The sequence below is a fragment of the Phyllopteryx taeniolatus genome, chromosome 16 (genome assembly GCF_024500385.1).
Source record: "Phyllopteryx taeniolatus isolate TA_2022b chromosome 16, UOR_Ptae_1.2, whole genome shotgun sequence".
Taxonomy (NCBI): domain Eukaryota; kingdom Metazoa; phylum Chordata; class Actinopteri; order Syngnathiformes; family Syngnathidae; genus Phyllopteryx; species Phyllopteryx taeniolatus.
The window spans coordinates 21,368,433-21,586,101 of NC_084517.1; the positions used below are offsets into that span (position 1 = coordinate 21,368,433).

Sequence of the window (217,669 nt, forward strand, 5' to 3'; positions counted from 1 at the left end):
TTCATAATACGAGAATAGACTTCATATTTTGAGAATTATGTAGCATACGAAATGAGGTAGTTGTATGGGGGGGGGGGGGGGAGTGGTAGTCTTAGAAAAAGAAAGTCAAAATGTAAGAATAAGGTCATAATTTAATTTTGTTTTTAAATTCAGTTACAAGAACACAGTCGCACCTTTTTTTCATATGGTTACGATTGAAAATGTTACTTTTTTTACTTTTACTACATTATGACATGGCTTTAAAAAAAAATCCAAATTAGTTTTCACATCGAGACTTTTCGCCCCCAAAAATGACTTTATACAGGGTGAAGGAAAAGGAACTCCCTATTTTGAAGTACTACTTGTAATTTATTTCTGAACTCTCAATTCTTACGAGAAATGAACATGAGAAGAAAGTGGAGTTTGATTCGAAATTGGATTTGGGCGCCAGCGTTGGCCACCGGTTTCTCAAGCCGCCTGGGAACCGCAGGAACGGATTTCACAAGGAACCCTTGTGGGATGGAAGACATAACTTCTCGTAATCGCCCTTCAAGTTCTTCCAAAGTGTTCGGTTTGGTACAATAGACTTGCTCTTTTAATCGTGGAACATACACAGAAAAATATTACAACATATTAATAAATTCAAAGTATTTTAAAATAGGGAGTTGCTTTTCAATCACCCTGTATTATTCTTAAAATATATATATATATATATCCTTTTTTTTTCATTGTAATTGTACTCCTGTAACTTAACAGCTTTATTCTAGTAACATTATAACTTTATTCCTGTAATATATTTTTTAAAATTCTTCTATTTTCTAATGATAGCTTGTATATTTATATAATAGTTAAATGTTCCCGAAACTGTACTGTACTTTATTTACAGCGCACCTTAAAAAAACAACCACAGCTGTAACAAAGACTGAAGATAAACCATAAATGTATTCCTTTACCACTATATTCTTGTACCATTATAGCTTCATCATCAGAATATTAATATTAATAACTTTTTTTTTTAAATGTATTACTTTATTATTCTGGCAATATTGTAACTTTTTTACTGCAGTATTACAAATGTATTTCCCATACCTTTCAGGTCGACATTCTCATCACTTTATGACTCAAGTCATAAGTTCACGTTTTTGTTTCCCGGTGCGGCTTGAATACTTGCTGATACTTTAGTATTTTCCAAGAAATAATCAGACACAAAGCAGGTGAGGAAGTATTTGTGTGTATTGTGTTTTGGCGATAGTAGAACAGCGGTGAGTGAAGGAGATTGGACAGCGATGATTTGGATACTTCTGGTGCAAAGAAGCACCCGTCTTTTCCCCAAACGACGGTAGCCAACGAGACGGAGCCGCGACGCTCGTCGTTCAAGTCGAGCTACCTGCTACATATTCACTTGATATTCATACAATATGCAACATATGTCCTAGTTCGAACGTCTGGCTTGTGTGAAGGACGTAACAATATGCAACAGTACGTAGACGAAGAAAAGATGACACCGACGACATTCTGCACATGGATGACGAGGATTCGCCACAAAGTGTCTCCGAAAGTCCCTTTGGTGTCCTTGCATTGCAGATGAAATACATTTAAAAGTGGCACGCAAATTGGACATTTTGCTTCACACATTTCCAGGGTGACGTGGATATAAAAAGTCTACACACCCCTGTTCAAATAAATGCCAGGTTTAAAAAAAAAAATGAGAGCAAGATGAAATCATTTTAAAACTTCTTCACCATTAATGTAACCTAAAGCCACGACAAAACCTCTCAAGAGGGGAAGTAAAAATAAATAAATGAGATCATGTGGGTGCACAAGTGGGCACACCCTCTGCTAACTGGGAGGTGGCTTTGTTCAAAATGAACCAATAACATTCAAACTCATGTTAAATGCAAATCAGCTCAGGGCTGCCAGCATCTAGAGGACCTCCGATTAACCCCAAATAAAGTTCAAATCGTCTCGTAGGCTTTTCCTGTCATTTTCTTGCTTTACAGCAGAATGTTGAAGGCATTGCGCAAACAACACTGACTGCTATTTGGAACCGTTGATAATTTCCTCCAACTTGTCTAAGGCACCAGTTCCATCTGACGAAGAGCAGCCCCAAGGCATGATGTTTACACCACCATTCGTCACTGTAGGCATGCTGTTGTTTTCATTTTTGATTTTTTTTTTTTTTGCACGAAACATACCTTTTGGAAATGTGGCCAAATACTTCAACCTTGGTTTCACTGAAATGTCTTATGTTATTGTAAGCATAAAACCTTCAGGCTTCTGCGAGAAAGCAAAAATATGACAGGAAAAGCTGAGTAGAACAATTGAACTTTTAATCAGAGGTACTTAAATTGTTGGCAGGTGTGTGCTGACTCCCAATTTAGGAGCTTGAATCTGACTGGTTAATCCTGAGCACATGCCATAAAAGGGTGTGCATACTTGTGCAACCACAGTTATTTTTACTTTCCTCGCATATATATTTTTTTGTTGTACAGTTAATAGATCACATTAATGGTGGAAAAAGTTTTATTTATCTTGCTCTGATTTTTTTTAAATAAAACCTAGCATTTGAACAGGGGTGTGTAGAATTTTTATATTCACCGAATGTCATCACGGTAGATTTGTATTGTGATTGTTTACCAGCTAAGTCTTTGCTACTATTTTCCACAGTACCTTTGTCCAGAGTAAAAACAACTTCTTTTTCCACCACAGGGAACAAATCAAATAAAAATGTGTAACAGTCTTTCAAAATGTTCAGTGGAGGAAGCCAATGGAAAAAAAAAAAAAAAGCTCATTTTGATCTTAACTCTTTTATACTTAATGATATTCGATGTGAACATTGACTTAATATAGCATGTGTGCTGTTAACTTGGGGGGTGAGACTGTCTGTTCTTAGTGATGTCATCAGCAGCAATCTGCAAATTAAAAAGTGTGCAAATCACCACGAGGGCTTTCACTACAATACGAGGCACCGTCTCAGAAAGGCTCCACCACCAGTCGGACGACTTCAAATGACCATTAAAAATAAAACTCTGTAAAACATCGCATCGCTAGTAATGTTTTGTTTTCTTTTGTGTTGTTGGGGAGAGAAGAAATGAGCAACGGTCCACCGATGGTCTGTCAGTCTTTCGGACAATCTTCGGCATTCCCTGTTGGGGAAAGAAACATTCTGTTCAATTTCATTCAATCGTTTTCTATTTTTGTTTTTGACTGCATCTGCAAATGTGACTCTCCTTTCCCCCCCCCACTTCACTCGAGCGGCAGTGAATCAAAAGCTCAATTGTAACAAACATTTTGGCTCAGAACACAAAGCAAAAAAATAAAAATAAATCAACCAAGCGACGGCTCGTGACTCGGAAAACCTTGGAAGTTGAGGCACTCATAAATCAAGGTACCACTAATGTAATCTATCACTAAATTTAGATTTAGGAGGTTGGCACATACTTGTTGCTTCAGTCGTGTCCGACACGTGCGTGATGGAGAATCTGGAGACCATGAATCGGTTTAGTGCCGTGGATGCCGACTTTGGCACCTCGGGACTGCTCGAAGGGGAAACGGGTTCGGCCGTGTTGTCAGGTAAAGTTCGGCGCTGCTCAAATGCAAGATCATCCTCCCAGTCAAAACCTGAAGGTGAATGCAAAACAGTCATCATCGGAGATCGATGAACAACCGGTAAATTGTGCGGCCTTGAATGTCCCACCTTGCTCCGCACTGTCACCGTCTGTTTCCTCAGCATTGCACTCTGTCTCACAGGCTTCAAGTTTGCAGGGGTTTTCAGATGTCAACACATCCGGCTTGGAAGGTGTTTCATCCACGTCGGAGGTGTTTTCATCTGGGTTGGAGGTGGTTTCGTCCAGTGTCCCCTTCCCGCTGGACCCCTCTTCAGTGGAGAAGCTGTAGTCGACCAGTTCTCCAGTTGGGCTCTCCTAGAGTTCAAAGGGAATCAAATGTTTTCATTGCTTTTCTGAAAAGTTGTGTCATTTTCACGTGGTACCTGGTCAAAGAGGAAAACTGTGACGTCATCAAAGAAGGACACCGCCTTTTTCTTCCTCTCTAGCTCCTCGCAGAATGACTGAGTGAGGAGCGTTGGCATCTTTAGGAGGCTGCGGAGATGCCTCGCCCTGCTACCGTCGCTTACCACCACCGGCACTGCGGTCAAATCCTCATCGCTCCCCTCGCTGTCTTCCTCCGGAATGCTGTACGTCAGCAAGTCTTCGTCTGACTCGCTGTCGTCGGAGTCGTCCTCGTCCTCTGCCTCCTCCAGTGGGGCTCTTACAGCTTCTCCGCACAGCTCCAACAGCGACGAGGCGGACGCCATGTCAGCGGCGCCGTTGGACGCTTCGTACGAGCTGTCCTGTGAGTCGCATTCCTCGGCGTCAATGTCCTCAAAGTCTTCCTCGTTTATCCCGACTGTGTCCCCTCTGTCCGGCAGTGCTTCCACGTGATTGCATTCTGGGAGCTCTTCCTCCTCTGTGGATTGATCTGTGTTTTCGTTCTCTTTGGGTTCATCATCTTTGTAATCAGACACAGTGGAGTCTGTGCACAAAATCTGTACGTGGCAACAGTCTTCAGATCTGTTGCTTCCGTCCTGGTAGTTTGTTGAGGCCTCCTGGACGGCGGAGGAGAGTTCAGAGTCAGCAGATGAGCTAAGCTCTGAGCACGGCTCCTCTTGGTGCTCTGACTCCAACTCCAGGTCGTCACAGTCAGGGGCTGCCTCTTTGGTCAGGCATCCACCCATCTGAACAGGAAATGGTGACAACATGGACAGCCCAGGTGTGAAAAGAGGATGGGAAGAGTTTGTCTCTGACGGTCTTGTCAAGAAGCAACTTTGTCTTTGATTTAAGTCCACGCTAATAAACTCTCTTGTGATTGGATCTCTGGAAGAGCTCAGTTTTCCGGCATACATCTCATGTTTACTTGGACTTGCAAAGAATTTACCGCCTTCCTCCCAAGGGCTTTTGTCGTTTTCAGTATCGTAGTCAGAGAAATAAGCAGAGTCCCGGAATGGGTTTTTATCAGTCGTGTCCTTTAAGCGGACCTCTGAGGCGCAAGTGAGATTTTGACGCACACCCACTTGCAGAACAAGTCCAGTTGCAGCTGTTCGGGGGCCTACAAGCTCTTTAAACATAAACTCTGGAGATCCATTGTTTTCTGTGCCGTAGCCACTATCCAGGGATTTGGGCTGGGCAGGAGTATTGAAGGAGTCTGGGCTGAAGGCTTGGTCACAGGTGCTTGCCACGGATGATGAAATGTTAATGGTATCTACAGAGTCGCGAGTTCCCTCTGGGTTCTTCAGCGGACTTAGCTCTCCGTCCTGCACGTCCGCGTAGTCGAGGTTGAAGTCTGTAAAGATGCTTGACGTGATATCTGTAAAGTCGTCATCTTCCTCACTGTAGTCTCCGAGCTCCACCAGGGTAGCACTGGAGTCTCTAATCCCAAATCCACTTGTCAACTTTCTGCTACCATCCAAGTGTGGATAAGTTAGCCTTATGTCTCTGAGAGCAGAGACACCTGTTGGTATTATCTTGGGCTTAGAATGCAGTCTCTCTCCTTTCAGTAACAGTTTCTTGTCATTTTCTCGGCCACTCTCACTTGCAAGACAATTAGGACTTTGGAAATTGGCCAAGTTGTTTTCCCCTGCACTGTCTTGGTGACTCAAGTGAATGTATGACCCAAGTTCTTTTAGTTTGCTGGCAGCATTGCAAGCAGATTCCTGTTGTTCTCCCTCCTCTTTATTAGTCCTGGAACTGCAGAAGGTTTTGGTTGTGTCTTTGGTCAAAGACCACACTTCTGTCATTTTACAGTGCACATTATACTGAAGCTCAAGATAATTCTCCATCCTGTCTCTATTGTTGTTGCCAAAGTTTGGGATATTATTGTTGGCAGAATGGTTTGAGGTCCAGTTTGTGACTTCTTCCTCAGAGAAAGCGGCATCGTCGCAATCCCCACGCCTCTGACAGCCTACCAGCAGGCCGGCACCCGTTTCAACATCTATACTCATGTGGTTTACGATGGGTAGTGTCTTCCGAAGGGATCCCGTTGTGGTACGGCAGCTTTCATGAAGCATGCCGCTGCCGCCTTCGGCTTCAAGGTAGGGGTCACACAACCCTAAGCTTGGGCTGCTGGTCGCTTGTTTCAGACTAGGCTTATTTTCTGACGATGCCACCGGATGACCAACGTTGGAGTGCTCTGGGTCAGACAGACTGGCAAGGCGTACGGATTCACAGTAGTCAGTGTCTGCTTGAAAGGATAAGGTGTTAGCATTGGACTGGTTTAACATCACAGGGCTAAGCAGCGGCTCCATGGTTAGCTGCAAAGTTGGGCTTGAATCGGAATCATAGACTGTTGATTTGGCGCTGTCTACAGATGACCAGTAAGCATTCAGTTGTGCTAAAGGTGAACTAGTCTGACTTTCAGGAGACAACCCAGAATTGCCAGCCTTCAGCACAGGACTTAAGTCTACGACATTGTCGTCCGAGTTAATGTGACACTCTGTGTCTTCTATGCGGATATAATAGTCGCTGCTGACAGAAGGGCTGTGGGCGCTCAACACAGGGACTACTCCTGGATGCTCAGGTTCATAATAGGATGGGGATGTCTCAGTCCTACAGCCACCTGAGGTGCTTGCATTGCTTGAATAGTACATATCTTGGTAGTGTGGGTTCACTTGGCCAAGAGGGCCGCTGGTGGACAACGAGCAGTAGGGCTGCTCAGCTCGGGCTTGCTCCCACTTGTACTCAAAGTTGAGACCGTGGCTTGTCTCCGTGACGGTCAGCAAGTCGTCCCCCGCGTCTGAGTGAAAGCTGTCGGAGAAGCGCTCCAGCAGGGGGAAGGAGGACGAGGCAGACGAGGCCGGCTCACCTGCCTGGGTGCGGCCCAGGCCGTGGGCCTCGGCCAGTGGTGGGGTGAGGACAAGGGGTGCGGGCGCAGCTGTGTGGCAGGGGCTGCCGAGCAAATTCGGTCTCAAGGCATTCCAGCGTTCTTCGAAATCCTCATCGGCTTCGCTGGAGCCTTTGGCACACAAGTATGTGAGCAGGAGGTGAACTTCCTCGCTGCTCGGTCTCAGCTCTGGCTGCAACCAGCAAAACTGCATTACCTCATACCTAAAAAGAGAAAGAAGGAACGATTTGTGGCTAGACGGCTCAGAACGCAAACAATTACTTCTACTGCAATTTCATTCTGGATGTAAATACACCGCCTGTCTGCAACTACCGTGTATCTCACCAGCGCTCGGCGATGGGGAACTGGAGCTGTGGTTTTGGAAGTTTGAGCTGCTGTTCTCGCACGGCGTACGTCAGCACCTGTCTGTCTGTGTACTGTCTGTATGGCTGCTCTCCGAGCTCAAGCAGCTCCCACACAGTCACGCCCAACGACCTGGAACAGTCAGAGCCAATCAAAAGATGATGAGCCGATCCAAAATAAAAATACAAAAATCCAACTAGCACGTAGCTCTGGCAACATGAAATTAAACTATATTTTAAAGGCTGTGACAGGAAAATAAGGGGACCATGTGTAATAACATATTAAATGCACACTACTTAACATAAATCCTTAAAACTGATCTCACCATATGTTACTTGCTTTGGTCTGGTCAACAACCAGCAGGTTCCCATGGACTTCGTCTATGAGCTCGGGTGCGATCCAGCGTAGGGGCACCCATATCTGGTCTTGTGTGAAATAATAGTCCTCCTGCATAAATTACAGATGCATTGATCACACGCCGATGAGGAAACAGAACAGCCTGAGTGGCCAGAATATGACGTGACGGGTCAAACCTTAAACAGACTGTGAGAAAGGCCATAGTCGCCGATTTTCACTGACATTTCTGATGTGAGCAGGCAGTTCCGCAGGGCTAGGTCACTGTCAAAAGAAAACGTGTTAGTTAGCTAACAGTTTGGGTTTTTTTTTAGGATGCTTGTATTATATTAGTGTATTGGGGATTCTCAGTTTATGACAGAATTCCTTTCCCACGGTGGTGAGCTAACCCGAATTTGTACGTAAGTCAGAACGTGCTCTCGTCTATCACTAACCTAAACTAATGCAGTAGTAAAGTCATAATAACAGTCAATACTTGTAAGGTAAACTCTTCCTTGCCATAAATATAAAATAATCGGATCAAGAACAGTACGACGGTAACTGAGCGTGGCTTCTTGTGCCCCGGATGAGGCATTCTTAGGCTGCTGCGCACAGTTTGTAACCGTGAAACCGCGTCTGTCGAACCGTCTGTATGAAGCAGCCTCCCAAACCTACTCAAAAATGCCTTATTGTATTGATGATAAAGAACACAACATAATCAATAAAATAGCTTCCAGCCCCTATCAACGACCTGAAAAATCAGACCTGGGTCTGACCGTGTAAAGTCGACGAACTTTGTTTTGTCTCACCTCTACAAACTCCAACCCATCAGCTACCAACCGGTTGCGTGGCAGCCGCAGAACGGCGAGACGACGGAAGGACGTCAACCCCGGCAACAAAATCACTGATGCTGGAGTTCTGATGCGACTACTCAGGCAGCACCAGGATGTTGTTGCAGGGAGAGACCAGCAGGGGCTTGCGCACGTTCAAACTGTGAGGTGCTGTGAAGGCGAAAGCGGGAAACCGGCGGGTCGGTCGATTACCTGTGTATGAAGTTATTCTTGTGGAGGTGTAAAAGTCCTGAAGCGACGTCGCACGCCATTCGCTGGAGGATGAGCGGCTCGGGGGTTTCGGAGTCTGACAGTCGGCAACTGCAGAGATAGCTTTTCAGGTCACCCTTGAGGGAAACACAGAAGGATGTCGCTATGACCTTAAAGTTGAGCAAGTGGCTTATGTTTGTGTGTTTTGAAAGTCATTTGTTCCAGTTACATTATTACCGACTCTGAATTGCAATGCATTGCGTACTGCTAAGTACGACATAACTCTAATACAGTTTCAGTGAAATTGTGGCACTAAAAACAAATAATTGGAGCTGCAAGCAGTGAACGACGCGCCCTCGCACCGCCTTTATGAGGCGAATCGTAATGATCATCAAACTTTGACACGATTCTCCGTGCGGGCCATAAAGCTTGGCAATTTAGCATTCGTAATGTGTCTGAGATATCCATCTGTCCTGTTATGATTCACATGACAAACTTTCCTGGTGGCACTGCCGAGTCTTGGGCAGGTCGTGTTTGGGACCCCTACAATTACGTCCAGTTTCACCAGGATGCATGCACTTGCAAAAAAAAAATCGTTTGTTTTCATGCATTTTGAGGGTCCGAAAAAGACAATTTGTCAAAGCAATAATGATCATTCTGATTCCAAGAGGTATTGCTCGGGCTCGAATTGAAGCTGAGAGCAGCGCTGGACTGGCCCTCGAACGCCCACTCGTGTAGTGAGCATGTGAAAGTTAGGAGGTGCGCAAAATGGAGTCTATGCGATTCTATCAGTATGTCTTGTTGTATTGGATCATATGGATACAGAAGACATGATGGAAATGTTTCCTACCAGAGGGCAAAACTCCATGACCAGCAGATAAGGAGTGACCTCCGAGCACTGGGCCAAGCATTGCAAGAGGGCGGGGTGCTGCAAGCTCCTGGAAATGGGTCAGTACCGTCATTCATTTCCATCCTTTCACATATGCTGAAAATTGACCATTTTCCTAACTAACTACATGAATCTTTGCAAAATCTGACTAAAAGTTTGAGTGTTATACTTGATGCATAACTAAGCGTTTTCAAGTAAGTCACTGTCCTACTAATTACGTGACTTTCGTGTAAAATTCTGCTAAAATCTCAAATGTTGCATGTGTGCTTGAAACTAAATTCGGATCCAATGTTACATGGCGACAAAAATCAGCTGCAAAAAGAAACTTTTTTTTTTTTTTTTTTTTTTTTAATAAATTGTACTGACCGATATGGCTGGATCTCTTCCAGGAACTGCATCTGGTCCTGGACACTTGCGCTGGCCTTCAGCTCCTTCACCACCACCTGGGTGGTGCTGAGACCCACGCTGACTTCACCCAGCAGCACCTGTGAGGTTCACACACAGAGAAATTAGATTTTGTGGGAAATTACAATCAAAGTCTTTAACGGAAGAAGTTTTTATGGCGACAAAAAAAAGAAAAGGTGTCGTCACGTCCCTGGGAGGCAGGAGGAGCACTGGAGCAGTTCTCTATGGTCAAGTGCACGCACGGACCAGCACACAGCGGCAGAATTGTACACCGTGTGTACTACAACGTGTGAGTGTGGCGAAGGCGTGTTTTACCTTGCCAAACCAGCCGTGGCCAATCTCCTTGAGATAGAGTAAACTATGGCGGCCGAGGTCTGATGATTTCAGAAGCTGGACTGGGGGGGGGGGGGGGGAGAAAGAGAAGAAAAAATCTCATCACTTCCCGATAAAAAGCATGTATCTCCCAATTTTATTTTATTTTTTATGCCAAGATACTCTTTGTGGGGGTTCTTTCTTCGGATAAACATAAATTTGCAGTTCCATGCTTTTCAATACAGACATTACGGTAAATGTCATTTTGGTTTTCCTTTCCAAAAACAAATGCACATTTGGAAAATAAAAAGCCTTCAGAATGATCGTCACCATCTTCTAGTATAGTATTTAAGCGCATAATATTTAGCAATCCCTTTACTATAATTGTCATTATCTGAGGAAATTCAACATTTTGCATGTTTTTTGTTTGTTTTGTTTAAAAACTGAACAGACATTTACACTTCTGTGTACTCTTTTACAAATGATCAACACTAACTGATAAAAAGCATGTAACTCCAAATTTTGTCTTTTTTGTCTTTTTATCCGAAGACATTATTTGCTTGTTTTACTGGGAAAAAAAAATGAAAAATTGCTCAATTTGGAGGTACGTTTTCATTTTATTTTACAGTAATCTCTGGTTTATCGCAATATAGCGACGGAAAACTCAACATTTTTTGGGAACATCACCAATAATCGGTGCAAAGCACTGCTGCTGCCTTTCGTGCAGACAGCGCGAGTCCGATTCCCAGCCAGTGCCGTCGCAAACCGAAGATCTTCAACAGGAATGGCATCCGGTGTTACAAGCGCCAAACAAATCATGCCAGTTACTCGGTGTGGTGACCCCTCGTGGGGCTCAACAATAATTGGTAGAAAAATGAAAATAAGAAGTGAGTATGGAAATGTACCACGGGGAAAAGAAGAGCAAGAGCAGGTTGACCGGATTAAAAAGCCCCCTCACTCGCACCACCGAGAGTCGGAACATGCGCCGAGTTACCTCGCCGGATCCTCATTTTCCTGACGCGGCGGCGACGGAGCCGCGGAGCGGCCCGCCGCTCTGGGGATCGAGTCCCGCTTCGAGGCGTGCGAACCGAGGCGCCCCCGCTCTCGACCCCGGGTGTCTCTGCATCGCGTGAGAAACGTCGGACCCTCCGAGCCCTCGTGCAGCTGAACAAGCCTCCGGCTGCGCCGCGCAAACACACAATCCCGCTCCGGAGGTTCTGCAGCTGTCACGCCAACATCTGAACGGGCCCCGAATACTTTCTGGATCTGAAATCCCAACTCTACGGGGACCGCCATGCCCGTCGCTTGGTAGTGTGCCATCTGACGCGCCAGCTCGGGGTGCAGCTCCAAGACACCCTTCCCCGGATGACATAAGCCCACCCCATCCCCTCCGCAACCCCACCCGCCGGCATTCCTCCGCCGAGTCGGACACAAAAACATCTCTGTAAGATGCAGAAAAGATCCCTGTCACACTCGTCGCCCTTATCTCGAGCCCCCCGCCCGCCCGCCCGTCGCTTCCATTTTAGGTCACGGTGCGTGCCACCGCCCTGTGTCACAGACCGGTCTCTGTCCGGGCCCGATAATGGCAGTCCTCCTCTGCCCGCGTTCCACAGACGTTCCCGCCCGGGCCTTATTGCTGACCCTCTGTCCACCCCTCCTAAATGGAGGCCATTGTTGGTGCCGCTCGCTCACACGCTCGCTCGCTGTCTCCTGGTACCCCGCCATACACTTGTGTGTGTGTTCAGACACACACACAAGGCCCATTCAGGCACCGGAACGCCGGGCGGAGGTTGTCACGGCGATAACAATCCCACACTTCTCCTCAAACATGCACTACGCAGACGAATTACCGAGTGGGCATTTCATCCAAATGAGGAATGTGTGCGTCCTACTCATGACATTCCCAGAGAGAGAGAGAGAGAGAGAGAGAGCGAGAGAGAGAGAGCAGTCCAACGCATGCATGAAGTCAATCAGGGTCTACGCATTGGTTATTAATTACATTGATACAATTAGTGCAGCGTGGGTATTATTGACTGTGTCATACTGTATATAATACGATGATGAATCATACTACACCCAACATGTACAGTGTATGAAATTGTACGTATATCGCTGGCATCTCCAAACCGACCAATCTGCTCGTTTGGTGAGCCAATAACATGGCGGCATCAAAGAGAGCGAGACATTGTCAACGCTTTCTTGCAAAGTCATCTGTAGAAATAATATTCCCACGTGGGCATTGACCAAGAGTCATTTGGAATATTTGTGCAAAAAAATGAAACCGACCAAATTGGGATATTGGAGCTTTCAACCCAACACCAGCGATACATAATATAAAATGGATAACATTATTGCACAATGTCCAGAAGTATTTCTCTCGCACACAGTGGGGAGGTATGAGTGATGTAAAAAGTTGATATTTGATTGAATTTAACTAAAAATACAATCTTATATATAATAATTAATATTAGTTTAATTTTTATTTGTATTTGTATTTTTTTTTATTTTATTTTATATAGTATTTGATTTTAGACATATCTATTCTCTCGCATTTGGTTAAGCCCCACGTACTATTCGACTAGTCTGTTGCCTGCCAGCTGGATTTTGGCCTGTTTTACTGCAGCTTCTCTCCACCCCGCGGTCATTCTGGACGGGGTATCCTTCCATCTGCGATCCCTTTTTTTTTTTGTTTGTTTGTTTTTCCTCTCATGTTTCTTCCTTTTTTCCTCCTAAATGGGTTTCCTCTGAGATTTTCCTCAGCCTGGTGGGGGTCTCGACCGTGTCGTTGATTTTTGTGAACTGGGGGGCTTGTGAAGCCGTTCGAGACTCTATAAATATAAATGATAAATGTTAGATAAACTTGACTTGAATTTAATAAGTGAAATCTATCTATAAATAAAAAAAACGATGTCATCAAAAATATATCAAATCATAAATATAATCACTAAAAATAGAAATATGATTTTTTTTTTTTTTTTAAATGAAGCTTAACTTGAATTGTGTTTTACATTACATTGGCAGTACAGTTCAAAGTGGTTGCGAGCGTACGAGACTTTAATTGTATTACAATCGGCTTATTAATAAGGCCGAAGTTTGCCGTTTTCTTCCACTTGGTCCACTTTGTACACTTTGCCTACAACGCTTGTGTTGCATCTCATTAGTCAAAATGTAATCATCGGCCCCGGATTTTTTATATCCTACCAGGATCAATAAAGAAGATTTATCCTCGCGACCCAATCGCACTGCGCTGCAGCTCCACGGGGGAAGGAGGGAGGGGTTTGCGAGTGGCGGGGGGGGGGAGGGCTGGTCGCCGTAGGAGCCTGAGGCCGCAACTGTGCGTGGCCGTCCGTGTGGCGCTCATCATCATCTTCTTGCGTCGACGTGAGCGCTCGAGCTGCTGAGTCACGCGGGGGGGAAACAAGCCACAAGCTCATTTTAAGAGATAAACAACGCAGCCCTTTGCGTACTCCTGCGCGCCACCTACAAACCTCCCGCACATGTCATATAAGGTCAACGCACTATTGACTGCATAATCACAAGACGCACGTTAAAATGTAGCGCCAGAAGACAATGTGTCGTTCATGTGTCGTTTCATTGTTAACAATCCTTCCCTTCATTCACAGCTGTGGTGAACTTTTTGTATTAATTTTGCTAATCGTGCTAACGAAAACCGCTGTGAAATGTTTCATATTTTTTTTTTTTTTTTTTTAAACGGTAACGCAGTGTCGAAGGAGTCGATTTAATGGAGCATCTTGGTAAAGGAAGAAATTGATGATACGGCGCACCGCATGTTGTGTCTGGTGAGTGTTTGCATATATTTGATCTACAGTATATCTGATCATATGTTAATGTCATGAAAAATACACGTAACGACACAATTCGAGCTGCAGAAAGAATGCCGAGTAGGTTTTGGGTCAGATTTTCCTCCCACGTGAAGTACGAACAGTGAATTGATTGGATGTTAACGATTGGACAATGGCGATACGGTTTCACTGGAACATTTGAAATGAAAGGCAATTACTATTTTGTTTACGGTTTCTTTTGGCTGAAAATGACAAGAAGGTTCAGATCAAATATTGTATATTGAACAATAATGATGACTTAATAATAAATGAATAAAAAAAGATCTAGTAATCAACTACTTACATCTTATTAAAAAAAAAAAAATTAAAACAATCAGAATTGTTTATTTTTTTCCCCAAAACCCAAGAATTTTGAGGACGGTAATGCTATGTTTTTGTTTTTTTTGTTTTTGTAACTTCTACTGTTGCATCCCATGTCCTCTGCACACATCCTTAAAAGAAAAACAATCTTTGGAGTTAAAACTACAATTGTTTTGAGGAAGCGCTTATACCTTTCTCCAGGTCACACAATGCGCGCGCAACACAGTTTAGAAATATCTGATAAGATATAAATTCAGTACAATGGATATGCTTGTAATGCGGGGATAAGAAAAATGTTAAATAAATATGGAACGTTGTGTCAAATGTAAAAAATACTGAATATGAATAGCTTTATTTTTTTTATTCATATCTCATAACACTCACTTTTTGTGTGTGTGTTTGTCATTTCCACTAAAAACTGTCATTTAACTCATAATCTATCATGTACAGCAGAGCTGGCCCCAGGAAAAAGCAAATTCATTTAAAAACAATTTTTATAAAAGTATAATCATAATCCGCTACTTTTTGAAAAATAGTCCGCTATACTATTTTACTTTATAAAATCATATAGTTGAATAGAGTGTAAGGAATTCAAGAGGTTGTGCATCATGATTTCATGGATTAATTCAATGGGTATTGTGTGTCTTGTGCGTGCACCTTGGCCACCGGGGGCAGTATAATACATTCAGACACACGACACATAGATTTGATGAGAAAACACAGAACAAGACTAAACTGCAATAATATGAGTTCTTTTTCCCAGAGGATAAAGAATATAAATAACTGTGAGTGTTGTTGTTTGCTCTTGTCTGCATCTGCTCCCCTCGTTGGTGTTCAAATTTCAGTTGTTTACAGGTTTTGAAGTACAACAACGTCCATGCGACTTTTGTTTGCCTGTCTGCGGTGTCTTGCATTTTGTCTTAGCGTTAAGCTAGCGGACCTTTGAGAGCCAGTTATATCTCTGTGTTATATGTTTAGATTTACGGTAAACATCAACAGGGAGCGGCGATAGTCTCTTTTTTGGAAGAATTTCACTTTGGCTAGCTCGCAAACTGCTGCTTGTTGTGAAGTTTGCTGCCGCCAGCTAACGCTCGGATCTAATATTTTTGCTCTTAACTCAAGACAAAAAAAAAAAACTCATGAAGTGGGTTCACTCACAAAACAAGCTGTTAAAAGAGTTTTGTGGGGCTCTCTTACTGGATCTGCCGGGCTGCTTGGAGACGGGCAGCGAGACCTCGGTGAGGGGCAAGATGTACACCTCGGGCCCATTGTGGGACGAAGGCGAGAGGTCCGCCTGGTACTCCTCGCCCTCGGCGTTGTCAAACTCCTGACGCACACACACAGACACACACAGAGGCCATTAGTCATGCACCCGCTCAAGTGAGGGACAACGGTGCCACTGTGAGAGGGCGTTCCGATGCCCACCTACCCAAGCGCGCCCGTGAGTCATGTGTGCGTCGCATTGTGCGTCCGCGCTCATTAATGCGCACAAGTCCTGCTTGTGCGCGCGCCGGTGCCGCGTCGGCACTTTTTGTACCAAACGGGGCTTGTGCACAACGCTTGGATACATTTGGATGTAGAAGCTAGCCTAGCGAGGCCGCTTGATGTTTTCTTTCATTTCATTATGAATGAATGCCATCTGTTCGGGCTTTATGAGATCAAATGTGATTTGGGAACTCTCTCGTTTGCTGTAATATTTAACGCTTGCTCCAATTTTACTTGTTTGGCTGCAAGTTTTTGACGCGTTTCTATTTATTATCTTTGAGAGATTTAGTAAGATTTGTCACGTTTTTCTTAACGGTGACATTATGGATAAATAAATAGTTTGGTCTGTGGCCTGCCCGCCCGCCCATCAAGTGGGATATGAGCACAACCAAGTAAATCTTTTGCCATGTGAAAATGTTGCGAATTGTGTCGTCACAACTCAGCAAATGTTTACATAATACCCACCTAACACTGAATTTTTGGGGCACATGACTTGCCAGCAAGGCTAGGTGAGTACCGTTCAGTTATATTTAACTTTTAAGTTGAGTTCGATACATTTGCATAACATTTTGGGTCCAATTTTTATTATACGCAATACGTTTTAATTGCGTCATTATTTAAGAGCAGTTGTCCTGTAATGGCCGGCATGGTGGACGACTGGTTAGCATAGCTGACGACTGGTTAGCATAGCCGCCTCACAGTTTTGAGGACCCGGGTTCAAATCCCGGCCCCGCCTGTGTGGAGTTTGCATGTTCTCCCCTTGCCTGCGTGGGTTTTCTACGGGCACTCCGGTTTCCTCCCACATCCCAAAAACATGCATGCTAGGTTAATTGACGACTCTAAATTGCCCGTAGGTGTGAATGTGAGTGCGAATGGTTGTTTGTTTTGTATGTGCCCTGCGATTGGCTGGCGACCGGTTCAGGGTGTACCCCGCCTCTCGCCCGAAGATAGCTGGGATAGGCTCCAGCACGCCACTAGTGAGGATAGGCGGTACAGAAAATGGATGGATGGGTGTCCTGTAATGTAAGCCAATGAATAGCACTGTCAGAACACTGTCATGCTCCTCTAGCTCCGGCAGAGGGGGCTAAAAGTGGCTTTTGAAGTCAAATATCCACGTTAAAAGAAGTTTATCATCTGCAGAGAAACTGAAAATCCCAAATGTCTCAAAGATGAATGCAAAATCCACAGTCTGCCAAATTCTTTTTGGGATTATCTCTTGACGCAGCAACTTTTAAGACTTGACGAGGACTTTTTCCCCAATGAAACGTCTCGCTCATGTGAAGGAGGACAGACAAATTCGGATGGTTGTACTGAGATATTTGTGTGTCTTTGCAAAGCAATAAATGTCGTTTCTGAGTCCGCTGAACCATCTGCCACTCTCCGGCGGGCATGACGAAGAGAGCGGGCGGGGGGCACCTGGCTGCGACTCGGTGGGCCTCGCTCACGGCCCCCAGGAGAGCTTTTCGTTTTAGATGAGCTCTTCATTCTCTGGCCCGCGTTGGAGTTCTTTTGGACTGTGCCGGTGATACTCGGATGGAAACCTTTTGTGAGTGAAGCTGCTTTTTGGGCTGCCAGCCACTGCGTGTCCTCCAACTGGACGCATTTTCCTTCTGCATTCTAATGGCAGCTGATTTAGTATTAACAATACTGACAAAGATGCACATTAAACATGAGTTTAAGCATGGCGTTCCTTTTGCCTCCAATTATGCCGCCCACACTCAGGCGCCACGACATTTTGAGATTCATCATATACTCTGGATTCTGGATAATAATGGATGAGGAGGCTATTTATGCTTCTACAACCTATTTTATTTATTTCTTAAGGATGATCTTATTTTTATTTTTTTTAATTGTATTACATTTACCCACTGGGGATCAGTAAATGTTTATCTTGTTTTAATTCTTTTTTTCCCATTGAATTTACCTTCTTCGGATCAATAAAGGGATATCTTTGATTATCTTTATTATATATTTTTTCATTTATCGAATTGATCTTCTGGGGATCAATAAAGGATCGTCTCTGCTCATTTAAATTTTTGTTAAATTTAAAGGAGTATCTTTTCAAATTTTCAGTTTCATTTTATTTTATGAATTAAATTTACCGTCAGGGGATCCATAAAGGCTAATCTTTATTCTTAATCTGTATTTTGTTGACTTCATAACGTGCATTTACAAATATATATACATACCGTAATTTCTCGTGTATAATGCGCATTTTTTCCCCCAAAAAATTGTCAAAAGTGCACTATGCATAGGTATAGGGCCAAATGGAGAAAAAAAATGTTCACATTTTATAAATGTATGCCGCTATATAGAGGTTATGAAAAAGCTGTACACTTTCATTCCAAAATGCCACCGCCACCTAGTGGTTATGAGAAAGGTGCACACTTTCATTCTAATATGCCACCGCCACGTAGTGGTTATAAAAAAGGTGTAGCCTACACTTTCATTCCAATATGACAGGGGTACGTACGTATGACTGCATATATGTACAGTTGTGCTCATAAGTTTACATACAGAATTTGTGAAATATTGTTTTGTATTTTTTTTTTAAATATGACTGATGACTGAACAACAACTATCATTAATTTCTATATAGTTATGTTTTGTTTAATGATAATGCTTTTCTGAAATGTTTGACCGTTTAATTTGAATCCCATTAAAATAAAATGAAATGTGTTTCGCCTAGTCCTTCATGTTTTCTTTAAAGAATTGTACCCATCTTACAAATTCTGCCTGGGTAATCAAACATATGAGCACAACTGTGTGTTTTCTAATTTACTAAATAAAAGTAGGGCTGTGAATTTCAAAATAAGACCATGTAAATAAGAAAAGTATTACGTGTACAAATATAGTGCTTAACTTCAGAATAATTCTTTGAAAAAAAAACTAATAAAATACAGATAATACTTCATGTTTTGATCATATGGGTAGAACCAAAATCATGTATTGTAAAAATGCATTATACATAGGTAGAAGGGTTTTCCATAATTTTTGGGAGTGCGTATTATACATGGGTGCGCGTTATACACGAGAAATTGTTGTATTTAATATTTTGGCTCTCTTATTTGCAGAAATAAGGTAACTAAATAATTTGAAACACCACCACAAAAAATGAACACATTAAATGATTCCCTCTTAGACAATGTCAATCAATACAGAGAATTATTATCTTTGCAAATCTATTTTTCATTCATTTATTAAAAGTCTGTGCTTCTATTGTAGACCAAGGGGGCTATACTGACGTTTATTAATGAACTACAACACTTATTTAACACCACTAGGTGATGCTACCGCTTCAGACGGTGAGTAGTTTTACTTGATTAGATTTTTATCATCCACGGGTTAACGTGTCGTTCCGGCTGCATTCTGCGTTCTGGCTGACCTTGAAGCCGATGTCGCCCTTCTTGCAGCACAGGCAGGCCAGCATGAGGACGACGAAGGCGAACAGGCCGGAGAAGGAGACCACCACCACGGCCAGCGACGACGGCCACGACAGCTCGCTCAGCGGCGCCCCGTCTGCGCACACGCGGTGACGACAAAAGCCAAGAGAAGTCAAGTAAGTCAACTGTAATAAATAAGTAATGAATTAGCCTATATGCCCTGTGACTTTATTTTGTAGTAATGCTCAACAATAAAAAGATGAAGTCAAAGACACCCACAAGTTTAATTTGATTAAAAAAAAAATAAACAGGTCTAATTGAGTGTGGAAGCCGTTTACTCAGTGGATCAATCAATTAATCTATTATTGAGGTCGTCCCTCGTTGCGATGTCTCAACGTCTCCCCGTTTTCACACGTTCGGAGCACAAACGCCTTTAAGGTCATTCCAGCAGCGGTCGGCATTTTCCGCCGTTCGCCTCCTTTTCATTAGGAGGGAAACCTCTGGAGATGCGTAGCGCCGCATCGATTTTTCCATAACAGTTAAAGCTTTCAAATGAGTTAGTGGCTCATTCGTTGAATGGATTGGCCCCGTATCGCGTGTCGGATGAAGGGAAACGTGTGCAGCAACAGTTCGTACTCGTCGTGCCTGGCTATGCAATACTTGAAGACATTGTTGCCGTTTTTTAATTTGTTAGCTGAGAAAGACAAGGTGTCACACCTCTCGAGCGTGTCGTACAATTTACACCATCCAATGGGAAGTGTCTGAAAAATGGATCTGTTTTTGACAAACCATGCAGCGGAAGGCCTGCTATTACTGCCACTGAAAGAAGAAAAAAAAGCACAGAACTCTTAGAGCAGGCATTTGCGCAAAGCCAGGGAACGTCTATCTGGAGGGCTGCACTGGAACTCGACATCCACAGAAGCCTGATTCCGCAGATGCTTGGACCAAATCCATCACTAACTGCTGCTCTGCGGGCCTTGAATTGCCCGTGTAATGGAAATTGTGTATTTTAAAACTTATTTCCTGTACCTTTAAGAGTGAATTGCAACATTTGATCAAGAACAATAACGAAATAGTATGTCTGACTGTATGAATTTCCCCCTATTGCATGTGTCTATGTCAAATTTTCTGACCAGTTTACAAAGATAATATATGGCGCAAGTTACCTTGTCTTCAAGTATTTATTTCAGGTATTCTTGATTGGAACGAGTCTTTTTTTTTTCTTTCTACAACACACCACAAGTACAAATACAAAACACAAAAATCGCATTTGTATTTTTTTATATTTTTATTTTAGGGAATGTGTTACACCTATACTTATATTTTAAAAAATATGTATAAAGCATATATATATTTGTTCAAATGCTTGCAAGCCGCTTGAGGAAGTACGTCCGTTCGCGTGTATGAGTGTCGGCATTGAGCCACAACACGTCACCATGGCAACAACCTTCCCAGCCGGGTAGGGGCGCAGGGTGGGATATTAGTTTGCTAGCTTCTCCCTAGCATTACCAGCATTACCCTCCATTCTTTAAGTTCGCGCGTGTGTTGTCCGTCTACGTGTGCGAGTCCACCGGCCGCTCGATTGAGTCGACAACGTTGGCGCCAGATACATTCACTGCCGGCCCTCCTGGTTAACATGGATCTTTGACTTCAAAAGCCGTCAATGGCAGCGAATGAGTTTTAACGTGGTCTGCATCCCATAATACATCTAGTACCGTGCAGCTGCTGCCCCGCAACTCCCCAATGCGTAATGTTATTGCTTCCAGCGAATGTTTAAACAATCATCACTTCTAACATCGCAATTAAAACATTTGCAGGAATACAAGTAGCCTTTTATTTTGCGGGTGTCCTGTGTTTCAAGTGTACGTTCGGGAGGCGCACCCCCACCCCTTTATTTCACCGGCAGTATTTTAACACTGACGCTATTAGCGTTCACGAGGGGAATAATTGACTTCCCCGGAATGAAGGCGATGATGCAGCACAGAAAGCCAAAAGCAGTTTTATAATGCTGGTGGAAGGATGTCAAATGTGGACGTCCACACCAGGTGCAGAAAGGCTGTATTTTATATTTAATACAGAGCCTATTTGCTAATTTTCATGTGTGTATCGTCTATACTGTTTTTTTTCTCTCCCCTGGACCCATGCTTTGAGTCCTATGAATTCTGCCTAGCAACAAGTGACAGACACAACCACCAATTCTAATTTTAGAAAATAAAGACGAGAGGAGTGGAGTTTGGCTCATTCATTTATGTGTGTGTGTGTGTCTATATATATAAAACTTTGATTTTATTCTTCTAACATTCTTTTTTTAAAAATAAAAATTTGTTCAGTGCAGTTTTTTTTATCCAAATATTACAATTTTCTTAATGTAAAGTTCTAACTTCATTCTTGTCATATTAAAACTTTTTTCTAAAATAAAAAAAACAAAACAAAAAAAAATGTTACTCTTGAAATAGTACAGCTTTTGTCCTCTTAATATTGCGACTTTAGTAAAAAAATATTGTATTGAAACTTTATTCTTGTCATATTATGACGTTTTTCAAAACAAATTATCATTGTCATTTTTGAATTTTTTTGCTTAGCGTGTGTACGTGAGCGACAAAATTTCACTGAGGTTTGCGAGTTAATCGTGAATTGCGTCGCTGACGGCGGAGGGACATCGGCTCGGATGCGCAACGGTCGGTTGCGGAGGAAATGCGCTGAAGCAGTAAGACGAAGAAAGGAGCCGGTGGAAGGCAATCAGTCAGTCGCAAGGAAAATTGCCAAAGGCACGGTGCCCGTTCGTACGTTGCAAAAGTCGAGATTTATCCAGATTCATGGAAATTTTTGGACCTGAGGTATGTGCACATAATTTGCAGAGCTCGCCTTGCCTCACCTGTGCAAGTCTGTGTGAGAGAGAAACAGAGGAGGATGAGAGAGCTACAAAGTGTGTGACGCTCTTCTTTTTCTCCTTTTCTACGACTTTTGACAAAAAGTTGACTTCCTTCTCACAAGATTATGGCATCCAGAACACCTGAATATTAAAACTTGAGTTTTGTAACACTACATCAGACCCACCTGCAATAATTGAACAATCTGACATTTAGAGACCATAAAACATTCTTTTTTTTTTTTTTTTTTTTTTATAGTTTTACCCCACCCACACACTTGAAACACGTAAACTTATGAAAGACACTTTTAAATATATTTCAACACACACACAAAAAAAACAGCAAGTCTAACATATAGAAAATACTGTACTGTATTGTAGTATCTGTGTACATGCAAGTGCCTTTAAGAGGCGGGGCCTGGTGGGCTGGCATGTGAATTCGGCGTGTGAGTGTCTGGGTGAGAGGGGTGGTCGACAGCAGCCTCTGTGTTCATGTGCGCATTGTTTTATTGTTCCTTGAGAAACGGTGGAAAAGTGGCTCTCCTTTTCCACATGCGAGGACATTATAGTACGTATGTGTACTGTCAAAATCTTTTTTTTTTTTTTTTTTTAAACGACACTTGAACCCTGAACCTCAGAACTGCAAGGCAGGTGTGCTATCCACTTGTTCACCGTCTCCCCACGTTTGAATCCAAGTACAAGAAATACTGCAACACTACACAGCGGCCTAGAAATTGAGCGGCTTCCCCCGTCCGCTGTTTAAATCCTCGGTTGTCCCCCCCACCACCACCACTAATCTTGAGCTCTCCGTGGTTCTGGGCCAGGTGCCGCCGACATGGATCACAGCTCACGTAACACCGTGCGGTGTCATTTTTTTTCTCTTTGGCTTTGTTCTGAGGCGTGCACGCAAATTCAGTCGTGCCTCGAGATATGAATTTCATTTGTTCTGTTTCCATGCTCGAACTTTCCAAGCACTCGTATGTTAAATCATCTTAGCCCATTGAAATAAATGGAAATGACATTGATCTGTTCCAATCCTCCCCCGAAATAAACAAAACATTTTGTTCACGTTTTGATAAGGCAAATATAACTATAGATTATTGTATAAAACATAGCGTAATAACATAATTAGAGTGTTACAAATTCTAACGTTTCATCCTGATTTAATGCTGTAATTCAATACATTGTGCTGCTCCTTCTGGTGTGCCCGCCTCGATGCAACGTTTAGACTCGCGTCCCTCGCGAGAGTTTGATGGCGGGCTTATTTATAGAAGCCGAACGTGCATTGCCTTCATTCCTTATGGCGTTTATTGCCTTTCACATTCGACCGACAATGCGCGTAGAAAAAAAAAATGGATGCTGACGGAAGCGGACCTTTAAACGACATTTTTTGGCTCTGGCCGCCATTTGTATGCTCAGCGACTCTTTTTCCCTCTCTCTCTTGCTGTCCTGTTGACACTTACATTTTTGCAGCACTTTCAGAATCCATCACACACACACACACACACACACACACACACGGCGACCGTGTCGGCCTCACACGCCTGACGCGGCATATACGCGCCCTGTGGGGACAGCGGAGGCGACTTGATGCCATCCATCCATCACACTGCATGTCGTGGCCTTCCATTTTCTATGGCGCTTTGCTTGTCCTCGTTAGGGTCACCGGTGAGCCTAAACCGGCTGACTTTGAGCGAGAGGCGGGAGACACCCTTCACTGGTCGCCAGCCAATCGTATTGACGAACAACCACATGGACAATTTGTTACATGCATGCTTTTTTTTTTTTTTTTTTTGCAAACTCCACACGGGAATTGCCTGCGCCGAGACTCGAACCCCGACCCTCAGGACCGTGACGCAAACACGCTAACCACTAGGGCGCCGTGCTGCAGATGAGCTGGAAAAGACGCATGCATCCTCCAAACGGCCGCGTTTGACCCTTACCTGTGTCAAAGTGGGAGCTGAAGGCAAAACTGGGATTGAAAAACGCTGACGACATGACAGTCACGTGCAGGGCAAAGAGCATCCTCCCCCGGAGACAAAAACAGCCTTCAGCGATTGGGTTTTCTATGACAATAGTAATAATTAAATCGCAAAATGAAGCTGAGTCCAGCTTTCTCGGAGGAGGCGCGTTGCAGGATTTTCTCCCTCAGAGATGTGGAAGCAGACGTGGACGCTCATATTCGCGTCGGCACATCTGTGTGGTCACCGGAGTCCTTTTTTTTTTTTTTCCTTTACCTCTTTTCTTCCCGTTTTACGGCGCACCTGATCGTCAATCGGATCTCTTGAGCAGCGATCAAATCTGGCCACATCTATTTGAAAATAAACCCCCCAGGATGAGGCGAGATCTGGCTTCTTTTCCCCTGCAGTGGCGCGTCCTAAGCGCTGGCTGTGTGGTTGAATTCCGAATCACAACAATAAACAAACAAACAAAAAAGGAGCGACGATGCTCGGTCGCGTTCGAGGTTTCGCAGCAGAACATTCTGCGCCAGTGTCAGGTTGCCGTAGTTGTGGAACAACTTTCGCCGAGCGAGCTTTCAAACTAAAACGACTTCCGCTGGCACTCGATGCGAACGCTTTTTATTTTGACGACGGAAAATGGCGCGGCTGTCGGCGGAGCTTCCCGAGCGCGGGCAACTGGCCGGCGCAGCTTTTCGCCGGAGGAATCCTGCTGGCGGTCGCGGTTCGTGTGGGATTTCGCCGCTGAAGGCACGCGGAAGTCGTCACGTCACGTGCCGCACGCTCCTCGGTTTACGACACGGTTCTGTTGCTACCGACGTAAATCGGAACCTACCCTGACGCAGTAGTACAGTCGTAGCCATGGTAACAACATCCTATTATATTGCACGAGAAGGCCAATTCAGAGGTGGCAAAAGTGCTCACACCCTGTATTGTAGTAATTTTAAAAAGTTTTTTTTTTTTTTAATTAATAGTTTTATTATTATTATTGTTTTGTTTTTTTTACGTGTCATCAACGCGTTTCTACTTTGTTTTCTCCCAGCAAATGGATACTGGTCACTGAAATAAGTACAAAATAAATTTAAAAAATAAAAATAAACTCGAAATGTTGTGACTTCCCACCACTGCTCCCTGAAATAACTTGAAACTGACCAAAATAAATCAATAAGAAAACATAAACAATAAAAATGTCATGAAAAAAAACCACTGCTCTATTTTTGTGGTACAACTGAATTCTTTTAAATAAATTAACAAAATGATGGTGCCCTTAAGATAATAAATAGGTCCTCAATTTACAACAGTTTCTCTTTTGTACGGCGACAATGTAACTTGAATTTTTAGAGAACATCAATCATTTTAAAAAAATAAAAATACATATGATGATGAGTGTTATTATTGTTTTCTTTCTTTATCCAAAAATTGACATCAGGCACTGTCCAGGGTTCTGCAGGCTTCAACTAAACGTCACTTCCTGTCTCTTATATTATTATATAAAGTCTCTGCAGTGAGGGAACCTCAAAGTCTTGACATTTTATTTCAAGACACAATTATAAACACCATAATACCCATCACCAGCAACATTGGGTTACTTTCTATTGTGGGGATTCAACGGAAAAATTTAGATTTGACCACAGACCATTTATCTTTAATATCCTTGAAAATCAATTGTATTCTTGCTCTCAGATGGAAGATTTGTCTTGGATACCTTTGAAAATATGGAGAGTCATTTGTGATGGGCTCAGACTGGAGCCGGCGTTCCTCCACAGCGAAAATAAATCCCCCAGGATGAGGCGAGATCTGGCTTCTTTCCCCCTGCAGTCGATTCAGTGCCTGCCAACTTCAAATTCAGATGTTGACCATTAAAACTGAACAATATTAATTAACGGCAGCCGTTTTTGTAAATTCGAGCTTGGGTTTCCAAACTGTGGGTCGGGGGCCCGAAACGGATCGCGGGTCCATTTTAGTTGAGCACCGTCGTTGCGGTAAATGAATGTCCGTTGTGGTGTTCGTCCTTACATACAGTGTATGTCGATGTTCCGGCACCGCGCGATGTCTTTTATTACTTACCTTTGTACCTATGGACCCGTAGCACCGACGCCTAAAAAAAATCAGCAGCTATCTGACCGTGGAGACGTCCGACTGGAACGCGGACGTGTAAAGTGTCTTTGGGCTCCAAGTCTGCTGGAAAGACCATCAACAAGTCCAAGTGTGCCACTTTGATGGGCAGCATTGAGGTTGTGTGCCCAACTGGCCCCAGCAAGCGTGTCTTTGCCTGCTTCGAGTCACTCTTGACTCTTTCTTTCTGCTTTGAACGTTTGCAATAAAAAAAAATGGCAGCAAAACCTTCAGGAATGATCATTCACATTCAGGTGCTGATTAATTTTTACCTCACGGCGCGACGTGTTCGCGCGAGAATTCCGAAATAGGTTCAGTGAAGCACCGTACTTTGTCTAAACTGATGCTTTGTTTAAGCAATGGATATTTGACCACAGACGGGGGAGCAACACACGTAGACAGACATCACAATACTCACAGGCATATACTTTTATCTTCTGTGAAAAACAATATTATCGAAGCTTACTGAGTCACTGTGAGTTGTGGTGAATCTTATTTTTATGTCTGTATGACTATTATACTGCCCCCGGGTGGCTGAGGTGGGCACACTAGATGGAGCAGCGCAATGAGTTGAATTGAAGAATTAAATCCTGATGCACAAACTGTTCAATTGTTGACATTCTATTTAATTTTGTTGTCACTGTACGCTTTTACAAGGTACAATCTTATAGATTTTCCTTATTTTAAAAAAACACACATTTCCCAAACCTTTTTTTGTGATAGCAACCAAGAAGGGAAGAAAATAACGCTAGGGCTTGTGCGGCCCTCTTTGTCTCACTCTGATCGGCTTCAAAGCCCTCATCCGGGCCGACCTGAGACCAGCTCCTGGTCGACCGCTCGGCGTGAAGCCGCCTTCCTTGACGCGGTCCACGAAAGCCTCCACGCTGTCAAATTTGGCCGTGAGGCCCGCCAGGTGGTCCTTGAGGGCGTCAAACCGTCCGTGGAGCTCCCGCAGAGCGTCGGACAGAGGGCCGATCCTGCGCACACGCGTGCATGCGCGAATGGCCGGTTACGATAATTCCTTTTCTTTTAAATGTGGGACAACAACAACAAAAGTAACGTGCTGCAGGCGAACGGAACGGGTTTGCCAGATTACATAAACGCATTACTCATGGCCGCTTTGATCGAGTTCCAGTTTTCTTTTGGAGCCGTCTTTGCGATGAGCTCATCGCAAAGTAGAACCGGCTTGCCTTGACCAACTGTGGTCAGACTGGTGAAGTCAAACAATTCTCTGTGGCTGGAAGAAAAAAAAATCATGTCAAAAATAATCATAATAAATAAGAATAACAAATTGATATTCGAAATTGTGTCATTGATATATTTTTTTTAGGAATTGTGTATTTTTTATTGATGTATTTAATTTATTTATGACTGTATTATTCAGACAGACAAATAGATACTGCAGATCACAGGTGTCAAACCCATGGTCCGGGGGCCAGATCTGGCCCACCACATCATTTTATGTGGCCCGCGAAAGCGAATCATCTGCGTCAACATCATGTCTCTTACTAAAATACAAAAATTGCAGATTGTCTTCACTTTTAATCATACATTTCTTTTTTTTTACCAATTGAATAAAAGTTTTCAGTCAACTTTTACTTGCTTCTGATTTCAAAACTAGTTATCCCTCAATTTGATGTGTATATCCAATAATATGTGGCAATCATACATTTGTATGGTTTCACACTGTACGGATGTTCGATACCGCTTTTTTTTAGACTGATACCAGCCAGAGTAGTCACCCTTGAGTACTCACCGATACACAAAATGTCAATTAATGCAATTAAATATAATTATGAACAAAGACCTTTCTTTCTTTCTGACGCACATGATCACTCAAGGATGTGTCAAACGTCCGCAGTGTAGCACCAACTACTGGCGAGGAGGACTTACTTCATGTTAGATTTGATTTTGGCTTAAGTATTGGTGGCTGGTACCGGCAGCCTTCACAGGTACCCAAAACCTTGAAATACTGTGAGGCCGATATCGGACTGATACTCGCTCATCCTTAGTTCACCGTCATAACTCCGAGGGAAACCGAAACTACAACGTGGCCTGTGCCGAAAATGAGTTTGACACCGCTGCGGACAGACGAAGCGAGACATTCACCGGCTGTATTCGGGAAGGACGGACGCGTGGTCGTTGATGAGCAGCTCCTTCGCTTGAGTTAAAATGGCAAATTTCCAGTTGTCCAGTATTTGGGTCAGATTGGTGCAAGCCTTGGCCTCTTGGCGCTCTGGACCAAAAATACATACGCATTGTTATGCTATTGTTTGTAGCAAAACCCAAAAAAAATATTGCTCCTGACCTTTTGGGTACCAGCGTGGCGTTTCCTGTTTCCATTGCTGAGATGGAACCACCGGGATCACACAGAGGAGGAGGAGAACCCCGCTAATGTGCATTGTCTTCTTGTTTGTCACAAGGCAAGGCAAAATCATTTGTTTAGCACCATTCATACAAACGGCAAATCCTGCTTCAGAACGCGGTGGGAGGGTTTCTCTTCTTACCTTTCAGATCTCCTCGGGTCACGGCGAGAAAAGCAACAATGCGAGTCGATCCTCAGTCCTGCACTTGATGGCATCCGCCTCCCAAAAGCCACTCCCACGGCGTGTTGCGCACAAGCTGCAGCGTCGCGGGCCAAACTGGTGTGCTCTAATTCAGATCATGTTTTGGTTAACGTGGGCTGCAAAACGGTGGCAAATTTCCAGGCTGAGCATTCTTACGGTCTGCGGGAAGTCCCATCTGCGTGACGACACCACCTGGCCTGCAATCTGATGATGTAATGAGCCCAAAAATGTACTGTTGGCGTTTTGTTTTGTTGCCTTGTCCTCTCGCTGGTAAATGTACACGTAACAGCTGGCAGGATCTCTCCGGCGAGTGTGTGCACTCCTGCCTGCATTTGGCCTCCTTCCCGCTTTTCTTCACAAACAAAAACATTTCGAGTTGTGGAAATGATTTTCCATCTTTTCAATTTTCCGTTGCGTAAGGACTGTTTTTGAGAACTGCTTCACATGTGTGTCGCATGGGGTCGACCGACATCTGGTGGTTTCCTGTCAACAAATTACGGATTACAAAACGACACATTTTTGATGTCACCTCACAAGTTCTCTATTGGGTTAAGGTCTGGGAATCGAGCTGACCACACAATCAAGTCCTGAATTGTGCGGCGATTGTAAAATCTGTAAGCGTTTTAAGTAACATTTTTAACATGTCCCAACAATCAAACTCATGTTAACTACAGTATAATCAAATGAAAATAACATAAAAATACTGATTTGACCTAATAATAATAATAAGAAGAAGAATGCAAATAATAAATATTGTTATTTAATCATGTAAAAGCTCAATGCAATGATCCCAATTTCTGTTCTAAACTCTTAGTATATCACAAAATGTATACTGTACATATTTATTGAAATAATAAATAGGTAAAAGAAACATTGGCACACACACACACACACACACACACACACACACACAGTGTGTATAGTGTGTAATCCCCTCACTGTGACTCTCACATGATGAAAAAATCCCACGCCTGACAGCCCCCGCAGCCAAACGCAGTGCGCTTGGACTCACATGTTCCACTGCAAACCACTCCTCGTATATTTTTATTTTAGTTTGAATTTTTTGTGGGGGGGTGAGGGAGGGGGCGCCAGAAAGAACGCTCGCTGAGGATAGTCTTCCAGCGATGGACTTGGCGGTAAGAAGAGTCCGTTGGCCCTGGACGAGGAGGGAAGACGCACCGAATGAGTCCAGCCCGCTCATACCGAAGGTAAAAGGTCAAACTGCTGCCTAATTGTTGTTCAAAACTCAACTATCAGGAATTGTGTTTGGGCTTGCCAGTAATAAAAGTTCCCAGATTTTGTTTATTTGTTCTCCAGTCGGAGGATAAAGAATATATGACCGCGGCTACAGTCAAATTCTCTGTACGTGTTACTGCTTGTGTCTCGAGAAAATCGTCCAAAAACTTGTATCTCAAAGCGCTCCTGTTTGTACAATTCACTTGTGTTCTGTCCTGTCTAAGGGGGACACCGAGCTCCACCAAGTGGGCACGAGCGACGAACACGAGGACAGATTCAAAGAGCTCCGCCCTCGCCGCGGCTCTTCTTTTATCGACTACTTCCTCAAGTATCTCCTGGTTCTGAGCAACCTGACGTTCTCGGTCCTGGGCCTGCTTCTTCTGGCCTCGGGGATGTGGGGCCTCATCAGCAAAGAGTCCTTCGCCCAGGAGAAACTCGGAAGCATCGGCACCGACCCGATGCTGCTGCTGGTGACTCTGGGTCTCCTGCTCGCCACGCTCTGCCTGACGGGCTGCGTGGGCGCCTTGCGGGAAAACTCCTTCCTGCTAAAGCTGTTCTCCGGAATGCTGCTGGCGCTGATCACGGCCCAGATTTTGGCCGCGGTGCTGGTGTACAATGTGCGACGAGAGTTCGCAAACGCGCTGCGCTCGGCCATGCTGGCCGCCATGGCTCGCTACCAAGACGACCTGGATCTCAGGTTCATCACCGATGAGATCCAGTCCAATCTGCGGTGCTGTGGGGCGGATTCTTATCGTGACTGGGAGATCAACGTGTGAGTTGGGCAAAACTTAGCTTCTCCGTGACATACAAAGATCTTGAAGCGGTATCGCTTCAACAATACCTCCTTGACACCAATTACTACTTTCCAGAAAGAGCACAAAAATATGTGAATTGGTGAGGGTAGGTTCCACAGAAAAGTGCAAGTCGGTGAAATTGTGAATTGAGGTCATTTGGCCAAAAGAAATCCTCTGGAAGAAGGCTTATCCTCATGAGGTTCATAGGGAGGCGGGGTACACCCTGTGACTGGCCCTTAGCGATGTCGACAAAGTTCACGCTGAAGCCAAAAGTTTTCAATGAACCAAACACGCAAGTTTTTGGAATGTGGCCCGAACCCTGAAAAACAAAATCTAGGCTAGCACGTGGAGAACACGCAAGACGGAAATTCAAACCCTGAACTTCAGAAGTGTGAGACAGACCTGCAAACCACTAGTCCACTGAGCAGCCCCAGTGTGTTACAACTCCTATTTTGACTTGCCCAACAGCGTTTGTCATCACACAAACATTCATTTCCCAAATCCCTATTCCGCAGATACTACAACTGCTCTTCTCCAGGAGTTCTGGCCTGCGGCGTTCCGGCCACGTGTTGCGTTGAGCCGCCGGACAACAGCACCGTCTGGAACTCTCAGTGCGGCCTGGGCGCCCGAGCGCTGGACGAGTTCAGCGCCCAGAGCGTGATCTTCCTCGGAGGCTGCCTGGGGAACATCTGGCGGTGGCTGGAGCAGCACGAGCGCTCGATCGGGACCGTGGCGCTGGTCCTACTGGGAGTGCAGATCCTGACTGTGCTTGTCACCACGCGACTCCAACGGAGGATCCGCTGGCATCAAGTTTACAAGTAACGGGACGGGAATGCGGATGTTTGACGGGGGCCGATTATGAAGGAGTGACTTTCTTTGCATCAAGTGTGAAATTTGACAACAAAACATTTTTTGCTGAGCTGTCTTTTTCCGTTCAGATTGTGGCCCCTTATTTCTCCACCCGTCAGCGATCCACCAAGTGAAATTTATTGAAATGCAATAACGTAGTTAAGCACATCTGAGGTTACAAATTACAATCAGTGCAATCTTTGCATGCTTGTGCGGAAAGTAGACTTCCCCATTTTGCCGGCTCTTTTACACAAATTTCACTCATCTTTCAAGACACAGTATCGTGTTCTGCGGCAAAGTAACTACTGAAATTACCAAAAGAAAGAGTATCCTTTCTTTCACCTTAAAACAAAAGTTTGTTTCTACCTTTATATGTTCTTTAGTAATCAGGAGAACATGTATTAGTTTCACCAAAAACACCGATTTCTGTTCTGAAAGTGGAGAAAACGGAGCTTTTTGGCGAAAGAAACATCAAGCAGAACGGTGACTTTGAGGCTATACAAACTATAAAACAGCCAAAACAAGTCTGGGAAAGGGCTTGTGATGGCAAAATGATCATTTATATACAGACGCGTATCTATGAAACACGCCATGAGCGCCACTGACTCCCTGCATGGCTTGAATTGAATTTGCTTTCGGAAAAAGACATCATTGTGGCGCCGATACATGAGAACAGCTTGAAAATAAACAACACATTTGCAAACAACACCATAAAATGTGCACGTTCTTTGATTTAAAACAAAACATAAAACAAAAAAAAAATACTTGTGTCTTGTTTTTGTTTCAATCCCTGAATTTGAAAGACAAATTCCTCGAGTGTGGAGTCATACGATGACATATTGAGCCAGTATATATATAGATATATATATATGATGTTGTAATCCCACCCCACAACCACTTAACTCCCCACACACACACGCACACTGTTCATTCACGTGATAGTGTACCACATGTTGTGTACACCACACATACAGTAACATATTGTAACATACAGTACAGATGTCCTTATGATGTATTTAGTGTCTCATTTCTGCACCTAAAATACAAACAGAATAGTCAGTCTCTCCTTTATGGGTTTTGCACTTTTGTTTACTGAGGCGTGTATTTGATAATTCAAGAGGTATTTGCTATGAGTAATATTCCACATGCGAACGACGCAGGCTGCAGCAGGTGTTTGTCACATGTTGCACACGCGCGGCACAACGACACAACGATGCCGAATGAGATGTTCACAGCTTATAATAGTCTGATTCACTTTTTTTTATTTTAGAGATGAAGTAATTGAATTGGTGCATAAAATCCAGTCGCTATTCAAATACCAAGATAAAGACACCTGCGAATGATTTGTTGTGTACAATTCGGTGTGTTGAGCCAAGTGTTTCAGTTGTGTGAAAACGGTTCACATTTTCCAGTTAGAAACAAAACTAATAAATTGACTATGACCAAAAAAACTTTGGCATATCAGACTGGTTGTTTTTAGTCAATTCGTATGTTATGCTCAGTTATATTTTCAACAATACACTTTCTTGATTTCTTATGTATTTGTATGAAAAATGTAATTAACACAAACACTTTAAGAGTTGCATGCCACAATTTTTCATGACTTCTCACTTCAAATTCAATTTGTTGTTATTACAATATACTCTACGAAATTAAAATAGGGACATTAGACTTTTAATGTGTGAAACACACCATTCCACTTCATCTTTTTCCAGCTTTCCCGACTTTATTGCCATCTCGTGGTCGTCGGTGGAATGACATTTTCATTCTGTTCGCCTCAGGGATGAAAGAAATTCATGATTTAATTTGCGTACATTTTTTTTTTGTAAATACAATTTCCTACGATTATTTTGTCAATAATAACCTTTTAAGACGCGACGACCATTTCGAAAAGAAAGGGGGGGGGGGGAGAGTAGCTTTTCCAAATCGCTCCTCTCTTCTGACGTCACAGTTCAAAGGTCACACGCTACGGAAGCTGTATCCACGTGTGTTTTATCAATTCTGTTGCGTTCAAATGTGCTTAAATAACGACGCGCATCAACATGGGGAAGAACAAGAATAGTAAAAACGACTCGAGAGAGGTGGTTGACAAGACCGGACAGCAACCGAGGTAATGTAAAGACGCTACGTTTGACTAAAGACAAATGTGACCTTTAGTGGCTAGTATGCTAATAGCTACGATACACAGTAAACAAACCGTATCCTACGGTACCAAATCCTTTTTAGTTATCCTATTAATAAGGTGATATACTTTGGACAGCAAGTGTTATTTAAAACCTAATTCGTGTTTTTCAAATGGACAGCAGACAATGAGCAAGCAATTTTCGAGTAACGATGTTCCAATAAATGCAAATCTGTCAATCAATGTCAGTGCGAAGAAGCAGAGACGAGATGGGAAAGGCCCAAAAGAACACAAACAAGTTGACCACCTTGAGCACATCCCCTTCAAGCTGCAGGAGATCATAAAGAGCAAGGAGAGAATGCAAAGTGGCTCTTCGAATGCAAAGAAATTCAAAGACGGTAAGTCAGAGTAAAACATTGCTCTTGAAACACTTGTTTGCTTGTGTTTCTGCATCATTTTTCTGCATGTGCTTCTTTTTTTCTTTTTTTTTTGCCAGGCACCTTCCTTCATAGAAAGCCAGAGAAGTCTGAAGTCAAGGACTTGATCGTCCCGCGTTTCAAGCGAAGAAAGCGGGAGAGTGAGTTTCATTTTGTGCGGCGAATGGAGATGGCGTCGAAGCACGTCTTCTTCCTCACCAAAAACCAACCTGAGAGGAAACCTGAGCTGGCCGAAGACGAACAAGAGAAGCCTGTAGACCAGGGCAAGTCGGAAAAAAGGAAAGAGTAAGCGCTTAATATGCATTGGTACCACTGGTACTTACAAGTGCCACAACAAACGTTTTTGTTTTGTTTTGTATTACCAGCCAAAATTTTAAATTGTAAGAATTTCTGCATATGTGCAAAGAGAGTTCTTCATTGCTCATTGTGAGACTGTGGATCTGATACACAACTGACGCGAAACTAGTGTTTGTCTCATCTCATTTGTTGCCGCAGGTACGACAAACTGAGATTGCAGAAGCGACAGCAGAAAAAGTTGGACCGAGAGGAAGACCGGATGGAAAAGGAGATGTTCAAAGGTAACTGTAAATTCTTTGGCGAGTCAATTTTTTTAAATCCTTGTTTTGGAGTTCTGGTATTCCAGGCAGTCATGAGCCTGAGTTTCTCGGCCTTAGTTGAACATCCCTCATGTCTCCACAAGGGGGCACAAATTCCCAACTCACGTAACCATAAATGAACCAATCGTGGCTTTTTGCGCAAGAGCAATTCATTTGCAGTCTTGACTCATAGGAGTGAAGATTTGCTGCTGAGGAAGACGTTTTACAGTCCCTAAAAGTCTCCAATAACAACACAAAAAGTCTCTAGATTTGTTGTCTGTTGCTTTTTTCAAATTTAGATGAAAAAAAAGTCACTAATTTGGAAAGACTGAATAGCCTCTCGCTTTGTTGCAATGCTCAAGCCCCGCCCCAGTTGTCATGGTAACAGACGCCCCACTTAGTATTTGCATGAGACAGAACCACCCTCCCCAAAACGGAGTGATTTCAAGTGACTGTTTAATATATTTTTCATTCTTTGCATATTATGACAGAACGTCACAAAACTTTCATTGAGATGCCTGTGAACTCTTTTAAACTGTGAAAATAAAAATGCATGGCTTGTACAGTAGTCAGAGGTTCCACTTTTCTGCTGTCTTAAGCCAGTAAAACATTTTATTTTGCTCACTAGATGACATTGCTTTTGGCGAGGTTACATTGGAACCACCTTCACTGACCAGCAAACCCAAGAAAGCGCCCGTCAAACCTCAGGTAAAACAAAAGCCTCCAATAATCATTCGCGTCAAGTCCTAACGCGTCCGGCGTCTCTCCGTCTGCCTCGCGTCCGCCGCAGGCCGCCGTGAAGGAGCTCCTCCTCAACTCGCTCCTCGGCCACACGCCGACGTCCGCGGCCAAGCCCTCCATGGCCAGGCGGAGGATCGTGGAGGAGGAGCGACAGCGGGCCGTGCTGGCCTACCGCCATCTGAAGAAACAGAGACAGCAGCGGCAGGAGGAGGCCAGGACTGTAAAAGGAAAGGCCCGCAAGTAATGAGGCACAACGGCGAGAACTCGTATTTTTATCGCAGGCGTTTTTTCGGGTAAAAGTGATGCGGCTGAAGGTCTGGAAGAAGCTCACATTTGCATCGCGGGAAGAGACATTCAAACGCTGTTGTCTTGACGAGAGGACGCCCACTTCATCCTTTAACTTGTTCCAACACGCAATTGTTGTTCTCTTCTAATTGTGGCCATGTATTTATTTGTTACAATACACAGGGAGTCCTCGGTTTACGACGGTATCGACATACGACGTTACGAACGGCGTACATTGACGTAGTTGGCGTAGAAATGCTTCCTCATACGATAAGGTATTACCGCCGTAATTACAGTTTACTTTTTACGTTTACGGCCGAGGTTAGACCGTATCGCTGAGAGGCCACTTGATGGCAGTGTTTCCGAAAACAACAGTCCCATCTCATTTCTGATCTACAGCACCGATAACGTAAAACTGTTTTTACACTCCCTGAATGTAAAGAAAACCTCAACAACAGAGTAAAGTGTATTTTTCTTGCTTTTCTAATGCAAGTGAGCTGATGTCTTTTTGTCTTTTACTATTTTAAAATCAACACACACCTTTGGTGCAAAAATGTAACCCCATGACATCTAAAAAGGAAGTCATTAATGAGTTGGATCCTAAAACTGGCTTAAATTTGTAATTTTAATATTTTTAATACATCTAATTATAATTAACCGATTACTGCATAAAATAAACAATTGTTAAAGGTCTGTAAAATCCCGAAAGGTTTATTTAAAATAAAACCGCGGTGAGGAGGCCCTTTTGCGTAATGTTAATGTTTTGTGGAGACTAGTCTACTAGGAGCGCATTCATAGAAATATTTTGAAGTTGCCTGCATGAGCCCTGTCGCCAAACATGAATAAATCACATCTGCCCCGTGTTGCAAAGTGTAACGCTTATTAGCGTGCGGCCAGACTATTTGCATTTGTAATCCGTTTGGTTTACCCTCGATATTGCCACGAACAAGGCCGCCTTTGTTGTAAACGTTTCACTCTGCCACAAAGTGAACAAACACCAGACGCGTATTTTGTCAACTGCGGCGCACACGGTAGCAGCAGTCATGAGAGGAGCGCCGTCCGCTCCGTGTGTTTGACCAGCAAAGCCTTAACGTGTGCTCCTGTGTTGATCCGCTCGCGGTCGCCACGGTAACAAGACAACGCAGCTGTTTGTGAGGGCTCGAGTGTCGCATCTGCTGAGGTCGTGAAAGTGGTGACAGCTCGAGTGCTGGGCGGCTCAAGTTGACCCGAGGGAAAGATTAGCTGTGATGCTAATGGACACATTTATTGTTAAAGTCGTAAATCGCACCTAGCATCCTCGTGCGTTTGTTTGCTCAACTTTCGATACGTTTCCCTGCGAGCGACGTTCGCCGCGGTGCACATTTGCATTTGTTTTACATCTTTGCGATTGGACCTTGACAAATCCTTGAATACCTGGCATTGATGACTCCGTTTCCTGTCTTGTTTGCTCATCTTTTTTGCCTCCTAAGTCGGGCTGCAAGTAACATCTTTGTTTTTCGATTCATCGATAAATTGGATTAAAGAAATATCTATACCGTTAATGAAAAAAAAAAACACCAGGATATTATTTGAAATAAATAGATTACGACACAGTTACTGGTTAACGGTGTTTACTGTCGAACGAAACATAAAAGCGATTACTCGTCTTTAAAACGACCACACAGCTTTGCCTTACAGTCTCTTTAGCTTACTGCTAACAAACAATGCGAAACAGCATTGACTGGTGAACAAATACCAATGGTGTCATTACTGTATGTTTCTGTAAAGTACAATATTATTGATATTTTTCTTTTTTTTTTTTTTTTCTGGAACAGATTGATAGCTATTCAGTTTATTTCATTTGGAGAAGCATAATTTGAAGCACCACTGCACTTTACGATAATGACTCCATTAAAATGTATTGTACAGCAAAAGTTTTTCAAGAATGTACCTGAAAACATTTATAAACAGTTCTTATTGTTTCTACAAAAGCTCACTTTTGTGGGTGTGCACAACTTGCAACCCACTCTGCTTGTTGTGTAACCAACCTGCTGCTCCATTCGACCAAATCGCAATGTCCTCATAAGAGCGCATTGTTGTACAACAACAACCGAAAACAATAATGCCCCCTCCGGCCGTCCCATCAGTGGCAGAGATTGCATGGCTTTTTGTCGCCAGGTTGTCGTTGCCAGTGCCAGTGGAAAGTTTATCAAGCCGACATATGCAAATGACAGATCGCATCATGCCTCACGCGGCTCTGCCACCGGCAACTGCCGACGCAATGTTGAATAACACAATGCTTCATACTGATCTGCAAAAAAAATATTAGAGACACCTTTCAATAAGGTGGGAAACCTTTATGTTAATCTTCATATAGGCAGAATTTCTGATTTCACTATAATGTGCAGGTGTACCAAAATGATCTCTCTCGACGTGTGCCAACAACTCTCGCAGAGGCTTTTAAAATGAACACTTTTTGTGTGGATATTACGTAGTTTATTATTTCAAGGCACTACAGGATAATGTGTTCAAGGCAAATGAGATTAACACCATAATCCTACAAACAAAGGCCTGTTTCTCCACAGCGAGTACATTTTATAACAAGAAAACAACAACAAAATCATAACCTCATTAATGTAGCAATCCTAACTAATGAATAATAACTACCATGCAGCACATGTACAAAATGTCCCTGGTGAAAAACAAAAACCAAAGTTTCCACTTCGGGATTTCATATATATATAAAAAAAAAACACACACACACACACACAGAAGCAAAGAGTAGCCATTCATCACAGCAAGCTAGTGAAAGCAAGCAGGCCGCTCTGAAGGGCGTGCGTGCGTGCGATATGGTTGCTAAGAGGCCAAGGAGCCCACCAAGCGATGCAGTGAGCCGCCGCCGCTTCCCACCGTGTTCAAAGACGAGGTCGAGGCGCGCCGCATCATCGCGTCCTGGTCCATCTGTGCGAGCGCAGCCGAGCGGTCGATTGAAAGACGAAGGCGGGGGATTGAATTTTGGACCACGGATCACTCACCTTGGTCAGACCCTTGGCGATCAGGGCGAGTTCGGTGGGCTGGTAGACGCAACTTCGCAGTTGACCGTTGTAAGCGGCGTACGGCGACACCGGCTTTGAAGGCTCTGATGTCGACAAGAGAAGCGGTGCAGAGTTTTCAGGGCAAGAGCAGACTAGATTGGAACTGCCTTTAACATATTCCAAAACGCAACAAAAGTAAAAAAAACGAAAAAATTCAATGACCCCTGCCGGCAGCACGTTGTGGTCTAGTGAAGTGGTTCTCAAACGTTTTACGCCAAGTACTGCCCAAAAAAAACAATCCTTCACTTTCCAAGTATACTGCAATAATGACCCACATTTGCATGGTAGACAGTATTTATTCCTAAAAAGTAGAGATGGGCGTGTACCATTACCAGGTATCGGTATTAGGCCAATACCGGTCTTATTTCAAGCTATCAGGTACTCGTGAAGGCTGCCGATACCAGCCGCCGATACTTGAGCTAAAAAAAAAAAATCTGATGTCGAGTAAGTCCTCCTCGCCAGTAGTTGGCGCTACATCACGGCAGTTTGACACCGGTGAACCTTCAGTAAGAAAGAACGGTCTTTGGTCACAATTATCTGTCATTAATTAGTCCTTATTCAAAATGCATGTTTCAAAAGTACTCGTGGTATCGGTACATGGCATTGGTATCGGTGATTACTCGAGAGTCAATACTGCTATTGGTCGAAAAGAAAGCGTTATCAAACATCCCGACTAAAAAATTGTTTCCACGTACAACATACTGTATTGGAGTTCGCTACGAAGAGCTAACCTTCAATTTGGTAATTCCCATGTCAAGTTTCCAACTTTGAGCGCTCCCCCCAAGGCTGACCGATCGGGAGGTATCTCCAAAGCAGCACGAAATTCAGGAGCTCCCGTTACCTGTTGGAGGCTCCTCCATTGTGAAGGCTTTATTTTCCAGGTACACCGTCTGGTGGGCAGGCTCCGGCTCCTTGCGAACGTTGTCGTACGCCAAGCTCCTGGGCGGGTAGATGTGGTCGCCGTCGTGGGGAGGATCCAAGTCCGCGTCCCGCTGCGTCAGTAAGCAGATCTCCGGCACCGCGTACAGGAGAAGGAACACCCAAGCGTTGGACACCACGGCCACGGCCAGGGTGGGATCGTCCCAGCCGTCGTCTCCCACCGCTCGGTTCCCGCCGACGTACATGGCGATCCAAGCCGCCCAGATGGCCGCGGTGAGGAGGCCCGTGACCAGGACGAACGCTCCGTCCCTGCGCCACCGTCGGCCCTTGTGCGTCAGCGAGGGCACGGCCGTCAGCACGGCGCCGAGCAGCAGGACCATCACGTAGATCAGCGCCATGACGAAGTCCCGGTTGTCAAAGCCGCAGGACGGCTCGGAAGCGTCCCGAGCGGCCGGCGGATTGCGGACCCCCGTGATGAGGAGCCACTCGGTGTTGACGATGACCTCCACCAACCAGAGCGCCAGCGCTCCCAGGCACAGCGTCCAGCTCCTGGGCCCGCGGCCCCGCCTCTGCAGCAGGACGAGCCACAGCCCGTGCATAAGCAGGCAGGCCAGGCATCCTGCGAACAGGACGCCGAAGAGGAACCTCCGCGCCGCGCAGCTGGCCGAGTAGCGGCCCACGACGAAGGCGAAGGCCAGACCGAAGAGTCCCAGGGTGAAAACCAGAACCCCGGCCTGCAGGGCCACAGTGGCTTTCCTCTTCTCGTCCGTCACCAAGGGCAGGCAGGCCATGAGGATGACGAAGAGGACGAAGGAGGTCACCGCGCCTGCGGCGGCCACGGCCTCCACCGCCACCCCCCACGCCGCCGTCAGGTCGCACAGGTTGTAGTATATGGAGCCAATGCTGGACCCGCATCCTTTGGGCGGTCCTGTAAACGCCATCGCTTCCTCGCGGGTAAGACAAACACACAAACACGAACACTACTAGTTAAGTGTCCACTTGACTACCAAGGGCGGGAGGTCGGGGCCAACCACACCTGAACACCATCGGAAGCAATCAACTTCATTTACAAAGCTAAATTCCGATATTTCTTCACTTGAAATTGTATTGATTTATTTATTCCCAAGAGGCTATTCTCTTGATTTCGCAGCGTTTCTCTCGGCTGCACTGCTTCCAGTACATGAGGAAGTGTTCAATATTTTTTTTGAGATTTTTGGTCCAGTCAGATTTCAGCACCCATGTGTCGCCATGTCATTCTAATCTGCCCAAGAGCCTTGGCAATCACTCGTGCTGGCCTGTGTGACTTCAACCAGATTAGCAGCAATATTAGTCACACTTGTGTGCTGTTGAATTGCATTTTTATTTTATTTTAATATATAGTTTTGATGGTTTCTATAATTGCAATGTGCCAGTGGTGATATTAAGAGGCGGATGAAGTCGTGCAAATTCCCACCGAAGGCCCAGGTCCCAAAAGTACGGTACTATATTTTACAACTACAAGGGGGTCCTCAGTTTCTGACAATCATACAACATTTTAAGGTCACAAACGGCTTTAGAATACGTCATCACTTCTTTTCTATTTGTCCTTAAAGGTTTTGTCGATGGCTGAGTAAATGGGCAATTAGCTTTTTTTGCTTTCGGGCCTTGCTTGGAGAATCGACTCGGTGAACGCCGATCAACTTTTAAGTACACCGTATGCTTGTGACGCTCGTCCTGATTATGACTCAAAATGCAATAGCGTCACATGACCGTATTTGAGTTCATAGCCACGCTGTTTTGAAGATTCTAAGGGTGGGTACATTTGTAACATTTAAAAATAAATCCCCCCCAAAATATTTGGAATACAATTTAATCTCCCGGAATGAATGAATGACAATTATAGCATGAACGCAAGATCCTTTTGGCGTCCTACCTGCACAGCTCCAACAGGTGATCCCGGTAGACTTTTCTTTCTGTGACAAGTCGTGAGCTCCTCAGGCAGATAATCCGAGCGATTTTCTTGCTGAGCGACTGACTCCCCCGGAGCAGGAGTCCCCCGGTCCGCCCACTCCTTCCCAGCAGCGATGGCACCGACGTGTCATCGGCCGACCGCCGGGCCCGAGAGGGTCGAGTTCCGTCCGAACGGATCCGGCCTCTCCTTTGTTGTTCGCGGCTTTGCGTATTGGGCGAGATTAGGAGTCAGCCGGTTTATTTGTTGCAGGCGGTTTATGGGGCCAAACAAAGAGGCCACTCACCTCCTCTCGAGTGGGTCGTTTCCACTCCGCACGCGGGTGGCTCACACATTTTGCTTTGTTTGTCACGCACAACAGACTGACGCTGATTAATGGCCTTTTATTATTAGCCTGATTAGATCACTTTTGGGATGAAACTCCCTCTTTTGAGTCTCAGATGACGCACATCCATCAGGGAGAGAACCGAATCAGAATTATTGTGGGGGTGAATACACACTAATAATAATCTCTTCAATATTGTTTTATGCAGTATATGCATACATACCGTGTATACAAATACACACATATACTGCAGTACTTGCATACATGCAGTATATACACGCAGTGGCACTTGACATTTTCACTTAGGGGTGTAATGCGCTTTTGTTGCCGACAGTTTCCGTTGAGTTATTGCAAGGACTGTATATACTTATATACTGTGTGTGTGTGTGTGTGTGTGTGTGTGTTGCTATTTTCTGATATTACACTGACTGTCATCCTTCTGTATTGTACACTTAAATTAGAGCGCCACCTGGTGGACAGATGTCTCACAGTTGACCCTCGTTGACATGACTAAATGGGATTACGCAATTGAAAGGATGCTATGATTGATCTGTTGAAAGGCAAACCACTCAACCACTAAATAACAGTATTTTAACCCCCCCCCCCCACACACACACACACACGCACACAATCCTTTCCATAAAAAAAAAAAATAAAAAACTGAGAGGCATGTTCATTTAATATCCAATATTCACATATTATTCAATATTCAATGTGGCTTTTTAAGAAAATCAATAAATATGGGAACTTTAAAACAAAACAATAATAACAGATAACGAAACAATGGAGACAATTCACCAAAATATACATGTCAGCAGTTGAAACTAAAATTGAAAAGAAACATTCATTGGTAGCAATGACTCTATCGAGTTTTAAACAAAGGCAACTGCCGCATAGTCGTAATATTGACATGAAAATTAACTGTGATATATTTTATATATTTATTTATACTTTTTTTTCTTTTTTTCTTTTTTTTTTTTTTTTTTTGCAGGACCAAAATGAGTGTAAAATGTGTCTAAAAAGTGCATGTGAGTGTTTTGCAGCCCCGGTTGAGTGGGGGAGGGGCACATCCCCTGCAGGCGGAGTGGAGGATTAAGGTCATTTAGGAGACTTTTTTTTTAGGGGGTGAAGCCGGCTGGCATTTTGCCTGCACTAAAAGTTCTGTTTACACTGCGTGATGGAGCCTCCCGTGGTGCATCGACCGCTCAATGATCGATATACAATTCCGGCAGTTGGCAAATTAACCCCCCCCCCCCCCACACACACACACACACAGACCCCCACACCCATTTTTTTTTTGTATTTGTTTAACATTGTGGTTCTGTTGTCAGATTCGAAATAGAAGCCCATCAGCAAAGAGAAAGCAATGTGACCTTAAAGAAGGGCATACTATTCCCACAGGCAACATCGCAATCAGACAACTGATAAATGCACAATAGCTTTCAATTAACAATATATCAAATAATGTATTTTAAAAAAAGTACACAAATTAAAATTGAGTCAAGGGCTGTAATGTTAAATCTATTTAATTAAACCCAAATAAAGTTCAGCTGTTCCAGTGGGCATTTCCTAACATTTCTTACTTTCTGAAGTGCTATACTTTGTCACTGTATGTACTTGAATATGCATGTACAGTACATTTGACACGCATTGAAATGAACCTCAGAAGTCAGAAGTGATTATTTTTTTTTTTTTTTTTAAGGCTGGTGAACTAAATACAAATACACTCCAACTAAATGGGGAAATAACAATAGAGCAACACATTTCACAGCAATGTTACGCTGCAGGAAGCTGCCTCTGCACAGCCTCAATGGAACGGAACCTTATAACGGATTGAATATGTATTCATGATTTCTGTGCAAATCTGCTGAGGTGGTAGATCGAAGATGGCCCCATTGATATTGTGACTTCCATACGCACTCCGTAGTCCAGTCTTGTCGCAGAAGTCTCCATTAAGGCCACTCCAGCTCTGCTGTCAGGTTATTCATAGCAAGCGGGCGGCTCAGGTTTGGGGTCTCGCGCTTGTATTTTTGTCATGCGCTGCCCCCCTTTAGCTCCCTCAGGCCTTTACCGCAACCCACTTCCATCGAAAGTCATGCGGCGCGTTCATTGTCTGCGGCAGATTGTAAAAACCATCACATTGCACATTTGCATTTGTTAAAGTATAGACCGTGAGCTTTATTGTCCCATTTTAGAGCAAACTGGGATTAAAGGAGGCATATAATGCATTTTTTTTTTTTTTAACAATTGAAAACTGTTCCCAAATATCCTACTGATGTCTGAAGACAATAAAAGCATTTTTATCCGGTGGAGGGAGCAGTTCGTACACTGCGTTGAACGTGTGTGAGACGCGCGAGCACGTCACCAAACACAAACAAGACCCGCCATCGCTTGAAAAGTGCCCTTGGATCTTCACCCAGCCTAACGACCGGCCGGAGAAATATCCCCGTCACGTAACAGCTGCTCGGAAGTGCTATTAAAGCTATATGTAAAATGTCAATTTTACATAATCTCTCCTCTTTAATAATGACAAAAAATACTCGTTGAAATGTTTTTTTTCTTTTTTAATTACGGTATTACTTTATTAGTTAGGTATTAGTTTTCTTTTTTCAATCTAAAGTAACTGGAGTGAGAACATACCTTTTTAGATTTTTGGACCGTCCTAATTCTGTACAGTTCAGGTTTGACTAGTTTAAAATATTTGCTCGTGTAAAGTACACATCATATTTTACAGCAGGCAACGTGGTTGTCCGTATCAATATAAAGCACAGAGAACCAAATAAACAATCATTTTCTAAAATAACACACAAAAAAAGCCATATATGAAAGGGTGTTCCATTTTGAATGTGGCGCCTCGATATTCATTTATTTATTATTTTTAAAAATTTATTTCACAACAAATTAGTCGTGTGTGTGTGTGTGTCCTCGAGGATGCGCTGCCAAATATGTCAATCACGGCATGGACATGTTGTAAATGTCACCGAAAACCCAAGTGACGATAAGCAATCCCGATAGAGGCACACCCTGCGCAAATCAAATTAGTAATTACTCTTTAGAAAATAAACATTTAAAAATATAAATAAAAAAAAAGGGAGGACCCATAAATGAATTATGAAACTTGATTGACTGCCACCAGCCGAGCGAATTAGAGGCTTAATTGTATTTGGCTGATAGTCTCGGTGGCAGCCTGCTGTTATTGAAGCTCGAATGACGAGAGACTAGAAATATCATTTAAAAAAAAAAAGAAAAAAGTGCAGATATGTGCGGCGTTGCGTGCGCCATTAAAAGATGAATATTGATTGTTGATAGTGCCTCTGTAACCCCCACAAAAACATTAGGCCCGGCCCTTCGTCGGCTATTCTGATCGATGCCGCGTAGCATCCGAACGGGAGGAATTCAAAATCAAAGCCGTCGCTATGGCAACGCCCCTGCCAGATTCCACCGATCGATGGCGTCGGCCGGGGTTTGCGAGATGCGCCAGCGAAAGGCCGGCGTCCTACATAAAGCGTGCGGGATCCGGGAGCCGGGCGGCACACACACGCAAACACGCACACGCGCACACACACACGAGGGGGCAACGCACCTCTGCCAACATCACCGCAGTGAGAAGACGAGCTCAGCCGGAGAGATGATGCCCTCCTGCGATCGAGGCGTGCTTCTCGGGGTCTCTTGGACCACCCTGGTCCTCTTGAGCCACTTGATCTCAGTTCGAGGAGGTAAGACGACATCTTTTTTTTTTGACTGAACTTTGCTGCTTTTCTCTAATCTTCTGCGTGGCGTTGCCCTTTTGTCAGCGCCGCCGCCGCCGACACGATGGGCGCTCGGGCAAGGCTTGAGTGCCCAGCCCGGGGGCAGAGGACTGATGGCTCGCTCGTCTATTTATTCCAAGACACGAGAGTCCATTTGCTGGCTGGCTTTGTGCCGACCCAACAATACATTAAGTAGGCCGAGTTGAGAGAGAAAAAAAAAAAAAAAAAAAAAAAAAAAAACTGCTTCCCTTGGAGAACAGACCACTTTTTATTGATTATTATTATTATTATTATTATTATTATTTGTTTTGATCAAATGAATCCACATTGTTCTCCACTACAAGTTCATCCTGAGCGTCTGATTCTGAAGTATTAAGGGACATTTTGCCCCCACCAAGGAGTTATATCGGTTTGTATGTTGGTTCGCAAGATTGCGGGAAAATGAATTTAGGAAGTTTGTGGAGTAACGTGAAAGTGGCGTGACATTATTTCAGAGATATTCTTGGCATTAGATGCACGGTGGTGGTTCACGTTTTGCAGTCTCACTGTTGTCGCAGATTGTTAAATCGTACAGATCTCATTTCATATCGCAGATTTTTCGTGACGTTGCGGGATTTTGCGCTGTTCATTTGTCCACACGGAGTAATGTTGCGACAGATTTACGGCACACTAAGCGAGTGCGTAAAAGACAGAAAGTCCAAAGTTTGGGTTTATTTCGCCCTTAAAAAAGCAGAACTAGCTTCCACAACAGCGTGTCTACGGTAAAATCAACACTGTTAGCTAATTTAATATAACCTACCACCGCTAGTTTTAAAGCCACACACATTAAAAGTCACAAATACTGCAGTTAGGATATGAGGAGGGCAAATTCCAGCACCTCACGTGTATATTTTGTATTGGTATTATGCATAAAGCTTTCAATGTATATCAATAATAAAATATACGGTGGCTCCTTTTGTGAATTGTCATGTCGCGCGGAGAGTTCTGGAACGTAAGAACTACTGTGTTGTCATCTATTGCAAAATAAATGTCTCATCGTATTTTATAGTGCTGCTTGTGGTATCATTTGTCAAATGATGACTATTTTCTTTTTTTAGAATCACCTAATGTTCCAAACAATTGTATTGTGTTAGTTCACACCCAAATTCATTGAACTTGACCTTAAATTGGACATCTTCTGGAAAATGCACTTGTAATTGTTTGCGTCTGCCGAGTGCCGGACGGCTCAAGTGTGAAATGAAACGAGCAAGTATATCTTTTGTTTTTGACATTAATCGGAGGTGGCTTGGAGCCAGAAGTGTAGTCGGTAACGGCTCGTATCTCGAAAAGTGGGCAAGTCAAGGCGCTCGTATCTCAAGGCACCGCTGTTTTAATTCGCGTCGTATTGCGACTTTTTGGGCGTCCGCTGCGCTTTCGTTGCCGAGAGACACGGTGAGTCATGGGCGCATTTGTTTTATCCGCATCTTGTGGCTCCAGTTGTGTGCCCTGTGAATTCTGCCCGGCAACGAGTGACAAGGCGTGTCGCAAAGGTTTGCGATGAATCAACCTTGTCTGGTTGTTGTGTTGTCTCGTGGCAATTTCCTTAATTTCTTGGCGAACACTCCATGAATCCTAATGACACGATGAAGGCGCATGCAGGAGTTGGGTAATTGGGTGCTTATCCAATTAGAATTTGTTTCCCTTGTGCCTGAGGTTGGCACTAGTGTGTTGGTGAATTTGTAGTTGTAATGTTGTTCAACACTTGTCACGATGAGTGAAAGCGACGCATTTTACTTTTGGCGCAGCGCGGGAGCGGCTAGCACATCGTCCTCACAGCTAAGAGGTTCTGGGTTTGAATCCCAGCTCCTCCCAATGTGAAGTAGGCATGTTTGCCACACGGGTACCCGTGCTCGCGGGTCCGGCTTCCTCCAACATTCTTAAAAACATTCACGTGAGCATGTGAAGACCCCCCCCACCCAATAGGTGTGAATGTGAGTTCAGGTTGTGCTCCACCTTCTAGCCAAAGTCAGCTGTGATTGGCTCCAGCTCAACTGTGACCTTAATAAGGACAAGCATTTAAAAAAAGATGGATGGATGATTTATTTTGCTACTTGTTCACAATGATTGTCTTTGTGCTTTGATGAAAACTTTGCCGGGAGCCAACGATGCATCTTTTTCAAACCTTGTGGTGTGAGTTTTTTTGGGTTTTTTTTCCCATTATTATTTGGGAGGAGATGTGAAATAAAAAATAAAAAAAAGCATAGCGGCAGATGAAATCCTCTCAGATGAATGAAATATAGCTCTGTTCCGCCAGTTCTCTTCTTTTCTGTCTCCCAGAGGCGCCAAAAGTGCTCACTCACACTTGAGAAGTATAGCTACGTCTGTAAAAAAAAAAAAAAAACCTAGTTAAAGTAGAAGTACTCTACCGATTCAACTCCTTAAAGTAAAAAGTATACTTCTGAAATGGACAAAAAAAAGTATTTTATCAACTTGCATAATACTCAACACTCATACCATGAATGAAAAAAAAACCAATCAAAACAAGGTCATTATGCTAAAACTGTGAACGGGCTAATAAAAAAATAAATAGGCCAATGATAAAAACTGAAAAAAATGCCGCTTACCTGAGTGTGTTTCCAAGTTATCCATCAGCCAATCAAGATCTGAACTGTGGTTGACTTTACCTCTCTCTGTTGATTTGATCTTTTTATCGTCATGTCTTCATCTGCGGAGGTTTGGAAAAAAGTAACAAGTCTATTTTGAAAAAGTAAGGAGTAGAAAGTGCACACATCTGTTTTCAAATGTAGGCTGTAAGGCACCAATTCATGAGAATTATAAATGCGTAAGTAAAGTACAGATACTGTACCTAGAAAAATCGACTTAGTCCTTGTCAGGTGAAAATAAACCTCTTGTAAATTTGACACGCCACCGTGAAGAGTGTTGTGAGCAACCCTGCCATGTTTGAGCCAGGAAAATATGGCCGCTTAAAGCCTCCGGGGGCCGGGATATATCCCACCGCGTCTTCCCACCGGATTCCGAAGTGCGTCACTAGGCGCTGTTTTAGCCATCGGGAAAGCTGAAACGGAGTACTACATAATTCTTGGTCTAACATGTCTAATGTACTCCGGAACCGATCTCAGAGTTCACTTTACAGAGTTTTTAAGAAGAGTAACAAAGTGTTTGTGCTGTCTCGGCAGCTCCCCTGAAGCTGGACGCGCCCCCGGACTCGGGGGCCGCCGTCCTGAATCACTCCATGAGCCTGGTGCGGCGAATGGAGGGCCTGCTGGCGGCGGGCGACGGCAGCGACGTCACCCTCCGCGTGCACACGGTCGGCACGGACGAGGCGAAGGTGATCCAGGCTCACGGCCTGGTGCTCGGCATGCAGAGCGACGTCTTCCGCGAGCTGCTGCTGGACCGCAACGGCAGCGCCGTGGCGCTGAGGGAGGCGCCCGACTGCGCCGCCGTCTTCGACAAGTTCATCAGGTGAGGGGGGGATGGGGGGGGCGTGTGGAATGAGCAGGGCCCGCCACACGTCAATTCAACGTCTGTTTACGGGAGCAATCGAGTTTGCGTCCGTTTTTAGTCGTCTTTAGTAAATCGGGCCCTATGAGAGCAATCAGCACACGGTTTGTTCAGTACGGGTTTGCGTGTACCGTGCGTGAGAAGTTCCATCGCAGTTTTCCTTTTCCGATGCGTTTTGCAGGTACTTGTACTGCGGTGACGTGTCTGTGCGTCTGGACCAGGCGATTTCTCTGCACAAGCTGGCGAGCAAGTACCACGTGTGGAGCTTGCAGCAGGGCCTGAGCCGGTACATGACCCAGCATCTGTCTAGCGACTCCCCGACGGGCCACGCGGTGGGCTGGTACAACTACGCGCTGGAAACGGGGGACGTGGCCCTGCGGGACAGCTGCCTGCAGTACCTCTCGTGGAACCTGTCGTCGGTGCTGCGGAGTCAGGAATGGGTCTCCGTCAGCGAGGAGCTGCTCCTGTCCTTGCTCCAGCGTTCGGATCTCATCCTGCAGACCGAGCTGGAGCTCTACGAAGCCCTGGAGGCGTGGATCGACCAGAACCGGCCCGGGGGCAAGACGACGGAGACGGCCCTGAGGTCGGTTCGTTACGGCATGATCCCGCCTCAGTATCTCTTCCGCCTCCAGAAGCAGTCCCCTCTCATGCAGAAGAATTACGAGTCCGTCCGGGATCTCCTCTACCTGGCCTTCCAGTTCCACTCGGCATCACCCGTCACCTTGGCCAAATACTTTGACGTCAACTGCAGCATCTTCACGCCCCGCAACTACCTGTCCCCCTCCTGGGGCTCCCCGTGGATCATCAACAACCCGACGCGCGACGACCGCAGCTTCAGCTTCCAGACCCAGCTGGGCCCCAGCGGCCACGACGCCGGCAAGCGGGTGACCTGGAACTCGCTCTTCTCCCCTCGCTGGCTGCCCCTGAGCGCCAGGTCCACCTACGCCGAGATGGGCGCCATGCAGCCCACCCGCACCGACGGAGGCCGGCCCCGGATCATCGTCACGCCGGCCACGTCCAGCCCGGACTTTGCCGGGGTCAGCTTCCAGAAGACGGTGATCGTGATGGCGAGGCAGCAGGGCAACGTGGTGGTCCGCCACGTCTACAACTTCCACCAAAGCACGGAGGAGGTGGGAGACTTCCTGGCGGGCGCCGACCTGCAGCGCCGGGTGTCCGACTACCTGATTGACAGCTCCCTCTATCTGCATATTGTGATAAAACCGCTGTACCATACACTGCTTGTTGCAAAGAAATAGATCACGACTCCACACGCGCACACACTTTGTACTCATATCGCAGCATATACACGTCGTTCATTACTTTGTGCATTCAGTCTTCCAATTATTTACCAAAAATGGACATACGTTTTATAGTATTTCATGCACAAAACACCACACATAAAAAAAAATAATCATCATCATCTTTGTACTGTATATGTTCAGACAGTGTGTAGTCTGGCAGTTTGTTCTTTTCCCTTAAATGTATTCTTCTTCTTTCTTTTTTTTTTTTTGCTTAGAATTTGAATAGAATGTCATAACTTTGTATTTTGTCTTTTTTTCCCCCCAATAATCAGTTCTAGATGTTTAGCCCATAGAACTAATATCAAGTTGCATCTATTTAGGTAAGTGTTAAAAGAATTACAATCCCATTATTACCGTTCCTTTTTTATATTTCTAATCATTGAAACCTTAATTGCAGCTTTAGTTCCCCGTCCCCTATTTGTTGTGATATGTATATTGTAGCGAGATTGAAATGAAACTCCACAATTTGGGAAGAAAGAAAACTAAATCTAATGAACAAAAGGAGAGGATTACAAAAGATGAATAATCAAATTATGACAAAAGTTGCCAGAATAAAGTTGTTGTATGGAAACAAAAGTCCAAACTTCGCAATATTGTCTCACTACAGTATATGGAAAAATGTCAATTTATGAGGATAAAGTTGTAATGTTAAGAGTTGAGTCTCATATTTAAAAAAAAAAAAAAAAAAGTCCGTTTTGAGCATTAAGGCACTTAATAACGATACTTAAAATATTACCACTATGTTGTTGTTATGAGAAAATTTAAAATTGTTCAATGTTGCTAGAATCTCATTGTATATTTACAATAACTAAGTTGAAATGTTACAACTTTATTCCTATTCTTAAAAAAAAAAAATAAGTTGGAATATTACAAAATATAATAAATATATCAATGTTGCAAAAAATATAATTACAATAATAAAGTTGAATTGCCGCTTTATTTTCATTGTCATAGACAAAGTGGTACTGTTCTGAGAATAGTGGTAATGTTGCAAGAATTATTGAAGATGAAGTTTATATTTTTGATTCTCATTACTAGAATTAAGTGAATGTTACAAGAATACATGAATATTTACAAGAAGAAAGTCATAAATTACAAGAAAAGTCCATGTTAACAATAGTCAAAATATGACTCCGAAAAAAGAGATTAAAGTTGTAATGTTAAGAGAATTATGTTGTAATATTGTAAGAATAAAATCACATGACAATGTACCAGTTGTAATATTCGATATAGTAATATTTATTGTTGTAAACAATAGAATTGTATAGTTACAACAATAAAGTCATAATATTAAGAATTTGTAAAATGTCATATTACTTTATTCTTGTATTTTTACAGGAAAATCTTTGGTGGATACAGTCGTAATTTAACAAATAATTACATGTACATACTTTAAATTACAAACATTATCATATTTCCTTTGTGTGCAGTAGTTTATATTTACAGTACGTTAACAATTGAAGTTTTGAGTACCCTCCCCTTTTTGTTTTGTTCAAGTGTGCATTTTGTGAAAATCTCACAGAGAAAAAATAAAAGACTGAAGAAGAAAAAGTATCTGGATCCCGTCTATCGTAGAAACACTACAACTCCCATGGTGCGTAGCAGCGTAACCGGAAATACGGCATCACGCTGCTGGCCCCCTCAGCTGTCAGACTTTGGCCACCCTAAAAAGTGCAGCTTTTTTTTGTTTTTTTGTTTTGTTTTTTTTGTTAGCAAACTTACTCGAAGTGTGGAGCCCGCGCTGCCTTCCAAGAGGGGTGGGGGTGGGGGATGGGGGGAGGCCGGGGGGGGGACGTGGGGGGGGGGGGGGGGGGGGGGGGGGGGGGGGGGCGGGTGGGGGGGGGGGGGGGGGGGGGGGGGGGGGGGGTGGGGGGAAGGGGGGGGTGGCGGGGGGGGGGGGGGTGTGTGGGAGGGGGGGGAGAGGTAGGGGGGGTGAGGGAGGGTGGGGGGAGGGGGGGGGGGGGGGGGGGGGGGGGGGGGAGGAAGTGGTGGGGATAGGAAGTGAGTGAGGGTGTTAAATGTATTATGGGTGGGTGGGGGGGGAGGGATGAAGAGATGGGGGGGGGGGGGGGGGAAGATAGTGATAAGGAAGAATAAGTAGTATGGATGTGTGTTTTTTGGATTTTTGAGGGGGATGAAAGGAAAAAGATGATTTGATTGGTTTGGAGAGGAATTTGTTGGGGGGGTAAAAAAAAGTATAATAAATAGATAAGCAGGGGAAAATGTGTTGAAGTGGGGTTGTGGGTTCGATGTCTTGGGTTTTGAGGGTGTGTGGTTTAGCGTCATAAGGTGTAAATGTAAAGCAGACCCTGTGGAAAGCTTTGCACGGTGCAAAAAAAAAAAATTAAAAAAAATAAGCAAAAAGATGGTAGTCAGCACGCCTCGTTGACTTTGTATTCTGCAGAGAGTGTCGGTAAGCTAGCCCCTGCTTAGCGCCCCGCTGTTGACATGCTAAATAACATTTGCAGCTAGCATTGCGGCTAGCTTCTCCACTCGCGTCTCTATTGCCTTTCAATTGTGAATTAACCCCATTTTACGGGGTTGAAAAAAAAACATTAAGCTTCAAACAAACGCGTGGGACTGATTAATTTGTTTCTAAAAAAAAAAAAAAAAAAAAATAGATACAATGGCGACTACAGGTGTTCGTATTTTTGTCGTCGTGACGTATGACTCATTGGTTGTGATTGATAGCTGCAGTACATATTTAGAGATGTTTGTTATTTTCTAAATAATGTTGCGTGATCTTGTATCCGCGGCACGGCGACCGACTGGTTCGCACATCCGCCTCGCAGTTCTGAGGACCCGGGGTCAAATCCGGCCTCGCCGGTGTGGAGTTTGCATGTTCTCCCCGTGCCTGCGTGGCTTTTGTCCGGGTACTCCGGTTTCCTCCCACATCCCCAAATCGTGCATGCGAGGTTTACTGAAGGCTTTGCAAATTGTTTAAATTGGTTGTTCGTCTATATGCGCCCTGCGATTGGCTGGCGACCAGTTCAGGGTGTCAAGAGTCAGCTGGGACGCACGCGACCCGTGCGAGGATATGCACGACGGAAAATGGATGGATTATGTGCCCACCACTGGGGGAAAATAATTGAACGTCGGAAAATTCAAATAAAAGGTGCTTCCTCTGCGACACACACACACACAAGATGATGTCGTCAATTTACATTTCAAGTTCACCGCGTGTGCTGTTACACAATCATTCTCGCGTTACCATGGTGGGGGAGTACACATGCTGTGGTTCTCTTTGGCCTACCAAGGCATGTTTTGACCTGTGCTGCAGCTCTTTTGTTGACAGTCCGCTGGATGCAAGGAGCTAGCTGCTGCACAGGTTCTCTCCTATGATGATGATGATGATTACAGTAGACCCTCACTGGGGGGGAAAAAAAGAAGCTTATAATATCCTAAACAGATAGTTTAAGCTCTAAATTCACCCCAAACTATGATCCCCGCCTACTTTGATATAATTTCTTATTAATCTTGCATTTACACTAAAAAAAAAAAAAAAAAAAAGATTCAGAACTAGGCACATATAATATAGGCTGCAACGATTATTCGAATCACTCCAATCATTCGTTTGCAAAAAAATAAATAAAAAAAAGTCAAAGCTAAATCTCGAAGCTTAGCCGCGATCATTTTTGCACATGGACGATTGTTACTGCAGTCCGTGTAGAAATACATTGCTGTGATGGCGGCAGGACAGGAGGAAAGATTGTGAAAGACAGAATTTGCAGCCCTAATGTACTGTAAACCTTAGCTAATTGTGGGGGATACCGACTGAGCTTTGCTGCGATTAGTGAAAAAAACACAAATAAATGACACTCCCCTCCACTAGCTTAATGCTAGCACACAATGCAAAACGCCATAGACGGCCTAACAAAACTTGTATCGACGTTGCCATTGTTGAATATCTTTAAGCAACAGATCATAAATGGTGCAGTAGTATATTAGTCATACAAACAGAAAGACAATATAACAATACTCACTGGCATATATTCTTTATCCCCTGCAAAGAAAAAACAACTAATATTACTGCATCTTACTGAGTGAATTGTGAAAACTCTTCTTCGCGTATGTCTGTATTATGCCACCCCCTGGTTGAGTTACCAGCATGGTCACGGAACAAATTCAGCTTGTCAGTCAAGGCAGCACTGTATTTGTATTTTTATTTTTGGTGCAGCTAGCATGCGCATGGTATTGCTGTGGCATGTTTGTACACTTTGGGTTCTCCCCCCGCCGGCACCCTCGACAGGGCGTGTGGAAGATTGTCAGCGCATGATTCATCCACCGTGGATGTGTACAGAGCAGACCCAATCAGAGGAAAGCTTCCTGGTGGCGATTTGCCACACGGGCCATCGACATTTTGAACTCGGCGCAATCCAGAAATTCTCTTTGGTGTGAAGTCACTATCAGGCCACCCGGCGTGGTTTCCGCTAGCCGGCCTCAACAAAGCCGTGTTAGTTATTTCATTGTTTAACCGTGAAGGACGATGAGGGACACACTGAAAGGAAACAAAAAAACTGAGAACAAAGTTGAATATCTATTACAATACAGTTGGAAAACTTTGACAATAAAGTTTGAATGTTGCGTGAATTAAGTAGGAATGTTGCAAGACTAAAGTTGTAAGTTTAGGAGAATAACAACATAAGATGGGAGCAACGTTCAGAGTATGAAGTACGTGGGTAGAGTTGTACTATTTCGAGGGTAAGGTCGTAATATTACAGGGGGTCCTTGGTTTCGTCACTACGTTGGCGATGTAACCCGAATCTGTGTTATTATGCGAAAGTGGCGTAACACTAACCTATATAATATTTGGACACGTTTTGCAATATTGCGACTTTATTCTTTGTTTAATTACAAACATTTCCTCATACAATTACGTATTCCTCATTTTATTTCCAATATTGGTTCTTATCATGCTGGTATGTCTTTGCGTTGTTGCCTTTAACATGCATCACCTGCGGCTTCCGCGTACCCTGCAGTCTGGCGCCGCCCCACTGGCAGCGCTTAGCAATGCGCCAAGCGTGTGCCATGACATCAGTCCCCCTAAAAAAGTACCCGACAGTTGTCGCGTTTTTGAATGTGCACGCATGCTGCTAAGTTAATGCTTCACCAGCAGCATGTGTTGGGTGAAAATATTAGAAGATAAATCTAAAATAAAATACAATAAATACAATATTTGCAAAAGAAAATGGTGCTGGTTTCAGAATGTGTTGACAAAATGAGCGCAAGCGTCCGTGATGTTGCGGCGTGTGAGTGCATGCTTTTACGTGCAGATACTGCAAGAATGCATGCTGGATATCTCAAGCATTTGTGCAGCAGCATTTCAAAGGCCCCCCCAAAAAACTTTGGTAATGCAAGACTTTTGTGTTTTTTTTCCTTTCCCCATCAGCATTACTAGTTTTTTTTTCACCCCCCCACCCCCCTTCTAACTAAAGGCCGACATATTTGTCAGGTCACTGCAAGCCGTTCTGTGCTCTTACTACATCCTGCACAGAGGAAGCACAGTCTATTTTTAACAGTGCACTCGGCGAGGACGCAGTCGCCCTATTTTAGGCTTACGGTTCAAATCTGCCCAGCGTTTGGCTGCGGGATCTGTGAAATATTTGTAAAAGTTGTCTTTCTCTCCTCCTGATCCGGCCAGTGGGGGTTTTACTGAATCACACTTCCTCCTGACTGCTGTGGCGTGTGACTCACTAACTGGCTGCGAGAGACACTCGAAAGTCTCAACTGTGCTCGTGCATTTTTGAATTTTTGGGGTTACAGCGGGAGTGTGAATGCACAGTTGTACGAAACCAGTTCCACTGAGCAATTACACACCTGTAACCTGTAAGTCATCTTGCAGCGGGAGGTCAAGAAAGAGCCGATTACCCCCGCTTTGTGGGGAAAGAGCGAGCGTCCGTGTCGAGAAACTGTTCTTCCTGTGCGAGGCCCGTCGGTTGTGTCACTTTGCTAAAGGGAAGTCCCGGCGACTGCTGTGGTGAAAAGCGTGTTTATGAATGAACTCTCCAAACACATAAAGCCCCTCACGGGAGCTGGCTGCACGGTTTACTGGAAATCATCTAAATGCCATGATAAAATAAAGACGCGTTGACGGTGTATCAGGAAGCCCGCCACCCTCCCTCCCTCCCTCCCTCCCTTCCTTTGGGTCATCATACCAGTGTCGGTTAGTCATTAGTCCGCCCTTCTCCTGTTGCAGGTCCTCTACTTGCTGTTCACCTAATCTCCACTTAGATAACACATCACTGCTCGAGTTTTGGTTACAAAATCATTGTACACCTTGCCCCCCCCCCCCCCCCCCCCCCCCCCCCCCCCCACACACAACACAATGAAGCCATCAACAAGCTCCTTTGAAAACTGACAGTACACATTCAACATCTTCACTGCTCATTCAAATGTGAGCGACCCCACGTATGACGATGGGGAGGGGGAAATAGCACGTGTGCACTTATTGCTCATGTAGTGTTTGTTGTACTCGAGACACGCACCGCACACATAACCGTATCTCCACCGACAATTGAGTCTCTTCCCGCGGACGATTGTTTGTATTTCTACCGATGATCCCACCAATGAATCGAGTAATCACAATCAATAAGAGTCGATCAATAACGCGCATGTATTATTTTGTCCTCTTGGTCGCCATTCTATTGTAGTACCTGTGACTTTGAGCGTGTTTGCCTTTAGAAGGCGGGGCCCGGCCCGGTGAGTGACGTGGGCATCAGCGAATGAGTGTGTACTGTACAGTTGGCTGGCCGTTAACCGGCTAACCCGTTAGCTAGTCTGTGTGTTGAGTTGCTTTGGGCGAGCATCGCTTGCGGCCATGCAAGCTTGCGAATGAATGTGCGTGTTCCGTTTTTATTTTGTATCTTTTCAGTCACCCAAGTCATGGTAGTCCACAAAGTTTGAATTGAGGCAACTAAACACTCCTTGTTTGTTGAATTTTATTTTTAATTCCCCCCCCCTAAAGAAATGATATGGGCAAACAATGATGCTATTAAGCTAACGTGATGTATGTTGAAACAAACTCAACAGAGGCGCTGCAAGTCATGATTTGTCTTGTTTCTTAGGGAAGAAGAAGAACCCCGGGCTGAAACTGGCCAAAGAAGTCTTCGCGCAGCCCCCACCAGCAGTAGCAGCGTATGAACAGCTACACATTTTATTTAGATATCTGTCTAGAGACCTTGAAACTTTTGATTGCACATGTTTCACTACTTTTTGCACAACTTACTGTTCTCTAACAAGGAGGTGAATGGCAAAATTAGAATTTCCAAGGACATCGACTTTTATCCTTTTTCCGTGAGTCTCTGGGTACGTTCGTAAATTCACTCCAAGCGCGCTCGCTACGCTCCGGAACCTTGGGAAACTCCCGAGTGTTGTCGGGAGCGTGCCGTTGGGTTATTCGGAGCGCCACGCGCTCCCGCCGCTCCGAATGAGGGGACAAAGCGGCCGGAGCGTCAGGCGGGACGAGATGTTCACAGGCGGAACTGCCACGTTCCACACGGCGGACGCCCTACACGCGCGTTCGTAAAAGTGCGCTGCGCCTCTCTGAGCGCACTGCGAGCGTCAGACTGAATTTCCGAACGGATGACACTGTGTGACACTTCCCTGGAGAACATCCTATTTGAAACCAGGTGTCACGTTGGTCTCAAGATGTCCAAAGCATGGCGAAGAGAACTCCAATTATTATTGAGGCGAGACATTTATCGGTCGATTCATGGGTGAATTATACCGTTCCGCCCCTTGTTGGAGATCAGCAAGTTGCGCAAAAAGTACTGCAATTCGTTTGCGGTTCATGAAACGACATTCCTCCTCGCAGGCCCCCTCGAGATCTCGACTCTAAGGCGTGCGTCACAATCGGAGACCAGGTAAAGTTCTCCGAGAGCCGCCCGGTCTCCTTTTCACCCGAGTCTAATACATTTATTCACGCGTGACTACGTGATGTGACGGCTGTCCAGAACTTTGTGGTGAAGGCGGATGACTTGGAGCAGATTGCCGAGCTGGGCAGGGGAGCGTACGGCGTCGTGTACAAGATGAGACACGTGCCCAGCGGCGTGATCATGGCTGTCAAGGTAGGTTGTGTCGGCGAGGCTGCACGGTCGAGCTTGTCGCGAGCGCTTGCGATGATGCGCCTTCTCCTCGGCAGAGGATTCGAGCCACCGTCAACACGCTGGAGCAGAAGAGGCTCCTGATGGACCTGGACATCTCCATGCGGACGGTGGACTGCTTCTTCACCGTCACCTTCTACGGCGCCCTCTTCAGAGAGGTCCGTCTCCTGCGCGAGTCTCGTTGATTCGGCGTCTTCGGGCGTGTAACCAGCCTTCTCTTCTCAGGGCGACGTTTGGATCTGCATGGAGCTGATGGACACTTCGTTGGATAAGTTCTACAAGAAGGTCATTGAGAAGGGCAAGACCATACCCGAGGACATCCTGGGCAAGATCACCGTAGCTGTACGTAATCTTTTGTCATTTTAAAACAACTGGACCGACATTGGCTGTTTCGTTGCTGCCGTTCTGACAGTTTTCCATTTTTATTGTTTCATATACATGGCCTAAAAGTGTTTTTCCTACTTTATTTTCTACTGTGATTGATGAGCCTGATTTAAAGACAATTACTCCATGTAATTAAGTATGATGCGGTTTTTGTGATGTCCCGCGAGAGCCCTCCTTGTAATTCTCGCCTCACTTCCCCCTCAGATTGTCAAAGCGTTAGAGCACCTGCACAGCAACCTGTCAGTCATCCACAGAGGTAAGCGCAGAAGAAGATTTTCGCTTTGTGCGCACGCTCGTCTTCCTCACCCGCGACCTTCTCCAAACGTCTCTCTGGCTGTCCAGATGTGAAGCCCTCCAATGTTCTCATCAACACAAAGGGCCAAGTGAAAATGTGCGACTTCGGCATCAGCGGCCACCTGGTGGACTCGGTGGCCAAGACCATGGACGCCGGCTGCAAGCCCTACATGGCGGTGAGTCGCCATCTTAACTTAAATGCGTCGTTTCGCATCCTTTTCCAAATGTATTACGATGTGTGTACATTTGCCCAATAATCACTTGCTTTATTTTGCTTTATCTCCCCAGCCCGAGCGCATTAACCCGGACCTCAACCAGAAAGGCTACAGTGTCAAGTCGGACATATGGAGTCTCGGTATCACAATGGTGAGTCCAATGCTGAGTTATGCAATTATACATAATAAATAGGGGTGGGAGAAAATACTGTGTTGATATATGATATTGCATGTTTGCTTAACTGAAGGCTGTTTCTATGTAGTGTTGACATTATTTTTACTTCCCCCTCTCAAATACATTTCAAATTCCATTCAATTGTACAGATTATAGTTCGCATTCATGGACTAAAGTTTGTGAATGATTGATTCCCCCCCCCCCCCCCCCCCCCCCCCACCAAAACCTGGCATTTAAGCAGGCGTGTGTCGACATTTTAAAAGCCCTGTACAGTAAATGCGCTCGCTGTGTGTGTGTGCGTGCGCCGCTGCAGATCGAGTTGGCCATCCTGAAGTTCCCCTACGACTCCTGGGGCACGCCCTTCCAGCAGCTCAAGCAGGTGGTGGACGAGCCGTCTCCCCAGCTGCCCGCCGACCGCTTCTCGCCAGACTTCGTAGACTTCATCTCCCAGTGGTGAGCCTCACTCCCGAGCGCTCTCCTCCTCCTCGACCTCCTGCCGCATTCAGTGGCACTAAAAGGATCGTCACCTTCATAGCATCTACTGTACATGCACAAATACTTTTTACGCTTTTTTTCATTGAGAGATTGGAGGGAGAAAAAAAAAATCCGCACATCCGTTGCTAGGGTGGTGCTGAAGCAAAATGGCTAAATGTCCACCAGGTGGCAGTGTTTCCCACCTTTTTGACGGCAACCCTCCTGTGTGTCTTCACAGTTTAAGAAAGAAGCCCAATGAGAGACCAGCTTATACAGAATTAATGGTAAGTACCTTTTTACAAATGATTTTAGTCTCTTCTGTTGTCGGTGATACATTAATGAAAAGTCCTTTAATCCATTATCATTCCAATACTTAGACCAATTTATGTGTTATGTCTATGCCTAACATCATATACTTAACATTTAATATTTGATATTAGCTGTGAGAATGTCACGTTTCTGTTGCCTGAGAGTGAGTCACGTGGCCTCCATTTTGACTTAAATGACCAAATATGGTCGAAATTGTTGCAGTTCGCTTTTGTTTTTTTTTGTTTTTTTTTTAACTTCTCCCTGTGCTATTGTGAGACACAATTGATTTTTTTTTTTACTTGCACTTTTAAGATAAAAAGATGCATTGTGAGTACAAATAATTAGTACTGCATTTCCTCACATCGCACAAGTTTGCACACACCAGAACGAGCAAAATTCGATGTCTGCATTCAACAAAACCATGAAGTGAATTAGTTGAAGTTTACGTTTAAATAAAAAAAGTCAGTCTATTTGCGTCCTCCTTGTATTCATGAAATTAAAGCCAAGCATGTTTCTCTGGTCTTTTTCCCGCCGCAGAAACATCCGTTCTTCACCGTGCATGACTCCAAAGAGACGGACGTGGCCACGTTCGTCGAGGTCATCCTGGACGACTGATGGCCGGGGGGCCTCTCAGTCTCGAGGAGGCGCCACCTCTCCGCCAACGCTCCGATGGCCTACCTTTTTTTTAAAAAAAATTATTCTTTTTTTTTTTTTTTTTTTTTTTTTTTTTTTTTTTAAAAAGAAGCAAATGTCAAAATAAAAACCCACCCCAGCTACTGGAATGACAGACTCTCACCTGACGACTGACGGACGGCAGCACTGGAGCAGGAGAGCGCTTCACAAAGCAACTGGAGAGGTTTGACTCAAACTAATATGAACTTTTTGTGTGTGTGTGTGTGTGTGTGTCCCATTTACAGAGCCAGCCATTTTTCTTTGACTCAATTTTAAATCATTTGCAACCTTTTCTTCTTTTATCGGAAGCTCTATTTACATCATTTGCGTCTCTTCATACTGTATACTGTCGACGTGTGTGCGAATTGTACTCGAATCGTCTCGGCGCAACAAAGGTAACGCTGACAAACGAGGAGCGATATCTTGGCGGCGCCGTCCGAGCCCGCCCTGACCCGACTCGGGTCCTCCGCTGTTGCTATGGATACCACCTGGAAGTATTCTGGGGTCCACCTAATCACGCTCACAGCTGTCCCTCCTGTGTGCCAGCAAATTGTCTGTGCGTGCTATTGTTGTTGTTGTCTTTTTAAATATTCTGACCTGCTTTGCAATTTTATTTTGCGTTGCATTTAAAGAGAGAAAATCTTTTTGGCTTATTTTTCCTCAATTGTGGAGTCTTTACATGGGAGGCACGGACGTTGTGTGACAAGCCCCGAAGCCAGACAAAGGCAGGAAACGCTCATAGCTGCCTATGCGCAGTGTTGCGCAACGTCTGTCTGATATTTTTATGTGGTCGTTCACGTCTCCTAATCTGCTCTCAGTGCTTCTTCTTCAGGTTTTAACAGCACGCCGCTGTTACAATCCATCACTCTGTGCTTCTTTTTCAGGCCATTTGTGTGGCACATTTCTGTCAGTTCTTCATGCCGCTGATTCTGTGCTTTGCGCCATGTCCAGTATGCTACAAAAAAGTCTGGGGGTGGAGGAAAAAAAAAAAAGAAGCACAGAGTGAAAGGCAATGACAAAGCTAGGCAGCAGTTTGATTTGCAAAAGCCTGAAAAAGGAACCGCGAAGTGAAAGTCTGATGACGCGTGGCCTGTTGTATGCTTCACAAAATCCCCTGGAAAAACTAGAGAAAATCAGGACTCCAACGTGCCCCAAAATCCTGGAAAAAGAAGCACAGTGATTGATCGGGAGAGTAGTGGGCTTCGTAAAAGCCAGAAAAAGAATCCCACCGTGCTACAAAGAAGCCTGAAAAAGGAGCACAGTGATTAATTGTGACAGCATTGTGCTACGTAAAAGCCTGAAAAAGACGCCCATCATAATAAAGCATGACAGCAGTATGCTACTCCAAAACTTGGAAAAAGAAACCCAATGATTGTGTCAGCAGTGTGCTACGTGAAGGCCTGGAAGGAAAAAAAACTGACAGTAATGTGCAACACCGAAGCCTGGAAGGAGAAGCACGGCGATTAATTGTACACAGCAGTGGGTGACATTGAAAGCCTGAAAAAGAAGCACGTGTAACAATGCGTGGCGCCAGTGTGCTACGTAAAAGCCTGAAAAATGAAGCACCTAGTAAAAGAAACAAATAGTGTGTTGCGTACCGTCGTGACTTAAGCAGTTCGCCAATTGGCGCACTTTCAGTCTTCTTTCTTTATTGTCACACACCCGTTTGCTTTGCTTCTCCCGGAGATAATCTTATGCATTACACACACACACACACAGTATGTTAGGGGGAATAATTTATATGTTGAAGATGTAAATACTGTCTCCTTTTTTTTTTTTTTTTTTTTTTTTTTTAAAATGTAAGACTGTTAGGGAACCTGACAGTGCAGCTGAGTGGCAGAGTGTTTGGTAGTAGTTGTTTTAATGCAGTGTGACACGCACATTCAGTACACACACACACACACACGCACGCACGCTTACATATATTCTCGCCGGGCCAGCCGACTGGCCTATTTTGGATGTGCTGCTCAGGTTTCTGCGCTCTTTCCTTGAGAGCTCGGCCCGCGTCTATGCAGAGTCACGCATCGGGAGGGCCACGTGGTCCCCCACCCACTCCCACAAGTGTTCATAGACTGACCATGTCAGTAGTGTTGCTCTGGTTTACACTGTAGTGACACCTCTATCAAAATCATACAAAAGAAAGTCAAGAGTATTTATGAGAATAAGGGAACGTTGACAACACCACAAACAAGCTGCTGTTTATTTTTCTCCTCCTCTAAAAAATGAAAAATGGCGTTCTTGGACGGCCCTTCCCTTGATGTGTCAAAGTGACGACTTTTTTTTAATATTTTTTTTTTTTACACGGATCACAACGAGAATGGACACTTGCTCTACCTCTTACTACTTCACTCTATTTGCCACCTCTTCATTTGGTGGGACTGACAAACTTGAACTGTGGAAAGACAACAAAAAAAAAACATAAATAAAGGCTTTATTGTTCAGGATGTGGATGTTTTCATTTAATGCAATTGTGTTAGGAGGTACATTTTGATGAATGCCCACCAAAAAACTTGGATTTTTAATTTTTCTTTTTTTCCTCAATCCTAACATTTTTTTCTTCTATAATCTAGTTTCTGTGGTTATCTTTAATCTCTAATCATCAAAATTCTAAAAATAAAATGATTTATCTGTGGTGAATATGACTGTCTTTTAATTAAACTACTCAACCAAATGTATTTTTTTTGTGATACTCAAATTTATAATTTAAATGTATACTTTTTAATTTATACATGATAATACTGTAATTACACTTGTAAAACGTTTGAAATTATGGATTTTTAATAAATTGCATATTTTATTTTTCATGTTTTTTTTATTGTTTACCTTGATAATTCTACGCTTTTTTTGCATCAAATGCATGAAATTGACAGTTGTCGCCCAACCAAATGTCACTAATTGATCACGTGACTCAAGAAATGCGGGGGATTGGATACACAAACCCGGAAGCGACCTCCTTCACCCGACCTCTAGATGTGGAGTCTTCAGGTGAGTTGTGTTGAAACATTAAATGTAAAGACTTTTGTTTTTAACGCCTCGCAAGTGAGTTTGTCGTAACTTTTCCAAAAAAGCAACAAAATGATTTGCGCGAGACCAGCCTCATCGGACAGATCTTTTAAAAATTCCAGTAATGTAAGTGGCATTTTGACGTGACAAGAAAGTTATGACTAAAACAATGCACCAATTTCTCGCCACTTTTTTGTTGAGTTGGAGTTTAATGCTTTCATAACTTTCTTAATCATTATTCTATTTACAAAAGGCTGTGGGGAGTTTTCTAAACACAGAAACAATACGTAGAAAGCAGTAATGATGAACTTAAGTAGTTATAGAAAGCCGAGGGACCACGTTTACCAAACAAAAAAGACAAATTAATGGTCAAGGGCCAAACAATTTGCAGATGGCAGTCAGGTGATCTGTGGTTTCGTTTGTCACTCAAAAAAAGAAGCCAATTAAGAGTCACGACTGAGCAAACACTCCGCATGTTGTTAAAATACTTAGGAAGGAATAAATAGCACAGAGTTAAGAGGCATTTTAGTTGATAAATATCATGAAATTAAAATTGGAAGCAAAAGAAAATATGAGCCATAATGGCGGGTTGGAGAGACCTGGCCAGTGATGCCTCCCAAAAATGTCTGCAATTTGACCAATTTACACATTTTATAACTATGCCTCACTGGCATAAATAGATGAACAAAGATACATTATTCATTGGAAATATTTTTTGGGGAGCAATTAAGTACACAAGTATATAGAGTAAATAAACAGGTCTTTTAAATAGACACATTCCTCCATCTTGTGATCGGTTATCGTTTTTTTTTTTAACTCTGTGATCGGCCCCAAAAATGCTGATCGTGTAAAGCCTAACTAAAACTAGGACATGTTCTTCGTCATCATTAGTGGTGTACAGCGCTAACGTGAATGAACGCGAACAGAAAGCAGCTGTCGCATTGCTACTGGAATTGCGCGATCAACAGCGCTCGCTCGTCGATTGTCCCACTTCGGTTGCCACACAGCGGAAGATAAGCGCAACCCTACTGGTATATTATAGCAGGGAATCGACCTTGAAGATGAATAAACCATCTATATATCTCGGAGTCCGAATTATATTTGTATTCTTCATCGACTCTTGAAGTGCACGGCTGGATAGCGAGTGAGTGAAAATGTCTGTCCTTCTTAAAGTCACTCAAGTGACTTTGTATCCTCAATGACATCACTGAGCAACCAGAATGCAACACAACTAACATTATCTTGATTAAAATGATGTAAGCTGGCGGATTTGAAAATGGCTGGAAACATTTGGGATGATTTAAAGTGCACCGAAACGTCTAAATCTTCGTGTTGAGATGTTTTAATGCAGAAAACTTTAATCGTCACTAACATTTCCGAGCCTGGTTCCCCGTCACATCGCGCTCAAATCCTGGTGGTACACCTGGACATCCTGTGAGTAGGGGTACACACACACACATACCGACGATCGGGAGGAATTTTTGGTATTACCCTCTTGCATTCAAAGTCAACAACCAACAATCATTTTGTGTGAGTTGTATTATTACAGTCTGCTCGGAAAACGGTCAGTCGAGTGCCGACCGTCGACAATGTTAAACCTGTTCAATCTTTACGATGGCAAATTTTTATGCTTGTGGCCCACACCGAGTTGTGACAGGAAACGGAACGATAGCCATTTAGCAATTAGTGACCTAACGCTCGGACATATACCGGACACAAATAGAGGTAGAAGTAATGTCATCGCGATGTAGTTACAATCTAAGCTAACGGTTAGCCTAGCTTCTATTTTTTTTCTACTACAGCGTTACCTTGACTTGCGAATGGCCCCCGATTTATGAGTCTGTAAAGTAATTTACACTTAATAAAATGATGTAAATTATTTTCCAGTATGCACTGGAGAGTCCATAAAATGGGATCACCTTGGTCCATTCAACTGCAATTCATCTACTTGGCCACTAGGTACACAAAGTGTGTAAAATGTGCTTTCTGTCCACATTCGTATTGGAAAGTCTCGAGAAAATTCACTTGTACCAAATGTTGAGGATTAAACGTTACAACTGTCTCCCATTATATTCGCGTCTGTATTCCGTTCTTTGTGGCCGTTACGTAAGCGCACACAAGTGAACACGCAATTCTCAGCGAGTCGTGATACTTCACAATGGCAAGTAAGAACTCGTTCTTTCTTTCTTTCTTTCTTTGCGAGCGAGCGCCTCCGCTCTCTAACAACAGCGACAACAAAAAAAAAGCCACTTAGAGCGGAGCACTCCGCTGATGACTTCACGCCGCGCTGAGGAAACTCAATGGCGGGCACACACTTGAGGCCAAAAGCAAAGACAACAGCAGTCTTACTTTGGGAAAGGAGGCCTGACGTAAGCTCGTTAGTCACACGGTATCGGGAACGATGGACAGCTTCGGAAAAATGACAGACCGACGGCAATTAGGTTCTTGCATGGACGAGTGGACCAAAATACAGCATGCAGGGGTTCTCAAGTTTTTGGGCTCCAGGGAGAAATTTTTCACGGACCCCCTCCGAATCGTAACGCCAATCAAACATAACTACCACATGTACCTGTGTGTGTGTTTTTTTTTTTTTTTATTATTAAATGAATTCAAGATTCATATTTTTTAGATATAAAAAGTTGTGTAATCTTATGAGAATAATTGTATGTTTCCATGATGAAGCTAAATATGTATTATGATGTTAAAGTTTAACACGGGAAGAAAGTGACACTTTAACGAGTGAAATCCAAATGTATTCTTACAATATTGGGTCTTTTATTCTGGAAAAAAATGCCTTTATTCTCTGGAAAATAGAATTACACTTTTTATTTCAAAAAGAAATGGCACATTATTCCTGTAAATACACACTTTTTGTTGTAAAAAGTACGACTGAGCTCGCCTGCGCAAACTAGTTCATTTCACGTCCTTTGTAACCTCAAAAAGCCGTATGTTATTATTATATGTTCTTATGTTTCAAAAATAAATAGCATTATTGCTTTTTGCTATTCAAACCGAATCGTGTTCTTGCTTTGGCATACAACAGTAATGGATCTTTAAAAAATGAGCAAAGCATGCTAAATATATTCATCATCATCATTTGTTCTTCACTCTTAACCTTTATACCCCACATTCAGTTTTGTGGCAGATGACAATGAAAACAATACATTGGTATTGAGAAACGTACACTGAAATGGCTTCAAACTCAACAATCCAAATTGTCACACACACACACGAGTCTCCTTTATATTGCACGATCTAATAACAAACTTAAGTGCACTTCTGTTGTACTTCCCGTAACCACCTCCTTTTTCAGTCGGAAGCCTTCGAGGGACTTCTGTACTCTTCAGAATCAAAAGATCGTCCATGAATGCACGTCTTGCAGAATGTCTCGCAAGGAGAAATTACGTAATTTCATTTTGGGGAGACCTCTGGCTATTTAAAAAAAAAAAAAAAAAAGGCAATGGCTTTGGAAGCACTTGCAATATGGCGGATATGCACCAACACACTTTGCAATAATGGCGGAGAATGTAACGCAAATTCCTTTTGTGTTATTGACATACTTGGCAACGAAGAGGATTCTGATTCTGAAAATGCGGCAACACACTCTACGAATATGGCCGTCAGAGTGTAGATGATAAAACAAAAAAACACAACTTTCCGTCATTTGGAAGTGATTTGGGTTAAAGCATATTTAAGTAAAAACTTTATATTAAACTACAAGTGAGGATAAGCGGTACGGAAAATGGATGGATACCACCTCCGAAAACGTCAGTTCTCTATTTTATTCCACTGTATGACCTTACGATACATTCATTTCCAGCCCGAATCCTTTCTTTTTGAAGCTCCTATTTGTCACATGCATAAAATAATCACGGTGTTTTGTTCTTCAGTGACCTAGACCAGGGGTGTCAAACATACAGCCCGTGGGCCAGAACCGGACCCTCAGGGGTCCGATACGGCCCCTTGGGAATTGAGAACACATTCGCTGCAACTGTTGCTCGGCTGCTACTAATGGTTTGTAACCTGAAATGGATGCACTTGTGAGTTCTAAAATATGCCAAGCTAAGCTAAGCTCATATCAAATGCCGTGCCACCTTAGCACTACAGTTCTGTGAAAATAAAATCCTCCTGAATATACTGAAAACTGTCAGTCAACAGCTGCAGTTCAAAAGAGGTGGAACGCTTTTGCTTTTTTCATACGCTGCCATAACTTCCATTGTTACGCGCACATTTACAAGATGGGACAAATAGAGTTGTCTTCTATTTCTATTGTCTTCATGCTCTTTCTGAATACTTAAGTTTGTATTGCGCAACGAGTCAGTTGAGGTTGTCAACATTTCCTGATGGCTGTGGAAATTTACATAAATTTCAAATTATTTCTGGAACGTAACAGAGTAAACGGTACATATATAGATCCACTTTGATCTGTAAGTTGCACAAAATGGGAAAAAAAAAAAAAATGGACTCATAATACTGTTGAAATTACAATATTTTTTGTTGTGAAATTTCACATTGCTCATATCGTCATATGATTTGCAACAACATTTGTAAAAAGATGATCAATAAATGTGACTATTTTGCGAATGTACTTTGCACCAAAACAATGGGTACCATTTTGAAAAGTTGCTATTTTTAGTGTGGCCTGCAAATTGAAACGAGTGTGACACCCTGACCTAGACGACATTTTACGGCCAGTTTTTCTTCAATCATTTCACACAGACTTGTGTGTCACAGAATGTATAGCAGGTGGCGCTGGCTAGCATTTAAACTCCCTCTTGACCTTACTTATGTTTCATTTAAATGATAGCTCCTCAAGGGAAATGCAGACCGTTGAGCCACCGTCTACACGTCAGCGCAGAAGACTAACAACAAGTCAGGTGCAATGCAGGATTTACTGGGCCAACATTCATAAAATGGTGCCCCCTGAAGAATGAGACTGCGTGTTGTTTGCGGCATGATTCGGAGCATTTGCACTATTTTAGAATCTGGCCAGCCAAAGAAGGTGAAATGTAATATCAGCACATTCATTGCTGGAGAGGAAGTGTCAGCGGGTAGAACAGCTGCACAGAGGCAAGACCTTCTCTTACATTGAGATCAGAAGATTCATCATTGTCAATGGCAAACATTCATAATACAGAATATTAGGTGGTCCCGACATATGCGCTTTTCAGGTTACAAATGGGACGCAGTGAACTAGTTTGTGCCACAGTGTAACAATACGTCATCACACGGCACATGAAGGCACACTCAGTTACCGCTTGTATTTACTGGTTTTTATTTGACTGTTTTAGATTTATGGCCAAAAAGGGTTTTTCATACAAAGAAAAATAGCTTCATGTTCGACCAAGCGGGACAAACTCCTGCTCAGGAATTCGCCCGATCGCCACCAAATTGAAACTTGCTACAATAAATAGTAGTGTCTTAAGATTTTCCACTGTGTTCACCGTTTCTTTCATGTAATAAAACAGCATTTACCCTGATTTACTGATGTAGACAATATAGTTTAAACCAATACTGTCACGGTATATTTATATATTATATTATTATTATTTTTTTTTTTTTATGCCTCTGAACTCATGAAAAATGAGGCCGGCCCTCCAGCTGCAAGCCTGTGTGGTCGGTCCGCTGCATGCAGACGAGCCCTTCACCTGTCAATCAAATATATTCGCTGTACAACTGAGTGAATAACGTGTGCCGCTGAGGTTATGTTTGATAAACCGTTAACTTTCCCATGTTTGTGTTAATTGGGGACTAACACACGCTCCGAGTGAGGCGCTGATGTTTTTAAACGTCGCCACCGCAGTTAAGCTAGCTAGTTAGCTCGTGGGCTAGCGAACATGATGAACAGTTAACTTTCCTATGTACACACCCAACAACTCGGAGCGAGGCGCTGTTGTTTTAAACAACGTCGCTGCAGTGGAGTGAGCTGTTTAGCTCATTAGCTCGCGGGCTAGCTCGTTAGCTCGCGGGCTAGCATAATAAACTGTTGTGTGCTACGTGCTGCACATGGAGCAAGGCTGTGGGGTATTGGATGGAGCCATAAACGGTCTGCCAGTGTTCCATGAGCTAACTAGCGGCTAATGACACAGCGCTCCAACTCTCCATGAGCAGCGCGCCGGCTCACCGCAACAATGACAATTTATAGAGTCCGGAAAATCGTTTCCATTTCATTTCTCAAACAATAAGTCGATATGGAAGTTATCGTGACAGGCCTAGTTGTTACTTTGTTTTTAATTGTTTTTCTTTGAGTCTGCATTTAAAAAAAAATAAAAATTTTTTTTTTTTTGCCCTTCAGGCTTTTGGTAAAAGGTTACTTACGGTGAATGCTTTACTGTGACTCCTGCTGCTTTGCCATGCACAATTACAAGAAAACAAACAAAAGTACTTAGTATTGTGGCAATATTTTCTATATCACTGTAGTAAACACTGTGGAAAGCTCAATATTTGTCTTTCTGGTTTATTCCTTGCAAGTCAAAGCAGTTGTACAAACATTTACACACAACATTAGTCAACATTGTCTTGGAATGGATAATGAGCCACTTGCTTCTCGTTTCAAGACAAGATGAATGGTTATCTGATCACATGTAGCAGCCTGATCTGGTAAATTATAATTTTTTGTTGTTATTATTTTCAAAATAATATGTTTTGACCTCCCACGTTGCCTAATTACATAAGCACGCTTCCGTGTATCCATCGACGACCTCCAGCATTACTGACGAGCACGTATTGATCTACGGGGTTTGTTGTGGTTGGCAGTCGCACAAATGAGCAGGCAGACCTCCCACATCACACAGAAGATTACTGAGATCACCCAAAAAATCGGTAAAATAGGAGTGAGGCGCACCTGAGGCAACATACACACACACATTCGCACAGACGTTTATGCAAATAGATGCTTGCAGAGATACTGTACAGTGTAAACAGTGTCACAATAATGATGGGTAAACTGCTTCAGCGACATGGTAACTCACCAGGTGTTTATTTTATTATACCTTTAAATCGACTTTATTTTTAGTTTTTTATAATAGCCCACATCTGCCCTAGTTTTTCACTGTTCACATAGTCCATCACTGTTCTTATTAGGAATATGAACAGTCATGGACTATTACATTTTCTGGTGGCAGAGGTGTTCGCTAGCAGGTCATGGTGTTCCCCTGGGATCCCTGTTTGAGCCTCCTAGATTCATTGTCTGCATACACGTACAGTATAAGTAGCCCCCTACCGAGCGAGGCTGCAATATTGCATGTAGCCAAGATGACTAGCCTTTCTCGTGCTAGAACTGTTGACTGTGGCATTGGCTTTTTTTCCACACTTCCATCGGCCATTTAATATAAAAAAAAAAACAAAAAAAAAACTCTCCAATCAGTTATTGTGGTCTCGCTTCATTCATGTCATTGGCCTATCGCTACACCTCCTTCATACCCGGAGCTACTGCTACCTCACTCTCTCTCGCCCCACACTGGAATTAGGGCACTGAGAAAAGAGTGCGATATATTTTTGGTGCAATTAGTTAATCGACATTTGGTTTTCTTCGACCTCAGTTGTGGCTTTGGTACCTCAGAGTGCAGAAAATGTGTCCTCCCTCATTCCGTGTTATCGAACATACAGAATAGCGACACGGAAAAATAGCGGCTGATAGAGGAGATAGGGAAGACAAAGTTTTATAAGACAGTATTTCTGCAATGTTAGATTATTGTCTTCATTCACTGTCAATCGTGTCTTCCATGATATTACAACTTTGACAGTTTTCTCAGCCTATGCACACCTATCACCGTTGATACCGCTGAATCTTTTCTGTTGCCATCACATGGTTCTTGGTTTCATGTGGCGTGGAGAGAAACGGACGATGACCCCACCTCAACCCGGTGGGTTTTCCTGAAGGAGGGTACCGACCCTTTGGTCATTTAGTTGCCAGTTGGTCTTATGGAAACATGTTGGTCCCTGGTGAGAGAGAGTGTAGAGAGATGCTTCTTAAACAAGGCCGCAAGTCTGTGCCTGTTGACAAAACAAGCATGGCTGAAAGGGAAGCAGACCACTGAGACATCTTTTTATATCTTGTGAATGTCACCAAGCCTGATCATGAAGTTTTTTCCGTTGACGGATAATGTATGTCCCCTATTCACAAAAAATGCAGTTCAGTAGTGATGAGTGATGCCACACACTTTTTTACAGATCTCCTGAAGCCATTTTGTTGATGGTCCCCTTGTTAATTTTTTTTCTTCCAGTGACGGAAAGAAATCATCCTGAATGAATAGAGTGATGTAGTTTGAGAGAAATAGACTTTGCCAAGCGTTTGACTTGTGTCCCGATTTTTATTGTTTATTTCCAGGTTTAAAGGTTTAAATGACACACATAATCCCGTCTTCTGGGAAAGGCATGATGTAATGTTTCCTGTGTTTTCCTTTACACTAATCTTTAAAGATGCAACTAATGCAGTGTAAAGTATCGTCAAGTATATTAGAACTTGTAGACTGCTCTTCTTTGTCTAGAGACAATGAAAGTCAAGACCAAGAGCGATTACCTGAGCTCTGCAGGTGTAACGCTGAGCCTCGGCTCCGCTGCGGGACATGGAACACTGTTGTCCCGCTTTGAGTGCTTTCGCCAGAGTAGGGATGGCTTCCATGACATGTGCGGCCCAGTGCTTTGCTGCAATGAGAGCACATTGGAGAAGCGGTCTATTCCTTGGCATCATGCCAAGGTGGAGGGCAGTCTGCATGTGTTTACTGATCCAGAAGGTCGCTAAGGTCGCGTGTGACCCAAAACATACCGCTCATGTAAACTGAATCAAAGTGCACTATGTCATGGTAAAGGGGCTTAACTTTACCTGTTCATTCCATGAGGGAATAGTTGGGCAACACTCATGGAAAACTGGGATATAACACAACCTCCTTTATTTTTTTTAGATTGAATTTACACATAATTAAATTCAATCAGCAGTAGCACTGAGTTTGGCATCCCACGTAGTTTTGAATAAAGTTGGTATTGCTGCTGGTTTTGGATTCTGGTTTGAGTTGGGGTTAGCGGTAGAGAGATTTTTGCTACCATTGCTTGCAGAGAGGGCTGCTATGACGATGGGGCTGACCGTCATATGACATTACGCTGTGCCAATTATCCTCAAATGCCCTCCCCATCAGAAGTCACCTCCTCCGTTCCGTAAGGCAAGACAGCCCTGCTTAAAACAAACATAAGACACCTCTGTAATCTCTGGCAGCACTTGAAAATCTTTTGATGTGACATAATGCGTAAGCTTTTAACACATAGAATTTGCATCTGTATCTTACAAACTCTATATTTACTCCCTAAAGTAGCTCACAGGTCATTTTCATGGAGAAAAAAGGGGGTCAGGTGCTGGCTCTGAAATAAATGAGTCGCCCTCCTTCCCTCAGATTCTCTCCTCCAGAGGAGTTTGGATCTTTTTGTTTTGCCTCAGGCGGATTAATGTCAGAGATGACTACGCATCCCTCAGGCGTCACACGCACCCGTGAGGTCCGAAGGCCATTAAATAATCCCACCTCGCCTCGAAAAAGGAAGACGATAACAACCATCTGCTTCGTTTGGAGGGGATATGATTGGCTTGACTCAGCAGAGTAGAGCTGCGCCAGGCTCAATGTCACTGTTGATTGGATCCGCTAATCTCGTTCAATCTAAAATGCGAGGGAGGGGATGTTGTGTCCTAATTTTGCCTGTGCGCTACATAATTTACTGCTACTACTTTATTCCCTTACAAAATGAAGAGGTGCAGTTCAGCCCCTTTTCGATGAAACGGTACCAAAAATTCCATAGGCCTTCAGAGGAGGTTTGGTTTAAATTGAGGTAGGGTTAGGATAACAGTTCTGGATGCGGTAAGGATTCTGGTTTGGGTAGCGTTTAAGGGATAGGACAGGGTTAGGTTTTGGATTAGGGGAGTGCTAATGTTAGGGGTTGGGCTAGGGTTTGGGTTGGAGTTAGGAATATAGGGTAAGGTTATGGGTTGAGTTGGGTAAGAGTTTGGGTAAAGGTTGGGGTACAGTTAGGGGATAGGACTGCATTAGGATGGTTTTACGGTTAGGTTAAGTGTTGGGGTAGAGCTTGGGGATAGGACTGGGTTAGGTTTTGGGTTAGAGTAGTGCTACTGTTAGGGGTTAGGGTTAGAGAGGGAGTTTTGGTTAGAATTCTTGCTGAGGCAGGGTTTGGGTATGGATAAGGATTATAGATTAATCAACACATTCAAAATCCCTGCGCTATCTCAAGTGTCCTTTTCTCTTGTCACTGTTGCGATGGAAAGCCCCGGAGGTTATCCACAGTGCAGTTGCTTGTCGCCCAGATATTGTCGTCTCCTTTTTTTTCGTGGGCGTAGTCACCGCATCTCTCCCCAGGGACTGACTTTTCACACATCGGTGGAAGTGTGGGGACGAAGGGTGTGGGAACTCTGGTAATAAAACGTGAATGATTGGCTAGCAGGTTACAAAAAGAAATGTAAGATGCTGTGATCTGTTCAACTCAATGAGAACACACCCAGATTAGTCTTTCAGCAGGGAAATAGAGTCATGGAAAGAGTCTGAATCGTGTCCAACATATTGTACCTGCTCGATTCTGCTTTTCATCCCGTGAGTGTCACAGGGCACTCCGCTGTCAAAGATAGAGCCAAAACGAATGTCAGCAGGTGTGTGTGTGTGTGTGTGTGTCTGCTTAAGGTTATCAAAGTTCAAAAACTATAATTAGATGTAAATAGTGACAAACAAGCAAACATGATACAGTAAACAATGTAGGAAGTGGGTTGTTTACAAAGTGTAAAACAATAAGAACTACTCAAACATTTGAGAACACTAAAGTCGCCTTTGTTCAAACAGGGCAGTAATAATAGCTACAAGAATTAGTAAGAAAAACAGATAAAAGCTTTAAAAAAACGCTGTATTGTTTGCCTTTTGCATCTGCAAGCAATAAGGAGCTAATCAATTAGATTTAAAAAATACGATTACGAGCTAGTATTCTCTCGCAAGATACCTCAGCTGGCCTTAACATCATCAGCTATCAAGCTAGCGAGCTAGATACGTCGATTTAAAATATTTTCCTAGCAAAATAGATTTAGCATTTAATATCGCTCTAGCATCTAATATCTATCTAGCATGTGCTAGATGCCCCTTAAGGGGAGGGACCTAACAGCAGTTCTTACACAACTGCGACGTCATCACAATTATGTAATTACTGTGCGGTGTATAAAAAAAATAAATAATTAAAAATGGACGCAGCCATAGTGTGATGTCACCCACTTCCAGGAGAGCAAGCCTCAAGCGACACTAAATATCAGATTGATTGATTGATTTTGCAATTTGACAATTCCCTACATATGTGATAATCGGAGTACAATCCTCGGCCTGATGGCCCCTAATCTCTCAACTCTTACTCTTATTAATATTTGTCTTCGTGTCATAATGGTTCGCGTTTGTGAACGTCACTGCTACTGCAGGCCGTACTTTGCCGTCAACGTAACAAAGCCGCGTTCCCAGAAGTCTGACGTCTGCTGACTGGAAAACCTTTCAACTGAGGCTTTGATTTATGCAAAGTTCATCTTTGATGCTTAAGTAAAGGTAAAAAAAAAAAGGAACCACTCTTCTTTGTTTTGTTTTTTTTACTATGGTGGATAACTTCAATTGTAGTAGAAACCAGGGTAATGAAAATTGATAGGGTTTAATTGAATATCATGAAAGATAATTCTAACTCTGACCAAAAATCACTACTACTACTTACTAATAAACTAATAATACTAATATGGTCGGTCCACAAACAATTAAGACAAATGTATGTGAGTTTTGGCTTCCTACTGTGACGAAAACTAATATACTGTCTAATTTATTTTGAAGCTGTTATCAAAGGTCAAATTGTTATATATTGTTGCTTTTCCTCATAGCATTGAGTCTGCATTCAAATGTATCGTTAGCTTCATAGCATCATTGTAATAATGACTATCACAATATCAATACAAAATACCAATGTGCTTATTTTGTTCCCGACTGACTGTGCGGATTCTGAGTCATCCAGGTCGTTGTCATCCGCAAGCGTTTGTTCAAGGCAACTGGGCTCTTCTTGTTCGTTGCCATTTTTGTTGTTTTCCCAAAACATTCATGACTTGGCAACTATGCTTTCAGAATAACAATATGTGACTTTATACTGACGGGCTTAAAGATGAATCACCGCGTTCCATTTCCAAAAGCTAGCAGGCTTGTGGTCCACGTTAGATCAGAGCCAGTGGATTTTTCTGACATAACTTTCTTTCTAAACATGTTCTGGAAAGACTTTTTCCAGACAACATGACAGGCACTTCCTTCGGGGCAATAAATTAGCCAAGTGATTTTAACACTTGCTCAATTGAAGTGTATGAAAATGACAGTCAATGAGATAAAACAGGTCATTTTAAGGTTTCTCAAGGAACCAGTCGAGGCCCAATCACTCGTAAATACTTCACTGCATTGAAACAAACACACTTTCAGATGGTTTGCTGAACTTGGAGACTTCATCTTTTAAAGAAACAGTACGGTAAGATGGGTGACGCTAAATTGTGAAGAATTTGGAGCATTGAAGTTTGATGAATCGCTATAAAAGACCACTCCCCAGGTCAGGCCTTAATATTCATCCCCAAAAAAACAGTTTCACTCACCAACATGAAATTTGGTCCAGGTCTATCATGTGTGGACTCGCAAAAAAAAGTCTCCAGAAACCATGCCTAAGGCCTTGAAATTCGTCCGACATGTTTAGCATGAGTAGACCCACAAAAAGTTTCCTGACACAGGGGAATCTGCCATTTTGGTTTGAAGCAGTCATTTTGGTCATTTCCGGGGATCGACGACCGCCGCAGTCTTCGGTCCTGCCGGACAGATTGTCCGATCGCTACCTAATTTGAACCACATGTACCAGACAGACAGGCGGGCACTAAACGCAAAATTGTAAAGAGTCAAATCACAAAGCAGTAGTTTGACTTGGGAGGGGACTTTATTTGCAGTTGATGCGCCACACATTGTTTGCGCTCCGCTGTGCGGGTCAAGCCTGGTACAGTATTTGACCGGCCAGTCGAATGGGAACAAGCCGCAGAGACGTCATCGGCGCGCATCGACGGGATACCTCCAGCCAACGCTGGCTGTCATTTGGCCGGCTGGCACGAACTGACGGCCCCACCGTCTACACCGTTAAATGTCATTGTCCAGTTTTGAATCAGGTTAGCTATAACTTTGTTCTCATCGAACGGATTGGATTCAGCGGAGGTGTGGTCATAAATGATCTACATGCTCCACCCCTGTCAATTTAAGACTTAGTAAAACTTACCAGCTCATATAATAATAAATGTAATTGCACAACAATTTAGCGAGCGCTCGTTTAAAATGCTGTTTATTTACACCCAAGGATCAGCTGTGACTATTTAGACTCTGAGCTGAGCTGTGTTACACTTTCATTGGCTAATGTGGAAAAAGCCCAGAGGCGGAGGCAAGCGCCTATATGTAGAACTAAATCAAATCTGGATCGATAGGGCCCCTGACTACGTCTCAGGGCGGGCACGGAAATTCACTAATTTTGCAGACCCGCTGTGTCATAATGCACATTCATCTGTGAGCCGAGCACATTGATTTCCTCTTACGCAATCGCGCATTGATCGCAACACTTCTTCTGAGAAAACAATCCAATCATTTTCAATGTCTTTTATTGCAAAACCAAGAGACAAAACTGCTTTTGACAACTGTACAGCATTATTTACAAAATATGTTTTATTTCCCAAAAAAAAAAAAAAAAAAGTCTTGTTGGTACAGGAAGGTGAGACAACACTGGTTGGGGGGGGAACAAAGCTGGGAAAAGAGCTAACAAATGTGTTTGAATAGATTTCCCAGTGAACATTAGCGCCAACTAAAAGTGTCCCGTTTGTTTATTTGCGGCTTCAATCCAATCCCCGTTAAGACAAAGCAAGGGTCCCGCTGATGTCTGCAGTGCCACCACGTGAAAGGGTTCAATCGAATGTGCACAGCACTGACCTCCATATAGACGATATCAACAATTCACCATCTCACCCGCCAATCAATGTTAGGATATTGACGTGAGCTACATATGTACATGTTATGCCTCGGCTAATATGACAGTGGTAGCGACAGTCTGATCCCCCCCCCCCCCCCAAAAAAAAAGAAGCATGGGAAAACACACATTGGACTCAGGTTCGTCTGTAGGAAAAAGTCGACTGCATTTTGATTACTGTGAAAAGACTAAAAATACATTTTTGGCTCCGTGCGTAAAACGGGAAATATCTTACTTAGCAGCATTCGTCCACTGTTTGGGATTGAGTTTTCCTGTCACTTTCCAGCTAGCGGTGAAAGTGAGCACTATTGCACATCGGAAGAGGCGGAATTCTGCAATGAATCTTCCACCACAGAATAGAAATCTATTTTTGTGAAAGAGACCAGCTCATTAACAATTTCCTCTCAGGTGCAAATTAAGTAGCTTCGAAATTAGATGATTGCATGTAGGCCTCACATACCCTGAACAATTCAACCCAATGCAAGCGCTGCATCATATGTTCTGCATATTCTTATAATGAAATCAAACAAAATGTTGCGTTTTCATTCAAGGCGACAGCTCATCCGTGACCCTAGTGAGGGATGAGCGTGACAGGAAATGGATGAAATGATAATTGAGCAAAGTTTCTATTAGTGTGCTAGTAGTTTTCATTGGTGCAGAACTGTACAGGATCGTGTTTGGTTCCCTATTTAGCTATATAAGAGGAACACTGCAATAATTAACATATTGTGAAATGAATACCTGTCCGACGGCAAACATTTTGATGCAGTCCTTGTGTTATGTGTGTACTTTCAACTGCAGATGGATTTTTGTCACAAACTTGTTTGAAATGCAGGCCACAAAAGGTGGAGATTAAATTGCATATTTCTGAAAAGCAGGGGCGAGGAACTTAAGGCCCGTGGGCCATTTGCGGCCCACGGCAGCGTTTTTCTCTGGCCAGTCAGCAATACCGCCTCCAAGGAATTGTTATGAAAACGTTTACTTTGTATAATAATGAACATTTGTTTGCTTGTTGCACTGAATGTTTTCAAAAATTGAGTATAGCCCTCCGGGGACTTTACAAAAACTGAAATGGTCCCTGATCGGAAAAAGTGCTCCTTAACCCGCCACAAAAAAGGAAAAGAGCTACACCGGCCGGGTATTTGGGCTATTGTACCGCAAAATAGACTTGACTGTGTATTCCCACGAGGTTTCGGGTGTGAAGGGCTGCATGGAGACTGTGAAACCTTTTCGACCATCCTCTATCCCTAAGAAACAGCTGATTATATCACAAAGTGCAGTTTTAAAGTTCCGATTCGGCAGTTAAAAATCTCGATTCTAAAGGCAAAGAGTCCCGATTTTGTTCAAAGTCTGAGACCGTGTCGGTGTTGCTGTCTTCGAGCGGACAATCCTCTGTGTTCGTTGTGGCGCCGTTCAGCTCCGCTTCCTCCGATTCCTCCTCCATCTCGATCTTTTCCAGAGCCACCTCGTTCTCGTAACAAAAGGAGTTCCTCGGGCTGGAAGCGTTGGAACTCTTCTCCGCTAGCTCTCTGGCGCTGCAGTGCGGCGTGCCGGACACCTCGTAGGTGTTGTCGAAGCGCGAGTAGTCCACTTTGTAGTAGTTCTTGTCTTCGAAGAGCACCGGCTCGAAGCGGTGACCCCAGAGGATCTCGCTGGCAACGTAGGAGCTGCGACACTGCGTGGTCATGGCCGTGGCCTCCACCATGCCCTCCAGGATCACCACGATCTCAAACTCGGACGTCTCCAGCTCCTGTTTGTTCATCTCGTAGAAGGGGCTGTCCTCGTCGATCTCGTGGACGATGGTGATAGGAGAGACCAGGAAGATTCTGTCGATGCCGCTGTCGAAGCCGACGTCGATGTCCACCTGGTCCAGAGGGATGAACTCGCCCTCCGCCGTCGTCCGGGACTTGAGGAGCTGCGCCCTGACGTGGGCCTCCACCAGGTGGCTCCTCCTCAGGTTCCCCACGCGCCACATGAGGCACAGTTTGCCGTCCCTCATGGCTACCGTGGCGTAGTAGCTGAACACCAAGGTCTCGTTTCGTTTTTTGGGCTTGGCCATCTTGGCCATGACCGCGCCGATGATGAACGCGTCGATGATGCATCCCACGATGCTTTGGAAGACCACCACGAACACGGCGACAGGGCAGTCTTCCGTCACGTAGCGGTATCCGTAGCCGATGGTGGTCTGGGTCTCCACGGAAAACAAGAAGGCGGCCGTGAAGCTGTCCACGTTGGAGATGCACATCTGCGTCTGGGCCTCCAGGTCGCCGTAGGAGAGCGCCACCAGCCAGAAGACCAGACCGAAGAACAACCACGAGAGCAGGAAGGAAAGGCAGAAGATGAGCAGCATCCAACGCCAGCGGATGTCCACACAGGTGGTGAAGATGTCCGCCAGGTAGCGCTGGCCCTTCTCGCTCATGTTGATAAAGTGCACGTTGCAGTGGCCGTCCTTGCGCACGAAGCGGCTCTGGCGCCGGCGCTCGGCCTTGTCGGCGTCGCCGTTGCCGTAGCCGTTGGGCACGGCGACGTCGGCCAGCTTCATGCCGTCCTCCTCGGAGGACACGATGCTGTAGCGGTGGCTTCGCACGCTCCCCATCGCTTCCGCTTGGGAGGGCTGTGCCGCCTCTGCTTTGGAAAACAGTCTAAGTTTCTGGTGTAGGCGTTGGAGAAACAGTTTCGAATGATCGCGGGGACACGTCGGGAAGAAACTGTTGCCGCGGGACCGGATCCTGAGGGACGAGGAGTGGCTCGGCGAGGGTCTTTGGCGAGGACGGCTCACTCCTCTACGAGGGCTGCTTGGGGCCTCATCAGCGGAGTGAGCTGTGGAAATAACAGTGAGGGTGAAGCCCAGTTTGAAGTCATTGGCAGGAAGCAAAGTCGAGATCAAGTGCGTGATTGCCTTCTATCGAAATCATGCAACGCCAACTCTCGCTACAAGACTACGTTAAGAGGCAGCTCCTGCGCTCAAGTTATCAGGACCAGATTCAACTTCGTAGCCAAGTGCTACACTGTAACAAACTAACTACTAACTACTTGCCTAAGATAGTTTGACTTGCTTCGAGGATTCCCCCCCCCCCCCCCCCCTTAAATATCTCTTATCTAAGGTACTTTTTAATAAGCTATTATTATTGTGTTATGAGTAAGTTTAGCTTAAAATAAGAACTACCGCAATTCTCTAGGTGCAGGTCGTAAATGTCCTCTAAATTGGACTCACCACAGAGAAGAGTTTTGGATTTGACTGCTTCCAAAAAAAAAAAAAATGGGCAAAACTGTATAAAAGGCCGCGACAACGAGGCACTCTAAAGCAGCCGTGCCAGCGGACTATCTGAAGGGGAGATTCATTTTAGGGAGTGGGCATAGCTCCCTATCTAAATGCACGTTGCAATTTCAGTCACCGCCCAAAAAAGCAAAAAGAATCAGGAAGCTGTAATGTCGAAAAACAGTTCCATGCTCCATCTCCACAAAGTGCTCAGTAGTTGGCAGTCGTTTTACATTCAAACGTCTGATGAATTTCGAAACGTTTCAAGGCCGACGACTGTATGTTGAAAAATGTCCTTTTGTATTGGCAGCTACTTTCCTTTTCAATGGAGTCATGCGCTCCTCATTTGGTGACTTTTTATTTCTCATTTTTTTTCGACGTCCAGATGTTGATCTTGCTTCATACTACCGATTTGCCAGCTCACGTCCGCTGAGAGCTGAGAGCTGCTCGCGTTAATCCGGCGAGCCACCAGAAAAACCACATCTGACTCGCATTATTCCACTTTTACATGCAAACTAACAAGCGTCACTTTTTTTGGGGGTTTGTTTTGTTTTTTGTTTTTTGTTGTTTTTTGTTGGCATCTTAACCGAGAGCCCCGGTACGATATTCCAATGGCGTAAATGATCCTCGCGGCTATTTCGAGAGGGCGTATCAGTTCCTCTTTTTTGCGAGCGACAGCAACCTTGCGTAATCTGTGACAGAGCAGCAAGGGCGGTTAAATTAGAAAACGTATCGACTCGGTGCCGCCGGCCCGGACGTTCCGTTGGAATTTTAAACAGGCCACAGTCAGCGACGTTTCATGAGCGTTTTGAAAGCGCTTAAGTCCGTGAATTGAATTGATGCTCGATATTCGGCCTTCTGAAAGTCAGGGAGAGTCGTCGGAGATGAAATATGCACTCATGTGCTCCCAAATCCCTGAGCATCATTTTTGTTTTCCTCGGCTAATGATGTCACTGCTAGACACACACACACACGCGCGCACGCACGCGCACACACACCTTCCCTCGTCTCACAACGCGTTGTTCAACATCGAATTTATAATTGCAAGTGCGACAATAACTTGAATCCGAGTCCATCGAGGCGAAAGTGGGGACTTCAGGTTTTACTATTCTGCCGCAATGCATTTTTTTTCAAGGGAATTGCATTATTATCATACAAACGAGATTGACTCGGATGGATGCAAACGTTTTGTTACTTTGTTTGCTAAAGATTCTCCATAGAATTAGATTTAGATTTTTTTGTTTTGTTTTTTTTTGTCGCACTTTACCGATTCCATCACTCATTATTGCGGTGATGATTCACCTGCGACGCTCTTGCGGTCAACAGCTGCTAAATGGAAATTGCTTACAGAAAAGCTGCACTATTTTTTTTCGGTCTACAAATCAATAATGATAAAATGAAGATTTGTCTTGTGCTGTCTAAAAAAAATGGTTTCATTTCATTGCTTCAATATTCCTACTTATATGATTTAAACACTCATCCTGATGCATCATCATCCTTACAAAGAGAACGTGCTCACCTGTTGGCTCTTGCAGAGCAAAATTGCTGTTTCCTGATTGTCTTATGTCCCATAAATGCAACACAAGCCCGCTTGGTCCGTTTGGTTCTGGCTGCTCCACTGTTGTTGTTGTTGTTGTTGTTGTTGTTGTTGTTGTGATTCAAACCTGCACTCAGGCTGCTATCTGCTGTGCAGAATTGCAGTGCCATCACACTCAGCCCGTCGAGAGGAAGAGGTTCTTTAGTGGTTGTTCGCTCAAAGAGTGAAGCTGGTTTAAAAAAAAAAAAAAAAAACACGCAGTGCGTCTGGCCACGCCTCCCGCGCACTCTTGGCCAATAAGAACGTGGAGCGGCTTTTGCACGCTGTGCGGGAGATTAAGAAATTGGTTCGGTTCACCCGCTGGAATTAATGGATCATTTTTTGATTTATTTATTTTCTCTTTGTGAATTTTTAGTAGTCGGTATTATATATATTTTTTTTAATTTTTTTTTTTTTTTTTTTTACTGTTATAGCTTGTTGGTGGTAGTCGTGGTTGAGTGATCTTTATTTATTTTATCTCATTTATTTTTTACTGTTGCACATATTAATCTTTGTTGATTCAGATTTATTTTCTTTTATTTTTGCAATCAAATAATCTCACATCAGACTTTTGTTTACCATTTTTACAGCTTGTTTAATTAAAGCCCTAGAAATGTATTACTTTTAACAGTGGTTATTAAAACACAGTAGTGTTAGTATTTCCATTCTTGTTACAAATGTATTGTTATTCATACATAGGAGTAGTAATATTTTATGATAAGCAATTTAATATTTGACCATTAAACCAAATGTATCATTAGTAGTAGTAGTGATATTATTGATGCTGAATTATTGATTTTTATTGTTCTGAAAGTAGTTGAAAACGTTCAATATTTGTATTGTTTTTTTGTATACAAATAAGTCATTTGATTGATGCAAACTTAAATACATTTCAGTAGTACTTAATTATTTGTCTTTGTATGACTTTTGTTCTTTTATAAAACGTAGCGTTACAAGTTTTGGTGTACGACTTTATTATTGCTGTATTTGTATGACTTCTGTCGAAAGGAGTCCTCGTTGTGGCCGCCAGATGGCAGTGTTTGAGTGGCGACCATGTTGTCATTGATTTGGGCTCAAAAATGATGAAGTCAGTCGTCAAGACTTTATTTTGAACATGTTTGACAAAATGAAACAAAGAGAATAGACTATAAAGGCGTATAAAAATATTTCGATTTGTGAAGCTGGGTCTACAAATGGGTCTGCTGCACGACCTCCTCCGTACGGCGGCGGGCTCGCTTCGCCGGGCCCGAGCGCGACAGGCCAGGGCGAGGCCTCCCCCTGTCACACTGTTCCGCGCTCAGCATGGGCGTCGCCACCCACGTGGTCTCGTTAAACAGAGCGTAGTCCGCCTTGTAGTGCTTCTTGGTCACTCGGAGCACTTCCTGAAACCGTTGCGCCCAGCGGATATCCGCCGGCGTGTAGGAGGTGCGCGTCTGGTGGAGCATCCCGGTGGAGTCGCCCGTGTAGGTGAAGGACACCACAAGCTCAAAGTCCTCCTCCAGAAGCTGCTCAGGGCTTATATGGTAGAGCGGGCTGCCCGGTTCCAGCTTGTGTACGACTAAGGCCGGCGTGGCGAGGACCAGATCCCGGTTCTGGATGTCCACATCCTGGTACGATATCACCACGGGTCCTTGGGATTGTTTGGAGTAGCGTACGAGCTGCGCCCGGGCGACGCCCTCCAAGATGTGATTCCCTCTGAAATCTCCGAGCCGCCAGGACAGACACAGGACGCCGTCCCGCCGGTTGACCACGGCGATTCGGCTGAAGCCCACCGTCTGAGCCCTCTTTCGCGCCGACGCCATTTTAGCGACGACGATGCCGACGACGACGGTGTCCAGGAGGCAGCTGAAGACGTCCTGTGCGGTCACGGCCGCCACGGCCGCCCCGCAGTTCTCCGTCATGCCCCTGAAGCCGTAACCGATGGTCGCCTGGGTCTCCGTGGAGAAGAGAAACGCCGAGGCGAAGTCGTGAACGTTCAGCACGCAGGGACCGTCGACATCTCCGTCTCCATCTCCGTGCACGTAGGCGATGAGCCAGTAACAAAGGCCGAAGAAAAGCCAGGAGAGCACGTAGGCCAGCGAGAAGACCAGGAGCATGACCCGCCAGCGGATCTCCACCAGAGTGGTGAAGATGTCCAGCAGGTACGGACTCCAGTCCCTGGGGACCTGGTGGAACGCTACGGGGAAACTGCCGTCCTTTTGCATGAAGCGAAGCCGCCGGTCCCCGATGTGAACGGCGGCGGAGGAAGCGTCGACGTCAACCCCGTCGCGCCTCTCGGTGCTCATGGTGACCCTGCGTAGAGAAGAAGGTTACGTGCCGGTGAGTTTGACGCGCCTTCAGTGGCGAGTTAGCGCACTTAATAAAGCGAACCTCGCAGGTTTAGCATTTGCAGAGTGGCCTTTTTTCCCTCCGTTATTTGCTGAAACCCCCCCCCCAACTGGCGCTTTTGTGGGCAAAGCTCATTGGCGGCATCTCGGTGCCTGATCTGATAGGGAGCTGAGGTGTTTCATTTGGACAAAAATAGTCCTTCGCCGCCATCTTGTGACATTTATAGGCAAGTACAGTACAGTCTCCACCTTTTGTGGGCGTGTCAATTACGTGCAGATTTTCGCTATTCGCTGCTTCCGTTTTTTTTTTTTTCCCCCCTTCAAATTTTTCATAAATTGTAGAAAACATCAAAACTCTACAAAAATACAATGCACATTATATTTATCTAAGAATGTGAGCAAAACTTCTTTTTTTTTTCTTTTTTTTTTTTCCCCCCTCCTGTGAGCAACCAATCAGAGGCTGGAAAGATGCTGACGTCATGGAGGGGGCTAGCTCTCTGGCCCTGCGAGGACGGATTTGACATCTGATTGGTCTCGTTGCTCGTCTACCGTAGTTTGATCAGCCGGCAACACAAAGAAGCTACGATCTGATTGGACACTCGTCCTGCGAGCAGTTCAGCCAAGAGAAATGCTACGAAAGGAAGAGAACACACTGTTGGGAGTCAATTCATCGAATTTCATGGAAGAAATATGAGAATTTAGGTTGTAAGAGTGCAAAACCGCACGAAGGTGAGCTCTTCACGATTGAGAGCAGCCGTGCCTCGGGCGAGCAACCGACTCAGGAAGTGACCTTAAGAACAACGCCAATGGCGTTTCTCGTTGAGTTGATTATTTACCGCAACTTGGATCGCAGCCGGCCGGAAGCGCAACAAAGCAACTGCGACTTGTCGTTGAACTTTAGAAGCGCGTGGCCTGTCAGAACGCGAATGTTTTATGACCTCAAATTTCAAGATGAAGAACGTCCGAGAATTTGAATAAAAGGGGGGCAAGGGTTAAGAGGGCAGCACACAAGCGCATTTGAACCTTTGCGATGTTTTTCACATTTGAATGCACTTGCTTTACGTGACAACGAGCGGTGTTAAAAGGACATTAAAACACCGCCCGGACTGTCATTACACACTTTTTACGATGCCGGACGTTCAGCGCTGGAATTCTTTTTCCTCTATTATTTCTCACGAGCAAAATGTTCCCGTGTTGAACATTTGCAGTCGATCGACAATAAATAGCATTTCTCTTGGCTGCGCTGCTTCCACGACGTTTATGTGGATGTTTTTTGTCATCCGGGTGGATGAACATGTCTCACAGTTCTGAGGTTGGGGGCACTGCACTTCAGTATAGGAATAGCCCCCCCACCACAAAAACAAAGTTTCAGTAATTCCTCAATTACCATCCCTCACTTTGAGAAACACTGCTCGAGAGAGTTAAACAGCGAGGGCCGGCACGTGGATCGGTTTGGGGCTCAATGCCTTGCTCAAGGGCACCTCAGAGGAGGTGGCTTAGAAAACGGGCCTCCGTGGCAACAGTGTATTCATCTGGTTTTTTGTTCCCCACCCCCCTCGTGGATGTCAATTATTATCCCCGAACGGCTTTCACCTCTAAATGCTACATCAGGAGTTAAACTTTAACCGCGCACACAACACATCGCCGCCAATGATATCAAATGCGCAAAATGTTTGGCTCGCTTCCCTGCACGCCATCAAACTCGCTAATCTTGACAGCTGCTCAGATAAAAATGACGAGTGTGAGCGCTACGTGCCCAGAACTGATCAATACATTCTTGAAGCTGCATGGTCATATTTTTTATTTATTTATTTTTTTATGCTCTAACGGTCACCCGGGAACACGTCGCTGATAAGACCGACTTTACGATGCTGTGCTCTAATTTGACACCTTTAGTGTTGACACGGTGTACCCGACACATCTTGAGAAAGTCACGCAACGGAAAACTGCGCTCATTGGAATTCAATGAAAACACGAAACTTGAAATTTGGATTTTTGTTTTTGTTTTTGTTTTTTGGGTGCAGCAAATGTGGCACTCGGATTAAACGACCAGCAATAATGACAATGATACTAAAAGCAAAACCACTATCCATAATAATAGCAATAATATTGATAAGAAAGATCAAATACTTTTGACATCTATATTTATTATATATGTTCATTATAACTCACATAAACACTTTTAACATATTTGATTCACTTCTATTTTGAAATAGCCTACATACAGGGTGAGTACAAATGTGACGAAGCATTAGAAATTGCTTGTAGAGTTTTGGAAGTCACTCAAGTCTTTAGGAAAACTTTTTTTTTTTTTTTAACAGACAACAAATATGGTGATTTCTTTTTGTCTTATTTCTTGGATTACTTATTAATTGATTACTAACCTGTAATGCCTAGTTACTTTTTCACCAACCCTGTACTGTATATATAATTCATAATTAAGATGTACTGGAAAAGGCCTATAAAAGGCATTCAAATGAGTGTAATCATAATAACGATCAGAATCATTCTAACATTTAAATAATGAATTGCTGTTTTATATTAAAGAACTTATTCTGTTTGTATTTTGTTTTAATACAGTACTGGTGCCATTTTGTGTTTTGCGCATATTAATAGTTGATTAGCATAAAGAGACCATGAAATTTCCATTCGAATTTCAAAAATCATTGCAAAATCCCCAATGGTAGAATACACATACGTGCGTATTTACCATATATTGTGCTACATTTATCTCATTCACAGAAAGGAGAAAGAAAAAAAAAAAAAAAAAAAAAAGTATTTTCATGCCTTTGGAATGCAGCGTAAACGCATTCATTTGAAAGTGAACGCAAAGGCGCGGCTATTATCGACGCGAAGTTGCATGTGAACTTACTTGTGCAGTCGAGATGATGCGTTGCGCGTGTCTGACGAGCATCGGACGCGCGACCTCAAAAACCGGAAAGTGTGCCGAGTTCGGCCCGGTCCTCAGCCAAAGTCCCTTTCGACCTCCCGATAGCAAAACCGCCGCCACGTCCCTCTCACGCCTTATTGGACAAGCTGGAGGAATTTATGGCCTCTGCGGCATTTTTGGTTCAGGACAAAAAAAACAAAAACAATCATCAGATGTCCTGTCCTTGTTTGGGTCTGGGCGATGGAATCCAAATTGTATTGTTCCGAAAAGTCAATTGGGCAGATTATTAAAAGGCCATTTAGCGAGGGTTTGTGTCCGCGCATTTCCGTGATTCATTAGACAGGAAGTTGACCTTTGCTCAATCAGGCGGAGAGAGCGAGGCTGTGATTGGCATCTGAATTGTCGCGAGTTGGGATCGCAACACAGCTGCTGGATTTCGAAGCGCCTTTATTGCGGCCGCAAAGAGGTCAACGGCAGCGAAACCACCGTGAGAAAGGAAAATGGGAGCTTTTAGCTGGAAAGCCTGCGCTTGCTACGTATTTAAGGCGCAAAGATGTGCACGGACGGAGATAAGAGGCATTCCTGAGCGATAACATTTTATACTTAACACTTCCTTTATTGAACACGTGGCTGTCCCCAAAAAAAAAAACGATGTTGACGTTGCAACCGGTACAGACCCAACTGCGATAAAAATGGACATTTTAGATGAGCTACCTTAAGCGTCTTGAATCTGGTGTTAATCAAAATCAGGAGGGTTAAGATTTTGATTTTTTGGATTCAAAGCAACAGTGCTTTGACAAAAATCGGCTCATAATTATTGATTGTTGCTTCCCAATGTTGCGTCGTCGTAGCCATGTTCTCCTCGACAGATACGCCGCACAAAGTCATTGGTGTCAAGGAAGTATTGTTGAAGTTCGAGAGGAGCCAAGTTTAGCCTGGGTTGTCAGTGGACGTAACGGAGACAATTGGCTGAACGTAGCTGCAAAGGGTATTATTGTTGTAAGGTGAGTTTCAAATGATATGAGTGTTCTGGGATCATCGTTTGTGTTACATGTCTGGTTTCAACTTTGAATATAGGCAGTTATAAACATTTGGGTGTGACTTTATCGATGTTTTATATTAACAGCAGAGGCCGTTCGTACAAGCCGATGATTAAACGAGCCCGCCTGTCAAAGTAAACACGACGACAATGGCGCGCAAGCATCGGGCATTCACCTCGCAAAACAACAAGTCTGAGAATTGCCTCGCTTTCCCGAAGCACGAAATAAAACGGCGACCGCAAAGTCTTTGTCGGGCCTCCGTGACGGGAGTCCGCCTGTGTACGGTAAACTCAAGCGCTGATTGCATTGTGGCGCGCAAAGACAAAGAGCAGCTGGTACATTGATGGCGGGCATAATGGAGCCGTGTTGTTGTTTGAACAGTTTTAGCGACCTATTGTGGCTCGCTTCGATTGTCTTGTGCCGGCTCACGGTCGCCGCGAGCCTATTTAAGGCCAGGAGACGGACACCCATTGTGAGCTTGGGTTGTGTTTCCAATGCAGTCAAAGGTGGCTTCTCGTGGCCATGCTGTCACAAACGCAACTCGCTTCGGGTCGGTGGTGGGCGGCGCTCTTATGGACTCTACTCACTCTAGGTAACTAGCGGAAACTAGAAGACGAGCATTTTAGTATGCGGGACAGAATATTGTGTGCACGTTTGCGTTTGTATGAGTTCCGAAATACGGAGCGACTTACGATTTGTAGCAGTTTCGACTTCTGCCGATTTTCCTGTGTTTGCTTTGTGTTGCGATCCAAACATTTCAGGTGAAAGTGAGCTTCAGATAACACAACATCCAACGTTTCGCTCACAATTTGTGAGTAGCGCAGTCGCCGCATGACTTCAAGTCAAAGGTCAAAGGGTCTGCATCGCACGTTTCTGCAAGATCAAAGACGAGTTTTCGGCCTGAAAAGCCAGGAAGATTTACGACCAAAATTGGACTTTTCATTTTCACACCCAAACGGGCACATTACTTACTCACTCGTATTACATCATATGAACGACTGACTTCAGTCCGCCGTTCAGGACGCTCACAGCATGAAATGTTTGGAGGTTGCAAAGGGCACGCACAGAACTCGATCGCGCGGCGGCGTGAGAACAAGACGGCATGCTCACTTACCTCTACATTTTCATTTGATTGCTTTATATTTAGTTGTGTTACAAAGTGTTTTTCATGTAATTATAACCTTGCAAGTGCGTAAGCGGAGGTTCGTGATTGTGACTTGGGGTTACGTCGCCAACGTAGCAACAGAACTCAGTAGACCAGACCGATGAAGATCCGTTTTTCATTGGGAAATATCCCACGTTGACTTTTTATTTATTTATTTTTTCCCTACGCCGTTTTTCGCATTTCACAGAATTGGCGTGCAATTTGTGAATGGTGATTCCAAAGTGTATTTCTGTAAAAGTCGCAACGGTCTGATTGTGTTTCAGGAGGTGCAAACGCTGCGGACAAATGCACGACTCGCCGATGTCTGGCGAATGAGCTCGTCAACAAAAAATTGATAACGCAGCCGCAGCGTAACAATTGCTCCGAGTACATATACGTGTCATCGATTGCGTATCAGACCCTCAAAGTTGTAAGTGCCCACGCTTTTGTGTATCTTCCATATTACACGCGGTGTCTATCCCGTACATTCTGAGTGTCTCGTACTCCGTTTCAGGACACAAAGAATCTTCGTTTAGGTTGTCGTCTACAGGCCACAATTGTAAGCAATGAGATGTTCGGTCAAAAAAAAAGTACGTCAAAAGCATTTCCCTCGCCCTAAACTTGGATTGCAACCGCAGGAATGGACCGACGACGACTTGTACTGGGACCCGTCCGTTTACCCGTATGACGAGGTCATCCTGCCCGTAAGCAAAGTCTGGAGCCCGGACATATTTGTGACCAATGGGTAAGAAGCGCTCTTCTGCGGCCGCGACGTCACTCGTTCTCCTTGACGTGTTCCCGTCTTTTTCCCGTCGGCAGCATATCGGCAAGCACGCACAACAGCTTCCGTGACTTGATCGTGTTCAGCAACGGCACCTTGAGGCACAGTGTGGTGATGGCGGCCGAGGTCAACTGTGAGTTTAACCTCTTCAACTACCCGTTCGCTGAGGACCAATGTCCCGTGGCCATCCAGACCTGGTCCACTCAAGGTAGGCCCTCTGCATGTCCCCGGACCTTTTTAATTTTCATTTCGTATTTTTAATATGGGAAGCTAAAATAAGAATTGACAGTAAATGTTGTCCACAGTGGCGGCGACATTTGATAGTTTTTGTGATTTACGTGATCTATCCGCAGGCTGCGGTACAACCATGGAAATTGGCAAAGTGGAGGTGTTCGACGGGAGCCATGGAGACTGGGAGACGTTGGGCGCGTACCTCCACTCATCTGATAACAAATATTATATCTCGGTAGGGTCTGACGTCACATTTGACAAGAAATTGTTGAATTTTGATCCAAGTGAACAATTCGAATTAAAGCGATGCGGCCGAACCCGACTTGAACCAGACCGTCGCCAAAAAAAAAAAAAAAAAGAGAGAAAACAATTATACCAACTTAAATGATTATGAAGTATTTAAAAAAAAATAGGGAGTCACTTTTCAATCAGCCGAGTTATAACGATAATAAATGAATAAAGTGCCTTTCATGGGAGTTATTCAAATGTATCTTAGTTCATTTATTCATTATTTGATTTCTTTTGAGCCTATTGCGTTACTTGTCAATGCAGAGCTCGCCCAACTTTTGTGTTCACCAAAAACAAGACGGAGGTTTTACTCCTTAAAAACGTCTATTTCATATCATTGTAAGCCACTCCGACGTTAATTCCAGTTTGAACATTTAAACTGTGCTAATGTAGAAAAAAAACCAAAAACTGTAATTGAGTAGCGATTCAACTAAAACGTCTTGCACATAAAGTTTAAATACCTGAAAGTCGCAAACAATAATTGTACCTGAAAAAGAGTAAAAAAACAAAAAACAAACCTCTTTTCAGGATTACACGCACATGTATTGATCTCCAAAGGTAAATACAACTGAACGGCACTCTTTCGCGCATCACCAGAGGGAGCCCTCGTACACTTTTGAGAATCCCTGTTGATATGCATTCCACGTCTCGCCTTCAAGTCACCGCGTGTGCGTCCAGGTGGTGTTGAAGATCCGGCAGCAGAACCCGTTCATCACGCTGCTGCTGCCCAGCATTCTGATCATCCTGGCCGACATGGTGAGCTTCGCCCTGCCGCTGGGTTGCGGCGAGCGCAACTGCTTCAAGGTCACCCTGGTGCTCAGCTTCACCATGTTCCTGCTCATCCTCAACGACCAGCTGCCCGGCGACAGCGAGTGCAGCCCCGTGATAAGTCAGTCGGTCGGTCGGTCGGTCGCCAAGGCCAATGCGGCGTGCTGACCGAGCGCGTGGCTTTGCGCTTGCAGAAAACCACTTCTGCGTGTGCCTGGTGATGCTGGTGGTGAGCATGCTGGTGTCCATGGTGCTCACGCGGGTGGCCAAGGATGGAGGCCTCATCTTCTGCTGCTCTTCCAGGCGAGCAAAGACCGCAAACAAGCCAGAGGGAGCTGATCAGGGTGAGGGAGTCTGCAAACGAGGGTCGGGACCGTAGCGCCATCGTATGGATACGGCGGCGTCAAATACGAATATTCTCCATGTCACACTTAGGGCTGTATTTTCGTGACTGGCGCAACGTTTGGACAAGTTAGACCTGGTTTTTGGTTATTTTCCTTGGACCGGTGCACCGTGCTGCGTAACGAGTCAATGTTCAGCGATTTCCGTAACAAAATACGGACGTACCGTAACATTTGGCAGCTCCGCCAACAGTGTTGTCGTGGTAGTATCCAAATTGTTGGGAAAATGATTGCGATAATAACAAGCCCTCCTTGCGTGTATGTGCAGAAGTCACAGCGGACATCAGCGTCATCCGGCTGGACGACCCCGAGGAAAATCGGATGCACCGAAAGGTGACCGACTTCCTGGACGCCATCAAAGCCAAGGAAGCGGATTGCGAGCGCAACGAGGCGTTCGCCGACACGATCGACAAAACCTTTTTCTGGTTCTATTTCATTCTGGGCACCTTGTACTTTTGCGCTATGATCACGGTGATGGTGAAATACGAATGCAACGTCAACCACTTGGATTTCTGGTGAACGGCGGTCCGTCCTGGGAAGTAACCCAGTCCAAATACGTTGTTGCGGTACTTAAGATTTTTCAGGTATCTATACTTGACACGTCTACTCCTTACATTTGAAAACATGTGTGTCCTTTATACTACTTGCTTTGTTTTTCAACCTCCACAGATGATGACACAACGCACAAAAACAAACAAAACAAAACAAAGGAATTAGAGAGGTAAAAATCAACCCTGGTTGATGAGATTCTAATCAATTGAAATCTTGAGGTCGCAACCGATTCGGTAGTTGGGAACGAGAATGATTGGTGGTGAACGTTCCAAAAACATTCTCGGGTTCAAAAATTCTCACAACAAAATCCGTTCACACAAGGTGTATTTATTTATTTTTTTTCTGTTGTCATTCGCTAAATTTGCAGTTTTTGTTACTGGAATCACCAACGCTAGCTACCTAGCTAGCTAGCTTAAACCACAACATGCGACGTGACGTGATCATTTTCTTCTTCTTCCCAGTCTGCACACTATCAAAACAAGCATTTATATGTAGCAGTGAAAATTGATTTAGCATAATTACATTTCACAGTGTGTACTTTTTACAACGTGGAGGATTGAATCAGTACGTCTAATACTACCGTCGTTTTTTTTGTTTTATAGACGAGTACTTTTGCCACGTGTGGTAAAGTTATTGAGCGACACTCAAATGCATGAATACCATTTATTGCAACACCTATAGTAACGCTGCACATTTTATTCTTCCATTAAACGTATTGTATTAATAAAAGAAAACAAGTTTTCTTTGCCCTTAGTTGTCATCTGGCAGTCTTTCTATGCTGCCCTCTACAGGTGGCAACGATTTGTTTTTTTGTTTTAATCCCCATTTTAGCAAGTACGGTTTAGTTTTTCAAGGACAAAAAAGGGAAGCACCGGTCACAAGTATCAGTTTTCTGTAGGTTTATTACTGTAAATTATAAGCAAGGTGACACTTTTAACATGATAAAAGTCGAAATATCACCCATCAGCAGCCACCCCTTGTTCCGAAAGAACTTGGAAACAATGCTAACATTTCCCAATATCGGGATTTGAGCATATTGTTAGCCTAATAACATAATTGTTATTAAAAGTTTTTTTTTTTTTTTTTTTTTTAAACTTGCTGTCACAATATAAATATGAAAAAAAAGATGTAGATTCTCCATCATCCAGGTCACGGTAATCCTCAAAGGTTGAGAGCCATGGCAACTATACTTTTCTTGTTTGTTCAATTTGTTGTGCTTTTTGTTGTTTTATGAAACTGTTCCAAACGCCCGTAGGTCATTACGCTAGGCCAACGATATCGCAGTTAATTCCCTCCCTCCTGGTGGAAAACTAATTAGTGCAATACTTGGTTTTGATGTAACATCGGTGAAAAAATGTGCACTCGCCATTCCCAGTGCATTTTGAAAATAAGGTAATTTAAAAAAATAATAATAATCCAAAGTTTAAGTTAAACAAACAGCAGCAATCATTAAAAATAAGACCTTCACCCCCCGCCGAGAAATTCAGCACTTGTCCACAAATTTCCACCTCCTATGTTGTCCTCATAGCCTTGAAACAAATGAAACGTTAAAAGTCAGCGTGATTCAAAAGTCAAGAACTGAGCAAAATTGCGAAGACGTCGCAAACCTGTTTCAGGAGTTGAGCCCCGAGGTAGTTCTTCGCCACGTTGCTGAGGCTGGACTTGCCCCTCACCTTACACCTGACGTAGCCGTACAGGTTGGCCCCTTGTAACACGACGCCCATCACTACAACGGCCTGGGGAGGGAGGCAAAGTTCGAAAGCCGACTCGGACGCGTCATTTCACGGCATATATCTCTTTGGAGAAACTAACCAGCCATTTAATTTGAAAGGTGAGGATGACGCTGAAGACGAAGACAACCCAGAGGGCGGGAAACACGATGAGGCCGAGCCAGAAGATCTTGGACTCGGCGCTCGTCGTCCGGTTCAAACTGTCAGGCTGTTCAAAAAGATCAGCAAAAGGACTTTTGAGGAGCCTTTCTCAAACGCAGTTACATTGAATGACTCAAAGTTTTGCTGCTATAACGCATCTTTATTGTTTTCCATTACGCAAACAGCGGCTCGAAATCTTCTAAGTGCCAGTTTACCTTCCTTGCCTCGAACAGCCAGTGGCTCGTCCCATCCTCGTGGACTTGATTCCACCACCGAAGGCCCACCATCAATCTCCCTGACACATTCTATAAAATACAAAGATAAGATCATTCTGCTCCGTTTTGATTGATATCATCAGACAGTCCCACCATTCACCTCAAATAAAGCTGGCCCGCTCTCACCTTGACGGTCCAGAAGTCACACGACAGGAGGAGGATGATGGTGACCATGCAGGCGATGAAGTGACTGCTGTAGTAGTCGTACAATAAGTAGACCAAGAGGGCAGCGGTTCGGAAGAACAGATGCAGGAATGACACCACAGGGTGCCTGCAACAAAGAAAAGGATCTTGGCACACGACCCGGGCACGCCATTCATTCAAGGTCCCGTATTTTGACAAACCAACTCTTTCGACTATTTGGGATCTAATATTGTCTCAATGTTGCCTCACTAAACATGTGAAATATGAATTCAAATGGTCCACGCATTCCTGAGTTCCAAACTTTTTTTTGGGGGGGGGGGGGGGTTCTTAAACCAGCTCATTGGAATTTCTCGAGGTTATCGACATCACCGGCGAAAATCTTCACCTACCTCTCTGCTCCCGAGCCAGCGCTGTCGACATAACAAACGCGTGTGCTTGCGCAAGTGCCGGCAAATCAGAGGGAAGGGGGCGGTCTTAGCCAAATATGGACAAAGCGGATACAAAACTGGGTCAAACAGAAGTAGCTGTCGTAGGTGCCTTTTCTGGACACTCGTACGACAAGATAAATTGTGTTTTTTTTTTTTTTTTTTTGTTTTAAATAAAACTGCCACTTTTATACAATGGCCGTGTTAGTGAGTCACTCTATGGGTTAGGGTAACCCTAACCCTAAATAGTCAAAATATGGGCCCTTTAAGTCATTGCTGTTGCATAATGACAATGTGCCGGAATGAACCATAATAAATACTATACAAATAAATAAAGCGGAATGTTATCATATTGTTATAAGCTGGCTGTATTTTTGCAAAATGCATACAAACAAAGCATTGTACATCGGTGCTGTGATACATCGCTTTTTCGATATCGGCGCATTGCATCATGTCAAGTACTTTATGATTACTTATCAAAATGATTGAAATTGGTGATAGGAAGACATTTTCACCTGACTTCGGACTTTTTTGACAGGGCTCTGTCGTCATCGTCCCCAAAAAGAGGAGCGTGTTGGGAGCTCTGGAGAGAAAGAAAACACAAACAGCTAATCTCCAACTTGTTCATTTGAGTCTGTTCTGAGTATTAAGTTAAATGTGCAGGAAATCGCTCGAAAATAAGCCACGCGTTGTTTCTGAATCGATTACCTGGTGCATTTTTTACAGGTTGGTTTGTACTTGTGGTGTCCCAAACTGCACACGGAAGTGAATTTATAACCGAACCATCTGCGCATGCGTACATCAACCGCCATACTTGGAAAAGTACTTACGGCAAGTCATTTGAGACAAACTACATTAGGACTGTATTAGAGCGTTAAGTGAACGTATGCAAAATTTGTATTTACAAAGGTTAAGACTTTCCATTATTCAGACATGCCACTATTATCATTTAGTATTCTCAATTCTGAATAATTATCTATTTTAACGCAATTAAATGGTTTATTCAAGTATTTTAAATGGTTTATTCAAGTATTTTGAGTTTTTCCGTAGAACTTCTGCACACTTGAGTGCGGAGTGTAAACACGGATTTCGTTCCACAAACACGTCCACATACATGAAAGTCATATATAAAGTTATAGTTAGTTCAGCACAAAGTTAAGGACAGTCAATCCAATCAAACTACACAGCGTTTTATCTCAAAACACGATACCAAAAAACATTCAATCAGACGGCAAGGCGGATGAAGCCCAGAATTCCAAGAAGTAATTGAACTCATCACGACCAACACCTCGCCCCACACGCGACCGAGCGTGTTTGTACTGCAATTCCGCCCAACCGCGACGTCCTGGTAATTGAAGCGAGCAGACACCAGCGCCGGGCGGTCCAAGCTGAGCTGTCAGGAACGCAGAGCCGAGCTACTGCCGCAGCTTGCCCGACACAAGCCCCACTCAAGACACCCGGAAGGCACCGACACGTCAAGCGGAGAGAGGAGGGCACCATGAACCGCTTCAAGATCTCCAAGTTCAAAAACACCACACCGAAAATCGCCAAGAAGGATGTGAGTAGTCGACGAGCTTGCGGTGTTTGCTCGTTTTGTAGCGTTAGCATCGCCGCGGTACACGACTCGACTGTGGTATGGGTGGGCGGGTGGTGGGCAACGCTGCCTTGTAGTGTTGAACTTCCTTCATTTAGAAGGCTGCGGCTGACTACAAAACGCTCTCGGTCACATCTAGCGGCTACCGGTCCATTACAAGCTTCCCGCAGTATATCTTTAACGACAAGTATGGATTTATTTCAGGTTGCAACGCCTTGCAGCGTTCCTCGGCGCATTATGTAATAGTGGCTGCAAAATCCCAGGAATGTGACAGAGGTGCAGTGTGTAGTCCTCCGATCTGTGCACGCCATCTAAAAGACAGCAGGTGGCGCTCTGCTGCTGCTGCTGCTGCCTACAAACCCGTTGGAAACAGTGACATTGTCAATAACGCACAGCGGTTCTGTCAAATCGGGGACGCATCTGTGGGAAAATATATGACATGCAGTTATTTTAAAATGAAGCAAAACGCAGCAAACGAACAAAACAGAAAAAAAAAAATTCAATTGAGGAAATCCGACTCTTTAAAAAGGAACCTCGACACGACATGCAAACATAATTGGGGAGTGTTGATGTATCCATGAAAGGATATTTGAAGTCCACCTCTTTAAAAAAGAACATCCATACATAGCCAATGGTGTATAGTTTGGACTTTTGTTTGACTGGGATGTAAATGCAAGTGTTGAAGAGGCCTCTACTGAGCAACGTAGCGTGCACTTCCACTTCTTGTTCAGCCTCAGGAACTTCAGTGTCAGCTCAATCCTTCCTGTTTCCTTTTCACTCGATTGCACGATGCTGCTGCTCGGTTTTGCTCTTCAAGCGGGAAGTTCCGCCGTACCGATACCGAATCGAATCTACGTCTGACTGCAAACACTGTCGCGTCACATTTATGCAACTCCTCCAAACTATGCGAAAACGCAAGATAATAGCACGCAACGGTCCCATCTGGAGCACTTGAAAAAAAAGACATTTTAAATAAAACCCGTCATACTCACCAGAGATGGGGGTTATTAAATTAGTATTCATTTGGACAGAGGCAGTGTTTTGTTCTTCAAAGTCGCGTGTAACACGTTTTGTTCTGACCGACCAATCGGAGGATGGGAAAACGGCGACGTCATCGAGGGCCAGCTCGTCGGCCTTGCGAGGACGTGTTTGAAAATGGCATCGGTTAACGAAGGGCACACATTGACACGGCAACGCGCCGAGGCTGACGTGGCAGCCAAGAGAAACACAACCGAATGAAAAGAACAGAACAGACTGCTGGGAATTAACTCGTCAAATTGAATTGAACAAATATTCGAATGGAGGTGGGTGCTTTTGAGGCTTTTCAGGCAAGCAGAGAAGACGAGAACGCCAAGCTCTCGGGTGGCGCTCCCGGCGTCTGAGTTGCGTCATTGCTGCAACATGCGGCTTGTGTCCTCTTGGAATTGCAGGGATGGATCAACGACGTCCGCGGCGGCTCCTTCGCCTGCCAGGGAAACCGCATCAAGGCCAGCGCCGAGCTGGTGGCCTACAACACGGAGCAGGCTGGTAAGAAATCCCTTCGGGCGCGCTCGCTAATTTATCGAGCTGAAGCGCCTCAGCTCACTTCAACGTTGCTCCGAGGTTCACTGGATTGTATTGAAAACTGAGCGCGGGTTCGCTTGTGAAATGGACGAGTTTAATAGATACCTGCTTAATTGGGAGTTCCTTGGTGAATGTTTTGACTTTGACGGGGAGTGCGTGCTGCTTGAATTCTGCCTAGCAACAAGAGGAACCACCAAACACGTGAGCAGGGGGGGGAAAAAAATCCGATTTTTCTTAGTAAAACCCAGACGTCTCCCATGTTTATGTACGAGAGCGGCCTCGGAGAACGTGGACGCCGACGGCTGTGCACGTTTGAAGCTCGCAACGTGTTTGCAGGCGGCGGCGTGCTGGGCGTGACGACCGTCAAACCCGCGGCGGATGGACGATGGAGCGTCAGCCAGATCGCCTGTCATTCTGGTACTTTATTATTATTTTTTTCCCCCCCATCCTTCCAAAATTTAACAGACACTTATGCTTTTTTTTTTTTTTCTTTACGCGTCTCTGGTGTGGTAATAACATGTCTGTGATGTGCTTTCGTCAAAATACAGAAAATGGCCGTGAACACAGCTCATAAGCAATTCAGTTTTCTGTTACAAACTCCTGGTTCATAAAAGATGCACAGTTCAAGTATTTAAAAAAAAAAAAAAGAATACATTCTAGAGGTAAAAGGTTTTAAATACCACCGCAAAAACTATGCAACAACGCGTTTATAAATGGAAAATAGCATGATGTCAAAAGCACATTCACCAGACTATTCCGAGAGGCCTGAAAAAGCAAAAAGGCTTTTCGGCAAAATATTGAAATGTTGGCTACAGATGTCTTAACCGATGACGACTGTGGGCGGGGCCAGGCTGTTGCCGCTAGGCGAGCGCATCCTCTGTGTGTCAAAGCAGCATTCAGAGCGCGTGAAAGGACAAAAGATTTACTTGGTTGTTTAATGTGACACTCGCCGGGTGGGAGAGCCGACTTTTTGTCGTCAAAGGCATGAAAAAGTTGATTTTCCATGACGTTGCCCCCTTTCTCCGTCAGATCTGGTGACCGACTTGGACTTTTCTCCGTTTGATGAGAGTCTTCTGGCAACGTGCTCTGCAGATGAAACAGTGAGCTCGACTTTTCTTTTTCTTTTTTCCCCCTCATAGTGGATGTAAGGCCACTACTCCTTCAATTCTGCCTAGCAACAAGGGATGGACAAAAATCTTAACTTCTAAAACAATAGTCGGATTATTCCTAATAGTTGTCTGATTCTTGTGTATGTCCCCCCCCCCGCCCTCCACTTCACTTCAGCGGCTGCGTATGAGAAGCTGGCTTGGATTTAAAATTTGGTCTCGCAACACAACAACAAAATCAATTGGCCCAGCAACATCTCGTCACTGGCTGAACTTGTAAATTGTAAATTGGAGTCCTGGTAGGCGAAGATGCTGCAAGTATTCCGTATTATTTGTATGACGTGACCTCGCAGGTGAAGCTGTGGCGTTTGCGCCAACCAGAGCTGGAGCGGCAACCCCTAGCGCCGGAGGTCACCCTCGGACCCGGCCGGGGACGGCCGGAACTTGTGCTCTTCCACCCGACCTCTTCCGGGCTGCTGGCCGTCGGCGCCGCCAAGGGTCCGCTCGTTTGGGACACGGACCGCCGGGATGCGCCGCTCGCAGGTTAGTCACGACTTGTCCGCTGTGGCGTGCAAAATCGGAAGCCACCCGGGAGGTCGACTATTGAGACAAAAATATTGAGACGCTCGAAGGGAGTCGGACATATGCGCGTATAAACAAACCGGCTCACCCACATTCATACTTGTGTCCAATTTAGTCTTTATTTAATCCAAAATGTTTGTTCTTAGAATGTGGGAGGAAGATACCTAACGTTGTAAAATACAGTGGAACTGAATGGTTCTCAATGTGTGGCTCCCTCTAGTGGCGCGCGAAGAATCACGCCGTTAAATGTTCAAACTGAGCCTAATGTTTCAGTGACTTCAATTTAACATTTGTCAAGTACAGTTCAGTTGTATTTAACTTTTAAGTAAAGATTGATTTACACACCACCAAACGAGAATGTATATAAAAAAAAGTATAGGTGGGTTTATAATATAATATGCACCTTGTGCCAATTAGTCAAATAGCATTTAAGTGATGTGCCTGTCACTGTATGTCGTTGGCATTGAACGATGACCAAAGATAGATTATGTCTAGTAAATTCATAATTTGGACGATTATGTCGGTGTGGCTGCCATTCCATTTGACATTTGCCGGCGGTCGAAAAGTCCTTTTTGATCCCGTCTGCTGCCTCATTCTTGTAAGAGCGCACTTTCGCTGCGAGCTACGACCGGTTGTCTTGACGACGCAGAACTTCACGGGGCGTCCTAATACTTTTGTCCATGCAAGTGTTTGTCTTGCACTCGCGTTGTGTTTCTTTGCTGTTTGTCTGCGACGACAGAAAGCGAGTCGTTGTTGTCGTCGCTGTCCTGTTTTGTTGTTGTTGTTTTTCTTTGGTCTTTGTTGCTGTGGTCTCGTTCCGACTGACGCCGCCTACGTTTTGCAGCCCTGTGGCTCCACGTTTGCGAGCAGCAGAGGTAAACCTTTGGTTTTGCAAACACGCCTCCCCCCCCCCCACACACCATTATCAACCCCCCACCACCTCCAAATACTCACCACTGGCCTCAGGATGTGTTCGCTACGGCCACACGTAAAGCCTCTTTTACACGCAGACCCACAAAATGGCCGCGGCGGAGCCGGAGCCGAAGAATTGATTGGATTTCCCACGGCGACACGGGAGACGTCATTGAGGATCGCCTCTCTCGCGCGCTGCTGAAATGCATTCCCGTACACCACTGAAATGTTCTCACATACACTTTTACTGACGCGCCCTCATAAACGCACAACACGGGAGGAAAAACGTTGGACAATGTGTAAAAGGGGCTCCCTCACCCCATGACAGCTGCCTGCTGATTTCTCTCCTTGCTACCATTAATCCTTTTCTCTTTGGATTGTTAAATATCACAAGTTTTCCTGTAAATTTCCCCTTTTTATGCCTTAAAGGAGACATATTATGCTTTTTAAAAAAAAAAATCAGTTCCCAGGTGTCTTAATAACATGTTTGTGACAAGCACTACTGGGCCAATGGACGGCTTTTGAGCTAGGGCGTTGCGACTAGGCGAGCGGCTTCAGGTTTGCGGAAGTGTAGCCCAGAGTGTGAGTTAAAAAAAAAAAAGTATTTGTAAAGACAATAAAATCATTTTTACTCATGGAGGCAGCACTTCAGCCGCTCCTCTCCGCACACTTCAGAATCAGAATCATCTTTATTTGCCAAGTATGTCCAAAAAACACAAGGAATTTGTCTCCGGTAGTTGGCACTTGTCAATAGGTGCGTATCCGTGCATGACTGGTTTCGACGTGGGGCCTCGCACCTGTGGGGATTTCTGCATTTCAGACTGTCCCCTTGAAAGTGGCTCTGAATCTTCACCCAGCAAAGTGCCCAAGTCCTGGGCAGAGAAATGGAATTTGACGAGGGGGAGGTTATTATGCGCACGAGCCGCGTCGGAACGTCGCAGTTATGCAAACTTGAGAATGTCTCTTTCACGGACACATCTTTAGAAATACTTTTACGCAACAAAAGATGGACTTGCTTGTTTGATTTGAGACTCCAGAGACCCACACTATTTGTCGTACGAGCCAATAAACGGTCATGTTTCCATAATATGTCCCCCTTAAGTCGAAGTGTTGTGTGTTAACAAGTGCACATGTGATGGCTTCTCCTGCGAAGCATCACAAAAGCCACGCAAGCGACTCTCCGCTGTGCTCACCTGTGAATGCGGTCTTGCCCAAACTGGAAGGACACATTCTTTCATTCATTCATTCATGATGTGGTTTGTGCTATATTTTGTTGTTGTCTTTCTTCATACCCTAACACTTGGCATGGCGTTTTTACGAAGACCTCTGTGAATGCGGATGATGATAATGACGATTCCCCCCCCCCCCCGTGTGGTGTGTTCAGTTCTGGAGGAGCACAGCGAGCAGCTGCAGAGTCTGAGCTGGAAACGGGACGGTTCCCTGCTGGCGTCCACCTGCAAGGTGAGCACGAGCCGCCGCGCGACAAAAAACGTTCGGCATCGCGTCGCAATCGCGTCCGGGTGGCGAAAGAAAACGAACCATTCTGTCATTTGCCCAAGGGCAGAGCGATTGAGAAAACAGTTCTATAATTATCCCAACGTATCAGAAACTGAAAATGAAATTCCAATACGCGTTGTTTTGATCTCAGTGTTAAAGCCATTACTCACCATTTTAATCAATATTTAAAGTTAATGACACTTTTTGAGCGACGACACTTACTACTTCAGTTCCAAACGTTTGCAATAGGTCAGTTTTTCATCATCCAAAGGTGTCAGGAACAAACAAACAAACATTTTCATTGGGGGGGAAACAAAAATCTCACTATTAATGCCATTACTAACCGATTCAAGCAATAGCGGATTACACTTTTTAACGTCACCCACTCATTGAAAAACAAAGCTTCGCAATGGGTCGATTTGACCCACAACATAACAGGGGAGTTACATTTTTACCTTATTCGTTTCCTGTGGAGTTAATAAAGGTTTCAGAGGTGATTATTTTGTACCCCAAATTTGGTTGTGATCAACTTTTGTGGTTCCACTATACTTTGTGTGTGAATCGTAATAAATATACCCGGGCTGCCTTGGTTGTTCACACTACTTTTTGCCATTGCAGTATTTGAACACTAGATGGAGCTGTTTAGCCACATGAATTCAGGTTGCTGGCTCTGTCAAAATGTTCGGGAACGCCATGAAAACGTGATGAGAGATGACTTCCCTCCAAAATGTACACAGACTGCATCGCACAGATTAGCAATCCGGGAGCGGTTATTGGAATTCTTTTCTAAAGTGGGGGGGGGAGAGCACATACACATAAATCCTGTTTGCAAATGGCGATCTGAGTTTTTCCCTTCAGGCAAAGTGACTTCCGGCAACTTGTTTACCGTACTTCCTCAAATAGTGGGCGCCACTTTAATAGATGCCCTCCCCCAATTAATATCTGGATGCAGCGAACACTTTACTACATCAATGCTGCATGCTAGTACTTGAAGTGATTTTTGACTACTTGTTTGCTGCGTTTCATCAAATAGTGGCCTCCGCTCTAATAAATGCCATGCCCCAATTAAACTCTGATTGCATTTGCTACTTGAATACATAAATGTTATTAAATATACTATACTAAATAATACCTCCTTTTTTTTTGCTGCGTTTCCTCAAAGAGTGGCCTACACTTTAATTGACGGCGTGCCCCAATTAATCGCTGTCTACCTTTTCCCACTTTAGCACCTAAATCATGTATTCTTCCCCTGAGGAAAAGTGACTTTTGGTCTCTTGTTTGGCGCATTTCCTCAAATAGTCAGCAATCCTCAGCTCCACATGCTGGTTTCCGTAGAAAACAGGGCGCGCACTGTTGGCAAGTTTACGTCAACTGCGGAACTCGACACAAACGCAAACAGACGTTGATTGACGTGAAAATGAGCCCCGATGTGTAACTGAGTGACGTGTGATGGTCTTAATTGCCCTTAAATCCGAAAAAAAGACGTCCGTCCGAAATGCCCCGTTTAACACGTTCTGATTGTCAGCTCGATCCGATTTGTTTGTCTTTGCCGTGACAAGTAACAAATGAGTCCGTCAGCATCACGGGTCACGTCCCGGTCACGACGTTGACCTCCACGGGCTAATCGTCCTCGTCAGCGCTGCCTGCCTCGCCGTCAGCCTCGATGGAGGAGGTGGCACCTTGAAGAAAACGTTGGGGTAATACAAGCCAAGATCAGAGCTGGGGGGACCACCGAGATTCTCTGTTGTCATTTAACCCAAACGCCCCCTTTCAATCTCTCCAATCCGGTTTATTAAAGCAAATAGGGCCTGCGCACATGTGGGTCCAAGCCCCGTTGGGTAAACATTGGGGGCGCAGGCCTGTTATTGGGGGAAAGAAGGGAAGGCTACCACCCCAGAGTCATGACGGGATCACAACTGCCCTTGTTTGGATCTCCAGATGTTTCTGAGAAAGAGCCCATTCATGATTTATTCGAATGAAGGAAGTGGACCAGGCAGGGCGCTGCTGTTTTGCTGCGAGGTGTGACGAGATCTCGGCGCCCGCTTGTACCCCACTTTCACGTTAAAAAGCCGCATTGTAGCCTGGTTCCTCCCAAGTTGCCAACCACCTCCGGGCGTGTAACCGTGGGAGACTGGAGCCGGTTGTCCGGCAGCAAAAGCGTGTTTGGGGAGCGAAGAGCGCTAGCGCCCCATGATTGAAGATCCCCCATCCTCTTTGTGTGTGTTTCCATACAAGCGAAAGTTGTGTACAGCACAGAGCGAGGAAAACTCATTAAGAAATGCCTGTGAGTAAGACCCTGTCGCTTTGGTTAAACAGCTGCTGCGTCTGTGCGCGCACACACACACACACACACACACACACACACACACACACGTGCGCGTTGTGTGTCATAGGGCTTTCGAGGGTGTGTTTGCTCAACGGACACATCTGTAAGCGAGCCGACCCTCATCGGAGTGTTTGCTTGTCGTCCGGAGATGGCGGACCCATCGCAAAACTTCCTCAATTAATCGCCAGCTGCATCACTTGAATGCATAAACGTTGCGTGTCAAATGAAATGGAGGCCTCCTATTTTCCCCCCTTCACGAAGAGGGACTTTTTGGCAGCTTGCTCACCGTATTTCCACAAATGGTGGCCTTTGGTTTCATAGATGCCGTACCCCAATTAATTGCCCACACCGTTGGCCACTTGAATGCAGAAAAAGTGCATGTAACATGGACGTCTCTTTTTTTTGGGCTAAAGAAACGGTAGCTTTTTGCAACTGTATTTCGTCTAATTGTGGCTTCTAATAAACGCCGTGCCCCAATTCATCTTGGTTAAATAAACTGCACGTCAAATGGACGCTTCCTTTTTTCCCTCTCAGGAAAAGTGACTTTTGACAACTTGGGTACTCTTTTCCCTCAAATAATGGCCTGTGCTTTAATAGATGCCACGCCCCAATTAATCACCGTCTGTCTGCATTGCATCACTTGAATGAGTAAATTATACTCGTCAAATGGAGGCCTGCCTTTTTCCTCTCTCACTAAAAGTGACTTTTGACAACTTGGGAACTCTTTTCCCTCAAATAGTGACCACCGCCTAATAAATAGATGCCACGCACCAATTCATAAGGAAATATTGTCATACTAAATATGTATGTTGTTCAGGATTAGGTCACAGCTGAGGGGCATCATATCTGTGGGTGGTCTTACTGTATATATATATACACGCACACACACACACACACAGAGTTGACATTCTCTTTAGAGTTTATTAGCGTGGGGAAACTCTCTTTACCCATCCTCTTGAAGAATAACGTTCATCAAAGAAGGTAAAATAAAAATAAATCTCACTGCATTTATTCATCAGTCCATGAGTTATCAAAAGTAACATTTTTCTTTCTCAAAGAATGTGCCCGACGGCATCACATCTCTTTGCCCGACGTGAGCCAATGTATAGCGCGCCCGCCTTTTGTCCGAGCGGTCGCACGCTGCCGAGCGACGCGTGGCCCGGTCACAGCCGGATCTCATTAGGCTCCATTTCCTCCCAATCAGGCGGGATCCCGCTCTCTGATTGGCCGCTGTGATTGATGCCGGAGCCGACGGGGGAAGGGGTTCGCCGAGAGGTCGCGTCATTGCTAATAATGAGTCGGCGGACGATCACGCCGATAGATGAAGAAACATTCTGGATCTGTTGTCTGAGATACAACCGGGGGGAGGAAGCTAGAATGGAGTATCCTAAAAATGTTAAGAGTGTAAACCGTAAATATGCCACAAACGACGATCCCAAAAGAGTTTCATATCATTTCAAGCTCATATTAAAAATGAATGACTTAAAAATAAATGAATGCGTAACTTGCGTAACAATCCAGGCTAAATGTAGCTCCTCCCCAATGTATCAAGCTCATCTCTGAGTGGAGCTGTACCACTTAAAAATGCTTTCTTGGCACCCATTCCAAGCTTTGCCAGCATCTTGGGCAATTTGGGAAAGAGCATAAAAACTGCAAATTTGTTTTGTTTGTTTTTTAGCAAATAGGAAAAAAAACTGAAATAGTGAACCGCAACTATAAGGGGTATTTCTGTTCAGATAAAGTGCAATATGATATTTAGCCGCGTGAGGTTCAGGCTCTCAAGTTCTTCCATATCCAACTCACGTACGAACCGCCTCAAGGATCTGGTTTTGTGCATGCTGGTGCAGAAAAGGGGCCTTCCGCAAAGTGTTCCCACAAGGTTTAATGCATTTAACTGTCCAAAAGGGCAAGGTTTAGCCTAAACCTTGACTGATTCAAACGCCCAAAGGCTTTTTCCCATCATGTGTATTAAATATTAAATATTACTGTTGTCCCTGCAGGACAAGATGCTGCGAGTGTTTGACCCGAGAGCCCAACTGAAAGCAGTTCAGGTGAGTATCGGTTCTTCGACTTTGGGTTGGCTTTAGCAGTCAGAGCTCCTCATCCCTCATCACGCGAAACTCTTCCGACCGCGGCGGTCTCCTCTCGCACCGCTCCCTCCGCTTAATGAAAACTGCGCCCGCAACATCAGCGACGACTCGCTAAAATGCGCCGAGTGTTTGCGCTTTGCTTGGCAGAGACGAGATCGACGACGCTGATCCGAGCGGCGTTCAGTGGAAGACCTCCCTTGTTGTTTACGTTTCGCTCGTGCGGTCGTGCCTTGACTTGTGAGTTTCATTTGTTCAGTAACCGAGCTTGTAACCCAATTTAGTCCTATATCAAATTACTCTTCCCAATTGGAATGAATTGAAATGCGATCCGTTCCGGGGGCCCCTCCAAAATGCCACATTGTTTTTAACAAAGAAAAATAGTACCGTATTGTAAGATAAACTGTCAATGTGAAACATAATAAAACATAAGATAATATAATAACTTCTTCCACACCTGTTTTTTCATCTCTGGCTCCACCCTAGTTGTCATGGCAACAAAGGCAGTATATGGGGCGAGACGAGGGCTGGCTCACTTTTTTTTGCGTGAGACGAGCCAGGCTCGAAAAAGAAAGAAATACTCCAATGGGATGTAATTCTTTGACAAAACATGTCACAGACACCTGAGACCTGTTTGAAATTGCGAGAATGCATCATGTTTCTCCTTACACCACGTCGTCGCCCTTCTATGACGGAACCGTTGAGGTTTACTGTTCCAAACCGTCCTGTGGCGAACTGGACTTAAGTGCGCTCGCTCGGTGGAGATGTGGCTTTCGACTCTTCTGCAGCGAAACTGTAAAGTAAAAAAAAAAAGAAAGAAAGACAGAAATAACACGACGTTCTTCGTCCTCCCGCTCGCTCGTGAGCCTCGGCCGACCCAAGAGGGAGCTCGGCGTGGCCCGCTGAGTCAGGAAAACGCTGTCTGGCTGCCTCTGTTCTAGCCACATGGCCTCAGCCCAAATCAAATTGATTCGAGGCTTGATATATTTCCGCTTTGGTCTGCCGCTTCTGCTTAGTCAGGTGGCGGCTTCATTTTGAGATCTGTCTGAAAGCAGAAATGTCTGAAGAAGATCAGATGTGCGCGACTCCATCACTTCCCTATTAACGTTTGCTTAAATGGGCTGAAAAAGGTGCAGAGATTGGCACAGGGAAATGTGATTCGTCAAGTCATTTAGATGGGTAGCGGAGCGTGAAGTGTTGGTTTCTATGCATTACTTCAGTACTGGTTCACTGGTAGCTGTAAGGCGCATTGTGCATTTGGGCCTTTTTGTGCTCACGTTACATTTCCTTGAATAAAACCAACCCAGTTAAAGCTCACCATTCATTCCGGTCTATCACCAAAAGAACACTATACCGACAGCGAAGCATTTAGGAGGCGGCATCGTGCCTTGCGGCTGTTTTTCTAAAGCCGGAACTGGGGCCTCAGTCAAGGTGGAAGGAATTAGGAACAGTACCAAATAGCAGTCAGTGTTAGCGCAAAACCTTCAGCCTTCTGATAGAAAGCAAAACAAATGTCAAGAAAAGCCTACCGGAGCATCTGACATCTTTTTAGCGTTAATTAGAGGCGCTTTAAACGGGGGAAGGTGCGTGCGAAAGTTGGAATGTGATCGGTGAATTCTGAACACGGCTACATCCCCAGTTATAAGGGTGTGCACACTTGTGCAATCACATTATCTCAGCTGTTTGTTTTTGCTCCGTCTCGAAAAAATAAATAAAGAATTAAAAGGATTTCAATGAAGCTGAGGACGTTATCGGTGACATTGATGGTGGAAAAAGTTTGAAAATGATTTCTCTTGGTCTCATTTTTTGGTTCCACAAAAACCTGGCATTTGGACAGGGGTGTGTAGACTTTTTATATCCACTGTGTGATAGTTCCATTGTAAACGGAGGAGCCCCTGTGTATTTTGTTGAGGGACCTTTGCCGGGAAAAATGCGTTTGAGTGGTCAAGTCCTTTTCTAAATCTCTCACACGGATATGTCATATCTCGTCGTGTTTAACCAAAGCTCACTTGGAAACAATGGAAACCATTCCGCCATATTGGCAGCGACAGCCGACAGCCTTCATGCTTCATGAATCTTAGTTCAAACTGAGCCATCACGAGACACCATCAGCAGGCTGCGTTTTACGGGCCGACTCTCGCCGAGCGCTAACGTTTACAGCGTACGAGGCGAAAGCAGCTCAGCTTTGGCGCATAATTGCATTCACCGCTACTGGCCTCGGAAAGTTCTATTCGGCGACGAGGTGTCCAAGATCATGACTCTTCATTTGTGGCGACCGCTCTCCCGCTTCCCTTGATGGGAATGTAATGAATTGCGGATGGTTCCTTTCGGGTGGCCAGCTCTGAACTGGCGTCTCGCGTAGCCAGGTGGTGTAAATATAGACTGTAATTATGGCCTCGCTCATGCTGTATTTATGGGAAATAAGACTGCGCCGGGTAATTAAGGTCTCGGTGTACGCTGCCATCTGTAATCAGTACAGCGTGTAAGAGTACGGTCATAGAGACGGTTGTATTTAGGTCGCTGGAAGACTTTTAGGCTTTGTCCCACAACTGAGAGACAGATCGAATGAATTTGCGATCATCTGGTCCCGACCGGTCTGTTTCGGTCTTTCGCAACCATGATGAGAATTCCGGGCGACATTTGGAATACCTCGAATTTGCCAGACAGATATGATCAGCGACCAACAACTGCGGCAATAAATAAAATACTCCACAGCCATGAAGATGGACTGGTCATATTCTACCACTGCCACCACGATCCACCGGTTTTGGAGAAACGTAAATGGCAGAAGACGGCCATCTGATGAAATGAATGGCGATGGCGCCAGTTGGGAACATCTCGGGTCCAGGACTGTCCTCGTGTCTGAGGAGAGGCTGATCCCACGAGAATTGTAGTCGGCGCTTGCACCGAAATGTATTCGTAGCAACACAAAGGAACCTTTGTTTTGCTGTATTTTGATTATTCGTGTACTTTTTCCTCCACCGTCTTCTTCCTTGTAGCGACCATCTTAACTTGACGACCCGATCCAAACACGTACGATACGACTTTTTCCAGATGCAAGACGTCGTTTTGATTTTCTTTTTTTTTTTAAACTTTGACTTGTGAAAATCTGACGTACGAGCACTGCAAAGGCAGTGAACTCAACTCAATTCGCAACGAGCAGCAGTTTGTCAGCTAGTGAACAATTCTTGGGAAAAAGAAGCTTCAAGCTATTTATTGCCACTCCCAGTCGAGGTTTACTGTCAAACTCACCATAGAAGGGAACAAACATAAACAGAAAGAGAATTTCACCTTGTGTACTGAAAACAGCCACACGATTTTGCAATCCACTAGCTTAATGCTAACATATAACATATTCTCAAAAATAAAACGACGAATATTACTGCAGTTTGCTGAGTCACTCGTATCTTAAGGCACCACTGTATTAGGTTTTAAGGCTATGCGCCTTACTTGGTTGATTTCTATGTTGTCTTACTGTATTTTATTGTTTTTATTTTGAGTTTGCTGACTGTTCAATTGTTTATGCAAGTGTGAGCTTGTGCGTATAGCACATGTTCCTAAAATTACAGTCCTGAAAATACCCCTCATAGTTTTGGTCCGGCGCTGGCCGCAGAGCCGTCGATCTGCGGTTGCTGGAAGAAAGGGAAGACGGAGGCTAGTGAGGGGGGTTAGGGGGGAGAGAAACAGTTTGCCGGACTTTTGGGGTCCTCGGTTCCTTCTGTTTGGCACGAGCTTCTGGTGCTCTGGGTGAAATTAGAGCGGACCACAGACTGGAATGGGTTTGGAGTACACGAGTGAGTGAAAACGGTGCAGGGCCAATGAAAAGCGTAGCGGTTTGACTCGTGTACGTAGGCCAGGAAAAAGAAGCGTTACTCCAGGTGCCGTCCTTCGTAACCCTCCGTGAGCTGCCTGGAAGGTGGCTCTTCATAGCAGATTCCTCACCTGGAAAATTACCAACTACTACATGTGTCCATGACGTCCTTAGATGAATTGGAGAGAGCGGAGCGACTCTGTCTGGGTCCGTGCTCGGCGATCTCATTGCAGGTCGCGTCACCTCCAGCCTTGCCCCCCAAAAAGAAAAAATAGCACTTGATAATAGTTTACTTTATAAAAACTTACGCTAATGACATAATTGAATACCATTCAAAATAATTCCACAATTTTTGTCGCACTTCATTAATTGAATGGCCATTGCGCTGTTCTTTCTGGCCAACCGGAGGCAGTATAAGACAGACAGATGGATATGCCGTTCATTGAGGCATCTCAACTCCTCCGAGCTCATCGGTACGGCACTAATATTAGTTGTTTTGCAGAGGATAAAGAATATACGACTGTGAGGACCGTTATATTGTCTTTCTACATTTGTTGCTGCATCATTTGTGTTCAGTTTGTTGCGTAGTGTTATACCGCTGCAACATAAATGCTAATTATCATTAAGCTAAAGGACTGAAATGCTCAGATATCGTCATGTTGACTTCCGCTGTGAGTGTTTTTATGAAGTACTTGACTCGACTTGGCATATTTTACAGCCAAATACAAGGAAGTGTGTCGGTGCAGTATGTCCAATAGACGTAAAAGCTGACATCAGTCTCGCTGAAGTTTGAAAAATACCTTTCCCAGTCGTAAAAACATTCGGTATTTTGCCGTACCCAGAAGAACACATTCCAATGAGCATTTTTACCTCCCTCAAGAAATGTGAGTGTTTACAGTTTGTAAGGCCTAATGCTAACAGTGCGGGGATGAGGAGTCAACACTGTGAAAATGTGAACTTTTATGGCAGTAGACAGGAGCACATTCCAAGAATCACAGGCTACTTAATTCCAAATTGTTCATCAAAGCCTCCATGGCGTAGCTGCACGCATTTGTACTTCATTAAATGTTCTTGAATCGTTATAGGGACAATTGACAATCAATTAGTAGTTATTTTTCAAATGTTGTTTTAATGGGCTAGGAGAATCTTTCTCTGATTATTCGGAATGCAGTTTTGTGCTATTGCGGTGGTTTGCGTGGATATCGTGTTGTTTCGTCTTCAGACAGAAAACAAGTTGAGACTGAATCAACAGTTCCTCATTCACTTAAAGAGCAATCATCAGAAGTCTTAACGATATTGATTTGGAGTCCATCCCCCACATCTTGAGTGAGTTACAAATATTTTCAATGCTCTGTGTTTTGAAAAATAGTCCAGTTTTGACTTAATACAATGCCGAAGGCGGCACGCCACCGTTAGCTTGTCTGCCTCACAGTTCTGAGGACCGCCGTCCGAATCCCGGCCCGTGCCTGCGTGGGTTTTCTCCGGGCACTCCGGTTTCCTCCCACATCCCAAAAACATGCGTGCGAGGTTGTTTGGAGACTCTAAATTGCTCGTAGGTGTGAATGTGCGCGCCAATGGTTGTTTATTTCTATGTGCCCTGCGATTGGCCGGCGACCAGTCCGGGGTGGACCCCGCCTCTCGCCCGAAGATGGCTGGGATGGGCTGCGGCACGCCCGCGACCCGCGTGAGGATGACGCGGTAGAGACGATGGATGGACAATGATGAAGAGAGAGCGTGTCAAAGACGATGACACGAAACCACGAATGTGCCGATTTCTAAATTCCCCATTCAGGGAACGGGATCCGTAGAACGTGTCGAATCGGTATCTGAACTGGTCAGTTAACATCTTCCACCGACAAAATTTCATCCCGTCGTTGGTCCCCTGGAATTACCAGCGAAAAGGCCCGAGTCAAACGTGATGAAGCCGTTCGAACGTTTTTTTTATTTGTGCGCTCTGGGCTTTCGCTCACGCGGGTGCATGCCAGCCGCCAGAGACGCGTGTGTTGTTTCTGAGCGGAGGCCTCATTAAAGTATTGGCTGCTCTTAAGGGCCTCCCAGCCCACATGTGGGTGACAGCTGGTTACAGAGATGCTTGACAATTTGCTCTTTCCTCCAGCTGCAGGCAGGACTCACCAACATGTGAATATGTCTGTCAACTGTCAGTCACACGCTTTAGTGATGGGGTCGACGTCAACAAATAGTCACTGTATATGCAATTATTATGTCGTAATTTACTGCCATGAAATAAGTATGCACCATCTGCTTGGTGCATGAGCTCATCCCACAGAGTAATGACCCCATTTACACAGTTTCCATCCTAATCTTTAGGAAGGGGAAAGAAATTAATCATGACGCTGGCATGATTTTTCACGTCATTTGGACAGACGTGCGCTTCTTTTGCAATCGTATCTGTGATTTTTTTCCAAACTTTGCACCTCTAGGGGACTATTTAAGTAGCAGGAAGAGTGGCTGCTCTCAGCCAAATCTGTGGGATGAGGTGTCAATCCGTCTCGAGCGTAATCGTCCGTCAATCAATAACAATGAAGAATGAGGTGCGGCAAGTGCTTTCAGGCAACGGTGTCTTGATATATTGGATTCTTCAGCGTTCCCACTTTTGAAGTCATCATGCCGGCTGTCGGAAAGACGGGAAATTGTTTCTGGACATTTCCGATTGGGAAAGTCACCAACTGGTACCGTAGGAGCTAAGCGGCCTTTGGCTAAGCCACGCCGCTGAAATGCAGACGGGCCAGTCTCAGCGTGCCACCGAACGGAGATATTAAGACCCTTTCTCATGTGTCGTAATGTAAGCTACACAATCTGGCGTTTTTCCATCAAATACACAAATAGTCTTTGCAAAGTAAATATCCACTTGTTGCACTCTAGTTAAAGTTTTGCCGGTTCTGTCTCAATCACTCTTACAACTAAAATGGAAACAGGTTTTCCTTCAAAACGCCTTTATGAATAACTCACCATGACTACCAGGGGCGGAGCTACGGTGTCACGACGAAGCAAGCGGCGACTCACTTTTGCCGACTTAATGACTTTTCTGATCCTCAAGTGACAGTTTTTCCAAAAAGCGATGAGCAACAAATCTAACCACTTCGGGAATCTCGACCAGGCGACCTTTTTGGAATTGAGAACTTCTTCTTGAGTCATGCGAAGGGTTACCAGTTTGATCAGAAAAATCTCGAAGTGTTTACATTTTCATATGATCACTTCCACAAAATTCCGAGGAAATCTCAATGTCCCATCATAATGAGCTTGTTTTCGAACAGGCCCGCGGTCTACTCATGGGGTCCTCGCGAGCTGCCTGGCATGGCGCCACGTTGATGACGTCCAGACTGCAAATGAATGACGCTCGGGCAAAGCTTCCACTGGCTGGCCGCAGTCGATGGGCGTGGGGTGTGGCTAATTTGCATAAGTCAGGACAGCCCCCCCCAAAACCAGCTGCTTTGAACAGGGCTGTTTCGAAAGTCTGAAAAGTCCGTTCTAACTCTCGATCGTTGGGGTATTATCATGTATTATTAAGATACCCGGGAACTGTTTTAATATTTGTTAAAGGGCTTTTTATGTCTCCTGATATTTGCTATGAGCAGTGGAATTGTTGTGTCGTGTCACTGCGGTTGGGTCAATTCAGCACTGGCAATCGACACTCGCAAAGATTTCAAAGTCCGAGGAAGACGGCTTTATCAAAATATTTTCTTTCTGTGGTGACTTCGGACAAAAAAGATATTGTGCTGTAGTGCGGGTGCAGTCTTTCTCAAGTTAAGAAAGTGGTGCACAGGTGTTCCGAGATACCTGCATTGAGGATGAATAATTGTTGTCGCCAGCCAAAGAAAGCGGGCAAACTATAACAAGAAATTAGATACAAACATGAGGGGCCCTGATACCAGCCTTACGTGTCCTTTTGCTTTCTCCCATAAATCAGGCCTTTCTCCAAGTTGGGGTTTCGTGCGACCGTTAATTAGTTTACTTTTGAGGGAATCTTGCGAGTGTGGTCATCGCGCAAACACTGAAGTCTGTTGGGAGTTCTCTGTGAAGCAATACGCCCAGTTTCAGGAAATTGAAACGCTTGTTAGCATTATGTTGACGCGGTCATTAATCAAGCAGGAAAGTCATCTACCCTCGACTCTTTTGACACAATGTGCAAATCATCAACACGCTCGCAAAACCGAATGTTATTCTTGAAGCGTCGACGTGGCACTGCAGTCTTTCAGGCTGCAAATGACACGAGCCTCTTCGGCACATCGCAGCCATCTTCAGTCAGACGAGGCCACGGGCGAACTTTGAAGATGTGACGCCCCTGTGATGTGGTCGCAGGGAGGGGAGTTCGGACCGCCAACTTTAATATCCGCTGTGCAAAATAAGCACGAGAGGGCTTGGTTGGGCAGTGGCTGAGGGGCTTTGCGGTCTTTTCGACAGTGTGGGGACGATTAACTGTGGTCCAGCCTCCCTGTATAAGGGAGCTACCCCAAGAATTATGTTTTTGTTTCGGTGCAGAGCTGGTCCGGCACGCGGATTTTCATCAGCTCCAGGTGTGGCACGCCCTTGCAGTTGTCAGCTGCCTCACTCCTTCCTCTGTCATTACCCCGCAGATCCGACGTTTAAGCTTTAAAGAACTGGCCCACATCTCTCGAGGATGCTTTCACCGCAATAACCGTCAACAAACCCCAGAGATCATCAAAAATCCAATACAGATCTCATCTGGCTCCCAAGTGCTTCTTTTGGACCCAAATCCAGTGTTCCCGGAACATGATTAGCAGGAACTTCGTATAGTGTTCTGATTCAGACCTTGACCGGTTGTCTCTGTGAGTGTCCTCTGCCAGGAGGCACGCCGCACTCCGTTCAGTCCACCCACAGTGCGGTGCAGTCGGGTCCAACCTGTTGTCCCTCCAGGGCCGTGGGAGGGGGTGAGCGCAGCCCCTGAGGATTTAGCACCATGCTTCAATAATGACGGCCCGTATGGCACTTCAGATTCACCCCAGAAAATGAATAAACACAGTATAGGTACGGACGTGCTAACTATGTTAGCCTGTGTGCCAAACCGCTGGCCTTGGTAAACCCGCGCTATTCTCTTTCACTCGGGCAATGGGTCAATCTGACTGCCCAACTTTCCATGCCTGTGACATATTGGGCAGAGTAAATGTTACCTTGAATTGTTGTCGTGCCACAGGTGGACCTGACGTCTACCTGACGTTCAGGCCACAAACCAGTTGAGAGTGGTCGTGGGTGAGCTGGTGCCTAACTCAGCTGTCTTTGGTTGGGCAAGAAGTTGGCGTACACTCTGGACTGTAGAACATTCACACTCTAATTCACCTCTCTGTACAATTTACAGTCTTCAATGCATGTTTAGGAATGTCGGAAAACCCACAGGAGAACATGCAAACTCCACACGGGAAGACCGGGACGAGATTCAAGCCCCGAACCTCAAACCCCGAACTGTGAGGCAGATGTGCTTAACACTTGTGCGCCGTAGTGCACTCCATTTTGTTGCCTCAATTGCTTCAAGACCTGATCGTCAACAGAGCTGGGTATTACGCCCAACCCTAGTACCAAGCTCCCCAATTCGTTTCCTTCTCATTAAGAGTACAGAAAAGAAGCAAATGTGTATCAAACGTTTTCTGGAGATCTCATTGTGGCTGGAATCTACGTATATTCAACTGGTGAGCGGGTTCAGTCGCTGTAGCACGAGTCCCCCCCCCCCCCCAGAGGCGCCAGGTTTTGTCTGGTGTAAGAACGGTCCACCTGGCTTATAGATACCCTCGGTAAACCTCAGCTTTACAGCGTTGTTCATTTGCTGACACAGAGGGGGAAAAACTGACCGCCTGCAAAGCAAATGTGAAGCCTAATGGCAGTAACAGCCCTCTGGGTGAATTAAAGATGTTTCAGTACGTTCCCGCTTTTTCAATGTTGTTAAAACAGAAGCCGACTGGATTGAAGCGGCATAGTGAGCTCGTTAGAGCGCCGTCTCAGTTTCATGCTGTTACAGCTGCAAGCGAGGCGTGTTGTCGTTCCCGTAGCTTCTGACCTCATGCCTCCATTTTAGACAGGAGCACGTTTAGCATGTACTGCTAGCATACTAGCTATGTGGCTTCTGAAATTTTGGGGACTTTTTTTTTTTTGACTGACATGAAAGCAAAACCGTTTGCCAGGCGATTGTCTTATGCTATTCATGATTGTGAACTGTAAGGCCCAAACCAAATTTGAATGGACCATAAAGACGGGGGGCAGGAGAAGAAGAAAGGCCCGGCGACTTCTGGAAAGACTAATCGGCCATGGATGAAAAAAACTGAGACTGATTTTAGTCTTGATGAAAGCTTGGAGGCAACAGTTAGTTCTTGGAGGAGGGGAAATTATGAGAAGAGCGGAATGATGGATCGTGAAGAGGAAATGAGAAGCAGGTTGAAGGGACTCCAGCTGGAAAACCAGTAAACTGACTCCTCTGTTCCCATTGACCCCGTAGTCACAATACAGAAGGAACAAAACATAAAAATGCTGACTTGCTTTCATGGCTGTAGAGTCAATCAATGTATAATTTCGATGATTATAGCTTTGAGCAAATAAAAAAAACCCAAATTCACCATCGCTAGAGAAAATGGAATTTTATGTCACAAACAATCAAGAAGCAATTGAAAGGATTTTAATGGAGAAATTGTCGAGGAATTTGCGAGGAAGTGTTTAATGAATCTATATAATGTATGAGTACTGAAATAAACCATATTCCAATATATTGAAATGTACCTGTAGGTTTCCTATAGCTTACATTATATATATTATTAGTATTATATATTTGAAGATAATTGCTGAGAAGATATGGTGTTCTCAATTGTGGAAATATGGCGTTTTTCATAGAGTGCCTCATTGTCATCCCCGAGTATGAGCATGTCACAGGTGGACAACGGAAGAACGAGATAAAAACGAAAAAATCGGACTTGACAGGGGCTTCACGCGGGCGTGGCCGCTCTAGAGCGCCTCATTGTCGCGATGTCCGAGAGCAGAGAGTACGTTTTTCACAATTTTTAAGCCTCATTTGATTTATTTGGCAATCATTCAAACTGTTAAGAACACTCTTCTCTGTGGTGTGTCAAATTTAGAAGACACATTTTCACTCTACGAGGACTTTAAGCTGAATTTGAATAATGTTGCTAACCATCGATCAAAAACATGACCTCAGCCAAGGACGGAGAATAAAAAAAGGACAACCTGATTTCGCATCACTCGCTGAAGATGAGCCTCACGTGAAACGCACTTGATCTTCCTTCACTAATGAATCCTCCTTTTCTGCCAAACACCCCCCCACGAGCTCGCACACAACTACGTGGAAAAAAAAAAAAGCGCGAGAGTGTCTGCAAGACGGGTTGTGATTGCTCCCAGATGTGCGCACAGACACCTGATATTCATCCCGGTGGGTGAACCAACATTCCCCGCAAGTGACACAGATGCACGTCTTGCCTTCGGGATGGTCAAAAGTAAAATACCGACGGGGGCGGATGACAGAAACAGATGGAGTGATCATTTGTGTACATTGGCCATCAAACCAACCCATAAAGATCTGATTGGCCAGACCGCTAAGTGACTTCAGCTTCCTTTTGTCTAGTCTGCCTTGGGTTTGATTATCGCATGATCTTTTCCTGTCTGTAATGGTTTTCCACAGTCTTTTTGTAGACACCTGCAGTGGTATTCCCTGATGTTTTTTTTTTTTTTTCGCTGTTCCATTCATTCATTCATTCATTTTCGATTGAAGATTTATGACGACAGAGGCTGGATACTGTTCGGCAACCTTTCCACGCACCAAGGTCCAGATGTCGTGTCCTCTGGCTGCCGCCGAGCGTTAGCTTCCCCGCGACTGAAACGTCACACCGCTTTGAACGGCAGGGGCCTTTAGCTGTTTGCTCGGGTCACATCTGAGGCCCGAGGGATGCTGTAGTGGCACAACTGGAATTGTCTGCTTCGCTGCAAGGGTTACGCATCTTCATCCCTTGTTGGGGGGAATCATTTGGGTTTTTCCTTTGAACGAGTGTCGTGCGTTTTCCCCAGTGGCCTTGGAAGCATTGTTGAGCCTTTCAGAAGTGATCGTAAATGATGATGCTTTTTACACACAGCGGAGCCTGACTAATAAAAGATTTTTGGAGCCCGTGCTGAAAAAGAAATGCGCAAGTGCTTCTTTCTGGTGGCTCCTGCAATACAAAACATCTGTAAAAAGTCTGGAGGTTTATCAATGTATCAATTTAGGGAGGTGCTCCTGTTTTGGTTAGCAACAGAGTTCAAATGGGTGTCATTAGTTATTTCTGCCTCTTTTGTTTCTGTATGGGAGAAGGGATGACGCACATGCTAACTAATTGGGTCTACTAAACGTCCTCAGCATCGCTTCGGTGCGATACACAACCACACGTTGCTTTTGGAATACAAGCCGATGTTGAACAGAGCTTGAGTAGCCGAAAATAGTCTGAGCTCATCTTGTTCCTAGTTTGGTGCGACTAGCAGCTCTGCGTCTTCTTGCCCCTGGAAGGAAATGGACCAGCAGTCCTGATGATGACCTCCTCAGTGGCGACGAATCCTCCTTCATGTCTGTTTATACGTCTGTGCTTCAACCTTCCTCCTTCCTCTTCTGATATTTTGGCCTTTTTTTGGTGTGGTCTTAGTGTAGGTCTCTCGTATACATGCGGACTATTTTTCATCTGACTCACTGCGTTCTCTCATCAAGGAGAACGTGACATCACTTACCGGCACGAGCCACAGCGGCTGCCTGCAGGCTGAAAAATGATCTCGAGTGTTTATTCAAGATTGGACTCATCGTTAACTCTGTTAGCTTTGAGGAGCAGGTGTGAGATCAGTAAATCGCATCAGTAAAATACTGCTGAATGCCTCTTAGCTAATATTTTGGGAGCACACCCAAAACCAGAAAACATAGCAGCGAGTTGGTGCCAGCTCAGACGCTGGTATGAAGGCACGGAAAAGCACAACCGAGAATTTGCCCTCGACACGTATGGTAGCTTGAAGTCTCTGTTTAGTGCAGTAAATCTAGTTTGAAACCAACAGCGCGGCCGATAAACACACAGTCAGCGGACCGCGAGGGAAAGCGTTGTCTTCTGCCCGAGTACTTCTGTTGCACCCAGATGTGCCTTCCGTGAAGAAGCACACCAGAAGGCTGCAGGCAAGAAACAAGGAAACATCTGACTGACACAAATTGAAGTCATCACACCCCTCAGGGTGTTCAAAAAATTGGAATAACACCAGGAAAAGAAGTTGTACTGCAATTCAAACCGATTGGCTGTCGACAAAGGAAGGCTGGGTAGTTTTGCAAGGCTCACACACACACTTGAACCTCGGCAATTTGAAGGCGCATCGCTGTCTTATCCAAGAAAGCGGTAGCTGGTTTTCAGGAGGGCCGCTTGGCAGCTCTTGCTCTTGCTATTTTCACAATTTTCCCCCTCGTTTATTGGCGCCGTAAAAACATGGGACATACTTGCGAGAGCGCTAATAAGCTCCTGATGTCCAGCCACACTTGCAGCCACATATGTGTTCTCATAATGACACGTGTAATTTGTGCAGGCGTCTGTTGTATGGGAACTCAATTGACTTACAGTATATCGACTGTATCATGACAAAGCACAGTATCGTGCTGATGCCCTGAGACTTTTCAAGTATTGTCAGTAAGTTTAGCTCCGCCTCCATCAAAGAGCTATTATGTGGAATTGATGGTTGCGCCGCTGTCTCATGAAGCACCCACCCATCATTGATTTTCTGTCAAACCTTCTGCTGAGCTCGAGCCTATCTCAGCCGACTTTGGCCGAGAGGTGATGTACAACCAGCCAAATAAAGTGGACCGGGCCGGACTGCGAATATTATATAATTGGATTGGGGGGAAAACAAAAAACAAAAAAACATGCAGACTTCTCCTCAGTACGATGCTGCCATTACGTTCCCTCATTTTAACACTCACTGTTGTTGTTGTTTTTTTCTTTACCCGTCACATCTCACAACGTGCGTCATTTGTTTGAAAACTGCCGATCAAAATGAGTGACAACGAAACCCAAGACTGTGCTCTGTGTACAATTAACACAGGTATGTAATGTAAGCTGAATACCAGCCGGTGGGAAAAAAACTCTTCTTTCATGGGGCAAGTCCTGTTCTGTCCAGAGACAGACAGACAGACGCACCTCTGTGGCATCTGGACTCCTCACACAACGATATCACTCAGCAACAGTCTTGAACGAGTCTCTGTCAACATTTCAAAAAGGACAAGATCAAGAGGTTGTTTGCGTTGTCTGTCTCACAGAGCGCCGCCTGCCTGCAGAACAACAAAGATTCTCGCATTCTGTGGGCCAAGGAAGACTTTCTGCTCACCACGGGCTTTGACAGGGTAAGAAGGAACTTTTGGTCGAACATTTTCAGGTGGCTCAAATTGTAAGTCATTATACAAATTCATTTAAATGGGATATATTCTCAAAAATAGCTTTTATACAAATATTCAAGCTATCGAGTGTGAAATTCAACAACCAAGTGAAATTTTTGTGAAAATGTGTCTGTGAGCGAGCCCTTTCAAATGTTACCAAAATGTTGCCACGATCTGGACAGCTCTTTTTTTAATTTATTCTATTAGTTAATTAATTAGAATTACGATACAATTTAAAAATGAGAATTGATATTTAGTTTAAACCGTATGCAAAATGGATGTATTATTCGAGTCAAGTCAAAGTTACTTATACACTGTTGGCCTTAATTAGGTTCGCGGCTTACAAAAATCAAAGACATCCCCTGGTCCCGCGTAATATGATGCTGTAAAATGTTCGTTTAAGGAGGAGTGGGGGTGGGGCTGAGAGAAGACAAGTGGCAGCAAAACAGCCCAAAATCCAAATTTCCATTTCAAATATGCATTTGAACTAAAAATGATCTATCTATCCATTTTAATAATCAAAATGTGGCCCCTGAGCACAACAGTTTACCCACTCCTCCATTAAGGGCAAGTGTTTCCGTCTGTATTCTTGCTGAATTATCTCCTTGGAACTTGATATGTGCACATCGCTCGTCTTTGAAATGAGTTCTTGTTATTTTTTCAAGATGCGTAACCGGGAGGTGAGGCTTTGGGACAGCAGGAACTTGACTTCTTCCTTGAGGTCCCAGACCTTTGGCACCTCCAGCGGGTGAGTACCGCGCCAGTGCCAAAGTCACCGTCATGACGCCTCGCTCTTAAATGTCTTCGCTGTACTTAGCGAGCGCCCACCGTGTGTGGCATGCACGGAGGTTCTCGTCGCACTCTGAGGTTTCTCCTAGCTGCAAGTCAGCCAATGTGGACCTCCTGTAGCTGTGACACTATACCTCCACATTCCTGCTTTTCACGCGGCGATGTCCTCTGAATGCATCCTTCTATTCATAACCGCTGTGACGGGGTGAAGCCACCGCAGCGGGTGCACGTTGACACCTCACCGCTCGCGCTTCTGCAGCCGCTCCGTTTATTTTTCCAAACGTGGCTGCCGAGGACCGACGGAAAGCGGGAATGTGGCTGGGAATTCAGATGGCAGAGGAATTCTAAGTAAAAGTGTTTCCATTTATAGAGCCATCTCATGTATTTTAATGATACCGTGGAGAAAAATGTCTAAACAGCCAGCCGGCTTTTAAGGCTGGGTTCACACTGCAGGCCCAAATGTCCAATTCTGCTTTCATGCCTGTATCTGATTATACAACAACAACAACAACAACTCTCGTATCGCACATTTTTGCAAGGCCGAACGACAGCTCGTATCTGGAAAAGCTTGGAAGTCAGGTCACTCGTATCTCAAGGCACCTCTGTCGTCGATTTCAGGTGACACATTTCTGATCTGATTGAGTTTACGCTGACGCACGCACGAAAAAACCCAAATTCCGCATAAATAACTCCGCAAGTGTGACAGTAAACAATAATACATAAAGAATTCCCATAGAAAATGTTTAGAGGTGCGACGATTAATGAACAACTTATCGATGAATCGTTTCGACACCTTGCTTAACTGCAAATTTCAACCTCTCAACGGTACATTTTCACAATTATATTTATTATAATAATAAAGCAGACTGATTATCGTTGTTTCATCAAAATAAGAAATGTTCAAATGTCTTTGATTTTGGAAAACAAGTATCAACATTTTTGCCTATTTTCTGACGCTACGGCCCAAACCAGTAACTGAATCATAATCAATTTATGTTTGTGCATTTTCTGCACTATTTGAAATAATGCCCTGTTTTTGAATAAAGTGGTGAAATTGTAGTTAAAAAAAAAAATAATAATAATCTGATTTTGTGATCAGCCACACAGACACCTTTCCTAATCAAGTTTTATAAAGCTCTTTGGCTCTCTTAATGTTTAATGTCTCCTCCATATCGATGGACACGATCTGTCTCTTCTACACGGGCGTCTCGACGTCCTTTCCAGCAGGCATCATACACTGCCTTCATTCATCGCGTTCCCCCCGCCGCACCAGCTTGTCCTCGGGTTCCCTTTGGTCTGTTGGCCACTCGTTCTTTTCAATGGTGCGTTATCACGGCGGCCGGCGGATGTGTCGACAAATGCAGCCATCAAAAGGAGACCTTGTTTCCATTTATCTCCGCGCTGGCGGAAATTCAACCATGCCAATGTGTGTGTGTGTGTGTGTGTGCGTGCGTGCGTGTGTGCGCGTTTGTGCAGCCAAGGAAGTTTGAAGTCAAACATGCACAGTGGAGCATTTCCTCCGTGTAATTTTTAAGGCCTGAACTACGCACAGAGAGAGTTTGTTTTTGGTTTTTTTTTGGTGTTTTTTTTCTTGGCTGTTCCTAATTAAAAGGGCTGCGGTAAACATGGGGTGTAATTGGAGCAGCAGGCTGGCTTCTATCAAGTAAGCGTTGCCTGTCCACAGTTTTCAGTAGGACTGTTTTCCTTGGATTGCCACAAACTTCAAGAGGCCCCGTGCGCGAGCCCGTAGAATTGGGCTGTGGGTGGAATCCTTTTGCATGCACAATAATGAAGGGGTGATGTTATTTTGGAGGGAGTTGGAGTTGAAATAATAATGGCAGTAAGGGATATGTTTACGTGCAGAGCTGAATACTATTGCATTTTGTACACAAACTGCACTTTTGGACCTAATAGAAAACAGTAGATTTGTGCGTATGCAAATGAAACAGATTATGTAACAGTCAGTAATATTGCCCGCTAAGAATTCTATCAATTGTGTGGAATAGATTGTTGAGTAATCGTCAATTGTGGCAAAATAGAGCGCACTACTTAGCTGCAATCAGCAGACGTCTCAACGACGTGTCAGCTACGAGAAGTTGGGCGACAATCACGCAGACCTCCTCGATGGCCGCATTACTCTGCTCAGCTGGCATTGAAAACAGGAGATCAGAACATTCAGAGCGAGATTGTCACGTCCCTTTGAAATATTATTTTCAACACATATGATGTGTCTTGATGTTCTCGCTCGCAGTAACAGTATGATCTCGAAGGGCCAGCGAGGGCTGCGGCGGTTGCTTAGTTTTACGTAAAGTGTACTCCACAACGACCAAGTGCAAATGAGGTATTTTTCTTTGCATTTTAAAAAAAAACAACAACAACGTAGGACAATAAAAAACGGAAAACACTGTCAATAAGCTGGACATGCCAGGCCAGTAGTTGGCGATGTCACTTTGTAAAGAAACCCTACGTCTTATCCAAAACCATTTTATTTAGTGCAAGGTAACGTTTCCACAACAAGAACCGCAACAGCAATCGTTCAAACAGACCTACAAAATTGGTAGAATCGGCATGCGCCTGCACGGAAGTTCGACGGGTGACCACCATAAGTGGCAAACGTGTAGTGTACATTATATTCCTCATAAGTGTTGATTGCCCTGACCCGGCGCAAAGCAGTTTCAAAGACTCGGTCAGTCTTGTCCCGAGAGAGCCGGTCCGTTTGTTTTCCCCAGCCTGTCACAGGTTATACAAAGACCCTGGCCTCTGAGGCCAGCAGTGCTGACAGACTGCGATGTTAACTGAAGGGAAGACCTTTTTCTGCGGAGCGCGCCAGGTGCGATGCACACCCCTCTCCATGTCGTCTATTTCTGTGTGTTTTTCCAGCGGGGTCGTGGCTGAGTGCGGGGCCCACTCAACGGGTGTAATTTAGCCCGGCTCCCTCCCCTTTAATCAAACGGATCGAGGAGAGGCAGGGAACACTCGCCCCTTTCTTCCACCGTGGCCCAGGCGCTCTGAAAATCAGTCCCAGATGAAGGCTTTCCTGTGGGGATTAGGTGCAGCTGCAGCGTGGCTAACCAAAGCATAGAAAAAGTAAAAACACAGAATGTTTGGACCATAGTTTGACCTTGCTTCTTTCGTGTCTTTCAGTCAGACGTAGACATAAACGTACGTTAAATGTTGCTGAACGCGTGGACACAAATGAAGAGTCCTCAGGTGAATGTCACCATCCACTTGGCAGTTCATCTGCTGCAACTTCAAGACGTTGACCACGCACGCTCTGTCGAAGAACCTGAACTCCGTGTTCTGACAGATCAAACAGGAGGTCCGCAATCTGTTAGTCGTTTGGGCTTTAAGCTTGGGATTCAATGGCAAAGGGTGGAAGTTTGACCAGGAAAAAAAAGAGCTTGTCCTGAAACCCATTTCAATGAACCTTGAAGAAGCTAATGTGAGCACATTTCATGTGACTGAGAAGATCAAATGTCTATCTAACACTCCCAAAATGCCACAAATACAGACAACCATGAGTCATTTTTCTTCCCACCATTTTCTTGCCCCAATCTGTTGTCTTTCTACACTAGTTGATTTCAAGTTTTGCCGAGTTCCCAGTATCTGGAATTCTATTTTAAATTTCCTATGAGTACAAAACCTAATGGAGTAAAAAAAAAAAACAAAAAAAAAACCCAACAACACACACACACACACACACACACACACATGGAAGTATGCAGAATGTTTGGCACGGGATATTTAATATAATTCACAGAGGGTTTTGGTTTCATCCCACAGGTATGCGCTCAACACTCCAAGGATTAGAAAGCCCTTTTTGTGTGAATTTGCCACAGAAGGAGAAATGGGGAATAAAGTCTCTTTCTTCTAACTTTTTAGCTGCGTCCATCCTTCCTTCCCACCTCCTCCTCCTTTTCTTCCATTCGCCTTCACATAAATGGCTTTTGTGGTTTGGATTTTTAAGTTCAAGCAGACCAAACTTTCGTATGATGATTTATCAAAGGCCGTGGCAGTTGAGGACGTCATAAAATCATCATAAAGCGGGAGTGTGTTTTGGAGTTTTGGAGACTGTCCGGCCCAATTTTCCATCCTGTACAAAAAAAAAAAAAAAAAACCTGCAGCAGCTGGAGATATTGCTTTTGTCAGCATATGGGAAAATCTATTTTGTTTTGCTTTTTCAAATCAAATGTTCTAGCTCAAGCATCTGGGATCTGTTCCCTGTACAGAAGCCTTCACAGCGTTTCGGGCCATCCCAATTCCACTTTGGCACGATTCTCCCTTCCCGGGAGGGTAAAGCTCCAGTAGCTGATCTCTCCGACGAAGACGCGAGGAAGGCTGGCAGGGAATGCGGGAGCTTTAAGTGGAAACAGTGCGGGGCATTCATCGCAAACATATGGATGCTATGCGAGGAGCCGAGCGGACGCCCTGCGATTAAGTGTCAGGGCGAGGATTGCATTGGAGCCACGTTGACAGGTCTGGAGAGAGTTGCCAGACGAACAGGAAGTTGGGGTGATTGTAAATATTCCGGGTCCCATTTGTTCGTAATTATCTTGTCACTCCAGTGTCTCCAATCTATTAGTGCAATTTCATTCTAATATATACGCCCAGGTTTGACACTCGCACACATTTTGACACGTTCTACCGTTGCCCCCTTCACGAGAATGAGTAAGTGAAGGGCTCTTGAAATCTCTTTTACCTTGTCCCAGATCACGATGGTACTCTTCACTGTGGAAGGGGGAGAAAAACAATGTCAGCGGTGGAGAGAAGTGTGTTTCCCATTAGCAAATGGTTTCCGCCCACTCCACAGCCCCCGCGGCCTCCGCTGCAGCTTCTGGCCAGATTGTCACTGCGCACCTCGTAGCTTGCCAAAGGATAGGAACTGTCCGAATTAAACTGGGATTCTGGTGAACTCTGACAAACGGTCACACAGACATTTGTGGGAGGGGGAATTCATATCGATATATTTCATATATCAACTGTTTTACTCGGTTTGACCTGGCTCTACTAACTAATGACACTTTTCACTAGTACCTGGTCAGCCGTGGTTCCAAGCCGACATACGGGTGACGGAAACAACTGCTGGATTTTCATTGGACGAGTTGATTAGTGTTATAATCCACTGTGTCCACTTTGGGGCAGAACGTTGTCCTACTGTTTAGCACGTCAGCGTCACAGTTCTGAGATTCCGGTTTGAATTTTGACTTTCTGCCTTCGTGTCTCCATTGCTTGTTTTTAACGTGCCTTCAATGGAGTGTGGTTTTCACTCTTTCCCAGGGTCCTATTTTGAAATGGAAACTGAGACAAGTGGAGCCAAGTAGTGTTGAGCTGGTGCTGAGCACTGAAAGTGCTAATGAAATCATTTCCATTTTTATTTGATAAAGAGCAACTCCTAGGTTTCTTACGTTACCAAAATATACCGTGGGTCCTTTGAAATATACTGTTAATCTTACGGTGACGTCTTTTGCCCCCTATGGATCAAGAGTAGACTAAACGAAATGTATCACGGAGAAGAAAAGCAAAGCAGCTCATTAGCGGTGAAACTATGGAGCTATGGTTTGAGCCGAAGCCAATATTTTGAGGCTAACGTACTGTAATATGCAACTATCCCGATTGCTGAACCGAAGCTTAAAATATGCCACCCAAGCCCATGATTTAATGTCCCGAATCTGTGCTGCTCAAATGTGAATCCATCGCAAATGCCAGTTTTTCGATTGACTTTGCAACATTTCGTATCATCTCCTCTTGGACACACACAAAAAAAGCTCATCCGGATCCCTCACAATGCTGGCTGAAAAATGAATGACCAGGAATGGATTTGCCTGATGGGTTGGTGGCGGAGGCGGGAGGGCCGACATGTGCTCCTGACCAGTTGATGTCACTTCCCACATGGCTGCCTTTTGTCCTCTCACGTTGTGGAAACAAGTCAGTGCCAGCCCGGCCTGGAAAGAGATGTCACACAATGTTTAGTGGCAATGGCGCTGATGCAGCCTTTGTTTTCGCTACTGCATTTTCTCATTTGATTTGATTCTCGAGCCACTTACACATGAGTTTACCGGCTTCCAAGGTAGTTTGAGAGTTGTGACGCCACCGGTGTAAGGGGACGGTGAAGTTTAACACCAGACTACAGGCCACTATCCACACGCTCTCAAGTTGGACTTTTAAAAAAAATATTTCCCCCCTACCTTCTTTTCTCTGTGCGATGTGCGTGCACTCATGGCAGACAATGAGGCGCTCTAAAGCGGCTAGGCTAGTATACTATCGAATAGAACGATGTATTTTCGGGGTGTAGCCATAGCTCGCTGGCTAACTGCTTGACGCAATTGCACCAGATAACCGCTGATAGGAACAAAGGCGCTCCAGTTCCAATGTCGTGGGGTAGGGGCGTTTGAAATCAGGAAAACTAAAATGGTAAAAAACAGTTCCCTACTATATCGGTACAATTGATTACTACATGTGCAATGTATTTAGAAACAAATATCTCAATTCACAGTACAGGTTCTTTAAATGCAGATTTCTTTTTGGGTAAATACTAGTATCGTGTTTTTGTGGTTATATGTTCACACAGAGTTCAAATGCAAGCAGGCTAAGCCCTTGAACCAGTTTGCTGCCTGTCAGATTTCTCTCATCTGTCAGGAAATGTTATGACAACAAAAGCTACCCTGCACCTGCATGGGCCTCCTTGCCTTTTTTCTCTGGGCTCTGTGTGCATGTGCATATCCATCCCAAGTGCACTTGGCCCTAAGCAGATTAAAAATGTTCATGGAAATGCAGTCAGTGGGAGAGTCGGGCATGCCGTGGTGGCCAGGAAATAATTTGCCCATTGTGCAAAAGCAAGTTAGGAGTGGAAGAAGAGAAGAAAAGGTGGAGGACCCTGGGGGTTGGGACTCCAGCTGAGAGGGCTCTGCAGATTTTCCTGCTCGAACATCAACTCTGTATGAAGCCACCTCACGTTATTTCAGTGGGGTCAATTAGTCAGACGGCAATTGTGTGGACGTTTTGTGCAATGGTGGGGGGCGCCAGGGACCAAAAGGTTGGAGAAAACGACTCGGAGTTGTGGAGGTGTAAGGCCTCTATTGTTCACCTGCTTTGTTTTGACCTTGTATTTTTTTTAGTTGGTTATGAGGTCTGCAGTGTTCAGCATATATGTTGAGGTCCAAAGCAATGAATATAGATGGGCTTTAATTATAATTTCCCTTGTTTGTCTCTGGTTCCTTCCTTCTGGGTCCGTTATGGAGAACTTCCATCCATTGATTTATAGTGCTTAGCACGGGTGAGCCGATCCTAGTAAATGGAGCAACTACAAATAAGTGACTACTACAAACCATTTCAAACAAGACTAGAATAGAATAGAATAATGGACTACTTGCACCAGGTACTTGACGTACTTACGATTTCACTTTCACTGTTCAGCAAATTTGTTTCATTCGCAGCAGCGGGAAAATGAACGGTGAGGTCAACTTGATAGCTTGATAGATTTGTTTTTTTTTTGTATCTGTATAGATTCTCAGTCATCCAGGTCATGGCAATTAGCCAAGGTTGAATTGAGGCAACTGGACTCTTGTTGTTTGTTGAATTATTATTTTTTTCTTTCTGAAAACGTTCAAATAACAGTTGTTAATTACTGTGATTTGCAGACCTGCTCATCCATTAAGCCTATTGTACTAGCCTCCCGCTGCCTCGAGACGTGTGGAGACAACAAGCTTTGCAATGCCATTAACCTCCTTATATACTGGCTTAGTTCCATCATCTGGTGTGCGTGGAGTGCGCTTGGGGGCATGCGAGGCACAGGTGTCTCTTATATTGCAGCCCAACCGTGCGGCAGAGTGCCTGCATTGCTACAGTCAATTAAGAACGGTCAGTCCCGCACACTTGACGTCTTTTATACTTGCATGTAAAGACAAGCTCGCATTAGAGAGCATTGTCCAAACAGTATTTATCATCTTTTGGCAGGTATGTTGACAAATGTAATCAGGCATGTGTTTCTTTTGTGATGCGTTCAGGCATGACATAGGTGATGCTTATCTAGATGGACAAAGAGCGTGAATTCCACATTGTACTTTTGTTTTTAATGGGTTTTCGTTCAAACCCATGAAAACAGGCATCGTGTCCACCCGTCTTTTGTACCTTCATAGTACCCATCCTGCTGTTATTACTTTCCACTGGATTCCTTAGAATGCCATTTGTAAAGGTCCGTTCTTAAAGAGAGGGTGCAAGACCAACTTTTCCACAAAGATCCTTAGATAAACATTTGAACGCAAGCCCAGCAGGGCCAAAGCAGGAGGCCTCCGCCGCAGGAAAATATTGAAACGTCTACTTGTTCCCCAAGAGACTGAAGGGGACAAAGCTGGAGAACTGCTGGGCCTTTCAGCCACACTTTCCTGGGTTACGTCCTGAGGGGATCTGGCTTTTCAGTAGCACTGGACTGGAACAACACGGACTTGATGGACAGGTAGCAAGAAGACGTCCACGTGTGAGATGGCTTGTATTGTCCTCACACATCCTGACCAACATTGCCTTCACACTGTCTACGATAGCTGACAGACAGATTTCTCAACACGAACTGTGAGCGTTTGGACAATGGACATCTGACTTCACCCGGTTTACTAAGAAATGACATAGCTACTCCACGTCCTGAGAAATGGATTGAATAGATGTCAGCCCTTTATAGGAAATGACAGTGATACAGTAGCAACCGTTAAAAAGCATGATTTGTAGGACTTTGTGACGTTTAATTGTTCTACTTTAGCAGGATTGGTTTACCCCTGAGAGGAACTCCGCTCCCAAAGCATGACATGGGTGCATGTCATTGATTATGATTCCATTATCCATTTCCACCGTTTGCTAAAGACACCCTCTGTTCGGTTTGTTGTAAAGCACCAAATGTGTAGAGTTTGAATTTGAAGTTGAAAAGATTGATAATTGGTTTGGACAAGATCTGCATCTTGGGGGATACGGTAGCTTGTCGAAGGTACTGCTTTTGTAGCCTTCTTGGGAGTCCATATCCCTGTAAAAAAAAAAAAAAATCAAACTTGGAGTCTGATCATTAGTCCTTTGGGGTACTTTAATGTAGATGTTACCTCAAGAGACGGAAAGAGACTCCTACTGTACCCCTACTTCTGGTGACTTCTAAATGCTATATAGCTCTGACCTTATACCCCTTTGCTGCTATACTCGTTTTCTCTTGTCCTCCCATCTTTTTTTCATGAATTTTCACCCATAAATATGAGGTGTTGAGACTGCTGCAGGCTTTCAACCGCACTCTGCAAAAACCATAACTGTTAAAAGACACGTGGCCCTGGTAGTGCAGACATAAGTGCCTCCTGATGTGAAAACCGGTCAAGTCCCTTATAGATTGAGGGATGAGATAGCGAGACGAAAGGTTACAGGCTGATGACGGCCAGAAAGAAAGAGAGCCAGACCGAAAGGAAATCAGAAAAGAGAGAATGCGTCCTGGCTGCTGAGATGGAGTTGGCACCGTGTTCCCTGCTTCTGACCTTCACTTAGTTTCGGTAAATTATATCTCTTAAGATGGAAAGTATGCAGCGGTAGAACTTGAGAGACCCCCACTCCACCCCCGCTAGCTCCTCTGTCTGCTTTACTCCTTTTCAGAAATGCTTCATCCATCTATAGCGACTCCTTTATTAGATTTATTCTCTGGTCTCTATTAAGTCGTTTCCTTCTTTGGTGACTCCAGTTTTATTTTATCCATCCATCACCCTGCTCCATCTCAGGCTTCCACATACAGTGTGTTTTTCTATCATCTTCTTTCCCCTCTCACTCCCCACAGTTATGCTATTTTCTGCTATGCACGGAGGATACATTTAGCTTGCGGTCGCTTGGGAAGTAATGGCTACATTAGTATGGGGGTCTGCGGAATTACTACCTTCTCCAAGCGGCAATGGGCTCTGTGTGCACTGATGCAAACTTTCCAATCAGCCAAACGCATCCACTTCGGGTGGCCGCTAGAGCTTTCAGCTGCCTGTTGCGCCCATTTCCAGGCCGCAGCCGCAGCTGGCAGGCACCCATGCAGGCACACGGCATCGGTCTGCCCGGCAGGCGCCCCTGTTTATGTTTGTGCAGCGTGGTGGCGGCTTTCGCAGTGTGCTGAGGCGACGGGAAGCACCAGCCGGTCTGGCACACTACCACCCTCGAAACAAAGGACTCTGACGCTCGCCAAGCTGCGACTGCTGTGGGGGCAGCAAGTGACTTTTGGCACATGTCACTGCAACCAGACACAAGTCACTTCTGCTTCTTCGTAAGTGTGCGTGAGGCAGAAGGCGCTCTGCCTGTACAAATGTTTGGACTGATATATTATTAGAATGTTGCAGTTTCAGGGTTTGCATTGCGGTTGTGCTTGACAGCATTGCTTTCAGAACAAAACGTTATCTGACTGCAATCAGAAGATCCTCGCTTCACGACGGAGTTCCTAGACTGGCGACGTAACCCGAAATTGTTCGTACGTCGGAACGTGCCATAGTCTATCACTAACCTACGCTAATGCAGCAGTGATACATATTTGTATTAAAACACTTCTCGGTCATACATATACAACCCCAATTGCAATGAAGTTGGGACGTTGTGTAAACATGACCCTGTCCCGGCTTTTTGGGAACGTGTTGCAGCCATAAAACTCTTAAGTGAATGATTATTTGCTAAAAACAATCAAGTTTGATCAGTTTGAACATTAAATATCTTGTCTTTGTAGTGTATTCAATTAAATATAGGTTGAACATGATTTGCAAATCTTTGTATTCTGTTTTGATTTATGTTCAACACAACGTCGCAACTTCATTGGAATTGGGGTTGTACAACAATCAAACGAAAAACTGTGACAATGGCAGTCACCAAGTGTGTCTTGTGCCGTATATAGTACATCTATTCATTATGATAAAAAGTCAAAAATCTGAAAATGTTATCCGTCCATGATTTTGGATCTTCAGGTATCTAAAAGAACCTTTTTGCGTCTTAATCCCTGTTTAGCCTTGCCAAATCAAAATGCATAAACAACAGTTGTAATGAGCAGAGATCATCCTGTAGAAAAATGGCCATAACCTGGTCTGCTACTCGTTCACTAGCTCACCACTCATCAGCTATCAGGCAATTGTGACTGTCCAGACCCTTCCTACTGACAGGATTAGCTGCGTGTGTGTGTGTGTGTGTGTGTGTTCGATTCTAATAACCTAAGGAGGGACCTACACACACACACACACACACTAACACAGACACACACGCACCCTATTACTGAGTCTTTTCAGCAGTCTGCCCAAACAGGTGTTTGTTGGCCGGAAGTCATCCGACCCATTCCTGGAGGCTTAAGGTTCACAGGCCAGAGTTCAAGGGTCACTTTGGCCGGGGGGTTGTTTAAGCCTGCCATTATGTTCTGCCAGTGATCATTTGTGTTTAGGTTGGATGGGCATGTGTTTCGGGGGGGATTAGTCGGATTAATGTTCATGACAACTGTCTTGTACATCTTTTCTTTATTGAATCCATGTAGCCTCGTGTCATTTTTTTCCCACTTGGCATGCATGGAAATGATGTCGTCTACCATTGTTGGAGATGTAAATGCATCCGCTCTCATGCCGCGCACATAGACCGCTACAGTGAATAATATTCCACACGTACGTATTTCCTCGTTTGTGGGTTCCTCTATTTATTTATGACTAAACGTGAGGTTTGCCGAATGTATTTGCATTGGTTTTTTTCTTTGGCTGGTTATGTTCCCATTCTTCCAGTAGACACCAGTCGCGTCATCCACGCAAGAAAAATAAACACCTCCCTCAAATAGACACCACCCTAGCAAATGAAGGGTAGTAACAGAAGAAGAATTCTGGCAAATATCCCAAAGATTTATGGTAAATTTCCAAGGGAAGTTAAGATGAGGAATTTTGGTAATATTTAAAATGGGAAACTTTCCATGGGAATTGGGACAATTTCTGGGAATTGAGGGTCATTTAATGGAAATGTGTGAACATTTGTTTTGTCGTAAGCAGGCATCCAGGGAGCCAATAGATCGTTTTCCAAAAACATTTCAGTACCTCAATATCTCCATTTTGTCACTTATCGGAAGCGTGCTTGTACCTCAAACTTTGGCACCACAACACAAAGCAAAAAAATCCGGCCAAACTTTTTGATTTAGTCAGGATCATGCTAACATATACTTTCCCAAAAGCCAAAAGTCACTTTCTTATATTTCGGTTCCCCAAATTCTGACTTCTTTCCCATAAATTCACCTTAATTCTTAGAGCAACTGTGATTATCGCAACGTTTGCACATAGTCATAGTCAAGATTTTTAACCGCTGAGCCCATTTGAAGTCCATTGCTAACCAAAACAGCATCATGTAAACGGTCTCTCAGATCAATTCAAATGCGGAGGCCGTGTTCCCTGCTGATCCTACGACGCGAGGTAGGTGAAGGCGACGTCTTTAACGATGATGGGCGTCACAGTGGACTCTTGGGACGTGGTCGCAATGTTGAGTGCGTCCATGTTTCGGTACCGCTTGGCAACAAGATTGGGTTTGCGCCGCCCTGTTGGCCTCTGCGTCTGCTATTCCTTCATACTCATCCTTTTCATTGTTGTTTCATTTGGCATGTGGGAACAAAGTTGACAGTTTTTACTTGCGGAAAAAATATCCCAAAAATGTCATTTGTTATTCCCAAAATGCCTATGTACATATAAAAGGCCTCCAGCCATCTGCAGTACAGGAAATAAACTAACTCCAAATTGGCAATGAATGGATCCAGATCAGTCTGGTGGATGAGTGTGACATCTGACAGTGTTTGGCCACCATCACTGGAGATCACCACTGAAGTTTTTTTTCTAACTTGTGGCTCTAAAACAGCTGTTGAGCCTGTCTCTTCTCTTCATCACAGCTGTTTTCTTTTTCTTTCCTTGCTTTTTTTTTTTTTTTTTTTTTTAAAAGGCCACGTGAGGTTAGAAGGCTTGCTTTGGGCCGACAAACCCACAACTCACTGCGCGCGATCCAAGTGAGCTAGCTGTCTTTAAGGCTAATGAGGGATTATTTTTATCTGACTTATCTTCCGGAAGACTGGTCTGGATTTGACCTGTTGTGGAAAGATGCCTTTTAACAACGTACACTCCTGGTCTGTCCTCTTCAAACCCTTTTACCTACATCAGGGGTATCCCAAAGTCGGACCCGCGAGCCATTTGCGACTATTTGCTTGGTCACAAAGTTGAGATGTAGTCTGCCAGTAGTTTTTTTTTTTGTTTTAAGCGTGTTTCTTGAGCAAAATAAAGGCCTTGGACACCCACTATTGTCATCCCTGTTTCTTCCACTAAAGAAAATACCGAGCTCCATATCCTCATGAATGTAATGCCATTACTGGTTGATCATCATTCTTCATTTCCATATTTGTGTTTGTGAAGAATGTCATAACCTTCACTCTTCCCAGCATCTGGCTTGATTACATTCCATTGAGTAGCCAGATCTTTGTCGGTCCCTCCTTCCATCAGTTTTCTGGAAGAAAGAAAACAGAGGGCAAAGTCACCTGAGTCGTCAATGCCAGCTGTCCAACCGAGTTTCTCTTTTGAAGACATGTAATGTTTGTAAACCTCAATTTAGTCACGAGTCTAAGCCTTCTATTTTCTTCGCGCCATGTCAAAAGTTTGGCCGTTGGGGCAAGGACAGACGACGGCTTGAACATTTGCAGCTTTTGAAGGAAGTCAGACCAGAGTCTAGGCTTGACTGTGACTAACTAAGAAAAGTGTCATGTGCGTCACTTCAGGTCACGAACTTCATCACCCGCAAGGCAGTTGCTCAAGCTCCCACCCATTTTGGGAGGTTTTGTGTTTCATAGCAAGTCCGCAAATGCCCACGCACTATGACGAATCACTACCCATCTGTGGTTGTAATTTGGTGAAAATTGGACCAAAATCTGGAACCAGTTTGTTTTGAAAAGACATCGCAAACCAAAATGGCCGACCGACTTCCTTTGTTTTTTTGCAACATGGATTCTTCAGACTTTTTTGTATGTCTACTCGTATTGGACATGCCTACCAAATTTCATATCGCAAATAAAACCAAGTTTGGGAGTTGAATTTTCAAACCATTTTTCACCGACCCAAATGTTCAAGTGTAACTTTTCACCTTGCAAAATTTAGTAGGTTTTTGAGTCTGTCCTTACCCTAAGCCTAACCTTACTTAACCTCCTAATAATAATAACGATGAAGAAACTCCAATAACCACGGCATGCTCGGGGCCTAACCAGCGTATTCTAAATTGAATACAAGCAAAGTCTTGTCAAAAGCGGCAGCCTCCTTTTTTGTTATTGCGGATCACACAATGTATTCTCTGTTTGCGATCAGCGCCAATTCCTTTTGTTAATGCTGCGGGGAGAATTCTGTCTGTCCGTCGGTACCGCAAAAAAATACAAAGAACAACTTTCAACGGCTTGCGCAACATGACTGGAAGCTGACAATTCCAGCCAAAGTAATTGGCTGTTAAAAAAGGAACTGAGGTTGCGCCGTGTGCCAGCAACCCGTCGGACTTGACTCAAATTCAGGTTCACGCAAGAATCAGGGTATGCATTAAATACTAGTGGAGCCTCACACCATAAAGGTTGCAAAAATGCATGTATTTACAAGGATACGTGCTGGTATCAATGCTAAACGTACTGACTACAATCTGAACACGAGGGAAAACAGGACTTGATGTACCCGGGTGAAGTATATCAGCCTCGCCCTATTGGTGAAAATACTTGAAATTGGTACTTGACCTCCTCCACTTGGGGCAAGATCTCATTTCCGATTGTGGACCACGTCGTCAGGTTTGGAGGTGCCGTTTGCCATCCAAGCCGCTTCGCACTCGGTTGTGAACCGCTCCAGCGAGAACTGGAGATGATGGTGGCTTGATGAAGCCAACGTCATCGTAAAAATGGTGATAACTATAAAGACTCAAAAAAAAAAAAAACATCCGTGGGATGCTCGGTCAATGTACTTCTCAAATGATTAATGGTACTTTCATGAGTTCATAATGATAAAATGACAATGCACAATGTCAGGAACGTTGTAGTAATCCAGAGTTGTGTAACCACCTCTGCACAAAGGGGCCTGCTGGATGACCTTCACACTTCTTACTGCTCCAACGCACTTGCCTGCCGTTCATATTCCAGTGTGAGAAAATTATACACTTGAGTCGCACGGCTGTGAAATCATGCCCTAAACAGCTTCTGAAATGAGTCGCATGTGTCGGCGCGCGTGCGTGCTGTCAAGGGCTAGCCAGAGTCAAATTCTTCCTTCTGCTTTTTTTTTTTTTTTCTTTGTTTGTTTTTTTAATTTTTGTTTTATTTGTGTGTGTGTGTGTGCGTGTGTGTGCGCGCGCGTGTTTCTCGCTGCTTTCTGTCACATGAGCTTCTGGGCACACGCTGGCAGGCGGGCCTCGTTTCCACATGAGAGGAACTGCATCTCGCATGTTATTAGTTCTTGGGAAAGATTAATGGCGAGCGAAGGTTGAATGTGCGGCAGGAGAGCGAGCGAGCGAATGAGTGAACGAGAGGTGGAAAGCAGGCGAGAAGCCAACAAACAGAGCCAGAGAAGCAGCTTCTAAAAACAAAGCGGTGCTGTGTTTTTCTTTTCCCCCCCCCTCCACCGACTCAGCACTTCTTTTCTTACACTTTCGAGGTCCTTTTTGTGTTTATTAGCATGCAGCCACATAGCATAATGAATGTTGTCCTCAGCCACTTTCTGGTGTGCTGTGTGAAAGCTGTGCCATAGGCTTTGGAAAATATTTATTTTCTCGTGGAACCTGTTTGTCGTTTATTTATATGTATGTTTTTTCCCCGCACTTTATGATGAATTCATGCCGCAGTCTGCAGACCATGGAGGCGTTTGGCGGACGTCGGTTTGAGGTGACGGGCAGGTCAGCGGTAGAGTGAGTGTGTGGCGAGAGGGGCCTTTAAGACAAGCAACACTACTCATTAATTAGAAAAAGTCTACACACCCCTGTTCAAATGCCAGCTTTTATGAAGAGTTAAAAATGAAATGAGTACAAATCATTTCAAAACTCATATTAAATGGGAGTCAGCACACAAATGCCACAATTTTAACTCCAAATTTAGTTCAGCCGTTCTCGCAGTCTTTTTCTGACTTTCTTTGCTTTCTTGCAAAAACCTGAATATTTTGCGCTAACATTGACTGCTGTTTGGAACCATTCATAGTTCCCTCCACTTTTTTTTAAGGCTCCAGTTCCAACTGAAGAAAAAAAAACTGTCCCAAATGCTGCCACCACCTCACTTCACTGTAGTTATGCTGTTCTTTTGGTGAAGAGCAGTGTTGTGTTTGCGCCAAACACACCTTTTGGAATTATGGCTAAAACGTTTCATCGGACAGTAACAAAGTCTCGCAAAGACGTGTGGGGAAATGTGCTTTATAACTACAATACTAGACTGCGGTATTATCCCCCCAGTTATGCTGCAGGTCCAATTGACCTATTTAAATGTTGAAAACACAAGGGCAAATACTTGTCTTTTTTAAACTGAATGCTCGAAGTGCTAGAGGACTCTGCATCTTTTTGCACAATTGTCCAAAAAAATAATCATAATTGTGCCAGCATTACCAGATAACGAGCAACCCTTTATTGCTCTGTGACTGTTTTTGTCAATGTCTTTATGTCTCCAAAGTGTTTCTCTGTCAATTGACAGACTGTTGTCGTACTGGAGCGGCTCCAATTACCGGAGACAAATTCCTTGTGTGTTTTTTTTGGACATACTTGGCAAATAAAGATGATTCTGATTAGCCACTAGGAAGACTCCTGCATCAGTTCGTTTTGGATGAATTAACGCAGAGACCATGCTAAAGACCCTTTGAAGTCCTACTGTTATGTTGCGTGTCAATGTTTAAAACATTTGTTGGCATAACTTAAGTAGGCCTACTTAGCCACTGGAAACACTTTCACCAAAACTGTGTCCAACACCCATTTTTTGCCCCCCTTCTGTAGAACTCTATTGATTTTTGTTTCAAGTATGCAAATGGCTGTTCATCTTATGTCGTTTTCCGTATACTATGAAGTAACCTGCTGCACTGATAAAACCATCCCCCCCCCCCCCCCTCCACTTCATGCCATTGTCAATGAAATGAAATTCAATGAAATTCCAACACTCACATTTCCAGCCCTGTCGTGTTGAAAGCAATCGTCACTCTCCGACAGGTTTTTTAATTAATTAATTTATTTTATTTTTTTAAATATGTCATCCCAGAGGCTGTTAAGCCAAGATAAATCTTCTAATCAGGCTCTAATGTAGCAATTTTGTGTGACCTGAGTTCATCAACTGCAGATCCAAACGTCTTACAAGCGTTTGAATATAGAAAATGTGGCGACCAGAAGTGGTCTTCTCGTGTGTAACTTAAACATTGTCCTCGGCTGCTTACGTGTGGCCTTGAATGTTGATTTAAGTCCGGGACAAGTTTAAAAAAAAAAAAAAAAAAAAAAGAGCAGCAATTGCTTTTATTCTGCAGCGTGGGATAAAATAAAAAGGATAATATAAGGTTGATAATTGAGCACACGCGTCCCTTGGAGCAACAATAAGGAGCATCGAGTGGGCTCTGTGAGCATCAAAGTTGGCTGACATCCAAGTTTCTGTGCGCTCCGGGAGAACAAAAAGCGAGTCTGTTTTGAGGAAAGAAGCGCATAAACCTCCCTCCTTTTCACACATGAACATTAGCAGATGCCTGTGGAGCGACATGCACGCATTGTTTCAGCTGCAGGCATTGCTTTTACATGACATCACCTGTTGTTGTTTTTTTTTTTTTTTTTTTACCTGAAGTCGCTCCATCGTGTTCACATGTGCTAACGATTAGGACTCATCTGTTGCCGTCTCTTTATACTTTTCCTCAAATTCTTCCTAAACACTAACGGAAGGATGGAAAGTTATAGCCCCCTGACCCACGGGGGGAGTACATTGTGTTTTTATTTCTCGGAAGTTTTCTTTCAATGAGCAAATTGACTCAGTGGGGCCTGTTTTATGAGTTGACAGAGTTACCGTTCTCGGGCCACTCTATTTGTGTGTTTGTTTGTAGGTGTGCGTGCATGCTGTTTTGATTCCCTACCTCCCAGTCAGGAAACATATGGGTGGTCAGCCTGTGTATCGTGTTGGTTTATAAAACTCGCTCATAAAAGCGCAGCCCCGTGAGTCATTCGTAGAGGCTGAATCCCCTTACGACCGATCGTAGGGGCTTCGTTACCGCAAAAAGGAATTCCAAGGTCTTGTTCACACGTGAAAGTTGCTCATAAATAGTCTCATTCAAGTCGGTTGTGAATAGTGGTGCACTGCTGGATAAAAAGAAAGAGTTGAATAATCGATAATTCATTGAGTTGTTGATAAGAACGACGTTGTCCTCATTGGAACATCTGAAAACGGCAAAGAAACTTGCCTGTTTTTACTACATCATTCTCCCGAGTCTCTTTGTGTGTTACGTTGTTGTTAGCATTTTTTTTTAGCATAACCATTCTCAGCCAACAAACTGCTGAACTGTTGTCTTCTTGATTTATTTTTGATAGTCTGTAAGAGTTTGAAACGCGCATTCAAGACACATACAGGACTTGACTGAAACGACGACGACCGGAACGGACGGTGTGGTAGCATTGTTGTCATCTTTATTTCTTTTGATCGTCTGCAAGAGTTTGAAACGTGTGCAACGAACAGAACGGAAAGTGTGTGTGGGGGGGGGGCATCGTTGTTAGCATTAGCATCCCCGAGTCCAACGAACATTGCTTTTAGCATTAGCATTCCGAGTCCTAAGACTGCTGAAATGTCTGAAACGCTTTCTTCTTGATGGTTTCAACAGCCAGCCAACGCACAGAGCGGTAGTGTTTTGTTGTTGTTTTTGTTGTTGTTTTTTTTTTTAGCATTAGCCTTTAGCATTTAGCATTTTGAGTCCACAGATGGCTGAAAATAAATCCTCTTCTCCTTGATGAGCACAGTGTATGTCCAGCTAAACAGAAAAAGCACAATAATCCCATCTTATTTTTCCATCTTCATTTACTGATATCACTTTTGTTCCACTTATACAAATGAGTTCACGTAATAATAAAAAAGAAAGAACAATATTAACAAGGCACTTCCCAAAATAAACAGGGAAAACTTAATTTACAGTCACGTTGAAGATATTTATTATTTCCAACGAATTCTGTTTTACAGAAATATATTCCAGTTGCCTTACTTTTTCTTCTTCTTGTTATTTTGGTTGGAGCGTCAATCCGTTCTGCGTGTAGGACCGTTGACTATACTCTGAAAATACTGCTGGTAACAGGCATTCACAGGTGTGTTGATCGAGGAGTCTGGGATATAATGAACTCGAGAGATGGGGGCACATAGAAAGAGGGGGCGGCAAGTAGCGCAAGTCCGAACATGAGCGTTCATGAGCACTCATGTTGACAGATCAGTCCCCCTGCACATATACATCGTACATAACTCGTAACTCGAGTTCTTGCTTGCCCTCTTCATGTTCCAGTCCCAGAGTCATTTTGTAAGTCTCGCTATTCCTCTAAACCACAGCGTGGTTATTCATTCACATTAGATTTAAAATGATTCCCAGCGTCATGCCTAATTTTACTCATTGGGCAAGCGATCTACCGCATAAATTTGTATATCCATGAATAGTAATTGAGGGCTAAACTGCATTTCCCTTAAAGGAAGAATAAATAATAAATAAAGTCCCTGTATTTTTTTGTGTTGTGTAATTTGAATGTGTGTTTAATGTAATTGAAGCAAGCACTAAGCTGCAGCTAAAACAGAAGGGGTTCAGTCAACGGCTTTCGTGTGTACCTGCTCGTAATCCCGATTACTTCCCCCTTTTTACGACGGCCCGTGCTTCCAAATGTTGCAAAAGGAGACTTAGTTAGTCTTGAGTGTTTGCAGACTTGCATCTACTTAGACTGTCTGACACCGTGGGGGCCAAAAGCTCTTTGATTGACCGTGCTGGTACCAAACGATTTCTAATCTTCAAAGATTTAAATCTGTCGCTTTGTCCATTAGTCACAAGAGGTGACTGTGTATGTATAAAAAGGCTGTTAGCAGTCACAATGTTGCACAGTAAAAAAAAAAAATTTAAAATACAAAAAGACATATAAAACTTATATACAAAATCAGCATTTGTTTTAGTGCCAAAAAAAGTAGGATATTCAGGATGTAGGCTTTCAACATGGCCCATGTAGATTTTTGCTACATTAATCTGCCCGTGTTACAGTCCTCCGCCCGGTATTGTAAAATCCGTCTGGAGGGGTTTTGAAGAGCGCGACAGACATGCTTGAAAACGTCTTTGTGGACAGGAGAGCAATAAAACCTTATCTGCACAACTTCATTCCCTCCTTAACGGCAGGCACGAATCCCTTTGGGGACAGTACTGAGGAGCAGCAATGTACACCTGACAGTGTGGTGCGGGAACAAATCTGGCATTACAGCAATTTAGTGCAGACTCCTGAATGAACAAACATTTCATCCAATGAAAATCCAGCATGTCTCTCAGCATCGCTTGGCCTTCGACAGTCTGGCAATGTGAGCTCAACGTCACATATACGGAGTCAAAGTCCAAATACGGTGAATTGGATGATTAACCGTTTCGCACGATGCTCACTGATTGTTATTCTGTCGTCTGTCATACAGCTGGTCTCTGTGTTAGTCAGTAAGGGACAGTGCTGGAAGAGGAAATCCTTATTTAGTCCGGGCCAGGTGTCAAAAGTATGAAGGCTTGTGTGATGATAAGTTTTTACTTGATATACAGTGGTCCTGCAGTAGCAGCACTTCATATTCCAGGTTGCCATTTTGAACAGCGGGTTCAGGGATCATGAGTTCTGCCTGTTTCTGAGGCAGCGCCCCGTTGTCCATGCCAGCCTTTACACCATCCAGCTCGAGCTGAGAGGGCTCGCAGTCCAGGTCCAGGTGGCCTTTAGCTCTCTTCTTGCGGACAAAACAAACCACTCCCACCGCTGTTGCTATCAGAACCAGCAGGAGCAAGATGGCCATCGCAGGCACCAGCATGGTGGTCATCTTCTTGTTCACTATTTGAGCTCCAGTGACGCTGGCATTTTTTTCATCGGCAGTATGCGCCTGAGTGCATACGCTGTCGATGCCATTCGGGGCGCCCAGTGGACTGGCGCATACATGGTAAGTGGAGTTGGGGTTCAGGCCTCTGAGTCTGTACTCCGGATATGAGGCCGGCAGGCTCAGTTGCATCGGCCTGCGGTCTGGCCCGGAAAGATTGCGGTAGGTAAGACGGATTCCGCGGATGTACGGTCGCATTTCTATGTAGCGATGGAGATCTAGCAGGATCGATGTCGAGGTCGCCTGACGCGAACTGATATCTGGCACGTTCGGGGTGACCGTCGTCACGGAGACATCGGGTTCGGGCGGCGAGGAGGAATCGTTGTTTTGGACTTCGCAATAAAATCCAGATGTGCCGTGTGGGCAGGTACACTCGACTTGACCGTACTGGTCCAGACGACAAGTCCCACCATTGAGGCAGGTTTGAGAGGGGCAGAAGTGTTGTTCGTCATCGGAGTCCATGCTGCTGCTGCTTGGGGACGCAGGAACAGGCGGCAAGAGGTAGTCGGCGTCTTTGTTTGCGTCGTCATCATTAGCCTTCGGGACTGGAACGGCTGTTGTGGTGCTCTCTGAGGTCGTGACAGGCACAGCGGCTGTAGTTTTCACTGTGGTCTTAGTTTGTGTAGTTGTAGTAGGGCAGCCAAAATCACGATGCTCCAGTCTCTCCACTACCTTGCCAGCATTGATCGGAGGGAAGTGGCAGCGCGTCTCCTCTGTTCTCTCCAGGGTGATGCTTTGGGCTCGCAGCCAGCTCGGGAGCCAGGCTAAGGTACACAGGCAGTTGAAGGGGTTTTCTGCCACGGTCAGTTTTCTAAGGTGAGGGAATAGCTGCGCAAAATCCTCTGGGAGGCCTTGCAGACTTAGGCTGCTAATGTCCAACTCCTTTAGCTCTTCTAGATTCTTCAGGTCCTGAAATTTAAGAGGCCCCATGGGGTTGCCAGCCAGGTTGAGGTAAATCAGCCCACGAATTTCTTTCAGGATCGGTGGCAAAACCTCCAGTTGATTTCTTGAGACATCCAGTTCATGGAGGTTCTTTAGACTACCAATGAGCTCCGAATTCAGGTCGGTTATTCCCACACCACCCAATTTGAGGGACTCCAGATTTGGGGTTTGGAGGTCTGAAGGGCCCAATCTAGGTATGACGTTAAAACGAAGATCCAGCAGCAGCAATCGAGGCATTGCGAGAACAGGCAAAGACGTCAACCTATTGCCCTGCAATTTGAGCTCCAGTAGGTTCTCCAAGCCATTAAACGCAGCAGGGTGGATGGTCTTGATATGGTTGCTATACAAATAAAGACGCTCAAGCAGTACCATGTCTTGGAAGCATTCCTCGGAAATGTGGGTTATTTGGTTAGATGACAAATCCAAGTTTTTCAAAGAGGTTAGTGGTAGGAAGACCCCATCTGAAAGTTCTGTCAGTTTGTTTTGGCTGAGGTCGAGCATTTCCAAGTTCTCAAGACCATCAAAGTCCTGGGCGGATAAGCCCTCGATGCCATTGGCGAAAAGGTAGAGGCTCCTTGTCAACGGTGGCACTGTCTGAGGAAAGGTGGCGGAACGTCTCTGGAAACACAAGATGGAGTCCGGCGTGGAACAAGAGCAGTCCTTTGGGCATTCACTGGACATGATGCCTCCGGGAATTGCGAGGACGATCAGGAGGGGCATCAGCAGGGGGAGAAAGACCTTCATCTTGCAGACTCTTGTCCACGGCTCAGCCTGAAACAAAAAAAGACCAGAAATGGCATCAATTCCCTGCCACTGGAAGATGAATGGATGGAATACAACATTAGTACACCGATGACTGGCGACTCTCTTTTCCAAACCAGGAACATCCAGACGATGTTACTTGAAAATGCACGGGACAGACTAGACTTCCAACACTAATTCAGTTTATAGCTCTCTAACACATTGTACAGCGAGATTACTTACAGAGATTAAATGATGCATAGCCAGCGATCAAAGGCTTTTCGTCACAAGGTTTTTCAAAGCTCAGCGCTGTAGCCTTCACGTCTCCGGGGGTGCTAATTTACTCAAGAAAATGTTGACGTCGCGCCACACATTTCTGGCACTGCATTGTTACTACAAAGATCTAGGTGACAGATAGCATTATGGCTTGGCCGGGACCATTTTGTTCTCAATTCCCTCGTGTTACGCACGCACGCGCGCACACGCGCAGAGACTGCTAAGATGTAGTAGAAACGCTACACTTAATGTCACGGCGACGAGCGACAGAAGTATTTGAAATGTTACAAAACAAACAAACCTAAGATCTACCAGGGTTAGGTTACACAAATCCAAGACTTAAATACTCCAATAGGGTGTGGTGTCTATGTTAGACTGGAAATAGCTTTAAAAAAAAAAAGATGAGTGAAAGGTGAGGTAAAAAGGAATAAGGAGAAAAAGACGAGTTAGCGTGACAGTTTATTGCCACAACAGACTTGGGAATGAGTGGGAGAAGGGGGTGGGATAGGCCTCATTTCTATCTGTCAACATCCTTTGACAGCTTTTTATCTTATCTATTTTTTTTTTTTTTTCTTTTTTACTTGCACCGAGTAACCTGAAAACACATTTTTGTGTGTGCGTGTCTTTCCACCTGCGGCAGATACAATAGTGGCATTGTCTCAAATGCGCAACAAATGCTGCAGTGTATTTTAAGTTCGGGGTTGGTGAGGAGTAAAAGCTCCCGTTTCCTCGTACTGAACGGTGTGCATACTTTTGGGTCTTAACTGGTTGAGTTGTTTATGTCTCTGCAGTACTCAAACCTTAATGAAGAGGCAAGTATGTGGAACGTTTTATAGACCACACACAAACACACACGGAATGTTCTGTTCTTGCACAGGGTTGTCAGACCATATATGTCCACTAATCCATTTCCATGCATCTCACTTCATAATTGACGTTGCCATCATACCCCTGCCGAGGGTGATACAAAGAGTCATCCGTCTTTATTTCAAAAAGTGTCCAAACTCAAAGGAGGGATGAACATTTGGGTGGTGCGGCAGAGAGGCGTAGAAGGAAGGGCCTGTATCATCTCAGCCATGGCATTTATTTTCATTCTCGTGCCGCATACTTTCTTTCCCGCTGCACTCCTCGAAACTGTAGCCCCCTTTTGGACACATTCTGGACACAGTCTCTTATTTTTCCTTCTCTTATGTGCCGAGTCAAAGTAATCCTGACATGCGCTTGAACTCCGCTGCCAACACGTCAGCCTTCTCATCTGGATAATTACCTTCAGACGGCAACAAAATGTTGTTCTACGTCGTCCGTCGCTCGATACTTGACCCCAACTGACGTTGGAGACTTGACCCGCGAGCGTGAAATGCTTGAAAAGTTTAACTCTCATTTATGGAGAATCCTCCCCAACAACAGCTTGATCATTTCAAGACAACGCCTGAGGGATGTTTTTATGTTCTTGCATGTATAAAGTTGTCAAGGGTTTTTGGCGAAGGTATCAGCGAGGTGTGAGAATCCAACCTCAAAAGAAAGACACACTATTTCCACCAAAAAATCATCGTGGCGATGAAGTGTCACAGGGACATGAGAAGAGGTTGAAAAAGAAAGCAGCGTCAATGTTGGGGAAAACAAAAGAATTTAGGAAGATAAACAGGAGTGTTTGCGGGTTAAATTTAGTTTTCAGCGCATGTGCGTACGTGCCCAAGTTGGCGGGTGAGCCCACAATGACAAATAAGCTGCGTAAATTATGCGTTAAAGTGGCAACATACTGTATAAACATGACTGTCCATTTGTTATCCTCGTTAGGGTCGAAGATCAGCGGTTTACAAAATGGATGGATATTATTTTACCAGCATCCTTTCCATTGAGTTTCTTAACAAATGTCAGCTAATTCCGGCTAAAAACCACCCAATCGCCAGGGCTTTAATGCGCCCGCCCTTAAGTGTGCTTGCTCCCACCTTAACTATTTGCAATCTCGTTGGTTGTTAGTAGAACATATTTCTTGCCCAGCACCAGAATACGCAACAGCATTCAGTACACAATGTTTTAAGTACACCTCATTCCAGAGAAACTCGACGGGATGCAGATCAGTGATTAGCGTCAGATCCCAGATAAAACCTGAGCTTGACACTTCGGATTCCTCTCTTTTTTTGTCTTTTCTGTTCCGACTCAAGTGATTCGGACGGGTTTTTATCAGTCAGTGTGTAAAAAGATAAGGGACAACGGTGTGGACCTGTGCTGCTGAGTGACTCCTGATTGTGTGGTTTTGTGTCTCGAAGAAGTAAGTGGACTGCTTTGGGAAAGGCATGTGGAGATCAACGAGAACTTTTCAAGATGACAGATCTATGAGAGGACGGCGCTGATTGTATAGGAATGACAGCTTAAAAGGAAACACGTCTTTTAACAATCGTTCTTATTTTTGCTCCAGTCTCGATCTGACTTCGAAATGTCATCCTGTGCATCACCTGCTTAAGACAATTTAAACGCCTTCCTCAAACAGCTGCTCTTTCCCCATTAAAAATAAAATCAAAATCAAAACAGCAGCACAACAGCAGGGGGACATCAACAGTCTACTACCGCACGTTGGAAACGAGTTTCCGTAAAGCGGTTTTACATTATGTGGAGACGGCGTGTTTAACAGCGATTCTCTGCTTGTAAAATCTGTGGTTTAGTCAATTTGTTGCGAGAGGTAAAAAAATAAATAAATTAAAAAAAGCACAATGAAGCCACCTTGCTAGAGGTCATAAGAAAAAGAAAGAATGAGGAGGAGGGAATAACAGTGGAGGTCAAAGCAAGTTGGACTGAAGGAGGAGCCTGTGAGGCCCCGAGTCGGGGGTTGGAGTGGGCTTCAATTAAGCCCCTGAGGCCCAGCGTCAAGAGCCCTTATCTTGAGAGCGGCTTAGAAAATGCCAGTTAGTGTGTGTGTTTGTTTGTTGAGGAGTTACAGGTCGCCGTGCACTTGCATAATTCTGCCGGCTGGACACCAGGCCAAGTCGGAGTCGGGTGGGGGGGGGGGGGGGGGGGGTAAGGCTGCGCACCGCACAGGGCAAGTCTTCCTTCGCCTGCGGGGATTTGAACTCGCAAAGGAGTCATGCTTTCGGCATGTGCGTTCAGGCATAATGTACAGTGTTTTGCTTCCGTGAGTTCGCTTTTTGCGTAATGGCAGCCCCACTTTTTAAAGCCTCGGGTTTGTTATCTTGTTAACGCTGGCAAGAAGGCGCTGTTTTGAATATGAATGAAAACGACTAACGTGGTCTTAAACAGCAAACTGTCCAGCGATGATTATGGATACCATTTTGACTTTTTAACATAGTGAGAGTCCCCATCGTCTCCTCCATCTACAACCAATGACGTGATTTTTGTTTAAATGTCCTTTAAAACACCGCTTCAGGTAATTATAAAACTCACTTTTTGCGTCAGAGACGAGCAGAAACTCGCACACAGACTCAAGATCTGATTACCGCTGTTACTTTGTTTGAATGAACAAAGCGCCAGACAGAACGAATGAAATGTTTCAAGCAAAGGATTGAAGAGAAGATTGAAGTACTATCCGGCTTCTAAAGCCATGGAAAGTTCCTCGGTTCATGAACGTCCCGTCGTGCGACAGATGAGGTGGCTCGGGCATATGATTAGGATACAAATATTTGTACTGTACTTGTGTTTTTACTACTGTGTCAGTGTAGGTTACGCGTTCAGACGTATGCAAATTAGGGCAATCTCGCCAAATCTCTGTTGCAAACTGCGGTTGAGTTCAATATCAAGTAGTACACCTACTTCAATTTCTGCGGCATTCCCGAGAAGGTGCAGGAGGAGTTTAAGGGCCTAAATCCCCCCAAAACAGCAGCATTTAAGGTTGTTGATTAGATTCCGCGCGTGCTGCTGTGAAGAACGTGTGGTGGATCTCATGTCAATCGGACGCACTAATGACAGGCGCTAAAAAAAAAACAGTCACACCTCTGTGGCGGGCCCGAAATATGACTGCAATGCTAGCAATGCTATGGCGACGTCATGAGCTCTGTGGAAACATAACAAATTGCTTCAGGCGATTATGACGCCTAAGTCTACGTTCCGCATCGGAAGCCACTTTTAGTGTGTTTACATGGTACGAGTCCAGCTCCTCGACCCTGCGTTGGGTACACCGCCTCTCGTCCAGCGTCACCCGCCATAGGCTTCATGTCACCCAAATTATGAGGGTGAAGACGAGTCCAAAAGGAAAAAGATTCAACATACGACGAGAGTTTTGTATCCCTAAAGTGACACCAGTCGCGGTTGGGGCGTTGCTCTAGCTTAGAGGATCAATACTTTGCTTTCCACAGCGACGCGCTATCTATCTCGCGCGTGATGTGATCAAGCCTGCTCGGACGAAAGAACCAATAGAGGAAGCTCTCCAAAGGTGGAGGAGGCATGCGCTGGAAAGGAGAGGAATCAAAGGCATTCAAAGACTAGCAAAACAGTCCAGTTGCCATCAAATCAGTGAGAAAGTGAGAATAGAATGAACGACCTGACAGGCATTTAACATACACAAACGACAAGACCACATGGCTGCCGAAAGCCAGATTTATGATCGTGGTGCTAACTTGAGACTGTTCATTGCTCCTGAAGAGAAAACCGAAACATGACCTAGACGCAATTGGTGAAAGTGATGGGAGCCTCTTTCCCATACTTTTCCAAACTATTTTGCCACAACTCCCCCATTTTTCTTCTCCCCTTCTCCACTGTCACCGGCGTCCGCCGGACCACAGCTGGAGCCTGTTATTCGTAATCCGGTGGGGTTACGCGTCAACATGACAAAGGGGGTCGGGAGAGATTTGCGGAGGACGCAGGAGGATAAAAAAAAGATTACGAAAGAAGTATCTCGCAAAAGACCCTCCAGGTGTACCGCCGGCTGACGCATGCCACACAAGGTTGAGTCTGGAAATGACAGCTATGCTAATGAGGCAGTGCAAAATATGTGCTAGCGGTTGCATTTCTCAGATTAGCATCTATCACCGGTTGTACCTGTATGAATTTAAAAGAAGAAAATAAACAGCAAAATGTTGATTATCTTGAGACAGGAGCTCGTGGTCACGGATGTCGATATATATCGTATATATATCGAATGAAAGGCAACGATAGCTTTAGCGTGTCTTTCAGTCCTCGTCTAGAGAGCACAGCGGTCGTGACGATGCTTTATACTGAATGCATCAGTAAAAGATGCTTTGATTGTTGATTTATGACAAACATTCATCAACAGACACACTTTGTCATTGTCAAAATGTCCTCTGTGAATGACATGATTTGTGGTCAGGAATTCTTTTTTTCTTTTTTCTTTATTTATTCTCTCTCCCCAAAGTACAGTCTGAGGTGTTTTTATTGGAGGACTTCAAGCGGAGCATTGAGACTCGCACAAGCGGGCGCAGGCACTTAGTGGCCACTTCATTAGGTACAGCCGGACGACGGACTAATAATTGTGCCTTTCCAATTCGTCTCAATTGCAACACTGTTGTCGCATTAAACATCATTGCAAACCAATGTAATCCTTTGTTCACATTTCAATTTTGTGCCCCTACGTTTTCATTCCAAGCATGCAGCAAGCAGCATTTCACACCTTTTACGGTTTGAAATGATAAGCGTGTCCCTCCTGATGTTGGACAATCACGTCCATGTAAGAAGACACTTGGTGTCTGTGGAGCTTTCATGTCCAACTTCAGAAATCTTTTGCACACTCTGCATTATAAACGAAGCCTACTATAAAGGCTTGAGCATCCTTAATTAAATATACGTAGTACAGCACACGTCAACGTTTTTAATTTCATCAGTCCAACGATCAACAAAGCTCATTGATGTGCGAAGATGTGTGGAGATCTTGGGTGTTGGTGGCCCCCCCGGAGGTTAAAGATCATCCTCAGATCAGGGCTTCCACCATTACTCCGTGTTCTCTGACCCCAGACAACACAGATAACAAGCCTCGTTTGACATCACACACACACACACACACAGATCGGGTTACACACACACTCGTCGCAGCTGAAGCCTGCTCTTGTTGTCGTTCCCGGCAACACGCGTTCGGGAAATCCAACACCGCTTGGAGCGGGTCTGGAGGAAATGCCGCTCGGCCACGACATAAAAGTGGACGTAGCTCCAGTTTTCGCCGTCGTCTTGTTTGTGTCCGGGGGGCGCCGCCTTTCATCATCGCACCCCACCCTGAAGACGCACCACAATTGAAGTCACATTCCTCTCTTTTTTTTTTCGGTGTATCTGTCTGAGATCTCAAACGTGAGGTTCTTGTGTTACACAGCCTTGAAAGTCCACCGCAGACAACTTTGGCTTTCATGTGTTTTGCTTGTCAGGCTGTAAACAAAATGACGCCGGCGATGCCTCCTCTGCGGCCAGCTGACTAACACAGCGGAGTACACACATGCCCGCAATCGGGCTGAATTTGAGCATTTTTCCCCTTTTCTGATCAAAGCCAACAATAAAAAGATTGTCGGATTTCTCTCAAAGATTATCCTGAGCGATTATCCTGCGGTGTGGGGTGTGTGCTAAGAGAGATTTTTTTCCTATCTGATCTGCCTGAGAAAGCAGCAATTGTCAATGTTAAAGCTGTTCAATATTCCCGATCGCAAATATTGACGTGTGATCAACACCGAGTTCGGCTGATCCACGGACTCCGCGATCGTGACAAGAAACTGAGGTTTGGTCCAACTGATTCCAAACTTGAATGCTAAAATGCGACTTGAAAGCGGGGTACACACATACTGATAATCGGGCTGAATTAGGATTTTTTTTTTTTTTTTTTTTTGGGGTGAAAAAGTCCTTTTGTAAGAATCAGATCAATAAATCCTGTGTTCCTAAGTTCAGACGATGGACCACAACTTGCCGTCGTGCCGGCTGGAGACGCCACGCGTACCTTTTTGTCGTCTGTCTGAAACATGAGCGAGGGCGTGTCAGGCATCACACGCAGGCACGACGGCCGACCGTCCCGCGCCTGATAAACACTGTCGCAAGCGTACGTGCCCTCCGGCGCGTTTGTCTTGGAACACGCATCGTGCAAATATGTCTTCTAGCTCTCTATTTGCCTTCCTCGGCGACTACAGCAAACATTTGCCGCCACGGGCCGCGCACACATAAACTGAACGATACAAGGGTCACGTTGAACTTCTTCAACTTTAAATTATCCATCCATTAACCAATCCATCAAGTGATAATCTATTGTTTATCTATTGTTTTATAATAAATAATAATAAAGGATTTTGGGGTGGTCCGCTGCTCCGTATCCTACGAGAATAGATCCGAGCAGCCACCGAATCTCATTTCCACTTTCGGAACCAAAATAAGCAACCTGCACAGCATTTATTTGAGGATCGTTCATGTTTTATGGTTACAAATTGAGAAAGTGGAGGAAAACACGTTTGCTTCATAAACGGAATTACAAGGATACGCGAGGTTACAACTTTTTCAAGATACGAACCGTTGTTTGGGCATTTTTTTTTTTTTTTACTTTGACCTGCGAGCAAAAATTTGCGATTTGAGCCCAAGCAGCAGTTTGGTGGAGAGTGAACAATTCTTCTTCTTCTTCTTCAAAAAAAAAAAAAAAAAAAAAACGGGCTTCTAGCTGCTTCATGCCACTCCCAGTTCAAGTTTACTGTCAAACCAAACACAAAACAAAAACAATTACACGTTGTGTATTTAAAACAACAACACAACTTTGCCTTCCGCAGGCTTAATGCTAACGCACAATGCAAAACGCCATAGATGGGCTAATGAATAGCATCGATAGTAGCGGTGTTATTACCCTTCGAGCAATGGATATTTGAATGCAAATGGTGCATCAACACATGTAGACAGACTATATAAGAATACTCGCAGTCCTATATTCTTTATCCTCTTACGAAAAAATTGGCGACTATTACAGCAGCTATTTGAGTCACTTGCAGTAGTTGTGAAGCAATTCTTCTTCGATCACTGTATTATACTGCCCCCCGGTGGCCCACACACACCTTTTCATGCTTTACTTTCTATTTAAATATGTCATTACTATAAGTTTTTATCAATTACAGTATAGTAGTGTGCTGTTTTACTTATTGAAAAAAAACTCAATACCAAAATTTTTGGGTTTTTTTTTTGCGGGGGGGCCGGGAGGGAAGTTGCAATGGATTTGCGGCAGTTCCATTCATTTTGAAGGGGAAAGAGGATTAAAGATACACGTTCCGATCGCATATCGTGGCAAATGTTATTTTTAGCATATTCCGCGGGCTGCAAATGGACCCCGGTGCGTAGTTTGGAGACCGTTTGCCCGGTGGCCCGGCTGCCAGTTCCACTCGGACTCGGACTCGGCCGCGGGACTCGGCGGTCACCGTTGGACGCGGCTCGACGGGCGTGTTCTGGTTGTCTGGACACAGTTGGCTTTTTGACTTTTTTGACTTTTTTTTTTTTAATTAATGATGAGTATTTTTCGGCCTCTGTGGACTATTTCGAGTCGTTCTGTTGATTTCTTTCGTGCAGGGTCGCAGTTCAGAGTAATAACTTATGAGAGGAGCGATTGTATTTATCACAGATGCATCTCAATCAATTAGTTTAGTTCAATTCAAAAAAGTTCAATTCCCCCCCCCCCCCCCGCCCCTTTTCCTGTCTCACACTATCTAAAGTGTGCCAATGTGCAGTGCTACCTGTTTTTCTCTCCCCACCGTTTGTGATTTTTCAAGTCATTCCGCTTTTGCCGGGTTTGTTCCTCCCGACACGAGATAAACGTGACATGAGATAAGCGGAACGTCACGTAGGAATTTATTGTTGTTACCCCGCCGGCAGCAGAAAACAACTGGCGGGACATTCCGGAAAGTGAGACGACCACGACTTTTCATCGTTATGTGTAAAATGAAGTCGATTGATGGGTGAAAGTATTTGTCAGCTACGTGACAGGACGTTGTAAGTCAACAAAAGCCGTGGCGCTCCCGTACCGCCGTTGCAATCCAACGTGTGAGGACATCAGTCCGCCCAAGTCTGTCAAAACCTCGCCGTTGGCCCGAAGTCGCTCGGAGAAGTCGTGCGCGTTACAGACAAAGCACGAAATCCTCCACTTTCGCTGAAATGTCCCAAAAATGTCACCACCTCACGTGTTCATTACCGTGAAATGAATGCGTTCCATTTGCATCATAATACTCAGAAGTGCACGTTAGTCGCACTTCGCTCCAAATTCCAAACGCCACAATTTCGACACAACTTAGTTCAGTTCTGGTGAGGAAGCTGAATGTCTGGACTTCCTTTGATGTATTTGATTGATTCGATTTGCTCCTTAATTTCTGCTTGGCAACACGTTGATTCGACACGAGCGGCAAAAAGGAATCTGTGGAAGCGATGCCCACTTTGATATACAGCGGACCCCCGCGCACCCGCAGATTCGGACGGGGGACCGGGCCGGACCGCCAATAGCGAAAATCCAATTGATGCCCATTATAATTGCACTGGGGGGGAATTTTTGTGTTTTTTTTTTAACCCCAAAAAATTCTTTATGAAGCGAGATAAACTGGCACTAAGTGTTTGGGCGGTTTGTTCCCACGCAAAAAGAGAAGAAAAAAAAAAAAGAAAACGATTGAAAGAAAACATTTTTAAAAATTGGAAAATCCACGGGTAGGGGAACTTTGAGTATGCTGTTTATATCTTTTAACGAGATAACGAGGGTCCACTGTTGAACTTTCTCACAGGTACAGAACATAACCTTTAGAATGTAAGACAGCCACCCGTGACGCTTTGTTTTTGTAGCCAAGAACGGCAATTTGTGTGTTTGCGCTTAATCCGCACAGCCGCTCAAACACGTCGTCGTGCGCACACGCGGCATTCCTGTGCTGATCTGTAAAAATGTGCGTCGGGGTGTTTACTTGTGTGAGGTGCACCTTTGTTTACCCCTCCTGGTTTGCACCGCAGCCGACGTATTGCCATCCATAACAAGCGAACTACTCCATCGTTTCCTTTGCATCATGTGCTGAATTTCAGGCTGCGAGTGCCCAACTCAACTACATCCACGACCTCCGAGTGACCCCACACTCGCAATAAGTACAAATCTGTGCTATAGAGAGACCACATACGTATGTTTTGTATAGTTTCACGCCTTCCACATGCTTTCAACACATTTACATGGAAACAGCCTTTTGTAAACACACACCAAATTCAAAACATAAAATGTGCAGAGACTACGTTACATATTGGAGTGTCATGCATGTGCCTTTAAGAGGCGGGGCCTGGTGGGGTGGCACGTGACTATCCGGACGTGCTTAAAAACGTGATATAGTGGGCCAACGCTGTACAGTATGTACTGCATTCCAGGATGCAAGCTCATATTTGACTAGCTATTCAAATACACACATAGCCTCGGAAGCCGAGGTTTTCAATTTTGTGCCTTTCACCGGCAAGCCCGATGAGGCCCGCCGACTCTGACGAATCGCTGCGGCGCACGGCAAATATTCGACAGGAAGCGAGCGGACACACCGTCCACAGATTCCTCAACTTGAGGAATGCGTGCGTGTGTGTGTTTGCACCAGAAGTCAACAGCACAGGAGCATAAGTAACAGCACCCCCACACCCAGTCCTCCCTCTGCCTCACTCAGCAGAACCAGGCAGCTCCTTCAGAGCCACGGAGGAAGTCGCAAAGCAATTAGTGAGAGTTAGCCGTGCGCGTCCAGGCGCCCGAGGCTGCGCGCTCCGATGTGCGTAATTGCGTGTGCGCGCACGAGTCGAGACAGACCCAAGCTGGACTAGCTACAAACGGTCAACATACCCACAGTGTGGCGTATGAAGTGCTGCATCCACAAATGAAAATGCTTTTATTGTCTTAACAGTGCCCCAGCTGCACCACTTGGCCATCATGGCGTATACAGTGTGCCCTCACCAACACGCAAATTTCAACAAGACAAGAAATAGGGTGTGTGAAGTGTGCTATGATTCCAGATTCTTGGGGTATTTTTGCTGAAAGCTTGGCACCAACATGTTACTAAAACACCTGGAAACTGTTTTACAGCGTTAGGAACCAAGCCCTGCCACGCATTGCAAAAATCTGCAAATAATTGACAAAAGGTTTATGATTGCATGTTTAGATGCCACAAGATGGCGGCAGAGCACTTTGTTCCGTTAGCCTTAACGAAATGAAGCGCTCCCCCTCACTTAAACATAGTTCCTTGGCACCAAGATGCCAAAAGACAGCACCAAAGCGATGTTGTTGTTTTTACTTCATTAGACGGGGTTTTGGCCTGAGCACAAAAACGGCGAATATGTGAGTTTTTCATCCAATAACAGAAGGTCGATGGGAAAAAAACAAATAATAATCTGTGAAATTGCTCATCGCCAATTTATGGGGGCACAAGTGTGAATGAATTAATACACTAGCTCTTTAACCCAAATGGTATTTGAAGTATTTTTAATGCTAAAATGTATTTATTAATATCACCATGAGTTTTTTAAATTTCCTGTTTTACAAAAAGAAACGTAAAGCATACTATTATGACTCGAAAAACAGTTTTAGCGGTCGAATAAAAAGGTGAATTCCGTTTGAAATTGCTCATTGGCTTGCTACTCCAAATGGGGAAATATCAAGAGCCGACTAGATTTGAAATAGTCGGCGTTAAAGCACTTGACGATGCCGGATGCACTCGTCTCATTTTCACGAGCGCTATGAAATATGTTGAGCATTGCATACATTTAAACTTCTAACCGCGCCACAACATTAGGCACAGCCGCAACATCTAATATCGATGCAGGTTTCGTAGTTTCGCCGTGGTGCATTCCATTGATGACTCACCCCGTAAAGACGCGTCCTCCTTTAGCGCCGCTCCATTTCGGGACGTCTTCACCTGCAAATAACGAAACAGTCAATAAACCCTATGTGGCAACCATCCTCCCTTTTGGAAGTCTGGCTTCTCGCCATGTACTGTTCATTGCCTGAAGGTGAAAGAGGAAGTTTTTTTTTTTGTTTGTTTGTTTTATTTTTTTTCTACCCGCTTCTACTGTCAGGTGCGTGGATTCCAGCTACGCGTGTGCGCTCGCGTTCGTATGTGTGTCAGAGCGGCCGAGCGAATCACAGAGCGGAAGAATGCAGGCCGACGACTCTCGGCTGTGCCAACTGCTTGCCTCGCCGTAAGTCCATCATGGCCGCAGGACGCTTCGCTAGTAGTTTGTTGTCGTCGTGAACACCTGCCGCTCGAGCTATTGCATCGTGAACCGAAAAGATGGCGGAAAGACTTTTGCACTCATTGAACCCCAAAGAGTCAAAATAACCCAAAAATAAGGTGCGGGTCCGTACAAAAAGAGTCCACCTATCGAAGACCTCCGATATGGAATCCGAACACCAGATTTGCTGTACGCGATGACTGCGCCACTCGCTCGACCTGCTTGCGACCGAGATGTTGTTGAGTCACCACCTGGCCTGCACGCACTCGTTTGTACTAATTACGCCGTCTTCGTCACCCCCTTCCCGCTTGCGTGTGGAGCCACTCTGTTGTAGAACTGCACTTGAAACGATAAAAAAAAAAAAAAAAGCACGCAAATCTTGTTTTTTACTACTCCGCTTCCGTTAAAGGAAGTGTGGAATCGTTAAGCCGCGGGCCACATACCGGAAAAACATCCGTTTGTCTATTTTCTATAGCGCTTGTCCTCATTTGCCCCAACTGGCTTTGGGGCAAAAAGCAGGGTACACCTTGGACTGGCTGCCAGTCAATTGCAGGGCACATAAATATTGTGAACAAACAACCATTCGCACTCACATTCACATCAAAGGACAATTGAGTCTTAAGTAAAGCTAAAAATGGCGCCAACACGAGGAGAACATTTAAACGGAGATTCCAAACCGGAACCTCTGGCTCCATCGCAAAGCGAGGACCCCGCTGCGTTGTGGCGTGAAGTTTTGTCGCGTCAAGTGTGCGCCTCCCATAACAATGGCTTGGAATGACAAGCAAATATTCCCGTGCGACTTTGTTGTCAACGTCCCGTGAGGTCTTATCGCGCTAATTGGGCGAATGTTTGGAGTAACGCTGGCTTGTTAGATACTTTTCTTTTTTTTTAATCACTTATTGATTGAGAAGCTCGGTCATCCGGAAGAGAATCTCAGAGGAGAGCCGCTGCTCCTCCGCATCGAGAGGAGCCAGATGAGGCGGCCGGGGCATCTGATTCGGATGCGTCCCGGACGCCTCCCCGGTGAAGCGTTGCGGGCACGTCCCACCGGGGACGACCCGGGACACGCCGGAGAGATTGCGTCTTTCGGCTGGCCCGGGAACGCCTCGGGATCCCCCCGGAAGAGCTGGAGGAAGTGGCTGGGGAGAGGGAAGTCTGGGCGGCCCTGCTAAAGCTACTGCCCCCGCGACCCGACCTCGGATAAGCGGAAGACAATGGATGGATGGATGGACTTACTGATTGCGAGCGGTTAAATATTTGAGCTGGCTCTCAAAGGCTGATCTGTTGTCGCTAGTTTCGGTTGAGTAGTCAAATCGATGTGCGGGGGCGGGATCACCGTCAGGCAAACACAGGCAATGGCCCGAGGCCTCCACATTTCCTGGGAGGCCACCAAGTCATCGAGTGTTCCTCCGTTCAAAGCATGTATTGTTGTTTTGATTTTCAAACTACTGAATGTGTCTTGATGTTCCAAATGCTCCTCTGGATCTCATTTAGTTGCGCAGCCTATCCCAGCTGTCATCGGGCAGGAGGCGGGGTACACCCTGAACCGGTTGCCAGCCAATCGCAGGGCACATACAAACAAACAACCATTCGCACTCACATTCGCACCTACGGGCAATTTAGAGTCTCCAATTAATGCATGTTTTTGGGATGCGGGAGGAAAGCGGAGTGCCCGGAGAAAAGCCACGCAGGCACGGGGAGAACATGCAAACTCCACACAGGCGGGGCCGGGGATTCAACCCGGGTCCTCAGAACTGTGAGGCTGACGCTCTAACCAGTCGTCCACCGTGCCGCCTGATGATAAACATTGCTATTCCAAATTTTTGCAAGCGGAGGGCGCCATGACGGGGTTTTGCTCTCGGCGCCCACATGACAAAATACGCCCCCGCGTGTGCGTGTGTGTGCGTGTGCGCTTTTTGCCTGCTAAGGTCTGCTTGCTAGGCTTAGGCTAATTAGAGCCTAAGATGAAGATCTCTTTTTCTTTTTTTTCCCCCCGTGAGGAACCCTCGTGGAAAACGCTGCAATTTGCGGTGGCTTTTCTGGGACGAGCGTCTCGTCTCGTCGCGTCGCGTCGCGTCGCTCTGGTCCTCCGTGCGTCTCCCGCACGCACGCCCGCCTGAAGTTGTTTGGGTTGGAATTTTCGTGGACTTTTTGTAGATTCTTTCAACCCGTGCGACCTTAAATCCCCGTCGGACTCAAACTGTCAACAGGCCGACGCTTCCAATTCTGTGACGACAAGCTTGCGTGGCTGTGATGAGAGAGCCTAGCGACGGTACTCATTTGCGGTGTTTTGATCCACGCTGGATCGCTTTGCATGCATGCGTATATTTACACGAGGCCCGGAAGCGGTTCTTCTCCCGGTTGGATACGCGAGCTCCATTTAGCTCCCGAGGACTTACGGGGTTGCCGTTTTGCCGTTTTGCCTTTTTGCGTATTCCGCCTGGTCAGCGGTGAATTGTGACGCCGTGTTTGTTTGGTTCCATTTGAAGCTAACGCCCCGAACCTTACGCCGCAAGAGGGCGATTGTCTGTTCACGCTGACCTGCGAAAACAGAACTCAAAGCTTTTGTCCCCGCGGTGACCCGATCTGCAACGGAACCGAATCCCAGGGTTGGAACGACACTTTTTCAAGACGTTTTGATTTGTGTCTTTGAGTCGTGTTGCCGCTGATGTATGTCCACGTCCAACATTGTTAGACCAGCGTTTATACCGTTGAACGTCCACTTTGTGGCCCCTTTTTCAATTGTCAGCGTTTTCTGGCTCCAAAAGGCGAACATCGTGTCAAAAAATGCCCAAACGACGCAACTTTAATCAGTTTTCAGTTGAGAGGTCTACAGGAAAAACTCTTGAATTCTCCCCGTACATTTGCGATGAATCAGCACCCGCGCATTCCCACACTTGGTTTCTCACTTCCTTTCTGGGCGGGCGACTCCCCTCTTTCTCTCCCCACGTGCGCCCTTTGCACCTCGACCCTGTCCTGAGCGCTCCCCCAGCGCCTGACTTTGGACTATCGGATCCCTCTGGGGCATCGCTCTGGATGCGCCAAACACAGCCGCTAATTGTTGGGGAAGACAAAGTTCGTGAGAACCCGACGTGAGTTCTGTCCCAAAAGTGGACCCGGGAAAAATGCTCTTGTGAAGCTCAATAACAGATTCAAGCCCAAATGTCGAGAGTCGAATCGTATCTGAGGCTTCGAATCGACACTTGCTGCTTCAACAAGCGTCGAAGCGATAAGCCGCCTGACGGCAAAACTCGCGCACAATTGCACGTCGGGCCCCCGGGTGTGCGGCCATCTGTCGTGACGCTAATATGCTAAGAGCCTTTACCGGCCGCGGGCATCTTGTTTGCAGAAACGCAGCGGGCGCACGCGGCATCGTTTTGCCGTGGCAAGCTGTGTCCACACCCCCCGGAGGAAAAAAGTACAAATCCTCGTTCCCTCAACGGTGGGGGTCTTGCCGATTTCAAGCCGTTTCCGACGCATTTGACGACTGTTGGACCACTTTGCGGTTTTGCCGCCTGGGAAGGACGATGCAATTTTGTCGGGGGGGAGTTTGCGTAAAAGATGCTAATCTGTCTGAAGCCTTGAGCCGTTGCGGTCAGAAGACGCTTCTTAACACCAATCGAGCTTTTCACACGTTTTTTTTCCCTCTTTTTTAGGAATTTAGGGGAGCGGAAAACGGAGTTCTGTTTTCATTGACAAAAAACATTTGTATGTTTATTGAACATCATACATATATGATAATAGTCACTGGAATAAATGTTCCTTTAATTGTCTTTTATAACTTTTTATTATGAGCAAAGGCCAATTGACCTAATTTAGTTTTTTATGAGCTTATTATCATGTTATCACTTTTAGTCACTATGATGTCATTCATTTTTAATGAATATTTGAGGCGGCACGGTGGCCGGCTGGTTAGAACGTCAGCCTCACAGTTCTGAGGTGCGGGGTTCAATCCCCGTCCCCGCCTGTGTGGAGTTTGCATGTTCTCCCCGTGCCTGCGTGGGTTTTCTCCGGGCACTCCGGTTTCCTCCCACATCCCAAAAACATGCATTAATTGGAGACTCTAAATTGCCCGTAGGCATGACTGTGAGTGCGAATGGTTGTTTGTTCCTATGTGCCCTGCGATTGGCTGGCAACCAGTTCAGGGTGTACCCCGCCTCCTGCCCGATGACAGCTGGGATAGGCTCCAGCACGCCCGCGACCCTAGTGAGGAGAAGCGGCTCAGAAAATGGATGGATGGATGGATGAATATTTGAAACTATTATTTTATTTATTTACCACATTTCTCCGATTAATTTTTAACTTTATTATTTTAATGTAACTTTATTAATTTTATATGGCAGAAAAGCTGATTTTATTTTGTTTAAATTGTTTTTAGTAGCTTAAAAATCTTAATAATAAAGCATTCAGCTCTTTGATATTTTTTTTTCGATTGCAAATTAGTCGTCTGAGAATGATCAGTGTTTATGTTGGTTGCCGCCTCTGTTTCATTCCAATTCAAAATCATCCATCCATTTTCTGAGCCGCTTGACCTCACGCGGGTCGCGGGCGCGCTGGAGCCTATGCCAGCTCTCTTCGGGCGAGAACCGGTCGCCAGCCAATCGCAGGGCACATACAAACAAACAACCATTCGCACCTACGGGCAATTTAGAGTTGTCAATCAACCTAGCACGCATGTTTTGGGGATGTGGGAGGAAACCGGAGTACCCGGAGAAAAGCCACGCAGGCACGGGGAGAACATGCAAACTCCACACAGGCGGGGCCGGGGATTGAACCCAGGTCCTCAGCACTGTGAGGCTGACGCTCTAACCAGTTGTCCGCCGAAATATGATATTATAAGCTCAAAATATCTAAGATGTGCCGAAGGATGATTGGTTGCTGTTTTTCCTTTCTGTTTCTGTGTTGAAATCAATCAATGAATTCCTCAGGCTCAATGAACCAGTTCAGTCCAGCTAAAATAAACCACAGGATTGTGCTGCCTCACAGTTTGCCAAGTTTGGGTTCCCAAATCTTTTTTGGGGGGGTAGTGGGCGGGGGGGGGGGCACGCCATTTCGATTGGAACCTTCGCATTAATTGATAGTGGAAGCCAAATTTGGCCCAAATTCGAAATCAACACAACTCGGAACGAGGAATCCGATGGAGCGACCATCGATTATTGACCGCAAGGTGCGGAATCTCGCCACTTGATTGGATGTTGCGCCAATGGCAAAACAATCATCTGACCTCCTGTCTCATTCTTTTTGTCTTCTTCTTCGTCGTCTGTCACTTGCCTTCTCGCTGCTTTTTTGCTTTTCTGCATAAATACAACGCAAACTGTGACGTGCAGTCGCTGGTGTTTATTTCATCGACAAGCGCTTATGTGTATTAATTATTTATGTATTGTTTTGCTAGATGCAACGCTGCTGCTTTTGTTGCTATTCACATCGGCATATATATATATATATATATATATATATATATAAAACACCACCGTGAATTAAAGATGGATGGTTCAAAGTCATTTTATGATAAGAAATAATAAATGTGTGGAACTTTTCTTCATATTGATACAGTATGTAGTTCTTTGCTCCCTATAATGCTGCTGACTATCCTTTTCTGCATATTCATTCATGTCCGGTTCGCCATTCAAATCCACTTTTTAAAAATGATTATGATCATTCATGGGCGGTTGACAAACACACTGCTGCTCACATTCTGCCCGTTAATATTTGCGTGAGTGCCATTGCCGGCCATGTAAAAGGCTGATTGTGTTGTGTTGCGAATGCGGCGGCGTGCAGTAGCAAGCTCGTAAACGGCAATCGCGGTTTTAACAAAACGTCCCCCCCCCCCCCCCCCCCTCTCCCGTGGGGGTTTGCACTGGAGTCATAATCATTGCCACACGACGCCTGCAGGAACCGCATCAGTCTCAGTCCCACTTTTTATTGTGCCTCAAAGGGAGAAAAAAATTTAAATAATAATAATAATCATCATCATCATCATCATCTCCTTCTTTGATTTGAACCTTATGCTGCACCAACGGAATAAAAGTTGATGGCTCCATTTGATGAGCATTTGTGTGTTAAGTGCGTTCAGCTTTTCTAAGTGATTTTAGAATTGCAAAGCTCTCGCTTCCCCGCTCGGACCCGAAGCGTCCCCGAAGCGGTGAGCGCTGCGCGGCAGCCAAACGTGCTGCAAGCCGGAGCCCACCCGGAGCCCACCCGGAGCACCTTTTCTATTCACTCGAATCCCTAACGCCAACCGCAAGGTCCAAACACGAAAGTGTGCGCGTGTCCGCCCGTTTTACGCACGGATCCCGCAGGGCGAAAAGTGGGAAAAGTCTCACCTAGAAACTTCCGTTTTGTTGTCATCCAAGCGGTAAAGTCCACAAGTGTCTGCAAGCGAAGCCGTTTCAGTTTCGAGGCACCGGGAAAGTGGCGCGCCTGCCTCCGACGCGCTCGAGGTGGCGACTGGCTGGCGAGTGCGCGCACCGGGGGGAAAAAAAGGCTTTCTTCTTCTTCTTCTTCTTCTTCTTGCTTAATGCTCGCCGGGTGGGAGGAGCCTCGGTCACCTTGGCGGCGCGCATTCCGGACGCGCTTCTGCTCACTTGCACTCGCGCGACCAGTTTGGGAGGCGCTCACCTGAGGCCTCGTTTGCGGCGCGCTCGCATGGCCCGACTTGCTTGCGCTCAACTCAGGCTTTTTTCTTTTTCTTTCTTTCTTTTCTTATTGTTTTACCTCCCTTTGACACCATTTAAATATACACCATCAAACAATTGTCGACAAAGGTTATGCAATAGGCAGCACGGTTCTTTACATCCTCTTTTTATGTTGTTGTGATGTTTGTATATTTATCTTTTTCCAACGCAGTGCTGTTGTTCTTTTGAAACGGTGGCGCTTTTTGAGGGGAGCCGCAATGGATTAGGGGCCCTTCACTTCATTTGAATGGAGAACATTAACATTGGAACTCAACACACGGGCTCATTTGTATGAAAAACCTCCACCGTAAATATAAACAATCAAAAAGGAAAGAAATTTGTGTGTGTGTTTCGTTTTTGTCTTGGGAGTCCACCTTGTGTTATAAATTAGAATCCACAAAATACATCAATCCATCCATTTTTACGGCACTTGTTTGTCCTCCTTAGGGTCAAAGTTGAGCTGGAGCAGAAATGACGATTTTAGAATTCAAATTAGATTCCTGGTTGAAAGGCCAGAAGACAAAATGTCCTCTCTGAAAAATTGCCTTTTTTGAGGGGGGGGGGAAAAAAAAATGCAGAATAAAAGTTTGTCAAGTTGAAAGCCGCCAATTAGAAAATCCCGCAGATTGAAAGTTTTGCATTCCGCCCATCAATATGGCAAATTTAACGCAGCCATTAATGAAAAATCAATGCAACGCTCATGGGCGTCAATGGCACTGTGCGCACTTGTTATGTGTGTACCCCGCTTTCGGAAAGCCTGGGAATAAACCTTGTTGATTATTTCCTGACAGAGGCCCAGTTCAACCCCTGCTTTTTATTCCTTTTAGGTGTCAAGCGTGCCCTTTCGTTGGCCTGTCTGCATACGCGTTTTGGTGTTTGCGCTCATGTGTGTTGTAACGCGTCTTCCCGTCACGCCTAAATGGGTTTCGACGGCCGCATGTGTGGGCTTTTGTGAGACGGAGGCCGGATCCTTCCGTCTCAGCAGCCCCCGGTAGCGAGGGAAAAGCCCTCTGTGTGGGAACGAGAAGCACACGGCGAAACCCGCGAACGGCTTGATGACGGGGAAGCGATGGACGACGAAGCGAGAAGGGGATCATAAATCTGCTCTCAAAGCAGAAGCTGTCGCGGTTCATGTGAGAACGAGCCGGTAGTGCAAATAGACGTCTCTTCCCGCCCATGTTCTTCTGCTTGAGCCTTCGATCGCTTGTTCGTAAACTTGTCTGCAACATTTTTCTCTGGAAGAACGACAGTGATAAGTGAGAGAATCATTTTGACCAGATGTTAACGTGACGTTTGTAAAGTAAAACGTTTTTACGGCATATTCACGAGCGAAGCTTAGCATGGGTTGCTAGTGGAAGTTACAGTCTCGGCCACATTATTATGCGTTATTTTTTCATCAAATAGTCACAGAAAGACTGAGACTGTTTGCGTCCGTCTGTAGGTGCTGCTCTTTTGGTTAGCAACCGAGTTCAAAATCCAAAACAGATCTCAACGTTTGTTACTCAACAGTCACCTTTTTTTTGACTTCCTCTGAGAAGTCCGGACCAACCATTAGCGATCACTTGGTGCCAATCCCGGGTTTAACGCGATATCATCGAGCTTATCGCAGGACGAGTTGGGAGAGCGTGCGTGCGTGCGTGTGCGTGTGCGCGCGTGTGTGTGTGTGTGTGTGGTTCAGGTCGGTTGCCTTTAATCGTCGCCAATACTGAGCTAATAACTTTGAGTTTGGCCCGGTTTCTAGTTTATTCAGGCTTTAGTTTGTGTTTTCCAGTGATGTGAAATGGTCCAAAAAACCCAAGGAGAGAATACCATTCGGGTGACGTGAACTCTTGCACGTCGCACATTGGTCAAGCAAATTCTTTGTTGCCGCTGTCGTTGTAATGTTTTGTTTTTTCTTTTAAAATGTACACAAGAAGCGAATGTTTCGCTTCGTCATCTGAGGAAGTGGTCCTGATGTGAGTCATGAAACCACGCCCCTTAAAGGCACACATGCAACACTTCAGTCCATGGTATAAAAACGTAGAGAAATAGTTTCTTTCTTTAAGTTCTATTCGATTGTGTTTTTACAAGGAGGAAGGAAGGAAAGAATGATTGGCATGGCGTCGAGCCAAATCCCCCGATTCATCGTTCCGCCATCCGTCACGTCCTCTTCTACTACGCCGCCGCCTCCTCCCGTCTTCCTCGCATGATGACAGTCTGGAATGTCAGCTATTTCGTAGCGACGGTTTTCACTGTCAGACCACCACATGGAAAACACGAGTTGCTCCTAAAGCTAAGTAGAGGTGCAATGACGAATCAATGAATCGTCAACAAATCAATTATGAAATGAATCGATATCAATTCTAGCCTTTTCGACTCAGCTCCTCCCCCCACAACGGACCGATGCGGCAGACGCTGCACTAATCCACCTGAAACACAAAGTAATGACATCATGAAACACAATGTCACAAGAAATGAAACATTTTTTTTTTTTTGGCGCCAATTCAACGGGCATGGTGCTGCTCCTTCTGGTGTGCACGCCTTGGCTACTTGGGGGCAGCGGAATCTATCTCCGTACGTGTTATGGATGGACCGCATTAGCGCATGCCTGGCATCATCAAAATCTGCGTCGACGCACTCAATATGACATTGAAAATATTTGCGCAAATATGGCAAACGCAAAGGTTACGTGCATTTAAGTAAAGTTCCAGTAGGCTTTCCCTGACATTTTGGGAGGTTACGTTGCTTTAGTTACTTAGTTACAGTGGGTTATTCAGTTACAGTTACTTAAAAGTATCCTTTATTTTCTGCTGTTTTGGTCGGCAACAAGAGTTCAAACGGGCTCAGCGGTTAACTCTTTCGTGTCCATGTGTGAAGTTAGTTTTTGTTTTGTTTTTCCGAAAAGCGAGTCGTTTGTTTTGGCTCCAACGAGCCGTGTCATTCCAGTTTCAAAGTGTGCTCCGTTCTCCCCTATTTCCTACTGTGCGCGACGTCATGTTTATATCAAAACAAACAATATTTTCTATTGCCGCTGATCAAGATATAGCAGACAAGACAGTGGAAAAAGAAGAAGTCAATGGCGCGTTTGCTCGACCGCGGCCAGAATGGAAGAGCGCCGCGCTCGAGTCCATTCCGTCGTCCCGCTCGCCTCTCATCAAGTTCTTTTCAACTCAAAGCCACGGTCGCCGCTAACAACCACTTTCTCTTTCCGTCCTCCAACTCTCCCACGTAGCGGCGAAGAGTTCAAAGCATGAAGTCACACACACGCACACGCAGACGCGGCGTGATTTACGACACGATAGTAATCTCATTTATATGTCTCTCTCTGTCTTCCCTTTTTTTTTTCAGTAAATCTGCTGTGTCCTGAGAGGGTTTTTAGTGCTTCTCACCGTTGCTATCCCCATTTGGGTCGTTAAAATGAGTGATTTAGTGAAGCTGTGCTGGATAGGGGGGAAAAAAACAAAACAAAACTGGGGATAGGTGAGGCCAAGTAGGGCAGAGAAGCGGAATCATTTCTCTGCGATCCTTTGGAACTGATTGTGACTTATGCGCTTGATTTGAATAACTAGATCTCGCGTGTCATCGCAGCTAAGGCTTTGAGAACATCCTTTTTGCGTGTCTGGGGCTTTTGGAAGATCCTTATCCCGCAAGAGTGGAAGTTTATTGCTCGGAGGCAGAGATAAGACAGTATGGGGAAAAAAAAAAAAAGTGGCATGTGGAGATGAGTCGGTGACTTGTTGCTGTGCGGGGAGACCCTCGGCTTTGCAGACAGATTGAGAGATAAAACGCGCGTCTGTGCGGCCACGCTGATAAACGCGAGTCAAAACAATCAGTCGTCGTGCAAATGTGAACCGGCAAAAAGGCGCCTCGGTGAATGCCGCGACATCTTCTTTAGGGCATAAACAGCAGGAAGGCCATCTTGGAATCACTGTTTTCCAATAAAGGAATTGACTTTTTGGGGGGGGGGCCTCAACACGACTGGAATCGTTTTGTAAGCGTGCATATCCTTGTGAAAATGTATTTTAGAGGTCCTGAACGCAATCCATCCCAAAACCGATGTTCCCTAACACCGAAGTTATGATGTCAAAGTTTTTAACTGTGAAAAATTTGAGGGGAAAAAAAAAGACAAAACAGCCCCAGACGGCGGTTTTACTGGCGGACACGTCTATCAACCAGACGCACAAAAAAGTCTCAAGGACCCATGCCCGAAATTGAACAGGAAGTCGACCATTTTGGTTTGAAGCAGCCATTTCGGGCTCATTCCACGGCTTGTACTTTTAACTCCTACTTGGGAATTTTGCCCAAACGAGCCCCAATCGGAAGCAAGTATCTTCGACTGATGGGTGACGCCGCAAGGGATTCTTTCTCAGCTCCATGTTTAGGACAATAACTCCACTTAAGGACATGATATTGCGCATTATATGCCGCATATAAGTCCAACTTCACTCTCAATTATCATGAGAACACATAATTATGTGTGTGTGCTTGTGCGGGAAGAGGATGGGCCTCTGCGATAATTTGAAGGAAAGATTTGTGGCACGTGTGGTGACTTGTGTTATCCGAGCGCGCATCAAGATCGGCCAAGTCGCTCATCATGCCTGTCACTGGTGAGTTGCGTGTGCGTGTGTGTGTGTGTGTGTTTGTATGCTCGGCGGCTGCAGTTTTCCACACCTAAAACACATTGTAGTCCATGACGGATGACATCATCTCCTCTCACTGGTCGGCTGTAACAAATCCTTGGACACGAAGCGTATGTTCACGTCTTTAAGTCTGGAATGCTGTACTGTACACGCGGACCGTGGCGGAGGTAAGGCTTGAAATCTTAATTCACTGCTGTGGAATGCAGTCCTATGGGGGGGGGGGAGGCAAATGCAGCCCTATGGGGGGGCACAAGCCAGTGCAAACTGTAGGCCGCTCCCAAGCTCGGATAAATGCAGAGGGTTGCGTCGGGAAGGGCATCCGGCTTCAAAGTTTGCCAAACAAATATGAGCGTTCATCCAAAGAATTCCATACCGGATCGGTCGTGGCCCGGGTTAACGACGTCCGCCACCGGCGCCGTCGACCTGCGGGGCGCCGGTGGAAATTCAGCAACTGTGGGTCGAAGAAGAAGAAGAAGAAGAAGAAGAGGTGGAAAGTGGGTTCTTTGGCAGAAAGATAAGAGGAAAGCACAGAGCCCAGAACTGAATGTGGGGACTTTGAATGTTGGGACTATGACGGGAAAATCTCGGGAGTTGGTTGACATGATGATTAGGAGAAAGGTTGATGTAGATGGGAAGAGAAAGGTAGTCGGGTTTATTTTAAAAGAAGAGTTGGCTTAGAATGAAAGAGTATCCGATCGAGTGATGAGGCTGAAACTTGAAATTGAGGGTGTTATGTGTCGTGTGATTAGCCGCTATGCCCCACAGGTAAGATGTGAGCGAGGGGTGAAAGAGAAATTTTGGAAGGAGCTAGACGAAGTAGTTCTGAGCATCCCAGACAGAGAGAGAGTCGTGATTGGTGCAGATTGTAATGGACATGTTGGTGAAGGTAATAGGGGTGATGAAGAAGTGATGGCTAAGTACGGCATCCAGGAAAGGAACTCGGAGGGACAGATGGTGGTAGACTTTGCGAAAAGGATGCAATTGGCCGTAGTGAAGACTTTTTTTCCAGAAGAGGCAGGAACATAGGGTGACCTACAAGAGTGCAGGTAGAAACACGCAGGTGGATTACATCTTGTGCAGACGATGTCATCTGAAGGAGGTTACCGACTGTGAGGTAGTGGGAGGGGAGAGTGTGGCTAGACAGCATAGGGTGCTGGTGTGTAAGATGACTCTGGTGGTGGAGAGGAAGATTAGGAAGACAAAGGCAGAGCAGAGAACCATGTGGTGGAAGCTGAAACAGGACGAGTGTTGTGCAGCTTTTCGGGAAGAGGTGAGACAAGCTCTCGGTGGACGGGAGGTGCTTCCAGAAGACTGGACCGCTGCAGCCGAGGTGATCAGAGAGGCAGGCAGGAGAGTACTTGGTGTATCTTCTGGCAGGAAAGGAGAGAAGGAGACTTGGTGGTGGAACCTCACAGTACAAGGAAAAAGGTTAGCTAAGAAGAAGTGGGACACTGAGAGGAGGTGGGACTGCATCAGGGGTCAGGCCTGAGCCCCTTCCTGTTTGCAGTGGTGACGACAGATGAGGTTAGACTGGAATCCCCGTGGACCGTGATGTTTGCAGATGACATTGCGATCTGCAGTGAAAGCAGGGAGCAGGTGGAGGAACAGTTAGAAAGATGGAGGCACGCACCAGAAAGCAGAGGAATGAAGATTAGCCGAACTGCGACAGAATATATGTGCAGGAATGAGAGAAGTGGTCGGGGAAGAGTGAGGCTAGAGGGAGAAGAGATAGCAAGGGTGGTGCGTGCGTGTGTGCGCGCGCTGTTTCGCTTTCCGGTCTCCAGAGAAAAGCTGGTGTCAAAGGTCCATCTGCTTTACAAGCTGTCTCGTCTGGGCCAGTTGAAAGAATATTTACGGAGGGTTTGTACAGACGGGGCGCGATGTCCGAGGCACGCTTTCGTTAAAATAGCGCCGAGGATCAAGAATTCTACGCTACTTTGTAGACGCTATTTCTTATCTTGCTGAGATGAGCCCATTTTCATGCACACAACTTAGCTAGCCTGTCTGGTTTTTTGTTACTATGACGACCAGCAGCAGACCTCGAGTATTTAAATCATCTTTCCTTTTTGAAATGAATGAAAGTGCCATTAACGCTTTCCAGCCTTCCTCCCCCCCCCCAAAAAAAACAACCCAAAAAAATATTTCTTTTTTTTTTTTAAATAAGGAAAATAGCACTCTATAATACTGTACGTTATAGAAACATAGCAATGACGTAATTAAATAGTATGTTAAGAATGAAGCAGTTTGCACATCATGAGAAATTCATTGCGGCTCCTTCTGGCATGTACAATGACTTGGTAGCAGTGTCATGCAGTCATGCAGACAAACCAAGATTAATTTCACTGTCAAAAACAAATACAAAATAAAAAAGTGAGCCGCAGTAAAATTAGTCGTTTGTCACAGAGGATAAGGAACATATACCTGTATTGTTAAATTGTCTGTCTAACTGTGATGCCGCACGCTTTGTGTTCAGATATCCGTTGCGAACGGGTTTGAATCACCGTAACGTCGATGCCAGTTTCGTTCACCCGTCTATGGCGTTTCACATTATGCATTAGCATTAAGCTAGCGGACTTAAAGGCCAAGTTGTGTGGTTGTTTGAAATGCACAATGTATTTGCCGATTGTTTGTATACAAGCCATTTAAAAGTCAAATTTCCATATGTCCCATTTAAGTTGCTAATTGTTATATTAAAAAAAAAAAAAAAAAAAACCACACACACCACTTAACAGCTGTTAATGTCAGGCCAAAGACAACAATGTGACACTCCAGTCAGTCTCGGCAGTCGGTCTAAGCCGACAACGCTCGTTTTGCTTCCCCTCTCAGGAACGCAGCCGTCAAGCCTAATTCCCTTCAAATGAAATTGCTTCTGGACGTAATAAATAGCCAGCCAGGCCCCGTGCTCCTATTAAACACGGCGAGCTACACGCACACACCGAGCAGAGACGAGAAAGTATGTTGTGCTGAAGCAATCAAACCAACACCTGCTGAGCATCCTGGAACTCAAAGCTTAAGAATGTAAAGCCCTGTCCGATGTACCGCCCTTCTATTCGCCCTTCTTGTCTCAGAGCTAAAGATGCGAACAATCCTTTTTGTGACACACGTTTGTAGAATTAACACACGCTGTCTTGTATAATCGATGGAAATAGAAACAGCAGCTCGGTAGCTGGCCAAGTCGGTGGTAGAGTGGGCAAAGTAGCATGGTAATTAAGCGGGAAGGCAGGGAGATTAGGCTCGATTGGCAACTACGTAATTAGATCTAGCTAGCTAGATATGCACTTGGGGTAGGTAGGTAGCACAGTAGGTTATGATGTTATGACAGTTAGTTTTACAGTGGTACCTTACTGTTAAACAATACAGCGTGTGGCGGCTAAAAATGGAAATGCGGTACATAAAACATTTCCTTCTTTTCCAAGTTTCCAATCGGTGAGCTCAATTATGCGCCACCATCAGCGTTTCTGACTGGAATACTTCCTGTAGCGTTGACTTTCTTCCAGATTGATTCACGCCCACTTGGACTCCTGGAGAGGAGCTTATTGGTCCTCCCCCACCCTATGAATTCCATGTCATCAAATTTAATTAGTGGATTATTCCACGCCACTCCTTCTTTTGTCGGGAGCACCGCGAGGACCCAGGTAACTGCAGAGAAGGTGTACTTAAAACCATTAGCTGTGTCCAATACCCTCAAACGAGTGCAATAACACTGGATCAGGTTAAGCTCCGTCGCAGTAAATGATATCACGACTAAAGAACTCAAAAGAACTGGGACCTCCGCCAAGCCCAACCTCATAAAGGTTCCAGCCGTTGACCTGAACCACTGTCGGATTTATCGGCTTCATATTTTGTTGGCTGGAAGTTGCCTTCTCCTTTGAACCTTCCTAGTCTTTTGTTTTTTCTTCCCCGAAGGCCACGAGAAGCATATTTTCCAGTCTGCACGCAAAGCGACAAGAAGAAAATCAGTTTCTTCGCCGAACCGGCGCAAAACCTTTAGTCAGTCGAGGCTTGCAGCTGCAATTATCAGTGCTTGTGATGTGCTTATGGAGATAAAGTTCTATGCAACCACAGCTATGCCCTCCACATGGTCTCGCACACACACGCACATATTGAACACATCTCCAGAAAGCTGCAAACACGGCGCTTTCTCAGGGGCCGGCGTGCAACTGAAAGAAGCGCTCAGCAACCGCAGCGTGCCTAAACGGCTTCAAAACATCGACGTTGAAAGGGCCATCTGGCGAGCGCGGTGGCTTATTTCTCGACTCGACTCGGCTTGTTATTTTTGCCCTCGGCTTTGGCCTTGCAGGTGCATGTTAATCATAATAGTAATGCAATTCAATTCAAGTTTCCACTGAACTCCACAAATCTGTCACGTGTGGGGAGCAGCTGGACCCGAGAGCAGGCGGAGGCCGATGTGAAATGATGAACAGTTTATTGAGGAACGGTAATGGAGGTGGTCCGGGATGTGTTGGCAGGCAGTGGGCAGAACAGGAGAGCACTGAGAACGAGGAGGCGCAAGAGTTAACAAGGGGAGCGAGGAACAGTGTAGCTTACTTGACATAAGGTGGGCCGCGGTACCGCTAGGAGAGGCTGCAATACTTGGGCGAGGATTTCCGGGAACAGGCGGGCTTACGTGCGCCGGCGGTGATGAGGCTGATTGGAGACAGCGGGGGACACAAAGCGCCATCCCGGCGCCAATAATGCCACTGCAGGGCAGAACGTGACAAAAACAAGACAGCCGTTAAGACCGGACAGAAGATTTTCTGTCTGAATTTGTGGACTTTTTTTTTGTTTTTTCCAATTTATTTCTACAGAATTCAATAGAAAAGAGGGAAGGCTCTTAGGTCGCCAATTTCCACTCAGTTTCTGTGAAGTTCCTTCCCATTGATCCTCATACATTCCTTTTAATATTTCATATCATTTCCTGTTACAGCAAGTGAACATTTCCAGCGTTGAAAATTCTTGGATTTTCGCAACCGGTCCCTGATTGGATATGCACGACAAAATGCTTTCTCCTGGAGTGAACTTTCCTTCATAATGGAAGCGTCATTGTGCCAAGCGTGTTGCAGGTCGGCTGCCTTTGGAGTTAACGGGGCGAGTGTGGGCGTTGGTAAAAAATCCCAGCTGAGCAGACCCCCCGTTCTGTCTCCCGCTTCCAAATGGCCCACAGACTGGTACCGGTCCGCGCCCCGGTGGTTGGGAATAGTTGCTTTGAGGAACTTAATAAAAGCATTTGTCACAGGAACAGCTTTCTTTGACTATAAATCTTCCACTATGGTCTTCTGCAGACAACTGCATCAAAGCTTCGTTGCGGTCCACCCACATTCAGGACAACAAAGGCTGTTCTTCCTCCCCCTAGACCGTAGTCTCCGCCTGCCTGTCTTGTGATACTGATCGGTCACCTCAAGTCATAACTCTCTCCGACTTCTTACGTTTGCTTCACCTTTTTGTAGCCGATGTAACGCAGGACTTTTTGGGGCGTCTGACGCTTTCATGAGTCCCAGATGGGCTTTTCATGTGCACGTATGAACTGTGTGTGACCACAGCGTGTTCTCATGTGGCCACATCTTAATGTGGCTCCAGATGATTTTATTTAGCGCGCCGTCTTAATAGATTCCAGTTTTGAAGAGATGTCAGTTGGCTTTGTTGGTAGGATGGGCACATTTTAATTACAGCGTTTCTGGAAATAGTGGCCGGGGCATCTATTTAGGGCGCGGCGTTTATTTCCCTTTCCAGATCGCATCGGATGATCTTTAATAGTGCGCGGGGAACATTTGGTGCCACACTTTAACGTCGTCCGAACGCAGGGGTGCAGTCGGCGAATGGGGCGATCGATCATTGGCAACAGCCTCTCAAAATGTCCACACGCTCTCATTTATTCTCACTTGTTTCTTCTCTTTGTGGCAGTCAGATTCTTCCTTGACAAACACACCATGTTTTTGTGGTTCTATAAAAAAAAAAATAATAATAATAATAATAATACAGTGCAGTATGTTCTACTTGAGGGTTGCAGTTTTTCCAACGCAACGTGTCAGCGGTGCTCAATCGCTCGGCGTGCGGATGTGAGTCGCCAAGCGCGATTTCTTTTCGCAAAGGTCCACTTGAGTCGCGTTGGGCCGTCTGGCTCGGTGTGCGGCGGGCCTTAGGAACCCGCAATCAGGAAACGATCACCTGTGTGTGTGCTTGCGTGTGTTAAAAGTGTGTGTGCGGTCATACAGTTTTGCTCGGATTAGTGAGCATTATGCTGGATTTGCTTGGACGACACACATGCAATTATTCCTTGATTCATATTTATACTGAGCAAAGTGATTCCACAATCGACTCCCTTGTGCCTGTCGTTAGTGCCCGCGCGCATGCGTCGTCACGCCGCGTTACAACTTGGCCGCCGACAAACGTAAATGCGTGCATTTCTGTGGTTGTACACGCGTGTGGGAAAATGGGCCTTTGGTGAGGTGAAGCGTGAAAAACGCTTGTAAACAGCGGCCGCTATCAGTGATAAAGCACTGCCCTTAAAGCGTGTTGGGCATTTACCGTGAGAAAATGGCAGATAAGAGCGGGAAGAAAAAGGGAAGGGAATTGAGGGCACTTAATTGGTTTGGAGGCACGCTGAGAGCGGCGGGGGAAAGGTAGCGCAGACGGAAGCGAGAGCGCTGTGGGAGCGGAGGTGTTTACCGTCTCGGACGTGGGAACGCGCGTTTGCCCTCACCGAGCATGGCTGCCGCAAGTCAGGAAAGCTGCCGACTCCTCCCTGGCGCATGTCAATCGCTTCTAGTTGCAGATCAATCATTTTGGAGGATGCATTTTTGCACAAAATGGCTTCTGTATGAAAAGTGGAGCGTAATAAGAGGATGAAGGAGATTTTCCAGCTGAAAGAATTCCACTAAGTCCTTGTTGGTTTCCTTCCTGTTTGTCGCGTTGGCTCCCTCACGCATTGGGCAAGTTTGGTTCTTTCCCAGGCCGGCGACATTCTTAGGTCAAAATGTTCACACAACACCAACTAGTAACAAATCTCGTTGTGTTTTTGAGGACTCCTGAAGACTCTGAAATTCCCTCAAGAGCAGATTTTTACCCTTCGGCGTCCAGGCTGCAAATGAATGGTGCTTGCTGACTGAGCTTAATTCACGTACAGCACTTTATTTCCTTTTAATACAGTAATCCCCCGCTATATTGCGGTCTCCGATGTTCTTCTGTCAAAACACACAAAGAATAAAGAATCAATTCATTCTGTCTGACTGAAAATCATCACTCGGTTTTGGGTACAGAAACTTTTGATTACAAAGGCGCCGCTGGCTAATTGAACAATATCCGCCCACAATAAGCAAAGGCATCTCATAATGTTTCCATTGTGTTTTCCTTTGTGGAGGCAGCACTTCATCACCAAAAAAAACTGAGCTGGTCCTTGAGCAACAGGAATGCAAGACCATTTTGTTTTCATTGATGTCTTGTGCCATCTAGTGGTGTAGTTGTGCAACGTTTTATAGATTACGTGCCATTGACGACAACATTGAACATTTACAATCTAATGAGATTGCAAAGATAATAATGCTTTTTCCTTTGTTTTGAAATGCTTTTAATCATGTAAAGCACATTGAGTTGCCTTGTGTATGAAAGGCGCTGTAGAAATGTTTGCTTTGCTTTGCTTTGCTTGCAGGACGCTGATTCCTCTTCTTGATGCTGATACTGGTCTGCTGGTGCTCGCTGGCGTGGTAACAATCATTTGCTCGCTTTCAGATCATTACGTAGCAAACCCCTTTTTGGTCCGATATAAAGGTACTTATTTGATTTATACTTTGAGATGTTATTTTTGCGCAGGGCGACACGGTGGCGGACTGCTTGGAAGTGTCCACCTCTGAGCCCTTCCTCTCTCAAGGTGAGTTATTTACACACCTGCAGACGATGCCGTTAGAGGCTTTCACTTACTTAGTTTTTTCAATTTTGAAATGTGTTATGTAGTACGTGTTATGTGAATGCATGTCTACTATATGACGGTGTCATCGTTATCCAAAATCTCCTACTGGATGTATGATAGTGTCTTCAGGAGCTTCCCTGAATTGCTCAGTCATTCACAAGCACAGATGGGGCGAGGTTCACCTCTTTGTGAACAAGTGCGTGAGAAAATAGTACAACAGTTTAAGGACAATCTTCCTCAATGTACAATTGCAAGGAATTTGGGGATTTCATCATCCACGGTCCATAATATCATCAAAAGGTTCAGAGAATCTGGAGAAATCACTGCATGTAAGCGGCAAGGCCGAAAACCGACATTGAATGCCCGCAACCTTGGATCCCTCGGGCGGCACTGCATCAAAAACCGACATCAATGTGTAAAGGATATCACCGCGTGGCCTCAGGAACACTTCAGAAAACCAATGTCACTAAATACAGTTCGGCGCTACAGCCGTAAGTGCAACTTGAAACTCTACTATGCAAAGCAAAAGCCATTCATCAACAACACCCAGAAACGCCGCCGGCTTCTCTGGGCCCGAGCTCATCTAAGATGGACCGATGCAAAGTGGAAAAGTGTTCTGTGGTCCGACGAGTCCACATTTCAAATTGTTTGTGGAAATTGTGGATGTCATGTCCTAAGGGCCAAAGAGGAAAAGAACCATCCGATCTGTTATGGACGCAAAGTTCCAAAGCCAGCATCTGTGATGGTATAGAGCTGTGTTAGTGCCAATGGCATGGGTCACTTACACATCTGTGAAGGCACCATTCCTGCTGAAAGGTACATACAGGTTTTGGAGAAACATACGCTGCCATCCAAGCAACGTCTTTTTCACGGACGCCCCTGCTTATTTCAGCAATACAATGCCAAACCACATTCTGCACGTGTTACAACAGCGTGGCTTCGTAGTAAAAAGAGTGCGGGTACTAGACTGGCCAGGCTGCAGCCCAGACTTGTCTCCCATTGAAAATGTGTGGCACAGTGTGAAGTGTCAAATACGACAACGGAGACCCCGGACTGTTGAACGGCTGGAGCTATACATCAAGCGAGAATGGGAAAGAATTCCACCTCCAAAGCTTCAACAATTAGTGTCCTCATTTCCCAAACGTTTATTGAATGTTGTTGAAAGAAAAGGTGATGTAACACAGTGGTAGACATGACCCTGTCCCATGTTTAACACAACGTCCCAACTTCATTGGAATTGGGGTTGTAATTGTGCATGTATTCATCCGCCCCCAGTGAGCCACTGTCTGACTGACATGTCAACGCGCGGCGTCGCCACGGTACCCAAGCGGGCGCTGGACGTGATGTCTTGCGAAGTGATGCGCGTGCTCCAGCTGACGGACAACTGCATCGTGCCCATCAGCTATCAAGTCCCTCGCAAGGTTTTCTTCTTTTTATACACGCTGACGGCATGTGACGCGCGCTGGAAAGACTGACGTCGTTTATACATCCCGAGGTGCGTGCGTGTGTGTATTTTCCATCAGAATTCCGGCCACGACTTCCACGCGGACCTTTACCCGGACACGGAGGGCGTCAGTCCGGCCGTGTCTGCTGATGAGTGGTGGCAGGGGGCGAACAAACAGGTCATGGACATTTCGATAGACGGAGAGATTGAGAGATAGATATCAATAGCTGAGTCCTCCAACTATCGCTGCGGTTTGTGCTCAGGTGCAGAAAGTCAGCCTCCATCCGGACAAGAGGCCCAAAGCCGCAGAGGCTCCGGCAGCCAATCAGACGCCGGCAAGGAAGGATCATACCAGCGGGGACAGCAAGGTGGGAATGTATTATTTTATTTATTTTTTTTGTCCTATCAGATTTCTGCCTGTGTGTTGCGTTAGCAGCGGGGCTGTTTCCTTTGACCAGGTCCTCGATGACATCATTATTTTTCCGTCCTCTGATTGGTTGGACAGAGGAAAATTTGTTACAGCCAACTTTGAATAGCAAAACACGTCTCTCTCATATCTCCGGCAAGGATTGTGTGTCATATGTAAGTTGCTGACATTTTGTCAGATTAGCTTAATATTGATTGTGAACTGCTCCAGCTGTGTACACGGCACAGTTGCGTGCTGTTACATAGCATTTTGTGTCAAGTATTGACGCTTTCTAGAATTTCGTGACTTCGTTCCAAATGCGCGAGCCGCCACTGTTTTGTGGCCAGCAGAAATGTGCTAAGCTATTCGCTATTTGCAACAGGAGGCGCCCCGTTGTTCCACCTCCAGCAGTCCTCTGAGCACGCCCACCAGCAGCGCCGTCGCGTCCCGCTCACCCTCCTCCACCTCGGGCCTCTCCTCGGGCTTCCTCCCCTCGCCAAGCCCCGGCCAGGCGGCCAAGGCCTTCCAGAACTTCCTCGGTGTGAACACGCGCTCGCACACAGACACACACACACACACACGCGCGCGCACACTTGATAGTAGGGTTTGGTAACAGCGCCCTCTAGCGGTATGAGAGACACATTCATTGAATGAAAAGTTCAAACTGTGCATAAACTTTTTTTTTTTACAGTTCAGCTGTATTCCACTTTTAGGCACATTTGTTTCATCTTTTAGAATTGTTTGTTTTTAAACATGTATTCAGGTAGAAATTTTATTTACATTTTTATGTGCAACACAAATGAGTTCAAACATTATTTCGGTACAGTTTATTTTCCCATAGTTAAGCGCCGTTTTAATGTTCTAACTGCAAACTTTACAGGGGCTTACAAAAATACAAAACCTCTGTCTACTTTTTGATCAATAGTTTGGACTACTCCGCTTCTGTAATTTAATTTTAGTCATGAAGGTGTTACTTTTTTTTAGGTGTTAAAGTTTGAAAAACAACAGAACTATGGGGACGAGCAAGTAATTGACACCCCCTTTAATTGCCTATAGGCGCCCCAAGATGGCAGCAAAGCATTACATTTGTCTCGATGAAACTCCTCATTTCACTTCAACATATTTCTTTGCCACCAGGATGCCATAAGATGTCACCAAAGCAATACTTTAATCGCGTTTAATCGCCATCGTGACCTGTTAATTTTGTCCCCGATGGGGCAAAAGGTGGCGTATTATTTGTGGGATGTGTTCGTTTGTGTCATGCGGATGGCGCGACGGCGACTAATTGAGCAAACGCAGGGTTTCCTCTGGTGACTTCGGAATGACGCGTGATCCTCCAGGACCGAGCTCCAAGTTCCGGCACATCCAGGGCGTGGTGCTGCACCGCGACACGCACATCACCAACGTGCGCGACCTCAACCTGACCACGCCGGGCGAGTGCGACGGCTTCTGCGTCAATCGCCGGCACGCCGCCGTGCCCCTCGCCATATCCGGCGGCCAGATTGCCGTCTTTCAGGTCTGCCGGCGGGGACGATATAAAGAGGGTGAAAAATGTGAATTTGGAGGGAATGAGTTGTCGCTCTTCCGCCAGCGCTCCCGGCCCGGAAAGCTGCCGGACGCGGCTCTGCCCACCCTCCAGAACTCTGTCAGTGTGGCGGACCTTCGTTGGGACCCCTTTGACACATGTCGACTCGCTGTGGGTGAGTGACGGCACACACATACGAGTGTTTTAAGCGGGGGGATAGAGACCGTATGTCCGCCAGCAATTGCCACCCACCCAAAAAAGGTTTGTAATTGCCTATAGATGCCACAAGGTGCCGCTTTTTCCTATGACTAACGGAAGCTCCTCCCCTCACTTGAACAAAGTTGCTTGGCACCAAAACAGCACAGCACACACACATAAGCAAGCAAAACTCCACAGACGATCACGTCTGTTGTAGTACCAAGACTGACCTGTGGGAGGCAGCATGGAGACACAGGGAATTCAGAGTGTAAAAGAAAACGAGTCGTGCTGGAAGTCTAACGGTTCACTTCTCTGGTAACTACATTAAATTGCGCCAACCATAAATGATGCCACCCCCCCCATGTTTATAATATCCTACATTGACAGTTTAAACCATAAATGTGTCACAAACTGTGATCTCTAAACAGTTTCATATCATATTAGCGTTTTATTTCACATTACCCTTAAAAATAAATGGCTTACAGATCATTTTATTTATTTACATTTTTTTTTTTTAAATGCACCGGAAGTGCTCATGTACATGCACACGCGAGGCAGACTCGCCGCAACTTCCCCTAACAACCCAGGCTAAACTCCCACGTCTGACATTTGGGCCTTTCCTGACTGCGATCGGATGGAGGATTCGTGCTCAAATTCGGCCCGATGATCCGTACGTGTGCGCCCCGCTCGAGCTGATGTGGAGTGTGGCGTCGTAACGTGTATGTCATTCGTGTCCAGCTGGTGAGGACGCAAAGATCCGAGTGTGGCGGGTGCCCGAGGACGGCCTCAAGGAGACGCTGACGGAGCCTGAGCTCATCCTGCAAGGTGGGAACATCTTGACCAATACAGTTCAACAATAAGAGGACCGAATGTGCAGAAAAATCCGCAACGTCAGCATTATTGTGACTCCTCGTAGGCCACACCGAGAAAATTTACTCCATCACATTCCACCCTTTGGCCAGCGATCTGCTGGCGTCGTCGTCTTATGACCTCACTGTCCGATTGTGGAACCTGGAAGATGGAGAGCAGGTGCAGCTCCTCACTGGACACCAGGATCAGGTGGGCCCGCGTTTAATATTTGATATATGGTGGTACCTTGACTTGCTCGTGGTCATTATGTATGTTTGGCGGCCACTTACAATGAATGCGAAGCCCGGCATGCCGTTGTTGAGACATACAGAATATATCATTCTGCTTTGTTCGGGTGTGGTTGGGCTTCATTCCTTCATTGTAGAAATCCTTTGGTGTCAAACTCATTTTTTGTCGTGGGCCACGTTGTCGTTCCGTCCGTGATGATTGTGAAACCGCATAAATGTTGAATCGCCTCCACATGTTATTACATGGACGCAACAAATTGACGGATAACCACTTTTGAAATTGGAAGGGAAGGATAATAGCTCGTTCAACTGTTGTTCGAGTTACTGTAAAAAAAATAAAAAAAAAGAGGTTGGTCACAAAAAATGCTTGCAATATTTATTATATGTGACAATTAGAAATGTTGGTCCAGATTTGAGCAAAAATCACGCAAATGATTTGCCTTGGCGGGCCACATAAACTGATGTGGCAGGCCAGATAAGGCCCCTGGGCCTTGAGTTTGACACCAGCGCTTTAAAGGATGCGCTAAATCCGAGTTACTTTTTGACGCGCGCGCTCTTGTGTGGTTGCCGCCCAGGTTTTCGCCATGGCTTGGAGCCCGGATGGCAAGCTGCTGGCAACGGTTTGCAAAGATGGCAAAATCCGTGTGTACGACCCGCGCAAGTCCGCCGCGCCTGTGCAGGTTTGTGCGAGGCTTTCTTTTTTTAGTCTCATGTGAGTCGATGTAACTTGAATTAAAAACACGAAAATAACATTCTTAACTCCCGTACATGTATAAACAAACTAAATCACAAAAATGTGCACATGTCGCCAGGAGCAGGTAAGCATGAGGTGTCTTTTTATTGACTAGCAACTAAATCCTAGTTTCATGAACTCATTGTTATACGTGGAAACCGTTTTAGGAGGGTCCAGGCCCCGATGGGCACCGAGGCGCTCGTGTGGTGTGGGTTTGTGACAGCGAGTACCTGCTGGTGTCTGGATTCGACAGGTACGTCGCTCGTCAGTGGAAATGTTTATTTAGTCAACTGCAGATGGAGGCAGGGGTCATCGAGGAAGGGGAGGCCTTTTTTGGAATACTTTACAGTCAACCTCCACATATTTGTCATATTTGTTGATATTTTCTTTTCAGAACCTATCCTCTGCTATTTGCTGAAAATCTCATCTGTGCTCCTTTTGGGCTCAGGCCCAAGCAATAAAATTCTTACTTTGGCGCCATCTGGTGGAATGTTGGTGCTGTTTTTTTTTTGTTTTTTTTATTGTGTGAAAATGCCAAAAGGTGACACTAATGACAGTATCGTCTGTGGTGGTTTGGTGGTAGTTGGTTTGTTTGTGTTGAGCAATATAACAGCTGAGTACAGTTGTTTAGGCAACATCGATTCATGATTGCGTACGTTCTCGATGCATGGTGTTGATGCTTTATGGTCCCCTCCGTTTTCATTGTTTTACCACCAACTCGACCTTTAACCTATTTGGCATATGACAAAAGATTGAATGGGTTGTTTAATTTCACAATTCATGGGTGGACAGGCGCTTCCGAGACCCAAATATTTGCAGGCAACCAATTAAAAAGTCCATCTTAATGATCTATCCCCTTTCAGTTTGTGATCGATACAACACTTAAATGTGCATGTTGCCGTGTAGCCGCAGCGAGCGAGGCCTCTACTTGTACTCCGCCGTCTCCCTCTCCTCCGGCGTGGTGGCCAGCGTCTCTGTGGACGTCTCCCCCTCCACGCTGATCCCTTTCTACGACCCGGACACCGGTGTGGTTCTCCTCACCGGAAAGGCAAGGACGACCTTTGTGGCGCGGGTATTACGAATGCGATTGAAACAGTCAAAGGGTTTTGTCCGTCTTCAAGGGGGACACCCGGGTGCACATCTACGAGATCGTCCCTGAGGAGCCCTACTTTGTGGAGTGCAGCAGTTTTAACAGTCCCGAGCCACATAAGGTACGCGCTCCAATCTTCAGGATGCTCTCGTGGCCTCGTGTGTTTCCAACTCGTCTGCTCCGCAGGGCTTGGCCTTCCTCCCCAAGAGCGAGTGCAACGTGCGCGAGGTGGAGATAGCGGCGGCCCTGATGCTCACCAAGACCACCGTGGAGCCGGTGGTGTTCAAGGTGCCAAGAGTCAAGGTGAGCCAACCATCACACCCGGTGGACTCGCGTTCATTCCCTTCAACCATTTTCTATAACGCAGGGATCACTCAAACTTGTTTTCATCACGGGCCGCATTGTAGCTTTGGTCGCACTGAGGTGCTAAGGGGCCATCTTGGGGCATCTTGGTGCCATAGAACAATGTTTGAAGTGAGCTGAGGAACTTCATGTCGTGCTTTCCTCTGCGTCCTCCCTTGCAGAAAGAGTTTTTCCAGGACGACTTGTATCCGGACACGTGGGCGTGCTGGGAGCCGGCGCTGAGCGCCTCGGCCTGGCTCGACAACGCCGACGGTCAGCACAGGAAGATCAGCTTGAGGCCCGGCGACATGACGCCAGGTACGCCCGGCGTCTCGCGCGAGCGTTTCTCTCGCTCGCTGTCAACGTGACGTCTTACTGATGTGTTGTCAGTGAGCGAAGCCCCCAAAGAGGCCCCTGTGAGGAAGTACATGCCTTCGTCTTTCTACCTGGAGGAGAAGACTGACGAGCAGAAGAAAGAGGAGGTGAGGAGGACGTGAAATTTGTATGCACTCAATACGACTTTGTCGCACCGGAATGAAGTACGACGGCTTCGTTGCGTTTTTGAACTAACCATTGCAATAAGTCGAGGCAGAACGTCGAATATGTTCTCCTTTGCACGATTGCTTCGAGGAACCTAGTATCTGCTGCATAATTTGACGCCGAATGTGTCGCAGCTTCTGGTCGCCATGGTTGCCAAGCTGGGAAACATGGACGACCCGTTGCCCCAAGAATCCTTCGAGGGCGTCGACGAGGAGGAGTGGGTGAGTGGACGGCAGAAACCGAAGCCTCTGTGGGGACCGTGACGATTTCTGTGCATCACTTTTTGGAAATGGTTAAGGTTAAGGTTTGCAAACCCTTAATATAAATGTTTTTGTGGCCTCTTTCAAATTCAACATGTCAGACTTGTAGAGAACGGGACCCTTTCATCCTCTACAGTTGTAAGCGCGCCAGCACGCTCAAAATAAAGTGTGCCAAATTTGGGAACTGCACCAGGCACAGATCTCCAAGCGAATAAGAGTGGAAAAGTTCTGGTGAATTGACGGAAGGTTTCCACTAAATATCCACGGGAAGTTAAAGTTGGGGAATTAAGCGAAATATTGAGGGTACATTTAATAAAGGTGTAGCATATTCACGTCAAAATAGTCACATTTTCTTTTGTCAATCCATGCAAAAATGATGCAATTAAAAAGCATGACTTTTCAAGAGATTTGTTTTGAAGTGTAACTTCATACAGTATTTCATTGAAGAACATATAAATAGCATGGGTGTCACAGATGACCCGTTCTTGATATTTGAACGCAAACATGTAGACAGATAATATTACAATACTCACAGGCATATATTCTTGATCCTCAGCGAAGAATGACTAATATTACTGCGGCTTACTGGGGACCTGAGAGCACGACGCCCATTGAACTGAAGCAAAAAAAATGGAGTAAAAACCTTTTTTTACATTCTATTTAATTATGTCATTATATTGTTGTATTGTATGTTTTTTTATAAAGTACAATATTATAGAGAGATATTTTCCTTATTTAAAAAAAAAAAACATTACAAACATTAGTGTTGTTTTTTTGGGGGGGAGGTGGGAAGCTGGGACAGAATGTTATTTTCATTAATGTCATGAATGATGTCTTTTCTTCTCTTTTCGGCCTCGCAGGATGATTAAAAATGCTCGGAGCGAGGAAAGAGGACAGCCGCACTCTTCCACTGAAATACTCTCTCTGCCTTCCGGCGTCACTGCGACAAATTTGCCACGGATTTTGTGTCTCTCCTTTGAAATGTGACATTTTTAAAAAATATATGTGATGTTGGTAATTGTGAGCTGGGAATTTTTAAACATGTCACAAAAACAGGAATTCATCCGGCTTTTGGTTTTCTTTCACTCCGATACAAAACATCGACACTTAAATGTGCCACAAATTTATGTACAATGGCATAATCCATGTCATAAAATAGAGCTCTTTTAAAAAGTGGCATTCACTTAAAAATGTGTTTACTATTGTAGGTGTAGTTCACTTAATGGTTCCTCTTCAGAAGATATATACAAAAAAAATGATCATCTTCTAGTTGTAAATTATCTGGGAAATGTTTACTGTATGTTTGATGAAATGCTTACGAGGCAATTGTCTTCTCGCTCTATAAAATACACGTATAACTAATCATAGCAAGGACACCACAGGGTCACCAGTCTTCATATTTGGCCATGAACTGGATTTTTTACATTATTTTTTGTACTAATTATCCTGGTTATTCTTCTATTGCTACTGTATTTCTACCAGTTGTATTTGAATATTTGTATCTGTTCATATACAGTAGTTTGGGTTTCCTTTTAAAAGGCGTTTTTTTTTTTTTTTTTTTTTAAATAGCACTTCCTCCTAATGTTTATTTTTGTGAGAATTTCATTGTAGGTTTTAGTATTTCTAACTTTCTAATGTCTCTTAAATCACATTTGCAGTATTAGTCCAAATGTACCATTAAGCCATAACGGAAAGTATGTCATTTCCAAAATAAACTGGACAGAAGTTGTTTACAACCTCCGATGGATGAATGCGAACGGCAAGTGTCCTCAGTGTTGGTGCAATGATGTACTGTACTTTACTGTAATATGTATTTGCTTGTCCTTCTACTCAGATGCCATACTTTGTAATTTTCCGGATACTACTGGGATCATTTTTTTTAATGCGGTGGAGGACGTTTTTCTGGTTATAAGGTTGTTGTTTGTTATTTTTCCAACATTGTCTTGACATTAAATTTTACTTTGATTTTTGTTTGTTTGTTGTTGTGTTATTATATTGCTGTTGATCTGACTGCGCAGTGTAATAACACATTTTCTAGGTCTCATTATGAAATATATCATTGACATACTATGCATATTTTTTACTTTACTTTTACTTTTTACTTTGTCTTAAATCTAAATTGTTACATTATATAGTAAATTCCACATCATAACATTCAAAAGCTACATTTCCTCTAACTATAATTAATTTGAAAGAAAAAAAATAATCCTATACACGAGACTCCGTCTTGTGATTTTTTTATTACAGGAAAGCTCTCTTTAACATGTATTATGTAATGTGTAAAAGATGTAAAGGTGACTACATTTCTTGTAAAAATAAAATACATTTTATTCCTATAGCATTTTTCACAGACACGACTCACAAAATCTTTGTGTAGTTACAATCATACATATTTAAAATACAAAAACACCATTTACAAATCACAAACAATCAATATAATAAATAATGTTGTAAATGTTTTGGTTCACACGTAATTAGTAGTAGTTAAAGTCGTGTGACAACTAATTTGGCGCGTATTTTTAAAACGACAAAAATGGGAGGGCTTGAAAGCCAAGCTGCAGTTCCTCCTCCCCACCTTTAGGTGTCAGCACGCTAAAATGTGAGCAGCCCCCAACGCTTCGGTGAATCTTGACACTTCCGCGTGACCTTCAATGCACTTCCTTCCTGCATGTGAAAACGAGACCTCCGTCCCCAACAAGCCGTATTGCGACGTCCATATGGTAAGAAAAGGTATTTTTCCCCATCACGGCCTTCATGTAAACGTCGTCCTGTCTTCGCTTTTGTTACAGTCACGAAAGAAAAACCTTCCCACTTAATAGAAAGCCTCTTTATTATCAAATAGTGTGGTAATAGCGTAGCTGTCTTAAGCTTTTGACATTTAATGGCAGCTGAACAAAAGTGTCATGCATCCAATAGTGGGGGAGAGGCGTGAAAGCATCGATATCATTTGATAACGACTTTAATTGAAGGTCCATGTACTAGTACGCTCTGTGTCCTCATAGTAGTAGTACAAAGAAATGTAGCATACAAGTACAATGTTACTAGTGAGGCAAAACTGTGCACTATTTGACGACTGTGTGCTACTATCTCTACTTGTGACATTATACAATTCTACGAGTTAACAGCTTTGCCAAACTTGTAACATGCATTTGTCCTACTAGTATGTTGTCCAACTAGTGTGCAGCAAAGTCATACAGTAGTGGAAGGTATGGGAAGCCATTTGAGCATTTATTCCATATCCAGCGTAAGGTCCATGTACTAGTACGCTCTTGTCCTCACTGGTAAGAAAATTCAGCGAACTAGTAAAACGACTACGTGCACCTGAAGGACAACTGTGTCTTACTAGTAAGGTTGTTGTTTTTTTACACTACTGTGTGTTATTTCTGCACACTGGCAAAGAACTAAATGTCAAATAGTAGAATTTGATAATGTCACTGGTAGTACTAGTAGCACACACTTGTCCACAAGTGCACAGTTTTGCCGCATTAGTAACATCTATTTGTCCTACTAGTATGCCAAAGTTGACCTACTAGGGAGGACAAAGAGTGTACTAGTACTTGGACCTTAAGCTGGAAATCAAGGATATCGAATGAATGCTCAAACAGCTTTTCATAGTTAACAATATTCTTTTGTATTTGAATGTACCTTGCAATGACAGTCAATGCGCTACTTGTGTGGTCCATGTGTTAAATGTTTTTTTTTTTTTTCCTTTGGCTGTGTTCCACAGGCTAAGTATTTAGCACAAGTCATCGTTATGGGGGTTCAGGTGGTGGGCCGTGCTTTCGCTCGGGCCTTACAGCAAGAATATGCAGGTAAGTTTCCTCTATCAACTTCAGGAGGGTATATAATGGGTCCTGAAACCAACGTAATCTGTATTTCAAATACAGAGTCAGAAATACTATTCATCTATGACATTCTTCTCATTGGCAATATTTTCCGTACAAAGTACTGCTTCAAAGTTGTCACCCAGCCTAGATTTCTAGTGAACCAAACTCAAGTCCTCCTACTCATTATATTTCTTGAAACTAGCGATGAAACACAAATTCTCCTCGTCCTCACTAAAACAACTCTCAAAAGTTGACAGCCTGGTGAGCGACGTCAGGAGCTCAAACCCAGAACCTCTAATGTGAGGCAGACGTCATAATCATTGACTCATCGTGCTGCCCTATATTGTGCATATTTCATTTGTGACATTTTTTTCCCCTCAAAGTTCAGCGTAGTATGAAACCATCCCAACTTTTTATTAACTTGGCGGTTTTCCTCGCAGCGAGTCAGGCAGCGGCGCGGGCACGAAGCAGCGCCGGTCAGCATTCCGCCGCCGCTACCAGCCTCTCCGGAATGAGTTTACAAGAGGCCCAGCAGATCCTCAACCTCTCCAAGCTCGAACCAGAGGAAATCCAGAAGGTAAAAATGGAAAAAAAAAAGAGGAGTGATACAAGGCTGACATGGTCTGTACCTTTTCATTTCAAACAGAATGACCTCCATTTTGTTTGCATGTCCTATAGGAAATCTTTGAGGGGAAAATAATCTATTCTTGGATCAAACTGTTGCTCAGCATCAAAAACATTTCACAATTTAAAACAGTTGCTGGGTGGTATAAAGACGTGTCATTCAAGTTAGCGACTACTCACCCTGCTCCCTCTACTGCTGGGCCAATGCCGAGTACGGGCTTTTGTTACAATGACGGCAAGGGGATTGCGACGAGGCTAGCGTCTTCAGTTGGCCCAGAATGGGAAGAGAAAAAAAAGAGAGCATCTATACAGACATTTAAAAAAATGGCAATTGTATTTTCACTTATGGAGGCAGCACTTCATCACCAAATTCTATAGGACAACAATTTGTCCCTGTAGGAAATTACATGAATGTAAATAATGTCTTTCAGAGTCAAACTGTCGCCAAAGATTTCTAACAGTCATACAAGTTTAAAACTAACCTTTTTTTTTTTTAATCAGTAAAATGCTTAGTGTTGGACTTGAAATTGGCGCGCATAAGGGTGTGATGCAAAAGCAGGAAGACCTCACACGTCTCACTTTTTAACATTCTGGAGTTTCCCCACAAGTGTCGCCAACCACTTTTACGAAATTGTATAAAAAGCAAAACTTAACTTTAAAATCCTGTTTTGTTTTGTTTTTTTAAATCACCCCAAGACTGACACTTATTGTTTTTTATTCTATTCCAGAACTACGAACATCTTTTCAAAGTCAACGACAAGTCCGTGGGCGGTTCATTTTACTTACAATCAAAAGTAAGTACACTTGAGCTTTTTGCTTTGAGGCAGTTTCTCTGTTGCTATGGTTACGCTGCACTTAAGCAGGTTCTCAAATGTGAACGTGGCAGCTTGTATTTGTTGGGAAAACGGAATTATTTACAAGACCATTAGCTGATGTCAAAAAGGAACCTCTGCAATCACCCCAAACCATATCGCCGGCCCTGGCCATGTTGGACGCCATTGTGACTTTGTCTCTGTGTGCAGGTGGTGAGGGCTAAAGAGCGTCTAGACGAGGAACTAAATATCGAAGTCCAACAACAACAACGGCAACAACAAAAGCAGCAATCACAGCAAAACACGGAAACGTGAAGTTTGAAACCGCAACCACGCTCCCTCCTCGTCGCCTGTAAATTATACCCCAATAAATGTCACCCTTTCTCTATCTGTCCACTTTGTCTTTTGACGTCCTCAGTGGGAGTGTTAGGGCCACGCTGAAAAGGAGCAAAATGGCCTGCTACCAGAATCACATGACAATACAAACAAGTCCTAATTCATCCATCCATCCATTTTCTGTACCGCTTTATCCTCGCGATGGTCGCGGGAGCGCAGGAGCCAATCCCAGCGCTCATCGGGCAGGAGGCGGGGCTACACCCCGAACTGGTTGCCAGCCAATCGCAGGGCACACATAAACAAACAACCATTCGCACTCATGTTCACACTTACCTTAAGAGTCTCCAATTAACCTACATTGCGTGTTTTGGGGGTGTGGGGTCCTAATTCTCAAGAATAAATTAATGTTACAAGGCGAAAAAACATTGGAACAGTATGCTCATTTTGTGGGAATGTGTAACAAATGCATGAAAATGCATTTTACTAGAATCAATTATGGATTACAAGAAAATAAACCAATTTATAAAAAATAGAAAAACAAAACAAAAAAAACTACATAAATCTCAAGAGAATAAACTAAAAAGGTGTAGTTTTACAAGAATAAAAAACTGGAAGATTTTTTTGAAATGTTATTGCACAATCATAATAATATGAAGGGGTATCAACTTATTTTGTGAGAAGAGTTGTAGTTACGTCATTTATGTTTTAATATTACACAAAATGTACTTAAGTTGTATTATTACCAAGGGAAACAAATATCTTACCACACAAAAACTGCAAATTTTAAATTTGTAATATGACGACAACTGATGTGGCCCTTGTAAATAACCCCCCACCCCTATTTGCTTGGGGCCCCCTTGGCACACTTTGTGGCAGCACCACGAACCGTCTCAACATTGAGCTTTCAATTGGGTCGGCAAAGAGATGCTGGAGTTCTGTCCAGCTTTTTTCTCCTCAGGCAGCGAGCAAAGGTGTGAAGCCTTTTCTTCCACGGCAGCCCTTTAAAATTTCGTCCATGCCTTCTTCACATCTCTGCCGGATCACTGTGATACACTTTACTCGGGATTCATCCAGTCCTCACTCAAACGTCTCCAGTTAGTCCAGAATGCTGATGCTACCCTCTTAACTGGAACAGGTCAGAGGGAGCACATTACTCGCATCGTAGCCTCCCTTCACTGGCTGCATGTGCAGTTCAGCGTTCATTTGTTTTCAAATCTCATGTCCCTGGTCCGCAAACTACCGAATGACCTCCCATTGCGCATTAGAAAAGTCCCTTAGTTGTCCATTTTTTTAAATACTCACCTGAAAACTTACTTTTAATTCCTTGGCGTTCAACACGGCATGAGACTTGAGCCCTTTTTTTTTTTTTTTTTTGATACTGTTTTATTGGTTTTAAATTGTTCAATTGACATACGTTTTATGTTCGATTTTTATTTATGCACAGCACTTTTTCAGCTGCAATTGTTTTTAAATCCTCTCTAATTAAAACTGAGTTGCATTGAGAAAAACATTTTGTAATTTTATGGGAATAAAGTCCTAATTACACAAACAAGTCATAATTTTTCAATCAAATCTCAATATTACCAGCATAAAGGTATGCCTGCGTTAAGATCTCAACACTTTTGTCGTGGAAAAAACAACTTAATTCTCATAATTTTAGGTTGTCAGTGTGGACCAACTCCTGGTATTCCTTTTTGGATTTACCTGTACAACAGAACACACGACTTTTATATCAAACACAACTTTATTAAACAGTTTTTTTCATTGACATTATTACCAACATCGTAATAAAATTCCTCTAAAGCAGGAGAACTCTGCTATGTTGTAGCAATTGGAGACATTAACAACTAAAATTATTGCATGTTCGACCACAGAACATGAAACCAAGAAAATATATTTCATAAAATCTGCTCTTTCTTTAACACCATATAATGTTTAACTTCTATATTTTACGTATAGTAAAAAAGGCACTTGGAAAAATGAAAATACTGACAGAATACAGTCCCCTCCAAAAGTATTGGAACGGCAAGGTCAGCTCCTTTGTTTTTGTTGTATACTGAAGACATTTGGGTTTCAGATCAAAAGATGAATATGAGACAAAAGAATTCCAGCCTTCATTTCATGGTATTTACATCGAGTTGTGTCAAATAACTCAGGGCAGAGCACCTTTTGTTTCAAGCCACCCACTTTTCAAGTGAGCAAAAGTATTGGAACAGACCTTATTAAAGGAACTTCAAGTGAATAACATTGAATATTTGGTGGCATAACCCTTACTTGCAATAACTGCATCAAGCCTGCGACCCATTGACTTCACCAGACTGTTGCGTTCTTCGTTTGAAATGCTTTTCCAGGCCTTTATTGCAGCCTCTTTTAGTTCTTGTTTGTTTCTGGGGGGTTTTCCCTTCACTCTCCTCTTCAGGAGGTAAAATGCATGCTCTATTGGGTTAAGGTCCGGTGATTGACTTGGCCAGTCTAAGACCTTCCACTTGGTTTGCTTTTCTCCCATAGACTCCTCTCTGGTCTTCGTTTGCTTAACAGCAAATGCAGTTTCCACAGGTGAAACCCAAAGCCAAAAGGAAACACTATCTAATGTTTAAGCGATCAATCTAAAAGGCAACACCTGAGTAACTAGAAACACCCATCAGTCAGATGTTCCAATACTTTTGCTCACGTGAAAAGTGGGTGGCTTGAAACAAAAGGTGCTCTGTCCTGAGTTGTTTAACACATCTCGGTGTAAATGGCACGAAATAAAAGCTGGAATTCAGAACTTCTGTCTCATATTCATCTTTTGATCTGAAACCCAAATGTCTTCAGTATAGAACAAAAACGGGAATTGACCTAGCCGTTCCAACGCTTTTGGAGGGGACTATATCTCGATTTAAATGTGCAAAAAAAGAAAAAAAGAAAAGAACTTGGAACAGGCCTCGACTGGCCTTCGTCTTATCTACTAACGCTTTGTGCAACACCAGCACTCCAGTCAATGACACCCCTTTTTCAAATGACACTGACCGAGCTTGTGAACACACATCATCACTCCCACTGGAGTCGTTTAAAATCTCCTGGAGCAAGTACCGCTTTTAGAATGTATTAAATTTGTTTTTACATACATGACTCTATGAATGAAGCGCTACACAGGGGATGTACGAGCCTCCCACGACCTACGACGGGATCAAAAAGTGCAACTTTATTACAGACAGAACTCGAAGGGTTAAATTGATGAATGGAGCTTATTTGGTACGGACGCCGTGTAAATCCTGCGAGGAGCCGCACGTCATCCAGATCTCTGCTGCCGAGCCGAGGCTGTCCTCAGCTTTACCTGCCGAGGGGAAACAGTCGAGAAGAAGAAGAGGAGGAGGAGGAGGAAAGCCACCGCTACATCTGTGGGTTTCACTGTTGCCATGGAAACTGAAACGTCTCGCCTACTTAGCACCTGCTTCTGATGACATTGCTCATGCCGAGAGATTCTCTTCAGCCGAAGGACTGGTCACAAATGATTTGTAATCACGGTATTTCCTCTTATCTAAGCCGGAGGAAGAGAGTGCAACTCCTAAACGGCCACTTGGACAAGAAAAACTTAAGAACTGAGATCATTACACCTTTTCCCCTGATTGGGAAGGGAGAAGTCTATTTCAGGGGCCATTTATTTGTTCCCGGTGACTAATCGGGATACAGCATCCACTTCCTTGCCCCTACTGAAGATGAAAACCTACACTATTCTGACTTGCCTGCACTCATCTAATTCATTGTCCACTTGCAAAGCACTTCAAACATTTCTTCTCTGGAAATCAACAGGCGCATCCCACACCACCTCATCCTCCTCTTCAACCTCATCAAGACTCAGCCGTACGACAGCAGAGAAGCTGAAGTCAGAGCAGCTTTCACACGGAACGAGTGAAGCAAATTCAACATCAGAAAAAGAATGTCTCGTCCAAACGCATACAGATAAAATATATATGGAAGGTGGCAACAAGGTTGATCTAAAAGTGGACGCCGGCACAGATGGAACAGATGGAAGGAGGAGGAGATGGAAATCTCTTGAGGGAAACGGTCAATGTGTCTCCTCAGCCGTTTTGCGCACTCGATAGCGCCCCACCCGCCCAACAGCTAAAATCGACAGTAACATTCCATAAAACGTAGAAGAAGAAATGGCATCTATGCTAAGTGCATGGCGACTGCTTAATCAAACCAAAATAAGACTTTATTTTTTTTTCTTCAAATGAGGCAGTTTGCTAAAGTGTGGCTTCATTGTCAGTCCAGCTGTACTTTTCACTGAGTGTTTGGAAACCCCCCCCCCCCCCCCTCCCCCCGGCTCAATGGGTACATCTCACTTTACCTACATTACATTTTTGGCACAGTTTGTTGAACGCGGAACAAAACTTCCACCGACTAAGTGAAGCAGTTCGTGGACGGCCATCTGTTTTTCACAGCTGGTTTTCAGCCGGGTCACCCTTTAAGAAAACACAAGACAGCAGTGTTTAACACCACAGTGGGCCTTTCATACACAAACTGGCCGTGTTGATTCCATTACGGGAAAGCAGCTGGACAATCCAGGAGCAAAAAAGTTGTGCCAATCCTATCCAATGGGGATGTTGTGCTTCTCATTCTGCCACTGGGGGGAGCCAAAACTGCCGTGCCTTCCATTTTCGAAAGAGGAAGTCATTATTGGTCTTTGCCAGGTGATGTAACACCGTTTGTCTGTCCTCGGATTGCTCTAAAAGCTCCAGGTCTGCAATGCCTGGCAAGACATTACGCTGGACCGGGCTAGTCCACGTTGGTCGGCCTCCCCAAAATGGGGATAGATTGTCAAAAAAAAAAAAAGAGACTAGCTCCCAGTCACACCAAGAGGTTAGCAGCAGTTTTGAGGTTTCGTGACTATAACCAGGTAAGTGCTGTGTGTAACCGAACCGTTTAAGACGCTTTACGTTCACTTGCTTTGGTCCGGCAAGCTTGTCTGAAACACAGAAGCCTGGAAGTTATACGATCAAAAACAAAGCAACGTGCGCATTTGCCCAGCTGAGAGTGCATCATTGTGTTTCCTCGTGGGGTTCGTCTATTATCTCACTGCTTGGCTAGAGGCACACGGTCGATAATCTTTTATAAATACCGGAAAGAACTGAAGGACTTTTGTAAGACTATCACGTACATGGGCTCCGTCCACAGAACCGACAAACAAGGAATGAATAAAGTATCAAACAAGAAACGAGGAGCCCTGGTCAGGCTGCGTTATACAAATATTCTTGAGCCCCTGCACAACAAAAGAGGCCCGCGTTCTACAACTCTCCTAAAATGTCGTGTCGTCTAAGTCTCCATATCGTTGTACGTATTCTATCCTCTTTGAAGCTATTGTGTGAACCGATCCCCCCCCCCCCCCCTCGCCAGCCTGGACCGCCTGTACGTTCACGCTCCCATCCCGACCCCCTGAGCTCTTCTGGAATGTGTGTGTGTGTGTGTGTGTGTGTATCAGTTGACCACAGCTGGCTTGAGCACCACAGTGCCTGGGGGGGTGACCACCCAGGACAAGGGATCATGAGACCCTCCTGTGGAAAGGTTAAGCACCCCCCCAGTAACCTGGTTCTCAGCCTCCTCCCCTCGACCTTTCTTGGCCCGCAGGCTCGGGGCCCTACGCTCGGCACCCGCCCCCAGCACGGGCACCATGGGCACGCACAGGGTTGAGGAGGCGAACGCCGTGGAGAGCAGAGACGACTTGGCCAGGCCTAGAGCGGAGCCATTGAATGACAAGACGGAAGCACCTCCAAAGCCGCCTGGGGGGGAGCTAGGGCAACCCAATGTGCTGAGGTCCAGGGGCCGAGGACTGAGGGGGGACAGGGGAAGGGATCCGCCCACGCCCTGTAGACTGTGGGCGCCCAGGAGAGCCCCCGGCCCAGGGACGATAATGTGTGCCCCGCTCACATAGGACATCTTTGAATCCTTACCCCCCCCGCTAGCGAAAGCTCCGCTTTGACTTCCCTTCAGCAAGGACCCCACCCCACCCGGAGAGCCCTGCTCCTGAGCCACAAAATGGCCGTGGGCCTTGATGTGCTTGCGTAGAGAACTGGGGTCTGTGTAGCGCTTCAGGCAGCCCACCATCTTGCAGTAGTAGGGCTTGTCCACATAGTGTGTGCGCGTATGTTTGAAGCGGTCGCTTGAGTTGGAGTAGCGCTTGTTGCAACCCTCGTACGGACATATGTAGGGCTTTTCACCTGCGGGGGACATGAAAGGTAGGTTTGGACACGATCGGAGCGCTCTCAATGGACTCGTGCGCCTCCACCGCTGACCTGTGTGCGAGCGGTTGTGTATCTTGAGGTTCTCGAGGCGCGAGAAGCTCTTGTTGCAGGTGGGACAGCGATGAGGCTTCTCGTTGGTGTGCGTGCGGATGTGGATGAGCATCTTGTACCTGCGGCGGCGCAAAGCGACATCAATCTCTGCTTCTCGACACCCACTGCATGTTACCGGCGTGTGAGACGCTCACCTGGCGTTGAACCCCCTCCCTTTGCGAGCGCAGCCCTCCCAATGGCAGCAGTACCCTGTCTCCTTCTCTGGCTTGACATGGAAGTCGTTGACGTGGTCCACCAGGTCTTGAAGAGAGTCAAAGAGCAGGTGGCACTGTAGAAAACGAGACATGTTTTCAATTGTTCATGTTGCTCTTGATGGCTACATCCAATCTCCACTTCCTGGGTCGCACCTTCTTCCAGCGGCAAGCCAGTTGTTCGTCTGCCGAGAGGTCGGGAGAGGCCCTTGTGTCGCTCGTCTGGCCAAAGAACATGGAGGACGGCAGGCGAAGTCCCGCCCCGGCGCCGATTGGCACGAAAAACTGAAAGGCTTGTGAGAGCTGGGAATTCTGCGGGCGGAGGGGCAAGCGAGAAGATTAAGACCAGTCTGCCGCACTGGTGACATTTTTATTCCAGAGGCAATAAGAAAAGGCAAAGCAAGCATCACAGCAGGACCTGTCTGATAGTCTCACGATAATGAATGTGTCCTGTTTGATAGCGTACTGACAAAATGGTTGATATCGCACTGAGCGATAAATCTCCTTCCTTTCTTCATGCACTGTGCACTACAAAACCGTCCTTCATCTCTGAGCTTGGCATGAGAGCTCACACGCTCCAACATTACAGTGTAGTGTAACGGAAGCAGGGAAGAAAATGCTCGCGGCGGATGTACCTGATGCGATAGCGTTGGAAAACAATAGTCCCAAATGGATCTTGTGGCTCATTGTCCTGTTGACTCGCAGCAATGTTCGTCATGCCAATGTGACGACTATTCGGAAAACCAATTTAGCCCGCTCGTCTCTGCCTCACCGCGTGAAACTGAGCTGCTGTTGTTATGTAACGAAGTGTGTAAGACGGAGAGACGGCGTCCTCCTCGCCTCCATGTGGGGTCAACGTAAGTGCGGAGTATTTAGCGGCGACGGGAGCTATCTCAGTGCGACGCGGGGGCGCGTGAATGCTTCCAGCCAGCTTGTCTCAATTCAATTGGGAGGCAAATGAATTAGTCGGCCTGTGGCTCTACCTTGTCCTTAATCGGATTATACATGTACACGCACGCACGCACCCACGCTTGCTTCATATCAATGAACGAAACTTGTGAAGACAGCGGATCATATTTGGGACACACGAGGCACTCTCAGACGCACACTTCCCACCCCTTGTAAGCGACTGATACTGTTAAGCTTCCACCAAGGGGTGAAGTTCAGTCAGCCCTGATCTGACTTGCATTTCCACCACATTGTTAGTAGGCGGGACGGTTGTAGCTATGTAAATAGTGTGACATAATAACCGTGCAGCTCGCCAACGTAACATGGAAGTGACAACTCTGTCACGCAATCAAGGATCTACACAAGCAAACCAGACCGTACCTTTCTACTGGAATGAATACAAAAAGGCAGCAATGGAACTATTCGGTCATAGCTAAACGAGGACATCAATCCTACTTACTTCAGGGGGTCCTCAATTTAGGACAAATTCGGCTTGCGTCGCCCTCCGTTCTAAACCGAGGACGCCCTGTGCTTCTCTGAAATCAAATTATTGGCTGAAGTAAGTCCACCATCCGCAACCGCCGTGTGAAACAGAATTCACCGAGCGTTGGATTGTTGGCGCACTAATAGGGGACGTGGGCGAGAGGAGGATATTCGGAGGGTAAGCTCGTCTTCCGCTCCCTTTCACCTGAACATAACCGGCGCGCGACGTTCATCGCTCGCGCACGTTTTGCCGACAATGACCGCAGGCTTTACGATTTCATCCGCAGTTACATTAGAAATTATAGCGTTGTTGTCAGAGTTATGCATGAATAGGTTGATGGCACGGAACCTTGAAGTTCAAAATGTGCTGCAATGGTTCCGTGTATAAGCTTGACGATTGGAAACTGGTTTCTGAGTCTTGATTATTTTGAGGTAGGGTTACAGGTCCTCACCAGTGAGGGAGCGTAGTTGCCATTGGTCATCTCAGGCGAGGTGGGCGTGTGACGAAGGGAGGAGGGAGACATGCTCAGATCCACCGCGGGGGGCGTGGGGGTATCTGTCCGGTCGTGGGGGACGGCCTGCGTACCTAAGACAGACAGAAAAATCCACAGGTGAGATGCGTTCTCAGGTGAGCGCTGTTTGTCGTCTTGCGATGTTAACCACCTGTGTGCGGGGACGCCGGGGAGGCGGGATCGATGACCGCGGTGCCGTCGTCCGCCATGCGGAGATGGCGAGCCCGCTTGGGGACCGGCGGCGAAAGGGGGGGTGAGCGCGACCCCCGGTCCCGCCCATTGGTCCGGCGAGGGAGCTTTAGGTCTAGGGGCTCGTCCAGGGAGAGCATGACCACACCTGCACAAACATGAAGACGTATAGGGGCTACGTTAGACCAAGGGGACCAGCAAAGGCCCGCTCAGATGTTTCAGGAAAGCAAAGTAAAACAGAGTCAAAGTGTAACTGATAATGAAATGCACCTGTGATATTTACCAGGTTCAATGTATCTGGAATTCCACTGTCCTGCTGGGGAAATATTTCTCTCCAACAATGATAAACTCACCACAATTGTAAACTGAAACACAGAGTAAGCTAAAGAAAAACAAACACTGTGATCCGAGAGACCCCCCCCCCCCACACTCCCCGGCTCTCCCGTCTCTTCTCCCGTCTTGACCTTTACTCGCGCACTCTTCCTGAGGAATGTCTACAATCCAATCCAGATGGTCACCCTCACCGCCAACCTCATCCGCCCCACCCTTCGGCCAGGCCCCCCCGCACCCTGTCGCATCAGCCCCACCGACCTCCCAACCTCGCAGCGTGCACCTTCAGACCCTACAGACCTTTTAGACCCCACCGGTAAGCCCCGCTCCAGGCTTTTAAGTCCAGCTGCACCAACTCCACCCACCTCCTGCTTCCCCTAAACACACTGACCTCTCGACCCTGCCCGAGGGTTGTGGGCAGGACACTTCATCGAGATGTCGCTCTGAGTTCCACCACCGGCGTCATCGCCGATGCAAATCGCCGCTCGCGGAAGTCATTTCAACCATTAAAAAAGGCTCACAATCAGTTGCTTTGTTAACATAAACGGCAATTGGGATATGAACCCACATGGAGGCAATACTCACCGCATTTTCTGATATGTCCAAATTCAAAAACAAAAACAAAAGACATTTCTGCAATTGAGTCGCACTTCGGCCGCTTTATTTCATCTGATTCTTCTCCTTTGGTGTTAAACATCAGTTACCGTGATCATTCTGAAAAGTCCAAGAAGAGATGACAACAAACACAACCAACCGTTCCAGGACGAAAAGGAAACTTGCTAGCTCGACCACGATTCTGTTTAGTAATGTAAACCGCTAACTTTCAAAATCAACCCTTTCACATTTTCAGAGCGCACACGCTAACACACGCACAGTTAATAGTGTCCAGTATTCAGTAGATTACGCCTAATGTGCATCTAGTGTGTAGTGAAGCACACGCAGTCATTGATTAAACATTAATTTCAACAAATTCCCCCACTCTCTCTCTCTCTCTCTCTCTCTCTCTCACGGCAATACACTGGTGAATGGGGGGCTTTGAGATCCACTGGCCGGGGGCCATGTGTCTGGGAGGTACGGCGCACGGGGGTCGCCAGGTTCGCTGGCCCGATGAGGGACGCCCACCGCTTTCATAGACACACAAAAACTGCAGGGGCAGAGTCGTAGCCAAAAAGGAATGATGATTACTGATTGAGCGATCCGCACTCAGGCCACTTCATTTGGCACACCTGTAAACGCAACCCAAGAATGACAGCGACCGGTCGGCATTTTCGAGGTTAAAAGTGGCAAATTTTGAAGGCGGGGGATCGCTGTTATTGGTTGTTGCTGTGAACGGTGCACGGGATGTGCGCAACCTTGACCGCACTGTAACTGCGGCCGCACGTCCACCCCGGCGGCTTCACATTGCAGCTCAAGAAGCAGAAAATCGCCTGTCATCCACTAAATGAGTAAGCCCCTTACCCAGAGGCGCAGAGCACAGATCAGCTTAACCTTTTCTATACAAATCCCACTCTCATCCTTTGTGGGGGGGGGGGCAAACACAAACGCAACCTCCCTCCTTGTAAGCATTGTAATCCATCCTGTCTCAAACACGTCGACATCTTTTCCAGCCATCCGAAAACTGGACGACTGAAACAATTAGTTGATGAAGCCGTTGGCTGAATGATTCAGCAAATGAATGCTTTCACTGATATCCACAAAGAGAAGCTGTCAAACTTCCTCACTGAAAGAAAGCCAAACAACACCTACAATACAAATTGTTGTTCAAGTATTCATGAAAATGTTTTACACAAAATGTATATACAGATAACTGACCTCCAAGATTCAATCACTATTGGGTATTCTGGGGTTCCTGGGTTTTTACGACAGACGCGACGTACTGTACGTGGTTCCAAATGTCGTGTGTGCAATGAACTAGTTTGGACAGCGGCGTAAGAATACACACTCGCCACTTTTCATCCGATTGGTTTTGGTTTTTTTACATTCACGGCGTGTAAGTCATTATTATAGGATGCAGAAAACAACTTCTCTTAACCTCCCTTGTCGAGGCCGCTCTCTGCTTTTTAACAAGTACTGCAAGGAAAACAAACAAAAATGCACAGTCAATGTTTTGATGAGTTTTAAACATTAATGTTTTTTATAACACTTTTTGACTGCGATCAAGCATCGTCAGGGGCATTAAGTTACTGTATTTTAATGTTATCCCTGTGGTGACTCGGCTACCACCACCGGACATTCTTCAGAATTTGGACTGGTTGGGAAGTGATTCACAGTATTTGGATCTTTTTTGGTACTTATCTGAGGGTCTATGAGGGGAAAAAAAAAAGAGACTAAGCAGCGGAGCAAGAGGAAGACGCACAGCTCGCTCGTGCGTGCATGTCTAGTTGGCGGGTGGCTGTTAAGTTTGGGGAAGGGGTGTTGAACGTCACCCCCCCCCCGCCCCGCCCCCAAGTGGACTTCCGTGCTCGGCCGTGGGGGCGACAGTCTTTCTGAAAGGCGGCATTGTCCCCTCAGCGGGGCCCTGGCGCTGTGGGGCAGAGTAAACACAGCGTGTAGCGGCCGGAGAGAGGACAGGGGCGATGGCCGGTAAGAGAGGCGGAAGGGAGGGGGGCAAAGTGAGGATGCGCCAGGGCCCGGAGGAGGTGGGCCCACTTGATCCTGCGTCACCCTGCATTAGCGACGGACCCGAGCATCTTTAGAGGTTGGTGGAGCGGTCCCTGCAGAAATTTGCGATGTCGCAATAGCATCAATTCGTCCGATCACCGCCACTTTTCCACATCGCCGCGTTCTGGGGAGTTCCACCAATCACAGCGGTCCCCTACGCCAACATTTGTTTTGTCTGGTTTGTATTTATTCGATACCCAAGAAACTTTGCATAAACCTAAGCAAAATCCTCAAACATTGCATACATTTAAACGAAATACATTTGCGCAAAATATCCATACATGGTGTTATGGATTGACCCGCGGGGATTGAGGTGGGCTCAGGTGGTCTCTTACGATGATACGATTACACGATACGATCCGGTCTCTATACGATTACACTCTTACGATACGACAATTGATCCACGTGACTTTGAAGAATTGCCAGTGTGGGACAGTTAACTGCTGAGACTGTTGCAAAATGCCACAACCCTGCTACAGGAAAAAAAAAAAAAGGTCCAATTTATTCAATTTGATCCTGAAGATTTATGTCATCACCTCTCGTGCGATCCGACAATGCGCATTCAAAGAACAGATCAAAGTTAATATCAACTCAGCCAACAATGATCTCATATACCATAACCCGATTGACTACAATTTGGGTCTGACAAAAACTTTCTTGACTGTAACTTCACCAAAAAGTCAACGTTGTGGCTGTCACAATTTGCAAAAACAAAACTCGCTTTTCAATTGCAGAACAGTGCTAGAGTGTTTTTAGTGTTAAGAAACAGAAACAAAAATGTCAGCTAAGGCCGTGCAAAACAGTTTCCGTTCCTTCATGAGAGTGGCGGTAAACTGCCACAGATTCAAAATCTCGTACAATTCATAAGGTTCCCAGGTTTCTGAATAAAAGGTGACACAAAGGATCAAGATTCCCTCCGGAGCAGGAGATGTTTAAAAAATGTCAAAGTTGATTTTCCATATGTCCCCCGGTTAGCAATTGTGGTTGACTACAACCAAGCATTCGTAGTTAATTGTGCAATAGTACAGACTCCATCAAAAATGATTCTGATGAATGATTACGATCTCATTGATTGATCTAATTTCTTTTGTGGGGGATGTTTGATAGCCGCGGACGCTAGAACGAGGACCGAACACACACGTCTAGCGCCAATAACGGCCGGCTTTTAAAAACGCAAATCATTCAGACGAGAGGCCCGGTCTGCGGATGTCCTCCGCCCAGCTGATGGATGAGCAGCACGCACAGCTCAGAGCTTTCCAGACAGGAAACCTCAGTTTCCACTCGTCCTCCTGGCCCGCTCTCTCCCACTACCTTTTTATTCTTGTCATTGTTTCCTCATTTCTTCTTCTTTTTTTTTTTTAGCATGCGTTTCTCTTCTCAGGTTTCTCTGCTACATGATGTGAAAACGAACTCACAATTAATAATCAAGTTTTTGATGCATGCTATCAGTGCAAAGTGGAAAAAAGTATTATGCAACTACAGCGGTCAGAGAGCCAACAGGCTATTAGGGACAATCCAGTTGTTGCACGGCTGTAGCTGAGGGGGTTGAAACACTTTGGCTTCTTGCGTTCTGACAGCAAACAAATAGAAAATAAATGCATCATTAAGAAATTAGAGCGTGCAAAAAGAAGGGAAGTGGAAAAAAGAGAGCGCGCCACGACCAAGTAACAGGAAGCTACCGATGGCCTCCCGCCAGGCCGTTCAGAGACGGAGGAATTCCAGAGAAGGAGGGAGGGAGGGAGGCATGGAGGGAGGGAGGGATGGAGGGATGGAGGGCGCGTGTTTGGTGCCAGGAGGAAGGCTGGGTGGTGGGAGTCAAGAGGGAGGAGGGCGAGTCATGCTTGCGGTTTGTTGTCAAGGACGGGCAGCTAAATGAGCAAGGCTATCTGTCGGTTAGCGGGATGTTGGAATTCGAGTTCAGAGTCTTCAACTGTCATCTGAGAGCTGTTTCTTACATTTTGGTTCTTAGGCTCTTGCATTGGATCTCATTATAGTGTCCATATTGTCGCTCTTCAGAAGAATTGAAAAACAAACGAATTTAAAAAATACAGGTGACCTACGTGCGCCCCATTTACAAGCCGGGATTTGAGGTTCCATCAAGTTTTGCACCGCTCGCGTGAAGTGGCGGAGGTCTGCCCCCCACGGAGCCTCGGTCACATTATCGACCTCCGCGTGGACTTTATTTGGAGGGCAAACACTCATACGGACACAGATGTGGCTTGCACTCAATCTGTACTGAGAGATTACTGCCCGAGCGATCCATAAACAGCCATCTGACTTCAGATTTCACATCGTGTCAGTAAGCCTTATGGCCTGGTAAACCCGGGATTACCGCACAGCACAGTGACCCGGCTCGACTCTTGGTTGTTTTTTTTTTTTTTTTTTTTAAATCTGCTACATAGCGCACACATGAACATAAAAAATGTGACATTTAACCGGAAACAGTTTTGGTCGTTCTGCGTGTGGTGTGCTCTGATAATCCCAACACAGAACACCACACACGTAAAGATACTGCTGATCTAGAAGCAAGTCCTCGAGGCATGACATGTTCCGATGTTACCAATGTTTCAAATTTGGGTAACATCGCCGCTGTTCTCCAACGTAAACCGACGAGCAGCTATTTGACGGCTTCTGTAGCTTCAGTGACAGCCAAGGGAGTTTTCAATCACCTTCCCCCTCCCCCGCACTCGAAACGTACGTTTTTAATCAACTAAAACGCTCCTCTCGACAATGCGGCGTTGTGACACACATCAGCGGTCAACAGATAATCCTCAGAGGACGAACTACGCTTCAGGCGCTTCGCACAATGGTACTGTGGGCTTTGAAGGGCGGTGAGTCATCTTACAGTGGCGCGGGGCATTTGACGACATAGCGGTGTGGGCCGACGCAGCGGGGGAGGCCTCACTGTCGGTCACATTTACAAGCTCTAATCCATGTTTTTCCGACCTCTGCGCGGTCTCATGTCGACTCTCGTGATAACGTCACTGGACCTTTCGGCGAGACAATGTTGTTTATAAATTCCAGTAAGGTCAAAGTGAACGTTTACGGTCATCACTTTGGACAGCCCAACGGAGCGACGCGACGCGACCTGAAGCTCAAGTAGGTATGTTCCACTCGGTTCCTGTAGGTGGCAGTGTTGTTGTTACTAATTTCCACAGGATATGCCTCGCTTTGGCACCAAAATGCCTTTTCCCTCAGGTAGTAGCCGTAAAGGTTTGCCACACTTGAGTTTGCCACGAACGTTTCGTATGGGTATACGCCCATGGTGACGGCTGCGTCAGTTATGGAAATAACGTGATACTATGTCAACTCGAACAATCGTGCCCGGGAAATGTACGACACAAATGACATCAATTCCTCTGTCGTTCTTCATTTTTTTGTAGCGGTGGTTTTTGTTTTCTTTCCGGTTTGACGCATACTTTCTGTTGTTGACACCGACGGGACAAGTCTGTATCGGTCAATAAATACACAGTAAATTGCTCTGTACTATTGTGATCCTTTTATACACATTTCACCATCTCCTTTCTGTTCAGGCTCCGACGGAAGCCGGGAAATCCGTACGTCGACTTCAACCTCCGTTTCGTATCGTTTACCTTTCTCATCGAACAGCGCAGCTTTGAGCGGCAGTGTGAACGCTGCTAGTCACTAGTTCATGGTGTACATCAGGGGTGTCAAACTCATTTTTGTCTAGGGCTGCACTGTAGTTATGATTTCCCTCAGAGGGCCGTTAAAATAGTGAAATGTTTAATCACCAAATCATATTATTACCATTACACAACAAATTGAGGGATAGCTACTTTTGAAATCAGAAGACAAGGATAATAGTTTGTTCAAGTATTTTTTAAGTTCCTGTAGAAGAAGGGTTTGGTAACCGAAAAATGCAACATCTCAACATTATTGTTTGTTGTTATGACAATTTGGAATTTGGGTACAGGTTTGAGCAGAAATCACGGAAGTTGACGAGCATGATTTGCTTTCGCGGGCCACGTGAAATGATGTGGCGGGCCGCATCTGGCCCCCGGGCCTGGAGTTTGACACCTCTGGTGTAGATTGCGTCTTGCGTGATGTAAACGCACTCTCAATGTAACTCTAGTCCCTCAAATCGTCCTCCTTAACTCCATATGCGCCCTTCCTTGCACCTCTCACGCATCCCCCTTTCGCCGTCCATTCCTGTGGGCTCTCCGCAGGCGGTGATGCAATCCCCCAACTCCCGCGTGCAATCGCAGCGCCCGGAAGTGGCGCGGCGGGCCAAGCGGAGGCGTCGCCGCAGCGCTCTCGCTAGGGAAGCAACTGGAGGAGGTGGCGGCGAGCGATAGAAGCCAGGCCAAAAGCGCGTAAAACAGTCGGGAACTGCTGGGTTGGTGGGCAATGCAGGAAAGACGATAAAAGTTAACGGCTCACTTTTTACGACATATTTAGCGAAAGATCTTTTGCGTGCGTGCAGGGTCTTATTTTTTGGTTTGTTTGCGTATCTCTATTGTTTTCCTAAAGGCCGTGTAAGATCAACACCCCCAGTTCTTCTCCTGGCGATCCAGCTGCATCTGGTTTATTGGGGTTGCTGGATGAGGGCTGGGTTTCGGAAGTGAGCCTTCTTGGCTGCTCCTGCGGAGTCTGTTCTCACATTTTCTGATTTTGCAGCCTTTTACAAGCATAGTGATTCACTGTATTTAGAGCAAAACAGACCTATTTGGGGCACTCAAGCAATTTTGAAATGATGGTCTGATGTTTTTTTTTTGTTGTTGTTGCGTATACTGTAGGTCTGTGTTTTTTTTTTTTTTTTTAGACGGGATGGGAATTCAGCTCCATTTGTTTGATGAGTTATGGGGAAAATGAAAGTTCTGAATGCAGTTCCAGTTTGGTAGTGAGCAGAATGATGAGTTGTGCCATAGTGTGGATGTCGTTGCACTTCCCATAGCTGAAGTCATGTTTTTGCACTTCTTTAGACAGCAAAGCAGTTGACACCAAGTCAACTGCAGCTGATGCAGTTGCGGCCGAGTCGTGCCTCGATCAACAATAATCAAATCTTAATCTTATTTTGCCCCTATGTTGTTTCCGGGGTCGCATTTCTGCAAGCTGTATCATAACTGTAAGTCCTAAACCAGCAGTAAATACTATCACTACAATTATTTATGTCGCAAAGACATCTTGGCCAGTTGAAATGGTTTTAGGGGAAGCCTTTTTCCGTTCCAACATGACTCTTGTAAGGTACACGTCAAGTTACGCTTGAACGATCCCATCAAAAAAAAAAAAACTTTGGGGATGAATGAGAACATTCGAACAGATCCAAATCCAAACTCCATTATTGTCCATTTTGTGGACTTCATTGACGCCAATGCAATTAGTGATGATCCTACCTGATCAAATGCACTCGAGGTGAATATGTCATGCATGGAGACACACAAAGCTCCACCAGCGTTTTTATTCGAGACAACCCCCGCCCCCCAATCGCCCCAAAGCGGCGGAAATGAGCATAAGGTCGGGTCAGGAATGCAAAGCATTGTCACCTGCCTAAACCTTGAAAATTCTATCAACACGCCGACAGAAGAACGCCAGCAAACACCCTTGTGTCAGAATTTAAACTGGGAAAGAGTTCTGCCCCGAATGAGAGACACAGGTGTCTACCACGAACAGCTTCAAAACCAAAACTCCACCAATGAGATGTTCCATCAGCGCCATTTGGATTGGCAAAGAATCCCGAAATCTGTCTTTGCCCCCATTCAAACTGAGGCCAGATTAATAGCGGTGACTCCAGTATGGAAAGTGAGGGATAATAAGCAGCAATATTGCGGTTGTGTTTCACCGCTGACTGACTGCGGCGCTATTACACGTCTGTCAGCCGCCGCCGCCGCCCCGACTCGGATTGCCGAAACACACACTAGCGGACAGCGCGCTGGCCCGGTGTCCTGTTGGGAATCGTCACTTCCCAGCATCGAGGTAGCGGTGCTCCAAGCGCCGTTGGGAGGGGCGCTCCTGTCTCGCAGTCATTTCCTGTCCGGGTGCGCTCTACGCGCCGACCCGAGCCTCTTTTCGTCTGCTCGCGACTTTCTGCCCTCCCCTTGTTCCAAACGCTGCGGTAATACGATCCCAGCCACGGATTTGCGCAACACGGCCTCCGGGGGGCGGCGGGTGGCTGTGGGTGTGGCCTGTCTTTATTGCCACGCTGTGCTGTTGGAACTTCCTCCTGTGGGTTGCCACATCCTGGCTGGGTGACACCTGTGCGCCGGTACATCGAGGAGGGAGGGAGGCACTAGCTGTATTTGACGATTAGGAAATTTCCTGATTAACAATTCATTGTTATACAGTAAACCTCGGCTACTCGCGGGGTTAGGTAAAGAAGGAAAATGTTTCGAATTGCCTTTATCAATAGTTTAAGCCATAAATATACCAAAAGCTATGATCCCAAAGCACAATATCATTGCAAACTCATCTTACCGCATTACCCTTAAAAATGTAGCAGAAGTGCATGTACAGTACATGCAACTGACGAAGAATTTTCATATCTTCCACTAACAACCGAGGCGAAACCGGCTCCTCCCCAACATACATACAAAGATTGTTTCTGAGTCAAGATTTATGTCCTTATTTATTTAACCTTGAAGGTGAGGCAATTGAGAACAGATTCTGAAGACACGTAAAACAAAGCTAACTAAAAGCAAATACATGGAAAACTTGGATAACTTTAGTAACTTTCATTACCCCATTTCAGAGATATAATACTGTTCACAAATGGACATGAAAGAGCTCACCAAAACAGCAGCACCCACTAAAGCTTTAAATAAAGCTCCTCAACTCACTTCCGACATAGTTCCTTGGCACCATGATCCCAAAAGATGGTGGCAAAGCAATACTTTTATTGATTTAATTGGACTTGGGAAATCATTAATCATTTCCCCGCTTGCAGTAGCGCGAGTGACGTCGCAGAACCACTCGGAGACGCGAACATTAAGAATAGACTCAGCCTTGACCAGGCCGGACCCAAGGAGTGACCTCACATTTCTCTCTTTTTTTTTTTTTTTTATGCTCTTGCTTGCGTTCTGACCGGGCATTTTTCTCCCGATAAACTGTAACCGCTAATCACTTCGCAGTCTCGCCGTTTCCTCCCCGGCGCGGACCATTCACGAGTCCCCAGGGCGGGCGGGTTCGGGGATTGGCTTTTATAGCCACCTTGTGTGGGAGACACAAAGGAGGCACAAAATCTTTTTAACACGACTGATTTTTTAATTTTTTTTTTTAATGCGAGAGACCCCACACATGACCAGGAAATTGCTGTTTGTTCTACAGTGTGTGGTGTACGCACAGCGATATCTCCGCAGACAATCGTGAGTATCCTCCCACAAACCAGATTTCTGTCGTAGTACCAAGGAACATCCGAAAGAGTAGTAAAAAAAAAAATTATTATTATTTTTTTTTAAAACGTCTGTGGTGGCACACACCACACCACACCGCAAGATAATCGCTCAGAATCATCTTTTAGACATTCAGTAATCGCACCTTTGCTGATTTTGATCGGAAATGTGGAAAAAGCCACGAACACACCGCACACAACAGGATAATGGTTTCGTATGATCTGAAAAGACCTTTGCTGATTTTGGTCGAAAGTTGGGAAAAATCGCTTTGCACCAACTCCACACAGCATGATAATCACTTAGGACAATCTTTTAGAGACGTCCGACAATATGACCTTTTTGCTGACTTTTAGCGGAACTGGGGTCAAATCACTCTTCACAAACCCCACACAATGGGATAATCACTCAGGATAATCTTTTAGACATACCAAATAATCGGACCTTTGCTGATGTCGATCGAAAATGGGGGGAAAATAACTCACAACAGACTCCACACCACAGGATAATCACGCAAGATAATTTTGGATAGACATCCGATAATCGTGCCTTTGCGGACTTTGATCGAATTTGTCCCGATTGTGGCTATTTTGTGTTCTTCTTTGAAGGCTTTCCAACAGTGATGTTCGAGGTGTTTGCTCCACCGCTTGCAGGCGCGCATTTCCAAAATAAACAACTGCGCTCTAACGACCCCACCCTAGCGCTTTTTTTTCTTTTTTTTGCACTGCGTTGCGATCGTGAGAAAACGTCGACAATTTGCAGAGCACAATCGCAGTAAGCAATGTGAAGCCGAGAGAGGCAGTGGAAAGTCCTGGGTTACTTTCCACCCTAAATGCAACATACAGTTGATGGGGATGATGATAATGGGGGACGAAGGGGCCTGCACTGTAGCAGAGTCCGGTGCAGACTCACAGCTGGTTTGTATTATTTACTCGCTCGGCCAACACCCTGGATTCTGCGTCCCCTCCGCCGTGGACGTGCGTGCGTGGGCGCGCTTGTTTGAAGAGACAGAAAAAGGAGGAGGGGTCATGTGACCGATCGATCGTGTTGTTTTTGTTTTGTTTATTTGAACAGAAGAGGATGAGGAAGCATTTGCATCGATTTAAAAAAATTAAAAAATAAAATAAAAAAAAACTCCAAGTCTGGGCTTTGGCCGGGCTCGCTGTCTGGGCAAATCCAGTCCTGTTCGCTCTCCCGCAAACAACGCCAACCCCCCACCCTTCATCCCTCCTGACTTTGAACTTGTCCCTCCCCTCGCACTTTCCATGAGCCACCCAGCCTCATTGACGACGCTCTCATTATATAAGACTTGATCATATGCATTCACAGAATGAAAGCGAGAGAGAGAAGTCTGGCTTGTGTTCTGGAGACGCGTCTGCGCTAATTTAACGCATGTGTAGCCTGGCTGTTTTCTTCTAATGATGGAAAGTTGCGAGGGAGGTTACAGTCACTACTTTGAACCTTGGATTCATACTAGCGTACGACACGCAGACCTAGCGGAATATGCTTGAGCTCCTACAATTCGGATACTTGCAAGAACACGCCTTGGACTTTGCAATCGTGCAAATTAATACAGTGGGAAAAACTCACACCAGCGCGCTACGCAATTGACCCCCTTGTCCCGAAAAACTGCATTATCGGGGCTCAATATACAATACTGTATTTTTTTTTTTTTTTTTGTGAACCACAAACAACATGGCACGATTGTCAAGGAGTGAGCAGATTGCCCTGGCCAGCGTTGCAAAATTATAATAATACGAGACAATAAGGGTTCGAAATAAAGGCGTGTGTGTAGATATTTGAGATATTTTGAGATCCTGTTGGCTCCATTTATTGACATATATATATATATATATATATATATATATATATATATATATATATATATAGACGCAATCCACTCCATTTCATCCACTTTCCATATACATATATATACATATATATATATATATATATATATATATATATATATGTGTGTGTGTGAGGCAGACACGCTTAAAAAACGAAGCCAGAACGTGTCAATCAGAAAGTTAGTGTGCAGTTTTAACACGTCATTAGCAGATGATCTTACGTTACGTTACGCTCCGAGTAGACTCCGACGTGATCAGCCCTGCCAAGATTCAAACCCAGAACTCGAGCATGAGGCAGACATGCTTCCCACACTCTCCACCGTGCGACCCTGTATTGAACCGTACCTCGCGTAACGCTTCAGTCAGGCTCGCTGAGCTCAGCTATCACTTGATTCTAATTGTCAACAACGAGCTGACTTTGAGCACCGATTAAGCCGATGCAGAATTGCACTTGTCCCTTTCGCATCTGTTAGCGCTTTTCTGCCAACACGGTTTTAAAAAAAAAAAAAAAAAAAAGAAAAAGATGTCCTTCCTCCACCGAGTGCCCTTTATTTTCTGAAATCCACAGTGAAGTGCTACTCCATTTTGCAGCTATAAGCGTCGCCATCTCCATCGGCCTACGTCTGTCCCTTTGCTTCTGCCTCTCTCTTTCTCGCTCGCGCACTCTCACTCTTGGACGGAGGCCGCAACAAATCGAAAAGTGTCAGGATGCGAAGAGTGGAAGGATCGATTAGTCGATGCGCTGCTTGTTCACAATTCTGTTGATTGGGCAGAATTGATTAAGGGCTTGTCGCTTTATGACCTTTATGACAACAACTCGCTGATGGCACATGCCATCGCGCTAGGCCCCACCTCTCAAAGGCACATGCATGTACACAAACACAACAACACTTAAGTGTGCGTCGCATGTCTCTGTTGAGTCCATGGGCAAAGGCACTTAGCCCGCATTGGCTACCAATCAGTGTAGTTTGATGTGTGGCGGTGGTCGGAGGGGTCGGAGGGACAGAATGGCAGCCACGCTTCCGTCAGATTGCCCCAGGGCCCGCAAGTAGTTTACCGCCGCCAGGTGTGCCTGAGCAGTGAATGAATAACGTGTGCAATTCTAAACTGTTTTTGAGTACATATAAGTTGAATGCATTATTATTATTATTATTACATTTTATGCTTGCAATTTGTTTTTTTTTGTTCCAAATACATTTCAACAGTGTGGTTTAATAAGTTTGAATGTGTTTTTGTGAGGAAGGAAACGGACAAATGGCATTTCCATTCCTTTCGAAGGGGAAAGATGATTTGAGATGCAATTGTTTTAGGTTCCAAGTTTGGTCATGGGGCTTACTAAACGTGTCTCAAGGCAACACTGTACACTGGTTTTGTTGTAGGAAGTAGCTTGTTTTGTTTTGTTGTTTTTGTGTGATTTGCAACTAAATTGCAGCGAGCTCGCGTACGGTGTTGTGATTGCAGTCGGCCTCGTTCACTGATCGCCGTAATCCGGCCTCCCCCGCTGCTGGCTTGCCTTTCAGCCTGAGCATAATCCTCCGCCGCTGCTACGGAACCCCGCTGCGATATTAATTCTACACGCTGATGCAGTTTTGCTAGCGATCACTCCTGCCGCATTTTCATGAAAGCAGTGTTGTTTTCCCGCCGTCAGAGTCCATACGCAGCGTAAGAATGAAGCGAGAACGGGTCTGTTGGTTACATCACACGCGGTTTTGGCTTTTATTAGCCTGGCCCAAGTGCGAGAGAGCGCTCTGCGGGTCGCCAGCGTGCCGCTAACACGCAGCTCGCGGTCGCTGTCTGACGCAGGAATACGCCATTAGCGCCGCCGGCCCACCTTCTCCATCATAAAGCTGTCGGGCTGTCGAGGGGTATGAGGGTGACACAGTCGAGGCGTGGCGACGAGATCTCAAGACGAAAAGTTGGCAGAGTGGCTGGCGGTTGTGGGGGGTGAAAACCACGCTTCTTAGTTTGGAGTTGGTGCTAAAACGGGACTTTTAAAGGTTAATCTTGGTGCTAAAAGGGGACTTTTAAAGGTTAATCTTGTTTTTGTCCATTTCCACGGCTGTTTGTAATGTTATTCAAAAGAAAAATTGCACGTTGTAAAAACAGGCAGTAATAATGAAATAGAATGTAAAGAACTAAACAGTTTGTGCATCATGACTTCTTGCTTCAATGCCCATTGACATTGTACTGCTCCTTCTAGTGTGCACGTCTTGGCCACCGGGGGCAATATAATAAAGCCGTTCATAATTAACAAAGAAGAGTTTCACGACTAAGTGACTTAGTAAGCTGCTGTAATATTAGTCGGTTTTCGCAGAGGATAAAGAATATATTCATGCCAGCGTGGGTATTGTAATATTGTCTGTTGCTGCACTGTTTGTTTTCAAGTATCCATTGCTTAAAGGGTTGTAACTTATGCAAAATCGATGCTAGTTTCATTAGCACATTGATGGGATTTTACATTTTGTGTTAGCATTAGGCTAGCAGATGTTCATATTTGGTTTGATGAAATACACAAAGTGTAATTGCTCTGCCAGTCCAAAGCAGCCATTGTACAAAACAACGTTGGCGGACATCTTAACGTTACAAAACCGTCGCCCATCAAAGACGGCCACTGTGTAAGGAAGTATTGTTTCAGTGATATTGTTCTTCCCTTTTGGAATAACCTTAGCGGCTCTCTCACTGGCAATTTTTTTGTACCCGTGTAGCTCCATTGTCCTTTTGATTGGGGGGGGGGGGGCAACATCGAGCAACATTTCTGAGGAACGGCAGCCACAGAGATGCACATCGGGATGCCCGCGGCTGGCTGGCTCGGTTTGGACGTGCGTCCTCAGAGTAGCGCGCGCGATGATAGATGTGTCCGCATCTGGACGACGGATAACGCGGCTGACCCGCCGCTGAACTGCACGTCAGCTGATTGGGTAAACACGGCGGCGTTCGGGCTGCCGAGCACCTGTGGTTGGGATTCGCCGCGCGGTTATCGTAAATCAAAGCCGACAAGCATGAGGAGTTCCTTGTTTTCCATTTTCTTTGTAAACAAACTATCTGACCTCTACTGTGCTAATCTTCCGTAACCTTTTGTTGGGGTACCAAAACACAATACGGTGATCCCCCGTTTATCACGGGGAATTCCTTCACTCAATAAAGAGACCCAAAGTGACATGTTAGCAAGACCTCAACTAGTCAATTAGTCACTGTATTCATCTAAAAAAATTAACAAAAGCATTTTTTCTGATTCAGGAAAAAGTATTTCGTCCAGCGACAATATGATTTGAGGTCCAAAATGTCCGTTAATCCCACCCTGCTCCCAAATAAAAACCAGAGCGTGCCTCAACCTCCACTGCGTCCGGCCACCACACAGGGCTCGTTAGGGCCGCCTTGGCAGCGCCCGGCTCTTTCCGCTGGCATCCTCATTCTGGCACAATGCGCCCGCGGGAGGCGGCCGCCGGGGGGTCGCTTAATTGGAGGAAAATGTCTCGTTATCCACATCATGCCTGCCCACTGCGCTTGCTCCTCTACGTCAACCAAACTTTACATCTGCTACGTTAGCTGCGTCGTTTTTTTATTCTGTTCCCGAGGGAAGACTTCGGGATTGGACACTGAAGTCTCGGTCAGAGGTTTCAAACTCATTTTCACGTCGTACGAATGTGAAAATGAGGAATGCCGATACTGTAGGTCTGCACAGGTCTCGGTACTTGTGAAAACGCACCGATACTACGCACCGATACTTTAGGAACGCAAATGACTGCGCGTTTTGAAAAATGGATGTTGACCTCCGTTCAGGCGCCCGTCGAGTTTCTCGAGCCCGTCGCCCACGCCGCTCGGCTTCGGCTGAGCCGCTCGCGCTCCCGTCACGGTGCCGCGATGGAGGCGGCTGGGGAAAAAGAAGTAAGCCATGGTGTCATAAAGTTTCACTTCACGGTTTTGTAATTTGGGGTACTTCTTTTCCATAGTGCCCCCTAGTGTTCAGACTGAAACACCACTCAACTGAATTCAAGTGAAATGTGTGGCAAGACTGTTCAGTGTTAAAACATCAGCTTTTAAAGGTTGCTACTCTAAAAAAAGTGCCGTATTTGAGTTCAGATTATGCCATTATTTCAGAAACATTTGTGTGTTTTGAGCAATAGTTGATGTAAGTCAAACACATTTTCAACACAATTGCAAGATTAATGGCATTATCAAGTATCTGGTATCGGCGAGTACTGAAATCTAAGTACTCATACGCGGTACTTGGTCAGCAAAAAATTGGGTATGCGGAGAATTGCAATTGTGACTTTCTGCCAAAAGGAGAGGCGCAAACTCATTTAGCAAGAAACATGAAGTAGACACGCTTGATTTTTTAGACGCTTTAGTGGGCCACACCAAAAAAAGTGTTGGCCTGGATGTGGCCCCCGGGCCATGGGTTTGCCACCTGCGCTCCCCATAGTTTGGATCCGAACAGGCGTAAAAAGCTCATTTGTAGTCCTCTTTAACGGAGGCGGCGATGTTTGTTTGCGGGAGGCGGCGAAGTGCACCCGTGAGGGGAGTCCGAGCCGGAGCGTCTCGGAGAAAAATAGGTCAGCGCCCCTGTCGGAACCCCTCGCGCATTCGTGGACACACGCGACGCGACGCGACGGCGACGGCGGCGCACGAGATCGCGCGGGGGCAATTGGGAGTGGAGTCTTACCTTGGAAGCGAGTCCAAACTTGGCGAAGCAAAGTCCTGCGTGCCGCTCAGAGCCGAGACCAGCGACTCCTCGTCAACGTTTTTTCTTCCCTCCTCTTCTTTCAGTAAAAGGCAAATATGCAGCGCAGCGTTGTTGTTGTTGTAATTATTATTACTATTATTAGGTGTCTGGAGAGGCGGTTCCTTTCCGCACCATTCTCGCGTGTTTTTATTCCCACGAAACGAGAAAGAAGGACGGGCACACAGTCCGAGTCGGCAGCCCGTCGTTGACTTGCCACAAGCGCGCGTGTCAACTGCCCAAATGTGGACGAACGTAAGCCCGCGAGGCGGTGGTCTCCTGGGGCTCGTCCGAGCGCATCGCTTACTGGCAACGCTGCTCAAGTCCACACGGAGAGACGAAAACAAGAAGAAGAAGAAGGAGGAGGAGGAGTAGAAGAAGAAGAAAGCGCACCGGAGGGCGAAAATGGTGGCGGGGCTGCTTGTGCTGCTGCTGCTGCTGCTGCTTCTTCTTCGTGTCTTTCGGTGGCTGCGAACGAAGAAGCTGTCCGCCGATTGTGGAGGCTCGTCTCCCCGGCCGCCGCGCGCCCGTGTGCCCGCCAGCAGCCCGGCCAGCCCCGTTACCGTCACCGTCACCGTCACGAGGAGCACAGCGGCACCGCGCAGTCCCGAGCGTGTGCCAGCACGCGCGCGGCGGCGGCGGCGGCGGCGTGCGCGCGCGGCTCCGCCCCCATCCGCGCGCGCGCACACACTTTCCCAAAGGGAAACGATACTTCAGTAAAACTACAAGTACCTTAACAGAAAATATATATTTTTGAACTTTCTTACATATAGAGTAATATTCATTCATTATTATTATACTTAACTAACAATAACAACTTACCTCTTACCAACTTACCTCAGGCGGCACTGCATCAATTTACCTATACGAAGTATTTGTACTCCGTTACATTACTATACTACACGCAAACCATATACATGTTTTATCACCTTATCATAGTATTACATATACACAACCAAGGTTGTAACTATCTAATCGTTTTAGAATCAATTATCCTAGAGATATTTCATCAAGTAATCGCTGCAACCCGGCTCAAAAAAAATATAATTTTTTTTTGCTGCTAACGTGCATTTTATTCTCATTTATGAGGGCTAGACTTCTATCCTTAAACTTCATGTCGGTACTGAGTGTATGGTATAAACTGTACGGAATTTGAGACAACAAAATCAGCTAAATGCATTAGCATTTGCTATAAGTATTAGCGTGCCAACAATTACCATTTTAGGTGTTTTAAAAATGTTTTTTTTTTAAATTAACTAATTAATTCAGCTCACTCACGCATAATGTTATATGTACATTACGCATTTAATAGTGTCTGAAAAATCACAGCTGCTTCTCTGTAGTTTTATCAGCAGCCCAACACTGCGTCCGTCTTCAACAAATGTCCGTGCGGTAAACGTGGACAGTGGCCAAATGGTTCTGTGCGGCGAAAATATGCTTTTATCAATACTTTTTATTGCCTCGAGGCATACATTTTGGCATCGAATATTTTTTGTGGTCGCCATATCCGATTTTTTTTAAAAATTATTAATATTTTTATTGTATTCCCCCCCCCCCCCCACACAGCCCTATACACAACAAAGTGATGGAAAACTAGTTTTGAAATCAAAACTGAAGGATAATCAAATGTTGTTGAAAAGGAGGTTGGTAACAAACAAAAAAAATG

General features: G+C 45.1%; 13 protein-coding genes and 3 long non-coding RNA genes across 34 annotated transcripts; 7 read left to right on the forward strand and 9 right to left on the reverse strand.

Moving 5' to 3' along the window:
* Positions 1-1,194: 1,194 nt before the first annotated feature.
* Positions 1,195-24,740, reverse strand: aatka (apoptosis-associated tyrosine kinase a). 4 transcript variants are annotated; one of them, XM_061750551.1, is made up of 14 exons: positions 24,041-24,740; positions 19,231-19,364; positions 15,558-15,687; positions 10,201-10,280; positions 9,847-9,965; positions 9,442-9,529; positions 8,595-8,728; positions 7,752-7,836; positions 7,544-7,665; positions 7,201-7,350; positions 3,971-7,079; positions 3,677-3,902; positions 3,421-3,600; positions 1,195-3,125 (listed from the first exon to the last, which is right to left on the reverse strand). In XM_061750551.1, exons 1-14 carry the CDS (start codon positions 24,120-24,122, stop codon positions 3,097-3,099), a joined length of 4,668 nt encoding a protein of 1,555 aa, XP_061606535.1. In that variant the 5' UTR covers positions 24,123-24,740; the 3' UTR covers positions 1,195-3,096. The 4 variants fall into 4 exon arrangements, with proteins under 4 accessions (XP_061606535.1, XP_061606536.1, XP_061606537.1 ...); XM_061750552.1 differs by lacking the exons at positions 15,558-15,687; positions 19,231-19,364; positions 24,041-24,740 and adding an exon at positions 11,192-11,563; XM_061750553.1 differs by lacking the exons at positions 9,442-9,529; positions 10,201-10,280; positions 15,558-15,687; positions 19,231-19,364; positions 24,041-24,740 and having other exon boundaries at positions 9,847-9,962.
* Positions 13,747-20,701, forward strand: LOC133466628 (uncharacterized). 4 transcript variants are annotated; one of them, XR_009784981.1, is made up of 4 exons: positions 15,814-16,354; positions 17,183-17,391; positions 19,259-19,404; positions 20,025-20,701. It is a non-coding gene; the product is annotated as an uncharacterized LOC133466628 (long non-coding RNA). The 4 variants fall into 4 exon arrangements; XR_009784983.1 differs by lacking the exon at positions 17,183-17,391 and adding an exon at positions 19,071-19,150; XR_009784982.1 differs by lacking the exons at positions 15,814-16,354; positions 17,183-17,391 and adding an exon at positions 13,747-13,997.
* Positions 24,741-29,156: 4,416 nt separating the features above from the next.
* On the forward strand, positions 29,157-33,009 carry tspan10 (tetraspanin 10). Its single transcript, XM_061750293.1, has 3 exons — positions 29,157-29,945; positions 30,198-30,745; positions 31,283-33,009. The coding sequence occupies exons 1-3, from the start codon at positions 29,862-29,864 to the stop codon at positions 31,587-31,589; spliced, it is 939 nt and encodes a 312-aa protein (XP_061606277.1). The 5' UTR covers positions 29,157-29,861; the 3' UTR covers positions 31,590-33,009.
* Positions 33,010-33,556: 547 nt separating this feature from the next.
* ccdc137 (coiled-coil domain containing 137) lies at positions 33,557-36,293 on the forward strand. Its single transcript, XM_061749856.1, has 6 exons — positions 33,557-33,726; positions 33,988-34,136; positions 34,235-34,460; positions 34,671-34,753; positions 35,400-35,479; positions 35,562-36,293. Exons 1-6 carry the CDS (start codon positions 33,659-33,661, stop codon positions 35,754-35,756), a joined length of 801 nt encoding a protein of 266 aa, XP_061605840.1. The 5' UTR covers positions 33,557-33,658; the 3' UTR covers positions 35,757-36,293.
* A 1,350-nt stretch (positions 36,294-37,643) lies between these two features.
* LOC133466298 (G-protein coupled receptor family C group 5 member C-like) lies at positions 37,644-42,589 on the reverse strand. 2 transcript variants are annotated; one of them, XM_061749855.1, is made up of 4 exons: positions 41,663-42,589; positions 39,713-40,697; positions 38,812-38,915; positions 37,644-38,737 (listed from the first exon to the last, which is right to left on the reverse strand). In XM_061749855.1, the coding sequence occupies exons 2-4, from the start codon at positions 40,689-40,691 to the stop codon at positions 38,633-38,635; spliced, it is 1,188 nt and encodes a 395-aa protein (XP_061605839.1). In that variant the 5' UTR covers positions 40,692-40,697; positions 41,663-42,589; the 3' UTR covers positions 37,644-38,632. The 2 variants fall into 2 exon arrangements, with proteins under 2 accessions (XP_061605839.1, XP_061605838.1); XM_061749854.1 differs by having other exon boundaries at positions 39,713-40,693; positions 41,663-42,588.
* Positions 42,590-43,533: 944 nt separating this feature from the next.
* LOC133465700 (uncharacterized) lies at positions 43,534-45,746 on the reverse strand. The gene is made up of 2 exons (XR_009784727.1): positions 45,607-45,746; positions 43,534-44,136 (listed from the first exon to the last, which is right to left on the reverse strand). It is a non-coding gene; the product is annotated as an uncharacterized LOC133465700 (long non-coding RNA).
* On the forward strand, positions 44,857-52,174 carry btbd17b (BTB (POZ) domain containing 17b). The gene is made up of 3 exons (XM_061748728.1): positions 44,857-45,739; positions 48,949-49,234; positions 49,455-52,174. Exons 1-3 carry the CDS (start codon positions 45,391-45,393, stop codon positions 50,527-50,529), a joined length of 1,710 nt encoding a protein of 569 aa, XP_061604712.1. The 5' UTR covers positions 44,857-45,390; the 3' UTR covers positions 50,530-52,174.
* LOC133465699 (uncharacterized) lies at positions 47,725-52,323 on the reverse strand. Its single transcript, XR_009784726.1, has 3 exons — positions 52,297-52,323; positions 48,376-48,476; positions 47,725-48,132 (listed from the first exon to the last, which is right to left on the reverse strand). It is a non-coding gene; the product is annotated as an uncharacterized LOC133465699 (long non-coding RNA).
* A 590-nt stretch (positions 52,324-52,913) lies between these two features.
* Positions 52,914-63,643, forward strand: LOC133465694 (dual specificity mitogen-activated protein kinase kinase 6-like). The gene is made up of 12 exons (XM_061748736.1): positions 52,914-53,689; positions 57,639-57,708; positions 58,388-58,436; positions 58,527-58,640; positions 58,715-58,834; positions 58,902-59,018; positions 59,265-59,316; positions 59,403-59,530; positions 59,643-59,720; positions 60,058-60,197; positions 60,457-60,502; positions 61,065-63,643. The coding sequence occupies exons 1-12, from the start codon at positions 53,536-53,538 to the stop codon at positions 61,140-61,142; spliced, it is 1,146 nt and encodes a 381-aa protein (XP_061604720.1). The 5' UTR covers positions 52,914-53,535; the 3' UTR covers positions 61,143-63,643.
* A 444-nt stretch (positions 63,644-64,087) lies between these two features.
* LOC133465693 (5-hydroxytryptamine receptor 3A-like) lies at positions 64,088-94,234 on the forward strand. Of its 2 annotated transcripts, none has more exons than XM_061748734.1 (9): positions 64,088-64,184; positions 90,754-90,899; positions 90,984-91,028; positions 91,108-91,214; positions 91,289-91,458; positions 91,604-91,716; positions 92,448-92,658; positions 92,732-92,881; positions 93,207-94,234. In XM_061748734.1, the coding sequence occupies exons 1-9, from the start codon at positions 64,115-64,117 to the stop codon at positions 93,455-93,457; spliced, it is 1,263 nt and encodes a 420-aa protein (XP_061604718.1). In that variant the 5' UTR covers positions 64,088-64,114; the 3' UTR covers positions 93,458-94,234. The 2 variants fall into 2 exon arrangements, with proteins under 2 accessions (XP_061604718.1, XP_061604719.1); XM_061748735.1 differs by lacking the exon at positions 64,088-64,184 and adding an exon at positions 89,812-89,917.
* On the reverse strand, positions 77,936-83,238 carry LOC133466418 (inward rectifier potassium channel 2-like). Its single transcript, XM_061750111.1, has 2 exons — positions 83,012-83,238; positions 77,936-81,053 (listed from the first exon to the last, which is right to left on the reverse strand). Exon 2 carries the CDS (start codon positions 80,827-80,829, stop codon positions 79,516-79,518), a length of 1,314 nt encoding a protein of 437 aa, XP_061606095.1. The 5' UTR covers positions 80,830-81,053; positions 83,012-83,238; the 3' UTR covers positions 77,936-79,515.
* Positions 84,157-88,709, reverse strand: LOC133465695 (inward rectifier potassium channel 16-like). Its single transcript, XM_061748737.1, has 2 exons — positions 88,268-88,709; positions 84,157-85,360 (listed from the first exon to the last, which is right to left on the reverse strand). The coding sequence occupies exon 2, from the start codon at positions 85,351-85,353 to the stop codon at positions 84,256-84,258; it is 1,098 nt and encodes a 365-aa protein (XP_061604721.1). The 5' UTR covers positions 85,354-85,360; positions 88,268-88,709; the 3' UTR covers positions 84,157-84,255.
* Positions 94,235-94,374: 140 nt separating the features above from the next.
* LOC133465698 (Golgi apparatus membrane protein TVP23 homolog B-like) lies at positions 94,375-97,443 on the reverse strand. Of its 2 annotated transcripts, XM_061748739.1 has the most exons (7): positions 96,914-97,166; positions 96,721-96,788; positions 95,763-95,907; positions 95,577-95,666; positions 95,303-95,428; positions 95,098-95,226; positions 94,375-95,019 (listed from the first exon to the last, which is right to left on the reverse strand). In XM_061748739.1, exons 1-7 carry the CDS (start codon positions 96,920-96,922, stop codon positions 95,002-95,004), a joined length of 585 nt encoding a protein of 194 aa, XP_061604723.1. In that variant the 5' UTR covers positions 96,923-97,166; the 3' UTR covers positions 94,375-95,001. The 2 variants fall into 2 exon arrangements, with proteins under 2 accessions (XP_061604723.1, XP_061604722.1); XM_061748738.1 differs by lacking the exon at positions 94,375-95,019 and having other exon boundaries at positions 95,026-95,226; positions 96,914-97,443.
* Positions 97,444-97,516: 73 nt separating this feature from the next.
* Positions 97,517-190,493, forward strand: LOC133465688 (mitochondrial import inner membrane translocase subunit TIM16-like). Of its 4 annotated transcripts, XM_061748724.1 has the most exons (31): positions 97,518-97,763; positions 99,230-99,326; positions 99,699-99,779; positions 100,392-100,462; positions 100,822-101,011; positions 103,347-103,423; positions 107,786-107,836; positions 121,963-122,046; positions 122,745-122,827; positions 176,950-177,004; positions 177,111-177,168; positions 178,483-178,628; positions 178,731-178,829; positions 178,915-179,019; positions 179,440-179,596; positions 180,398-180,573; positions 180,649-180,757; positions 181,519-181,605; positions 181,697-181,839; positions 182,453-182,557; positions 182,778-182,863; positions 183,517-183,658; positions 183,732-183,821; positions 183,887-184,003; positions 184,225-184,360; positions 184,433-184,524; positions 184,717-184,803; positions 188,570-188,654; positions 189,110-189,246; positions 190,022-190,087; positions 190,316-190,493. In XM_061748724.1, exons 1-31 carry the CDS (start codon positions 97,704-97,706, stop codon positions 190,418-190,420), a joined length of 3,177 nt encoding a protein of 1,058 aa, XP_061604708.1. In that variant the 5' UTR covers positions 97,518-97,703; the 3' UTR covers positions 190,421-190,493. The 4 variants fall into 4 exon arrangements, with proteins under 4 accessions (XP_061604705.1, XP_061604708.1, XP_061604706.1 ...); XM_061748721.1 differs by lacking the exons at positions 188,570-188,654; positions 189,110-189,246; positions 190,022-190,087; positions 190,316-190,493 and adding an exon at positions 185,703-186,812 and having other exon boundaries at positions 97,517-97,763; XM_061748722.1 differs by lacking the exons at positions 97,518-97,763; positions 99,230-99,326; positions 99,699-99,779; ... (4 more) ...; positions 190,022-190,087; positions 190,316-190,493 and adding exons at positions 101,096-101,925; positions 185,703-186,812.
* vasnb (vasorin b) lies at positions 141,848-164,763 on the reverse strand. 3 transcript variants are annotated; one of them, XM_061748726.1, is made up of 3 exons: positions 164,335-164,763; positions 157,644-157,695; positions 141,848-145,639 (listed from the first exon to the last, which is right to left on the reverse strand). In XM_061748726.1, exon 3 carries the CDS (start codon positions 145,610-145,612, stop codon positions 143,558-143,560), a length of 2,055 nt encoding a protein of 684 aa, XP_061604710.1. In that variant the 5' UTR covers positions 145,613-145,639; positions 157,644-157,695; positions 164,335-164,763; the 3' UTR covers positions 141,848-143,557. The 3 variants fall into 3 exon arrangements, with proteins under 3 accessions (XP_061604710.1, XP_061604711.1, XP_061604709.1); XM_061748727.1 differs by lacking the exons at positions 157,644-157,695; positions 164,335-164,763 and adding an exon at positions 149,651-149,790; XM_061748725.1 differs by lacking the exons at positions 157,644-157,695; positions 164,335-164,763 and adding an exon at positions 145,853-146,206.
* Positions 190,494-192,166: 1,673 nt separating the features above from the next.
* Positions 192,167-216,636, reverse strand: glis2b (GLIS family zinc finger 2b). Of its 5 annotated transcripts, none has more exons than XM_061748729.1 (8): positions 215,947-216,636; positions 215,054-215,154; positions 199,062-199,247; positions 198,851-198,984; positions 197,124-197,279; positions 196,911-197,044; positions 196,717-196,835; positions 192,167-196,641 (listed from the first exon to the last, which is right to left on the reverse strand). In XM_061748729.1, exons 3-8 carry the CDS (start codon positions 199,237-199,239, stop codon positions 195,902-195,904), a joined length of 1,461 nt encoding a protein of 486 aa, XP_061604713.1. In that variant the 5' UTR covers positions 199,240-199,247; positions 215,054-215,154; positions 215,947-216,636; the 3' UTR covers positions 192,167-195,901. The 5 variants fall into 5 exon arrangements, with proteins under 5 accessions (XP_061604713.1, XP_061604714.1, XP_061604716.1 ...); XM_061748730.1 differs by lacking the exons at positions 215,054-215,154; positions 215,947-216,636 and adding exons at positions 199,383-199,412; positions 199,821-207,299; XM_061748732.1 differs by lacking the exon at positions 215,054-215,154.
* Positions 216,637-217,669: the final 1,033 nt, after the last annotated feature.

What these genes read in the sequence shown, in the direction of transcription:
- LOC133465693 (XM_061748734.1), top strand. Translation starts at nt 64,115, where the DNA reads ATGCGGGGGATTGGATACACAAACCCGGAAGCGACCTCCTTCACCCGA. An exon ending in GACATATTTGTGACCAATGG is followed by an intron (nt 91,215 to 91,288) that starts GTAAGAAGCGCT and finishes TCCCGTCGGCAG; the next exon opens with CATATCGGCAAGCACGCACA. An exon ending in ATAACAAATATTATATCTCG is followed by an intron (nt 91,717 to 92,447) that starts GTAGGGTCTGAC and finishes GTGTGCGTCCAG; the next exon opens with GTGGTGTTGAAGATCCGGCA.
- glis2b (XM_061748730.1), bottom strand. Translation starts at nt 199,860, where the DNA reads ATGAAGTGTCCTGCCCACAACCCTCGGGCAGGGTCGAGAG. An exon ending in CCCGGCGTCCCCGCACACAG is followed by an intron (nt 198,985 to 199,061) that starts GTGGTTAACATC and finishes TGTCTGTCTTAG; the next exon opens with GTACGCAGGCCGTCCCCCAC. An exon ending in GGGAGGGGGTTCAACGCCAG is followed by an intron (nt 196,836 to 196,910) that starts GTGAGCGTCTCA and finishes GCGCCGCCGCAG; the next exon opens with GTACAAGATGCTCATCCACA.
- LOC133466298 (XM_061749855.1), bottom strand. Translation starts at nt 40,691, where the DNA reads ATGGCGTTTACAGGACCGCCCAAAGGATGCGGGTCCAGCATTGGCTCC. An exon ending in AATGGAGGAGCCTCCAACAG is followed by an intron (nt 38,916 to 39,712) that starts GTAACGGGAGCT and finishes TGTCGACATCAG; the next exon opens with AGCCTTCAAAGCCGGTGTCG. An exon ending in TCGCCAAGGGTCTGACCAAG is followed by an intron (nt 38,738 to 38,811) that starts GTGAGTGATCCG and finishes GCGCTCGCACAG; the next exon opens with ATGGACCAGGACGCGATGAT.
- LOC133465698 (XM_061748738.1), bottom strand. An exon ending in GTGACTTCTGGACCGTCAAG is followed by an intron (nt 95,667 to 95,762) that starts GTGAGAGCGGGC and finishes TGTATTTTATAG; the next exon opens with AATGTGTCAGGGAGATTGAT. An exon ending in GGCTGTTCGAGGCAAGGAAG is followed by an intron (nt 95,429 to 95,576) that starts GTAAACTGGCAC and finishes CTTTTTGAACAG; the next exon opens with CCTGACAGTTTGAACCGGAC.
- LOC133465695 (XM_061748737.1), bottom strand. Translation starts at nt 85,353, where the DNA reads ATGAGCACCGAGAGGCGCGACGGGGTTGACGTCGACGCTTCCTCCGCC.
- tspan10 (XM_061750293.1), top strand. Translation starts at nt 29,862, where the DNA reads ATGGACTTGGCGGTAAGAAGAGTCCGTTGGCCCTGGACGAGGAGGGAA. An exon ending in CCAGCCCGCTCATACCGAAG is followed by an intron (nt 29,946 to 30,197) that starts GTAAAAGGTCAA and finishes GTCCTGTCTAAG; the next exon opens with GGGGACACCGAGCTCCACCA. An exon ending in CGTGACTGGGAGATCAACGT is followed by an intron (nt 30,746 to 31,282) that starts GTGAGTTGGGCA and finishes CCTATTCCGCAG; the next exon opens with ATACTACAACTGCTCTTCTC.
- btbd17b (XM_061748728.1), top strand. Translation starts at nt 45,391, where the DNA reads ATGCCGCGTAGCATCCGAACGGGAGGAATTCAAAATCAAAGCCGTCGC. An exon ending in CTTGATCTCAGTTCGAGGAG is followed by an intron (nt 45,740 to 48,948) that starts GTAAGACGACAT and finishes CTGTCTCGGCAG; the next exon opens with CTCCCCTGAAGCTGGACGCG. An exon ending in GTCTTCGACAAGTTCATCAG is followed by an intron (nt 49,235 to 49,454) that starts GTGAGGGGGGGA and finishes TGCGTTTTGCAG; the next exon opens with GTACTTGTACTGCGGTGACG.
- ccdc137 (XM_061749856.1), top strand. Translation starts at nt 33,659, where the DNA reads ATGGGGAAGAACAAGAATAGTAAAAACGACTCGAGAGAGGTGGTTGAC. An exon ending in GGAAAAGGAGATGTTCAAAG is followed by an intron (nt 34,754 to 35,399) that starts GTAACTGTAAAT and finishes TTTGCTCACTAG; the next exon opens with ATGACATTGCTTTTGGCGAG. An exon ending in AAGCGCCCGTCAAACCTCAG is followed by an intron (nt 35,480 to 35,561) that starts GTAAAACAAAAG and finishes CGTCCGCCGCAG; the next exon opens with GCCGCCGTGAAGGAGCTCCT.
- LOC133466418 (XM_061750111.1), bottom strand. Translation starts at nt 80,829, where the DNA reads ATGGGGAGCGTGCGAAGCCACCGCTACAGCATCGTGTCCTCCGAGGAG.
- LOC133465694 (XM_061748736.1), top strand. Translation starts at nt 53,536, where the DNA reads ATGCGCCCTGCGATTGGCTGGCGACCAGTTCAGGGTGTCAAGAGTCAG. An exon ending in TGGGCAAGATCACCGTAGCT is followed by an intron (nt 59,019 to 59,264) that starts GTACGTAATCTT and finishes CTTCCCCCTCAG; the next exon opens with ATTGTCAAAGCGTTAGAGCA. An exon ending in GCTGCAAGCCCTACATGGCG is followed by an intron (nt 59,531 to 59,642) that starts GTGAGTCGCCAT and finishes TTATCTCCCCAG; the next exon opens with CCCGAGCGCATTAACCCGGA.
- aatka (XM_061750551.1), bottom strand. Translation starts at nt 24,122, where the DNA reads ATGCTCTTTGCCCTGCACGTGACTGTCATGTCGTCAGCGTTTTTCAAT. An exon ending in AGGGCGACATCGGCTTCAAG is followed by an intron (nt 15,688 to 19,230) that starts GTCAGCCAGAAC and finishes TGTGTGCGTCAG; the next exon opens with GAGTTTGACAACGCCGAGGG. An exon ending in TTCCCCATCGCCGAGCGCTG is followed by an intron (nt 7,080 to 7,200) that starts GTGAGATACACG and finishes TTCTCTTTTTAG; the next exon opens with GTATGAGGTAATGCAGTTTT.
- LOC133465688 (XM_061748724.1), top strand. Translation starts at nt 97,704, where the DNA reads ATGAACCGCTTCAAGATCTCCAAGTTCAAAAACACCACACCGAAAATC. An exon ending in TCACCACGGGCTTTGACAGG is followed by an intron (nt 122,047 to 122,744) that starts GTAAGAAGGAAC and finishes TATTTTTTCAAG; the next exon opens with ATGCGTAACCGGGAGGTGAG. An exon ending in GCCCGGCGACATGACGCCAG is followed by an intron (nt 184,361 to 184,432) that starts GTACGCCCGGCG and finishes ATGTGTTGTCAG; the next exon opens with TGAGCGAAGCCCCCAAAGAG.